This window comes from Vicugna pacos, unplaced genomic scaffold (assembly GCF_048564905.1).
Source record: "Vicugna pacos unplaced genomic scaffold, VicPac4 scaffold_19, whole genome shotgun sequence".
NCBI lineage: Eukaryota > Metazoa > Chordata > Mammalia > Artiodactyla > Camelidae > Vicugna > Vicugna pacos.
In genome coordinates this window covers 10,908,114-11,189,960 of record NW_027328740.1, presented here as the reverse complement: position 1 = coordinate 11,189,960, position 281,847 = coordinate 10,908,114, and the positions used below count along the sequence as shown (strand labels likewise).

The following is a 281,847-nucleotide window of genomic DNA, read 5'->3' as shown; positions in this document are numbered from 1 at the left end:
GATCTTTGTTTGCATCTGCCTGTATGTCTAAATATATTATAAATGTATGTCATAAATGTGTGATTGTTTTCTACCTCTTGATGACATTGCCAGAATTAATTTGTAAAGAGCTCTATGGAATTGGCTTAAATGAAAACACAGGTTTATATAAATCAAACATACTCTCAGAAGTATAGAAACTAACACAAAAGTCTTCAAGTTCATGCGATCTAAGATAATCTTTGGTAAGTAAAAGCTAGTTTACTTTTGTTGGTTTAATTCAAAGAAGCATGCCTTTAAAGTTATCAGCATTAATTATAACACTTTTATTATATCTAGGTTTATTAGAATTCAAATAAGGTCGTGTTATCTCTTTTATAGAATTTGTCAGCAAGAAGGATACTGTAAGATAATAAACTAATGTCTCATGAAATGTTGAGTATCTAAACATAATTCTAAATAACAAGTAAATCAAAAATTTGTAAGATAAAAGATTATAAATAAACATTTTTGAGGTATAACTGATTTATAATATTAAATTGATGTGCTGAAGTATTAACTGCCAGTGTATTAAACAGTGATTTAATATTTTCCAGATTATACTCCATTTAAAGTTATTACATAATAATGACTGTATTTCCCTGTGCTGTACAACATATCCTTGTTGCTTATTTATTTTACACACAGTATTTTGTGACTCCTAATCCCATACCCTTTCCCCTTTCCTATCCTCTTTGGTAACTACTAGTTAGTTCTCTATATCTGTGAATCTGTTTCTCTTTTGTTATATATATTCATTTGTTTTATTTTTTAGGTTTCACATGTAAGTGATAAAATAAACCATTTCTTTTTCTCTATCTGACTTATTATACTAAGTGTAATATGCTCTGGGTCCAACCGGATCATTGCAAATGGCAGAATTTCTTAAGACTGAGTAATATTTCATTGTGTTTACATATGTACATATATAATGAGATATAGATAGATAGACAGACAGACATAAACACAATAACTTCTTATCCAGTCATCTGTTGATCAACACTTAGTTTGCTTCCATATCTTGGCTAATGTAAATACTTCTGCTGTGAACATTGGGGTGCATACTCTTATCAAATTAGCATTTTAATTTTCTTTGGATATATACCCAGGAGTAGAATTGCTGGGTCATATGGTAGTTCTCTTTTTTACTTTTTGAGGAACAAAATACTGTTTTCCACAGTGGCTACACCAATTCACAATCTCTCCAACCATATACTAGGGTTCTCTTTTCTCCACATTCTCTCCAGTGTATATTGTTTGTAGACTTTCAATGATACCAGCTGATGAGTGTGAGATGGTATCCAATTGTGGTTTTGATTTGTATTCCTCTGATAATTAGTGATGCTGAGTATTTTTTATATGCTGGTTGACCATCTATATGTTTTCTTTGAAAAAATGTCTTTTCAGGAACTCAACACATTTTTTAATTTGCTTATTTTTTATTATTATTATTATTGAGTTGCACGTGCTGTTTACATATTTTGGATATTAACCTTTTATCTGTCATGTCATTTGCAAGCATTTTCTCCCAATAAGTAAATATTCATTTCATTTAGTCAATAGCTTCTTTTGTTGCACCAAAGGTTTTAGTTTAATTAGGTCCTGTTTGTCTAATTTTGCTTTTATTTATTTTGCCTTAAGAGAAATACTGCTATAATTTATGTCAAAGAGTGCTCTGCCTATGTTTTCTTCTAGAAGTTTTATGGTTTCTAGTCTTACATTTAGGTCTTTAATCTATTTTTAGCTTACCATTGTATGACCTGAGGAAATGTTATAATCTCATTCTTTTACATGTAGCCCTTCAATTTTTCCACCACCACTTATTAAAGAGATTATCTTTTCTCCATTGTATAGTCTTCCTTCCCTTGTCATAGATTAATTGACCGTAAGTGCCTGGATTTATTTCTTAGCTTGCAATCTGTTCCATTGATCTGTGTCCCTTTATGTGCCAGTACAATTCTGTTTTCATTACTGTAGCTTGTAGTATAGTCTAAAATCAGGGAGTGTGATCAATCCAGGTTTGTTCTTTTTTCTCAAGACACTTTGGCAATTTGGGGTCTATTGTGGTTTTCATATAAATTTTAGGATTTTTTTTTCTAGTTCTGTGGAAAATGGCATGGGTAATTTGATGGGATTTTATTAAATCTACAGATTCCTTTGGGTAGTATGGTTAATTCTAACAATATTAATTCTTCCAATACAAGAATATAGAATATCTTTCTATTTCTTTGTATCACTTTCAAATTCCTTCATCAATGTTTTATAGTTTTCAAAATATAAATCATTTACCTCCCTGGTTAAGTTTATTCTTGTGTTTTTTTTTCTTTTTGATGTGATTTTAACTGGGATAATTTTTTGCTTTCTTTTTCTGATAGTTCATAATTTCTCTATACTTGTATCCTACAAACTTGCTGGATTCACTTATTAGTTCTAACAGTTTTGCATGGAGAATTTATGGTTTTTCATATCTGGTATCACGTCATCTGCATATAGTGACAGCTTTACTTCTTCTCTTCCAATTTGAATGCCTTTTATTTCTTTTTCTTGTCTGATTGCTGTGGCTAAGACTTCCTATACTATGTTAAATAGAAGTGACAGAACTGGACATCCTTGTCTTTTTCCTTATTTCAGAAAAACTTCTTGCAGCTTTTCACCATTATGAGGTTAGCTGTGAGTTTATTATAAATGATCTTTAAAATGCTGAGATATTTCCATTTATAAAGACTTTGATTAGAGTATTTATAATGAATAGATACTGAATTTTGTCAAATGCTTTTCTCTGTTTTTAGTAAGATGTTCATGTGATTATTATCCCTCCTGCTGTTAAAGTGGTGTATCACATTCATTGGTTTGTGAATGTTGAAATATCTCTGTGACACTGGAATTAATCCAACTTATTTATAGTTTATTATTCTTTTTATGTATTGTTGGATTCAATTTGCTAATATTTGTTGATAATTCTTTCATGATATTAATCAGAGACATTGGCTTGTAATTCCTTCCCTCCTTCCTTCCTTCCCTTCTTCTTTCCTTCCTTCCTTCCCTTCTTCTTTCCTTCCTTCCTTCCCTTCTTCTTTCCTTCCTTCCTTCCCTCATTTCTTTCTTCCTTCCCTCATTTCTTTCTTCCTTCCTTCATTTCTTTCTTTCTTTCTTTCTTTCTTTCTTTCTTTCTTTCTTTCTTTCTTTCTTTCTTTCTTTCTTCCTTCCTTCCTTCCTTCCTTCCTTCCTTCCTTCCTTCCTTCCTTTCGTTCTTTCTTTCTTTCTTTCTTTCTTTCTTTCTTTCTTTCTTTCTTTCTTTCTTTCTTTCTTTCTTTCTTTCATTCTTATTTTTAGGTAGTGTTTTTGTCTGGTTTTGGTAATACATTAATGGTGGCCCTGTAGAATGAATTGAAAAGTTGTATGTTTCTTGGAATTTATCCATTTCTTCTATGTTGTCCAATTTGTTGGCATTTAGCTGTCCAGTAGTATTCTTTTATGTTTTTTTGTATATCTCTGTGGTATCAGTTATTATGTGTTCTCATTAATTTCTTAAGTTATCTTTCCAACATTTTGTTGTTAGTATATAGAAATGGAACAGATTTCTGTATATTAATTTTGTATCCTAAAATTTACCTAATTCACTGATGAATTCTAGTATTCTTCTGGTGGCACATTTAGGATTTTCTAGGTATAGTGTTAATGTCAACTGCAAACAGTGAGAGTTTTATTTCTTCCATTCCAATTTGTATTTCATTTATTTCCTTTTGTTCTCTGATTGCTGTGGCTCAATTTCCAAAACTAGGTTGAATAAAAGTGGCTAGACTAGGCACACTTGTCTTGTTCCTATTCTTAGAGGAGAAGCTTTTTTGGCTTTTCACCTTGAGTATGATGTAAGCTGTGGGTTTGTCATATATGGCCTTTATTATGCTGAGGTATGTCTCCACGATGCCCACATTCTAGGGAGTTTTTAATATAAATGAAAGTTAAATTTTGTTGATTTTGTTCTGCATCTATTGAGATTACCATATGATTTTTATTCTTCAATTTTTTAATGTGGTGTATCACACTGACTAATTTGTAACATTTGTAATATCCTTGCATCCTCTGATAAAACCCACTTGATCATGGTGTATGATCCGTTTAATGCATTGTTGGAGTCTATATGTTTGCATTTTGTTGAAGATTTTTGCATCTATGTTCATCAGTAATAATGGCCTGTCATTCTCTTTTTTCGTGTGTGATACTTGTCTGGTTTTGGTATCAGGGTAATTGTGGCCTGACAGAATGAGTTTGGAAGTGTCCTTCTTCTGCAACTTTTGGGAATAGTTTCAGAAGGATAGGCACTAAGTCTTCTTCAAATGTTTAGTAGCATTTACCTGTGAAGCCATCTGGTCCTGGACTTTTATTTGTTGGGTGTTTTTTCTTTTTAATTACCAACTCAGTTTCATTACTGGTAACTGGTTTATTCATATTTTCTATCTTTTCCTGGTTTAGTCTTTTGAGGTCACACCTTTGTAAGAATTTGTCCATTTCTTCTAGGTTGCCCATCTTATTGCACTGTAGTTGCTTGTATGGTCTCTTAGGATCTTTATTTAAATTTCTGTGACTTCTGTTGTAACTTCTTGATTTGGGTCATCCCACTTTTTTTTCCTTGATGAGTCTGGCTAAAGTTTTATCAATTTTGTTTACCTTTTCAAAAAGCCAACTTCTGATTTTATTGATCTCCTCTGTTTTGTTTTGTTTTAAGTCTTTTATTAATTTATATCTGCTCTGATCTTTGTCATTTGTTTCCTTCTACTAACTTTGGGTTTTGTTTGTTCTTCTTTCTTTAGTTGCGTTAGGTGTAAGGGTAGATTGCTTGTTTGAAATTTTTCCTGTTTCCTGAGGCAGACTTGTATTGCTATAAACATTGCTCTTAGAACTGCTTTTGCTGCACCCCATAGATTTTGCCTCTTTGTGTTTTGTTTTTATTTGTCTCTAGGCATTTATTTTTTATTTCCAGGCATTTTTTATTTCCATTTTGATTTCTTCAGTGATCCACTGGTTGTTTGGTAACATATTGTCTAGTCTTTACGTGTTTTGTTTTTTGCAGTTTTTTCCTTGTAGTTGATTTCTAGTCTCATAGTGTTATCATTGAAAAAGATGCTTGATGTGATTTCAATTTTCTTAAATTTGCCAAGGCTTATTTTATGCCCTAGCATGTGATCTATCTTGAAGAATGTTCCATGTGCACTTGAAAAGAATGTGTATTCTACTGCTTTTAAGTGAAATGCTCTATAAATATCAAATAAGTTCATTTTGTTTAATGTGTTATTTAAGACCTATATATCCTTATCATTTTTCTTCTGGGTGATCTTTAAATTGATGTAAGTAGGATGTTAATGTCCCCTGTTCTTGTTGTGTTACTGTCAGTTTTACCCTTTATGTCGGTTAGTATTTGCCATATATACTGAGATATTGGAGGGGGGGTTGAGATAAATTTTAGCTATATGAAAGGGCCACTGGCTACCTAATTGAAAATATACAGTATGCAGTTAGAAAATAGTAAATGTATAATGGAGATGCACGTATATAAGCAAAGCAGTCCCTACATTAAGGGTTGAGTGGGTAAGAGTTTACGGGAGAGGTGAATCTGAGGACACTGTGGTATGAGATGCTGACAACAAATTAGGGACCTTTAAAGTCATTAATAATGAGGTCCTGAATGTAATCCTGCTGATAAGGTATTAAGACATATGGGTAGTCAATGGGATCAAGAAAAGTCAATGATTACAGAGGATCATTGATAGAAATATTGAAATTATCAAGACAATGTTTGACAGTAAGGATTAGAGCTAATCCTTAAATTCAATTTAGGAAATGGCTATGGGTCTTACTGACAAGTGAGGAAACAGCAATGTTTAGAAAAGGAAACCCTAATGAATATAGATTTCTGTTGATGAGGTACAGAAGTTCACAGATAAATGGCCATTTTTAGGCTGTGTTTCCACACAGCTCTAGCAGTAGTGAGATTAGCGAGGTTGTGACAACACACGTGTATTTTAAAATGTTAACTATAGGAGTACATGTGTTTTCCCTTCTATCTAGATTATAATCCTTGGAAGACGCTCTTCATTACATGTCCCTTTCTGCACATACTTGTTCTGAATCTGAACTTTCTTCAACACTTGAAAACTGTACCTAAACCAAGAATTAGTTTAGCCTGAAGTGCCAGTTTGAACACGTACATATATACATATAAACACACATGTACACTGGTGGACAAATGTATTGAGAACAATAAAATATTAGATACAGGAAGCAATGAAGGAGTTGTCTATGTAGCTCCCTTATTTTACATATAATTCAACAAATTCACAGAGAGCCTAAGTTAAATATATATTTATTGTATTTAAATAGATTAATATAATAAATGAAGCCATTAATATAGCACATGGTATAAAAGAAGTGCTCAGTATTGCCTTGAGTTAGTAGTTTAATTATGATTACAGATTACATTCATAGTCCCTTGTACATAAAAATACGTGGGAAAATACATGTGAGGAGAGCCCTTAACTGCCAAATACCTATTCAAATATTTCTATATAATTGTATATTTCCGATAACACTTTTAAGCAGTAAGAAAAAATTTAAACAGTTTCAAAAACGCATATTTATGAAAATAAGTTTCGACCTTCTAAGCTAGCCTTTGCTTTATTTCACACATAAATAATGTGAGTATATTATATACACTACAAAACTGAGTAAATATCAAGAAATAATATCACCATTATTATTATTATAGTATTTGTGAGTATGATTATTCATATGGCAGTTTGGGAATAACATGCCTTTGAATAATTTCTGTTTTATTTATGATAGCGTGTTCTCAATGCAAACTCATGCTCAAAAGAAGCAGCTTCCTTAAGATCCTACAGGATGTAAGTACGAAGATGTGGTTCTCAGGGAAGTGACAGTTTATGAGGAAGTTTCCCTACCCCTAAGAGATTCTTCTTTAATACCTGACAAATTAATAATTGATTTTATGAATGAATATTATAACCTGGATATTCAATTGTATTATGAATATTCATGTTATAAAAACATTTAAAGGTTTCAAATAAATTCTTTGGGATTCTGAGATAGACTTAAGTAATTTTATATGGGCATTGACTTTATGGGTGGGTATCTCTAGATGACATCACATACCTTAAATTCAGTGCCTATTAGTCAACACGATGGACGGCTTAGGGGTCTGTTCCACCTATTTCATGCCACACCACTTAAGGACAGGACACGTCATGAAAGATAGCTTGGCTACGCTTTCCAAAGTCAGTTGATAAAAATTAGCACACTTAGGAAATCATCTGTTGTACGCTGCTGGCCTTGATCTTGATATAAATATATAAGATGCCACATTTGGCAGAGCATCAGTTTGAGTACCAGCTGGTGTAAGGGAAGTCTTGCACAGTTAGACACAACTGTCAGTGGCTACAACATTTGGCTTTATTGCTTAGATAACAATGAAGTTAGGAGCTAACTTTTCATCAGGAAAGGCAAGTGGATTATACTATTTGCAGTTAATGCAACACACCGATGATTAAAACGTAAGTCCTTAACACATGTAGCATAGTCATAAAACATACAAGTTTATCATTTTCTATTATATTGAAAAAAAATGGTAATGTCTGATATGGTCTAGCGCAAGGTAAGACTATTGAGAATGTATGGTATAATATGGAGTGCTGGGAGCTAGGTAATTCTAATATATTACAATTATTATGGTGATTACATTGCCTAATTCAAATTATTTCCATTTTTCTTAGAAAGAATCAAGTATAGGCAATAGATGAAATTTTACTAAGTGCACTCAATGCAGAAGTTGGCAGAAGAGAAAAATGAACTCATTAGCCAGTGTTAGGAAGTGTTATTATTCCTCTTAATAAAACAAAACAAAGCAATCTCATCCACTTCCATAGACGTAACTACCGTTGAAAGCCCTTGAAGAACTCTTTTGATGCTTCTGCATTGCAATTTTGCAGATTCAGCTGAGAGTGGGGACTATTAGCCTAATAAGTATCATTAATTCTGCTTTAGCAGAGTCTTCCACATCTGTCCATCTTTACTGTTTAACTGCAGCCACACTGGTTCACATATCAATCTTCTTCCTGCACGAATATAAAAACATCATTATTCTGACTCTGCTCTAACTGAATGATATGTCCTTGGAGCTGCCAGTTTGATCTTACAAAAATATTACCATCATCAAAGAAATAAGGAAATATATTCCTTCGTGGTAAAAGTTTAACAAGTAAACTTCGTGGCAAAATGGAATTGTATCTTCCTCATCACAGCCTACACACTAATCTTTTTTCATGAAAAAAAGCTAATAATTCCCTTTTATGGTTACAAACTATAAAATTATTAAGTAAAGGAACTAATTACTTTTAATACAATTCAGTGGTAATTAAGAGGAAAACACTCCTACTGGGGACGAAGTTGCATTGAAAACTTTGCCCTAAGCTACTCCCATCTCAACTCTGCTAGATTTCCCCAGATTGCTAGCTGAGTAGAAGCTGCCACCACACTTAATTATCCAATTCACCTGTGAACAAATATCTTCTCCTTAGGTTACCGAGAACAAGTTGGATGATTAAAAATAAACTTCTCTAGAAAATTTAAAAATAAATAAGAATAAATTAAATTGCCTATGGAAATCAGAATATTTATCCAAATTAAATAAGATAGGAGCTTCCTGGGCTCAAAGACTTTTTTCTTTAACAATGTCTCATCTGTTTTGAATTCTAGACCCAGGTCCGCAAATAATATGGGGCAGCTGTGGGTTGGCTGTCTTCCTGAGATCAGCCCCTTCAGACCCCACTTTCTAGACTTCTTTGTATGTGTGGACTCCTAAGTTATCATGAGTTGCTTCAGGTTTCCTGGCCCTGTCAGTCTACCCAGATGCAGGGTCTCCTGAGGAGAAACACAGTTTTTACGATGTGCCCTTATCACCTGTGCCCAGTCATCCATAGCAGAAGTAGCTCTGATTTCTGGCTCCTTCTTCCATCCACACCCTTTGATGGGCAACACTGCAATTCTATGCAATTAGAGGAGACAGGAATCAGGAAGGTGTCGGTTTCTTTCCCAGGGATGCTGGTGGAAGAACATGAAACAGTACATTGTTTCAATATAATGGGGTTTTCCTTGCTATGGCTGACTTGGCTGCTGCTGTTGCCAAGTGCCTGATCAAAACCAGAGGACCCCCTGACTGGTCCCGGAGCCTCACCACGCAGACACCTGGCAGCCAGTTGATTCTATCAGACCTCTCCCTTTGTGGAGGAGGTAGCAGTTTATCCTCATTGGGACATGTGTTCTGCACCTGGATGGTCCTTGCCTGAATTGCTTCTGCTAGCCTTGACGTCTGTGCACTCACACAACGCCAGCGTGGTCGCCGGCTACCACCTGGAACATAGCTTCTGGCCAAGAAAAAGTGTTTAATAGTATAAATGATTGAAAAACTACAACCATCAAAAGAGAGGGCCATGGAAATCTTAAGCTTCTCAGAATTATAAGTCGGAGTTACCTAACTCAATAAAGAACTCTGCAAGCCGAGATGCTGGTTGAGGACAGACAGTGTGTGGGATGAGTAACAGAAGGCATTTATGAATTGTGGTCTATGACAATTTTACAGACATCGTGTGATAACAAGTGAACAGAGTTTTGTTACTATATATAATGCATACTTACATATTATATATATTTCATACATAATTTTTATTCCCCTTCTTATTTCATATTTCACATAAAGATTGCTGTTGCCAAACACCTAAGGTAAGTTATCTTTTGGTTTATTGACTATTCGGGTGGGATGGTGATGGAACTAAAGGAGGAATTAACATCACCCAGAGACAGATTATGGTAATAGTTGGGACTTCAGGTCTTCCCATATAGCATGGTATTCAGAGGCTGATCAGCCAAGAAGTGGACCGTGCTATTAAGTTATTGTCTCTCAGCCCCAAATCTACCCTTCCATACTTAGCTTTATGATGCAAGGTTTGGAAATCTGCAAACTGCCTATCTCCTTTGCCAACTGAATCCTCCCCCCTTTTTTTTTAAAGTTCTACCAACAGGAGGTGGTAGAGGCAGATAGGGAGGTAGGAATTCACTGCTGGTCTGTCCCAGTAACAACACTTTGCCCTAGTAACAGCATGTCAGCTTCCCCCAGTGTCCAGCTTATTTCCACTTAGTGTCTGGCTCATTGTGTCCACTGAAAGATACCACGGCTGCCAAACCACGCCCCATCCTCAGAATTCTAAGCCCCAAATTCAAACGCCCCTCCCCACTTTGAATTTCTACAGCCTCTTTATTTAGATAGTCATAGGGATGGTAGTTTCTCCCTGCAGTTGTTATTTCTGGAATGCATTTGTTTTTATCTTTGAATTATTTTAGCATCCTCACTTGTTCACTCTGCTATCCAACACCCATGAAGCCAGCTCCCTCTGATAAACTCTCTGACACCTAGTGCTGCATCTGTATTTTGGATTGAACCCTGATCAATACAGTTTCCTGGATTTAAAACTGAAATAGTTCCTTATCTCCTAAAGTCCAAAGCTCTCTCATGTGGTCTGTAAGGTGCTCTAAATGCTTGCTCTCCTCACTCACCTTCTGCCACTTCCTCCCATTACCCATGTCATTTCAGTCACACTGAGTTACTTGCAGTTCTCAGAATATTTTTTCTGGCTCCTTTACCCATGACATTTCCCCCGCTGACCCTGGGCATCATATACACACTCTCACTGGAATCATCTTTCACATTTACCACTCTGTCTCACTTTATACACTCTTTTGGTCTTTCAGGACTCAAGTCTCTTCCACTGGTGACTCTCCAAAGGACCACATTTTGGACAGAGTCATACAGCCCAAACATGTCAGCACATCCCACACATCACTTTCCCCAAGCTCACATTAGATGCCTTCTGCTTGTTGCTACTTTAACAGAACACAGACATGAACTCAGTTTGTCTCTTCCAATAGCACAGCACTAATCCTCAGTAGGAATCCAATAAATAGTTGTTAAATAACTTAGGATTAACATTTGCACACTTCCATATATAAAATAAGTAACCAACAAGGGCCTCCTGTAGAGCACATGGAACTCTACTTAGTATCTTGTAGTGACCTATAATGGGGAAGAATCTGAAAAAGGATAGATGTATATTAGTAGAACTGAATCATTTTGCTGTACACCTGAAACCCACACTTTGTAAATCAACTCTAATTCAAGTAAGAAAGCAAGTATGTTTAATGAGGGCTGCATATTGTAAGGTCTAAAATAGCTTGGTTATAACTTGGGAAAGTTACTTAGTTTATGTTGGCCACAGTCTTTATACTCAGGCAATGAAAACTAAAGATAAGATACCGTGATTGTCATGAGATTTAAACCAACCAACATATGTAAGCTAAAGAGCATGGTGGCTTGCTTATACTCTAAGGGCGCTACCTTTTTAAAGAGTAAGATGGCTTTTCTGAGGTCTTTCACAGGGCTAGTTTATTAATGATTGAGTAAAAAATAGAACACAGACCTCGCTATGGAATATAAATAAAATTAGATGTTATATGTAGCAACAGCTCATAATTTATGTTGGATAAATAACTATCATCATGAGCTGCCTTACATTTCTAAATTTGCTGTAGAATATGATGTTACTTTAAGAAACACAGGATTGAGGAGTGGAGATAGAAACAGAGAGTGGTGAGAAGCATATAATAGGTTCACATGTCCTTAGGGAGAGAGAAGAAAAACTTAAAGTTTTCTAGTTTGGTACAATATTTCAGGAAGCCTTGCTTTACAAATGCATAATGACAAACTCAGTACCTTTAAAATCAAATGCAATTCCTGTTTCAAGGAGCTTACAAGTAGTAAAAATAAAAGGAAACAAATATACACACACATACATATGTCCATACACACATACAAATAGGGCGTATAACTGAGAATTCCAAAAGGGATTGTCTCTGTTTTAGATCTAGTGTTTCTGAAAGAAATTTCTATTTATGATTTTTTTCTCTGAATAGATAGCTTTGAAACAGATCCAAAAGATGAAGAGCTTCAACATACTCTCTGACTGCGCAGCTATAATAGTGAATCTTGCTGCATAAATTGTCACTAATGTTCTTTCTCACTTGGAAATCCATGTATGACTGAGAATAGATTACGACTGTGTAGTCAAATAATTGATGTATCAAGGATTGTTATGTGACTCATTCATAATTAAAAACACATAGTGTATTATTTTTCCCAACTAGTTTAAACATATTCTATCTTCCTACAGCTATAAAGTAGTTGCAGCAGGAGATTTATCCCTTTTTTATGAATGATCCTTGGCCATTCCATTGTAAATTTCACAGAAAGTCTTCCGGGGTGTCAGCAGAATGTAACTGACTGAGAGGGGCCGTCAGTCCCTGGCACCTCCTCATACAGTGATGTGTAGGATTTTGTTCAGTTGAAGTTTGTCAGAAAATTCTACTTTGGAGAGTAGTTAGTGTTATTTTCAGGGTCTTGTGTTATGATGAACCAGACGTTCTCATTAGTGCAAACTGTAAGTCCATTTAGCAAAACTCCCGATTCAGTGATAAAAACAGTGGTAAACTAGGGCCACCTGGGTGAATGACTGAATATTCTGGGATAGTAACTGAATCCTTAGTTACATCTGGTGGACTCTTAGGAATATGGGCTATACTGGACTGCCTCCCACTGATGTAGGCTTTTCTTGGAACACTTTTCCTTAGGCCAGGGGTGATGAAATTTAACCATTGGGAATGATCACACTGACTTCCCTTGACTAACATCCTAAATTTTCAAATTTTTTTCATAACTTCCCCATCAGGAAAGGAACTATTTCTTAATAAAATCAATCAATCAACTTCCTCTCCAAAAGCTTCATTCTGAGCGACATAAATTGTGGTAAATTTTTTTTAAATGTATAATTGTGAAAAATGTGCAATGTCGCCAGAGCAGTTGCTGATTTCACAACATTGTGGCCTGCCAGCCACACAGACTAACAAATCTTTTGCTGCCTCTGTGTGAGCTATTAGAACAAAGTTCCATCAAATAACACAAGGTCAAAGTAAGCCAGAAAGAGAAAGAAAATAGCGTATGATATCACTTATATGTGGAATCTAAAAAAGAAAAACAGAAGGACACAAATGAAGTTATTTACAAAACAGAGATAGACTCACAGACATAGAAAACAAACTTATGGGGGGAAGGATGTGGGGAGGGTTAAATTGGAAGTTCAGGAATTGCAGGTATAACTACTATATATAAACTAGGTAAACAACAAGGACCTAATGTATAACACAGAGAACTATATTTAATATCTTGTAGTGACCTCTAATAAGAAAGAATATGAAAAGAAATGTATATGTGTGTGTGTGTGAATCACTATGTTGTACACCAGAAATTAACACAGCATCGTAAGTCGACTATACTTCAATTTAAGAAATAAATAAATAAATTAATTAATTAATTAATTAACATGAAGTCATGTTGTAAGAATGTTTTGTAGGTAAATGGAATAGAATAATAAGAAAACATTACTACATTTTGTGATCATCAGTTCCTGATCCAGCCAATTAATATTTACCATATTTAATCTTCACAAAAATTTTCATGTTGCTATTTTAGCTTTATTCACAAATTAAAAACTATATTTGAGAATAAAAAGTAAGTTAAATTACATAACCACATTCAGCCAACTATATCTGTGGTATATTTTATTATGTTCATCCATATTTGGTGTTTCTCTTTGAGGTGTTCCTCTGTGATGGACAATTACACATCCCACCTATAAAACTCAGGTATAGCCATATGACTTGCTTTGGCCAATGAAATGTAATCAGAATTAATGTATGCAACTTCTGAGCAGAAGTTTAAGAGCTATGGTGTGGTTTATCATTTGCAGCCATGAACAATAGCAATGTTAAAAATAGAGCCTGTTCCATCAGTCAGTGCTAAAATGATATGGAATAGAATTGTATCCACCTCAATGTAGACATGTAATATATACTATAAATAAACCTTCATTGTTAGCCACTGACATATTGGGGTCATTTGTTACTATAGCATAACCTTTCCTGACTGACACAGAACCAAAGCCAGACATGCATGGCATGCTTTCAACTCATGTTAATCAGAAGGCCCAAGCTTGTACTGCTGGGCTTGTTCTTAAAAGAAAGTAACCTCTTAGCATTGGAGTTATTCATCAATGTTTTCTTCTTGACCATACACCCTACATTTGTACGTTCAGATCTCATAATTCATTCACTTAGTAACCTGTCTTCCATGCTTGGATTTCTATTGTTTCTTGTCTTTGTGCCTTCATTTATTTATTTCAATGAACAAATGAACAACAAATAGAAAGTTCCTCTTAATTTTCTTTCTCTTTTATCTAATAATCTTAACAATGCTCAAGACCTGGCTTATGACTTCCTTGTTCTAGAAAATATTTCATAATTAATTGTATATTTACAATGAATCAGCACAGTGAAAACAATCAAATCTGTTTCAGTATCTAGACTTAGTTACCGTGGTCTCATTAATTCACAGGGCTCTTATGTCACTAATATGTTTTAATTGCATTTTGCCTCTTTATCCATGAGTGAGACAAACTTACATGCAATGATACCACAGTTTGTTCTCCACACACAGGGTATAACACAAGCCCTTACAGATGTTTCAAAGGAAGTCATGTTATAAGAAATATTGTTCAACAACATCTCTGCTATTTTCTAAAATACCCAGAGTTACTAACATCCTCCCATCATGTTGTGATGATCTTATCATTTTGTTACTGGGCAAGGCTGTGTGAAGTTTCAGACTGAAAGCAGCTCAGGGGCTTCATTCAAGGACTGGACAACTTGGTCCTCTTCACTGGTCTAAGTGTGCAGGCTTTTCCCTTGTGGGGAGCATTTTCACTTAAAAATAAATAATTAGAACATTGAGAAATTAAAGTAGCAGCAGCAAAAGTTGTTGGCTCATAGCCCCAAAGGCCAAATAGAAAATCACAATATTTTGAAAGAAAATTCTGACAGTTTTACTATCAGCTTAATTAATATTTTTCTTTCTTTTGCTTTTTGTATTATTTGAGGATGTGTTTTTTTTTAAATAGTAAAATTGTGTTAGGGAAAATACTAACAATGGAATTCCTTGATAGGGTAAATATATCTGCCTTTTAAAAAAAGAATTCTTGAAATGTTCTAGCTCTCATATTGAAGAGCGAGGTAAGAAGATCTGCATAAACTGTAAGTTTAAAAAATGCATCTCAATTATAGGGTAAACTGATAGGAAAATGGTCATTTCAAATAAAAATGACTCAAAGTCCTTTTTTATTGTTATTTTAAAATTGAGGTATAGTCACTTTACAATGTTGTGTCAATTTCTGGTTTACAGCACAATGCTTCAGTCATACATGAACATACATATATTCATTTCATATTCTTTTTCACCATAAGCTACTACAAGATATTGAATAGTTTCCCTGTGCTATACAGTACAAACTTGTTTATCTATTTTATATATATATATATATATATATATATATATATATATATCAGTCAGTATCTCCAAATTTCAAACTCCCAGTTTATCCCTTCCCACCCCACTTCTCCCTGGCAACCACAAGTCTGTATTCTATGTCTGCAAGTCTGTTTCTGTTTTATATATAAGTTCATTTGTCTTTTTTTAGATTCCACATATGAGTGATATCATATGAAACAACCTAAATGTCCATCAACAGATGACTGGATAAAGAAGTTGTGGTATACAATGGAATACTACTCAGCCATAAAAAATGATAAAAATGCCATTTGCAGCAACATGGGTGGTCCCGGAGATTGTCATTCTAAGTGAAGTAGTCAGAAAGAGAAAGAAAAATACCATATCAAAATCCTTTAAATCAATGCTTACACAACAATTTTGTTCTCATGTATCTCATAATAATTGTTTGGGGTTGCCCTTTTCTTTCTAGGATTTAAGTGAACCAAGTACACACGCATGCAGAGACAAAAGGTGTACTGCAACTCATTAATAGTGCCAATCAGATAATAATTTTAGTATTAGTTTTATTCTATAACAAATTCCCAAATCCATTGCTTGTTTTATGTTGATAATAATAATATAACCTCAGATAAACTTAAAATTCCCAAGTAGTTCTTGCTGAGAAACTTGTGAAAGGACCTAACAGATTCTTAAGATTTAATTAATTTCTTTTCTACCCAATTGAATTATTTATGTGGTCTGATTATTTTCTGACTCTCTGGTTAGTTGTCACAACAACATACTGAATATAAACTTTCAGATATGGAAAATTAGCTCTAGTTGAACCAAACTTCCTGCAGAAAACAACCATAAAATCTAGAGAAAAATATTGTACACTTGAAAGTTGCTAAGATTAAGTTCTCATCACAAGAAAAAAAATGGTAGTTATATGTGGTGTTGGCCAAATTTATTGTAGTAATCATCTTGCAGTGTATACATATATCAAATCATTATGTTTTATGCCTAAAACTAATGCAATGATCTATGTCAATTATATCTCAATTTCTAAGAAACTGAAAAAATACTGGAAAAAAAAAAACTAAGGCCACAGGAGGGTATTGAATGCAGATAGAAAATGAAGGGAAGCTGGCATTTGAAAGAAAGATAGAAAGCAAGAAAGAAAGAAAGAGAGGAAGGAAGGAATAATTGAATTCACACCTTTTACAGCTTTTAGCCTGAGGGCTTGTTCAGTGCCATGAGGACCAGCTAAAATTTCAGTAGAATCCTTTAGTATTTTTGAAGAACCACAGACTAGGTTTTAGGACAACCACTGTTCCTGGAATTTTAAGGGTAACATATAGAAAGGATACCACTGCAGAGGAACACTCCAAATTCCATGTAGAAAAATTTCCCTGTATGCTGAACTCTGAGTGTGCAGTTCAGGCTTATAAGCAGACCAGCTAAGTCCAAAAGAACTAATACAGTATTTAAGCTGCCACCCATCCCAGGGGTACCAAAATTTGCAATTTTAGTTCAACCCCATTAAGTGCTTGTTTAAAAAATAATAAAACTCTTTGGAGAAACATAAGCAAATCAAGAGTTTTCTACAACATGAAATTCACTATTTCCAAGATAAAATTCTAAATTGTTCAAAAGATGAACAAATGAGAAAACATAGTTTCTCAAGAGAAAAGACAAATAAGAGACAGAAACTTTGAGGTAGCCTAGATATTTGAATTAGCAAAATTTTAAAACAATGATCATTTGATTCTCAAGGACATCAAGGAAAGTATGCTATAATGCACAGAAATATCTCAGATGGGAAACAGAAACAATAAAAGTGAACTAAGTTCTAGATTTGCTAAATTATTATCTAAAATGACAAAAAAAACCCATACAGGATATACTTAACAATAGAATAGAGACAACAGATAAATATTTAGTAAACTTGAAGGTGGATCAAAAGAAATTATCCAATCTCATGTACAGAGGGAAAAAATAAGATGGATTTAACTTAGGTACTTGTGGGAATCATACAAAAATGTATAGCATACATGTAATTGAATTTCCAAAAGTGGATTAGAAAGAGATTAAGTCAGAAAATTTTTTTGAAGAAATAAATTCTAAAATTTCCCATATTTAATGAAAACATCAATTTATAGGTCCATGAAGTGCAGTGAAAATGAGGGACTATTAATATAAATGGAGCCACGTACATAGGCACATCACTGTTAAACTGTGGATAGCTAAAGATAAAGAGAAAATCTTAAAAGCAGCCTGAGAAAAATGTGTTGCCTACAGAATGGCAATTGAATGACTACAGATTTGTCATTCATAACCATGAAGGCCTGAGGACAGTGGAACAATGTCTTCAAAGTGGAGGAGGAAAAAAAATACTGTCAACTCAGAATCCTATGTTCAGTAAAAAACATTTCTCAACAATAAAGCAAAAACAAGACTTTTTAGATAAATAAAATAAAGATCTTCTCTACAAGAAATGATCAAGCTGGTTCTTCAGGCTGAAAGGAAATACAGTCAGAGGGAAAATGGATCCGCAGAAAGGAATGAAGATCTTTGAAAATAAAAAATACACGGGCAAATCTAAAAGGTTTATTTTTATCCTTCACTTTCTTTTAATACATATAATGTTCACAGAAAAAAATTATAACATTTTATTTTGGATTTTAAGGCAACTGTAGAGGTAATATATATAAAATGACAACTAAAAAGGATAGTGGGGTGATAAACTTATAGGTTGCAAAGTTTACTTGAAATGGTACACTATTAACTCCAAGTAATTGCAAGTAATTGTAATTCCTTAGTAACTACTAACACGTCATGTCAAGAAATACATCAAGAAGGCCAATGGATAAATGAAAACAAAATTATCTCATTCATACCAACACCCTCCCCACCAGTTAATTGAAATAACAGGAAAGGAGGAAAAAAAAAGGTGGGGGAAAACACTGGATAGAAACAAAACAAATAATAAAATAAAATTCAACCGTATCAATAATTACATCAAACTTTAACAGATGTTAATGGACTATAATATTTCTAATTAAATGGCAGAAACTATAAGAATGGATAAAAAGATAACTTCCAAACTGTATGATATTAATAAGAGAGGTATGTTAAATATAAAGGCATAGATATATTGAATGTAAATTGAAAAAGGACATATTGTGCAAAACAATAAGCATAGATAGGCTTTAATGACTGTATTAACATCAGATACAGTAGAATTCTAAGTAGAGGGTATTATCAAAGATAAAGTCAGACATATCTAATTAAAAATAGGGTCAATTTTTCAGGAAACATATCACTTTGCCTCTAACAGTCACACCCTAACATACATATCCTCCAGCTCAGGCCGTATGTGAGCCTTCTGATGTTTCATTTCCAAATAGGTAAGGCATATCACTCAATATAAATTCATATAGTTACGCTGATATGCAACATTCCACGGCATTCAGGTACTTGTATACTAGAAGAAAAAAATTCTCAAAATAGATCAGAGATTTTGTGCTTTCAAATATCTCGCAGTGGTAGGCAAACATCCTTTCCGTTAGTCCCCATTACCCCATCAACCCAGAGATACAAAATACCTTAATTTTTATAGCAAAGTTTTATAACAAAGGTGATTTTAATGAACAACTTTTGCAAGATTTGTACAAAGAAACCATAGGAAATAAAGATGGACCTCCTGAGATTGGTAGAATCTTTCACACAGATGCATTTAATTGCTGAGATTGTGCGCCTGAGAAAATCACGATGTTTGTTTTGCAGTTCATATTGTCACTTACTGTTGCAAAGTCTCCATGCTGTACTTAAATTCAGATACTGCAGAAAATAATGAGGAAACCTATTTGCTCTCTTTCAGAGGAAACTATTCAGATACAGAAATAAATACACAGTTGTTATTAGGGAGGTCAAAATTGTATGAAATTCCATACACTTTTCTCAGAGCTTTATTTTCTGAGCAAAGAACAAAAGGGAGAAAATAGAATGAAGGTTGAAGACATTCAGATGCGCTACATTTTCTGTAAGGTCTAGAACTTTCTATAAAGTCTAGAACTTTCTATAAGGTCTAGAACTTTGTTCACTCTACGTAGTGCCCAAGAACGCCTGGGGTCAAAGCTCTTTTCCACAGGAAGCTTTTAGATTTTGCTGCTGCTGGGTTTCTCTCTCAGACAACCTATTTCAGAATTGTTGCAAGAAGAGCATTGGACATTGATAATTTAGATAAGTATTCTAGGTGATTCTAACTTGATGCCAGGGTTTAGAACAATTGCTCTAGGAATTTTATGAGAAGACTCTCATTTTATTTGATCGTAGATGTATGAATTGAAGTAACTTTGGATTCAGTTTTGCACGTTCTGTAATATTAACATCACAGCTTTTTTTTTTTTATCACCATCACAAGTAGCAGACACTGCCATGCTTCTGATGGGATTTCCAACGCCTTTAAATGTCACTCTACATATAGGTAAAGTAGGTGAAGGTTGAGGTAGGCACTGCCAACATTACTTAGTTTCTCTGCTTTCCTTCTTGAGAAATAGGTGCTTGGGAGATTTCACAGTAGTCCTGATTTTCTCAAAAGAAATACCAGAGGCTAAGCCTAGTAGCCTTCAGTACTGTTGCACCCAGAATCTTGCCCCGTATTAAACCTTTAGATTAATCAGCGAGAAGACATTCAGATTGCTTCCTGCCATCTGCTTGCTCTAGCCAAATTCTCCTTTCATACTCAGGTTGGTTATTTATCAACAGCCCACAAAAAGGAAGCTCTTGACTAATACACCATTCCGGTTCATCGTTCCTCCAAATAAATAAATGCAAATGCTGCAAACCTCTAAATAAATGATAAGCAAATATTTGCAACCTGAATCCAAATACTATGGTGGAACATGCAAGCCTCCAGTCTCCCTTTTTCTTGCCTCTAGGCAACTCAGTTATAATAGATCTTTCTAATCTGCAGAGTCTGTTGCTAAAACTGCTGAAATGAAGTCCCTGATGCTACAGAATGAACTTTGAGATAGTGTGATAACGTTTCAGCTTGTGTGGAAGGAACTGTTAAATCTAAATCCTATCTAAAATAAACCTTTTTAATTCACTCATCTAATGGGACTCTTAAGCTATTGCATTTCTTGACTGGGCAGTGGTAGAGTTGAGAGGTGTTAACAATTGACTTTTTCCTGGATTTATTGTGATTTGTGGAGCACAGAACAGAAAACGCTGACTAAAACTTAGCTGCATGCCGGCGGCCCATTAGACGCGTTGACTTTTTAATAACCTAAACAGATGTACACCCAGGGTGAATAGGATCTCATAAACACCGTTTTGGTAAAAATGCATACATTTTACGCATCTCTGAGTAAAGCCTCCCACGGTGATCCATTATACCGCTCAAAGGTTTAGCCTTTTGTCGGATATAAAAAAAAATGTTTTGCTTTCAAAATGAAGTGCGTTTCTTTTGTGTATGCTGTGGGAGCTGAACAGATTTCTGGATTATTTACAAGCCATTTATGAGTTGGGATATTCAAATTTCAAAGCAGAGGCTCAGAAAATATAATTGTATCAATTACTTCATGTTATTTTGATTTTTTTCACAGGAGGAACTTTATCATTCAAGACATTTATTTTCCTTTTTGCTATTTCTTCAACACTGTGAATAAGGATGTAGACTCACTCTGAAGAAGTCACTGAAATTTTGTTTTCTTTCACTGTGAACACCCAAGCTTTGTTTTTAACACCCACATATCATCCTGTACAACAGCACAGCTTGATACAGTATTCCCCTGAGAAAGGAAAATGGTGTCTGGAATTCTATTGCTCAAAATTTCCTGAGTTTAAAATATGTTTCTAATCTGGTAAAAGCCAAATGATTCAGCTTTGTTTAGTGATTATCTCCATTCCAATGGTTGTAAATCATTTGGCAAGATTTTTTTCCAATGTATAAAAGTGAATCTTGAGATGATTTATTTCCATGCTTTGTGTGATTGGAACACAGCTTTCAGACATTTTATAATCACTGATATTTCTATAAATAGATCATTACAGTCTGCTGTTTTTATTAAAAGCGATGGCCTGTATTCTTTTGGGAATCTGTCCTCCTTTCATTAACAGAAAGAAATAATCTTATAGATGTAATCACCTGCATTTAATGAAATAACCATAAGTCACTGTGTGTGGAGCTTAATACTCTTCGTGGGAAGGAAGGTGGCTGTTGAGTAGATTGTATTTTCCATCTAATTCTCACTTTCAATTAAATATGCATCAGAAGCAGGGTCCATAATAGCAGAAAAAGACACCTTCAAACAGCTTATGGTTTCAAAGGAAAGATGTACAGAAGGAAAATGCTTACCTTGGCTGAATTGGACCATTTGCCTACTTTGAGGGTACACGTCTTCTTTCATCACACTTGTATAAAGTGTCTGACCTGGTACCAAGCTTTAATATGATGATGGAAGTAAGGCCCCAGAGGTCAGGTCTAGGAAGCCTGGGCTTGAATGGTTAGAACTAGGATAAATTTTTGGTTGGAATAGAACAATCTAAATAATTTATTCACCAAAGGGTAGACTTCAGAATATGTATTGTCCTGGTATCTTTCTGTTCCCAGAAACAGTCTACTGAATTGAATGCCTTACACACTTCATATTGTCAGTGAAAATGGCAGACTGTAGTTATTTTTAAAGAATGTTTTTATGTATAATATCATACATATAAAATCTTGCAACCTTTAGATGTTGTATTTGCAGATAAATAGGCCAACACGAATATACCAGTGGTAAGTGAAGTCTAAAAATTGCTTAGCTATTTAGAAAGGCAGAGAACCTGAAGGCAGATGCCTGAACTGAGAAGGGAATTCTTGTCACTGAAGACACACACTTTGGATATGGGAGCCTCATGCCTCCCAATGGCCATTGCTATGGCGTCCCCACTTGGCTCTACCTTCTCCAAAAGTGTTCACCATACTTCCAGCCTGTCCTTTTAAATTTTCTTAATGTAATTATAGCTTAATCTTCCCATGTTTCTGACTCTTGACCTTGCTTTGTAATAATGCCCATGTTGGGTGTCTCAATTTTGGTATTCTTCAGTTTTAACTGATTTCTGACTATATCTAATCTAAAAAAAATGGTAAAACATCTTGATAATGGCAATGATGATGATGATGATGGAGGAGACAGTTTGCAACCCAGAGATTGTAATGACTTGCATGTAAGATATTTAATTTTTACATTAAGTCTGTAAGGCTGACATTTTTAGTATCATTTTTAAGAAGAAAAAAGAAGACATTAGATAAGATTAAATAAATTGCCCAAACTTGTATGATTGATACACATTGAAACTAAGATTTTAGTCACAATCTTGTGCTCCTACCTGCTGTGAAACTCTCCACCCTAAGTAGAATTTACTAACTGATAACTGTGTGTCAGGCATGTATCACCTATTTCATATGTTACATTTGTATATAAAAAGACCACCAGGAATATACCGGTAGTAAGTGGATTATTTTCATGTATTTCTTTTGTCAATCACTGTGTGGGACTGAATTTTCTATACATAGCATTGCCTACTTGTGACACAGGTTCAAAGAGTAGGACTTTTTAAGATATTTCTGGAATGACACTCCTTGGGCATTCAGTGCCATCCAACTCCTGATTCCTAAGTTGAATCACTGAATACCCTCTTGCTTTTTTATTCCTAATTCTAGACTCTTGTGACATTCTAGATTGCATAATAAATTTAGTAAGCCAAAGGACACAATGTAATTGTGTTTTCGGGGCTTTAGATGAACACGCAACCACATTTATGTATATGTGTATGCATGTGCACAAGTGTATGTGTATGTATACATATGTGTGTGCATTACTTCCATGGGGCACACACACAGAGTCGTTATTCAAGTATTACGTAAGCCACTTAAATGTTAAAATGTCAAAATGTTACTGATTATTCAGACTTTTCTTTTACTTAAAAAAATCTTACTTGCATGTACTATATATGAATGATTTTTGACAGGTTATATTCCTCATGACAATTAGTAATACAGCTAAATCAGTCACAATACACAAACAGCACTGGAAAAAAATGCCCATATAAGAATTGATTGAAATTTATGAAAAGAAAACATTAATCAACATTTAAATCAAATGAGAATATACTTCAAGGGAACAGTAAAGTCCATTTTTTTTTCTTGGTAGGAAGATATAGGTAGGAAGAAATAACGTGAAATCAGTCTCGCTCTTTCTCTCTCTCCTTCAAGAATAAAATGTGAAACATTTGGGCTAAGGTTACAGTGTCCATTGTAACCATCTACACAATTTCCTGGAACCATTTTCTTCTGTAAATAAGAGCTCACCTCACTGACCCTATTATGGGAAAAGGAAAAGAGAAGAGCCAAGCGTGTTTATTCAGGGAACTAAGCTATAGACTTCCGCAAACATGCCCAAGAGATGCTTTCCCTCAAGAGTTCCCCCCTACTGGCCCTAGCACTCTCTATCTCTCTAGATTTTACTTTCTCCCTCTCTGCCCCTTCCTCTCCCCTCCACACTCCTTCTCTAACTCTTTCTCCACACTCCTCACCATGAGTGTGTGCATCCACACATCAATATTGCCTGCATTGTGTTTATCTGGAAATTGTTCTTTATCTGTCATTGCTGTAAATACACTCTTAGGAAAAATAATTTCAATAATCATTCATGTACATATTCTCAAGTTTCTAGGAATCTAGAACCTAGAAATGTGTGCACTTTAATAAACTGACAAACTAAAGAATGTGAGATAGAGAGAGGGAGGGAGAGGAATATAGGGAGAGAGAAGGGGAGAGAGAGTACACTGAGCGAATTAATCCAAATAATGGCCGACGTGTGTGCAATTGATGTATTGTTATATGTTCTGTGTATGTGGTGTGTCCTTTTCAAATTTAAGATTTAAATTCCTGACTGGGAGTTTCAATTACATGCTGATAAAACCCTAAGTAGCAAATGCCTTTTCAATGGAAATTTCTGTTCAGTAAAACTATTTATAAGTCCCAGTAGGAGGCCAATTTATTTCCATGAATATTTGCTGCAATGCAGGCCCCATGCAATGGGACAATTTAACCAAGTTCTTGAATACACTATGCTTAGTTCTCAGCTTAGGAAACTCAGATCCTATTCAACAGACAACATGTTTAAAATTGAAATACATATATAATATTCAGTTAGGATGCTAGTAGAATATTATGTTCTTGTTTTTTTGCCATGGGTGTTATCTTCTCCTGATTTTAAAATTGTTTTCACAATAGCAATGTATTGTTGAGGTTAAGAGTGTGGGCTTGGAGGTCAGAATGATATGAGGTCACAATTTACCTCGTGATTTTCAGCAAATTTGTTAATCACACTACACTTCACATTTCTCATTTGTTCATAGAGGTAATAAATGCACAGAGCACATTGCGCTGTGGTAAGAATTACTATTACTTAAAGTAGCATCACTTAACTAAGCAATTACCATAGGTTTGCAAGTTTTATCCTCAAAAAGTCTTATTAGTTTAGGTGTTTTATCACTCTTATATTACAAATTAGCAACTGAATCTTAAAGATTCTGTATCTTTTTTGAGGCCACAAAGCTAACAAGAGTGAATTTGTGACTCAGGCCCATGGAGATGATTTTCTCTCACCCACTCGGAAATATTCCATCATGAGATCACTGATGTGCACACAGTGTTTGACGTCTGATGAGTGCTCAGTAAATGCTAGCTACAGTTTATCTGTTCACCATTTCCAGATGGATATTATTACTAATAAGAGGTTCCCATTCAATTTTATGTTGATTTATTCAATAAATAGGTATTGAGTGCCTACTACTATTCTAAGAATTTTTTTTTTATTCTGGGAAAACTAAAGCAAAGAAAGTAAACTAAACTCCTTATCTGATGGAGTTTATGTTAGTTGCATTCTAATGTGTGTGTGTGTGTGAGTGTGAGGGGGTATACAAAGATAATGTATGTAAGTTGTATATATAGTATAGTAAATGATGGTAAATAATAAAGTACATATAAAGAATATAAATAATAAAAATAATATTACAAGATAGAGGAATAGTAAATGTCAGAGTGTGTGACTTTAAATTATGGAATGCTTATAATTATTGGAACGTGTTCTTATAAGCCTCAATTTCTTCATTCAAGGCCAGAATAGAAATATTTACCCTGAAAATCTAAGAAACTACATGAGAATCAAACAAAAAAGAAGATACAAATGTGCTTTGAAAATTATATGACACTGCTAAAATTGTTAATACAACTAAAATTAAGTACCTCAACACTTTATAATAACTATAGGTTAAACTTACATGTTTTTGAAAAAATATGGCATATCAAATGTTGGATAAGTGTTGCATCTTGTATTCAATTGGCAGCAAAATTTAGGAAGAGAGACTCTAGGAAAACCAGAAGCTTTAGGAAAAGCTAAAATATGATGGACATAGAAGTTAAGTGAGAGGGATGTTTGAGTAAGAAGGTAATATCCTTCATTGTATCTATGTTCAGCAAAATTTTATAATTTAACTAGTAATACAGTATAATATATACCCACAAGTGACTCTCATGGTGCTACCATACCAAGTCAAACTTCTGGTTTTGTGACTTTCTGAATTTTATATTTGCAGTTTCCTTTATGTAAGTTGGAAAGTATTCCCCTAGGGGTCAGACCTCTCTCAACTCATACCAAGACTTCGGCAGACAATTTCTTTCCAAGGTAGTAGATTTCTTTTTCTGGAAAATCAAATGTTAGAAAAAAGAAGTAGAACTGAATTCTTCCATGGACCATATGAAAAGTGAAATTGGAAGTCGGTGACCCACAGGAAATGGTGGCTCTGACAACTGCCATGATTGTACCTGTACCGCCATTCTTCATGACCATCCAGGATCAGCTTCTGTTAGTATTGGTGCCACAGTCATATTATGGGGTGTAGCCTGAGAAGGGAACTTGCTTAGTGGGTGTTTGTCTGCTTGGCGTCATCTGAGTGTTGAGGTAGAGGTTAGGTACAGGAGAGCATGTGGACAGACTTTTTTTAGGTCAGCTCAAGGATGGATGGCATGAATATAATGCACACAAAGTCAGAGAAACAAAGCAGGAAGCAAAACAGCTGGAAATTTATAGAAACTAACAAAGACAGCAAGAGGGTCAGGAATCCAGATTTGCAGCAAGGGGATGTTGGCCAGTAACTCAGGTCACAACAATGAGAGACTGGTGTGGAAAAAGGATGTTTTAATCAACTCAACCATCTGTCCAAGCCTGAGAATTTCTTCATCTACTTTCTGTTTTGAAGAGAACAAAATCCCGTGTAGCTCCAGCTCACAGGACAGCAACCTGCCTGCAAAAAGCTGTCATAGAGTTGTCAGAGCATCACGTCTCCTTATGCTTCACAAATCCTGGCACCCTATTCTTCAGAGCTTCAGCTGTCATTGGTGGGTGAAATTGGAAGAAGTGGATGAACAGAGAGTCTAGTGATGTTCTCCCTTCTCCAACTTTTGGGGGAAAAAATACTTCGAAAATCACTTTCAAAGTGATTTCAAAGTGCAACTGCGTCTTCCGGCTTTAGCGATTTGTCAGCATTGGGACTGTGGGAAGATGGTAAATGCAGAGTTAGGGTGCGCTGAGCTAAGATGGGGAATGTGAGTGCATCAGATAGGAGACTGAAATAGATATCTGCTGTAAGAGTTAAAAGCTACCTGTTTAATCCTGATTTTGCATCAGCTCCTTGGGCTTGAATACACAATGCCAATCTCCCACGAGCTGACTGTTTAAAAAAATCTGACTCATTATTTTCCTTCTTAAGTCTCTTCTTCCTCATCCTTTTACTTCTCCCAGGTGCCCTCTCTTAATTACTAGAACCACCAACCATTCAGGTTGAGACAAACTTGGGCATTATCTTGGATTATTTTTTCAGCCTCGCACAATTATTAAAGTACCGAGTCCTGTCAATTTTACCTTTTAAGGAGAGTCCCATCTTTCTTCACCTACCAATGCCCAGCACTAGGGCTCTAGTTCAAGCTTCTTTTTTTTTTTTTTTAACATCTTTTCTTTGGAGTACTGCACTTGACTTGTGACTTGGAGTAATTCAACTATGCATCTCCCTACTAAAACTATTCAGTATCTCAACATCTCATGATAGCTACAGGTTAAAATCTAAGTTAACTAACATGGTTCCAACAAACTACCTATAATTTTCCAAATGCTTTGTACTTCACTCTGTACCAGCTGCATCTTCCGCATTGAATATTCATTCACTTTTCACCTTATGACCGACTATTTATCCTTCAAGACATCAAAGTATAATCTCCTTGATTCTTCCATCTCAAATAAAGATGGTGACTTCCTCCATTGCATTGTCTCCATATTTGGTACTTAACTTCCAATGTGGAATCACTGTACTCTGTTATAACTACTTATTTATGTATGTTTCCCCTTCTAGACTATGTGTAAAGGACTTGAGAGCAGATATATATCATGACTTTAAATGTTAAACATTCTTTAGCATCTTTGTATAGTAGGCTCTCAGTGTTACCTATTGAATACTCTAGATTTCTTTCATTCCATTTTTAAAGACAAATTATATCACCTAATATAGATTATTTTGTCAAGTTCAATGTGGTCTAACAACCGTACTATATAGAATTTTCTGTTTGTTTCAAATGAATAAAGATATTCTTTTTCATATCCAAATATACAAACTAGTTTTAAAGGTTCAGAGTACTTAATTCATGACACACACATATATATAAAATATATGATATGTGTGTATATGTGTATTCTGAAATAAAGGTCTTTTACTTCCTATGGAATGAAAACAAGACCAGAATTCCTCAAAACTTTCAAGGTCATCAAAAACAAGTAAAATCTAAAACAACCAAGGAGACATGGCGACTACATGCAATCTGATATTCTGCAGTGAATCCTGGACAAAAAACATTAAGTAAATACTAAATAAAATGAATAAACTATGGACTTTATCTAATAACATCACATTGCTATTGTTTTTTTTTCAGTTTTTACCAGAAAATCAATTGCAACAAATATACTACGCTAATGTGTGTAGGAAACTGGATGAGGGGTATATAAGAACTCTTTGTAGTATCTCTGAATTGTTCTTGAAATAGAAAACTGTTCTAAAAATAAAGTCTATTAATTATTTTAGAATTAAGGTAAAGTAAATACTTTTTCAGACCAGAAATATCTAATAGAATTAGCTGTCAGCAGACTTGCATAAAGGGCATGTAAAGAGAAGTTATTCAGGCAGAAGAAATATGATACCAGATATTTGGATCCACACAAAGAGTAATAATTTCAAAGATTGTTAAAAATGGAGGTAAATATAAAAGACATTTTTCCTTTCCCTAAATTCTCAAAACAGCATTTAATTGTTGAAACTGTAAATAGTTAACACAACAATTAGATGTTTTTAATGAGTATAAATATAAATGACATGATGGCACAACAAAAACAATGGGAGACAGAAATAAAAAATGTTTGCTCCTATAATGTGAACAAGGTAGTATAGTATCTTTTTAAAGTTAGGAAGTAATACACAAAAGGTGCATATTTTAAACCCTAGGACAACAACTAAAAAATTCAGGCAGAGGAATATAACTAATAAGCTAATAATAAACTAAAAATACAAATTGATTGATTCAAAGCCAGGCAGAAAAAATTAACAAGCAAAAAGTATATGGGGCATAAGTAGAAAACGATAAGAAAAAAGGATAAATATATATCCAAACATACCAACAAGGTTTAAAACATGTCAGTTAGGGGGGAGGGTAGAGCGCATGGTTAACATGCACAAGGTACTGGGTTCAATTCCCAGTGCCTCCTCTAAACCATAAATAAATAAATAAACCTAATTACCTCCCCCTACAAAATAAATAAAAATTTTTTAAAAAAGAATAAAAATTGAAAAAAATGTCAGTTAAGAGGCAAAGATTGTCAGACTGGAGAAAAAAATTTGTAACTGCTATATATTGTCAAAAAAAATCCAATTTTTTAAATTTAAAAAATTATTAAGTTTTTTAAAGCTCAGATTCCGCCCCCCACCCTTTGGGCAATGCCTTCAACAGAGAGCCCTGCAGTATAATGATGTTATGTTTACATTAGGATTCTGTTGTATTTACTGTTACAACTGACCACAGCCAACATTTCCTGGGGAGATAGAAGCCAAACGACCCCCAACAACTGGGGTGGGGGCATGCTTTATCTTCCAAGAAACCAATTTTAAATATACAGATGTACAGAAGTGAAAAACCAAAGATTATACAAACATACCATGCAAGTACCAAAATCAAGAGAATGCTGAAGTGACTACATTAACGTAAGATGAAAGAGATTTAAAATCAAGGAATAGAAGTAAGATAGACTAACAGGAACCAGACCTACTCTCCTCCCTGAAACAGACATTCACAAACGCACATCATACAAAGTAAGTTTCAAGGCAGGACATCTGAAAATTAAGGCCAGTGATCTGTCGTCAGTGGCTGGAAAAAGTGAGGTGAGTCCAGGGATTCCTTGAGAGGGTTTCTAGGCAGGAACTTCAGAAAACAGGCTATTTGGAACTGTCTTGCCTCAGTGATGGGTAACAATCACGCCAGCCTAAACACAGCGCTGATGGCAAGATTATCTTCTTCACCAAACTCCAAACAGGCTCCCCTGATCCCCCTTCTTGAATAAGCCTTAACTTTGGCCTCTAAAGGCTTAAACAAAACACTAACAAAGCTTCTAACAGTCTCCAGGCTGCATTCCTCAGATGCCTCTAGCCCCTCTTAAGTGTCTATCTAAGTAGGAAAACTCAAGGTTATCAAGAGAATTTACTGCTCCTTGCAACCAATGCCTGAAGATTGTGACCCTGTCTTCCAGCCTCCATGAGACGGTGGAATCCTAAGCTCAGTAAGCACCGGTGAGCATACCCAGGTGAGTTTCACACCGACCCCCCCTTCCCGCCTATGTTTAGTAGATTTTCACATCCCTGGTTCTACCGAGGCCACTTTCACACACCCTCACTCTCCCTTTAAAGTGCTCAGTCAACTCTGGACGAATCAAAGTTGAGTTCACTTCACATTGGACTCCTTTCCCCGTTGCAGCAGCACATTACTGCCTGACGTCTGCCTTTGGTAGTTAATCCGGTGAGGATCCACTCTTTGCTAGGAGCCCCCAGATGCAGGCTCCTGCACACATCCTCTCGAACGGGCTTGGTAGCTCTTCCTGGGGGAACTGTGATGTGAGGGGGGTAGGACACCACAGGGATAAAAGCATAACTCTGGAACATGACCCCATTAACACTCTTGGGACCCTGACTGTCAGTGTCGAGGTCAAGACCAATGTCCTCTTTGATGATCCTCAGAAGGTGGGATTACCTGTGAAAGAAGTGGCTGGCTTCTGGGTTAAAATCCTGTGGGTAAAACAAATTGGGAGCTGCATTTATGACATCTGTGATATACTTGGAAGCTTAATTCTCCCTGCCGAGAACCCCCACACACCTGTGGGCTTCCCTGCCACTATCCCTTCAAAGAAGGGACCTATTCAAGGCCCAAGACTGATTTCAAGCTGCCCGACCTGGATATGCCCAGCTGGCTTGGCACCGGGAGGTTCTGGACCCAGAGCATCCTGAGCCCCAGTGGGAAGCATCTGGGTTGTATCAAGATCTCCGCCTCCCTGACAGGCAGATAAGGTGCCCCTGACACAGCAGAGTGAAGGAAGTGTGAGGAGGGCATCCTCTTCCTTTGCTTTATGTTGGTGAAGGTCAAATTTTGCTCCCTGGCCTTTATCAATCCCTTTTCAACAATGATGACACTTCCGTCGCTGAAAGTCATTTTATACCAACTACAAAATTTTTAGGCAGGGACGAGCAGCGCTAACCTAAGGGAGAATGAGGCTGATGATCTCTGAGAGCCCAGAACCTCTGCTGAGCTGGCCATTACATTTTCCTCCTCACCCACATGGCTTTCCAAGAACTTAACTTGTTTTATAAGTAGTCAAGGAATGTGACTAACGCATCTTATGCCCCCAAGTTCAGACTGACCCAGTCTTGGCTTCCTGAAGTACCTTTATGGTTTTCTCATTGGTTTTATTTTACTTTTGAGTGTCACTAGCTGACCTAAAGACAGAATGAGAGTATTAACAGTTTTCATTTTACTCCAACCCTATCTTTCAATGAAAGATCAAAAGCAGTTGATCTGTGTCTATCCATCCATTAACGTCTATGATTAATTTAGTGTTCTTCTCTAGGCTTGCCCAGGTAACAGTGGGGCCCAGTGTACCCTGGAGAAGCAGAGTCTGTGGCAGGAGAGATACCTGAGAATGCTCTGTGTGTTTAAGTTCTGCGAACTCAGGTCCCTGCAGGGCCAAGCACAAGGCATCAGTGAGTGATGAGGACCGCGACCTTGCTGCATCTGGCTTGTCTTCCATTGTTCCTTTGTGTAACAGCACTGATTGGAGGCAGCCGCTGCCGACTGGCATTATAATCAGGGATGTGGGGACTGGGTGAGTTGGAAAGGGGGCATCCAGTCCATAGGAGCAGCTGCTGTCGAGCTACAGCCAGTAAGTACCACATGAAAATATGGGTCCAGCATTGCCAAATATCCTCAATTTTATTTTTCCCTTAGAAAAACCAGAAGTTGAGATTTTTACATAAAATCAATTTTTAAATATTGGCAATGAATTATTTTTTGAAACACTGAGCAGGCAGAAGGGGTCAAACGGACTTGTCAGTCAGAAAATCTGGCTCATGGGTGGCCAGTTTGTGACCTTGGTTGTAAGAACATTCATGTCTTGTCCTTTTGTCCTGGAGACAGCTCCTTCAGCACTGTTTCTCCCTCCAATGGGCCACATCTGCCGTGCTTGACCCTAGAAGTTTCCTCCAGTGTTAGGGGGTAGAGGCGGCCTCAGAGCTGTGAGCTTGGGGGTGGCGAGGCTGCCTGCCTTGGTCTTGGAGCACTGCCAGGGTGAGTGGGGCAGACACTGAAGAGTTGGACTCACCAGCAGCTGCTCCGTGGAGCAGGGATCCAGTGAAGAGAGATGGACTCATGCCAGGTGCCTGGGTTTGTTCACCATCTGGTCTGTCCTCCTGTGACTATGATCTCACTCATGGCCAGCCCAGGGGCTGTGGGCTTAACATGAAGACGGAATGGTAGTAAATCTTTTAACTTGCTGAGAATTCCTTAAAAAAAAGAAAAACTATATATGTGTGTGTATATATGTATATATATATTCTAATCACTTCAACTAATGCCGGCTTCATTTATGTTTGATGCTGGTCCAGCCAGACATGGAGCAGAAAACTGAAGGAAGTAGGGAGTAGAGCATGTTGATGTTGGGGTGAAAGCATCTGAGGCAGAAGAGAGAAGGCAATATGCAGGCAAGGTGGTGGGGTGAGCCTGGCATGAGGTTGGAGAAGGCTGAAGTTGAGGGAGCGCAGGAGATGCTGAGGTCCTTTCATGAGCTTTGGGTTTAAGCAAATGAGTTCTGGAGCCATCTGAGGCTTTTAAGTAGATTAGCACATCTTCTGACTACATTTTAAAAGAATAACTCTTAACTGATTTGAGAGTAGAACATAGTAGATGGTGGAGACAAAAGCAGAGTGAAACAAATTGGAATAATTCTGAGGAAAGATGATTCTGTTTTAGACCAGATATGTAGAAACAGAAGAGATTTGTTCAGATTTTATATATATATGTATATATATATATGTATATTTTAAAGGCAGGTATAGCTCATAGATCAGATGTGGATTTGGAGAGAAATCTTATTGTCAAGGATGTTTCTAAGAAATTCACCTAAATAAACAGAAGGGTCAATTTATCGTTTACTGAGAGGGAAGACAATTGGAGGGGAAGGTAAGGGAGACAACAAAAGCTTATTATGAACCTCTGTTTTATTTAATTTTTCCATTTTTTATTGACACATATTTGATTTAAAATGTTATGTTAATTTCTGGTATATAACACTGATTCCGTTATACATGTATATGTACATACAAGTCTTTTCATATTCTGTTTCATTACAAGTTAATAAAAGTTTTGCACTTGAGCTAGACAGAAAAGTGGAGACGTTAATTATATAGTTGATAGACATGTCTGGAGTTCAGGAGTAGTGCTATAAATCTGAGAACCATAAAATGTGTATATGTGTGGGTATTTGCATGATAAGGATAAATAAAATAAACAAGGGGGTGAATACAGAAAGAGAAACCAAACGAGAAGGATTGAAAACTGAGGGACCTACATCACTTTAAAATTTAGTCGTCAGGGAGCTGAGGCAGACTCAGCCAGAGGACTGCAGACAATTTAGGAAAATGTGAAGACTTGGAATCTAAGTGAACTGAAGGATTTATTTTAAAGAAGAGGGCTTGATAAACTGTGTCATATGCTGCCACTAAGTCAGGAAAGCTGAGGCTTGACAGTTCAAGGTGTTTGATAAGGTGGAGGTCATTGCTAATATACATAAGGGCATTTTTGGTGGAGCAGTAGGACAGAGAACCTGATGTGAGGGGGTTTATAGACAAAGTGGGAGGAGATAAAATGCATAATAAACATAATAGATCATTTCATCTATCAAAGGGTGAAGAGAAGTAAACCATTTAGCAGAGATTTGCTTATCAAAGTGATCAGTTCACTACAGTGATTATCTAATTGTCAATAAAAATAAAATATATTTTACAGACTAGGAGCTTAGCAAATTGATAGGTTGCTGGCATATTTCAGTACCCAGTGCCTTGTGTAGGCCTTGAATTTGATGAATGATCAATTGGCATTTGATATTAATAAAAAATTTTAAAATATTTGAAGGCATAATGTAAATAAGTGTATAATTGTGGGGACAGGCAGGGCTAAAACTTTTACAAGTAAATGGAAGAAACCACCCCACACATGTAGAAAATGAGCCTCTGTTTATGTTCATAATTATAACATGAATTGGATGGGATTAAGCATCTAAGGAGATGATTTAGGTGTACTTCACTGGCATATTTAATTTGAGTCACATTGGATGTCTAATATAGCCATAACTTAATCTAAAGAAATGTTAACTTTTAGACAAAATATGCTCAAAATAATGAAGTCGGCAAGTTGTGTTTTTACTTTGCAAATTATGGTTTGTAGTAGTTAAAATCAGCTGCATCAGGCACTTTCTGAGTATGAATAATCAAAGTTTAAACGGGAATAATTTTAAAATATCTTTGACATCATCTCAAAATTCCCCTGCATTAATTCTCATGTTTTTCAAACTAATGACTTATGCAAGTTTTGGAAACTTACAGGGGATAATTGAATCCTATTTGCATGAATACCGAACAGGGCGTCCCTGACTTGTGTTTGACAAGCTTCCAACACTGATCCATGGGAAGTAGATAATTAATCAGAAAATAAAACACCTCTTTTCTTAGGAAGCACAACACATGCTATGCAAAATAGAGCACAAAATTTGGGGAATAATATTTACCTTTTAAATGTTGACTGTTAGTTTTAAATTCAGCTAAAATTCAAATCCTTTAGAGTATATGAATATCAAACACTCTGAATCTAAGCAAAAATGTTTTGCTTGAGCATATTCTTTGGTGTCTGAGATAGTGAAAGTTTTTTGTCAAAGAGATATGTTTGCCATCCTTTATAATACTGTTGAAAATTATGTTGACAGAGGATCTTTGTTTTATTTAATTTTTCCATTTTTTATTGAAGCATAGTTGATTTACAATGTTATGTTAGTTTCTGGTATATAACATAGTGATTCGGTTATACATGTATATGTACATACATAGTCTTTTCATATTCTGTTTCATTACAAGTTACAACAAGCCATTGAATATAGTTCCCTGTGCTGTCCAGTAGGACTTTGTTGTTTCTCTATTCTGTACATAATAGTTTGTGTCTGTCAATCCCAAATTTCCAACTTAATCCTCTCACCAGCTCCTTCCCTTCCCTTCCCTTCCTTTCCTGGTAACCATGTTTGTTTTCTGTATCTGTGAGTCTCTGTTTTATAGATAACTTTGTATCATTTTAAGGGTCCACATAATAAGTGATATCATATAATATTTGTCTTTTTCTGACAGACTTACTTCACTTAGTGTGATAATCTCTAGGTCCATCCATGTTGCTGCAAATGACATTATTTCATTCTTTTTTATGGCTGAGTAGTATTTCTCTCTTGTGCTCTCTCTCTCTCTCTCTCTCTCTCTCTCTCTCCATATATACATATATATGGAGAGAGAGAGAGATATATATATATCACTTCTTCTTTATCGAGTCATCTGTTGATGCCCATTTAGGTTGCTTCCATGTCTTGGCTGTTGTAAATAGTGCTGCTGTGAGCATTGGGGTGCATGCATCTTTTCAAATTAGAGTTTTTGTGTTTTCTAGGTATTTGTTCAGGAATGAAAATCCTAGATCATAGGCTAAGTCTATTTTTTTTGTTTTTTTAAGGAATCTCCATACTTTTCTCCATAGTGGCTGCACCAGTTTACATTCCCTCCAACAGTGTAGAAAGGTTCTTTTTTCTTCACAACCACTCTAGTGTTTGTTTACTATTTGTAGGCTTTTTGCCAATGGCCATTCTGCCGGGTGTGAGGTGATACCTCATTGTAGTTCTGATTTGCATTTTTTGAATAATGAGTGATGTTGAGCATCTTTTTATGTGTGTGTTGGCCATCTGTATTTGTTCTTTGGAGAAATGACTATTTAGATCTTCTGCCCATTTTTTGATTAGGTGGTTGTTGTTGTTGTTGTTTGATGTTGAGCTGTGTGAACTGCTTGTATATTTTGGAAAATAGTCCATTGTTGGTCTCACTGTTTGCAAATACTTTCTCTCTTTTAGTTGGTTTTCTTTTCATTCTGTTTATGGTTTCCTTTACTGTGCAAAAGCTTTTAAGCTTAATTGAGTCTCTGTTGTTTGTTTGTTTGTTTGTTGCTTTTATTTCTATTACTCTAGGAGATAGAGTTGGCAGAAGTAGGCTTCCTGACTACAGAATATACTACAAAGCTACAGTAATCAAAACAGTACTGTACTGGCACAAATACAGACACATAGATCAATGGAACAGGATAGAAAGCCCAGAAATACACCCACACACTCATGGTTGATTAAACTATGACAAAGGAGGCAAGAATATATGATGAAGAAAAGACAGTCTCTTCAATAAGTGGTGCTGGGAAAACGGGACAGCTACCTGTAAATGAATGAAATTAGAGCTTTCTCTGACATCATATACAAAATTAAACTCAAAATGGATTAAAGACCTAAATGTAAGCCTGGATACTATAAAACTCCTAGAGGAAAACATAGGCAGGACATTCTTGTACATAAATCAAAGCAATACTTTTTGGACCCATCTCCTCAGGTAATAGAAGACCTTTGTTTTAACCTGTTTACTAAATCCATCTCTATATAGACAGAGTGAAATGATGACTTCTCTTTGGAGAATATATTTATCTGAGTTAGTCATAGTGTGTTAGAAACTGTGTATTTTGTTTGGCAAACATACCACTTGTATGAAGGGTGTATTTCAAGGGTGTCCTTGAAAAACCACTGTTCTCAAGGAATACTTTTGTTCTTCCACCCAGGGCTAAATAGAAAGACATACTTGAAACCAAACAGTGAAATTAGGAAGAGGAACACAAGGATCGACAGAGCTACCAAGCTACCCTTTTATTAATCTTGCTAAATAGCTCAGAATATCCCCTAAGAAATACACCAATAACATGTGCTACTTATTTGACCCTCACAGAGTTAAGATCAGAATTAAAGGAACTGTTAACATAGATTAATATATTTTGTTTGATGGACAAAGTCCAGCTCCAATATTCTCCCTAAGATCTCCTTTCTCTAGATGTCCCTAGAAATCTACTTGCACCCATGACACAGCAAAGGGCATATCTTATACATCTACTTATGCTCAGTCCTCTGCACTTAGTAGGTGCTCAATAAATATTGAATAAAAAAACCTCTAAATGTAAGAGTGACAAGAATAAGGATAGTGTTGTATTCTTCACTCCTGCATCCTCAGCTCCCAGTGATGTCCTGCATGTAATTGGTGCTAAAATAACTTTTATTTATTAAGTAGATAAACTGATTAAAATTTATAAAAAGTCTTTAATGCACAACACAAAATTATCATCACCAATTTAAAACCGAAGTTTTGCACTCCAAAGATCTTACCAACTACTCTATATTAAATTACATATTTGTCTTGTCCATCTCTTTAACTCTAATCTTATACTTCTCTTAACTTCTAAATACTGTTACCTGGATAATCAAGTATTATATAGAGTCAATGTGTGCAAAATTGAATTTCCACCTACATGCTTTAATTTTCTTTTCTGATAAAGAGATCTCAGTTCCCTTGGTTATGCATAATTCCAAAAGTTCTTCGGCTTTGTCCAATTCCTCACCTCAACACTTTTTATTTTTAGCCAAGCATGATGATGAGATTTACACACTTCCACTTCTGATTTTTCCCACTATTCCTGGAAAGGCACAGCTAAGTCCTTATCATCTTTATCCTAGACTTCTGTGTTTGTTTTCTGTCTGGTTAAGTTTTCCTGGACTACTATATGGAACCTGGTCTCTTGATTTCCAATTCCTTAACTACCCTCTCCCTATTCAATCTATCCTGTGCAATATTCAGACCTAAAATACTCCTCCTAAATTTTCAGTTACTTTCCTGTTTATAAATCAGTGGTTCAAAATTTATCACTAAACAGAAGTTCAGCTCCTTTGGGGGTGCAAAATTACCAGTATCTACACCCACCCTATTTTCAGTCTTTGCTCCTTTCCTCTTTATTATTGTCATAATTATATTCCAGCCAAACTAAACTGAAACCCTCTGTTCATATTGCGTATTTTGCAAATATTTGCTTTATTGGCATTGTTCCTGAAATAACACTTTTCATCTTTTCTATCTAAATCCTACTTATCCATTAAGATTCATCTCAAATCCTACTCCCTATGTGTATGCCAAAGGAGGAATTCAGGTACAGGGTTTCTGGTTAATTACACCCATCATTTTCTAGCCTACTGGTCCATGTAAGGCCTCTCTCTTGTTTTATTCAGCTATTTATTCCCTTAACCCCCTCCCCCTGTCGCCATTAATTTGCAGCCTTTTAAGAACAACAATTTTTACATTTTTAATAGGTATCCAAAATTTATATATGCCATTGTGCTATGGAATACATTTTGTTTTTCTTTTTTTATTCAGCATTATGGTTTTTGGAGCTTTATTTACATTTTAGTGTATGCATATGGTCTCTTCCAACTGCTGTATTTTATTCCATCTATTCGCTATGTACAATGCAGCCCAAGAAACCTTTAAGGATAAAAATTTGATTATGGCACTCTGTTGCTTAATAATTTTCAGTAATTTTTTAAAAATTTCACTTAGGATAAATTTCAGAATTCTTCACATGTCTATAAGGCCTTACAAGATCTGGGCTGTTTCTAGCTCTTAGGGTGCATTCTTTGCCCTTCATCCCTTTGACCTCAGGTTCCTCAGACCTGTAACACTTCCCCTTTGCTCTTTGCACAAAATGTTCTCTTTTCCTTTGGGTATCAGCTTCAATTTTGCTTCCTAAGAAAAGCCTTCTAAGACTGGGGAAATAAACCAGACGTCCAAGTTTAGATATTCTTTCACATCAAATGCTTCTTATTATACTTTATACAATCTGTGTATGTATTTATTTACACATGCAATCAGTTCTTTAATACCTGTCTTACTCACTATAGAATCAGCTCCCTGAAAGCTGGGACCAGGTCTGTCTGTTTCACAGGTCCATCTTGCTTACGGTGCATGGACCGCTGGGAAGCTTTCAATTAAAAAGTGTTGAATAAATGAATGACATGGGAAAAAAGTGACTTGCCCAGCACCAGAAAACAAATTAAAGTCAAGCTCAGGACAAGAAAGCAGTACTTTCCTTTTCATGAATTCATTTAAAATATGTGTATCTATATAGATAGATATTTATTTATTCAACATGTATTTATTCATTTATATTAAGATACAGTTGATTTACAATATATTAGTTCCAATGTTAGAACATAATGATTTAAACATTTCTACAGATTATACTCCATTTATAGTTATTACAAAACATTGGTTATATTTCCCATGCAATAGAATGTATCCTTATAGTTTATTTATTTTGTACATCGTAGTTTATATCTCAAGTCCCTACCCCTATCCTGCCCCTCCCCCTCCCTCTCCTACTGAAAACCACTAGTTTGTTCTCTATATCTGTGAGTCTGCTGCTTTTTTTAAAAAATTACATTCACTAGTTTGCTCTGCTTTCTTCAGACTCCACATATATCATACCACTCCCTTCTGGCCTGCAGTTTTTCTGCTGAAAAGTCAGTTGATTGCCTTATGAGAGATACTTGTGTATTACTTGTTGGTATTCACTTGCTACCTTTAATAATCTCTCTTTATCTTCAATTTTGGCCACTTCAATTACAGTATGTCTTTGTGTGCTCCTTTTTGAGTTGATCCTGTCTGGGACACTCTGTACTTCTTGGACTTGGATCTCTGTTTTCTTTCCCAGGTCAGTGGAGTTTTCAGCTACTATATCTTCAAGTATGTTCTTGGCCTCTTTCTTTCTCTCTTGTCCTTCTGGAACCCCTATAATGCTTGATGTTGTCTCAGAGGTCTCTTAAACTGATCTAATTTCTTTTTATTCATTTTCCTTCCCAGCCTCACTGATTTACACTCTTCTGTCTTCCAGCATGCTTATCCATTTTTGTGTAACATTTAGTGTACTCTTGCTTCCTCTTAATGTATTCTTCTTTGAAGTGTTGTATTCATCTCTGCTTGTTTGTAATTTAAAACATCTTACCTCTCACTCTGCCCATCCTTTCTTCTCCCTAGTTCCTTGTCATTTTTATGATCATTATCCTGAACTCTTTTTTGGTTAGATTGTCTATCTCCACTTCACTTAGTTTTTCTGGGGTTTTATCTTGGTCCTTCATTTGGAACATGTTCCTCTGTTTCCTCACTTTCCCTAGTCTGTGAATTTTACTTCTATATATCTGGAATGTTGGTTACATCTCCTGACCTTGATTAGGTGGCCTCTTATAGGCAATGTCCTGTGTGTCCTGGCAGCACATTCTGCTCTGGTCACCAGAGCTGTATGCTCCAGCTGTGCCTCCTATGTGGGCTGCCTGGGTCCTTCTGTTACAGCAGGCTGGCTGCTTTGGACAGTCTGGTAGGCATACCTGACCCCCAGTCCAGTTGGTTGTCAGGTCCTGCCTCCTACATATGCTGCCAGCCCCCACTGGTTGATGGGGCCAGTTCATGAGGTAGGTGAACTGGGGGGTCCTAAGGATAATGCTGGCTCACTGGGGGCTAGAACCAGGATTTAAGAGATCAGGCCTGAGGGCTTATGCTCACCTGTAGTAGGTGGGCTGGGCCCTGCCACAGCAATCTGAGGGGCTGTGGTTGTCTCGGTGCTGGTGTCTGCACACCAGCGGGAGAGGCTGTTCCCGGGAGTATAGCAGACTTGCTCATGCATGGGGCCTTGGGCCAGGGCTTTCTGGGGCTGGCACAGCCCAGTGGCAAGCATAACTGGGTGCAGTGTCTCTAACTAAAGGACCCTGTGTGTACCAGCCCTGGTGCCTGTGTGTTGGTGTGTGAAGTCAGCTCTGGGGTTCCCTGGTGGATATGGCCATGTCCAGAGATGGCTGTGGGCACAGGGGTCTTAAGGCAGCCTGTCTGCTGGTGGGTGGGGCTGTGTCCCTGTCCATTTAGTTGTTTGGCCTAAGGCCACCCAGCACTGGTGTCTACAGGTTGGCGGACAAACACAGGCTGGGTCCTGAGGCTGATAAACTCAAGGAAGGATTCCAAAATGGCACTTGTTGGCACTAGTTTCCACGTGTTAGAATGAGCTGCCCAAAGTGACTGTCGCCAGTGTCTGTGTTACTAGGGTGGGCTCCAGTTGTCTGCTGCCTCTGTGGGAGAATCTTTAAGATCAGCAGGTAGGTCTGACTCAAGCTCCTTTCAAATTACTGCTTCTGCCCTAAGTCGTGGAGAATGTTAGATTTTGTGTGCATCCTTTAAGGATGGAATGTCTATTTCCCACAGTTCTCTGGGTCTCTTAAAAATAAGCCCTGCTGGCCCACAAAACCAGGTGTTCTGGAGGCTTGTCTACCCAGTAAAGTTGCCCTGGGCTGGGCATCTGATGTGGGGCTCTGACCCCTTGCTCCCTGGAGATAACCTCTGCAATTGTAAGTGTTTACCTGTTTGTGTGTCTCCTAGCTGGGGGGGGTGCCTTGACTAGACTGCAAATCTATCCCTGTTACCCATCTTGTTGTGGTTCCTTCTTTATAACTTTAGATAAAGATCTTTTCTAGTAGGTTCTAGTCTTTTCCATCAGTGATTGTTCTGTAAATAATTGTAATTTTGATGTGCCAGTGAGAGGAGGTGAGTTCAGGATCCTTCTGCTCTGCCATCTTCTATATATGTGCAAACACTGTCTTTTATAACCTACTCTCAGGAGCCAAACTCCATCATTCCTGCCACATTGTATACTATAGGGAAGCAGGTGTTTTTGAATTTGATGTTGTGTATTTTTATGTCTATTCCCAGCTCAGTGCTTTTCACACAGTAGGTGCTTTGTAGGTAGTGCACAAAGACAGAAATATTAAAAAATGGAACTGTTGTATTAGGTAACTTTGTATTTACAACAAATGGCTACTGATTATTTTGCTGAAACTGCAAATCTTAGAATTTAATGATAAAAAATACTTGTCATTGCTTTTTTTTTTGTACTTATAAGCAGGCACTACAATTTTGTTTAGATTTTACCAGATTGAAACTGCTTTCTTTGCTTTCATGAGATCAGAGCTACATTCAGAAGGTGTCTCCAGGAGATTCTGACTCAAAAACTGCCTTTTAAAATGTGTAGAAAGCTAAGTTTCAAACTGTGACTGAATAGAGAAAATCAATTTATGAATGTTCAATTTGTGCTGATTTTAATAAAAGAGAAAGGCTAATGTCTTCTCCACTTAAGAGAGGATGGATGGATTCAAGTTTCTAAGTGTATTTCCTTTACTCCAGGAGAAGAAGAATAATAAACTATCATTTCCTAACTTGTTTTTCTGCTTGAGCAGGTTTTACCAATGGGCCTGTCACAACACTAAAATTGGATGCTTCTGCTATGTTTTTTTATAAATCTAATTATCTTGAATCCTTGCAGTATCAGCCAAACAAGCAAACAAATAAAATGCTTAAGGAATCTCCAAAGTAACATTTTTCTTGTTTGATTTTTAGCAGTATCATTGAAATCACTGTGTCTTTCACAAGTGGCATATTTATACTACTTACTGAACCCAGTCCTTAAAATCCAAAAATTCTGTTTTTCTCTGTTACCTTCAGAAAGTTAAATTACTTGGAAAGTGGTACTATTTTAACTTTTGGTAGTGCTAATAGGTAAGAAAATGGGAAATATCACCTCTATTCAGGGTGACTGAGAGTGATGGATTAAAGAGTCTTTTGTCCGACCGGCCTGTCTCAGTATCTGATGGTCTGCCATCTGAGACTTATTCTTTTGGCTTAAGCTATTATATTTATAGAATTCTCTCATTTGCAAAATTCAGTGTAATTTTCAGTGTTTATCCATTCATTAATTGCTTAATCATCACACCATAATTATGATATAGCCATGTAAGTGATTTGCACCCAATAATAGGAAGGGAAACTGAATTACAACAAGATTATATTGTTAGTTCAAGGACTCAGAGCAAACAGTAAGGCCTTCTGACTGGAGTGTTTCACCAGCATCACCCCAATTCTGCCCCTCTTACTCATCTCATTGTGGTCCCTTATTTGTATCTTTAGGTAAAGAAGATTAATGCTTACTTATTGTAAGTACTTTGGGGCTATTATGAGACAATTTTCATCATTTGAACTTTTCTTGCTTCCCAATAATCCTTCATTGGGTAGCCTCTTGCTTATCTTGTCTTGGAAGAGTCCATTACACCAGGAGATGGCTTTGTCCAACAAAATTTATTTCTATCTGGTGCCATCATGACCTCCCAGGGCTCCTGGAGGATGCTACTGTTGAATTCTAAAGCTCTTTATAATCTACCTGTTGGGATTCAGAAAAGTGAAAAATTAAACTTTATGTAAGGCTAGAATAAAATTAAGGAAGGAAAAAGAGTATGCTGGGCCTTTGACTCTGACCTTAGGATCATGTCAAAGAGGAGTCCAGGGATAAATTTGCAGCTATGGATATGAAACAGATTTTCAAAGTGGTGACAGAAAATATGAGAGCCTGGGATAAAAAGACTAAATCCAGGGATTTTGCATTAGTCAAATCTCTTCAGTTACATATGGAAATACCCCAACTCCGCAGTTTACCGTAATACAGAAAATTAATTAGATCATGTGATGAAATGGAAGAACAGAGTGTAATAAGGTGAATACAATCTAGTATTAGGAAGAGTCATAGCCAGGGACTTGAACTACGGTGTCCACTTCTAATTTTCTCTCCTCTCTGTGGAGAGTGATGTGGAAAATGAGGTCTTTGAAAATGGACCTTAGCCCTGTACACAAGTTCTTTAACTACATGACCAGAGTTTTAAAGAATTTTTTTCCCCTAGGTGGAGTTAGAAGTTTTTATGAGACAAGACTAATAGAACCACTTTGGGTTATGTGCCAACTTCTTTATCAATCAACATGTATAGCTATAATGAGTTTAATTATGGCCTGGTTTTGCTCATGTGCCCACAGCTGTAGCTAGGAAGGTAAGTTTGATTGTCAGAAGAAAGGGAAATGGTGAATTTATTGCATTTTGGATTAGAAATAGATTAAAGAGAGTTTGGTATGCACTGCCAAAGAATTTGGAGTTTATCTTATATGCATAGTTTATTCATTGGAGGATTTAAAACTAGGAAAACCATATGGAAAAAAATTGGTCAACTTAGGAGAAATGGACACATTTCTGGAAACATACATTCCACCAAGACTGAATCAAGAAGAAACAGACAACTTGAACAGACCAATCCCTAGAAATAAAATGGAATCAGCAATAAAAAACCTCCCTACAAAAAAAAGTCCAGAACCAGATGGCTTCACTGGGGAATTCTACCAAACATACAAAGAAGAACTCACACCAGTCCCTTTCAAACTCTTCCAAAATATTGAAAAGGAGGGGCTACTCTCAAACTGATACCAAAACCAGACAAAGACACTACCAAAAAAGAAAATTACAGACCAATATCACTGATGAACATAGATGCAAAAGTCCTCAACAAAATATTAGCAAACAGAATCCAACAGCACATAAAAAAATCATATACCATGATCAAACTGAGTTCATCCCAGGAACACAAGGATGGTTCAACATACACAAATCAATGTGATACACCACATCAACAAAAGAAAGGACAAAAGCCACATGATTATCTCAATAGATGCAGAAAAAGGACTTGATAAAATTCAATAACCTTTTATGATAAAAAAAAAACTCTTACCAAAGTGGGTATAGAGGGTACATAGCTCAGCATATTAAAAGCAAGTAACCCACAGCCAGCATAATACTCAATGGTAAAAAATTGAAAGCCTTCCTCCTATTATCTAGAACAAGACAAGGATGCCTACTCTCATCACTTCTACTCAACATAGTCTTGGAAGTCCTAGCCACAGAGGAGTTATGTGTTCTTTTTCTTTCCTTTATTCTAATAAAAATATCAAGTTATATTAATATATCATTTCACAGTGTTCTTCCTACTGTAACTAAATTATAAATATAGTCACTTTAAAACTGTTATTAAGATGAAACTGACAAGGTCTTGATTTCTATAATATATAAACAGCTCATATGACTTAATAAGAAAACAAACAACCCAATCCAAAATTGGGCAGAAGACCTAAACAAGCAATTCTCCAATGAAAACATAGAATGACCAACAGGCACATGAAAAAATGCTCAATATCACTAATTATCAGAGAAATGCAAATCAAAACTGTTATGAAGTATTAACTTACTTGGGTCAGAATGGCCATCATTAAAAAATTTACAAATAATAAATGCTGGAGAGGTTGTGGAGAAAGAGGAACATTGCTATAGTTTTGGTGGGAATGTGAGTTGGCACAGTCACTGTGGAGAACAGTATGGAGGTTCCTTAAAAAACTAAAAATAGAGATACCATATGATCCAGCAGTCCCACTCCTGGGTATATGTCCAGAGAAAACTCTAACTTAAAAAAATATGTGCACTCCAATGTTCATAGCAGCACTATTTACAACAGCCAAATCATGGAAGCAACCTATATGTCCTTCAACAGATGAATGCATAAGGAAGATGTGGTGTGTATATATATATATATATATATATATATAATGGAATACTATTCAGCCATGAAAAAGAATGAAATATTTGCAGCAACATGCATGAACCGAGAGATTATCATGTTACATGAAGTAAGTCAGACAGAGGACAAATATATGCTATCATCTATATATGGAACCTTGAAAAAATGATAAATATCAACTTATTTATAAGCTAGGAACAGACCCACAGACATAGAAAACAAACTATGGTTACTAAAGTGGAAAAAGTTGGGGACTGGGATAAACTAGTATGTGTGAGATATACATAATACTATACATAAAATAGATAAACAACAAGGTCCTGCTGTACAGTACAGAGAACTATATTCACTGTCTTGTAATAACCTGTAATGGAAAAGGATCAAATGTGTGCATGTGTGTGTGTGTGTGTGTGTGTCTAGCTAATTCATTTTATTGTACACCTGATACTAATATATTGGAAATCAACTATACTTTAATAAAAATTAATTAATTAAGAAAGAGAATACCAACATGCTGAGAAAGGAAAGAAAACAAAAATTTAAAGGAGAATGATTCAACTATCTGCTTTTATCATATGTCAACATTTCAAATCTTTCAAATATATTAGAGAGCTTGGCTACCTGGCTTGTGGCTATATCAATATTAATACATGGTAACCACTACATATTAATCATCTGGAGGTTAATTTGTATCCAGCAATCTAGATATTTCCAGTTGTTTGAGTGTTTGATATTTGGTTGTTAAATATCTATAAACAATTTTTTAAAAATCCAAACAAATGCTTATCTTTGAAGACTATATTAACATGAACTGATGCCTTTAATGAATTATTCACATTTCACTGAGAATAAGCAAAACATTTTTATATCAACATCAATAAAAATAAAATATTTTTTATTTTAATAAAGTATAAAGGAACAAAAAGATCAATAAAAATAAATTACAGTAAAAATAATTAAAAGCTACATCAAGGGGCCTAAGCCTAGTGTATCATTGAATATCTATGTATAAGCAGTTGCCAAATTTCTACAGACTAAGTTATCAATAAATGCTTTAAATCGGTTCATTTTTGCTTATTTTGATACTGTCGTGACTATACTTCTAAGCACGTTTATGAGAGTTTCTCTGTTTATTTCTATTTGATTAGTTTCTTTGTCAATAATATCTTTTAAATTAATTTAGTTTAATTTTAGCTATATTATTTATTTATATTTTCATTCTAGCTTACTGTTCCAAAATATATTATATTGATTCTTAATCCTGAGTGACTTTCTCCATTCCAGTTAATATTTTATAAGATAAAAGCTATTTACTGTAAATTTGTTTTAAAATTACATAAAGATTAGGGAAAGTTTTCTAATACAGATTTGGGGATGGGGACATAAGAATTCCAGATAACTTGAACAGGAGGCCAATATAGATGACAAATGTTCTCACTCTTGGCCTTCATGCAATCACATCCTCCATTCTTTCTATTAAGACCTTTATGCAAATGAAAGCCCTTTTGTTTTCACACATTATTAGGAGAGATTTTGTTTCATTACCTTACAGAATGGGAGAAACTTGTGGTAACCTGCAATCTTACCAAATCTTACCTTGTCTTCCTATTTTAGTGCAGACTCTACTACTGCTGCAACTTTATAGTTGTTTGTGCCCTTATAGATTACAAATACTTACACATACTTTATTACTTTGTAGGTCCAATACAGTCCTCCAAAATATCACTTTTACCTTCATTTTCTAGTTAAAAACACTAAGGACCAAAGAATTAAATCACACATGATGGGTTGTTCCATTGATCCACAATTGGGAAGACCTAGTTCTATGACCTCTGAGTCCAAGTTGTGCAACATTTCTAACACACCACAACATCTCACTATTAGTTACTATGTTCATAGTAAATAGTTATTGAGCCAGACCCCTATCTTTCAGACCCATGGTGTTATTCATCACCAATGTCATTATACCATGCCACCAGGTAACATGGATTTAGGTTTGATAGAGTGGTACCAAAAATGTTGCTTTTTAGGTATTTAGAGTGAGGTAATTGCAAGCTTTTTCATTGTATTATAAGACAAGAATCGTATTCACTTCTGTATCAGAGAATTAAATCCCTGTGATCTGAACTTGAATGAATGGTAAACAGAATATTTAGTATTATTTACTCATAGCCTTTCTCTTTGTTAGCTTCTTATGTATGGGGGCCAATTTTGACCTTTCTCAATCTTCTTAGCAGTACCTTTCGTACTGTGGAATAACAATACTATTCAGTTGGATTGCATTTTACAAGTTTTAAACAGCTTGACCTGAAAAAAATCCTGTGGAGTTCATAGGTCAGATTTTCTAACTCTCATTTTAGAGATAAAAAACTGGGATCAAGAGACTAACCCAAGTACCTAACGACCCTGAGCAACAGACTTGAGGCTATAATTCAGTTTTCTTGACAGGCAGGTCTGCATTTATTCTCCTGGGCTGCCCCAGTCTTACCCCAGTTCTGCAGGTACTTAGGAGCTACCACAATAACTCTGAAAAGTATAATTTTGAGTTAGAAGAGGGGCAGTAACACCATCTTTATCTCAATGCTGTTCAAGAGAGGATGCATTTTCTGTACAATTTCAGAATGTCTCTCCTAGTTATTCACCAGATATTATGTAACCAAGCAATCAAAATGATTTGCAGTAAAAACTCAAATCTTAATTCTAGGGTAATGAACAAAAAAATGCTTTCTGAAAGATTAATGTTCAGAAAAATAAGAGAAATTTGTACTTCAACATTTGTACTGGGTGCTACTTTGTGCCCCTACTAAGTGTAGCTTGGATTAAATCATTAGACTATTGGCTAAATCAATGGACTTGAGTGCCACCATTGGATTATTCCAATTAGTATAAAGTGCCATCGTCATGATCATCTCAATTTAAGACAAGGAGACAGAACATTTCTCTTAAAATAAAATTATGCAAGCAGGGAAAAATGCTGACACTGGCTCTGTCTGCAATCAAAAATAGTTTGTTCTTGAGTGAACTGCCTTTACTTTTCCAAGAGACAGGACAATCCTGTACCCAGAAAGGAAGAACAATGAGTAAGAAAAGAACAAAATAATAATGTGTAAAAGGATGCTCAAATTATTATGCAATGCACTAAAGAGAACAAATAGATATTGTGTTGCTAAATAACCTTCAGAGACAAATGATATATCCAAACTGAATTTGCATATTTAAAAAATGATGCTTGTTGAATTGCCTATTTTGTAAATGTCAACAATATGCTAGATCATAAGCAAAACATTATTTAAAACAGGTTGCCTAATTTGGACGTGTGATCATCTCTAAGTCTCTAAAAGCTAAATTAAGCTGCAAAACATGACATGTTATGTCATCAACCACCACATTATATTCATGAGCAACATTTGACTTTATCTCTCTTTTTATCTGAAATACTTCTATATGCATGGACATTTTCCTATGTTTAAATTTGAAGTGACAAAAATATTCCATGAAGCTATAGTGGGCATCTGAATTTTTTAAAGGAATTTTAATCTAGAAAAGGCAGCATACTGCTCAGGAAAACAACACATTTAGCACTAGAAAAACTTACAATAGGGCTCAGATATATGAACTGCAAGTTCCTTTTTGGCCATTTCAAATGTCGCATTTCAATGTCAACTCACTATCTAGTTAGCTCTGTTCACACTTCTTGGCTGAACTTCATGCCTTTACCCCAGTCTACTTTTATTATCTAATTTTCCATCAATTTTTACTTCATGTTCCCTGTTTTCTGTTCATGGTGACATTTTCTCTTCAAGCCCTTATTTACGTTCTTCCTACTGCTGAAATACCTGGTCCCCTCTCTGGCTCCCTACACTTCCTTTAAGTTCCACCTCAAATTCACCCTTAAGGTATTTTCTGCTTCCAAATAAGCTTGAGGTCACCCATTTAACCCAAATTACAGAGCACAGTGAAGAAGCCATGCTCCCGGAAGTATAAATAGCGCTACAAGCTTCTGCACACACCTGTGACATGTTCCTTGTCTACCTTGCTTTCAACTCTACATGCTATCAGCATTTTCTCACATCCTGCTGTTTTCTCCTTTTTCCTGTTCAATGCAATTATTTTCTTCTGAGTCTAACTTTACTTCTTTTTTGCCTCTGTATTTTGGCACTGTCCAGAGAGGAAGTCTTCTAACTTATACCCCTGATGGCCCATCCCTATTACTCTCCACATTCAAGCTGTTTCTGTTTCTCATATGCCTAAAGAAACGTACTAATCTCTGCCTAGGGTCATCCAACCCTAATAAAGATGAATACCAGTCTCGCCCAAAGCTTTTTTTTTCAGGACGAGAAAGGTGAAAAAAAAACCTATAATTAAGAAGTCAAATACTGAAAAAATTAAAAGACTTCCACTCCACATGCAGTGAAGAACATATTGACATATAAGTCAGTGACTCTGAGGGAAGAAATGAAAGAACATCTACAGTTGCTAATACACTTTCCAGTCATATCTTTTTACTTGTCTTTCCCTTCAAATCATTAAAAATATTGTATTTAATGTGCATACATATAAATGCCATGAGGTGGGACTGGGCTGTATATGGTCTCCTAAAGCTTACACAGTGGTATAGGAAAGCTCCCTCTTATACTGCAGCCAACATAGGAATTATACTAGCAATTTTCCTGAAATTATCATATTTCTGTTGTGGTTTTTTCTTTTAACTTCTTCTCATTGGCCAATAATAGCTGAACCTCACTCTTTAGAGGTCATTAACTATGAAATTGCTCTGGTATGTTGCTGGAACCACAAGACAAAACATGGGTAGTCTGAACATTTCTCACATTATCTCTAACTTATGGTATTTTGATAACAAAGCACAAAATTAACAAATAGGTCTAGGCTAGTAAAATATTAAATTGGAAGCCAACACTATTATAGTTTATATCTTTAAAACTAGTGTGGGAAATTTTGCTTCTGTCTAGGAAGGAATAGCATATATCAAAGAAATTCTCTTGAATAAGGTAAATGTAAAACTTGAATAGAAAATGAAAATAGAAGAAACAGCAAGACAGTTGTTTGAATTCTTTAGAGAACAATCAGTAAGCCAAGGTTTGTGAAGACTAGACCTAAAAGAAAAAGAAATTGCATCAAAATAAACCCCACATTTGCCTCTTGTCTATCCTACTGTTAATACACTGATTCTCAGTAATAAGGATGAATTCTGAAGAGAAAGTTATGGAAATCTTATTGTGATAGAGAGTTCAGGGAAGCCAAGACAATCACAATTTGAGAGAAAACCATCCTGGAGCAGAGTGCAATCACTGCAGTGAATTAAGCCTCAAATTCTGCATGCCATTTTGCCTGGAACATTTGCCAACTCTTAAGGTGCACAGGTTTGTTGTGAGACATTGAGAAATAAGGCAGATAATTTATTCATTTCATAATGCTGAGGATGCAATTTTAAAGCTCCATCTCAAAAAAAAAAAAAAGGACAGGCTCAGGAAAACATCCTTTTGAGAACTTCAAAGGGCTATTCTTAGCAATAAGAGTTACACCATAAAAAAATAAAAACTATGTTTAAAAGTAAAGGCAAAATAGAAATAAAACAGGACTTATAAAACCTGAAACTCAGACCAAATTATATGAAGATGATCTGATCATACACAAGTGGCCTGCAGAAATTATGTTAAATATCTTTTGGAGGAAGATAATATTGCTCATGATCATTACAATAAATCTTATGTCCAAAGTCCAGTTTAAAAATGTATTTGTCAGACATTGTGCTGTTCACCAGAAATTGACATATTGTAATTGACTGTACTTTAGTTAAAAAAAATGTATATATGTCATGGAAGGAAATAAAACAAAATAACTCAAAAAGAAAAGCAAAAAGACAAAGACAATAGTAAACACCCATAAAAGATGTAATTTTTATAATTATGAGGCATAACTCTTTAATATAATTATGATTAATACATTTGAAAAATAGAGAAAAAAGATGAGTAATTTAACCATAAGACTGGGGTCACCTAAAAATATATCTTAGAAGTAAAATATATAGTAACTGAAGTAAAGAAAGTAATGAAAGTTTCAATAGTAGTTTAGACAGCACAAAACAAAAGATTAGTGAACTAGAAGGTAATTGAACAAGAAATTCCCATAATGAAGAAGCTCAAAAAATACAAAAAAGTCATGAGAGCCAAATACAACTTGGTGAAAGTCCAGAAATTTGTGTAATTAGTCTTAGAAGAACCACAACTGTGATTTGAAAAGAAACATTATTCAAAGAAAATGGAAAGCAATTATTTTAGAAAGCTTCAAAAAAGAACATCAAACCCCTATTTTAAGTAGCTTTCAAAATAACCCCAAATAGGGTTAAGAGAAAACACACACACACACACACACACACACACAGACCCATTGTTGGTTGGAGTAAAAAGTTGAAAACAAAGGAAAAAATTGAAATGCAGCCAAATAAAATAGTATTTTCTTCAAAGGTGAAATAAGAAGACAGCAAATTTTTCATCAGAAATGATGGAAAGTAAAAGGCAAAGAAATTATATCTTTAAAATACTACAAGAAAATTTTTAGAATTCTATTCATAATGAAACATTTTCTCCAAAGAATAAAGAAAATAAAAGCATTTATTAATAAAAATGAGAAATTCATCATGGATTGAACACACTAACAAAAGCTATGAATAAAATTATCAAAGTGTTAAATTGAAGCGAATATTCACTGTTTAAAACAATAATAATGATGTGTTGTGAAGTTTAACATACATATAGAAATCAAATACATAAAAATAAGAGCACAGAAGTAATTAACTGAAGTTCAGGTTGTGAGGTCTTTGCATTGTCTTGGTAGTAGTAAAAGTACTGATTTAAAATAAAATCTAATAAGTCAAAGATGAATATAGCAATCTTTAGGTCAGTCACTAAAATCAGTTAAAAACTCATAGAAGAAAATAAATTTAATAATTAAAAAATTCTAAGCAAGGAATTATTAAAAAGGAACAGAGAACAGATGAGATAAATAGGAAATAGACATTATGATGGTAGATTTAAAACTGACTGTATCAGTGATTACATCACAATGTTTTTGACTTGGAAAAATATCTCAACTATTTTGATGGATTATTAAATAGATAATACAATTATTTATGGCAGAAATTTGATATAGTTTTATTAATACCAATATGCAACCTGAACTTAAGGATGAGGACTATTAAAAAGACTGATATTTCACCAAAATAAAATTTTCAATCTACCAGAAAGTTGTGATAATTCTAAATTTGTACACTTCTAATAACATACACCCAAAATACATAAAACAAAACTAACAGAATTAAAAGAAAACTTAGAAAATATAGAATCATATTAGAACATATGTAAATATTAGAACAAGCAGAGAATAAATCGAGGTTAAAAAATAATGACACTCATAAACATTGACATAAGTGGAATAAATAGAAAACTGCACCAAATAACTGAAGAGTATTCTTTTTACACAGACATAAAACAATTATCAAAATAGACCTTATATTGGGTCAGAAAGAAAATCCTAGTATATTTCATAGGACTGAAAATCTTCAGAGCATGTTCTTTTCCTCCAGTGAAATTATTCAAGAAGGCATTACAAAATGATTATTTGAAAAGGTTCAAATATTTATAAAGTAAGCAATAAACTTCTAAATACTTCATGGATTTAGGAAGCTATTAATGTATAAACCTGTGGGACACAGTTAAATCTTCGACTAGTAGGAAATATTTCAGTGTGAATGCTTTTAATAGACAAAAAGAAAAAGATAATGTTAGTGACCTAAGTGTTCATCTCATAAAGCTAGAAAAAGAACTGTAAATTAAATGTGAGTAAATCAACAGAAAATAAACAAAACAAGAGCCAAAGTCAGTGAAATAGACATTAGAGAAAATTAACAAAGCCGAAGTGTTTTTTTATTTTCATTTTTGGAAAGACTGCTGTGGTAGATGTGGAACTGTGTAGCAGGAGTTCCCCTTTAAAGGACTGTCTGATCAGCGGTAGGGAGAGTGGTGAGTAAAGAGCATCTCATTTTCAGTGTCTGGCTCAGCTGTAGAGGACTGTCTGCTCTAAATCATGACTCTCCAGAGACAGGCCATACCTGATCAAGCAGACTTATAACATCGCTACAATTTCAACCTTACACACAGTAACTTAAGAAATTCTTGCTTAGTGCTCCATGCTATGTTGGTAAAGGTTTTGGCAGACCAGCATCATAATGCTGATGCCTAACAAACTGTGAATATTGATACTGGGAGAAATTCCAGGAAACAGATGAGAAGACAAATAGTTTTTGAAGCTGAAGTTTAAGTTAGATAATTCACTACTGTTTTCTGGCAATAAGGATGCCAATGCTGAAGGTACAAGGACGATGAATACACCTGCCAAACAGCAGTGGTCCAACTGCTACACCTTCAACCAGCAGTGAGGGGAATGCATGAGTAGTCCTAAGCATCAGGTTTTTGAAATGTACAGAGAAAATGGTAGCTCTAAAGATAACATGCATCCCTAGATATTTCCATATGCCATTGATGTTCCACAGAAAGGTAATGACGAGCTAAGAGGAGTACCAGGCAATTGAAAGACAGAAGTGAAAGTCTTTCCTCCAGTGAGAGGTAGAGAAAGCCAAGGACTAAGTTAAAAACTTAGTGAAGTCAGGGAGACCAACTGCAAAGATGGTTAAATGCTCACCAAGGTTGTTATACTATGTCAAGATCATTTTCCTTGGTATGAAAAATCTGGGATTGGATGGAGACAACAGGGTGGATGCCATGATGTTATTTGTCTTCTCAGAATTCTCTTGAGTCTGTAAAAGTAGGACCCACATCAAGAGCAAGAATACCCCAATCTTTCCTTTATGTGTTGGAAGACAGCTCATAGGCTCTTTCCTGTCAGTTATCAGGTATGTCTCTTAAGATCTGCTCCCACATTCCTTCTAACTAGAGTTAAATTGTAGCATAATCTAGCTGGTCTGTAGCCCAAAAGAGCTGCAAGAAGTAGACTTAATTCATATACAAGTTAAGTACTGAAATATGAATGGGACTGTGTTCTGAGGGTGCTTAATCAAGGGTCAAGAATATAAAATAAAATAGAAAAGAGTTTATTGACTTGGCAATGCTTTCTTGCAGTGTAGGACTTGAGGTAAAGATCCCAGGAGATGGGACAAATTTGCTACTAAGATGTCTCCTAGAAGCATGTAAAAAATACTGACTTAAACTGAGTCAAGTTAAAAGGCTAAATTGCCACAGCAGAAAAGGGAAAGAGAAATCAAAATACTCATGAATGTGGACATCTGAAAAGGGACATAACATATGTGGCCAGAAGGTCTACTGGACGATTGTGTTCCATGGGAAAGCTCAGACAACATACCATTTACAAGGGCGATAAGGAATGATCTGACAGGAGAGGCACCAGCAGCGCTAAGACTGTCAGCAGTGGCTTCACTCTGTAAGCCTTGGCTGTGAGTAGGAGGAACTACTGTAAAATGTGGTTTCCTGATAGTAATGAGATCATAGGACTGCCTCCCAAACTGAGGACATGTGGGGGCGCTAACTACAAAATCTAATAGGCTGCAATTATCTTACCATCTCGCAAGGTGGAGGAGAAGCCGAGGGAGAACGCTCTCAAAGATTTCAGACACAGCATCTCCATGGTGAAAACAGATCGTCAGTCAACAGGGATTGACTTGTTTCAGGAGAAGAAAATCAAAGAGGATGACAAGGAAGTGGAGGGAAGTTCTCTCAATAAGAAGTCGTGATCCCTTTCATAGCTTCCCAGCTTGAGCCTGCTTTTAGATCTGGAATCCACAGGTTGAAGAGGAAACCAGGTCCCCAAGACAAATTTCTACAACAACACAGCAAGTCTATTCAGTAATTTCCTCAGTCCTTCCCTTAAGGGATCAATAGCAGTTATTCAGGTTAACCAGTAGACTGAAAATATGGTATTATTCAAACATGTCTGGGACTGTTGTCCCATCTGAATTGGCTTTGATCCTGGGAGACCCAAATCAGCCTGGTCCGCCTGCTATGAGTTGAGTCATGGAGCCAGGTAGTGTATAGAGTCTCGGCGAAGTTCCTGCCTACAGTGAGTGAACCTCTTGAGTCTATGGATTCATCCGGTGATCATGTTTCTGTTTACCAAATGTGTAATTAAAATACTTTAGAGGGGAGGGTACAGCTCAGTGGTAGAGCTTATCATGCACGAGGTCCTGGGTTCAATCCCCAGTACCTCCATTTTTAAAAAAGTATGAAAAAATACTTTAAAGTTGATTTCCCTGCCCTATGATTCCTTGGCCTTTAAGATAAGAGCTATTACACTGGGGAAGAACAAGAAGAAGCCTCTGAAATTACCTGCATCCCTCAGCCAGGATAGTAACTAAAAAAACATCATGCCAAAAGTAAGAGTGGACATCAGTGCTTGCCCTAGGTAAATTTGCCCTCTTTTAAAAGTTTTTAAAAATACCTTCTACTTCCCTCTCCACCTTGCTCCAGGATGTCGGAGTAACTCAGTTAGTCTACAATTAACATCCTCTTTAGAAGAGATGCTGCAGTCAGTCTCAGCATTCTTCATACCACAACGAGCTTGATCATCTTAACACAGATGTAGTCAGGTAATTCCTATTCTTCAAACCCCGTGCTTGGCTTACCTCTGGATTAGGTTAAAACCGTGTAACTTGGCATGCTCCAGTAGCATGTACTTTTAGGGCCTCTCCAGCAACATCTAGTGTTATCATGGTATCTCCTTCATACTTTTATAAACCCACATTGTAATTCTGTGTTAACTCATCTATACCCACCAGCTGTTCTACCCACACTAAATTATATTCAGAGGCAAATGACTATGTCTTAATTACCGTTCTTCCCAGTGCCTTGTCTAGTGATTGATACAGAATAGTGTTCAATACACGTGTGAATAAATCAATATTTGTAAAAGGGCCTAGCCCACGTTAGAAACATGAATTGGCAATGGCTAGTTAAGTCTGTTAGTTGAGCACTGCCAGGGGGCATAGTTAAGAGAGCTTAATATTTGCTCTAGGGATGCAGGACAGGCTTGTTGTCTCTTGCAGAATGTGTTTTCCTAATTAATTTTTAGGCTGACGTTAAAATTAGTTGTTATTTACAAGGACATTAGAGAATGCCAGTGAATGGCGTCAGGGGCAATTATCTCGGAGCAGAAATTGCAGTAACATTGCAGTTGATCATTTATAAGCAGATGCTGTAGATTTGGCCACCATAGCAATGTAGATTAATCATAAAAAGGCATTTGAGTTCTTCTTCTCCTCCGTACAAATGACAATTGCCCATAAATTCTTGTGAAACCAGTATTTAGAAAACAGGTATGTAGCCCTAGGCTAATTTACAAGCCCAGAGGCTGAAAAAGTGATCGTTTACCCTCTGCCATGCAGTGGGGATTTGTCTCGGTCTGCATGCTGCAACAATTGTTGAACCTTTTTCGCAAATTTCTAGAAGAGTCATATATTAGAAATTAAAGGATTTTTAATATTCTCATTTGACCCTATCATTTCATGTTCTAGTAAAGTTGATCTAGAGGTATTCCAGAACTCTATCCAAAAAACTATACTCAGGAAGCAGTACCCAGAACCCTCAGGCAATTTTTTTTTTCTTCACTGAATGATCCTGCTCTGAGTGGTGTTGCCTTATACGGTGTCCATAAGCTCTGGTGCGGAGAAGCTCAGGGAACCACAGTGTTATAAAAACTGGTCTTAGAGTTAAACTCCAGGAGGTAGCCCACTTCAGGTATGTTTGTACTCTTCAGTTCAGCCACAGCTCATGTAAAGTTGGACAATCTAAATTGTTCTTTGGAACATTTTCCTTTTTAATTCTGAAATGTTTTTCTTTTCTTCCTGAAATTAGAATAAGGTGCTCATTTAAAGAGCTTTGTTTTAAGTTTGCCATCTATTGAGGCTTCAGGGAGACATAATTCATTCTTTTAGTATGTTTCTTTGGGTAAATTTTGAGGAGCAATGAAAATAATTCTACTCTCAAAGAATACTGAAAAATTATTTCAGAAATATGTTTTAATCTAGAGTAAGCGAAATAAGTTAAGATATATTCATACACTCAGGAAACCATATCACAATCAGAATGATAATTTTTGCATCTCTGACACCTGCTCTGTGGAACCTCGCTGCTTTGGCCTCTGGACTCTCAATTGTCTCCTCAATTCAACCAGAATGCCACCCTTGGCCTATTCTTCTGCTGTCTCACCTCTGTTGAAAACTACAGCTGACTTCATAATTTTCTACTTAAAACAAATCACGCTAACTTGTAGTAAGACCTGAAATGTCATTTGAAATTATTCCTGTACTTTTCAAGAAAATATGATGTTATAATTTTGTTTTAAAACAAATGATCAAAAATACAAGAACATAAAAAAAATGAAAGGGTAAATAACAGGAAGTCTGAATAACAACATTGAACTAATTGACCTTTCTGATATCATGGAAATTAAGTTTCTATAAGCATTTTTTAAAGCATAACTATGCTTACAATGTGACATATTGTAACCATGTTGTAAAGAGAAGGAAGTATAAATGACCATTTTGTGAAAGTTTGCTATTGATGCATGTGCTTCAAACTTTTCATTTTCGTTACTCCTTCTCAAAAAATGTGGTGGTTCAGTTTAGTTCAGATAAACCCTCCAGATACCCGTTTCCTTGTCCAAGCTCCTACCAAAGATGCTCACATTTCTCAGCACCTCCTACCCATCCCTTCATTCCTCATCACCTCTTGTCTTCTCATTTCCCATCTAACCTTTCCATGAACTCACCCTTCTTCCAACATCTAATAGGTCTTCAGCCAGGGCTAAACATGTAAGGTCAGATTTCTAAGCTGGAGTTTTTTTCTCTGTAGATTTTACAATTAAAACTTCACAATGTTCTGGTTTTGGTGAATCAGTAAAACTCCCTAATATTTTCATTCTTAATCTATCTCTACTTGTACCCTTCACCTCTTTTGTGGCTTTTGACATCCTCTTTATATTTCAAAAATGTGGACACAACACCATTACTCATTTCTGCCTAAGATGACCTCAAAGATATTTCTGTAAGGACCTGGATGGACAAATATAGACATTTATTCCAAATTGAATGAATTGTCTTCTTCAGATTGAGTTTCAAACTGTGAATGTCAGAGGATAAGTTCTGCTTGATTAATTATAAAGATCAACATAATTACTTTATAAAAGAAGTAAATTATCATGAATATAAGCTTTTATATCCTTAAAGTATAGAAATATGTTCTATATTCAACATTTCTTAAGCATGTTGTCTGTGAATCACCATCACATGATAGAATTTTCTCTTAAAATCTTAAAGCAAGATGTAGACAGGTAACCAGGGTGGCATAGATGCCTCTCTGATACTGTGTGAGTTGCTCTTATGAATGTTGATTCTGTGTTAAGACATTGATAGTCAATCTTTCTAATCAAAAAGAAAATATATTACAAATATCTAAACTCAACTTTTTTCTTAGAAGCAATGAACTAAATACAATGATGAGCAACAGTGAGACATAAACATCATAATTTTAACTCAGCTATGATAATGAGGTGAAAGCAATAACTACATTCACTATAATTTGATAGAGTCTGAAAATGTTGCTTTTATCTCAGGGAGAATGTAGGCAGGCTGTGAAGGGTTGATACAACAAAGGAAGATACTGATGGACATTTCTGAGAAAAGAACACTTTGGCTCTGTACAAAGGGAAGCTTGTTGAAAATATATTTAAGATCCTATTTGTTACCAAGTCCAAACCCGTTCTGCTCACCGCAGGACAGACCAATAAATCAGAAGACAAGGTGTTGGGGCAAGGAATAGTGACTTTATTTGGAAAGCCTGCAGACTGAGAAGATGGCAGACTAATGTCTTGGAGAACCATCTTCCCCAAGTCAGAATTCAGGCTCCTTTTCTACTAAAAAGGGGAGGAGTGTGGATGGTCTTTGCAAACTTCTTGGTGCAGGAATTCTTTATTCTTGCAGCTGTCCACATGGGTCAGGTCATGGTGTCCCTATAAAACCTCCAACAAAACAATTGTCATTTTCTATCCTGCAAGTTGTTATCTTTATGTAAGTCCAAAAGTGTTAATATCCTTAAAGGTCAGAGCCTTGAGGATGGGCTCTCCTGCGTATTTCAGGCTTAAGGCAACACTGTTTTACAAAAGGTGCAGAGCCAGCAAGGCTAAGCCTAGAAAACAGGGCACAGGGTTAGAGCCAAAGAAACAGATCTAATGTGGAGTCAGATTTGCTCTTTCTGTTACATATTCTCCTATTATTAGGACTCCTTCAGGACATTTTATGATAGTTTCTACCAGCATGGGACCATAGCTGTTTATCTTGATTTCCATTATTCCTTTCTTGGCAGCATGAAGGATAACCAGCACACCTCACACGGGTAAAAGACAACACAGGCAACACAAAAATGGCATGGCTTCCCTCAAACTGTTTTATGTGAAAAGAAAGGCTGTTTTAGACTATCCAATTTCCTAGAAGAATATGTCAAAATAAGGGCACAGAGGGGAACAGGTGATTTCAAAATATTCTACATACAAACAACACAGTGCACAGTTGCATTGCTATATAAATTTTAAGAATACTAGTATACTAATCCTCTGATAGGGAAAGAAATGCCCTAAATGCATTTACCATTGACACCAGTCTCCAAGCAGTCCAGTGGACATAGTCCCCTGGCTTCCTGGAGGTGACATTCTGAAGGCGAGGCAGTCCGTTCCTTGGTATGTCAGCAGATGGCAGTCTGTCTGAATTTAGCACTGTAGTATTTTAGCATTTTTAGCATTTTCCAGGAAAATGAGGATTTTGAAAGCTGTGAGGCAGCATGGGGCCACGTGCACAGGCCAGGAGACTTGATCTTTATTTCTGGCTCTAATCCTGAATGAATCAGTTTCAATAAATGGAGACCAGCCACTTAACTTTTGTATTCCTTGCTTTCCTGAACTTGAAATGAAAGAAATGCTCTGTCTCTTCCTATCTCCCTCACAAGGACACTGAATTTAATCATATTTCAGAATCGTTGTCATTCTTTGAAGAGAGACTCTTTATGAATTTGCTATGCTTTTTATAACGTGGGTGGCAAAACCGATCTGGGTTATTCATCTGGGACTTGAAGTAAATAAACACTGAGGCTGTTGGCAAGAAGGGTCTTCAGTATTTCGGTGCCATAAATGTTCATGTATTTTGGTTTTGAATAGCAGCATTGGCTCTGAAGATGCAAACTCCTGTTTCTTGGAATTAAAATAACTTCCTCAATGCCATGGAACTTGACAATTATGGAATGAAGCCAGAGGCCCCTGGCAAACTCCCAATTTAAATGTCAACTGTTCACAGCAAGTACAGATACAGTCGGATACAATAATTTTTACTTGTGCCTGCTATTCAACATGAGAATTTTCACTTTGGTACTTTAGTCTAAAGCTGGCACTATGACAAATGTGAAGTGAAATTATAAATTTGAAAACCCACTGAATGATTGAATGATGACCCCTCCTCCCGCTGTGACTCGGCTGTGCATGGCAATACCATTTTCATTTGAATTTAGAATCCTCAGCAAAAATGGACCTGCAGATGGATGGCACCAAAATGCGTTATAACAAGAACATGTTGCAGTAAAACAGATTGTGGTGTCTGACCTGCCAACTTGGTTCTGGGTCTTGTTCACAGACAAACTTCTCTGCGGGAGCCCTGCTACTTTGAAGCTGAGAACATGGATCAAAAAGGGATAAGATCACAAATACTTCTGGGCAGGTGGGTTTTGACAGCGGGGTAGAATGCATTTAGTACAGACTCCCATCTCATCCAGTCTTCCAGGAAGCAAGAAATTGTATTGTATGGCATAACCCGAAACCTCCCTGATATACAAAAAATAAAATAATAAAATGTAAAGGATGTGATGACTTGAATATACCATACCAAAATTTCATTTAGTATATAGACAAATATTTGAGATGAACTTGTGCTGTATAATCAGTCATAAAACTGTGCTAACATTAATTTTGATCACAGGGGATTTTCACTGTCAAAAATGTTAGCAAACAATTAAGTCTTCTGGAAATTTCTTGTGTAGCAAGCAGAGATCCAAGACAAGTGGTTTTTGCTGTGTGTCATCTTATTTGTCAGACGTGCCTCTGTAGTTACATGGTGAATGGCCTGTTGGTTTGGATGTCAGGAGGTTAAAATTTTAATTTAAATATGCATAAGCATTAAAATATATTCAAGAAAATGTCACATCAACTTTAACCTTAAAGTACGAATTATGTTGTTTGGGTTCCACATTTGACCCTGTTCTGACTCAACTGATATCCCCAGCTCAGAATTGCTAAAAATGCTCAGATCTCAGTTTCATAATACATTCTATTTAAAGTAGAAACATTACAAAGTACTGAATTATAGGAACATTATTTCATAGTTTCAAGGACATAAAAGTCAAAGCATACTGTTGGCAGCTAATGAGCAATAATAAAGATGGATAAGCCAGCGCATCATCTATTAACATTAAGATAAAATAAATACACTTGGACTATATGTAACCACTCATTATGATGAATTCAAAACAAAGAAATGTTTAATGTTAGAGTTGAATTAGAAGCACTAGTTCTAAATTGGATGAAAGTAACTGTTTTTAATCCTCAGCCAACAAGTTTCATTTTTCCCTGAAGCCACTTATTGAAGAAAATAAATAATGCAGGAGAAACAAGAGGAATGATGATTAAGTAACATTTTATGCATATTTATATAGAGAGAGAACTGGATTGTAACCCAGTCAATTTAAATAAGATAAAACTTTATCTGTGAGGCAATCAATCAGAATTCTCTATTAAGAATCCCATTATAAATTAATAGTAAAATGCTGAATGATGTTCACTGATAATCCTGAAGCACCTTCTGACTCAGAAAAAAAATAAAATTAGAAGTAGACACAATATGCTTTTATTATTATATATATTATATTTTTGAATATTGCTTATACTGAATTTGTGGCAACCTTGAGTCCTTTCATTGGTAATCTGTAATACTCATTTCTAGATTTTTTAAATAATTTAATATATTAAAATGATTTTAAACTAATACAATGATGTTTAGAAATGGTTGCTCTGGCAAGCTATGAATCAGGATATTATTAGTCACCTAAAGGCACGGAATATAAGAATGTGTTTTTGCATGCTAGCTGCACACATCTATACATTAAATTTAAAATAAAAATGCTAAAGTATAAGATGGCATAGGAAACTGAGGGACTGAAAGGCCATTGGGAGACCCATGAGAATGGAAATCAGTTTTCTGAACCAGAGAGAGAAAATAATAAAATGAAGGGAAAAAATAAAGGGGAGCAAAAAGCATCAGAGAACATTACATTTGAATTCTCTCTCTTACATGGCTGATGATTCCCAAACTGTCCTGGTTTTTTGTAATGGATGGAAGTTGATAAAAATAGACTGACTTTCTACAAACTGAGAAGGTCTCCAAATGTGGGAAGTGAAAGGTCACAGACATAAAAATGAAGAATTGCAACTAGTTGACTGAAAGATCGTATCTATCATTCAGGATTCTTTCCCCTCTAGTGATTGACAATTCAACTTAAGTTGGATTAACAAACCTGGAGTCTCGTTGGCTAATGTAAACATATAGTTCAGGAAGCTAGAACTCTCATCACTTGAGCTCCCTTTGCACACTACCCTCTGCTCCCTGGGCCAGCTCAGCTCTCAGAATGTTGCCTCTCATGGGTGTACAATGGCAGTCCTCACCTTCTACCTCCCTCTTCAGAGAGAGTGTTGGTGTCTAGCACACCTCCCAGTGTTCTGAGGAACACACTTACAGGGCTGAAACAGTCCCGATGGCCAGGAAAGTATAATATGCCTATTGGGTGAAGTCTGTTCATCCACTGATTTGTGAACATATCCAATAAATGAATCAATATGTTGAAATCCTTCCTTGACCTCAGTCACTATGGCCAGGAAATAGGCAGTACTCCCCAAATGGTGTAAACAATAATGAGAAAGTGGTACTTTCTCCAAAGCAGATTGGATGCTAATATTTGAAATAAGAAAAATGAATCTTCAGCAAAATCATTTAAGTTTCTTACTTAGTTGCTGATGTGTTTTTCTCTCTATACTCTGACAAATCAGCTTTTTGTTGTAGTTCTTCCTTGCGAATTAATCTAGCACAATCCAATGGAAGATCACCAGACCATCAGGAGCTGTTAAGATGGTTGTTCCTAGAAAAGATTTGGGCATTTCTACCTCATCACATGTCTAATTGTTTTGACAGAAGGGAAAGTAGAGATTAGAGGAGGGCAGGCCACCTGGGAGGCTCCCTTGTTTTGACAGTGATTCTACTTGTATGGACCAAATGGCTTTGTCACTGAGTCCAAACTCATTCTGCTCACAACATGACAGGCTAATAAACTGGGAGATGAGGTGCTGGGGCAAGGAATAATGACTTTATTTGGAAAGCCGGCAGGCTGAGAGGATGGCAGACTCATGTCTTGGAGAACCATCCTGCTCCAGTCAGAATACAGGCTCCTTTTATATAAAAAAAAATAGGGGAGGGGTGTGGTTGGTTGTTGCAAACTTGCTGCAGTAATCCGTTGTTCTCTCAGCCATCCATTTGGAACAGGCCATGGTGTCCCTATAAACCTCCAGCAAAACAAATTTTATGCTCCAATTTGCAACTTGCCATCTCTACATAAGTGCAGAAGTGCTGACATACTTAAAGGTCAGAGAATAGGTTCACCTGCGTATTTCAGGCTAAAGGCAACACTGTTTCACAAAAGGAGCAGAGCTGGCAAGACTGAGCCTGGAAAACAGGGCACAGTGGTTAAAACTAAAGGAACAGATTCAATGTAGAGTCAGAGTTTTTCTCCTCTATTATAGCTTTACTACAGCGGGTAGAATGCCTCCAGATGCTTTCTCAGCAACATCAGGGGCAGCCTACCTCTCAACTCCTGCTCTTTTGCATTCACTGCTCCTCCATTCATATATGATTCCAACTGTGAAATCCTGTATTATGGCCCCAGGTTGGAGTGTGTTCGGCAGTAATACAACTGCAAGATACTGTTAGGGGGCATGGAGAGGGAAAAAAAGAAATTAAATAGAACAAAGAATTATGCAGGGGTAAAGCGCAGCACGGGCTGAACTTCATGAAATATGAGATGATGTGCCCAAAAGGGAGACCTTTACCTGCCTTTATTCTCCTGCATCCTCATTCTTTCCTCCAAGAGCCCTTTGCTGGCTTAATCACCAATTAGACAATCACAGCCAAGCCATTTGCATGGGCTCTACCTTCACACCACGCTGCGAGCTCATTGCCTTGCATCTTTATGACAATGTTATTATATGACATTGAAAACTGGCTAAAGGTTGAAAAACTTAGAAAGTACATCCACCAGGGAACTGAACATTGTACCTGCTAGAAGGACAAGGTAAGGACTGGGTCTTGTGGAGCAGGAAAGAGCTAACTGGTATGAGAGATTCCACATGAGATAGAGGGATAGAACTCAACAGAGAGTAAGGCTAGTAACCCAATCACTTAGGAATTAGCTTCCATTAGAATGAGGGGAGTGCCATTGGAATTTCAGAACAAACAAAGGGAACACCATTATTTTCCATAGAATAAAAAGACTGCAGGTGGACCTTGAAATAAACAGAGTGGCTGATGTTATGGAAATTTGCTTGAAATGGATCACTACAAGTGTGTTGTTGCTACAGCCAATTAGAAATTGGAAGGAAAGTATGATTATCATCATATTTGTGTGCTTGTACTGGTAGAGAATTGTACTGGGGCCATTAGAATGGTATCTATAACTCCTGTAAGCTCTACATCACATTTATCAGGTGTGGGGGTGGTCAGAGCCAGAATGGCTCATTCTTTTTCACTCTGTGTGTGCAAGAGGATGACTGGAGAGGGGAACTGGTGCAGCAAACTCTTTTGATTCTTCCTCAAAGAGAAGATCCTCCCCTGAAAGGGGAGAAAGTTTTCCACCTAACAGGAAGGCATTACTGAAGCTCAAGCTTGGTCTACTGCAATGGGGTCTCCCTTGTGGAGGTTGCCTACTAACAGAGAAGGTCTGTGTGGGAAGCATGTTTCATACAAATATTATCTTCCTGACCTGGTCATACATCCCAGAACTTCCCCCTGGGCTGGGACAGGGAGCAGAGGAGGAGGATTTTACTCAACATCCCCAGGTCCTAGAATAATTAATAAGTGAGAGCAAGATAGAGAGAATGAAGAAAGAAGGGACAGAGAATTTATTGCAACATCTGTTCTGGCAGTAAGACACTGGAACAGGTAGAATTGGGAACAGCTTTTGTTGAGATTGGTTCAAATACAGAAAATAGAATAAAGTCTGGCTCTCAAAGAGAGCTTCCCCATCCGCACTGGATGTTTGTGACTGTCTCAAAGACATTATTCATTTCCTCTTGGCAGAAGCCTATGAAAAGAGGGAGGGAAAAAAAAAAAGTTTCCAAAGGCTTGCTTCTATTGCAATCACAAAGAGTTATTTTCAAAACTTGTAAAGAAGGGTGCTTGTTAAATATTTCTCTTATTTTTTTTTCAGGGACTAACAATTCAAGGGGAAACATTACAATTTGATAGTTGTAAGAGACACATTAAATACATTTTAAAACCATAATAGGCTTAACATTGCCTTCCCTAAAATTACCAGGTTGCTCTAGTTTCACTGAATTAGTTTACATAACTAAAATATTGTGTTATTATTATTCATATAGAACCAATATGATACACCTCATTTCACTGCAGATTTGTGGCAGTATTGTTTTCTGAGGACAGTCACTTTTTACCAAAGAATGTCTTTTTATTAGCCTTTGTAATATTCTTTATCATACCTCTTTGTTGGAGAATGCAATTGCATGGATCAAAAGGCATACAAGAGTTTAATGCTAGATTAAGTCTATGAATAATGTTATCTCAAGATGATTTTATGCACAGTGAGAAGTTTGGTACTAATATATATGAAATAGATAAACAATAAGTATATACTGTGTAACACAGGGAACTATATTCAATATTTTTTAGTAACTTATGGTGAAAAAGAATATATGTATGTTCTTATATGACTGAAGCATTGTGCTATACACCAGAAATTGACACAACATTGTAAACTGACAATACTTCAATAAAAATATTAAAAAAAATAAAAGCATCGAACACTAAAAACTGATCTTGGCATTATTAGATGAGATTCGTGAGTGATTGTTGTTAGTTAAATAGACAACAGAGTTAACAGCCAGCTTTTTCTCTTACAACCAAGTATTACTTGAAGCCACTGAGGACCAGTATTAGCTCAGAAAGAAGGGGATTTGATATCAATGATCATCATGCATAAATGACCATAATATTTCTAAAACCCATTATCTCCCCATTTCAACACATAAACTCCTGCCAGGCAAATATCTCAGAAGCACAGTCCTGTCACTGTCACTCATCTCACTAAGACCTTTTAATGGAAGATGCTCAGATGTGAGGAAACCTCCCTGGGAGACCTCGAAGATTTTTTTCAAATTTGCACTAAAATATCTAGAATGCCTCAGAAAAACAGAATAGTCACAGTATTGAGGGTGAATACTAGCAGTCAAATGGTTATCATATTTAAAAAAAAATTCTACCTATCCTCAGGACAATGCAGTTGGGCTGAGACAAAGATTTGGTGGCCCACCCTCGCTTTAGTCTCAGAAAGGCAGCAGCAGACGTAGGCCATCTGGGGGAAGGCAGGGTGACAGTCCATTTCTCTTTGTCTGCCTAGTGACTCAGCGATCCAGGAGGGCATTCAGCTCTCTCCTAGCTTGTCACAAACCTGATGAGCACAGGATTATGGGCATCCATGGGCAGTCACGTGTAGGTGGTTACAAAACCCTGCCCCTAACACTTCATTCTTTTCTACTCTCTCCTTCAATCCGTGTTGAGACTTGCTGTAAGGAGGCAGCTTAACATCCTGGAAAAGAGACCAAGTCCTGTGCCCCAACAGTATTGCTCATGAGCTCCATGACCCTGGAACTTTGAGCTTAGTGACTGCGTCTAAAATGGGAATAATTTTATTACGAAGGCAATTTCTAGCTCAAGGACTTTTTTTTTTGGCCAGAGAGGGGTTTTCTTTGTTTGTTTGTTTTGTTTTTTTTTGAATGTGTGTGTGCCTTGAAGGAAGATTTCCTAAGGCCAGCTCAGTCTTAAAGCACTTCCTTCCACCGCTTCCTATTTGAAAGGTCAGAGCAATTTAAATAACCCCAGTTCTGCTATCTCAGTGGAGAGGGACAAGCCAATTCCATGCAGCTGTGTCAAGGATCTGGGCAGAGGACACACTGGAGGAGAGTTAATATTGGTAAGTCCTGCTATCACAGACGTGTAGGTGAGGTCAAAGTACACCCAAACAAATAGCTAGAGAGACAGAGCTACAGTTCAAGAAGAAAGTTTGACTTGAACTTCAAGTAATTACATGAAAGTTTGAATCCGAACAGCTGCAGATGGAGAAAACAAAACTTCTTTTCTATATTCATCCTAATACAGGGTCATAGAGGAATGTGGGCCGTGGGATCCTTGTGAGGTCCAGAGCCAGGGAAGAGTCAGCATGGTGACAGAAGGAGGGGCAGGACCAGAATATGTCAGTATACTACAAAGTGATACTAAATCATTGAGATAAAATTTAACCTTTTCAAGGATACAAGTTTTGTGTGAGCTATAAATGGATTACCAGAGAAAATTACTCTTCTAAATTATGTGCCTTGTCTGGAAGCAGACATTCACTTAAAAATGGAAAGGGCTCCCACAATCATAATCTTACTTCAGTAATCTTAATCTAAAAATTAAGTTTAAAGCATGAATAAGCTTCCTTTATATGCCCATCTCACCCTCTTGCTCTCTGATTTTATACTCAAAATGATAAATTAATATATGATACTTAGAAGAACACTAAATAGTCATAAATCTAGTATAATCCATACTTAATTTTGAAAATTTTGAAAACTTTAAAATTTAAATATGATGATAATTTGTAAGATTTGTAAAGCAGGGAAAATAGAAAATAGAAACTAGTTTGAAAAAAATGAAAATTTAATTGAGACATCAAATGACATATTTTAATTCGTACCTTAAAGTTAATGAGCTAATAAAATTATTTTTCTAAAGTGCCACAATCATCCTAGACAGGTTTGCACATCTGAACCTTTTATTCTCTTGATTCCCCCTTTTCTTCTTTGTCCTTTTCTTAATTCTCCATCAAGTTTTCAATTCTTCCTCACTCTTTGCAGTCTTTTTAAGAAATGTTCTATCCTTTACCGATTGATGTTCTTACTCCCATGCTATTCTTGGGAAATCTCAACTATTCTCAAGTTTTTAAACTATTATCTACATGCTTACAAGCTCAAATCCAAGAGTGATATCTCCCTACACTTCAGATAACTCATATATCTAACTGGACATGTCCACCTGGAGCCTCTGTAGGTCACTCAAACTCAACGTGCCTGACAGTAAATAATGTCTATTTATCTCTCTATATTTTTTTAAGTCAGACTTTCTCATCCTTCCCTATTTCCTGGTTCATGGAACCACTATTTAGCTTCTGAAATCAAAGCCAACTCTCCCGCATTTGTTCCCCATTTATCTTCTAGCTCATATGGCTTAGTTCAACTCCCTTTTCATGATTCTAAACATGCTTATCTCCGACCCACGGTTCCTCTCCTTTTCAATTAGAATGGCACTGGATTAACACAGGACCTTTTCTTGACTCTAAAATCTGTTCAGATTTTCAAGATAATTGGATTCCAAGTGTTGATTTTCTAAGGGCCCTTTTCAAGGAAGTGCACTAAGAAATCAATGATCTGAAACATCCTCTATGTTTTTCAATTCCTCTGATCCTATGGCCCTCTGCCACATTTGTTCTTTGGATTTTCAGCTCAGAATCAAACCTGGACACTAAACCTATCCTGTTTGAGAAAAATATATAAATACGCTGATTGGATTCACCCAAGGGTGAACCTTCCAAATATAGATGGTTCTTTAAAGTGCCTAGTATTAATTTTACATGTCACTCTTTCTCCATTTTTCAGTATTTATTATGATAAATATCTTAAGCGGGCTACCTCTGTTTCCATTATGGACTTGATTTTTCTTTTCCACAGAAATAAAATCTAATACATATCAACACTCTTAATCTTTTCTTTCCCCCTCAAAATCTGTATCTTTATCTATGCCTATGTAAATAGATATTGTGTTCTGAGTAGAATTTTCCTGTTGTCTTAAAATCATGCTAAGTCCCAAAGTTAAGAACAAAAATCCCTAAATAGTCCATATTTTAAACTCAGAGGTCCATCAGTTGTTGGACTAACCATCTTTCATAGGGCTTACTGAAGGGTGCCATCAGTGAACCTATCCAACCGTTGCCTCACAAAACCTACCTAATAAAATTTAAAAACTGAGGAGAGACCTGGAAGTCTCATGGAGTGTAGCATTCTTTACAAGAAGCTCCTTCCTTCAGTCTCTTCCCTGTAGCGAGGGAAAGAGTCTGCTTTCCCTCTCCAAATGAAGAGAGAGAACCCAAATAAATCACTCGGGAAATGCGGAGCCCTGCAAAAACAGGACACTAGCGCCTTGTTCCCAGGTAGAGAAGTAATTTAACCTTTGGACATGTTGACTTGCATTTGGTGCTGGAATTGGGAGAACAGATCTGGAGAGAGAAGGCATGAAGAGGAGTGTGGAGAGCAAGGACATTCCCTCTCTATCTTGATTTTAAAGAGATCTAAAGTACATGACAGAGGGGTGGAGCCGAGATGGCAGAGTAGAGAGACACACAGCTCACCCTCTCCCACAACCACGCCAAGAATTATGTCTACAGACCCACTGAATCACACAGAACACCTACTGAACTCTGGCAAAGTGTCTCTTGCTTCAAAATACAGGAGAATTCTCACTAAATTCAGTAAGCAAAAAAAAGAGGAAAAAAATTCAGTGCAGGATCAGTCCTGCAAGGAGGGAGCAGCGTAGGAAGAAAGGCACCCTCATGCTGAGACATCCCCTCTCCAGCCGGGAGGTCAGCAGGGGCGGAAGCAGAGCTTCCAAGGCTCTGAGGAGAAAGTGGCAGCAGCGCGGCAGACAGAACATGGAAGTGATACGGAGGGTCCCTACCATCCCCGGCCCCAGCAACAACTGATGGAGATGGGTGAGGAGCCCAGGGAGAGGGCCGGGCCCCCTGCACAGAGGCAGCCTCAGGGGACTGGAGGGCGGTGTGAGCTCTGGCTGGGGGTGTGTGCAGAACAGAACAGCCTGGGACCCCCACAAAAACGGATTGAGCCCCTGCAGTCCATGACCTTGAATACACCCTGAAAGGTTTTCAGCGCAGAGATCAGGAATGAGGCACTTTGTGCTCTTGGAGAACTGGCAGAACAAGCCTACAGAAAGTTAGATATTTTCAGGAGAAAATTTTGTGAACCCCAATTCTTGCATTTTTCTCATACTTAGGAAAGCACTAGCCATTAACCATCAACCATAAGCCGTTACCATGGTAACTGTTCCTCATGACTAAGATCAACCTACTGTGATGTGTGCGTTGAGGTGTATTGCCTAACATACCCCTTTGCCAAAATCACATCTATACTGACCTCCTCCTTTAAGTCTCTGAAGCAGTTTCTCAGAGATACATAAGAGGCTGTCACCTAGGCTGTAGTCCTCAGTAAGACATAATAAACTTGACTCACAGCTTTTACACTGTACAATTATTTTACATTGACAGTTATATCTTCAATTCAATTTTCAGCTTTTGGGTGTGATAAATATAATTTGCATATCCCTTAAAACAAAGCTGAATAATCAGTAGGTGTTCAAAAAAAATGCATGGCTAAATCATGCAAATAAGATCTGTTTTATTTTTTTCAGATTCACTTAGTGTTGCTCCATGCACCCTTTCTCAAAGGTTGGGAAAATGCCCTTGAAGAGTTACTGGTCACAGACCAATAAAGCCATGAAATTTACTTAAAAATATTAACTGTCACAGGATAATAACAATGCTGTGGGCATTCATCTGGCTGACCCACTGACTCATTTGAACTGAGGGAACAGAGTCCACATTCTTTATCGACATTCTTTATTGACATTTTGACATTATCTAAATGCCAGAGAGCCAACGTGAGATGCAATGAAATAGATGTTCGTAAAACTCTTCGAGCCTCAGCCTGAGGAATGCTTACTGATGGAGAGCTCCCTCATTCAATTGTGGGATTATCTGCTAAATTGAAAATGGATTTTAAACTTTGTCCTAGAGGAAAATACTAGTTTGATGTTCTGTTTCAAAAAAAATTCTTCGCACATGTAAAATGAGAAAATTGTATTGCGGATTTAGCATGTATTAAAATTAAGTTACCTAAAACATCTGCAGGGCCTGAAAAGGTATATGGACATGAACTGTTTTCCAAGTCAATGCCACGGGAAATGACAGCTAAGCTGATCTCTTTTTCAGAAACTTTTAATGATGTACTTCTCTTAGGATTTGAAAGAACTTAAGATCTAGCTGCTTTCAACTCTAGGGTACAGAGGAGTCAAAGAAAAATTAGTCCTGGGTTCCAATATGTTAATTTGGAAGTAAATGGTGGTTTCATTCATAGGTGCTCAATTTCCATGAGTGGTATGCAGGCAAGTGGGCAGACTTATTAAATGAACAATGTTTATCTCTGACCCTTCCAGACTTTCCATTTTCTAACCCGCCCTTGATAATTTCTACAATTTTTATATCTTTTCCTTCTTCCTAAAGATTCTCTCTGAACTTTCATTCATATAAATCTATTCATGCTAAATAAATTTTTTTCCCCATAAACCACTTTGGAGGGTCATTTTAATTTGTGCTTCAGAAGATGGAGAGAGAAATCCATTAAGCTGTTCTCCACTGAATATGGTTATAAAAGCAATGCTAGCTACCACAGCAAATCACATAAATCAGAGACACATCTCCACTGAATCCTACCCAGACTGCAGAAAAATGACCAGATAGTTTTTGCTGTTTTAAACCACTAAGTATTAGGGCATTTTGTTACACAGCAATAGATCACTGGCACACAGGAATATAATGTAGGTGTCAGGATATTGGTGCGGGGTGAACATCATAGGACAAACATCTATGGGCATGTTGTGTGTGTAAGTACTGCAAACTATATACTTTCAGAGCCAATGAAAAAAAGATGTGATTGTGTATCTGACATTAACATTACAGACCTTTTAAACCATGTTTTGTCTATGAGGAAATTGATTACAAATGAAGAGACTAGCTATATACCACCAGTTTAAATTTTGTGACAATTGCTGCCTAAAAATATTCAGTACAGATGTGAGTAAGAATGAAAGCTCTCTTAGTGACAAATAATAAAGGTAAATAAAGATTTTAAAAGAATGGGATGATTTCAATGTAACTTTCTATTATGTCTATAGTAAAAATATTTGTATAGATCCCAATGTTTAAAAGGAAAAGGGCTGGTAAATAATATCTTCATGCAGTGTGTTTATATATCAACACTCATGAAGTATTTTGAGATATAGCTTCCATATGACAGCTGACTCATATACTCATAGGTAATCACAGGGGGAGAAAGGAGAATCTGGGTTTCATAGCCACCTGTGTGTATATGTCTGTATATGTGGAAACATATGGACATGAGGTGTCTATTTCACAGTTGTATTTAACATCACAAGACATCATAACAGATAAAAACAGCTTACTGAAGTCAATGTGTAGAAACAGTCAGAGATATGAAGCCCCTGTGAAAGTCCCATAACATTGCTTGTCTTTGATTCATTGTTGAATTATAGAGCTAGATTTTTTCATTCTCAATGTCACCATAGTTGTAAGCATAATATATAAAACCTCATTTATTACATATAATTTCAAAAGCTGTAGCTTCATTTGTCAAGGTAAATCACAAAGAAAAATATTAAAATTTTAGAATTAGTGATCTGAAGAATAATCCTATTAAGGAAAACAATGACCTTCGCTGAGAGAAGCTTTACTATAATAACCAAGAAAATAACAAATTATGTATAGATGGCATTGGTTTTTTAAGGACAATTCTACACACCCTGTTTGAGAAACCTGTGTTGCTGAAGCTGACCTGTATGAAATCTTTCCTTCTCATTACTTTTGGACCTTTTCCTATCTCTGGTCCATGACATCACTTTTCCATTGCCAATTCCAAAACTCTGGTGCAACCCAGATCCCAGGAAGAGGTGAAGGTAAAACAACCAGTTAAAAGCATGTGGGTTTGGGAACCAGGCTCACATCCAGGTGATTAAGTTGCTCCTTACTCATCTCCAGAAAAGAAAGTTATTGAGGTCAGAAACAGCTTTTTCTTTTAAGGACTCTGGGAGTAGTCTGCATTGGTACTTATAGAACTCTGGGGACCTGGTTGAACCCCTTCATGTGGGTACTAGCCACACTTAATCCCAGTTCAATCATTTAATAGTTTTGTCTTTAGAAAGCAATTGCAATAATATTTATCCTAGTTTGATAGAATTTATAAAATAATTAAGTGAGTAAATAATATTAAAAAAATACAGCTTCAGAAAATGAATTCTTAATAAATGATAAATACTATTAGCTAATTTTCATGATAACTTGTTCTTTTGGACAGGTAAATTTTTAATAAGTTTAATAAAGTTAACATCAAGTTGCTTATTACATAATGGATGCAACTTAATTTACTGTCACAGATTTTAGTGTAAAAGATATCAATCACGTGGAAAATATGGAAAATCATAAGGAACAGTAGTGCACTCACTGCTCTGCTTTTTGGTATTCGTTGTTCAAAAACAATACAGATATGGGTGATCCTTGGCAGACAATTTCCAATTCCATTTTCTTCCTTCCTAAACCAAAAGAAGTCTTCTACCTACATACAGAATATTATCCTTATGTTTTCCTAAATTAAAAACTATATTACCATCAATAAACTTTTTTTAAATTACTTTTTAAGACTTGTGCCTTTTTATTGTACAAATGCTGTTCATTGTGTAACTGCTTTAAGCCACCTATGAATACATTAGTTAGGCTTAAAAATCTGTTCTCTTATTAATGAGCATTTAGGTAGTTTCAATATTTTGCTATTTTATGCACACCTATTTGTGCCTCATTCTCTTCATTCTTAAAGTGGAAATATTAATAGTACCTCCCTCATAAGATTTTTGTGGAGAATAAAAGAGTACATATAATACTTTTGCTAAGTACAAAATAAATGCTGTGTATGTCTGAAATTATATATAACGCTGCAAGGATCCTCTATGAAATCACCTCCTTGATGTCACCTATAAGATGTAGGAAATGACACCCAGAAATGGACATATGTCATCTTTGATGTATATCTCTTCAACTTGAGTATAATTTTTCAATCTGCTCACCAAAATAACTGTATTATTTTATATTTTCAGGGTTACACAGATTCTGGTGTCAGACTCCCTAAGAACTAGACCTATGACCTTGTCAAGATACTTCTCTGTAACTCAGTTTTCCTGTCTGTCAAATGAGCATAACAGAAATACCTATCTGATTGGGTTGCAGTAGAGATTAAATAGGTTATATGTATAAAGCGATTGGAAAAATGTCTACAACACAGTAAGTGTATAGTAATTCTTGGCTGTCAAAACCATCACCAGCAGCAGAGGAAAGTTCTAATTTCTCTACTGGTAGTTGAAATTGTCTGACTTATTCTGCTATTTGTTTTCTTTCTTCGTTCTTCTTTCCAAATTGATGGGTGTGAAATAGTATTTATTTCATGTTTGCTTTAATTTGCTTTCCTCTGATTACCAGACAAGTTAAGTTCTTTTTTTGGAGGTTCCCAACTCACCTTCCATTTCCCACCTCACAGGCAATGATTTTAATCCTTGAACTGTTTGTTCCTGAAACCAGTCCGTGGCCAAACCTTCTACTTCCAGCTAGCCAGAAGCTTCACCTTATTCTCTTCTTTCTTCTACTCCATGCAGATAATAATTTTTTTGAATCAAGGTATCTTATTTTAATGTTTTCTTTTTATATATATCATATTTTCATAGCCATCTTATTGCTTTGTGATGGAAGCAAAGGCTTGCCTCCAATTGTGAATTTACAGGCCATTTTAACTAAATTTTTTTTTCCTGGAAAAATAATGTATGTTTCTTGTAAGCAACATGAGAAAAGATGGCAGTCATGACTACAATAAACAAAAGCCATCCATACTTCAACAATCAGGAAATATTTCTTAGCACTATTTTTATTTCCATGAAATGTACTCTAAATAAAATTATGTAGATATAAATGGCACTCCCCACATTACCAATCTTGTGAATTGTGAAAAAGTGTGTTGTCAGGAGAAAGTTCCTCTTCTTAAACAATTTGATTATGTGATAATAAAATATTAGTAAGTTACTCTATTGATTTTTAGATTGATTTCCAAAGAAGTTGAATCTTATTATGTATTAAAGAGTGTTACCCCAAAATTGCTTGTAACACGTTCTTAAGCTGGATATTACAATTGTGTCTATGTAGAAGACTTTTGCCTTAAAGCAACCCTTTAAATTTCCATTCAAAACAAAATGTGAACAATGTTGGTTTCATGCATCCATAACCTTCATTGAATGAACATTCATGGAATGTGTAATAAGTGCCAAAAACATTCTAGAAATGGACTATTCAAAACTGAATAAAGCAGGCAGAAAAAGTCACAGTAGAGCATATAACCTAAGGCAGTAATTGGTTGATTTGTAAGAATGCATTCCCCTCCAGCAAACTTTTTGAGTGTGCAACTTCCAAATATATACATTGCCTTATTATAAAATTTTATGCTTTCACTGTTGTGAAAATATTTTGAGTAAATTATAAAATGTAACTGTTTGAAAACTTCAAGCTGTACAATACTGGGAAATATTATGACACAAGATCCAGTGCATAAAGAATCTTTTTATGAGTACAGATTCTGTGGGTCATAGTTTCATGCTCAGAAAGAGAGCACAAGTGGATTTTATAGCAGCTCTGAAGTCACTTTAACCCATTACATCAGTCACCATCATTGAAGATTTACTGACTACTGAAGGAAAAGTATCTTGCTTTGAATAGTTACAATGTGAAGATCTCAGGTAGAAGCCTTGGTAATTCCCTAACCACTTGCACAGGGCAACTTACCTACATACCTTAGTGAAAAAATAGATACCCTTTATTCTGCTATCTTTCATGCGGAAAATCTTAGGAACAAGGTGTGTAGCCTTTAATATAATAATAAACTTTGCTTGTCACCCATTTTATTCACTGGCAGTGAAGTAACCAAATGTGGTTTCCTTCAGGACTAACTGAGTTATATGACTCATACGAACCTTACACTAAATTGCTTTGTCATTTAATATCATGAAATGGAAAAATTTTTTAAAAATTAACAAAGCAAAGTCAAAATTTTTACTTATTTTGTAATTGTGACACATAGGCCACTAGATAGATACACAGATGTTCATCTGGGGATTTCTAAAACAAAACCAGTCATTGGGAAGAACTTTCAGCAGTGAGCTCCCATTTAGAAATGTATAATACACAAGCCTTGCCAATTTCATGCAAAACGTAATAAAAATTCATGGAAGCAGCCATGAATCAGTCCCATTCGTGGGAAAAGATGAAGGATATTTCCCTTAGCAATTGATCACCCTGAGGGAAACTAAGCAATGAGCATTCAGTCATTCATGGAAGTAAAGCAGAGTTGCAAATGCTTCCTTCAATCTGTAGCACAATACAGCCTGGCTCCAATTTCCACTCCAATGTCTAAGCCCTTCCTATCCATTTGGAGTAATATATTAAAATGTTTCCACTTCTTTAAGTGAATGAAGAGTCAGTTTCTACAAAGCATGTTACAAAGCTGCTATGGGATTTTTTTCTTCGCATTTTTCCCAATTTCTGCAAAAAAAAAAAATTAACATCAGCAGTATACAGCTAAACCACAACCTCTAAGAATTTCTGTTTTGTGATTATATTTCAGTCCTGATGCAGATTTAAAGCCAGACTTAGAGCAGGGACCATCAAGAGCACTTTCTCTGAGATGTACTTACAATGTTGAAAATTTTTATAAAGCCATTTTCTGACTTGACATTACATATTAGATGCAGAGTAGAGCATGGCTGAACAATCTGATTTCTTGGAAACCTTAAAAATAAATGAGGATTCAGCAACACAAGTCAGGTTTAAGCTGCTCTAAGCATTTTACTGTATTTATTATTGTAATACTTGATGGTGGGTGATGCAAATAGATGACAAATAGAGCAATGGTATAAAACCATACACAGGACAAGTGCCTGAAAGTAGTAAAATTCTTCCTTTACTTACATTTTACTGAACTTGCAAACTGAAAGTTTTGAAGTGGCTCAATTTGAAATGGAAAAAAAATTACAGTTAGTAAATCAGGACGATAATATTAGAATCTGGCTGCATAAAGAAGAATGTTGGTGAAGTCAGGACAAAGGACAGCATTTTTGATTAAACATGAATGCATCGCCCTGTGCAATCTCTCTTTGCTTGGTATCGGCGACAATGTGTTCTGCAACTATTATCAATTGACGCATTTTCCTTATTGAAATACACTTCTTTCTTTCATATAAATATCTAGTTAGTAATGAGGGAAAAGCTATTGAAGCATTTCCTTCATTTGCAGTGAAGTTTAGTGAGTGATTCATTCTTCACTGGATACAGCAATTTCCTGGGGTTCACAAATGCTAGCTAAAAAGCTTATCCACTTTCAGTCCTCCTTCAGAAAATGAAAGAACTAAAAATTTGTCCTTCGTAAGCCATCCGAAAAAAAAGAAGCACATAATTGACAAATTTGATTCTAAAGATGGAGAGATAATTTATATTTTGTTTATCTACAACTGTTATTTAAGTTTTTTTTATCATCTTATAAAAAGTTCATGGTGATGATCCTGTTTCTCTAAGTGTTCTAAGAGAAGAAACTTTAAAAAATTCCAAACATTCTGTTTTTTTCCTCTTCCATGATCCTTTGGTTTGCCCATATTGAAATGACATGTAATTATGAAATATTTCTTCAGAAAAGAAATAGAACTGTTTTGAATCTTAATGTTCGTGATCTTTTCTTCTTCCCTTTCAAATGTCATTTTAGCAGTCAGTCAACACACTCAGAGAATAATGAAGTTCAACTTTTCCTGATTCCCCGATTTGATTTCATAAGTGAATCACATAGGTCTATCATCTTTCCAGCACATTGATTTTGAGTCTGCTTCATTGATTTTGGCTCCTTATGAAAATCTGATCAGGTCGATCATTACAACATTTGTTGTTCTAAATTGGTTAGGTTATCTCAGATTCTTTCACTCCAAAGTACAGTAGGTCTGGAGCAATAAAATCAGTACACGAAGCCTTGCTTGAATTTATATGAACTTTCTTTTCATTTAGTCAGATAAATGACCCAGTCAGAAAACTCCACTAATTTAGAAAATGTACTAGAAAAAGTTAAGAAATACGTATTTATCTCCATCCATAACCCTGCTATTCCTTTTCATAACTCAGTATTTGTCATAACCTCCCCACCGCCTTGCCCTATGAGCCAATAATTTGGACATATACCCTTAAAAATCCACGTGACTGCCTTATGGGCAAGCTCCCTTTCTTCTTTGTATCCAGGTCTAGCACTTTGACTAAGAATGGTGGTGACATCATGAGGTTATTAGGCTTCAAAATTCTTTTTAGCGGTAACTACTGTCTTATGTTTTCTGAACCATTAGCTTCCAATTGTTTCCAAACCTCTTGCAAACTGGCTTCTCAGAAATCTTAATCTCCTATTTCTAAATAATACTCTTTCTTTTTAAAATTTGGTTTCAAACATTTGAGGAAAAAACATTGTGTTCATTTATAGTAACACTCAAATCCTAGATATTTAGTATGCACATCTTAAACATGATATAAAATGTATCTGGAATTAGTGACTTGACTATTGGAAGCATCCTGGTTTGTGTTTATATTTGTCATTATATTTGCTCCGTCATTCCTAGTGTACTACGAGCTTGCTGACGTAATGGACTGTGTTTTCAGTCTCTTTGTAAACTTGAGATACCCGGCAAGAGTTTTAATAGTGAAGTAGGGGAAAAGTTACAGACATGTGTTGAATCTTGGTCTTGTTCACAGGTGTGTGTGTGTGTATGTACATGTGCGTGTGAAGGGAAATCTTCACAGACATTATAAACCTTGATTAAAGTTGCCATGCAAAGGATATTTAGCACCTCTTTATGAGGATTTAAAATTTGCTGATTAACAAATACAATGATTTATTTCACTCATAGAAATAATTAAACTTGTTATTCACATTTACTCAAAGACTACTTACCAATCACTTATTATGTGCCAGGCACAGTATTAGTCAGTAGTCCTTCGTGGAGGGCTGGGATATAGTAAACATCCTCTCACTTAAGAGTTTGTTCATTGTTCTTACCTATGAATCAGACGTTAGCCTGAGTTTGAACAAGTATTATAAGACTTACGCTACATACTGAAGACAACAGGAACAAAGCCTGCATTTGGGGGCTCCTTCATGCCAGTAAGCTGCAATGCCACTGCCTTCATTAGCTCTCTCATCCAGCAGACAGTGCCTGATGTGTAATTCCAACATCTATTTAGTGTGCTTTTTTAATTAATGATAATGAGATCCTATAATGCAGCAAGTATAACTCATGAATTGGCATCAAATAAAGCGTTGCAAGCAAACTAAAGGCAAATCTCACCTAGTTAGCTATTCACACCCTGCCCCAGGAATTAAATCAAAAACACTGAATAGACTAACAACTTAAGATTGTGGGCCAATTGTCTTTTACAGCTCACAGGATGCTTGGCACTACCATGGAAACCAACAATTATCTAATCATTTATAACTTGCATTAGTCTTGCAAGATTGTGCAGAAGAGCTAAAAGGAACACCTATAGGTCATTAAGGGGGAGTATTTTTAGAAGACGGTAGCTCCTTGTATTGTCAGATGTTTATCTTGTTTTTAAAAATGTATAACTCAAATATGTAAATAATTAAAATGCACACTGATGCATTGGCGTAAATGGTAGCCTTAAATTTTGCATGAGAGTCCATGAAACTTAATACTTGTCTTATCCTAACATCAACTGCATATTTTCAAAGTATGTCACAAACTGAGACTCGTGATATTTCTCAAACCCAAAACCTGTTCTTTATTCAGAATTTGGCTTTCCTGGTTTGTTCTCTTATGCCTCTCAGCTCAAATTAGCCCATTAAGAGATCATTAAGCAAAGATAATTCTATTTCCTAAATAAACCACCAAACTCCCCAATTTTCTCTATTCATCACATCACAGCTTCATGTTCTCCTATCTTGTCTCTTACCTGGACCCAGGTGGGAGGCCATGTGTAGGGAGGAGGGGGCAGAACAGGAGATATGGGCTGGAATAAGAGATATGAGTGCAGTACTGGTGCAAGTTAAGAGCAGAATTGGAGATCTACTGAGAAGGGTCCTCACTGTAAGATCTTGGATTTTATCTGGACATTGATGTGGAATCACTGAAGGAATGTAGTAGAAAAGAACAAATCTGACTCCATATTAGATCTGCTCCTTTGGCTTTAGCCCTGTGCCCTGTTTTCTAGGCCTAGCCTTGCTGTTTCTGCACCTTTTGTAAGAGAATGTTGCCTTTAGCCTGAAATATACAGGACAGCCTGTTCTCAAGGCTCTTAACACTTCTGCACTCATATAAAGATAACAAGTTGCAGAATGGAAAATAATATTTGTTTCATTGAAGGTTTAGAGGGACAACATGATCTGACCCACGTGGACCACTGCAAGAACAAAGGATTCCAAGAACAAAGAATTCCTACACCAAGAAGTTTGCAGCAACCAACCACACCCCCTCCCCTTTTTAGTATAAAGGGAGCCTGAATTCTGACTGGAGGAGGTGGTTCTTCAAGACATTAATCTGCCATCCTCTCCATCTGCAGGCTTTCCAAATAAAGTTGTCATTCCTTGCCCCAACACCTCATCTCTCTATTTACTGGCCTGTCATGTAGCGAGCAGAAGGAGTTTGGACTGGGTAACAGGAACACAATGATCAGAGAACAAAATTATTTTGGTGGTAAAGGATTGTTTAGAGGAAATGCTTTGCAGGCAGAAGCATAGTCACTTTAAAACTGCCAAAGTTCCAATCCCTGGAACCTGTGAACCTGTGGTAAAAGATGAAGGAGTCTGTGATGACGAGCCTATCTTGGATTATACAGGAGGCATGGCCAAGGGATATAGGTGGCTTCTAGAAGCTGTTAAAGGTAAAGAAATGGATTTTCCCCTAAAGCCTCCAGGAGAAATGCAGTCAGTCCTATTGACACTTCGATTTTAGCCCAGTGAAACCCATTTTGGACTTCTGACTTCCAGAACTATAAGACAATACATTGGTTTTATTTTAAGCTACTAAATTTGTGGCAGTTTTGTTACATAGAAAACTAACACAGAAGGCAAAAAGAAATAGGAAAGTGGAGACAGCAGTTTCTTGGGGTTAGCATGACAGTGCATTCCTAACAATCCAGCAGTCCAGAAAAACCAGGTTTAGAAGATAAAGAGAAGATTAAGCGTAATGCTTGAATCAGAGTGCCTTAGGAAAATAGAAGATATTTTACATATTCAAAACATTATGCATTTAGGCTAAAGCAGGATTCTTTACAAGATATTTTTCTTATTTTCTAAGAGGAATGTAAATGTGATGAAAAGGCAATTTAGTGTTATTACTATGAGACAATGTATTTGAAATTTAATGATAATCATCTCACTTTCAGAACTTGAGTGATTTCCTCTCATTGAATCCAACATCACTAATGTTGGCAAAAATCTAGGATAATAATACACTGAAATAATGTTTGCTTTCATTTTAGTTCCCAAATACGTGATGAAAATTAACAAAAGGCAGTAAGTATATAAATTTTAAGCACCATCTCATTATTTCACATCTCAGTGACTAGGTACTGCAAGCTGGAAAAAAACAGAGTAAAGCTGGCAGTTTGTGGTGGGTAGAGTGGATGGAGAAGGTTTTTATTTTTTTTGGGAGGGGTGTATCCAAAATTGAAATAAAAATATTTCATCATCTGTTAGGGACCTAAAACAATTTTACTAGGCAAACCAATTTGCACTTGAGGAAACTTAGACCCAGAAATAATAAACAACTTGCAAAGATGATATAGCTAAATAATGAACCAAGGATAGAAGGCCTGACATGCTAATATCAAAGCCTGGTCCTTATTTTTAACGTTTACATCATGCAATTTGCAGCTATATCATTGCTATATCTATTGTTTTGCATTTGTAAATAACTACCCAAGTGAATAAATATATCTGCTCAGTATCTTAATGGCTGCATAGTATTCAATGTAGTATTAATGACTGTTGAACATTGGCTTTTTGGATATTTTTTTCAATGAACAATGCCGTAGTAACCATTCCTTCAACCAAACTTTACATTTATTTTTATTTACCTTCAATTCCTAAAGAGAGAATTTAAAAATAAATTGTATGATTTAAGGCTTTTCATTAAACAGTACTTACTTCACCTAAAGAAAGGATCTATTTATTATTATAAATAAATATGTAAAATGATTTATTTATTTATTATGCCTGTATTTACATTTTTCCTTCAGTAATGATTCTGTATTAGGGAATTCTTTATAAGTTCTGATAATGATGGTGTGCATTGATATAGTCACATGTTTATCTTTTCTCTGGTCATATGGATGCATTTCTGACATAGCTACATGTAGTGGTAGATACAATCTGTGAACATTGAATTTGAAACCAGCATTTGAAATCAAATGAATCAGTGGCATTTGATATTTCACTAAATTTCAGAGAAACCTTAAGTTACAAAGAAGAGAACTTTCTGCAGTTCCCAAGGTAATTATTAAAATGCCTAACATGTTAAGGTCAACCTACTCAAATTAAGGAGGTGTTAACATGGTCTAAAAATAGTCTAAGTAGAAGTATCGTTGGGTTAATTTTTCACATCTCCTGGGAGTTGCTTCTCACTGATCTATGTCAGTTCCTCTCTTCTTGTCAGAAAGTTTTTCAGAATGTTCTTTCTCCAGTTTCCCTTTTTCCTTTCTTCCTTACAGTTTTGCTTAAGACTTAGAAGTTGGAAATGAAAGTATCTGAAAAAAGACGCATATGCCTATTATAAAAATGCATTTTCTCTAATCCTTTCAGTTTTTTCCTGCATTGCTACAGCTTCTGCCTTTCCATTTTATTTTTAAAAGGTTTTGTTGGTTTCTGATTGGTGCTTTATATAAGGCTGTGTATGAAAAATGGATTTGTTAAAAAAAAAAACGAGACTTATGGAGAATGAGTCTCATTTAGGCAGCAGAGTTCAGGGGCCCTGAAATGAACATTCAGATATCTACATTACATTTTAACAAAGTGAAATGTGTGACTTTGGAATCATCAATAACTAGCCTGTGTTATTAGCAGCAGTGTTTTGTGCTTGACTTCTATCTCACCAGAATATCCAGAGCACTGTTTCACCCTTAGCAGACACCCAGGGAATGATGATCGATGATGACCTCGATAATGACGAGAATTTGCTGACTGGGCTGGAAGTCGAACACAGCAACTCACAGTCAAATTGCTTACCTACTTTCTTCCCTTTATGCAAAATAGTCAGTTTTATTTGTCCTTTCTTTCAATACAAAACATACGTAATAAAGAGAAAATCTTAACCAAGTTGCAAAGAACTGAGCAGTTTTATTTCACAATTATCAGAAATATTTTGAACTTATGATGAAATTATTATTCTAGTATGTGAAATTCTCACTCTTATTCAGTAGGCTGAATGCAGGTGGCTCCGGTTTGCAAAAATTTTGAAAACAAATTGTTGATTATTCTGCCAGTTTGCTGATGACTCTGGGTTTATTCCTTTGTTCTCTGTTAAGTTTGGGGAATATTGTATAATTGCTACAAATTCATCATGATTATCATTGTTCTTGTATTCTTTAGAATCTGATGACATACTCTATCAGTCTTTTTATCCTAACTGTGTGGTTGGAGTGGGGAAAAGTGTGATAAAGCCAGGATTTTAGATCCAGCACACAGTTGATTTTGAATCAATAAATAATAAATGTATGAATAAAAGTTCTTGATATTCTGATGGTAGGTAGACCAGTAAAAAAAAAATTGTAATTTCAAGGTCAAAGAAAGCAACCAGAAACATCTTACTGAGAAAAACTTTGAGCACATAAAAATGCAAGGCACAGTGTACTATGAAATCCCATATTTCCACCACACAGTTTTAATGATTATCTATTTGTAACTGATCCTGCTTCAGCCGTATCCCAACCTGTTTCGGACCCCTTCCCTGGTGATGTACCTGAAGTAAATACTGCTATTTTTCTGAATATTGCTTCTCAACAATGAAACCTTGCTATAACATCAAGGAATATATAATAGTTATTAATTGACTCTGATGTATTTACTTTCATGCATTGAGCTTCTATTTCTATTTGCTTTATTGAGATTCTATTTACTTTCATGCATAACTTCTATTTCTTCCCCATTCTGAGTCCAATTCTATAATCTAGCTCTTGTTTCAATATTTTAATCCTTCCCACTAAGTACGTAATTTCCCTCTATGGATATCCTGCAGCTTCGAAGTCGTTTATGGCAGTTAAAATTGTTCATTTCTCCAAAGTGGCTCCTGTTCTTTATGGTTTTTTTTTTTACTTTGAAACATTTCTACAGTTACTGACATAACATTCACCTCTGAAAAAAACTGCCTGTGTTAACCTTGTCAGATGCTATTTCTTTAGTCAACAAGAGTTTCATCACTGAATGAGTGGTACAGTCTAGGCCTTTGCTCTGTTTTTGTTTTCATTTACAGAAAACTTTTATTTACAAAAAAAAGCATTCATTTTCCTTAAGAAATAGCAATTCAGAATTTTTCCCCTCAAGAAAATTAAAGAATCTATCTAATGGACATGCTTTTAGGCAGGAATACCACCATTTTATTAAATTAACTGGTTTTAAAAATGATGCAAATGTTAGTCACAATCTATAAAAGTAGATTTTAAAAAGACAAGTTTCTTCTGTATAGCACAGGGAAGTATATTTAATATCTTGTAATGACCTGTAATGGAGAAACTATGTATTCAAATATATGTCTGTTCACGCATGACTGGGACATTGTGCTGTGCACCAGAAGTTGACACGTGGTAACTGACTGTACATCAATATTTTTTTAAAAATTATGATTATTTAATTACAGAATCAGATCTCATCTATTCCTGCGGATGTCACTAAGCATGTCTTAGAAATGCTGAGATTAACAGCGTTAGGAATCTGCTTTGTCACTCAGAATATCGCCAGTACTTATCATTCGACATCTTTTGTCACTACTTTGCGAAGGCTTTAAATCAAAATAAGCCCATTGTGTGCTGGATCAGGGTCTCCTGACTTTGTTTTTTCTTGCCTTTTAGCATGTCTTACAATATTCTTTTGCCAATTGGACATCATATATCAGGTAACAGGAGCTGTGGTCAGTAGACGTTCAGTGTGAGATTTTGCTAATCCTGCTGGTATTTGGGTTGTGTTTAATTTTTGCTGTGGCTATACACGTCAGAGGCTCAGCTCCTTCTAGTGTCCTTGTTTTTACCTCATTACTTTTGGCAAAGAGGAACAAAAGTCTCCTTCCTAAGTAGGCAGAGTCTGTGTCTCGAAGTTCTTTCAGCTGAAACCCGCTGTTACTGCACTGAAGCCCCATTCATGTCGGGGAGGAGAAGTATTCTTATAATTTTATGATTCAATATCAGGTTAGTGAGCTTGGGTCCCAGGCTGTGCCCTTCACAAGTGTTAATATTTTTTTCTCCCTGTAGGTGAGACAGGAAGGCTAGACAGGACTGGAGTGGGATAATTGCCCTTCCCCAGGTTGGATGAGGATCTGGTAGTCTTTTTCCTTAAAGAGTTTTAACCTTTGTTACAGAGAATGCGCTGAGAATATTTCAAAATGTTTAAATTTCTCCTCTTCTTGCCGGAAACTCAAGGGGATTTTTCTTTCTTTTCATCTTTTTTTTTTTTTTTTGGATTTTCACCATGAAGATCTGGTGGGGATCCTGGAGGTAATGAATGTGTGATTGTCCCCTCAGACTCAGCACCCAGGAGCTTCTCATTCTCATGTGAGCCCACATCTAGTCTCTAGCAATTCATCAGAATTACCATGTAACAGTTTGTGGCTCCAGTGGCTTCTGCTTCAGATAAACTGATCTTGGATGGATTCTGTGCACTTGAGCGCTTCTCCAGATTTTATGGTTCTGGTTTGCCTTGTGACCTCTATTCTCTGATGAATCTAATAAAAGTTACTTTTACAGTTTGATTAGCTTTTTTTTCTTCTTGAAAGCACAGGAGTGATGAAATCCCAGCTCTTTACATAACAAAACTGACGCTAGAAATCCAAAACCATCATTTAAACATTTATTATGAAAATTTTAGAACACACAAACATTATGAAGACTAGTGTACAGAATCTTTGTATTCCCATCACACAGTCAATCACAAATAAAATCATTTGTTGTGGCCATTAGATCATCAGCTGCTACTGCTACCCCCTGACAGTGAGAGGAGGGAACTCAGGACATGAAAGAACAGGACACTGGCCCTAGATGGCTAGGTACATATCAAAGGAATGATTTCCATGAGCCTGGACCTTTGCACCTTCCCATCGATAAAAAAGGGCTAAATTCATTAACTTGAGATATCTGATTTTCTTCAATTAACAGTAATCTTTTGATGTTCCACCTACCTGGTCTTTGCTGCAAAAACTCATACGTTCTGGCTTCTACCTTGCCACAATGGAACGCTTCTTAGAGAAATCTGAGATGCTGTGTCCTGGGCTCCAGTCCTAAGAAAATCCACGGAATAAAACCTAACTCTCAGCTTTTAGGCTGTGAACTTCATTTCAGCCGGCAAGACAAAGAATGGGAACTTGGCGGGTCTGTACATTGCCTTGTCTTCGTAAAAAAGAAGGTCATCTGCGTGTCTTCCTTAAGTCATGTGCGGAAAGGTGACCACGCAGTAAGACGCTTCCCAAAATCAAAAGGGGTAGGGAGTTCTTTTTCTATTTTTTAAAGTATAGTTAATTTACAATTCTGTGTTAGTTTCTGGTGTATAGCTCAATGATTCAGTTATAGAATATAATATATATATATATTCTTTTTCATTGTAGTTATTAAAAGATACTGAATAAGTTCCTCATTGTTTTCCAGGAGTAGAGGACTCAGGTAAAGTTCAACATTATCATAAATTTCCCATAAGGTGTTCACTCATGATTTTAGCAGCATTGATGTGCATTTCCTAGATCCATTACTTCATTAAAAGGTGTACCTATTGAAAATATCAATCAGTATTTATCCTATGTGATAGATTCAATGCATTGTCTTCAGTGCATGTGTTATTTTGAGGTAAGTATTTCTACTCCTCACTATTTAATTTTCCTAGTTTAGAGTTTGCATCTATTATGACTTAAATATTATGTAACTCCCAAAATGAACTCATTTTCTAAGCAATAAACATTAAAGTTCTTCAGAATGTTTGTGTAAAATTCTGATTTTGAATTAGATACATAAAAGATGGTTTAGAATGTTTATATTGCAATGAGATAAATTAAAGCTTCGGAGGTTTTGTGTGTTTGGTGTTTTTGCTGTTTCTTAATAGCTATATTTTTAAAAGGCACTGTTACTTAGAAGATTTGAAAAAATAATCCACTAATCTTCCTACATATCTGAAATTTTTCTTATCACTGAAATATATAAAACTTTTTTAATCCATTACTGCTGAAATTAACTGTTTAATAAAATTAACCTCCACTCTTTCCTATTCTAATGAAAATTGAATTTTATTTTTTCCCTGTAATTTCTCTGCAATTTTTTCAGGCACCATCCAGATAATAGCTGGATATATAACGTTAGTTTCACATTATGCATCAAAATGGGGAGGTGGCACTTTAAGAGAATGTTAGCAAACCATCTAGATATTTAGAAAATTATGAAGCCTTTATCTTGGCGTTCATATTCATCATAATCATCTTAAGGCAATCATACAGTTGATGAGGAAAATTAACTCTTTATGTTACTATTCACAGCAATAAAAGTAAAGAATGGTAGAATTAGGAAATCACCATTTTGCAGCCTCTACGGAATAAATGGATGGAGACAATAGTCATGAATAGCTGAGGACAACATACAAATATGGAAGACCATGGTGGAAGAACACACCACCATCTATGAAGTAGTTTTGTGGCTTGAGATACATAGATAAAGAGTCACTATAGATTAAGCATGGATATGGACAAAGACATAGAGACAGATACACAATTTTCCTGTATTTCTACAAGTTGGTGCTTAGATTCAGAGGCTTGAAAAACTTAACCTCTCTCATTCAAAAGTACTTCTTAAATAAACTAAGAAAAATATCAATTATTTAATTATAGTGATTGAATTTATTTATTATATGCTCTTATGCTGACAAATACAAGTTTAAAATGTATTTTTTTAAGTTGTGTAATAATTGATTTTACCTCAACTGGACAGATCATATATGAACCTAAAATTGCAATTTTTTTATGATTAACTCTGTTCATTATCACATTCTGTCATAATTTCAGTTGGCCATCTAGGGTAGACATGTACATATACACTGTATCAAGGAGTGTCTTTGCTGGAAATGTCAAATACTGGTAATCATGGTATTTAATGTGAACAATGTGTCTTATTCTACTACTCAGTTTGTATGCAAATTATTTCTTATGTTAATATTAAAGGATAAGGAAAATTGAAGGAAATTGACAAGGAGATTTGAGACTAAAGAAGCCATGTAGCTTTCTCAACATTACTTAATTATGGAGGTTCTAAAATGTAGTCCTGTTTGACTCCCATGCCCCTATTTTTAGTCACAAAGATTAACTTATCCTAAGTGCTAAAGTTAATTTCAGTGACAAGTGACATATGAGAACCATCTTGAACATTAAACAAAGTTCTCCTTGCCTTAACACTCAATATGTTTTAAGATGACCTGATTATTTCAAGTAATACCTACACACTCACTGTATTACTTGGCTTTTTTGTTCCTGCATATTTACCCAAAAGAAATGAAAACATCTTTCCACATCAGAACATGAACAAACCAAAAGCTGTATTAGTCCTACTGCAGTTATAACAAATGACCACAAACTAGTGACTTAAGACCACACTAGTTTATTCTTTAGAGTTCTGCAGGACAGAGTTTAAAATTAAGGGGCTGGCAGGGCTGCATTCCTTCTGAAGGCTTTAGGGAAAAATCCACTTCCTTGCCTTTTTCAGCTTCTAGAAGCCACTTTCATTCCTACTCACGTTGCTCCTACTACTGCTTCTGTCATAACATCCCCTCTTAGATCATAGCAATATACTCACAATAGCCAAATTCTTTCTTTTATTGATGTATAGTCAGTTACAATGTATCAATTTCTGGTGTATAGTGTGAAGCCCCAGTCGTGTGTGTGTATATATATATATATATATACATATATTCATTTTCATATTCTTTTTCATATATAAAGGTTATTATAAGATATTAAATATAGTTCCCTGTGCTATACAGAAGAAATTCGGTTTTTAATCTATTTTTATATATAGCAGTTATCATTTGCACATCTCAAACTCCCAAATGTATCCATTCCTACATAGCCACTAGATTGTTTACTACATCTACTGTATGGAAATTCCTCAAAAGACTAAAAATAGACTTACCATGTGACACAGCAAACCCACTTTGGGCAAATATCCAAAGAGAACTCTAACTCAAAAAGATACATGTACCCCAATGTTCACAGCAACACTCTTTACAATAGTCAAGACTTGGAAGCAACCTAAATGTCCATTGACAGATGACTGGATAAAGAAGTTGTGGACTATTTATACAACGGAATACTATTCAGCCATTAAAAAGAATAAAATAATGTCATTTACTGCAACATGGATGGACATGGAGATCATCATTCTAAGTGAAGGAAGCCAGAAAGAGAAAGAAAAATACCATATGATATCACTCCTATGTGGAATCAAAAAAAAAAGAGAGAACAAAAAAGAAAAAAGAGAATACTAATGAACTTATCTACAAATCAAAAACAGAGTAATAGTCAAATTCTTTTAGAAACCCAAATATCTATCAGCATTTGAATGGGTAAACAAATTCTGGTTTATCCACACTGTGGAATAACATTCAGCAATAGATAGAACCACAGTGAGGATAAATCCTGAATACACAACGCTAAGCTACATAAGACAAATACAAAAGACCACAACAGTATGATTCCATTTATACAAAATTCCAGAGAAGTCAAACTATTGTGGCCAAAAGTAAATCATTGTTTGCCTAGGGCCATGATTTCAGTGAGGGGATTAACTGCAAATAGAAGAAGTTTATAGAACGATGGACATGGTAGTGTTTACACAACATTATAGAATTTTCACAACTCAGCAACTGTATACTTAAATCAGATGGGTTTGAATTTGTGTAAATCACATTTCAATAAAATTTTCCAGTGATGATTTGCCAATGATATAAACCTTGTCAACTTATGAGCAGTGAATTTCACCTTGTCCATGATACAATACACATAGGATTAGTTAGAAGTCATCAGAAAGTCAAATTCACTAACAGAAATTAAAGTCAGACATTTTTCCTTTTAAAAACCTGAGATGAAGCATTCAAAAGTAGAAAATGTCACCAATAAAATTTCAAAGCTTCTTAGATAATTTTCTTTTCTTCTCAGCAGCCAGAACACCTAGCCAAGGATTGTGTTCAAACTAGTTCCATAAAAGTTATACAAAGGGTTTAAATGAAAACCAAGTCATTATTTTCTATAAAATTTAACCTGAAGATGATAGAAGCACAGAGAGGAAACCATAAAGTAAAATTTGGTGTGAAATCCTCAAGGAAATGAATATCAACAAAATAATTCTTATTCTTTAAAACATCTTCATTTGTTAAACAGTTCAAAAATATTGTTTTGTATAATGCTATAGGCCAAAACACCAAAGAGATTTTTTTCTTAAATTATGATTATTATGATAAGCATAAAATGAACATATATGTCTGACAATGTAAATAAATAAAGTTTAATTTCTCTCCATTCTTGCCAAAGAAACCACAGAGCAACTTCAATTCATCTTTCTGCAGAAGTATCTGAGAAACAGGAGTGATTAATTTGTGAGTTATTTACAAATGCTCACTAAAGCACATACGCTGCTGACTTACTTGGCAACTAGAGGTCTATGAAAAAGACAGTGCTCACTCATCAAAGGGACATTATCACCATAAAGTAAGTACATTCTGAGTGTGTTAAAACTGTCACAGGAGGGTGATATGCATTAAAGGCAGCTCATAAACTTAGAACCCTGAGCACCAATGGCTAAAACCATCTATTCTGCTCAGGTGTGAAACATTACATATATATTATTACCAATTAAATTGCCCTGTGCCATTCATCAAGTATTGTCTTCAACTCATGCTTCAGCTCTGCAACCGACCTAAGACTATCTCTTAGACTCTTACCACATGCATGTCCCTCAGCTGTATCATTCCATTGTATCTGGACTGTTATACTGACTTCCTGCATACCCATCCCCCCATCCTTAATGGCTCCCTTCGACATGCTCTGCTACCAGGAAACATCTAAAACTAAGTCTGGTCATATGACCTCCCACTTAATTTTTTCCCCTGCCTCTTGATGCTTCCAGTTTGAAATTGGAATGTTTTGGCTTGCATTCAAGACTTCAAATGATCTGGCCCCTTATCCACCTTTCTAGTCTCATTACCCATCAGCTTTCCTCATGTCTCTACTGCATTAAAAACATACAAGTGTGTTATCATTCAGAAATATTAAAATGCTTTCCATAAATACTCCAATTTATTGCACATCTTGGATATTTTCTGATCTCTACCTTTGCCTTGTCTTCTTGGTGAACTTTTAAAATATTTTTTATGCACTCAGCTTAGTGTTACTTTCTCCCTGAGGCATTCTCTGACCCAACATATAATGACTATTCACTCCTTCTTCTGTGTTATTACTGTATTACTGGAAAAGTAATTTTGTATTAATTACTTACATACAATTTACTTTCCTGGTCATTTTATTTCTATACTGCAATTTTCTTGGGTAGAGAAAGCATTTTATTTATCTTTGCAAACCTTGTGACTGGCACATAGAAGCTACTTATTGTATGTTGAAATGGGTCCTAGAGACAATTCTGTATTAATGACAGCTTAGATTAGATGGTTTCTAATGTCCTTTTCAAATGATGAATTCTTGTATCTCCTGCATTTTTGTAACAGAGCTTCAGTTTGACAAACCCTGTCCCTTTCTAGTTTAATTGTCTTTGTCAGGAAATTTTTGATTATTATAAAAGATGATTATTTATATATGAGGAAGAGCAAATATAACACCCTCTTCTAATTTTTAACAGTGTATAAATATTTTAGAATATTATTCTTTCCCAATATTTCTAGATCTCTTAGGGCATTCATAATATAAAACAAACATTAATTTAAGTTCGTTCAATTTTCATGTATTTACTCTTAATCTGATTTATTAAAATATTCAAAAATTGTCACTAAACCTACAGTACTCACTCTGATGAAAACCAACATACTTGTCACTCTTTAGTTCAGCAGTGTTACTTGAATCAATTACCTTTTGAGAAGGGTACATTTCCAATGGTTTTTACCTGAAATATTTTTTAAAAAAATGTCTTTCCCTCAAGCTTTTACTTTTTATTTTTGTAAAAGTTAAACATTCACTCTCTCTGCATGGTGTGCATTTTAGTAACACATTTTGGGAACACTGACTCATTCATCCAATTTTCTATGTGGATAAAAGACTGAGAATCCTTGCCCTCATAAAAACCATCTAAAAGACACTCTGAAAAAGATTTCAATACCTCTTCTATTCAGTGAGATAAATGTTTGTTGTTCTGTTTAAACAAGCTGATTTCTCATGCCTACCACACTATTCACACTGAGATTTATTGCTCTTTCCTAACTAACTTCATGGTGCATAAATGAAGTTCATAAGAACTGTCAAAAGTGCTCTGTGAAATCCTTTAAAACAGAATCTTATGCCTGAAAATATAACTCTTAGGTGTATCAAGATAACTAGAAATACAAAAACAGATATGTATTTTTTAAAAATGCAGATTTTCACTGTAGGGACCTGTTCAATCTAATGGCTAAGTGGTGGATGCAGACAAATGGTCTACCCTATGTAACCACCTCCCCCAAGGTGCACCCTTGTTCTCCTCTGAGAAACCGTTCTATCAGTGCTTTGCTTTCTTTTATGTCTCTCTCGTTTCTTTTCATCTCTCCCTCAACACTAGCATTTCCTTCCCTATACATCCACTTTTAACCTCTATCCTTAAGAAAGTATTTCTTTGACCTGTTAACATTCTTTCTTTAACTGTCAAACGTCATTAAAACATAATTTATTCTTATTGCCTTCCTCTTCCTTTCAACTCACATGTTAACCTCTTGCAAAGTGGCTTTTGTACAATTTTATAGGGACTTTTCTTAGCCGTCGCTGTCCTCAAATGCTCTGTTGGATTAGCTATGTTAGCATTATAAATACCTTTTTCTTCCCTTTCTGGAAATTCTTCCTCCCAAAATTACATGCAGCTGTATTCTTTGTTAATTTACTTGATGGAAATCTTGGGTGGGTGTAAAATTCTGACTGTCTAGGTCAAATTCTTACTCCATCATCAACTGCTGTGACCTAGCAAAGTTACTTGCCCTCCTTGTGCCTAAGTGTCCTTAGCTAGGTAAGGGTTTTATCTTTAAAGCAGATAATCTGTCTCTCCCACTGAAGAAAAAGTAGTTTACGTAAAACTGATAGGTCTTCTCATATCCAGACAAATCTAAAAGAATTTCTCAAGCAAAAAAAAAATAAGTATTTTTGAAAATCAATATTGTACCATATGTAATTCATTGCATAAAACATCACAGAATTTTTGAAGACTAAATAATAAAATGTACATGAAACTAAAATATAATAAATCTACATGTTTTTATTCAGTATTTAACACATATTTGATTCTCCATTAAGTACCAGAAAGTAGCCATGGAAGGTGCCTGGACTTACCATCATGAGTAAAGCATGTAATCTGTTAGATGTTAACCTTAGACTCATTTATTTTGTAATTTAACTGGCATCAATGGAATTTAAACATTTGAAACTTTCATTTGAAAACTGTGAAAATGCAGTTAATTAGGGCATAGAATTTCCTGTTGTAATATAAAAATCCTTTCAAATCTTTTTTTAACATTAACAGTTTCAAAGGCCAAAATTTATGTAGACTAAAATTTTACATCACTTTACTCATTTGCCCCAGGGTCTCTGAAATTACTTGTAGACTTCATAATGTAAGCTCAAACCTAAGATGTGTACTTCCATTTTAGAGACGTATATGTTGACGTAAAATTGGCATATTACAGACTGAAAATCTTATGTCTCACATTTCCCTGAGAGTAACCGTAGGGAATGTGGAGGTCCTTAGTATCACAAGCATTTGAAATAGGAAATACTATTGTGTTTGCTATTAATACAATTACTGGGAGGAGCAACCAAGATAGCAGAGTAGAAGGATGCTCTTAGCTCATCCTGTCCCATGAATACACCAAAAGAGACATCTGCAGATCCACCCATTCTCTCAGAACACCTGCTGAACTTTGACAGATCATTGATTTCTTCAAAAGAAAAAATTCCTCACAAATCTGGTAGGAGGTAAAAACAAAGAAGAAATAGAAGGAAAAGCAAATTAGTGAAGGACCTCCACCAAGGAAGGGAATGGCAAAGAAGGTATAGTGCTCTTATGCTGGGATGCCCATCCCCAATGGAGAGGTCAATGGGGATGGACGGGGACCTTCAAGGCTTGGAAGAGTACGCAGCAGCCTCTTGGCCAACGGAACTATGAGAAACTGGCACGAAGGGTCTCTGTGACCCCCAGCCCTAGATGCAAGCTGGCAGGGAGAAGAGAAGCATGGCTCAGCCACAGCCACCATATTCACTGGTGTACAGCTCCCAGGCAGAGGTGGGGTTGAAAACTGAATCCATAGGTGGGACTGAGATTTGTTTACAGCTCCAGGCAGAGGGGACAATTTTGCTACAAGGGTGACTGTGGAACCACACCCCTAAGACAAATGGGGCAAGGAGCAGAGTTGTGGCACTCAGCAGAAGTGAGGGCTGTGTAGCGTTTCAAGTGGGCCTGCCTACCTTCGGTGGCCACAGCATTGTGCACAGTGCTGACCTGGTAGTTTGAACTCACAATTGCTACAGGGCTGGAGGCTCTACTGGTGCCGGCCTCTAAGACCAATAAGCGGAGTTCACACAGCAGAGCAAATGCAGGAGCAGCACTTAGCCCTGGGGATGACAGTGACCCAATTGCATGCCAAGATCCAGGTGTGTGACCCAGAAGTCATTGGAACTGCACTGGTAGCTCTGAGGGCAGAGAACCTGGGAACAGCAGAGCAGAGCATTGACAGCCCTGCAACTAAAGCGGGGACAACGGCAGCATCAACAAAGAGCACTTAAAGTGCTCCAACCCCACCGACCACACACCTCAGCTGAGAAGTGGGTCTGGAAGCCTCCATTCAGACAAAAGGGAAGAGATTTGACCCCTGTCAGAGCTGTGACAACCACAGAACAGAAAGGAGGCCCCACTCAACAACCAGGGCAGCCTCTGACCATCAAAACAACTGCCATATCCTCAATCAAAGGGGTGACAGCCAACACACATGGAAGAAAGACGTGGCAACCATCCATACTAAAAACAGATGTCATCGCAAAATTGTTAGAGGTGCACATTCTACAAAGGAACACATCCTATTAAAATTTAAAAAACAAAAACAAAAACAGCCCTTTAACACCACAGTAGATAACTGATACACCATAATCCATAGTCTAAGAGAGATATAGGCAGAATGAAGAAGCAAAAGAACTTCCAATTAAAAGAATGAGAAGTTCCCTGAATGAACAATCAATGAGATAGACCTTGATAGTCTACTAGACCATGACTTCAAAAAGGGGGTAATAAAACACTGAAGGAAATGTGAGAAACAATGAATAGAGACAGAGAGTAATATGAAAAGGAAATAGAAACTATAAAAAGAAGCCAATCAAAAACAGAAAACTCAATGGCTGGAAGAAGAGACAAGCTAAGGGCATTCAAAAACAAACCAGATAATGCAGAGGAACAAATGACTTAGAAGACAGGATAACAGAAATCACCCAATCAGAACAGTGGACAAAAAAGCAAGTAAAAATCAGTGAAAGCAATATAAGGTACACATAGGATAATATAAAGCATGCCAACCAACACATAATAGGAGACCCAAGAGGGCAAGAAAGAGCATAAAGGATTAAAAAAGTATTTGAAGAAATCATGAATGAAAACTTCCCAAATCTAAAGAAGGAATCAGATATCCAAGTACAGGAAGCACAGAGGGTCCCAAATAAGAATGCAAACAGACTCACACCAAGACATAATATAATCAGAATGGCCAGGGTTAAAGATAAAGAAATGATTCTAAACACAGCAAGAGAAAATAGAGTTAAAAGGAAATACCCATAAGGCTTTCAGCTGATTTCTCAACACAAAAATTGTAGGCCAGAAGGGAGTGGCAAGATATCTTCAAAGTCCTGAATGAGAAAAAGCTGCAACCTAGAACACTCTATCCAGCAAGGCTATCCTTTAGAATAGACAGAGAGATTAAGAATTTCAGACTAGCAAAAACTGAAAGAATTTAGCAATACTAAACTTATGCTAAAAGAAATATTGAAAGGTGGTCTACTGTAAATAGAAAAGAATCAGGATGCTATACAAATGAGAAAATCATAATTGGAAAGACAATAACTACAATGAACTAAAACAGAACAAACATAAGGATGTGAAAGAAGGCATCAAAATCATTAAGGGTGAGAGAGGGAGCAAGAAAATATAGATTTTTTTTCATTCTTTTTAGGATGTGTTTGAGCTTATATGACTATCAGTTTAAAGCAAACATATATAGTAATGGGTTAAATATACCTGAAAATCAGGGTAACCACAAATCAGAAGCATAAAATAACATCACAATCACACACAAAAAGAAATCAAGCTAACACAAAAGAAAATTATTAAATCACAAAAAGAAAAAGAGAGGAACAAAGAGGAAATAACAAATCAACTGTAAAACTAAGTTCAAAATGGCAATAAATACACAGTTATGAATAATTACCATAAATGTCAATGGACTAAATGCCCCAATCAAAAGACATAGAGTGGTAGACTGCATAATAAGCATAATAAAATAAAAATCTACAATACACTGCATTAAAGAGACCCATTCTAGGGGAAGGATACACAAAGATTGAAAGTGAGAAGATAGAAAAAAGATATTTCATGCAAATGGAAATAATAAGAAAGTAGGAGTAGCAATATTGATTTCAGATAAAATAGACTTTAAAACAAAGGCCATAAAGATAAAAAAGGATGCTATGTAATGAGTAAAGGAACAATAAAAGATAAGGATATTATACTTGTTTACTCATATACATCAAATATAGAATTACCTAAATACACAAATCAAATACTAACAGACATAAAGGGAAAAACTGATGGGAGCACAATCAAAGTAGCAGACTTTAACACCCTATTAACATCATTGGACAGTTCTTCCAGACAGAAAATCATTAAAGCAACAGAGATACTAAATGACACAATAGAATACCTGGACTTGATTGATATTTTAAGGACATTACATCCAAAACAAAATTACATTCTTTTCAAGTGCACATGGAACATTCTCTAGGATAAATCATGTACTTGGGCACAAAAGAAGCCTCAGTAAATTTAAGCAAATACAAATTATTTCAAGCATCTTTTCTGACCACAATGTCATCAAACTAGAAATTAACCACAGAAATACAAAGGAGAAAGAAAAACAGCATGTAGATTAAACAACATGCTACAAAAAGAAAAAAAAAAGGGTCAATGATGAAATCAAAAAAGAAATTAAAAAATAGTTTAAGACAAATGACTATGAAATAGATGCAAAATCCTCAACAAAATATTAGCAAATAGATTCCAGCAGCACATAAAAATGATCATACACCAAGCTCAAGTTGGATTCATCCCAGGGAAACAAGGATGGTTCAATATATGCAAATCAATCAACGTGATACACCACTTCAACAAGAGAAAGGACAAAAATCACAGGTCATCTCAGTAGATGCAGAAAAAGCATTTGATAAAATTCAACATCCATTTATGATAAACACTCTTATCAAAGTGGATACAGAGGGAATATATCTCAACATATAAAATCTATGACAAACCCACAGCCAGCATAATACTCAACAGTGAAAAACTGAAAACTTTCCCACCAAAATTTGGGACAAGACAAGGATGTCCACTCTCACCATTTCTATTCAACATAGTCTTGGAAGTCCTAACCATAGGAGTCAGCAAGAAAAAGAAATAAAAGGGATCCAAATTGAAAGAGAAGAGGTAAAATTGTCACTATATGTGGATGACATAATGCTATATATGGAAAACCCTGAAAGCTCAACACAAATCCTAATAGAGTTGATAAAATTAATTGACAAGGAACCAGGATATAAGATTAACATACAGAAATCAGTTGTATTTCTTTATACTAACAATGAATTTGCAGGAAAACAAAGTAAAGAATTAATCCCTTTTAAAATTGCATCCCAAATAATAAAATATTTAGGAATAAATCTGGGCAAAGTAGTGAAAAACTTACATGGAGAATTACAAAATATTGATTAAGGAAATTAAAGATGACAAAGAAATGAAAAGATATCCCATGCTCTTCGATTGGAAGAATCAATACTGTTAAAATGGCCATTCTGCCCAAGACAATCTACAGATTTATTGTGATCCCTATCTAATTACCCCACACATTTTTCACAGAACTAGAAGACACAATCCTAAAATTTATATGCAATCATGAAAGACATAGAATTGACAAAGCAATGCTGAAGAAAAAGAACAAAGTTGAAGGAATAACCTTCCCAAACTTCAGGCAAAACCACAGAGCTACATTAATCAAAACAGTATGGCATTGGTATGAAAACAGATATATCAATAAATGGAAGAGAATAAAGAGCCCACAAATAAACCCACAGACCTATGGTCAATTAATCTTCTACAAAGGAAGCAAGAATATACAATGGAGAAAAGACAGTCTATTCAGCAAGTGCTGTTGGGAAAACTGGACAGCAGCATGTAAATCAATATATTTAGAACACTCCCTCCCACTGTACACAAAAATAAACTCAAAATGGCTTAAAGACTTAAATATAAGACAAGACACAGTAAACCTCCTATAAGAAAACACAAGCAAAACACCGTCTGACATAAATCTTAGCAATGTTCTCTTAGGCAGACTACCCAGGCAATAGAAATAAAAGCAAATATTTAACCAATGATACCCAGTTAAATTTATAAGCTTTTGAACAGCAAAGGAAATCATAAACAAAGTAAAATGACAATCTACAGAATGGGAGAAAATAATTGCAAATGATGTGACTGACGAAAGTTAATTACCAGAAGATATAAACAGCTCATACAACAAGAAATTCTCAAATGAAGACATACCAATGGCTAATAAGCACATGAAAAAATGCTTAGTATCACTAATTAGCAGAGAAATGCAAATCAAAACTGCAATGAATTATCACTACACACCAGTCAGAAGAGCCATCATTTCAAAAGCCCATGAATGATAAGTGCTGGAGAAGCTGTGGAGAAAAGGGACCCCTCACATACTGCTGGTGGGAATGTATGATGCAGCCACTGTAGAAAACGGGATGGAGATTCCTCAAAAGATTGAAAACAGACTTACCATATGATCCAGCAATCGCACTTCTTGGCACATATCCAGAGGGAACCTTAATTCAAAAAGATACATGCACCCCAATCTTTGTAGCAACACTATATACAATAGCCATGTCATGGAAGCACCTAAATGTCCACTGATGGATGACTGGATAAAGAAGTTGTAGTATAGTTATACAATGGAATACTACTCAGCCATAAATATAAAAAATGCCATTTGCAGCAACGTGGATGGACCTGGAGAATGTCATTCTAAGTGAGGTAAGTCAGAAAGAGAAAGAAAAATACCATATGAGATCACTTATATGTGGATTCTAAAATAAAAGAAAAAAGAGGACATAAATGAACTCATCTACAAAATAGAACCAGACTTGCAGACAATCGTATGGTTACTAGGGTGGGAATGGATAAATTTGGGAGTTTGAGATTTGCAAATGTTAGCTACTATATATAAAAATGTATTAAGAATAAATTTCTAAAAACAAAATTTCTTCTGTGCAGCACAGAGAACTGTATTCAATATCTTGTAATAACCTTTAATGAAAAAGGATATGAAAATGAATATATGTATGTATATGCATGACTGGGACATTGTGCTGTGCACCAGAAACTGACACATTATAACTGATTGTACTTCAATTAAAAAAATACCATTATTGGAATTATGTACACATTTGCAAATAGAAAGTTCAGGTTTGAGTAAAGATAACAGGAAAGAGAAGTCTAATTTTTGAGCAAATCTGTAGTGCTTTTATTGTGTGTAGTGATTTTGATGACAATATAAATCTGTATTTTAATATAAAGAAAGTGCTTTGGGAAATATATTGCAATAAATCTTATTGCTTTTTTAACATTACCCTTTTTATATAATGTCACATACTCTTACCTTAATATCAGTTCAAAATATTCATTAATCTGCTTGAAATTGTCTGATGGCTGGCATATTGAAATGTTCTGCATGGTTCATAATACATTTTTTCTTTTCCTCTGTAATATCTACACTTAGTCATTACACAGAAAACTCATTGTTTTTGCCAGAATTTCATTACAACTTCTGTAACTGTGAGGGAAATCAGACAAGTTTTCCATTATGTTGATATGGATGTTTATTTTATTATTTTATTTTAATATACTTTTTAAGGATTGAGTGTTTCTACTCTTTTCTCAGTCTGTTTAATTCAATATCTCTACTTTTAAGTGGGACAAACCACTCAGCTATGATCCTTCTGCTTTTTTTTCTTCTTTCCTCAGTTTCCTCCTCTCCTTCCCTAATGAGAGGTGGGGTCGGGGGATACAAATGAACTTAACCTGAAACAAGTAATCTAGGTGACAAAATGCAGTTAGAATGGATAAGGTAGGTCAATTCCATTCCCCGTCTTTTGTGTCAAGATTTGGTGTATTGTCTAACTGCAGAATATTACATAAGGTTACTGTTTTTAATTTTCCATTTCAAAACACACACACACAACCCTTTCACAGATTTGGGGGAAAGATTTACCTTAGTTCCTTTAAGAAAAATAGAAGCTTAGTATCCCTTTGTCTACAAAACCCCCAAATATCAGCCTCAGGAACACAGGACAGAGTAGTGGTTTTAAACTTTATGTTGGATAAACAATCACCTGAATTTCCTGTGAAAGAAGCAAATGCTTCAGAAATACTCTCAAAGACACCAGTTTAAGGAGTCTGGGTGGACTCAGGAATCTGTACATCTATAAAAATGCCATGTGATTCTGGTTCAGATAATTTGAAGGCCATGATTTGGGAAATTTTAGCCTGAATTTTGACTTCCTGGGTGAAAAAAAAAATTAAAGTTCTAAACTGCCACTATTCAAAAAATAATACAGATTTTTCTCAAGTTAGGATAGGATTATGTCCCAAAAAACTCATAATTAAGTTGAAAATATAATTAAGCTGAAAATGCATTTGATACACCTAACCTACCTACCAAATGTCATAACTTAGCCTAGTCTACCCATGCTCAGAACACACACACTAGCCTACAGTTGGACAAAACCATCCAACGCAAAGCCTATTTTGTAGCAGAACGCCAAATATCTAATATAATTTATTTAATAGTGTACTGAAAGTGAAAGATAAATCAGTTGTATGAATACAGAATGGTTGTAAATGTGTTGATTGATTACCCTTGTGATGCTGCAGCTCGCTGCCCTGCCCAGCATCATGAGAGTATAGTAATGTACATCACTAGCCTGGGAAAGGACCAAAATTCAGACTTTGAAGTATGGTTTCTACTGAATGCACACCACTTTCCCACCATTGTGAAGTCCAACCATCATAAAAGGGGGACCACCCAGATTAAGGTCTAAAGCTTCAAGGTTGTGAGATTACAGGAGAAGGCAGTGGCAAGTTTCTCATCATGTCTTCTCTGGAGCCAAATGTTGAGTCAGCACCCTAGTGATGTGTATGGAGCTGAGCGAATATTTCAGGACATTCTGTCACTGTCCACCAATTCAGGGAAAGTGGAACAAATACTGGAAGGAGCTGAAGCTTGGTGGAGAATGTGGAACATAGTGGAATTGAGATTTTCACCAGATTTCCCAGAAGGATTCTGCTGACTAATAGCAGACATTGATTGATGAGTATTTTAGGCACAAACTAAAAATCAGACACAACGTATTGCATATTTCAGAAGGCATTAGGGTACTGATGAAATTCAGTCATAGTCTTTCCCTGATCTCCCACAAGCATCCAGAGAAAGGAAAGTCTGACTAGAAGAAAACCAAGACCAGTGTTCGGAACTCGTTGGGTGATCATATTTTTCTGAAATAAATTCTCAGTGTTAGCCTAAGACATCTAAACAGATTATCTGCCTTAAGCTCACACAGGGTATTGTCATGTTGTCTCTTTGTAATGAAACTACTAACACCAAAGTTATCAAATGTGTTAGAGAGACAAGGCCAGGGTTTGCATTCCCTCTCTCCTTCAATACTCTTCTTTCCTTGAAGAGGCACATAAAGATGTCAAAGAAGAAACACAGATATGGTCAAATATAAAGTAATGACTGAGATTGTTGGAACATTGTTATGAATTTAATACTCAGTGTGAGAAAGCTTTGAAAAAATATAAAAATTTCAAAAAGACATTTGTAGATTTATTTTGTGTAAATTGACTTTCTTATAATAAATTCTTCATCCTGATGTTGAGGTAGAAGTTCAATATGTACACATGATGATGAGAGAGAAAATACTGTTTCTATTTTAAGTACAATTACAGTTTAGGTCAACAAAACTTTTTTTATTGTCTACCTAGCACTATTTCTGGTTCTGAAGATGCAAAGATGACTAAATGTAATACAGACTTGTGGTTACCGGGGGGGGGGGGTAGAGGGTGGGAAGGGATAGACTGGGATTTCAAAATGGTAGAATAGATAAACAAGATTACACTGTATAGCCCAGGGAAATATACACAAAATGTTATGATAAATCACAGAGAAAAAATGTGACAATGAGTGTGTATATGTCCATGGATGACTGAAAAATTGTGCTGAACACTGGAATTTGACACAACACTGTAAAATGATTATGAATCAATAAAAAATGTAAAAAAAAAGAATTTACAGTCCAAATGAACTAACTAAACAAATTCTAATACTTTCTTTAGACTTCCTCTTGATGTTCCAAGTTAAAGAGAGACTTAATATAGTCGTATTCTTTGTGCAGTCCCGTCTCTGTTAGTAGAATTCCACCAACAATTCTATAACTTAGATTTTTCTTTTAATTTTTAAGATAACAATGCTGAATTGTTGATTAAAGACACCAAGCTTCAAAGTGGTCAGTCACAAATGTGTATGTGGTCCATGGACTTTCTTTAACACCAAAAGTACTGATAACAATACAACTAGAAAAATAAACAGAATAGAAAGGAATTTGATTTTAATACATAAACGAAGATTATAGAAAATTCATAGGTGCTTTAAATGAATCCAACACTCCAAGTCCAAAAGTATGCATTAATGCCATAAGAAGAAAATTCAGAGAATTCTGATGAACCAATTTCCAAAATTGTGGAATATTTAAAAAATAGAATTTTTGAACTAAGGAACTATTTTCCTAGCTTTTAAAACAGAGAAATAAAGTTGATTGTATGTATTAGAAAATATAGATCTGAAAAATAATGATTTGGGATTTTAGAAAGAGAATCCATGATCGCCGACATTTATAGGTAATATATAGGCAGGTTTCTTTATTGACAAGATTCTTATACTCAGGAATAGGGAAATGCCACTTAGGGTCTAAATCTGAATTTCAAAAAGTTATTCATCTCTGAAAATACTTGTCAGGTGAATCAAAATTGACAAAAAAGATCTTGTATCTAAGAGATATTGAAAATTATTACTTGTAAACTGTGGACATTTCATTTTGTATCTTGTTCACAAATCTAAGTTTTTCTTCAATAGGAGATAACTCAAGATGGATACAAACTTGTGAGAGAAACACCAGTTTAAGGATGAACTGGAAACTTACTCAAAGGATTATTTATGTGATAACCAGGCAGAAAGAGTAAGTTGAGATCAAGAAACACACTTGAGGTCAGAGGTCCAGAATGAACAGATTAAGCATTCAATCTGGCGAGACTAAATATAAACAGAGAAAGAGTACAGGTTTTTCCCAGCTCAAAAAAAAAAAAAGTAAGAGTAAGGTGACATCTAGTCCTTTTTTTCCTTTTTGATAAGCAACTTTTACTCCACTAAACTTTTCTACATGGGCTTAATTCTATCAATTTTAATCATTTTTATTGCTCGTTGCTGCACCTACTTAAGTTTTATTTATTTTTCTTATTTTTGAGTATCATATGAAAATGTAAAACACTGCACTGTACTCTGCAGGAGCCATGCCATTCACTTAGGCTGGATACCAGTCAGTTCATCAGCAGCAACTTGGTACCATTTTTCTACCATAGGACAATTGGCTCCCATTTGCATTCTGGGAAATTCATTTTCCTGGAGCATAAAGAATAAAATAAATCAAGCCAACATGCAGTGCCTGAAATGAGAAAGAAAACGAGACTCATGTCATGAGAAAATGTTCATCAAAAAATTTAATTTTTTTTATTGTCTTTGGTATCATGTTTCAAAAGATTACTAAGGACAGATAGTCTGTATTCCTGAGAGTGGTTGATTGGGTATTATTCTTATGAAACAGGAATTATATGCTCTAATACAGCTTATCTCACCTTGCAGACTAGTTAACTTAGTTCTGATCAGCTGCTACCAAAAACTCATTTGTTCGACATCTGCTATGCATAAAGCTCTTAGTAGGTGCCTGTTCTAAAAATCTCACAATTTATTGGCAGATATAAGAGACAATAGCGTTAATACAAGTCAAATACACAGAAGAATAAACAGTATTATGGATGCACTGATATGGGAATAATTCCTTCTATTAAGGAAATTGGGAAACAATCACAGAAATGACAGCTAGTTTGGGCAATAACGAATGAGATAATCAAGGCATAACAGGCTATGGGAGCAAAGATACAGTGGAGTGAAAGCTTGTGTTATATATTTGGGAAGCAGAGAATAACTTAGGGAGAGAATTCAGTATGGATAGAAGTAGTGGGGAAATGACAGAACATAGGACCTGAAAAATACATTAAATGCCATATTATTATATCTGATGTTTGTGGAAATATGTGAATATCTGGAGGTACTTGAAATAAGAGAAGTACGGAAAAAGGTGGTGTGAAATCCTGGAGAGCTTTTGAGACAGATTACAAAATTTTGAATGGAATGATAAATAGAATGATAAAGAATTGAGAGTAAAAAATGTTTGAGAACACAAATGGCGTAATTAGTGAAGGAGGGGAGAAGAGAGTAGAGTCAGGGAAAACAATTGCCAATTAATTAGAGGATGTCAGATAGTATATAAAAATATATGAAGTATAGAATAATAGCAAAAGGCATAGTTTGGGGGATGGGTGTAGCTCACATGGTAGAGCACATGCTTAGCATGCATGAGGTCCTGGGTTCCATCCTCAGTACCTCCCTCCAAAATAAATAAATAAATAAATAAATAAATAAATAAATAAATAAATAAATAAATAAACAAACAAACCTAATTACCTCCCTCCCCACAAAGAACCTAAATAAAGTCACTCTTCAAAAACAAAATTAATTTTAAAAAGTCATGGATATAGCATAGCAGATGTAATGGATAGCTTGTCATAAAGCAAATTTGAGTTGAGGTTAATAGCAGATACCATAACTGACTCACCCATCTGCCCTCAGCATGTACCATCTCCCTGCACTTTGACCCAAATTCCAGCTGTCAACACCTTTGATTTTTTGCCTCGAAGTTGTCCCTAACCACCAGAGGATAGGTAGGCTAGATAGGTAGGTTAGAAGCACTAGAGGGTCAGCCCTCAGGATCAGCCATCCCTGAACAGATGAGTGATGGGAATATTTGAATCGTTACCCGCATCTCACTTGTCCCCTGAGTAGGATAATTCTCAAGTGCTTTTTCTCTGTCTCCCTCAGTTCCTCAACAGGATTAAGCTCCCAGTCTTACATGGTAAGGTACTTTTTATTGACTTCTTTTGCTTCCTTGCATTAAATGATGTTTCCTGGAATCACGTCCAAAATACCCGAATTGCATTCTAATGATTTTTTTCAAGATCTGCGTCTAGGAGAACCCAAATTAAGCTAGTTCTACTAGAAGTGGTTCTACAGAGCCTCAGACTAAAAGAGTAACAATGAACCAGTTTCTAGGAACACATCACCAATGACTCAGTCGAAGTGGTTAGAGAGAACATCACCAATAACTCAATCGAAGTGGCACACTTTAACGTCATAATTACAAATGCTCTCACCCGAGAAGAATTAAGACAAAATAGAGATGAAATAGAACACACTGGTATATTGGCTTTCTGTTGCATCCATAACACATTATTACCTACTTAGTGACTTAAAACAACATAAACTGATTATCTTTGAGTTCTGTAGAAGTCAGTAAAGGTCCCAATAGACTACCAAGTGTCAGTAGGCCTGTATTTTCTCTGACTGTTCTAAGGGAGCACCCATTTCTTCACTTTTTCAGCTTTTAAGAGGTCATCTGCATTTCTTGGCTCCCTTCTACCTTCAAAACCAGTCATGCTGCCCGTCTCTGACCATTCTTCCATAGCCACATTTTCCTCTGACCCGACATTGGTCCTGCTTTTAAGATCCCATGTGATTATATTGGTTCTACCCTAATAATATAAAATATTCTCATCATGTCAAGGCCCCTTAACCTAGTCACATCTGTGCATTCCCTTTCTCCATGTTAGCTAACATATTCACAAGTTCTGGGGACTAAGATGTGGATATCTTTGGAGGGCATTATTCTGTCTACCCCAACTGGTTCATGGGGAAAAAAAAGACAAATATTTAAGAGCTACGTGGACAACTGTACTTACGAAGGCTATGTGGCTTGTGGATTTGAGTTAGCAGCCATCAAAACATAGGAAGGGAAAATAAAATATATAGACTCAGGTCAGGTAATTAACAACTTGAGGTAAGATATGAAAAATGGAAAAATATCTATAGTACTATTTAGAGAGACCCTTATCTCCCACAGGCAGAAGGAAGGCTGAGCTGAAAATGAGACCAGAATCTCATTGTGATAGAAGCAGAGCTGAATTTACAGACCTAACCAGTCTTATGGTAAAGATGAAGATGTGATAGACAAAGATATAGAAGAGGAATATAAGTGTGGATGTCCTTTGAAACCTTGAACATTCAAATCCCCCTGAAATTTCTGGGTCAACAGGAAGGAGTAAGTCATGGAGCTGTTGGCATGCCTCAGGGGCTTGTGGGCTATTGGCTAGAGCGTCAGTTCTTTGCCACGTGGCCCTCTCAACAGGTGAAGTTACAACATGTCAGCTCGTTTCCCCACACAAACTTTGAGAAAATACATGTTGTTTTCAGTTGCTAAGTCTTGGGGTAATTTGTTACACCACACTAGATAACTAATAAAAAGTAGATAACAAAAAAATATATAATGCTCAAAAATTACCGTAGAGAAAGCACTGAACAGCAAATGGAAATAATAAATTTTCCAGTGACAGGCAGGCAGCCCTTGGTCCTTGGCTATCCTGTAATTTTTCAGAGTAAGCCAATGCATGGGCTAGTTACATCGCCAAAGATGAAGACCATGCCCTGGAATAACGGAATGGGTTTCCTGTCATCTAGACGGGTGTAATGGTGAATACGCGACTTGCCAAGATCAGAGACTAACACTGGTCCCTCAGCGTGGCGTATTTCCTTGGGGACAGTCACCCACGGAAGTGGCAAATTGGTCGCATCTGATCACCTGATGTAGGAAGTCCTTTGTCTTTCCTGAGATTCACATGCCTTCTGGGTAAGGTCTGTCTTCACCATCTCAGCTAGCATCACTATCTCAGGCTCACAAAGCACTGATTTTATGATCATGGAATTTTCATAATCTAGTTTTGGGTTAATGAACCTCTTTGACAGTGAAAGAAATATTAAAAGATAGGAACTTGAGAGCCATTTGTCCTACATTATACTGTACCATTTAGAAACTATTCCCTGATAGAACATTAGAATGACTTCATAAAAGATACACCTGAATTGAGCTCTTTGGGGATGAGTTCTTGTGAAATTTGAATTTAATCCAACAGCTATTATATGACACTGTATCCTCCACAGTAGAACAGATGTGTCTAAGAGTAGAAGTAGGAATACATCCTTTTCACCATCACTGAATACCACCAACTCGCTTGGGTAATTTTTATCAATTTTCCTCCAAACTTTAGGCTCTGCTTGAGCGAGTTCCAGTTTTAGAGGGAGGGGATACCACCAGGGAACACAGAAGAGTTCTGTTAAGCCTGGAGGTCTTACTGTCAGTGGATATTTTGTCCACTCCTATGCTAGGAGGAAAAGAAAGGAGTTACTACTCTAGCAGAAGCCAATGATTTATTACATTGAGGTGAAACGGTGACTGCTATGTTACTGGGATAGAGAGGAGTGTGTCTGAAATCAGGATGCACTGAGTTTCCTCTTGATTGTCTCATGCAGGGTGATAAATACAGGTGGGAAATCGCAGCAGGCAAGGTCTAACAGGACAGGGTGACGAGGATGAAGAGCTGAGTTATATCACCAGGGATGAAGATCCGGCTCCCTGCATCAACAGAATTGTTGGCCGAGGGTGAGCAGCATCCCAAATAAACAGTAGAAAGAGGTTATGAGTATCAGTTACAGCCTTGGGATTCAGTTGCCGCAGCAGAGAAAGTAACAGTGAATATAAGAAACCAGAGAGAACGTTAGATAAATGTGAGTAATACACAAGCAATGGTATCACCTATAAACATTTGGAGATTACAGCATTGGCAGAGGCAAACTTACATGTTCTGTATCCAATATTGTTTTATTTCCTTTATTTTCTGAACCCAGTCTCCAAACTTCCTGGCAGTTAGATGAAGTGACAGGGTCACAGACAATGGGATGTAAATAAAAGTTACGTTCACCTGGTCCTTGATAGTATTCCATGCATTTATTCAGACTCTCCTCCCTTGACATTATGACCTAAAAGCTGCGTGCCTGACTTCAGAGCCCCAAAATAAAGGAAAGTTCCTTGACTGGCATTATTTTATTAAGTCAATAATAAATTATTGCTGTATGAAGCCACTGAAAGTTCAAGGTTAATTTGTTACCACAACATTGTGTAGCTTAACATGACTAATAATCATTAAAAAGAAGAAGAAAGAGAAGAGGGAGGAGGAGGAGGAGAAATGCCTCAGGAGATGTACTTAATAGAATGAACACATCAGTAAATTTAAAGGGGCAATAGAAAATTGACCTAAGGTATTCTCTCAAATTGAAATGCAAAAGGACAAAGATATATGATGTAAGGGAAAGAGTTACAATATACAGATAATTAATCCAGCATTTCCAACAACGTTTAATGGGTAATTCAGGGGAAAGAATGGAGATCAAAAGTCTACAACAATCAAAGGAAAAAAAAAGAGAAATTTCTCTGCTCAAGGCTGCTGCAAATCTGCCAATACAGAAGGGCCACAGAATGACAAATACATTGTATCTTAACTATCTAGCTATACTAGAGATGAGGTTCATTTAGATTTCAGGACTGACTTGTTCCTTTTTAAAAAGGTATCATAAAAAGGTGACTATGCAAAGGGACAATGTCTATCAAAAGATAATATTGGAATAAGTACAGAAAAAGGAGGAATGTGAGGTCATTGAGCAAGGAAGAGAACATACAGATTCCTGTGGGATTTCTAGTACTAGAGATTTGGCTATATTATGTTTTCTGTCCTTAAAAACCAAAGAAATTTCTTTTTACCTTTCCTTCAGTTTGTCTATTTAGGGTTCTCTCTGCCTTGCAACAAAAGAGAAATATCTAAAATAAACAGTATTTATCAATTTGATCTTTAGCTAACTCTCTGCAGTCTTGTATCCTGTAACTTCAGTACTTCTCTCCATTTTTATTCCTAGAACTTCACCATTTTCCTAGAACATCAAATCCTTTCCTAAATACTCGCTTTTGTCTGCCTAAAAATGCCTTTTTCTCTTTCTCTACCAGGCAAATTCATATTTACTCTTTGAGACTCAGATCAATTATATCCACGCTCTGTGAAATTTTTTCCAATGTCTTAATGGAGACTTACTCATCCTCTCCTTATATTTTATGGCCTCATGTTCACATATTTGTCAAACTTCACTGGGTGATGATGCATTAATTTTGTTACGTGTTTGTCTTGCCCATTAGATTTTCAGTCCTTGAGCACAGGGTCCATGCCTTGTTCACTGATGTATATATTCAATGCCTTTTACAATGGAGGGTGTACAGTTCTTGCTCAGTAAATGAACAATCCAAGAGATAGCCCTGATCACATTAAACAGCAAAAGAAAATGTTCACGTTCAGTTATTTTATTATGACGCACCAATCACAAAATACCAAACTAAGAATGGTGGGTTTTCAATGTCGTGAGACTGATGAAATAATAAAATGCTTTCACTTTAATTTTATTTTTATTCATTTATTCATTTAGCTTGATACTCTGAGCAAATGAAAGAATTTGAGGTCAAGAATGCTGAGAGGACCATTAATTCAACAACCACCAAGGCATATGACAGCCCTCAAGGCAATTTAAGATCTGCTAATCTCACCAGCTGCTTCTGGAAGAGTCTGCCAAGTAGTTAAACGCTGTGGAAAGCAATTGTTCCCCATATGACATCTGTGATTTCAGGTGGGGTACAGTGTTCCCTTGTGACTAGACCAGGGACAAAGACATTCTTTTTACTGTTTTCTTCAATGTTTGGACAGAAAGCACATTATTGAAAATACTTTTTATCCCCCTTACTTAGAACAACAATCCTGGCTGCACTGCCTTCGTGCACATAATAATTAAGAGAAAATTATAGATGGCATACGTATCTATTCTTGAGGAGGACAAAGGGCACTGTCTGTGTTTGCATTTCACTGCAGTTTAAATCTGTCATAGAGATATTTTCCCAGTTAGCAGCTTATGGATGTGTAAGCTAATCACACTCATGCGCGTGCGTACACTCACAAACACAGACCATCTTTTTGGTTTGAATTCTACATTATGTTACTGGAATGAAGAAAAGATTTTCTACAATTACATGGTTGTAAGCACTTATTTAAGGTCTTTTATTTGTCCAAAAAAAAAAAAGGCTGATTAAAAATCCAGTATAGAATCATTGCTCTTTTTTTACAAATATGCAATATTTTGTTTAAAGTGTTTTGTATTTCATTTAGAATATTGATTTAAACTTAAACATTTAGACCTAAATTGCATTCCCAGGCATTTCAAATTGCTGCTTTGAATTGAGTTTTCCAAATAGACTGTTCAGCCAGTTACAGCTTAGTTTTAGAAAAGAGAGCAGAATTATGATGAATTATGAAGAAAAACGGTACATTGGTTTTTGGGTGACCTCTAAAACTAAAATTGCTTTTCATGCTTTTCTTCTCACTCATCAAGGATGTTTTATTATATTATTTCTATTTTTGTTGTGATGTAATGTACATACAGTAAAATTCACCCTTTTTAGTACAATGATATGATATTGACAAATGACTACTCTCATGTAACTACTAGTGCAATCAAAATGCAGACTAGTTTAGTTTCATTGCCTCAAATAATGTGTCCATGCTTCTTTGAAGTCAAACCCTAAAGCCACCCTAGCCACAGAAAGCAATGATCTGTTTTCTCTCTGTATATTTGTCTCTTTAGAATGGAATGAAAATAAAATTGTTTTAGTATATACCCTTTCCCTTCTGCCTTCTTGTACTGAGTATATAGTGAATGTGAGCTTCATCCATGTTGTTGAGTGTATCAGAATGTTACTGAGTCCAAACTCATTCTGCTGCCTGTTAACAGGCCAATAAATTGGGAGATGAGATGTTGAGGCAAGGAATAGCAACATTAATTGGAAAGCTGGCAGGCTGAGAGCATGGCAGACTAATTAATGTCTTGGAGAATCATCCAACACCAGTCAGATTACAGGCTTCTTTTATACAAAAAAAAAAAAGCAGGGAGGATGTATGGTTGATTGTTGCAAACTTTTTGCTGCAGGAATTGTTTGTTCTTGGAATCCTTTGTTCTTCCAGCTGTCCAGGAGGTTCAGGTCATGGTGTCCGTGTAAAACCTCCAACAAAGCAAAAGTTATTCTCTATTTTGCAACTTGCCATCTCTATGTAAGTGCAGCAGTGCTAACATCCTTAAAGGTCAGAGCCCCAGGAATAGGCTCTCCTGTAGATTTCAGGCAAAAGGCAACATTGTTTCACAAAAGGAGCAGAGCTGGCAAGGCTAAGCCTGGAAAACAGGGCACAGTGATTAAAACTAAAGGAACAGATCCAATATGGAGTCAAATTTATTCTCCTCTATTACAAGAATTGTGTTTCCTTCTGTTGTTAACCTCTATTCCATTATATGGAAGTGTCACAGTTTGTTTATCTATTTAATATATAATGGATGTTTATGCTGTTTCTAGTTTGGGGTAGTTATGAATAAAAACCACTATAAAGATTTACATCTAGGATATTGTGTAAATAAAAGTGTTAATTTCTCATGGGTACTTAGGAGTGAGATCGTTCAGTTGTATTGTAAGTGTACATTTAATTTTATAATATTTAATTTTATAAGAAATAGGCAAATTGTCTTTCCAGGCACATGTCACATGGTCTGCTTGCCCGGTCCTGATCGTTCTGGTGAGCACCCATGGAAGGCTTCTGGAGAGGGGCTTGTGACTGTGAACAAAATATCTGTGTGTCTGTAGCTTCCAAGAGTTATATTCTCTCATGGTTTTTTGTTAACCTGCACTCTGCATTTACACATGCGTTAAAAATGTAGCTGAATTCTCACTACTTCTGATAGCACCTGGAGTATTTTCCTCCATGCTCAGTCACAGGTAATCCTGGGCTCATGTCCTATCTCTTCCAGGAAAGCCTTACCTTTAGATTTCAAGTCTACTTCATGGCTATGCAACATCAGCTTTCTGATTGGTTTAAGAAACCTTGTGATATTTGCAGTCTGTTTTGTTGTTGTGTTTTTAGACTGGAAACAATGCATCTTCCAGTTTTTTCTGTCCTTGGAGGGAGCTTAACTGAACTCAGCTTTTTAATGAGACCAAATCATAATTTCTGATGCTCTATAAGCACATTTACATAAATAATTTTCAGGTAAGGGAGCTGTCTGGTGAAGGTGAGCCTTGGTAGAAATGCATGGAATATTTTAAATGTAAATTGATTTCTTTAGCTTAGTCATCTTGGAAATCTAAGAAGAATCCTCTGGAGTCGAATTGAAGTTTTACAAAACATAGCAATATAATAAAAGAATGGCTACCATAATCATTGTACATTCACATCATGAAGGCAGAACTGCATATAAAATGGTCACATATATTTAGCCATTAGGACTTGTTTTAAAAAGATGGTGAGGAAAGTCCATCCTTGTATTGAACTTGTTGGTTCCTGGTCGTGTTATCATTTGTGCATGATCATTTGCTTTCTCTTTTCCTTCCATATCATTTGCTCAATTCAACATCCAAGTTCTTCTGCCGAACAGCAGACTTGGAAGAGAAACCCCTTTCTTACTCTATTGTCTCTCTGGTACTCTCTACTAACAAAGCATGCCATCTGCCACAGGAGAAACATCTACAGGAACCAGATATATTATTTCAGAGCAGTCATTTAAGGGTGGTTTGCAACAGAGAGGCAATGCACTGATAACAAGTATATTACATTTTAATGTCTCCCAAGAAAAATGCATCTGGAAAAAAAAACACTGTCACCCATCTGGTCTAGTGAGAGCCACACATTTTGCACTACATGCACTTGCTATTCTAACTATTTGCCAATAATAAGGGGAAAGAAAGAGACAACAAAAGGGAAACATTCAAAAGCATCCCAGAGCTGGTTATGTCAGTGCTTTCAATTTGTGAATTCTCACCAAGCTGTAAAGTCAAGTTTTATGCACTTGTCTTATCATTTTTATATTTCAATAAAGACTTTTAAAGTAAGACATATATGTGGCAAAGTTTAATTTCTGATTATGTAGCACTCCATAGAATTCATGTATTTAGCTCTATTGGCACATGGATTTCTTTATATTTCAATTGCCAGTTCAATTGCAATGACTCTGAATTGAACATAATTGTATTTCCAGGCTCCCAATAAAGGTTTTTTTTTTAAATTGAAGTATGAGTGTATTTTGGAAGGAAAGACTTGTCAATCATGAAAAATATGTGTTTTCTTTGACTTCTTAGAGGTTCCTAGGTTGCCTCTAACTGAAAGTTATAGCCATTATAAATGTGATCAGGAAGCTAGTAATTGTTGCATTGTAATTACTTTATGGTAAAAAACCAAATGACCCTCATTATATTCACTAAGTTCTTTTATTTTAAACTGAAGTATTTTTGACTTACAATATATTAGTTCAGGTGTACAGCATGGAAATTCTATATTTTTATAGATTATACTGCATACAAAGCTGTTATAAAATAGTGACTATTTTCCTTGTGCTATCCATTAGGTCTTTTTGTATCTTGTTTTATGCATAGTAGCTTGTATTCCATAATCCTTTATAATAGCTTTGCCCCACCCCACACCCCTCTCTCCTGACAACCAATAGTCCATTCTCTGTATCTGTGAGTCTGTTTCTGCTTTGTTATATCTGTTCCATTATTATTGTTGTTGTTGTTGTTATTATTATTATTATTACTATTAATATTATTATTACTGTCTTCACCATTCAGTGGAGAATCAGTCCCTGTCTTAGAAGACATGTCTTCAACAGTGTTATTAACAAGTGAATCACCTTTTGTGGTAGGCTAATTTCATTCATGGTCTCATTAATTCTTTTCTAAATCCTGTCATTTTCTTTGTAATTTTCTACTCTTCCCTTTGACAATGGACTTTTCTACATTTCAAGCTCTGGTCAAAACAATGTTAACAAGTGTGATATAAGCTGAAAATTCATTGAAGATAGAAGAGTGCACTTTTGCTTGTCCTGTTCATGACATGACCTACTCTCTCTTGAATCCTCACCATCAACCTGAGAATGTGCTGAGACTAGCTTCCTGGCAGCTAAGAGACCGCATCAAACAGGGTTGTCACCCCAGCTAAAGCCAGCCAAGTCTGGTCATTCACTACTAACCCATAAGCTTATTATACAGGAGAGAGAACAGTGTCAGTCCAACTCAATTCAGATTAGCAAGACCTCCAAACTGAATCAAAACCTTGCAAAAAATAACAGGTAGATGTGATTTTTAAGTCACTATATTTTGATATGTCATGGGAAAATATCTACGTAGCATAACTTTTCACTTCTGGCAGAAGTTTTCTCTCTCACTCAATATTTTAAAATTTAAAAAATTGTTTTTTTATTTCCTTAGGAAATATTATTCATAGGACTCCTCTTGAGTTTTATGCATTGACAAGGAATTAAGAACCAGAAAAAGCAGTGTTATTCTTACACAAGATGGTCATGTGCATTTATTATAGTTAGAAAACATTTTTCTTCATATCAGCAAGAGAAATTGTGAATCTAAATTTCACTATAACTAAGATACAGAATATTATGTACTATGAACTTGTAGGGTTCCTTGGGAAGAGTTAAATTTTAAAGTTAAAATCTACAAGTGTTGAGTCCACCAAATGAGAGAATTGATTAGAAAATAATAATGGTTTTTATTAATTACTTTTGGACCTAGAGATGATCATATTATCTAAAGTCAGAGAAAATCAAATATCATATTATATGCTGAATCTAAAAATGATACAAATGAACATATTTACAAAACTGAACCAGACTTAGAGACATAGAAAACAAACTATGGTTACAAAAGGGGAAAAGGCAGTGGAGGGATAAATTAGGAGTCTGGGATCAAAAGACACACAAGGTATAGCACAGGGAACTATATTCAATATCTTGTAGTAACCAATAATGGGAAGGAGTTTGAAAAATTATATATATATATATATATATATATATATATATATATATATATATATATATATACTAAATCACTATGCTTTACAACTGAAATTAACACAATATTGTAAATTAACTATACATTAATTTAAAAAAATAAAATAAAGCCAGCAACCTCTCAGTGCTGGTCATTGGCAAAACAAAAACAAACAAACAAAAAAACAAAAAAGACAATACTGGTGATCTGATTCCCTCATTAAGAGATGTTGCAAGAGTTGAGTGAATTTTTTTCAAAATTATTTAGAAGTATTTTACAATAAAAAAGTGATAATTGAATAAGTGTAGGCCTAATCATTGTTACACCAAGTGTGCATGAACACATAGGTTATTAAATAAAACAGGGCAAATTTAATGACAGACAGTTAGGGCAATAATGATGAACAGCTGCCCAAACCAAACTGTCCCAAGTCCTGAATCATTGTGAAACCTCAGGGAAACAACCTGTGACTTGATGACTGGCCAATAAATATAATTTATGTGAGAAATGTATTACTATATTTTATGAAGGTTTGTGTGTGTGTGTCACTCGGTGATGCCACATGTTGGGCTCAGCTGTGATTCATGGGTCAAGAGAGAATGGGGAGCGTTGTTCTGTTAATTGCACACACAACAGCTAAAATATACATCATATTCCAAAACAATGACTTTTTTTTATTTTTATGCTGTCTGTCTCTTTTGGAGATAAGAATAAACAAGAATTTTAAAAATGAAGAACACTCAAAATATTCTCTAAGACTATTTTTTTGAGAAATGTTTGTTGAGCACCTCTTCTTTACCAGCTACTATGAGTCACAGGCAAAAAATGCCTAACTCTCCTTGCAGAAGTTGGATGGGAAGAAATAATATCCTTTTAACTAATCACAAAGAAAAAGTTATAATTGATGTTGAGGACCTGAAAAAAGCCATCTGATTCTTATTCTACTTCTAGTCTTAAGTAATTTCAACTCTCCAATTTTATGTTTGCTTATATAGCTAAGAAGATATTTACAGTATTCTTGAATGATGATTATTTATCATCTATAAATGTTTTTTTTCACCTATCCTTTCTGCTTCTTTGAGCTACATTGGATGATATTATCTACCCACATGTGCACAATAATTTTCCCATGAAAATTAAGCTTCTTAGAGAAAATCTATTGTTGCTTGGGTTAACTTTACATCACTTCAGATCCAATTATTTATTTAGGCCATTAAGTGTTTGAAATAGAAAGACTTAGATTTGAAACCCAATTAGGTCACTGACTGGTTTCAAAAAATTGGAGAAAATTATTTCCTATCTCTCTCAGCTTTGATTTCCATACGTACAAAATTGGAATTAAAACATTTGCTCACTTTATCTCACAGATAGGTGTAAGAAGAACATGAAATGCAGTTTCAGAAAGAAATTAGTAAATTACAATGAAACGTGAAGCATATTCCCTTAATGATAAGGAATTAAAAGTTCATACATTGACATATCTGATTTCTCATGCATTGGAGATTTCTAAATGGGAGTAAACCTGTTAGGGTTGTAAGGATGAAAGTTTTATAATTAATTCTAGCCATTCATTCCAATATCACATCCCTGTATTCTTTGTGAGGTTAGTAAATTTAAGATGTTCTGGGTTCCCTTATAAGTGAAGCTGCATATTCTTGCTTTCTCAGGGAAGGACTACTTTTCTAAGGGTCTCTTTCATTTTGGCTGTGAGGGATCAGACAGCTTCATTGTTCAGATGATAGCTTAACATTCAGAGAAAAACAGGAAGGCAAAGAATAACTGGAAATCAAACTATTTTCACAATTTGGAAAATTTATGCACATTTCTAAAATCACGAAAAATCATACAGTAAAAAGTCATGACTATAAATCTTAAAAAAGTAATCTAGTGGGTTTCCAGACTTTATATTATATTGCCTTTCTAGGAAATCATTAGTACATATCACTAAAATAATATAATGCCTTTCAAGGAAATCATTAGTACATATCACTAAAAAATATTTCATACCTTAGGTTAATAGTTATAAGGGGGGAGACATATGGTACAATAAAAGAAAATGTCATGAGTGATTTTTTTCTGAGAGTTTTAAATTATATATCAAAAAAGAATATCTGATTGCCTCTCTACTTTTATCTCCTGCCATCAGGCTTGGCCCAGAGAGGCCTCATCTAGACCCTCCAGCAGCCCAGGATCCTTGGTATCTTTTGGTCCACATATATGTGACCTGGGATACACTTTTCAGAATATCTCCTATGTATCCTTGAGACATTAAGTCTTTTCTGGGATAACATAAATTAGGTCCCCTTTGTAAAATCTATCACTTGACATGTTGTTAAATAATAATAATAATAATAATATTAATAATAATAATAATAATAATAATAATAATAATAATAATAATAATAATAATAATAAAATAAAAGTCCTGTGTTTGTGGTGAACATGAGGTTGTAACATTCTGCTGAACACCATACTCACTGTTATATATTTATAGTTGTATAATGGGTATATTTTTGCTGAATATCTTTCAGGTTAAGAAATATTATGTTGCTTTAATATCCTTAAATCAAATCACTTGTATATTAACATCTTTTCCTTATGTGGTGAGAAATATTTATTCTATTCAGCCCAGTTACTCAATGGGGAGATGTTTCCTCCTCACTGGCATTTTTATATTTGACCCTTGGGGACTTTCACTGGCTGGTATGTTAGACAATGCACTCCCCTACACACAGACTCCCTCCCTGACATGATCTATTCAGCACATAATCTTAGGTCTCTGCTCATTTTGAAAGCATCCAAACTAGTTGACTAATGTCCTAACACTACTATCATTCACATAGACAGAATTGAGGTTGTCAGGCTCCAGGCCAAAAACCTATGTCTAATTTAAGTCCAACCATAGGCAATTGCAAAGGATTTACTTGAGGAAACTCACAAGGGAAAACTGCTCAGCCCACCCAGACCCATTGCCCAGCCAATGAATTGCAGTCTCAGAACCCAAGGCCCCTAGTCATGCATGCCTTTACACTTACCTCATTTCCTGGCCCAGGCCCTCCTCTTGGAGGCTTCATCATCAGGGTCTTACTGCAGGGGAGGCTCTCAGGCACCTCTGCCCAGATAACCTTATCAGGGACCCTTGAAAATATTTTTCTCCATGCTATCCTTGCCCTTACCCTATGGCTCCCCACAGACCTCAGGTCCAACGTGAGAGGAGCATTCGGTTTGGGGGCTCCCTGGAAAGTAAGACAAATATTTTCACTGATCCACCTGACCATTGTCTTGGGCAATATCCTGGGGGAAAGTGAACCACCATGGGAGCTGACACTTTCTCCTGTTTAACCTCTAACTGTGTCATCTCAGCAAGTGATAGAAGGCTTGACTGTTACATTCATCTGGCCTTTTGTCTTGATCAACTACTTCAACATCTGACAGCTTATCTCTCTTTAGCTCAGAAGGCTCTGGGCAAGGCCCAGAGATGGGGCACAGCAACAAATGATGCACAGCAACAAATGAAGTGTGTAGTAATAGAGCCAGAGCTTAGGAAAATACTCTATGAGCATCATCATTTTCGGCCATACAGCTGTCTTTCATTTATACCCTTTTTGCCTTTACACATTTTGGAATACTGTAATTCTAAAATTTGAATATTAAAATTAGTTTCTAACCATTGTCCTTTTAAGTCCAGAATAGCCACAATTCCCAGGACACAATGCTTCTCTGACTTTGAGGAGGGTTACCATGGTCTCTCACTCTTTGCTGTGTAGGATACAGTTGTAAAAATAAAATAGAAATTAAAATTTATTAAACAATCCTGTCAAATGTGTGATAGGAAAATCTTCTTTCTGTGTTATCCTTCCAAGCCTTAATCTCTCCAGTATCTTAAGTCAATTGCTCTCTTTCTGGGTCACACCTGCTTCTCTTTCCTGTGTGTTTAATATTTATACTAGTGGGTTTTTGACAGCATTATCCCTTATGATCTTCATCTCCCCTCTACTCCTCTTCTCTTTCCTTATTTTTTTGGGGTTTGTGTTTTGCAATTGTACTTGTTTGTTTGTTTGTTTGTTTGTTTGTTTGTTTGTTTATGCATGTATGCTTTCTGATGGAAAGGATAGTTCACCACCTTCTGGCCACTCTGCATTGTTACATAGTGTGAGAAGTTAATGACAATACAATGGGGAAATGGAGAATGTGCACACAATCAGAAAAGTGAATCTTGTGTCACTCTTGTTGTCATGCTTTATTCCTTTTGACACTATATTTTTTATAGTCTGGAATTTGCCATGCATCAATGTTTCATGCAGATTGATTGGGTGGGAGCAGTACAGGGAAAAAGACACCATTTTTACCCTTGACTCATACAGCATGGTTCCTTGACTCTGTTGAGAAATTCCAGATCTTTTTTAAAATATAAATATTTTTCCCTAAGGGAAAAACTAGATTTTAAAAGGAATAAAATCAGAAGAATATATGTCCTATGGAAAAACATGATTGGCAGCTTCAGGTTTAAAACAAGAAAGAAAAGAAAATTATAGAACAAAATATATGGTTATCCATATTTTTTTTTCTAAAACTGAGTTTCATACTTGTTTCTATTTATTTACAATCCCCAAGTTTGAAATGGAGAATAAAACTAGTCTCTTAAAATATTAATTCTCAAATAGATTTTTAATATTTTAAAGGAGAAAATATTTTGAGTTTATTCCTTTAATATACTTACAACAATTAATTTTTGAATGTCTTAAAAATAGCTTTCTAATGCATCTGAAACTATATACAACATCTGACATGTTATTAGGATCTGGTAGTATAATATCAATAGATGAGAAAGTGCATCTGCAATCCTTCTTGTCTTCCTTTATGAGTATGGAAATGAGGTACTGTCAAATATCTATTTTCAATTATCCATTTTCAAATATCCATTGTCAATTGCTCAAACTTTTGACATTTTCTGGGGTTTTTTTGACTTGTAATAAATCACAATTGTATCAGATCCAAATTTTTTAAAAAGCAACTTCCTTAGAAAAGCGTTCCCAAATTTGTATTATAACCAAATAAGTTAAACTGACTTTTTTTTTTCTTTGATTTAGGGCAGCTCTCATAGGGTATTATGTCCCTTTGGAGAATTACTGAGGAACAACACTGATAGAAATTGAATACTGCTTGGAAGAAATCTGTGAGAATCAGATTTGTAAGAGGACAATAAAACATGTTTTACTGCTGCATTATTCAGTAACCGTTTGGTTAAAAGTGACATTGACTCAAACTAGTTTAAGCCATAAAAGATTACTTATCAGTCCATACATTGAGAAGGATAGATACTGGGATAAGGGAAATAAGAATTACCATGGTTCTTAGTGAACTGAAAAAAAAATTAATGAGAGACAGAAAGTGTGATATAAGCAAGATGTTTATTAGTAAAGCAAAAAGGTACTAAAAGGGAGTACACTCCTGAGAATTGGGAGCAGGCCAACCGAGGGGAAAAGTGCTTATTTAAGGTGAGAATGGATTCCAGGCTTCAAATATGTCACTAGCAACTTGTATCATTTTCTGCATCTCATTTCTGACTTCTTTCTGAGACACCCTCTCTTCATTTTTATGAATGCTTCTCATAGAGTTCCAGTTTAACAAGGAACTTATTTTTCAGGACCTCACATGTAAAGAGAACCCCCTTTCCAAATTCCACCTTGAAAATCCATATATGTCTACTTCTACCACACAGAGAAAAGAATCAATCAAGATAAATCAAATTAATCAAGCAATCAGGCAAGCAAACAATCACAATTCTGTCTTGCTTAACTTAAACCACATAATCATCCTTAAACCAATTGCAACCTGTGGAAGATACATTCTAACAGAAATGTTGGTCTCTGCGTTTTGCAGAGACTGCTTCTTGACAAATTATCAAAACTTTAGTTGTGAAAATTCATTTTGCTTGTTGGTTCTGTGGGTCAGTGATTCAGACAGACAATGGTGGGGAAGCCTTGTCTGCTTCACTTGACATCTGCCAGGGCATCTCAGAGGCAGGGGTCTGAAGTAATCTGAAGTCTCTCTCACTCATATGTCTGCAGATTGAAGTTAGAGGGAGTTGGACAGCTTAGGGACAGAATAGACAGGAATCCTACGGCATCTCTCTCTTACTCCATGTGTTCTCATCACCTGACCTCAGTATGAAGCTTAGGGTAATCAGGCTTTTAATGTGTCAGCTCAAAAGTTCCAGAAAAAGAGATCCAGGTGGAAGGAAGTTGCTTTTCCTTTTTCTTAGAGTCAGAAGTTATACAATGTAACTTCTGACACATTATATTCATTAGAAGTGAGTCAATAAACCAGTCCATATTCCAAAGACTCATATATCTTGTGAGAATTTGAGAACATGTTTGAAACAACCTCAATGTGCCTTATTTCAGGAATGGTAAATGACACATTTTGATAGAAATTTCCACAAAGTAGAAGAATAGATAACCAAAAAAAAAAAGGGGGGGTGTATATGTTTGTTACAACCATGTAAGAAATAAATACATAATAATCACAATCAATTTTAGTTTTAATAGCCCAATATGCTATAGATATTTTCTTATTAATTATAATTTGCTATTACAGTTCTAATAAAGTTAATAATTATTTATATCATCTCTGAATTATCACTAAGCCTTGTTCATTGTTAGACATTTTAATCAATCTCTATTTATGAGTATTAATTTTCATTTTTCTATCAATTGGTTAAAATAGATCTTTATGATTTTTTTTTAGGCAAAGTAAACAGCTTCAAATTCTTCTTGAGTCCTGTTTAAGTGAATTTTGTCTTGAAAAGGAATATCTGATCATAAGATTTATTTTCAAAATTAAACTATGGATGATGCTGTGAGTTTGTTTTTTCTTCTATCATTTTGTGTTTCAAAAGAAAATGTGAGGAATATGAGTTTGTTTATTTGCTATTTTTAGTATGAAGCTAACCTTTATCTTTGACTTTTCTGTTATATATTTTATGGGATGAAGATCCTTCATCTCTCCTCTGTGTTTACATGTAGGTGTCTTAAGAATTATATTACATGTACCATAGTGAGCATTTCATTACACATGCAATGATTTTTAAACATTTTTATTTGTCTAGAAAACATATCCACACTATAATTTTGGCTACCACTTCTTCCCTTTTTGTTCTGTTCTATCAGTAATCACCTGTAATCTGCATTTTAGAATCACCAGTTTACAGCTTCTATAGATACTTGCACCTTTTTTCTGTTAATTTCATCTTGTCCTGTGAATTCAGGGAAACCTTTTCAAACTGTTCCCCATGTCACTTAATCAATAACATTCTTCTGAGAATTCAAAACAATTTCCCAAACATTTTCCAAATTATGGAATAGGTCATTTTCAGAATTAATATCCTCCTTTAAGTGTTTTGTATTTTGTTCAATATATTTGATTCTGTACTATACTTTCATGGCTCACAAGTTGTTAGTAACTATGTTATTCTTTTAATATCATTTGAATTGTAATCCTTCCAACATTGTTTATCAAGAGGTGGGTTATGTTAACTTGATCTCTATTCTTCTGACAGTGCCACACCATCTTGAATAATGTAATTTATAGAAAGTTTTGAAATTGGGAAATGTGAGTCTTCTACCTTTGTTTATCTTTTCAATTTTCGTGGTATCCTGGGCCCTTGAATTTCCATATCAATTTTACAGTCAGTTTATCAATTTCTGTGAAAAAGTTAGGTAGAATTACAATAGGGAATTCACTGAATCTAAATCAGTCTGGGAACTACTGATGCTTCAAAAATATTGTTTGCTCATTTATGAATATGATATCCCTTTCCACTTATGTAAGTTTATCTTAATTTCTTTAAAAGAGGTTTTACAGTTTTCAGTGTACAAGTCTTGTTATTTTGATAAGTAGATTTTAAACATTTTATCCTTTTATATGCAAGATCATAAATGTATGGAATTTGTCCACTGCTATTGTATAGAATTTCAACTAATATTTTATACTGATTTGATATCCAACAAACTTGCTAAACTCATTTGTTACTTCTAATTGTGTTTCAGTGTGTGTGAAATCCTTTGTAATATCTGTATCCACTCACATGTCATCTATAAGTATATGGAAACATTTTTATATTTGGCAAGGCATAACTCTCATGTTTTCCTTTAGTTCATGAAACATGATTTACTTTAGTTCTTGGGAGATATTTGTAGAAGTTGATATAAAGTCTTTGTAAAGTGTATCCCACATCTAAGTTTTCTCAGGGACAGTTTCCTTACTCTTTTTTTTCCTTATTGTGTAGCATAGTTTTGTGATTCTTTGCATGTCTCATAAACTAGTTTTTTTTAAACTGAACATTTAAAGTAATATAATGTGGCAATTGTGGAAATAAGATTTTTGTCTTACTGCTTTTTTTTTGGTACATTTCCTGAACAAATCTATAAAGTCTGTGTTCTATATCACTTGTCAGCAGAACTATCTCTTTTGTTAGCTTAGCGGTCACCTAATAACTTCACACATTTTACTTAAATGTGATGTTCCAATAAGTCTCCTGGATATTGCTGAGGGGTTTTATCTGCATGTTAGACACATCTTTAATGCTCCTTCAGTTTACAGCTATGCTTCATCTCTCACTTTGGAGTTTCAATATCAGCCAGAAGTGAGATATTAAAACCTTCTCAGTTCCTCCTGGGCTTAAAAACTGCCCTATACATGACCTTCCACATTCTCAGGAATATATCAGAGCTATTTAAAACCCCCTATGGATGTCCTATTTTCCAATTTTTCCTTTTAAGTCTTTTGGTCATCTTCCCATTTGCCCCAGTTGTTGTTATTGGCTCAAGCAGTTGTGGTACTAAACAATTATGGCTGATGATTTTTAACACGTGTCCTGGGGTAAAAATTTCCACTCTACATTCTGACTCATATCAAATAAAAAGAAGCTGTTGAATTTGGGTTTACAGCGGGCTGCCATGCCAAATAATAATAAAATATCTGTATGAATGAGGCTCTATGGGGTAGTCCAAATCTATTCTACCCTATTGGGACACCAACTTCAGGAAGTGCTTCATATTTGTTTATATTTAAATAGATACATAAAAGTACTTAAAGATTATTATCCTATTAATGCAGTGAACAGAGGGTAGCTATTTTAAGATTGTAAATGATATATAACTTTCTGTAAAAGTTAAATGTACTAGAAAATTTTATATGGATATTCTTGATATTAGTTTCAGGTATGCAGCATAATGATTCAGTATTTTTGCATATTTTATTCCAGTATAAGTTATTACAAAATATTAGATATAATTCCCCATGTTATACAGTAAATCCTTATTGCTCATCTATTTTATATATTGTAGTTTACATTTGCTCATTCCATATTTTCTTAAGATTGACAATAAGACCAGGTCACCCATTTCATCATAACTTCAGTGAAGTTTAAATTATAATTCCTGACAAATTATTTTTAGTAAATACTCAACATACATACACAAGAGCATCTATTTAATAATAGTTCAATCATTTAAAAAAAAAAGAACCTGGAAGTCTTTTCCTACCTGAAAAGATGTCATATTTTAAAGAAATAAAACAATGTAGTATAAACATCACAGTCAACAAATCAGCTTCTTGGAATAAAATGGAAATTTTTAAAATAGAAATAAGACACATTTGAATGAATCTATTCTGTGATAAAAGTATCACAAAAATTGGACATAGTGCAGCTTGTTTAAGGGAAGGTATTGGAAAAACTGAATCACATAGAAGATTATAACTTTTGATCTCTACATATCAAGATACAGAAAGACCTATATGGGAATAGTAAAATCGTTAAAGTAATAGACTGAAACCAAGAAAACTATATGCAACATTGTGTTCAGTAAGGGATTTTAATAAAGCATTTGAAAGCACATATACAAGGCCAAAATTTAAAAATTCTGGTTCAGTATTGGCAAATTTAATATTGTTGTTCAATCAAAGGCACAATTGGAAAATAAGCTGAGATGATAGAGAAATGAAGGTATTTGCAAAATTAGTATCTGGAAAATACTTCACATCTACACTATACAAGTTTACATCAACATAATAAAAAACAATAGAGACCAAATGCAAAGAGAACAAATCTCACTAATAAGCAAAGCAAAGAGAGACCTCTGTACATATTCTGTACATGATATGTCCTTTAGTGTATATTTTCAAGATATTTATTACAGCATTCTATGTGGAAGCAAATAATTGGAACCAACCTTGTTAGTGATTACTAAAAATAGCAATGCAAATGTAGGATATGTGTAATACATACGATGCCATAATAGGTAGCAAAACAGATATGTATAAACTAGAGTCCCTCAGAGCATTTTGATGAATCTTAAAACATGAAGTTGAGTAAAAACAAGAAGAAAATTAAAATGTCATTGTATTATCATTTCTCAATCCCATTTATGCATGTAAACAATGAAGATATGCAAAAAAATACATTATACTTAAAAGGATACATAATATTCAACATATGTGTGTAGACACATATATTCAATTATTCATGCCCAAAGCATTAGAATATCTCTGTTGGGGGAACTGGGGATATTGAAAGCATGTAGAAAGTAGAATTGGGAAATATGTACTTAATTCTTGTACTACAAGTCTGCAATAGTGAGAGGAAAAACAAAAATACAGCTATTCTAACCTAATGGGTAAAACTTAAATCTTAACCTGTGATACACTGGTTTTATACTTTACCTCCTGCAATCCCTTTTCACAATCAAACTATTATTTATATAACAAATAAATGTTAATTTCCTGGATGCTGATGCCCATTATATTGGGTATGTTTTCCTATAATATCAAGATAATAAAGAAATCTAATTCATTGTGCTGTTTTAAAGATTACATGATTTAATATGGGAAAATATTTAGAACAATGTTTGAGACATATTAAAAGCTCAGCAAAATTGCCTTCTTGAAATTTTTGATTGTTTATATATATATATATAAACAAAATTTTAAAATAAATAAAAATATATGTATACTATACTATGTACAGTATTTAGAATAAATGATATTGCAATGTTATTTCATCATTACTAAGTGATTAGAAATCTGAATTCAGTATTGTTTCACTTACTTCTAAGGCTTACTGATAGTCTCAATTTTGAACTTGGTCTTTGAAAAATTTAAGAGTCTTATAGTTAAATATGACTATATACATAATATATTTAATATATGAAGTATTTGTAAATAAATGTATATATACTCATTTAAATAAAAAGGTGACTGATTAGATCACAGCAGAAAACTTTAAAGAGACCTGGATTCTTTTGAATGCTAATTTCCACATTCACACATCCTCAGAAATTTTGCTTTATTTCTGTGCATTCTGTGATGTTTTGGGCATTTTTCTCCTCTGTGAGTCACTTTCACCTTTAGGACAGCTCATCTGATGAGTAAAATATACATAGGAGTTCCTAAAATCCCTATGCTACTACAACCAGTCCAATATTCTGTTTTTCTCAAGGAGTTAGACAAAGCTTCTTTCCTTGCTGCCTTAGCCAAGTGTTCTCAATGTCACGTGACCTGGATTAGATTTTGTGGTCATCTCAGAACTGAATTCTGTGGCTAGGAGAATAGGAGTCCTTCAGGGAGCTTAAGATTACTCATTCCCATCAAACTCAAGGAGAGAGTGGAATGGGAATGCCATTTCACAAAAGAAAAGCTGAGTGCTCTAGTTAGAATTCTAGGGAGTGAGTCTTAAGTAAAGAACTAACAAATAGAACCCTTAAAATGAATACACAGTAGTTCTATACATTCCCTCTAGAGTCTTCTTCTTCTATTTTTTTATTATAAAGGATTATTCAAGATGTGTATCTCCATTTAATCTGTTTTCCTCATGTTTATAAAGACTTTCCCAATATATCTAAGTTCTTGGCTTCTCCTTATGACAACATTTCAGATATTGACATATCCATTGGTTTCATTTTTTTCATATTGTTTGTGGAGAATTTAGAGGCTCTGCTGTAACAGGCAAAAAAAGAAGAAGAAGCACATATATTTTCCTGAAAAAAAATCTGTCCTACAAAGATATTCAATGTTGTATTTCTTTGTTATTTTTAGCTTTAGATGAACAAAACCAAGTGCATATAGTTTGATAAAGTCTAACTGAAATTATCATGGTCAAGCTAAAGGATATAGGTTGGTTGCATCACCTAACTACATATTCAGTTTTCTGTACAGTGCAAGCATAAAATCACTGATGCTGACACTCTGAAAAGGCCTATCAACAAGATGCTGGAGATGTGCCTGGTAAAGGAACCAGGAAAATTTCAGAGGATGTACTATGCTTTTCTTCAGAGGCATGATATATATTTGAGAATGATTTTAGAGAATGTGTATAAAGAAAGAAATGAGTGTAGGGCTTTTCTCTCTTACCTATAGGTGTCAGAATGCAGAAAAAACACAAGCAAAAAAACTCACATTTGGGGGATTGGAAGATTGTTTAGATAAAATAAAATATAACAACATAAATAACCATAATAAATTTATCTCTTACCACTGAATGGCAAGGATTATATTTCATCCAGGAAACTTGGACTTTTTTCATGATTAGTCTAAGCTGCAAGTGAATATTTTACTTGATGTTGCAACATGTAACATGAAAATCACTAATTCAGCCTGTTTTGCTCCTTTCACAAAGTATTTAATAAATAAAGAAGGTACAAAAATTAGAGAAACATATCTCAGTACTGCAAATTTTGCTGTTTAGAAATAAAAGATAGAATATATTAAGGTACAGATTTTAAGCTTTAGGCCATAGTTTATAAAATTCAAGAGTTAGATACAAACCTTCTATATCCCAGAAACAATATTGTAAGGCAATAAAGTGCATCAGGAAATTTTCTAGAGAATCAAGCACAACAGGCCAGTACATATTGTTAGATTTCAAATAACAGAAGACTCCAAGACAATTTGCATTTAACTGTATGTATATTATTTGTATACAAGACATTTAGAGAGAGAATATCTTCAAACTGTATTTGTTGACATGCAGTGACATCAACAAAGACCCAGTTCTTCTCATCTTTCTTCTCTGCCATCCTGAGGGTGTTTGATTTGTCCAGCCCTCAGATGAGGCTAATGGCTGATGAACAGGAAGGAAGTTGCTGCATACTGATGTAGCCAAGGTGGGTAAATTCATCCTGCAGTAAAAATTTCTTTTTCTGAAGACAAAGTCATTGAATTTATCTACAACAAAGTCCACAAGCTGGGATTAATAGCCCAGTGGCCTGCATTATCAAAAACTCATGAAAATGGTCCCATAGTGCCTTGCACAGCCAAATAAGCACATGGAAGACTGGGCTAGACTAAGAATTTCAATGAGATTTGTGTCCTGAATGGGTGAATTTTTTTTCTGCACCCAGCATGGATCCTACAGAATTGAGAAATTTCTTAATAAATCTGAATGAGAATAATAATCTTTCTCATCTAGTGTGATATTGGAGGTCATGAATTTGGTCATTCTTTGATTCCTATGTGTTCAATTCTGCTTTACAGATGTTTTGGTTGGCAAATTTTTGAAGATGGCTTTACTTATTTTTGTCTGGGAGTAATTTTTTAAATGTCAAATCTGTAAGTAAATTTTAATCTATTTTGCTGATAGAAAATTTTCCTTATTTTCTATGTCTTGATGATTTCATTAGAAATGTAGAAGACTAAGCCTGTGGGTGGGAAAACCCATCTGATTTCAATATGTTTTACTCTTTACATGATACTACGTGAAGGTTTAATTTTATGCATATGGACATTAATACATTAAAAACATTTTTCATCAATATGAATATTTTGATCAGCTGTTCTATCTTAAATTACTTTATAGAAAAAAATGAACTGTCATTGATGGTAGTACTATAGGATATGTAATTATTGCTATTCATATAATTCATTAGGAGGAAAAGATAACAAATTATTTTAATAAGTCTCCCAGACATAAATTTGTTTCAATCTACAAACTCATGTATATTTTTGTGATATATTCAAATTAAATTGTCACTCTCTGATATTCTCAGAATTGTTCTTTCTTGTAAAGTAATAAATATAGCACATAGATCAAAACAACTTCTTTACTCAAGTGTTATATCACTTCCAGGAAATTATTAACACTTCCGGCAAACCTTCTACTTATGATTTTAAAAAACAATATTATTTTCCATTCAATATGGTAAACTCAGACATCACTGCTTTTCATGGTGCAGTAGAACCATGAAAAGCCACTTATCTAAATAATCTTATTTAAAATATTTCATAATTATTTTATCCAAACAATTGCAGCTATCACTACATAAATGTACAAATGTTTAAATTAGTAATCTCTAGAGTAAACTGCGTGGACTGGAATTCTGGCTCAGGCATATTCTAGATATAATCAAGTAACTTAAAGCCTTTAGGTGTTAGTTTCCTTATCTGTAAAACTAAGGATTAAAATAGTACTTTCCAAATGAGTGATTATGGTTATTGACATTACAATACAGATAAAATGCTCATTGAAGGCATATTATTTTAATTATTAAATACATTTTCTTATCTTGAGTGTATGAATATATATGAAACATAGGATATATATTTGATCTTTGCTGCCAATTTCTGACACAGAACTTCTAAATCTCTTGTAACTTCCTGGATGATGAGAATATCTTTTGTTCTAATGAGGAAATTCTTGGTGGCTTTTGGATAGCTTCAGCATCAGAGCTGGTCACCAGAAAGACCAAGCCATTATCAGAAGTTTGGAACTTTCAGCCTCATCCCCTGTTCTCCAGGGAGGAGAGATAGGCCAAAAATTGAGTTAATAATCAATCATTTCTACCTGTATCTCAGCATCTCCCTGTGTCTCAGGGCTGACAGCTTTTCCTCTTCTATGTGAAAAGAAGTGTTTCCTATGTTCTGTGCATTCTCTGAAAGGCATAGAAGGGCTCCTTGTTTCCTTTTTTCTGGACCACTACTTGTCATCTACTTCTAAGCAAAGATCACTCATGCTATTTAAACTTGAAAAGATTCAGTGTCACTATCTTTAAGGTGTTAATAAGAAAGAAAAAAGAGAAAAAAGAAAACAGATAAAGATGGAGAGGATAAAAGAGAAATAAGCAAAGAGAAGAAAAGGAAGGAAAGGAAAGGAAGGAAGAAAGAACGATATAGGGAAAATGATAGGCAACAAAAATAACATTTAACATTGTTTTGTTAGCTAAACTATAGAATATAGGATGCAACAGAAACATCAGAATTCTTTGATATGACCCTTTAACATCAGATGAGAAAACTGAAGTACTGCTGTGCTTGGTATCCTTGAGTTCATTCATCAGTGCTTATTTAGTGCTAATAAAAGTCAGGCTTTGGTCTAGATGCTAGAACACAGCAGTAAATAAAAGAAAGTCCCTATTCTGGGGATCTTCTTAGCAGAATTAAGATTCTTGTTCTGATTTCCCAATTCCCAATTACTCTGCCTACCTCATTACAACCATGCCCTAGTGAAAATGACCTCAATGATGCCATGAGCCTGGTGTGTATTTTTGGAAGAAGTGGCTACGTTTAGCATTTTAACATGCTAAGAATCTCTGGTCATAAATGTAATTATTTAAAACACCAAATTATTAATTAGAAAATTATTTCCATAAAATGTATTCTACTGAATGTGTGCTGGCCTCACTAAAAAAAGAATAAATGACTTGTGGTTGGTAGATAAAAGCAGCAAAGGGATCATTCTTAGAAAGTTACATTATTCTTTGTTTATGTTTCCAGTCTTTTAGTGTGCCAGTTATTCTGGCAAACAAACAAGCAGCCCTTAAATACTGTTACAACACAGAAATCATGCTTAGGAAAAGATAAAGGCTATATTAGAGAGGATTTTAAAATACTTGGAAATATTGCATATGCAAAACAGATAGAGGAGTTGCAGAAAATGCTACACTTTTACTTGTGTTGGTTGGTATAGGTAGGGGAATGTAAATTGCTTGGGGTCCATCAAAACACGGCAAGTGACTCAAAGATGCCCCATGTGACATTGTACAAGCTAGACAATTTGTCACTAGAAACCTCTTTTCACTTTTGAGTGTGTCTTTGTTTGGAATCTCATTGTTGATTTATCACATTTTATAGTGCATTTAGTATGCATTTATGTAAAAAATAAACATTCTGCAAAAAATGTTTTCTGAGTATAGATTAAAAAAATGTTTAAGAGCTTTGTAGCAGGAAAGCATAAACTGAACAGTCCTATGTCAGGAAGGTCTACAACCTTCTCCTGGTTTTACCTTCTTTTCTTCCTTATCAGAGTCTCTGCCTTTTCTTTTCACTTTTCACCCCCATGAGGAAATGTCTGTCTCTTTATCAAGGTCAAATTTAAATGTCAGCATATTGTGAGGCTGGTCTCACCTCCAGTTCTGTCTTTCTTTTGTCAATCTCTTCATTTTCTGCAATTCTGAATCGTTCACATTTACTTCCTTTACAGTAGTTTAGAAAAATCAGTCCTGCAGTGTTGATAGGATTAGAGTAATGAGATGAGGAGGCAGGAACACTAGTTAAGAGTCTGATTGCATAATCCAAGTAAGAATTGATGCTGACCTGATATAAAGTAATGTGGTGGAGATGAACAGAAAACAATAAGAAAGGTATTAGGTAATATAAAATAAAAATGTGAAATTAAACAAAGTAAAGCACAAAACCAAAAAACAAAATAAAGGCAAAAACAGAAAACCAGATGAAATAAACTAACAATAAAACCTTGATTCATCAGACTAAAGAAAAACAGTAGAATAATTTGGGTGAATATATATTATATATCATCTGAATCAGGAAACAGTTTAGGTTGAAAAGGAACACTATTGATAATTAAATCAAACAAGAAGCTTCTAACTAGAGCAGGCTTGTGAAAACCTGGGCATCTGGTCACCCTGAAGATAATGGAATCATTGCTGAATTATACATTAAAATGTATTTAAATCCTAATCTTAATTAATCACTACTTTTCTGGGAAAATTTTTGAAAATTAGCTAAATGATTTGAGGGTTAGTTTTATCTTGCCAAAATTGGTCTAGATGTACTGAAGAATGGTGGGTGAAAAGGACTGAATCTAAGCATCTAGTTACATTTCTAAGATTGTATGAAAACAAAGAGGATAAAAGCTCTCCTTCCTTTCCCTTCCTTCCCCACCTATCCTCCAACTCCTGAACACAGATAAGCAAACCAGACCTCCTCTGAAGAAGCCTGGTGCTCACCATGATCACATTGTCAAACCATGGGAAGATGTTACTCCTTGCTAACCACACTCTTGAATCAAATGATTAAGTTCCAAAGCTTCAACATCGTGCTTTTACTGATGCTTTCAAAATGTGTATCTCCAATCTCAATATCTCCAATGAATGGAAGACAATATATTTTATGGGGTACTCAACTCAAATTTTTGAAAACTAGCATGTATTTTACACTTAAAAGATATCCAATTCAGATACTAGATTTTCATCAATTACTTGATCTGTATTTGGATTTTATAAAATTTGCAGTTCAGAAACTAGAGTCACAACCTAAGTTGATCCAAATACAAGGAAAATTTTTCAGTGAGTTGAGTAGCAGCTTTAAATTTAACTTCAGTAGATTAAATAAAATGTAAAATTAGGTCTCTGCTAAGTACCAGAGGCTACCACACAAAACAATGTAGGAAAAACAGGCATCTCAAAGTTACAGATTCACAAATTGCATGTTTACCCTACCCTCAAATCTGCTTCTCTCCTAGGCTTCCTGACTACAGTACCAGGCACTGTCATTTACCAGTGGGCTAAGGTCAAAAAACTTGAAGTCAGACAACTCTAGGCTATTTCCACCCCTCATATCCAGTGTCCAGGAAATTGTAATATAAATGTAAAAAAAAAACTGACCACCATTCACCACCTCTGCTGTTAAAGCTCAAATATTTATTGATTCTTCTTCTTTCACTTTTAGTGCCCATATGCTATTTCCCAGGCTAACTAATCCTTTTCATCTTAATGTGCTACTTAGTTGCTCAGAGTTCCTCAAAATATTTTCATTACTCATAAAAAACATACTGCAATCAAAAGTCTGACATGATCTGGTCAATTTTCGCTCTGTTGACTCATCCGCCATCTGCAGATCATCCAAGGTGTTTTCCTGATTATGCCCTGACCACAGGAAGCACATCCCACAGTAAGGCTTTACCTTTGCAGACCGCTTTGAAGTTATTTCTCATCTAGATACTTGGCTAACTCCCTTATCTTCTCATTGAGGCTCTCCTATTTTTTTATTTTATTTCATTTTTTTAATTGAAGTATAGTCAGTTACAATGTATCAGTTTCTGGTGTACAGCATCATGTCCCAGTCATGCATATATACATACCTATATTCATTTTCATATTCTTTTCCATTAAAGGTTATTGCAAAATATTGAATATAGTTCCTTGTGCTATATAAAAGAAATCTGTTTTTAATCTATTTTTATACATAATTGTTGCCATATGCAAATCTCAAACTTCCAAATTTATCCCTTCCTAAACCATTTCTCCCAGTAATCATAAGATTGTTTACTATGTCTGAAAATCTGTGTCTGTTTTGTAGGTGAGTCCATTAGTGCCCTCTTTTTCCTTTTTCTTTTCTTTTCTTTTCTTTTTTTCTTTTTTTTTTTTAGATTCCTCATATGAGTAATATCATATGGTATTTTTCTTTCTCTTTCTGGCTTACTTCACTTAGAATGACAATCTCCAGATCCATCCATGTTGCTGCAAATGGTATTATTTTATTCTTTTTTTTAATCACTGAGTGGCATTCAATTGTATAAATATACCACAACTTCTTTATCCAGTCATCCTACAATGGACATTTAGGTTGCTTCCTTGTCTTGTCTGTTGTATATATTGCTGCTATGAACATTGGGGTGCATGCCTCTATTTCATTAAATAAAAACTCTCTCACCTTTCAAACATTCATTCTATTTTCTCTTAACAAGTTAAACTCTAATTTGTTTTCAGAACTCTTCTTACATGGAGAACTGTCACAGCATAGTGGTTAAGAGTACAGACTTTTTGGAGCCATATTTTCTGGGTTTTACTTTTTAGTAGTTATGTGACCTTGAGCAATTTTACCTTACCACTCTGTGCTCTGGTTTCCATAACCCTAAAAATGAGGCTAATAATTGTACCTTGATAGTGATAATGTTACTTTTCCTAAGGGGCTTAAAACAGTGCCTGGCACATGGAAAATACCCAATGTTAAGTTATATATTTATTTGTTATTATTTATTTCTCACATTAGAGTGAAAGATACATGAGAAGGGGCAATATGTCAGTTTATTTACACAATCTTCCTAGATCCTAGAGAAAATGCCTGGCCTATACATGAATAGAAAGGCCAGAGTTAAAAAATATACATACAGATGCAAGAAGACATCAACAAATTATTATAATTAAATAAGATAATGCCCAGAAGAAATATTCAAACAGGGAATTGGGAGAAGAGAGGATTAAAAAGAAAATCTATCTGTAATGTTTTGAATTAAATTAAATTGTTCTTTTAGTTTCACTCTTTTGTTAGCTCATTTCTGCATCCATCTTTCATAATATTTTACATAGGTAAGGCTAACTTCCCTTGGCCTATCAACAGGGCAAATCATGTGACATCCAAGATACTCCATTTGAAAGCATGCCATGTAATGCAATTAAGAGAGGACCATGTCAGTAAATAGGAACCTGGATTCATTTCTTGACTATACCACCACAAGGGATTGATACTGCTTTGTGTCTCTCATCTTAGTTTTCTCATGAATGGAACTGGATTAAGTAGTTACTATTCACCTTCTAGCTTTCTAATTTGTTGCATTATTGTGGTATGCTCTGACTTTTTCCTGAATGTGTTCTATCTTTGTCCTCTTTCTGTCCTCAATTGGCACCAGTGGAAGACATAAAAGTAATTTTAATATCTTGGTAAACAGAGCATAATTGCAAAAATAAACATAAGGCTCAAAATCATATGCTATACATGTGTACTCACTGATAGTTGACTGTCATGCTATTTGGATTAGCATGGGTAATCATTTCTTATCTTGCCCAACCAAATATGGTAATATGAATTGTTAATTGATTGCATAAAGCACATGAAAATGAAGCAGTAAAAGTAAGTGAAATAGAGAAAAGAAGGGTACCAGATAAAATTACAAATGGACAAAATGAGGTCAAGCAGATTCTATAGCCATCAGAATTTATATATTTCCTATGGCTTCAAATTCTTTCTTGTTTCACAAATTAACCAAAACTGCTTTCTAGTGGAATAAGAGAATGGAGAAAATCAACAAATATGTGTAATCCTGAATCTGATTTCCAAATGGGCATCTGATTCAGTGAGGATGTGTTGTCTTCAAGTTGTAGAAAATCTGAATAATTTTGGCTTCTACTGTAGGCACTTGTATGCTTTCCTTTAATAGAGATTTTAGAAAAAGAGAATCTCATAGAGGGTGCTCCAGTGATGGAATGATGGAATCCTTTTCAAGCATTCTGCTGAGTATTCTGGCTACTCCTCCATTCATCAGATGGTGCTGGGGTTTCAGTATCACATCCTCAGTTAACAACATCTGAAAGCAGCAAGGAAGGAGTGTGTAGAGGAGATCTTTCTTACTACTCTCCCTTTTCATCAGGAAGAAATAATGTTCCCTGAAACACCAAGTATTTTCTCTTATGTTCTCTTTGAAGACAATCTCCAGCAAACTAAGCCAATTGGGCTGAATATTGGTCATTCCCTGTGTTTAAGGTGCCATCTGAAAACACTGATATCCTTATTAAGTTTATTTGTGGTTTTTAACAGAGAAGTGGGAAGGAAAGACAGACTGTTGGGGTCAAAGTGTGTTTGTTTATTTGTAGTTGTTCTTGCTTTTCACATGTCCTTTAATAGGTAATAGTTCTAAACAAGGTCTATATTATTTTGGGCCTTGTATAAGATTGTTCTTCATTTCTTTAACTTTTATTTTAATATGATTTGCCCCTCAGGCTGAGTATCCCCACCGCCTTCCCAGGAGCAGGAGGTGAAAAGATGGAGCCCTTTTTTGGAGTTTTGCTGTAGGATTTTGTATAAGTAAAGTTGATAAACACACATGGGAACATTTCTGGACCTACTATGTGGTGGTGCACTTAATGCTTCTTAGATTTTTAAGTATCACAACTGCTGACTTCCATTGATCTTCACAAAATGAAAAATAGAAATAAGTTGTGAACAAACCACTCATGAACTCTTAAGCCACAGTTGAATCAATCATTTCCTTGTGATGGCATTTTGGGAAGAGGGTTACAAATAAAGCAAAGTCCCTACTGGGAGAGTTTCAACCACCAAAACAACAAAACAAGTGTTAGATATGACACTGTCTTCTTAAGAAGGAGCCCTTAACATTGGCCAGTATATGATTTTTGTGTGTTAGTGTGTGAGTGTATGTGTGTCTGCATGTGTGTGTATGGACTAAATTATTAAATATAAGGGCTGCTGTAAATTCTTAGGATTAATTTTATTATTAGGAATAAAGAAGTATTCCGTAAGGGAAAAACATTTGCCATAATTTTTTGTGTCCTTTATTATAGTATTTTAATAATTTGTCAGAAAACTAAATACCTATATATTTTTATTAATTATATAATTTGTTGTAACTCATAAACAGTAACTATATAATTTATTAAAACAATATTTATAATAACTTATTAGAACATTTTAAGGTGCTCAAATGTTTTATTATTTTGATATATAACAGAAATTTATGAGACATTATCGTTTAATACATTAAAAAATCAAATAAGGATAAAAATTAAATATAAATTCTTAAATGCTAAGTAGTACACAAATTTCATGTTGTCATGGTAACCTAAATATCAGAGATCAACTGGAGTGTCAGACAGAATGGGAGACAGCTTTAATACATTTGTTTTAGAATTTTTGCCTCATGTAGCAATATTTTATGCATTTAACTACAATTTCATTCATGTATTATCATCTAATGGGTAATATAAATGACTGTCAATGAACCAAATATGTTACTGTAGAAAATATATTTTTAAAAGACGTGAAATCAAAGCTGATATTGTACAAGTACCATAAATGCAGACTTCCTTCTCGTCGCACATTATTTAAAATATTATTAAAATTCTCTCAGTACAATGATTTTCAAACAGAATAACATATATTCAGCTCTTAAAATCATCTTTATATGAGTGTCCAGTTTTCCTCTGGAGTTTCAAATTAAGTGACCATTTCTTCCTCTTTTGCTGTTGTCAATCATGCACATATTCAAAACATAGAGCTTACACAGTCATTGTCAAATGAAGAGCCAATTTGAAGGAAAACAAAGAAAAATAATTATCACGGACATCCTTTGAAAGCAGAATCTAAATAGCCAAAACTAATGCCAAGTAAATGCAAGGGGTTTTTTATTATTTTTTTCTCTATCTCATTACTGCTGTGTTTCCTCTGATAGCAAAATTCTTTTCAGAACTGCTATATAATTTTAGTTTTATTGAAAAGTCTCCAATTGATTCTAAATACATGAGAATTTAAATCAACCTATCTGAGACAAGCCTTTGTGGGCAGGAAAATGGACATTTCTGCCTCGAGGTCTTGAGGGTTTTTACGAGTGACAAGATGACAAATGCTAAGGTCATTGTCCTGGATGAGCATATCAGTGATTTGATATATGACAATCTGTTTTGAACAACTCATTTGGGATATTGGGATTGAATGCTATTGCATCTATGTGATTGAAATTTTATTAAATTTTATTCTCCACCCCCCATATTCACAATCAAATAACAGGGGAAATATTAAATCAGAGGTTATAGATTATTTCATTATGTTTCATTGATGGATTTCAGAAAAACACATAATCCTGATATTTATCACAATTAAGTCTCGATAAATACTCTATCCTTGGTCACACTTTAGGGAAACAAATATCAAAGTATTGTGAGAGAAGTCCTTAGTGTTTATGAATACTAGCTTTACAATTGGTAGCCTCCATACCAGTGTTTGTGTTTTAGTGTCAGTCTAGCAGCTGTACATTCTTAAATAATGTCCTAGGATTTAAATTTCCTAATGTCCAAAATTACTAATTTTTTGGCTTCAATCTCCAAATATGTACTGATGCATCTCTCATCTTTATTTCCGGATTAAAGAATCTTTGCATTCATCTTAACTTAATGTTGTTAAAATAAAAAGCAAGGTGAGTTTTTAGATTTACCAAATTCTCTGTAACTCACAGTTTACATTTTAGTGGGTCATTTTAGGGTAAAGAATAAGAGACTTTGTTCCATTATAAAGAATATGTTATTAACAATTTAAAATAATAGAAAAATTTTAGTCTTTTCTCTTTAGAGCTTGAACTGAATGTAGGCATTAAGAAATAAAGAAATTGTGGTAACAATAGAAGTTACACATAGAAAAGTAAAGAAAATGATCACTTTTAATTCCTAATTTTAGTGACTTTGATAATGATAATAACATCAAACTAAAGTATAAAAGTCTAGATATTCTAATAATTTAATGTATTTTATCCTTTTAAGCCTCCCTGATAATTCCATGAGCTAGATTTCATTATTAATCTAATTTTACAATCAAGAAAACAGAAATAAAGAATTTAAGTTACTTGTGCAAGATCACACTACTTATAAATGACAAACTTACTATTAGAGCCAAAGGAGACCCGATTTTTACACTAGGTTGATACTTCTTTCTCATAAATTTCAGTCTTCTTTGGTGTCCAAACATCACAAATTTCTCCCTGCTTCTTCTTAGTCTATCCATTGCATTTATCCTGCTACCTTTTGAATATATAAGAACCAGAGTTAAGTTCTAAGATTTTATATTCTCACCTTGTACCTAGTTAACTTGTTAATGTAACTAGAGTAATTTACTTCACAAGGCAGCAATCTTTTTGAGATTAAGACATTTTTACTCCATATTATTCGGTGGCTGCTGGAGGCATCTTGCAAATGATATTAAATCTTAAATGCGATTGAGCTCTGCAGTCATCACATAAGGTAATACAGGCAGACTTCCAAGTTTTCATGCTGTTGGGTGTAAGCCTACTGGGAACCATGTGATAGCTCTGCCCTGTTTTCCATCAAGTAGAATCTCATACAAATCAAACCCTTCTGGAATTACATCCAAGAAAATTTGAAAAAATTTGTATGTAAACATCCTTCTCTTTAATGCATCAAGCTTGTAAATATCTGGTGAACACGTTTGATGGCAAGCTGTTTTCCAAGACAGAGCAAATTTCTTCCATGAGGAAAATTCATTTTTCAAAAAAAAAACATAAAGCAATAAAAACGATCAACGTATATCACCTTTAACAAATGGAACTAGGGGACTTAAAATTTTTCCTGAATGTTTTTCCTTTGATGAATATGGTTAAATTGTATGTCACATATCTAAGGACAAAATGATGAGTTTTCATTCTTTGATTTACTGAGGCCTCTCATCTACATCTGCTCTCCAACATACACTCCAATTTCCCCTTCACAGGACAGTAGGGAAGAGAGTTCTGGATTTAGAAATAAGAGATCATGGAATAATAGTCCTATTTGAAAAAAAGATCAACAATCGCTTTGGCTCCTACATATGGATATGTGTAATGCAGTCTTTCTTATATGCATATTGTGTTTTAAAAATAAGATACCACGTGAATAGTTCACACATAAAAAAGGAAGTCGTCTATATAAGTTTACAAATATATATAATGGATATTTTGTATGTTTGCTTGTGGATGTGTGGGTGTGAAACTTAGTAAATATATTCATATACACACATATATATATACACATACATATATATATGCACATATACATATATATATTTATATACACACATATACATATATATATATTCAGTGCTGTTCCAGAAGGTAGATTATTACCTACATTTTTCAGACATACTGGAGGTACAAATACACTAATAAACATTTTTCAAAGACATTAATCCATGCATAAAGTCTCTATCAGTTATCTATTTGCTTAGTTTCATCATTTATATTATAGTGGGCCTCATGATGTTAGATATGAATGCAATATGGTCCATTATGTCAGGCCCCAGGTTGTTAAACACTCCCAGTGAGCTGGTAATCTTTTCAGAAAATTGCATTGTCATAACACTTGTCAGCCACAAGCAAATATTAAGAACTTACTTCTTCATTGTGCATTGCTAATTGCAGGATAATTAGTTGAAGGGTTTTGTGACTTACAGAAGCAAAGTCCGTGATCTCTCTGGTATCATAGACACAGTTACATAACAGCCTTAGGAAACAGAGATAGGAAATGTTAATTAAAAATGAATATTTGGATAAGTACTAGAACAATATAAAACAGACATCCAGGAAGCTTTTCATATAAAAACACCAGAGAAGAATGCCATAGAGGTTTGAAAAATTTGGGAAAATATTGGTAAAGTGAGCTGGGAATTAGACATATATTTTTAAAGGAGGAAGGGATATTGATTTGGAATTGGATCAAACATCTACCTTCTTTATGTGATTTAAAGGACTTTTCAAACATTTCTTCTTCAATGATTTGATGAACTTAACAACCACAAAACTAGTTTTCACTAATTCCTGTTAATCCACTGAAGAACTTCATTCTAACTCAACTATCCACATATATATGAGTTTTAAGTTGTTATTAGCTTGTACTAGCAACCATCACCCATAGCTAAATAAATAATTGTACGACTATTTAGATGTCACAATTTACAATATTTTCACTCTTACATTTAAACCTCAATATAATGTGAGTTAAGGAGGACATGGTATATACTTTTTCAATTTTGCAGATGAGAAAAATGAACATGGCATCTTGAATCAGATATACTCGATTTCAAATTCTGGCTTTGTAACTTACCATCAATTTGCATTTCCATGCATTCTTCAGTATTTTTTAAATAAAATGTTTTGAACAGTTAAATTAAATAGGGGCAGTAAAGCTGTTAGTACAGTCTAACAGATTAAGAAATGGTAGTTACATTGTTTTAAATTTAAAGCTAACATTTTCTCACTCTGTCAAGTTGAATGCTAAATCTCAATCATTCAGGTATTTTAGAATTTTTGTATACTAGACAGTGTATTCATAAATATTCTTGCAATTTAACTTTTAATCCCTGAGCTGTATGTTTTGGCAAATATTCTTTTCCCTATGTAATGAAAAGATATGCGAGTCCCTGTCATTAAGTGGAGTTAGGTGAGGCAGAAAGGAGAAATGACACTGATAAATAATTCCAGGCCATTTCTGTGAACCACAGATGTTTACATCAAGCTGATTAATATTTTCATAGTTCACAATAGATTAATTTATTTTGGGTTGCCACCTCCAGCTCTTTTATAAATCAAATTTTTAAAATTGTATTTAATAAATCACTTTCATTTTCTAAAAATATGTAAAAAATTTAGCTGTCATGTTAACATATATTGTGAGTCCACAAAGGAGGATTTTTTGAACTCTAACTCCCATAATACAGAAAGAGATTTCATATATTGAAATACAGACAGCCATTGAAAACATTTGTACATCATTATTAGATAATAAGTTTAAGGCAGATGTCATCTTTCCATCTTTATCAATCTGATCAAGTTTGTCCAAATATTGGTCAAAAGAGGAATCTGAGTCTATAATCTTATTCCAGTCTCCTGCCCCGACAAAGGTTTAGTTAATTTCTTTAGAGACTTCTGTTGGAGGTACATATTTCTTGTTAACAATCTTCTTTTGTCTCTCTATATATTCTCTTCTCTCACATTTTAAGATTATAGTTTTCATATTATCTTTAAACATAGGAGCAGATTATTCAGAATGATTTTGTAATCAACTAAGTTAATTATTCATACTTGACCCTAACTAGAAGCAAATCTATAAACTAAAAATGCTGTTAAATAATTGATTTCCTTTCTTGTTTTAAGAGACTTGTTCAAACTGTGATTGTTAATTTTGCTGGAAATTTCAATTTAATCTCCTCTAAGATAGTATGCAGTTATTTTACTAGTTTCTTCTCTCCCCATCATAAATTTTTAAAACAATTTTCTAAATGTATTATTGATGAAATTTACCTACCTATCTATCTATCCCTTCCCTTCCTCAGTATTTAACTCATTTCTCATCTCCACACTTCTGCTTATTTGTTGTGGACTGAATTGTGTCTTTCTAAAATTCATATGATGTCATATGATGTCCTAACCCCCAATGTAATTGTAGCCATACATAGGACATTTATGAGGTAATTAGTTAAATTAAGTCATTAGGGTAGGACCCTAATCCCACAGGACTTCTGTCTTTATCAAAAGAGAAAAAGATACCGGGTCTCTCTCCATGTACATACAAAAAAGGGGACATATGAAGACACAGAGAGCAGATCATCATCTACAAGGCAGAAAGAGAGGTCTCCCAGAGACCAACCTGTTGGCAACTAGATATCAGACTGCCAGCCTCCAGAATGGTATGGAAATAAGTGTGCCTGTTGTTTAAGCCACCCAACATGTGGTATCTTGTTATAGTAGCCTAAGCAGGCTCATCCTAAGCCACTAACTTCTACCGCCCTTTCAGATTTCTGTGTAAATATCACCTTTTCCAAAGCCCTTTCTATCACATCCATTTTCATCACACCACATTATTAGACTTGCTGCATTTTGATATGTTCTTGCTCATACTGTTTTGGATTTCTATCACCTGTGACTGATTTAGAAGCTTCTTAAGGTTAGAGACTGTTTCCCACCAATTAGACATCTTTAAGACCTATCACAGGGAGTGGTGAATGTTAGGCTACAAGAAATGTTTGTTGAAGTGCATTTTTGGAGACATATCAGTACCTGGAAGGCTAGCTACTGTAAAGATGTCAAACAATTGTACATGTTCAATTTAACTTGAATTGAAATTCTAAAGACCTTTTTTATGTGGTTCTTCCCTGCAGTGAAGTAAAATATCTACCAATGAGATTATTAATTATATTATGCTATATCAACTCAATAGACATTTAAGTGGCCTCTAAAAATAATGATTATGAACTCTGTGTAGCATTGTGGAAACATTATAATAAAATGTATGTGAATTGCATGTAACATAATAGAAACATTATAAAAAAAAGGAAAAGACAGGAGGTGAAATTGCTCATGAACTATGATTCCAAATGTTAACAGATTGAAACATGAGAATATTTAGAGAATAATAGTTATAACATGGTGCCAATATGAATATTTTCTCCATTTTCCAAATTTCTGTGTTGTTTTCTATTTTCACCATTAAAATATTAAATTTACTTAAAAAAGCAAGGAAACATGTGAGTAGCATAGATAATATGTATTAGAAGAATATGTGTTAAAAAGGTGAGTCTGTTAGCATGGCAGCTGGATTCGTGGGCATGGGCAACCTGGATGGGGTTAAATCTCATATTTAATGCTTACTAGCTTGATGATCTTGAAGAAGTGATTTGCATGGTATGAGACTTCATCTCCTTGTCCTTTGAATGAGAAATGATATTAACATAATGCCCACCAAAGAACTAAGACTGCTGGAGTATCAGGAGAGCTCTTAAATGCCAGCTAATAATTTCGAATACAGTGTAAACTCTGTGAGGCTAAGGACCTGTGAATTCACTACTATAGATTAGTGCCTGGCATTTGGTAATTTTATAATACAACTTTATTTATAGATAAATGAATAAAAGGGTGAATGTAATGAAGCTAATAGAAAAGACTTCATAGAAAGTCTAGGATTTTTGAAGAAAAGAAGAGCAGGTCTTTATATACATATACATGCATATCTATCTATAATTTCACTATATGCCTGATGTCTAAGCAGATAACTAAATAAACATTTTCTGCTTCCTGAAAAGAATTAATCCAATTTCCCTTTAAGTTCTTTCCTGAGTAAAATAGATATTTTTTTCAGAAACTGCTTTAACCCATACCTTGTGGTAATTTACTGTGTCTCTGTTCAGAATGATTTCCTTGTGGTAGGTTAGCTCAGGTTCTAGTAGAATCAGCCATGGTAAATATGTAAAATATAATTACTGTAAGAAAGATGAATAACATTGGTAAGATCATTTAATATTTTTGGAAGAGAAAAAAAGCAGAAACTGCCCAAAGCTTAGAATGCCCCTAGGAAAAAGCTGCATTTCCTGCTTTCAAAATCCTTCTTGCTACTTCTGCTCAGTGATGGCACTGAAATTCACTGATCCCTCTGCACACAGTTTTCTTTTTTCAATCTCAGGTCATATCACATTTACAGTTTACTGTCTTAAAAACATCTGGAGTGCACCCAGTGTATTGATTATCTCTCATATTTAAATTGAAAAATATAATGGACTTGGAAGGAAGTAAACCAAGTGGTGGGCAGTTTTCTCTATCACTTTTTCTGTGTGTAGCACAGCAGATATATCTAAACATTTTCAGGATAAAAGGAGATTCGAGTGAGCCACTCAGTGATGTCATAATAAACTTCCTTCCCACACACACATAGGAGTGTAACCCTGACTTAGACATGTTCCAGGAGATAAATCACTCACCCATTCTTTAGGAAATAATTATGAATGGAGTAAGTCAGAGTGTGTCTCCCTGTCCCCTCTCCAGCCCTTATTTATATATTCATACATCTATTGATTCAAAGTTTAGTCATTCAAATATATATACTATGTATTCATCACACATTTTCTCTATACTAAAGGGCTGTGGAATTTTTGCATTCCAAGAAATTACATTCTAACTGGGAGAGAGACACTCTAAATGAAAGAAAATAAGTAATTTCAGAATGCAAAAAATAAAAAAAAGTAAAGAAGAAATAAGGGGGAGAGGTATAGAGTGAGGAAGTTTTCATGGCTAATTTAGAGCTAGCATTCTGAATGGCTTCTCTTAGGGAGTTACAGTTCAAGCTGGGGTGTGACAAATGGACACTCAGCTACAACAGGATATTGGGAGAAGAGAGTGTCAGGCTTAATTTCCAAAGAGGAGAGTGGCTTCAGGTTTCTAAAGAATTGAAGAAGAAAAGGAAGGAAGGAAGAGGGAGAGAGAGAGAGAAAGAGAGAAAAAGAGGAGAAAATGTTAGTGGGATTGAAGAAAACAATGACAAGTTTTATGGGGTGGATGTGAAGGAATAATATGGGCTCAATTTGGCCATGAAAAAGTCTTAGGTTTTCTGCTAATTGCAATTGATCTTCAGTGGAGCATTTTCTCTAAGGCAGTGATATTATCTATTAGATAATTTCTAAAAAATTTTACACACACAAACATACACACACACACACACACACACACACACACACACTACTCCAACATCTTGTGTCTTATGAAAAAGTTGTCTAGACACAGAGATAGAACACCAGGTACTTGAAGAAGTCAGAGAAAGGTGTCCAAAGGAATCAATGTGAGAACTGAATTGTGAAAGCTTTGAGTTCCAGTCCTGATGAACAAGAGGAAAAAAGCATTTTTTAAGTATTTAAGTATTGGTGAATCAACTTTACACTAACATTTTTTAAACTCTTGATTTTGTCAAAAAACAAATATCAGCAAGATGCAACTGAAATTTTTTGACATCCCTGAAGTTTTAAACAATCTAGATATATTTGCTTAAAGTTTGAGTAAAGGTTGGGAGTAAAGTCAATTATCTGCATATATTTTATTTACTTCAAATATAAAAATTTCTTGTATACCAGAAACAGAATAGAAAGTGGTTCCTCAAAAATATGTTGGTGTATATTTGTAAAATATCTACCCTTTATTGGACTATTACACTGTTCTGTACATATTTTAATTTTTCAAGAATTCAGATTTGAGGGGTAGGGTAGAGTTCAGTGGTAGAGTGCATGCCTAGCATGCACGAGGTCCTATGTTCAATCCCGGACCTCCATTAAACAAACAAACAAAAAAACAGACCAAATTACCTTGGCCCCTACTCACCTCAAGAAAAGATTGCATTTAAAAAAAGAAATTCAAAATTTACATTGACACTACCAGGGAACTATTATCATGTTCAATTTCCTGTTGAAGAAAATGAGTTTCAGGGAGGCTTCCCCAGCTCATTTCAGATGGCAAATGTTGGGGTAGTACTAGAACTGAGCTCAAGTCCACCGAATTATTCTGCTGTCCCACACAGTTTAAACCATAGCTACTTTCAAAGCATGCTTGAGTATTCAGCAATAGAATGTGGGTTTTCCTTTACTGTGTGGCTTACTCTGAAAACCATAAAAGCACATAAAATTATGAAAAAGAGGAAAGAAAACATATACATTGTTTTTTTGTTATTTTTTTAAACTACTCTATGTCATTCTCCTCCTCATCCTCTTTTCTACTGTCCTTTCTTACTTAATGGCTTCAATCATTCTTATGCCCCTTCTTCATGTCCTTTTTCCTACTGTGCTTTATTTCTTTGTGGCATAAGCCTTTATTCTTAGATCTACAGTCTTAGAGTACATTTGTAATATATCTTATCTTTTTAAGAGAAAAATATGTAATATATATATGATCATAGAATAGCAAACTTTATAGGGCTCCTAAATCTATAATTTTATATGAATATTTTGGTCATTTTTAAGCTTATAAGCAAAATCTCCATGTGAAGAGTATGTTTGCAAATACACAGACACCAAATATAAAATCATATAATTTAGCATTTTTATATATTAAAAGCTACAGAAATAAGCCATAAGCAAAGTGCTTATAATTGTTGGCATGGCAGAGGGAAAGTTATGTAGTTTACATAGCCTCGTAGCATCTGTTATCTGAATAAGAACCGAAAACACTCTTTAAAAGATCCTGGGCACATTAATGGAATCATGATTTCCCCTAAAAGTGAATAAACCTATAGATTAATATTACAGGAATCTGTGTAAGAGGATATAGTAAAATATTTATTCAATGTTATTTTAAAAAATTACTTCTGTTCTACCACCTGAAGACATTCATGTATCAAGAATTTGACTGGAAAGAACAAAGGAAGAAAAAGAAATAAGTAGGAAAAAGGCTTGCAGTCAATTTTCCTAGAAGCAGTACCTTATTCCTGGGCTTGGTGCTTTATAAAATACAATTGTCTATGCCTGCTCTTCAAATAGGATCATTTATAAACGTTGTGCAAATCCATATTATAAATTTCATAGCTCCTGCCAAAATTAAGGATATTTTCTTACTTTGAAAAACACCTCATTTAATTGTTTTAACTGCAAATTTAATGAAATTCAGAACATCTAAGAAAAATTACAAAACAAATGACTAACATATTTTACAGCACCTCCTATTCAAGAGATGGAATCTGCATCTCAGTTCTGTGAATCTGGGCTTGTCTATGACTTGCTTTGACCTAGAGAACCTGACAGAAGTAGTGGTTATCTTTTTAAGTTGTTAAGTTTCCTGGTGTTTCTTTTATTCAACACAAAATAACTGATACAACACTGATCAACAGGAATTGGACAAAATTATTTCGATAAGTTTTCCTTGACAAATTAAATATTAAGTGAGATCTAGATATTAAGTAAATTATTCATGCCTTCTGCCAGAATGTGGCTTTCTTCACCTGTTAGAAATTCTAGAGACCCTGAGCTGAGGTTGCTTCTTTCTTAGAGAGGATGGATGAGAGTGGACTAGCCTGCTTATTGACCTTGTCCTCTGTCAGCCACCACTGAAGGTAGCTGCTCATCTAAAGGTGGGATTCTGCACAGTTCCTATTTATTATTTTCTCCAGAGCAGAAACTGTGGACCTATGGTTACATGTGATCACAATCCATGGAAGGACACATCACCATGGTCTTTTAAATAGATATAAAATGTCAACAGGCCTGGCTTATTAACACATACAGGTCCTTAACAAAAGCTTAGGTTAAGATTGATCTTTGAGCTTCAAAAAAGAAACAAAGAGCTATTGGAGGTCATCAATGAGAGGATGTGACTTCAGCTGACTCATGAGCTGGACCCACCAATCAGAGGCACCTCACCCTCTCCTCTGCCCTTGCCATGTGCCTGCTGACCACCTCTCCCACAGCTGGAGCTGTTTTCAAGGACACAGCCTTGAGAAAGCAATGTATGATGGAGACCATCTGGGAAGTACATGTGACTGAATCCAGTAAAGGCCTCCAAATAAACTTTTAAGATTCTGGTGGGCAGGTTCAGAAGTCTATTTGTCCCATAGCCACCCAAGACAAACCTCATGTGTAACTTCCCATGCTTATTAAACCTGCCACATACCAGTCTGGAGTGGTTTGCCTCTTTCTTCAGTCTCTCTTTGCACTCTATGTATGGGGATCAGTTTTTAAACCAACAAGAGCAGCTTCATTTCTCTAATGTGGCTATTAGAACAAACCATAGATTGAATAAAGCACATCTGGTTATTACCTCCATCTACCTTAGAGGGTGGAGGAAGAGGGCAAGGGATAAAGGGCTCCTGACATGAGTCCATGATGTTTGTAGAGAGAAGATTTCTCACTGCTTGGTAGTGAGCTCTTGAGTGCAGTATCTCAGCTTTACTACTTCAGACAAAGGCAGTGATTTTCATAGGGAATGGGTGACAGCTGCAGCACTGATTCCACCAGGTTTCCAAGGAAGAGAGGCTGAAGGATTATGCTTTTAAGTGGCTAGGTGGGTTTCTCAGATTTTTTTTTTTTAAGCAGTAGGTCTCCACCTGGAGTAATTCTCCCCTGGGACATTTGGTAAGATCTGGAAAGATTTTTGATTGTCATACTAGGAGTGAAATGCTATTGCAATTTCATATAAGATGCTGCTAAATGTCATAAAATGTATAAGTCAGCATCCCTCCTCAATCCCCCCACCACAGACACACACACAAGCACAATCCCATCCAAAATGGCAATAATGCCAAAGTCCAGAAACCCTGGTCTAGAGGAGCCAGGCCTTCCTTACCAGATCAGGAACATGCAGGTGGTTTTTGCTGTCAGTCTTTCAAACTGTGTAATGAAATCCCAATGACACTTCTATAATTGAAACAGAATGGTTGTGCTTAAATTTACACTACTCTATTATAACAAAATAATGTTATCCTATTTAAAATTTACAGGGAACAATTTCAAATGATTTAGGGTAGAATCTGTTATTCAAAGGGAAAAAAATAGGCCCAGGTCCCAAGTGTGGGATTCCATGAAAAAACTTACATTATACATTTACCATTTACTATAATAAACCCTCCCTTATTATATAATTTTAGTTTTATAAAGAAGCTTTCATGTACCTTGTTATTAACAATAGCCCCAAATCACTGCTTAAAAAACTCATCTGCTACCCAAGTTGTAAATGAATCATTTCCTTGTGATGTCAGGAATCTTGGGGCCCATAAAAGGAATTTTTTTAGTGTCTATCAGAGTACACTACAAAACAAATATCATTAAGCATATGGAAAGAAATACAATGTTCTTGCTTTTTGTGAAGACTTAGAAAAAACACATATTTAATAAGATCCTCACACTGAACTTTATACTAAGTTATGTGTAGCTTAATTGGATTAAATTTAAGCCTTTTTTAAGTTGTAATTTAAATTATGCTTTTATGATAACTTTTTAAAAAATCTATTTATGTGTATTTCTGAAATTTAATTGGATGGGCATTTAATTATATCATATTTACTCCTCTCGTTCTTTCTAAAATAGAATCTAGAATAGATTGAGTGTTGTTTATCATCTGAAAGTTAAAACTCAAACTATAGATGATTTTTAGCTCCTTACGCTGTTCATTTTTCCTCCATTGTGAACTGGGCAAATGCTGTAGTTATTTAGAAATCTTTTCCATTGTCTTCTGGAAAGAGTGAAAAGAAACAGAAATGGGATAGGAGAAGTTAGCCTAAAGCATAGACTTTAAGAAGAAATAAATGTGAAAGCTCTTATTGCAGTTTTGCAGTTGGATAACTACTGTATGAAGTGACAGAAAACCAATATTAATAGAAGTTTTATACCATTAAATGCATACTTAATTTTTTTCTTTAAATTCTTATTTTTGCTTTTGTTACTTACAGATCAAAATTTAAAATGAGTGCTTTTTGTTATTTTTTCTTCTCCATGAAAGTCATTTTGATAATTAGTCCATTTATTACTGTGTTCCTTGATTTTAAGTTGTTTCTGCTTCTTCATTAACTTGATTACATTATCTTATACAGTGACACAAAAAACTGCTGTTACCCCTTTTATTCACTGATTGATAAGGCAGTGAATATAGTTAGCAGAAATTTTGTAAAAACTGAAGTGTCTCATGTATGTGGAAGAATTTAATTTTATTTTTCTTGACTCTCTATCCTGACATTGATGCTGTCATTCAAAACTGCTTTAAGCATTGCTTTCTAAATTCTTACATTTATTCAACAAATATTGAGTACATATAACACATCAGAATGTCCTTAGACAAAGGGATATTATGTTTAAAACAAAATATGCTTCCCCCCATGAAGCTTGTATTATAGCATCCTCTATACTTCTGATTATGGTGTTTCTCTTGATTCTTTCTCAATCTATGCATTCATCTTTTTAACAAATATTTATGGTGTTCTTATGTGCTTGGCTTTGTTCTACGTGTTTGGTACATAATGGTGAGATGATTACTAACTTCGTGTTTTTTAAATTAGAATGGGGAAATGAATATTATATAATAAAGGCAGACCTGAATACAAAATAATGAGATTTTAAGCACTAAGAAAGAGACAAATTCTCTGTAAGAAAACAATCAGGGTAGCAGATTCTTGTATAGAATATGTAGCCCAGTATTGTCCTTAAAAGAAGTAAATCAACCTGAGAGCTGAGTAAAGAGAAGGATATAGCCATGCCAAGAATTCAAATTCATGTTTTTCTGATAGAATATCATCACATTTAAGTACTGAGATGGGTAAAAGTCACAGTCTTCAGTACACCAGGGTCTAGTGCAACTGAAATTCAGTGAATAAAAGGAGAGAAAGATATTAGAAGATGCTGGGTGGTGGCCATGATGTTTAAGATCAAGAAGGTGTTTTTTGGAAATATAATTATCAGGAATTGGTGATATTTTTTATGTGAGGACTAAGGAATACAGAAGTATCAAGGATGACCCCTAAACCTGAGCTTAAGCAGCAAATCAGGGGACATAGTTTATGGAAGGAATGAGATGAGTTTGCAAAATGTGTTAGAGACACCTTTTCTGGCACTAAAGCAGAGATGTCAGATGGAAATCTGAGTATAGGTCAAACTTCAGAGGAGTTGATCAGATTGAAGTTAGAGTTATAATGAGAGATGTCTTGGGCTGATAGTATAAGTCATAAAAACAGGTTCCCCAAAGAGTGTCTAGAGAAGATACTTTCAGTATAGATTCAATAGTAAGGTTTGAGTAGAGGAATAAAATCTGGGAGCATGCACTAGGAAATGGAGATATGGAAAAAATAGTACAAAGCTTTGACTTCTAGGGGATTAAGGTCAAGCTGAAGAGATAAACAAGTATCTGAATAGTTATATGATAAAGGTATGTACTAGCTACTAAGGGAGCATAATGGAAGAAATAGTTCAGAGAAGAGTTACAGTAGGATAATATGGAGCAATTCTGAAAAATCTTCAAAATTAATAACAAGCTAATAGGAAACAGGCAAGAACATTCTGAGCAAAGATTTGAGATTAAAAAAATTTAAAGCATTTGAACAATTGTAAATAGTTCAGCTTAATTACATGGTTATAGCTTGTTTCACAATTCAAGATTTAGCTTAACCTTCACTGATGTACCTTTTCACCTTTATTTTACATTCCTGTAGTAATTAACAAATCATATTGCTTTTGCCCTCTCATTGTCTGTATTAATATTTTCTCTCCTGACTTGTCTTTAATCTGTACAGTAAAAAGAGGAGCATAATTCCTTCTTATAAGCAAATGCTCATGCAGTTCTATGGAAACATCAGATGGTCTACAAATGTATCAGTTTCTAAACAACTGTATTCTTGTCCCTCTGTCCTTGGCAGAGATGGAGGTAAAACTTTTAATTAGTGTGAAAACCAAAACAGCCTGTGATGCCCTGATGTAAGTAAAACAATTCAGTGATCTGAAATTAACCTGTAATTATAGTGTTGAGAATTAATCAGTACAATTTAGGTTTCATTAAATTCAAACACACTCAAAATTGAATCAATTTATTAAGCTTATTTATTTCCCAGTCCCCAACAGACACAATGATACCAACATATAACAAGTTCAGATATATAAACAGCTTCACTATTCCACTTACAGAAGTGAGACTACAACTTCCCAACTAGAATAAGGTACACTCTAAATGCAAATTAAAAGCAAGATAAGACACTCTAAATTGGAGATCTGCTTGCTGTTGGTGAGAATGCCTTGAAATATTGTTCTTGATCTATATGCAAAAGTATAGGGACACACACATGTCAAAAGAGAATACAAAGTTCAATCTAACCAATCCATCTTGTGCAGATTTTCCCTTCATTCAGTGCAAGTTTAAAATGTATAAATTATTTTCATCAGAATTCATCAATAAAATCTTAACTCAAAAACAAATACAACAGGAGTGTCTTGTTCACACAATGCCTGTGTGTCTTTGAAAAAAGAAAACTACCTGGAAGCAATCCTCTCTGTACCTCTCTGCCAATTTTGATTAACAGATTCCCTCATCTTGACTTGGAGCAACTCTCTTAGAACCATAAATTGTGAAAATGAATTGCACATTAAAGGTTCTGGCTCCCGACGACCTTGAGTTTTCCAAATAATATTTTTCAAGACATTTAACTAAATGCAACTATTGTGTAAGGAGATGGTAGTTGTCAATATGAACACTTCAATAGAGTAGAAGTAGTCATGTTGAATTTTTTGTATTCAATTATTCATTCTATGTTATATGATAACACATAATCTATCAATTATTTGTTAACTATCACAATTAAATTTGTCAGAATTTTTGGTAAAGCCACTACCAGAAACAGCAATGACTAAACATGCTTTTATAAAGATCAAGCAACCAATGCAGTTTAACACATGATCCATTAGAACCTCTCTTATCAAATCCTGGAGTTCTTTGACAGGTGGAAAAATGTAAATACTGTATACATTACAGAAGAGATCTTACAAAATTCTATCAATAAATATCCACAAAACTATTTCATGTCACTGTTAAAACTCAATTTCACTATTCTGTTGAAAAAATTCCATTGGTTACATATCTCATTTAAATGTTGGAAAGAATACTCAGTGACTTCTAAGAAATGATGGACAATCTGAATTAAATAGCTAATTAACTTAAAATCAAAACTATAAGTTGCATATTTGATAAAAGTAATCTATATGTGTGCTTATCACACTAATATAATGTGGAATAAGATGGCTATAATTGTGGATGACTGGATCTACAGAGGTAGTAAATGGTCCTGCTAGCTAGTAAATCTGATTATTAAATTCAGGAAGGAATAAGAAGAAAGTAGGGAAGAGAGGGAGAGAGGAAGATGAGAGGGAGTTAAAGAGAAAAAGAAGGGAAAGAAGGAATGACTTGTAGTCAAACTGTTACATGTCAGGCCCTAAAATAAATTCTTTCCTTAATTCTCCAACACTGGTTCTATTGTACATAGAATTTATTTTAGCTTTTTATTCCCAAGTTGAAAACATCAAGGTTTAAGAATATTAAATAAACTTTCTGTGAACACATAAATAATGAAGGAAGAAACAGGACTTTAAACTATTGACTTTTTATTATATCTGGACAACAAAAGTTACTTAAACATAGACTGATTAAACAAATATTTACTACTATTTATTTTTATCATTTACCCACTTTCCTGTAACTATGATAATCACCAGCAAAAACTCAGGATGTAATGTCTCTTTATTTCACCATTGTAACAGTAGAAATAGAAAAAATATTTCCTATACAAAACATTTGATTTTAAGATATTTTTTACTCAGCATGCTGAAGATAAATTCAATTAATGGTAGTTAAAATTAATCAGCAAGAAATTGAATGGGACAAAGGGCCTAATTGTTCCTTAAAATATTTATTTCACAGTCTGTTCTAGATGTCATTTTTTATGACGTCTTGTTGGGATATCTCTTAATAATAAAAATAGTTACTTTTTTGAGATACACTTTTGAAAGGTTGTGATAATATAATACAAATAGAATTATTGCTGTTTTACTAAACTTGCATAAATGCAAATTCTGAAACACAAGCATAAGGTCAGCTTTGTTTCTCAGTACAAAATTAAACTATACTAAATTAAACTATGCTAAAGGGAAGTGCTTGGCTAAGGGAGTTTGGCCATCTAAATAAATGACCATCATTTATGCAGTTTGCTCATTCCCCTGCAATGCTTTTGCATGTTAAATAAAAATTGACATGAGTGAAAGGATATGAAATCTCTGCCAACAAATTAGAAAGAAAAAATAACACACTAACTTAAAATATACTTCAGCTACCTGTCATGAGCAAATTTTAAAAAGCCTTAATGGAAAGAAGTGCAGTACTTGGCAATATCAGTACTTGCTTCTTTAGATGATTCAGCTTATTTGAGTCTTAAAAAGGACTTAGACATATTTGCATCTTCATATCTGAATGCTATGTGGTTTTCCTGTGGGATAAGGTGAATTATTTCCATTTAATAACTTTAGAAACAAAAGATAGGATATTTCCATATTAAATTTTAGATGTTGGTGTTTAAAATAGCACCTTTGGCCATAGCTTGACCTCATATTTTGTTTCTCCTTATTTTATATTAATCTTAAATCATCATTTGCAAAATTTTGTGCATGGTATTTCTTGTGAATAATTAAAATGGGTCAAACCAAGGAATTGTATTTGACTTCTTTAGGGCAGAAAACGGGGAGAAAAAGTTAAGAAATTCTACCGTTTTACTAGAGATTGCTCTGCAAGGCTGACTGCAGGGGACTTTCAACTGCTTACCCATCCAAGGGCTTATCAGTAATCTGACAATTTCAACTGTCTGTATTTACAAGTTCCTGCTGTTCAACGTCAATAAACTCACCTACTGAATTCATACATTTCAGCCACACAGCCAAGCACTGACTGCAACTGCAAGGAATGCCTTTGAAAAATTGAGATCAAAGATTGAAAACTTGCACTTTTAAGTGTAGATCCATTCACATTCTTTAAGACTCTTTAGGGAAGCTCAGCAGTGGACAGTCATATAACTGCTATGCACTTACACTTGGTGTTATTTGTTAAGAAAATGTATGGCAATTAGAAACCAGAAAAGGGATTGACAAGATGACAGAGTAGAAGGACACATGGCCCACCCTGTCCCATGAACACACCAAAAATTATATACAAATACAGAACAATTCACACAGAATAACTCCTGAAATTTGACATAATTTCTCTTACTTTGGAAATACAAGGAAAGCCCCACAAAACCAGGTAGAGGAAAAAAGAAGAAAGAAAAAGGAAATTGGTGCATGATATTCTCCACAGAAAGAGAGCAGCATAGAAAGAAATGTGCCCTCACCCTGGGAAGCTCCCTCTCCAGCAAGGAGATCCACAGGGACAGAACAGGAGGTTCAGAGGTTCAGAGGAGGCAGCAACAGCTGCTTAGCAGAAAGAACTAAGAGAAACCATCAGTGAGAGTCACTTTGAATCCTAGCCTAAGATGCATGCCATTGGGGACAGGCTGGGCTGGGCTGCTGGAACTCAGGCTTCCACGGATGAGCCTGGGGAGAGGACTGGGGTTGACTGCACACAGGCAGCCTCAGGAGCCTGGAGTGTGGTGCGGGCTGTGGCTAGAAGAGAGTGCAAATCAATCTGGATCCCTCCATAGAAAGCACCATTGCATGTGGGATGAGGGGTGCATTGCAACCTTCATAAATGCCATCTCTACTAATGCACAGGGTGTTGCTCTGCACCAATGTTGATGAGCATTCTTGTGAGAAGAGAGACGGGGTTCAGTCACAGCCATCTTCTCAGCATGCTCTGGAGCATTACAACTGCTGGTGCTCGTCTTCTGGGCAGAGGAGGGGCTGAAACATGAACCATTACTCAGGGGCCCTGCAACATCACAGGCAAGACTGTCATTCTAGTCCCAGGCAGGGGTGGTGGATTTGCTCTCCTGGTGCCTTTGTGGAACTGTGCCTCTAAGACAAATGAGTGGAGATTTGGTGCACATGGGGGATGTGTATGGCATCAACCGTAGGTCTGTGTACCCTGTTTTTGATTTGTGGTTACCCTGTTTTTTAATTATGTTAGCCCATTAGTATATCTATTTTCTTTAGAGTGGTAGTCATAAAGGCTCTAACACATACTATGAAGAATGCAAAGATAATTTACATTTGGTTTCACTGGGGAATTCTACCAAACATACAAAGAAGAACTCCTATCGATCCTTCTCAAACTCTTCCAAAAGATTGAAGAGGAGGGAATAGTACCAAACTCATTCTACAAAGACACCATCACCCCAATATCAAAACCACGTAAATATACTACCAAAAAAGAAAATTATAGGCCAATATCATTGATGAACATAGATGCAAAAATCCCTCACAAAATATTAGCAGATTCCAACGACACATAAAAAGTCATACACAATGATCAAGTTGGATTCATCACAGGGATGGTTCAATATACACAAATCAATCAATGTGATACACCACATCAACGAAAGAAAGGACAAAAATCACATGATCATCTCAATATATGCAGAAAAAGCATATATTTTGATAAAATTCAAAAATCATTTATGATAAAAATTCTTACCTAAGTGGGCATAGAAGGAACATATCTCAACATAATGAAAGCTATTTATAACAAACCCACAGCCAGCATAATACTCAACAGTGAAAAGGTGAAAACCTTCCCTCTAAAATCTGGAACAAGACAAAGATGCCCATTCTCATCACTTTTATTCAACAGAGTAGTTGAAGTACTGGCCACAGCAATTAGACAAGAAAAAGAAATAAAAGGAATCTAAATTCAAACAGAAGAAGTAAAATTGTCACTAAATGTGGATTACATGATACAATATATAGAAAACCTTAAAGGCTCTACACTAAAACTAATAAAGCTGATAAAAAATTTGGCAAGGTAGCAGGATACAAGATTTACCTAGACAAGTCAGTTGCATTTCTTCACACTAATAATGAAATATCAGAAAAGGAAAATAAAGAAACAATCTCTTTTAAAATCTCATCCAATTTAAAAAAATTCTTAGGAATAAATCTGACCAAGGAGGGGAATGATTTTTATCAGGAGAACTAGAAAACATTAATTAAGGGAATTAAAGATAACTCAAAGAAATAGAAAGATATCCCATGTTCTTGGATTGGAGGAATTAATATTGTTAAAATGGTCACACTACCAAAAGCAATCATTAAAAAGTCCATGAATGATAAACACAAGAGAGAGTGTGGAGATAAGGGAGACTTCACACACTGCTGGTGAGAATGTAGTTTGGTACAACTATTATGGAAAACAGTAGGGAGATTCCTTAACAAAAACTAAAAATAAAGTTACAATATTATCCAGCAATCCCACTCCTGGGCATATATCTGGAGATAACTCTAATTCAAAAAGATACATGCACCCCAGTGTTGATAGCAGCACTATATACAGGTAGCCAAGACATGGAAGAAGCCTAAGTGTCCATTGACAGATGGCTGGATAAAGAAACTGTGGAATATTTATACAATGGAAAACTACTCAGCCATAAAAAGAATAAAAGAATGTCATTGCAGCAATATGGATGGACCTGGAGGTTATCATTCTAGGTGAAGTAAGCCAGAAAGAAAAAAAAATTATATGTGATATCACTCATATGTGGAATCTAAAACAAATTAAAAATAAAGACACAAATGAACTTCTTTACAAAGCAGAAATAGACTCTCAGACATAGAAAGTAAACTTATGGTTACTAGGGTGAAAGGAGTTGGGAATGAATAAATTAGGAGTTTGTAGATATATGTACTATTATATATATAATAGATAAGCAACAAGCTTCTTCTCTATAGCACAGGGAAGTATATTCAGTATTTTGTAGCAACCTAAAATGAAAAATAATATGAAAACAAATGTATGTATGAATACATATATGACAGAAACATTATGCTGTGCACCAGAAATTGACACAACTTTGTAAACTGACTTTACTTCAGTTGAAAGAAAGAAAGAAAGAAAGAAAGAAAGAGAAAGAAAGAAAGAAAGAAAGAAAGAAAGAAAGAAAGAAAGAAAGAAAGAAAGAAAGAAAGAAAGAAACTAAAAAATTTAAAAGGGAAAAAGAAGGCCAACAAAAATAATAAACAAAAAGAGGAAAATTGGATAGGATTTTTTCAAAGTACCCCTTTATCTTATTATTTATAACTTAGTCAGTCCTCTATTTAACCATATATCAGTTGGTTATTGCCCCTGACTGTCACTGACCTACTTTCTCTCTCTATCGTCCTACTTATTCCAAACATTTCATATAAATGGAATCCAATATATGGCTTTTTGTGTATGACTCCTTTCACTTAGCATAATCAGAACTTCATTCTTTTTATGGCCAAATAATGTTGTATTGTATGGATATACCACATTTTATTTACCCAATTTCTTATTGATAGACTTTGGCTTGTTTTCATTTTGGGGCTATCATGCATATTGATGCTGTGAATATTTGTGTACAAATTTTTGAACATATTTTTAAAATTTTCTTGGGCATAACAGTGGAGTTGCTGGATCATATGATAATTCTTTCTTTAACTTTTTGAAGAACCAGCTGCCTTACAAATTGGCTTCACTATTTTACATCCCCCCGACTCAAAGCAATGTATGGTGTTTCCAATTTCTTCACATTCTTTCCTGTTATTGCTTGTCTTTTTTTTTTTTTTAATGATAGCCATCCTGGTAGGTGTGAAGTGGTACCTAAAATTGTATTAACTTTCTTAGCATTTACAAACTAAGTGATATATGGGTAGATATGAAACTAGATTCATAGGGACATAATTAGATACATGATACAAGAAGGTATACAGGAATATCTCAAAGATATTGCATGTTCAATTCCAGACAACTACAATAAAGCACATATCACAGTAAAATGAGCCACATAATTTTTTTGGCTTCCAAGTGCATATAAAATTTATGTTATACTACACTGTAGTCTATTTAGCTTGCAAAAGTATTATATCTAAAAAGCAATATCTTAATTAAAAATACTTTAAAATCTGTTAGCCATCATCTGAGACTTCAGTGAGTCATAATTTTTTTACTGGTGGAGTGTCTTGCCTCGATGCTGGCAGATCAGGCTAGCAGTTGCTGAAAGTTGAGATGTCTGGCAATTTCTTAAAATAACAATAAATAATAATTGATAGTGAAATATTGATTGATTCCTCTTTCACTTGAACACTTAGAGGCCACTGTAGGTTTATCAACTCATCTAATTTAAATATTATTGTTTCTCAGGGAATAGTGAGGCCCAAGAAAAGAAAGAGAGAGGGGGGAACAGTCAAGTCAATGGAGCAGTCAGAACACACACATCATCTGTGAATCTGGTTTTCATCTCATGTGGGTGGGGTTCATGGCACCCTGAAACAATTACAATAGTAACATCAAAGACCACAGATCACCATAACAAATATAATAACAATGAAATAGTTTGAAATACTGGTAAAATTACCAAAGTGTGACAGAGAGATACAATGTGGAAAAATGGCAGTGATAGACTTCCAGATACCAGGTTGCCACAAACTTTCAACTTGTAAGGAAAAATCTCAATATCTGCAAAGTACCGTTAAGTGAAGCACAATAAAATAAGATGTACCTGCATATAGAAACTTCCAAACAAATTATGCAAATTCATGTTTTTTTCTGAGAAAAATCATAGTCACAATGTCAGATACTCTTTTGTGAGAGGAATGACACTTTTGGAGTCACTGGCATTGACTGCTTTTTGAAGGATGAACACTATTCACACAGAGTGAGAAGAGAGAGAAAACTCTTCAAATAGAATATTTAAAGCAACATTTTGGGAAGGCAAAGTGTACAGGGTATCATTGTGAAACACTGGGTAGATCTACTTTGCTTGAGCAGTTTTACAATTGAAGAAAATAAACCTGGAAAAACATATAGCAATTACAACTAAAATAAGGCAACATAAATAATTACAGTAATTACATACTTTCAATATTTTGAAACAATGCAAGATGATGATATGTTTAAGTGGCATCATGAGTGAAACATCATAATTAACATGACTGTGCACTGAAATTTTCATAAGAGTTTCAGAAAGGGATAGTATTTGGATGGACATAGACACATCCCAGGTTGGTCCAATAGCAGAAGGAACTATTGAGAATTAGATAAGAGATGGACAAAGCTGTGCCTGCTATTCATTTCTCCCCACAAGCCTTGTGCTGTAACATGATATCCACTGAGGGACCCTAGAGCTAAGGTTGCTTCTGATCTCCATGTATTTCTATTCTTTTGAACCCAATTTGGCTACTAGTTACATTATGTTTATAAAAACAAAGTGTTTTATGTGAGGATATTAATTAGCTATGTCAGCACTGGACTACACCCTGCAGGTCTACAAGCCCTGTACTTGCCCAGCTTCAAGACCTGAGAAAAAGCCCAGAGTCAGCAACAGAGATAATCAATAGTTTAATGATTAGGGTGATCCTGCACATCTGAAGCAAAGTCCTGGAGCAAAATCCTGCCATGTGTGGGAGCTGGAGGGCAGGACATGATGGCAGTGTTTGCTCCTGGTGGGGAAGTAAAGGTTACCAGTTATAGGGGAGTTGATGTCAGGTTGGCTCATTGGTTACCAGGGTAATCAGCAGAGGGTCATGCCTCTTACCACCCCTATGATAAGCATAGTGGTGAGTCCCGCTCTAAATCTAGAACAGTCATTAGCTGGGGCCTGGGACAAATATGAAGGAAGATCAGTCATGTGAGTTGTGTGTAGGTGAATCAGGCACCAGTCAAGCAGGAGATGTATAGAGAGCAGCCATCTTGGGTTGCCTGACCATACAGCCATCATCAGAGGTACATGTTATTTATTGACTGAAAATAAAGAATCACGGAGTAGTGACATCAGAATTCCCATGCTCTCTTAAGGTTATAATTGCTTGTTCTCACTGTATGGGCAGAACCCTTGCCCCCAAGTTTCTGTTGAAACTCATGTTTCAGGGAAGTGTCTTCCAGAATAATTTTCCTTGTATACAGAAGATGGAACTGGAAATTAAGAGAATGGTTAGGATATTAGAAAACTAGACAAAATGATGACAAAGGGATGGCTATCCATCCAGAGGAGAACATGAGAAAAGAGAGGGGAGAATGGCAATCTGATAGTGGACACTTAAAATAACCAAAGTCAGAAAACAAACTTTGGGAGGACATTTTACTTTTCAATAGTAGGAGATCACCAATAAGGAAATCATAAAGTTGGCTTGGAATGTGTGCCATCATCCTAAATAGTCTTAAGACATGTGATGTGATATGTCGAGTTCTCTGGTGAGTGGAGTGATTAAGCTGTAATTACAGCTCCACAGGGCACAATGTCAGGAACCAGTCCTGTTGCTTTTCTGTTAAGGAGGGCAGTAGGATGGAAGTGGGATTCCATTTTCAAGTTCTTTCAATATGCTGGTCCTCAAGCCAGCGCATATGTATCCGGGGCAGCTGAAAAGAAGAAGGATGAAGAAGGGCATTGAAACCCTTTAAAATTGTACTCAAAGAACAAGTAACACTTACTTTTATATGTGGCTGACTACAATTTAGTCACTAAATCTAGCTACAAGTCATGCTGGGAAATGTTCCCAGATAAGAACAACTATCATTTCTACCCAGGAAAGGAGCAGCAGACATTGAATGATAGAAAACTGGCAGTCTGGCCCACAACTCCTTTAACAAAGAATCAGTGTAAATCCTCTTATAAACCTGTAGTTTTATGACTCTCAACCCTTGTCTCACAGAAAAGAAAAGTGAGTTTCAGAATCAAGAGTAAGCATTTGTGTCCTGCCTTCCTCTGCTCTAACATCACTTGCTCTCAGTAAGTCAGCTGCTCATTCAGAGGAGAAACTATCAGATGCCAAAAGCAAAATTGATCTATTGTGAAAGAGATGAACTGTGTTCTAAAGAAACTTTAGACACTTCTCAGTCCTCGACACTGAAGGCCTTCAGGATGTTATGAGATTGTTATAATTATTTTTGGTTCCTTTAAGCCTGTGCTTAGAGCATGGGACAGGTAGCTGTATTTTATTTTAAATATATTTGGATGATACTATTCATTGAGTAAATTTTGATTGGACTTAATGCATATGAAGATCTGTGTTAGTTCTGATAATTACTTTAGGAGAGAACAAAATATACATAAAATTGTGATGTGTTACAGACCCCCAGGCACCCATAGTACAAATGAGAAGATGACAAGTATTTCAACAACCAGCATGAACAGCTTTACCACACATACACATGCCACATATAGAATATGTTATGTTATACATGCTATAACATATATGCTACATATTATATTATACTATAATGTATTATACTATACACTTTACTGTAGAGGTGAGTAATACATTCTTCCCATTTTCCAGGAGATAAATCCTTAGTAATTTGCATTCAAAGGGAAAGTAGAAGAAATGTTTCCACTTGTTTCGGGAAAGAGACAATATGTAAATATACTCAATCAATAAGGCAAATGAGTTTAGGGTACTTCTTTGTTTATGTGTTCCTCAATACATGTACTTTCTTGTAGAAGTGTACTTGAGCATTTTGATCACTAACATGTACACATCATGAAGATGCTGGGTGAAGATGAGTGTTTCAATAGGAAACTCCATAGCATACTCAACTGGAGAATTCTGCCACTGGCTAGAATGACAGATTCGTGTAAATGTCTAAGTACAGCACTAAGAAGATTTAAGTTTCCCTTTTGTATGTGAAACACTGAGGTCATGCTCCTTACATGCAGCTTGCTTGCGGGGTAATTGGAGTAGCTGATCAGGGCAATCACACTACCTGTGGATGGCTGGAGGGGATGGTGGGCACAGAATGCTCTGGAATATGACACGATAGATTTCTACTCCTCTTACAATGTGCACCCCCCAAAAAATAAGCTACTTTTTAGTATTTTTTATATACATATACATATATATATAATGTTATTATATACATATATATATATATATATTTATATATCTCCTTAGATATTTAGTTTAATTCAATTAAACTTTTGGATAAATTATGCAGTCTTATAGTCTGTCAGAGAACCTGATGTTACAAGTAAATAGAATATAAATTTAACACATTTTAATTCACTGTATAGAAAAGAGCACTTTAAGATGAGAAATTTCACAATTTCAAAATTTTCATATCAATCTTTAAAGGGCACTATCTGCTTTATTTTGGGGAAGCAAACACCGAGGGTTTTGTGATTGAAACAACATTGTGGTTTACCATTTTCTCAATGGCATCATAGTCATTACTCACATCTAATTTAATCAATCCAACTTATTAGTGATTTCTGATTTTAAAAAGGATATAAAATTACATTTTATTGAATTATAAATGTGAGTATAATAGCTATTAATATTTCCTGTGGGTTGATGTCCATGCACCAGAATGCAATTGTACTATTTTATTAAATTCAAAAATATTTCTGTTTTGCTGCCCATTTGGTTTGCACATTCTGTGTCTTGAGTGATGTTCACAAAGTTTTCTTAAGATTTGTTTCTGCCATTGCCACAATACAACACATTTTTATAGTAATACATTCCTTTAGTATTTTAAGACAAAAAGTTGTACTATTTTGGAAAGATGGTTATGTTTCTAACAATCCTTCTTATGCTCTGGCAATCAGAGGAAGTCAAATTCTGCATTTTCTAAATGTTTATAAAAGCTTTATAGCTAGACAGTATAAAATGATGCTGACAATATAAAAAAATTATACACATATAATATTTTGATAAAAGTGCATTTAGACAACATTATAATATTTAATTTTCATAACATTCTGGTACAGGAATGCTATTATCTACAAATGAAGAGAAGTGAGTCCGAGAGACGTCAGTAAACATGTTCAAAGTTGCACAGTTTAGATTTCAGATCCAGAACCACACAGTGAATCTTGTGACTCAAAATCTCTTACTCATTCTGCTAGACCATGCTACTTCCAGAAATAGATCCAGGCAGCCCAGGTCTATCTCCACAGAATACTTTCTCAAAAGAAATTTCAAGGTAGTCCAAATTAAATAAAAAAATGAACATCTATCTTTTTCTCATATTTAATTCAAGATCAATCTCCCTCTTCTAACCGTGTCTTTATATTTGGCCTTCACTTCAAATCCAAGTGCCTTTTTAAATGAGTTTAAATTTATTGTCTCTAGTTTATGTTTTAAACTAAGTAAATGATTTTCAACATCAGCCTCTACCACCAATTGAAATTGGTTAGTAAAAATGACTTTCCTTGTGATCATATTTTTTAAATTTTATTTTGATGGGGGAGGTATTTATTTATTTGTTTATCTATCTATCTATTTATAATTTGTTTGTTTGTTTGTGTCTTTAAATGAAGATACTGGGAATTGAACCCAGGATCCTGTGTATACTGAACAAGCACTCTACCACTGAGCAAGAATTTTGTTATAGAATGAACTGTGTCCCTGTATAATTTGTATGCTGAAGTCTAAAATTTGGCTGCCTCAGAATGTGACCTTATATGGAATAGAGCTGTTGAAGGTGTGATTAGTGAAGATGAAATCATGCTGGACTGACTAGTGTGGGCCTCTAACCTAATATGACCGGAGTCCCTGTGAAAAGGGAATATTAGAGCATGGATACACATGGACACAGGGACAATGCCACGTGAAAATGAAGGTAGAGATTGGGGCAATGCTTCTTCACACCAAGGAATGCTAAGGACTGCCAGAAAACCACCAGAAACTAGGGGAGAAACCCTAGAAGGAATCAGACCCACTAAAACCTAGATCTCAGACTTTTAGCATCCTAATCAATAAATTGCTGCTTAAGCAACTTAGTTTGTGGTATTTTGCAGGCCTCATCGGTTAACATATAGCCTTTTCTTTTCTTTATCAAATCCACTATTCTTTCCAGGCTTTTTCATCTTTATTATGATTCTTTAAGAGTCTCTAAAAAATTTGAATTTACCATCCCCTATAATGCCTAAAATGCTGGTCTTCTTGAGGATCATCCTTTATATACAGTTTTAGAATAATATCAAAATCTGTGGTTTAAACTAGTACTCATTTATATACCGAAATTGCATATGCCTTCTAAAATCAGGCACAGATTACCCAACATATCTTAAACTGAATTCACTACACTTGGTGCATTTCCCTATCTTCTTATCTCTTCCCCACTCTCTATTGTTGGAAGTCACTCCTTTGACTCAGTTACTCCAGCAAGAATCTTGAATGAAGGTCAATCTATATTTGTCAACTTCATGTCCTAATTTTAAATAGTACATAAGCCCATCAATTCTATCTCCTTAAAAATTCTTCAATAAATCCAGCTTTTTATAACACTTTACATTCTCTCCTGGTCAACTACAGTACTTTCCTACCTAGCATTTCTGACTTCTGCCTTATGTTCTTCCCCCAATTCATTGCTTGAAAGTTGTTCTGTTTAAAGACCCATTCTGTTCTGAAAGATATAACAGAGTGTATTGTGACTTTTTAATTTTATTTTTCATTTAACTCAGGAATAATTGACAAATAAATTGAAATTGTGATTCTTAATACACATTAATGAGAATAACAGTTTTTAGATGCAGTTCATTTATGCAAAACATCTATCTATTTTTAGCATCTAGGTTTCTTTAATCTTAATGCATTTTGATTTCCATTCTTTGTAATGATGAATCATTGCAGATTTAAATATATTTACATCAGTGTTTTTATTATCTCTTAAGTTTAAAACACCATAATCAAAGCCTCTTTTTCCCTGTCTACTTCACCTTCAAACCTCCTGCCCCTCCCCAAACACATGCATACACACACAAACACACACACACACACACACACACAAAGTCATCACTCTCTCTTTTTTTCTCATTTGTGTCAGCAACATGCCATGAATATATCAAACATATTTCTTGGTTGGTCTTTTTGTGAGTCTAAATGAGGTTCTTGTGCATCTGTAGGTGATTAAAAGGGAATTTTTGATTTCATAGAAAAAGTGGTAAAATGCTTTGGAAAGTCTTTTAAAATAGCATTTCTAAACTTGAAGTGGAATTTTGACATTTTGTCATTTAGCATTTTAAGTTTTATCCATTTATTAAGCAATTTTATGTGTTTTTGTCACCTGGCCTTTTCTGTCTTATTCATATATTTCCAGATGGTACAAATTTCTTCCCCAAAGAAAGTTCATAATGGCAAGAATGTTAGTTATATTCTTTATTTTGTGTTCTGTAAGGTTTTATTGATTCATACAATTCTAATAGCATCTTTTTTTCTGTTTTGGTGGAAATGGGAGAATAAAAAATCATTTGTATCATTATAAGCCAAATACTACTTTCTTTCAATAATTAAATATTTTAAGTAAACTTATCTATTAACAGTTTCTCTTTTTAATTTTTTCTTGTTCATTTCCCCCCATGAATATCCCTAATTTTTAGCACAGTAAGCAAAATTTCCTTGGGTGACTAGTTCTTAGAAATTGGAAAATGCATTTGCTCAGGCAATAAGCACTTTACTATATCAACATATATCTGCCATGCTTATAAAGTCATTAAGCTTGCACCTTTGGGAAGATTTTAATTAATTACAAAATGTCAATTAATCGATGGAGTAAAATGAGCAAAGGTAACATGGAACAGATTTAGCAATATACAAAACAGTTGGATATCTTCAGTCTATGCTTGATAGAAAGTTCTAATTTCCCTATCTTGAGAACAAAGGACACTGGACTTAGACATCTGTTTCCAATTTTGCTGTTAAGGAGATTTGGGCCCAGGAAGGTCACTTAACTGATGGACATCTCTTTTCTCATAAATGAAAGGACAGGACCAGAGTATGTAATTTCTAAAATTCTTTTCAACTCTAATATTTTATTTTTTTGTCAAAATCTATCAGCCTCAGTGATACATGTTGTCAAAGACTAGAGACATAGAGAATGATGTTGATGATAATGATGATTTTGATAATGTTTAATATTATTGAGTGCTATATGCCTGCATTTGTTTCCCTAATTGTTCTAATAGTGGAATATTACTGCCTTCCATTTTATTAGTGAGAAAATTGAGGAACAGATAATTTAACAGATAATATACCCAATATCATAAAGCCCTTTGCCAAAGTCAAATATTTCAAATATTAAGCTTTATGGAAAAATTATTATCAGTGTTCATTAGTATCCTTTCTGTGCACAAGCAAGACTATATTATTTATTCACTTGAAGATAATTGAGGTCATGTAATTAGCTTTGTCCAATGGCCATGAGTCAAATTTACATGTATAAGTTTTGGCACAAAGCATGGAAAAACCAGCAATGGCTCTGCAGGTGCCTCTTTTTCTGAGATGCCCATGAGGAGGCAGTAAGCTCCATATGATGTTGCTTCAAGATGGTGGTACTTTCCTTGTTCTGAATCACTGAGTTGCTGGTTGTGGAACAGTTCCTCTCGCTTCTTATCTGGATACAGACTTTGCTAGAGTAAATTCTAAATCTTTGTTGTTTAATCCACTGAAATTTGGAGATATATATATGTGTGTGTGTATATACACACACACACACATACACACACACACACACACACACACACATATGAGGATATCTAGCCTATATACAAAATCAGGACATTTTTATCCTCAATGAAAGTTAAGAGCATGAAGCTTTGAAAGTTTTCCATGTTATCAATTATACCAGTATTTTCTGATATAACCAGCCACCTGGCAGTTAGCATTGGGTAACATGAAAACATTCTTAAGCATGAATTATTCTCTCCTGCTAGATTATCTCCTTTTTTCTCACTTCTTTCTCTCTTGAAACCTCTTATTCTTGCTCCCAAATTCTCTTTGAGTAAATACATACCCTAACAAATCCTCTTTTTTTTTTTGGAAATATTTTTTTCTTTCAAGATTGAGAAATAGTAAGAAATATTTGATTTTCAATACTGACATTTAATAACAGTGTGATCTCATCAAAGTTATGTCTCAGTCATATTCAATCTGAAAATGAAAACAAATATGAGTATTATGTAAAAAAGGGTTAGATATGTGATAGCACTTCCCCAAATTGTGTGTATTGCTGGGGTCATAAATTTCTAAAAGGGAGAATTGGAGGATCAGAGAAAAGACAATATCCAACCCTTTGAAATAAAGCAGTTTGGGCTGCCCAAGTGGGTCTGCAAAGGTGGAAAAGATTATGGAAAGCTGCTGTCTCCAATTATCTGTTGGGTCTCAGAGGCTCTTGGTCAGCAAGATTTTCATTTGGGAAGATGATGTGGGTGTGGAGCGAAAGACAGCAAGAACTAGCTAGAATCCACATGTATCTGTTTGTTTGTTACTCGTTCCTCTAAAATAACAGATTTCAGATGAGCTGCTTTATTTTCCCCTTCCAAACTTTGTAAAAAGAATTTCTTATTTGGGCCAGTTAACAAAGTATCATACAGGATAGGGGATTCTTGTAAACTATTCTAGCTTAGCCAAGATGACAGTGCAAAAAACTGCTGCAAGTCAATTAATTTTCCTATACTTTAATTTCTTTATTTCTAAAATGTTTGATTTTGCTTCAGCAACTCAGTGTCATAGTTGTTGGAATTACATGTGAATATACACTGAAAATTAGGATAGTGATAAAAATTATTGTTGTTTCCAAAGTAATTGTGACAACATATTTTAAAACGATTTGCCTAAACACATCAATCTGTGAAAATAAATATTTAATACATTTTAAAAATAGAAGCCTCTTGAAACAGTGTGGGCTTAACTTGTCTTGTGTATATCTGCTTGTTCTATAGTCTATGATTGTAGATTTCAAATTTTTTCACTGCAGGACACAAAATTTACATAAAAAATTTAATAATCATTTGTTAACTAAATCCTTACTTGTAAGTTCTAAGATAATATATTAATAATTTAATGTTCATGACACATACAGACAAAGAGGTGGATAGTTTACAAATTCTATTACATGGAATTCTGAAGTTCATGTACTACCAAGAAAAATATAAATATAGATTTGAATCTTATGTAACTGCTGCTCTGATAAAATTAGTTGGAAAAAAATTCAGTGCTTTGAATTTTAAATAGTTATTATTTTTAATAGTTATTTACTTCAATTTTAGCTAGTGAACAGTGGAAACCAGCACACATTTAAGCCAGTAATTTCTACTTCTAGCCAGAAACACATAGGAACTGTGTATAAATAAATGCAAATGCCATTAATATATAGATTTTTAAAGTTCTACAATATTTTTCTTGGAAATGAGAAATTTCAAAATTATCTTTCTTAATCCTATCATTTGATAGATAAAATAGAAAATTACCCACATAAAGTAAGAAAAATTATTTAGATCATAAATAAACTTTTTGTATAATTTACTGAACTTTTCATGTGCCTGTTTTATTTTATTATTGTATTTTGTAATACAACTAACTACTTACACCAACCACTGTGGTATATATTTTACCAATTGTGCACATATTTCTATGATTCATTCATACAAATGTTGATTATGGTGTGTTCCAAATTCACTTGGGTTTGCAAACCTTATCATAACTAAGACAACTGAGGAATTAGAAATTCATTTTAAACAAAAATCAAAGGAGACTTTGCAAGAGACTATCCCAATCAAACCTATGGCCCTATTGCAGAAAACAGATTTTAAACATATCTGGGCTAGGCCTTGTTATGTACACGGTATATAGACCGAGGTTCAAACCACAGTGCCTGATGTTGGGAGTATGTGGTCTTATTAAGATAGTGAAAGACATGTAGTCAGTAGTTACAGAGCAGTGCAAGTGTTTGACAATGACTGTTTCATAGGAGAGGCAGTGAAGAATTCAGTTCTGTGTTTTCATCAGAGACATAGAGTTCAAAACAATGACTTTGGTCCTAAACTTAGGAGATTTTATACTACAATAAATAGTAGTAAGGAGGGCGTGTGGATATATTGTGTTGTGCATGTGGGGGCACACACACACATGCCTGTTGTGGGCAAAGATAATGTATTATTTGCAGGGTTAGCTCATCTAGCCGATACTAAAAAAAAAAGGGGGGGACATAGATCCCAAGTGACTTTGTCATTTTTACTACTAATAATTATAAAGAAAAACACTGGCAAAATAAGTAAAAAGTACAGAATTTTTCTAGTTTTTTTTATTATTTTTTATGTTCTTTTTTTAACATTTTTTATTGATTTATAATCATTTTACAATGTTGTGTCAAATTCCAGTGTTCAGCACAATTTTTCAGTCAAAAATGGACATATGCACACTCATTGTCACATTTTGTTCTCTGTGAGTTATCATAACATTTTGTGTATATTTCCATGTGCTATAGAGTGTAATCTTGTTTATCTATTCTACAATTTTAAAATCCCAGTCTACCCTTCCCACCCTCCACCCCCCTGGTAACCACAAGTCTGTATTCTCTGTCTGTGAGTCTACTTCTGTCCTGTTTGGTGCAGCCACTATGGAAAACAGTGTGGAGATTCCTCAAAAGACTAGGAATACACTTACCATATGACCCAGGAATCCCACTTCTGGGCTTGTATCCAGAAGGAAATCTACTTCAGGATGACATCTGCACCCCAATGTTCATAGCAGCACTATTTACAAAAGCCAAAACATGGAAACAGCCTAAATGTCCATCAACAGGTGACTGGATAAAGAAGATGTGGTATATTTATACAATGGAATTCTATTCAGCCATAAAAACTGACAACATAATGCCATTTGCAGCAACATGGATGCTCCTGGAGAATGTCATTCTTAGTGAAGTAAGCCAGAAAGAGAAAGAAAAATACCATCTGAGATCACTCATATGTGGAATCTAAATCACAAAAACAAAAACAAACAAACAAAAACAAAGAATTTTTCTAGTTTTTAAATTCAAAGTCTGTTTATCCTTTCAAGCAACTGTTATACTTACTGAAGGGGAATAACAGTTCCTGCCTTTTACAGTGAAGGAATAAAGAGTATTCATGATGTTACTTTTGATTAAAATATGAAATTATCCATCCTAAGGTCCTAGAAAATGAGTTATTCTACCCTGATCAAAAATGTTCCTCTGGGCATTGACTCATATGGGGTAATTTAATGGAATTTCACATTCTGTAATCGAGACTATATGTTCATCTAATGATGCCAAGCATATTTTAAAAACCCCTCAATGCTGAAGTTTCAGTCTCCTGCCATGATTGTTCATATCTCTCAGTTGATTAGTGAATCTAAATGACAATGCAAATCAAAGTGAATTTTCATATTGTGTTTACACCATTAGTGAAAATCTAATTAAATATCTAATAATTAATGCAACTCCTTCCAGGAGAGTTAATACATCAGAGAATGTCAATGGGGAATATCCAGTGGGAATATTACCTTCATTGTTGTGTTTCATATTGTGAACTGAGTGAATTATACTGTATATTATATTTTATATGCATATTTTTTAAAAACTGCATGGGCAAGACAATCCAGTTCTTGGTACAATAATGTAACTTTCTTTTAGTTGGACATTATTATATTGATAACATGTCTATGTGTCTGACACCATGTCACCCAGCCAGCTAGCCAGTAAACATTTAGAGAGTGCCTAATACATGACCAGCACTGTCTTAAATGTCAGTGATATAGAAAGCGTTAATATAGAGTCCTTTTTCTAAAAAAGATCTTTTTTAAAATTACTAACCATTACAAATAATCTTCTAATTTTCAGTGGGGAACTTTTGAGTGGAGGTCAGAGAAGGTTATGGTGCATATTAGAATATCCTTTGCCATTATATTTCCACATGAGGAGTATTTATCTTCTCCTACATTTGGGCTTGAACTTGTAACCTGCTTTGGCCCTTAGGCTATCAGCAGATATGGTGTGATGCAAGCCAAGGCTTGAAATGTGCCTATGCACTGGGCTTTCTCTCTTGTACTCTACCTCTACCATGAAGACATGCTGAGTAGGCTGATTGGTTTCAAACAAATCAAAGGCACTTAAGATTAGACCTGAACTGAACCCATGTCCTAGAACTAAACAAAAGTGAGGGCATCAGAGGTCTCAGCAGAGCTGGCCCTGTGGGTCAGCAGTTTGAGTTAGAACCCCAGCTGAACAATTAGTCAGTGCATAAGAATATTTATCTTTATCAGCCTCTAAGTTATGGGATGTTTTGTTGCAGACCCATAGCTGACAGACACAAATGAATCTGTGTTTTACAGTGATTGCAATATCAGATATGTTTTTCTTTTTAGATCTTGTATTTAAAAATATTTACAGGAGTATAAATATGTGTTCCCTGTTTTAAGGAAACAGAGGCTTCATCATTATTTAACTATAATTTAAGAACCAAGCAACAAAGGCAGAAACAGTGAAAACATTAATGTTGTAAATGTAGTAATATGAATGATTATATTCTACCAAATGTATCCATGACAATTTCTTAAGTGATCATCAAAGTATAGGCAAATTATTCTCCTCAGAAGGCCCTGTAAGCTCCCTGTGTAGTTAACCAGTTTACATAAACATGGAAGACAGTGATGGAGTTGCTTCTTGATTTAAAAAAAGTTGTGTCAGTGTGTTTAGGTAATTTTTTAGAGTTGTGTTTGTGTTTCATCTGAGTTGGCTCAAAAAATGACAAATAGGCAATGTAAATATAAAAATTCAAGGCCACTAAGAGAAAGAAATATATGCTAGACTTAAAGCCATTAATATGTAACTGTTAACTCCTTAAAATAAAGCACACTCTTATTTTATATTATACACCTCTAGTCCTTAGAGCTATGTCTTTCATGATTTTGGTATATCACGTATGAGCAATAAATAGTATTACGTGATTAAAACAATAATCACACATAAATATATTACTAATGAAAATTTAAATGTTTAGGGACCTTTGTATTGTTAGTCCTTGTATAATGTACTAAATTTACTAAAACAACCTTTTCATGTACATATGTACATTAATAATAGAAAGTCATTTGGCATAAATTAACTGTGTATTTTCAGTGATTATGGTCACACCTCAAATCTCTGGAAGTAATTATTTGGTACACTTTGACATGGACCCCTTTAAAATTAGATTAAATTATTAGTAACTATAATATCTCTGACAAGAGTATGCTCCTTCCAGCATATTATATATAAATATAAAACTAAAAGAAGGATGTACCCTCCTGTGAGAAAAGCAAATGTAAATATCCAGTTATGTGGATTAGGTGAAGCAAGGACTTAGCGTTCACTTTACATAGTTTTATAGTGGGCGTTTTTTCACCATGACTCTTTCATCACAGGTTGACTAAATGTTACTTGTTCATAACTCACAATTTAAATAGTTTGAGCTCATGTACCCCTTATGAAAAAGTGAGATTCAGCATTGCATATTTAATTCTTAAAGCGTAAACTGTCTCATATTTACTATCACACAAAATAACAGAACAAAAATAAGTAAATACAGTAGAAAAATATGAATCTGTAGGCAAAATTGACCTGTAAAAATAAATGGGATTATTCCAACAATGCAAATTAGTTTGCCTGTATACAATAAATTAATGTAGTATGGCACATTAATAGATTACAAAACTACAAGGGGAAAAGCAATTGATCATTTCAGAAGATGCAGAGAAAGTACGTGATTAAAGTCCAATACTATTCCTGATAAAAAGCTCTTAGAAAACAAGAACTGAAAGAACTTCTTTATTCTGACAAAGAATATCTGGGGAAAAAAACACCCAAAGTAAACTATTGTGATTAATACAAAAAAGGTAAAAACATTAACTTCAAAATTAGAAACAAGGTAACAATATCCTCTATGACCTCTTCCATTCATCATTGTAAGGGAGGTACTTAAGAACTTAGTAAGAAACAGAATCAAATGTATTATTTACTAGAATCTGAAAGAAATAATCTAAACTGTTTATGTTAAAAAAATAGATATAAAAGAGTAGTTTTCAGGGACTAAATATCAGGTGTATTTCTATGCCTAGAAACAAAATGTTAGAAATGCAATAAACAGACACAATTTTAACCACAGAAAATATGAAGAAAAGAAATTCACCAAATAAAAGTCTTGTGAGCCATCAGAAAAAAAAATATGACTGTGTGGAAATGCATTAAAGATACAAAAGTAAATGGAGAAATATAGCTTCTTCATGAATATGGAAAGCCTATATTTTAACCATATAAAATCTTACCAAAGTGATTCACAGATTTAATCTCTATGATTAAATGCTGGCAGAGGTTTGAATGGTACTCAACAAACTTACTCTAAAGTTTATATGGAAAAAGACACAGCCAATGATAGTCAAGTTATTCTTGAAGAAATTTAGGTGAGTGTAAATTCCAGCCATAAATATTAGACAGTAACATTTAGCAGAAAAGTTAGAAAAACACTTACCCAAACGTGAAACTTTAAGTTTAAACTTTAAACTTTAAGTACAAGAGATGAGGTGTTGGGGCAAGGAATAGCGACTTTATTTGGAAAGTTGGCAGACCTAGAGGATGGCTGAATAATGTCTTGGAGAAACATCCAGGTCCAGTCACAATACAGGCTTCTTTTATACAAAACAAAAACAAAAACAAACAACAACAACAAACAAGCAAAAAACAAGGGAGGGTGTATGGTTGGTTGTTGCAAACATTTTGCTGTAGAAATTCTTTGTTCTTGCAGCTGTCCATGTGGGTCAGTTCATGGTGTCCCTGTAAACCTCCAACAAACAAATGTTATTCTCTATTCTACAGCTTGTTATCTTTATGTGAGTGCAAAGCTAGCAAGACCAAGCCTAGGAAACAGGGCACAGTGGTCAAAGCTAAAGGAACAGATCGAATATAGAGTCAGATTTGTTCTCCTCTATTACATTAACTTCAGAAAATTATAATATCCTTATAAATTAAAGGTTTCAACACACAAACTCTAGCAATTACTTTCCTAAGTTACCTTCAACCTTCTGCCTGTGTTCAGTGTGCACCAAGATAAATATACAAGTATGTTTATAACATCATTGCTTATAGTAATCAAACATTGTAAATAACTCAAATATCCACTTTTTGGAAAATGGATTAATGGAGTAATTTTTAAGTTCCATTCTAAAAATTTCAGTTTTATAAAAATTAATAATTCTAAATATAAAAATTGCAGTAAAGAGAATGTTTCAGGGGAAATTGAACAACAATATAACATTTAATAAATATAAATGGCAACTTAAACTAAATGATATCATTTTATTGATATATAAGTGTGTTCAAGAAATTATAAAGAAAAGCAGGAGAATGCATTTTAAAATCTCAGGATACTCCGTAGTGAAGAAAGAGAGGTAAATAGGATAAAAATAAAAGCACATTAAGGGCTTTAATAATAAAGTACATGTTTTAGTTAATTTCAAAAAGAAGGTTCATAAATTTCAGTTAGCCAGACAATTAACCATTTTTGTTGTTTAAATTTTATCTTACTTATTTTTATGAAAATAGTACAACTTTAGCATTATGAAATTTGTGGACACTTCCTTTCTGACTTACTATATAGTTATTTTTTGTCATTTTTATATGTACATTTAAAAATATATATTCTGTGAGGTGTACAAATTGTTAGACAAAGGTTGGAAACTCTATAAGAAAAACCTCCCTGTTCTTTTTTGTCTAATTAATCTAGAAATCTTCAAGGGGTTAGTTGGTTTTTATTATTGTAAATCTTCTCACTTTAATTTTGAGTTTCTCAATATCCAGACATTCTTTTTTTATCAGTCTACCCTATATCTACATATGTGAGAGGACCAAGACCCTGATGCAACAATCATTCTTCCCAGAGTAAGCCCATGTCCTGGGATCTATAGGACCCAGCAGCATATATAAATATATACTTATCTACACTGGCACATTATAATCACTCATAATTACCTTTGGACTCACTCTTGGTGTTGAATACTCTATGTGTCTGGACAAGTGTACAATGGTATTTATCCACTGTTACAGTACCACACATAATTGTTTCACTGCCTTAAAAATCCTCTATGCTTTACCTAATCAATCTTCCCTTTCTCATAACACTTGGCAACTTTTCATCTTTTTATTCTCTCCATAGTATTGTTTTTTCCAGAATATCATGAGGTTGGAATCATATAATACATAGCCTTTGTAGATTGGCTTCTTTCACTTATCATTATACATTTAAGGATCTATATTATCTTTTTATGGCTTAATAGCTAACTTATTTTCAGCACTGAATAATAATCCATTGTCTGATTGTGCTATGGTTTATCCATTCTCCTACTGAAGGATATTTTTGTTGCTTCCATGTTTTGATAATTACAAACAAATCTGATGTAAATATCCTTGTGTAGGTTCTCATGTGGACATAGTTTTCAGCTCCTTTAGGTAAACTGTAAGGAGTAGACTTGAAGGATTTTATGGTAAGAGCACATTTAGTTTTGTAAGAAACTGCCAAACTACCTTCCAAACTGTTTTAATCATTTTGTATTTCCATCAGCAATAAGTAAGAGTTCCTGTTGCTCTACATCTTGGCAGGATGTTTGGTGTTGTCAGTGTTCTACATTTGGTTAGTCTAATATGTAGTAGTATCTTCTTGTTTTAATTTGTAGTTTCCTAATGGCATATAATGCTGAACATATTTTCGTATGTTTGCTATGTGTCATCATCTTTGGTGAGGTATCTGCTCAGGTAATTTGCTCATTTTTTAAATCAGGTTGTATAATGTTCTATTGTTGAGCTTTTTAGAATTCTTTGTATATTTTGGCTAATAGCCTTTTATCAGGTATATCTTTTGAATATGCATCCTCCCAATCTGTGGCGTCTTATCATTCTTTTGACAATGTCTTTTGCAAAGAAAACAAATTGTAATTTTTTTTAAAGTTCAGCTTAGAAATTATTCCATTCGTTGATCATGCCTTTGGTGCTATATCAAAAAGTAAAGTGAGCAAAGTCAAAATATGGACTAGATAATCCTTTAAATAGCAGAAACTAATTTCCAAAGATGGAGCAAAATACCATAATGAACTTATAAAATAAAAAACAGTTAACATGACTATTTTCTTGATATAAAGTAGAAAATGTATATAAAAATATATAATTAGAAAAAATTTAACTATCCTTGTGTAGGATAGAATAATAACTATCAGAAAATAACAATAAACAGGTTGTTTATATAATATTGGCAAAACTGGATTAGAAGACAGCTTCTTGAAATGTATGTTTTGTAGAAAAGTCATCCTGAATTTTAAAATCTAGAAAAGGCCAAAATATTATACAAGTATGAAATAAATGAAATTATCTTCAGTGGGATAACGAATGAGGTGTTTAATGCCTGAAAAACACATCTGAAGGAAAAACAAAAGAAAGTCACTCAAAAAAAAGAAAATTAATGAACGAAGTTATATGTGGAAAACAAAATAAAGTCATAAATAAATTAGTCAATAATACATATGGATAAGCCTAAATTGAGTCAATTTTCCTATTAAAAGACATTAAAATGCATAAATTCTCAGATATTTGGGGGGAATCTCTAGGATATTTGCAAGAGGAACACTTAAACTTGCTGCAAAAATTATTGAAAATAAAAATATAGAAAAAGAAACACCAGAAAGAAATACCTATTACTATAAAATGTAGTTATATCAGTTTTAGTTTTAAGCAACATAAATGAGCAAGGATAAATATATTGGAAATGTCATGTTTTATTTCTCAGTTTGGGTGGTAGAGTAATGGATAAATATTTTATAATCATAACCTGTATGTATCAAATGTTTCATAATTTAGAAATGCAAATAGAAAATATAATCAAATCTTACTGTAATGTAACAAATAAAGAATTAAACATTCTTTTTTGTATGTAATTCCTGGGTATTATGTTTGTGTATATTATATATATGTATATTTTTGTCCTAGAATCAAATTATGCACACAATTTTGCTTTATGAACATTAGACATTCTATATTGAGAATCCCTGATGGTTTTCAAAGACTGTAAATATAATTATTAATAACAAAGTAACTTTTTATTTGTGAAAACCATAAGAAATATAATTACTCAGCTTTACTGATGTTGTTACATTGTTTTTAATGCTTCACACTGTCATTTTTCTGTTAAAATAACCATTCTAATATCTCTTTATACATTTGAAATGATTTTAACTTTGTAATTAAATTCTTAAAAATCTTTAGTGAATAATATAGATTATGAAATATAGAAACAGAAAAAATATTACTCACAAGCCCATAATTAACTAAATTTAATCTTTGATATAGAGACTTCCAGAATGGTATCATTAAAAATATACTCATTATTTTAATTATAAATTTTGCACAGAAATTTTAAAATGTTTTACATATCCAAGAAGTCATTAACTCTGTTTTCCTTTTCTTCTTTTTCCCCACTACTTATACCTGATAGGGATCAGTCTTGAAGGGATCATCAAGAGGACATGACTACTGGAATGTGTTTTGCTTGCATTCTCTGCAGAAGCCCCACCAAGTACTCAGCCTTGTGACAGTAATGTGCTTGTTGCCGAGACCATTGGACAGTATTTTAAGGCTTCTATATAAACTTTTAAGATTCTGGTGGAGTTGCAGGGAGACTCTTGTGGCTGCTCAAGACAAGTCTCATAAGTAAGTTATTTTGCTGATAAAACCTGCTGCCCACTAAGCTGCAGGGCTCTGCTTCTTTCTATGGTCTCCTTCCCCTCTGTGTTGGACCAGTTCATGGATCATCAAGCAGACTGGGCTGAAGTACATCCTCCAGAAATTCTCTCTGTGAAGATGTGTGGGTGTAAATTTTTTTTCATCCTTTTTATTTCTAGAAGTATATTTGGTTATTACTCTCACAACTGCTAATTTGTCCAGATGCATAGTTTTAAGCTTAGAGTGATTTATCTGCCTTTCATCATGCTGTAAATGTCTCTCCTTACACAGATTCATTATCATGGTGGCCCAGTTTTTATTTTTTATTTCAGTTTGAAATTATATAGGCAGAGGTATCTTTTCACCAATTGTGACATCAATGTTTTGAACTATTTTAATATACATGCTGTTTACTGAAATAAAATTGTATAACATGAGAGTTGTGGATTAAGTTTTATTTGGGGCTATATGAGGACTATAATCTAGAAGAGAGCACCTCAGATGGTTCTGAGGACCTTTTCTGAAGAGGCAGGGGGAAATTCAATATTATATATGTAATTTTAGTGAAGGGGAGTACGTGCAATCAAACACACATTGAGTTCTTTTGCCAGTTATGGGGAGCAGACGTCACCATTAATGAATTTAGTGCTCTTCTAGATATAAGGAGATGCAAGAATTGGGGCTTATAAAATCTTCTCCTGAAAACATCTATCTGAAGCTCTATTTTGTCAGTTTTCCCACAGCACAAAGTACCCCATTCCTGATCTCCACTGTGAAATTTCAGGGAGTGTTGGAGGTCAGCGTCTACAGTGGCTTGTGATTGGTTATAGTACGAAGCAGAGGTAGATGGCAAATGTTACAAACGATTATTCCCCTTAACATTTTTATTTGAATTATTTTTTGCTTACTTTTTTCTCCAATATAATTTTATATTTTACTGAAAATATAAAGACTTATGATTGATAAAAATTCACTGTTAAATCTTTTATTTGTAAATATTAGAAAAGAAAGTTATTTTTGCTATCTCAACTTTTTTATAATTTTCTTTTAATTGTATCTGTGTTATTAACCATATAATAATCAATAATGCAAATTGATATAAAGTAACATGCACTTACAAAATCAAACAAGTTAGACGGAAGTATCATTTTAAGAATTATTTTTATTTATTGGCATTTATTTTGAAATATTTTCAAAATAGACGTGATCCTTATTTTGTCTACCTGTTGATTCAATACCCTTAAACAGCATTTATATAATCATATCTTACTTCTTAAATTTTAAAAAAGTATCCTTTTCTTAGTATTTATTATTATTTTTTAGGATAAATATATAGTTACCATTCCTTCTGATTCTTTGAATGTCTTGGTATTACTTTGGCTTAACTACAAACATAACAACATTAGTGGTAACACAATTATAGAATTATAATAATTTTTCTCAAAGCTTTATAGCTATTTCCATAATATTTTGTGGCTAGTCAGTCTTTAATAGAAGAAGACAAGGCTATTCTTTGTTTTCTCTATAGAAGTAATTTTGTTTATTTTTTTTTCTGGTCCACTTTTAAATTTAACATTTTGAAATAGATATAGATATATATCTATTTTGCATTATAATTAAGCTTTAAACATGGTATATTCTTTTACTTATCTTGATATGCCTATTTCCCTGCCCTGGGAACAAATCTGGGTATCCAACAGTTTGGCACATTTTCTTGGTTGTTCTCTGATTGCTTAGAGTCAGGTCATACCCATGCTTTAGCTACTGCACTGGATGACTGAAATTCTAATGCTATTTCCGTCTTTTGAGCTGCAGTTTCATTAAATTTATGTATTATTTATTGTAGAAGCAAATAAAAGTTTATATTTGTAGGTAAATGGCATAAGTTTTAGTGGAATGTGGAGGTCATAATACAAATGTTTAGTTGATATAGATCTTTACTCTAAATAATGATGAAATTTTTTGATGTTAAGTTGCCTTCCTGCTTTCCTTCCCTCTTCTTTTCTTTCTTTTTGATTGGTATTTTTGGCTCTAAAATTTATTTTTTTGGCAAAAGCTTATATGAATTGATACAGAGATGAAGGATACACACACACACACACACATAAATGTCTATATAAACTCTGCTAAATAAATAATCATAAAATCTCTGTTTCTCCAATCAATTCAAAATATTTTAAGAACGCTGCTTTCATTGAATTAAACTTAATTCTTCTCACTTATTTATTAAGCAGCATTCCTTTGTCATGCGGTGAGTATAGCCTTGTTCTTCCTATAAGTAATTGTGTTTTATAAATTTGTAAGCAACCAGAGTGATTTCAGAATTTGTTAAAGATTTACAAAAAATTGACATGATCTTAACCACATTCTGCTATTGCCAATATGCCCTTTAGAGTGATGATTTTACTAAACGCATTGTCTAACTCCTTCACATTCCTACAATAATGGCCTTATTATTATACTACAAAAGATGACATCTTCCAATAAAAATGTCTAACTCTATAACAATATTCCATGAATTCACTTATTACACAATATTAACAAACTACTTAAAGAATGAATCAAAACCATATAAGATATTATTTCTCATGTATTGGAAAAAATAATATGATGAAGTAAATTAAATCTAATAGTGTTAAAATATTCAAAGCCTTTCTAATGATAAAAACTTTAAATATAAAATATTCTACTTCAAAAATGCTTTCAGAGATGTTATAAATGGTGAGAGGATTACATATCATATATAGTTTTCTGTTTATGAATTTGATTACAGCAATGGAACAGTGTAATATTAAATTTAAAAAAAATGCATATCAATTGAAGATATAAATTAACCTCAAATTTGGGTTGTAAATAATTTTATATTTAGCTTTCAGTTTTCTTTATGTGTTTTTATATACTTTCAGGAAAATAATTATCATATACAAATGTACAGATCTGAGTCTTTATCTAATATGTCTTAATCTCAAGAGATCTAAAACCCCTCCATTTTCTTCTTTCCTTCCTTCCTTCTTTCCTTTCTTGGTATAAAAGTTAATTGTTGGCAATATTTTATCAGAACTTATATTGTGAATGAAGGATGAAAGATATATACATATACACACACACACACACACATATAGTGATGATCCAACTTGGAATAAATATTTCCATATTTCTATGAAAAATTATGAATGAATTTAACTATAGTATGTAATTCCTTAACATTTTTCATAATATAAAGTATATGTACTTACAACTTTATATTGTGAACTTAATTGTTTAATATCTACCTTAATGCATGGAAGAGTTTTTATGTTATTATAAAGTATACTTTAATGAGTGTGATAAAGGAGCATTACATGGTGTTAAGGAATTATGTTAATGTAATGGGCTTTATGAATTCACAAATTAGCTGAGCACTGAGAGTGATTGGAATTAGATAGGCAAATCCCTTGAGGGGAGTAGGGGATTGATGTGTAAACGATTATTTCTAAGAGTGAGTATAGCATGAGGGAACATAGTTAAGTACGAGGATTGTAAGAAGTCTATTTATGGTAATGATCCTGAATGTGAACAAGGAATGATTTGAGGCTACTAACAAGGCTAAAGCCAAATATGTAACAGTCAGCATATTATAGCAGGCTGTCCGGCGAGCCGGCCCTCCGCCCGCGCCGCGGGGTGAGCAAGCGCCCCGCGGGGGTCTCGGGCTCCCAGCCCACTGCCCGGCCTCCCTGCCACATGCTATGCGTCATCCGGGGATGCCCCTCACCGAGAGAGACCCTCAATCACAAGTCACCCGCCCTCCCAACCCTCCTCGCCGTGCCTTGCAACAGCGCCCCCGAACCGCCCTCCCGATCTCCGTGCAAAACCCCCGCCCCTCGCTGGGAAAAACGCAGTGACTCCAAGAGCCGTGGCGGCTCTTTGAGCCCAAGGGGCGAGCGAGGCAGCCATTGGCGGAGGCCGCTGCCTCCAGCTGTCAATCCCGTGGCCCGGCCCCGCCCCACCGGCGGAGCGTGGCAGGACGCAGGGCCGCGGGGACTGTCGGGACGGCTCCAAGATGGCCGCGCGCTTGGGGTCCGCACCGGCTGGCGGCCCCAAGCTCCGTTCACTGCCACCGCTGCTGACCGGAGACGCTGGTCGGGCCGGCGACTCTGGGGGCTGTACACGCGGGGCGGGAGGCCGCCATGGCGACCCTGGAAAACCTGTCGAAAGCCTTCGAGTCCCACAAGTCTTTCCAGCAGTCGCTGCCGAGGCCTCAGCCCCCTCAGCCGGCACCGCAGCCGCCGCCGCATCAGACCCTTCAGCCGGTACCGCCGCCGATGCCGCCCCAGCCCCCTCAGCCGGCACCGCAGCCTCAACTGTCACCGCCGCCCGCCCAGCCCCCTCAGCCGGCACTGGAGCCGCCGCCACTTCAGCCCCTTCGGCCGGTACCGCCGCCGATACCGCCTCGGCCCCCTCAGCCGGAACCGCAGCCGCCGCCTCGGCCGCCTCAGCCCCGTCAGCCGGCACCGCCGCCTCGGCCGCCTCAGCCCCGTCAGCCGGCACCGCCGCCTCGGCCGCCTCAGCCCCGTCAGCCGGCAACGCAGCCGCCGCCGCCTCGGCCTCTTCAGCCGTCACCTCAGCCTCTACCGCCACCGCCGCCAGCCCAGCCCCCTCAGCCGACACTGGAGCCGCCGCCGCTTCAGCCCCATCAGCCGGTACCGCAGCCACCGCCGCCTCGGCCCCCTCAGCCGGAACAGCCGACTCAGCCGGTACCACAGCCGCCGCCGCATCAGACCCTTCAGCCGGTACCGCCGCCGATACCGCCTCAGCCCCTTCAGCCGGCACCGCAGCCGCCGCCGCTTCAGCTCCTTCGGCCGGTACCGCCGCCGATGCCGCCTCAGCCGGAACAGCCGCCTCAGCCGGTACCGCAGCCGCCGCCGCCTCCGCCTCGGCCCCCTCAGCCGGCACCACCGCTGCCTCAGCCCCCTCAGCCGGTACCGCCACTGCTGCCGCCTCGGCCCCCTCAGCCGGCACTGGAGCCGCCGCCGCTTCAGCCCCTTCAGCCGGAACCGCAGCCGCCGCCTCAGCCCCGTCAGCCGGTACCGCAGCCGCCGCCGCATCAGACCCTTCAGCCGGCACCGCCGCCGATGCCGCCCCAGCCCCCTCAACCGCCACCGCCGCCCGCCCAGCCCCCTCAGCCAACACTGGCGCCGCCGCCGCTTCAGGCCCCTCAGCCGGCACCGCCGCCGATGCCGCCTCCGCCCCTTCAGCCGGTACCGCCGCCTCAACCGCCACCGCCGCCCGCCCAGCTGTGGGTCAGGAGCCGCTGCACAGACGGTGAGTCCCTGCAGGCCCCTCCCCAACCCTGCACGGGTCTCCGTCCCTCCCTCGGCCTCCCACGAAGGCCCCGATGCTGTCCGGGCCCCACGCCTCTTCTTTCCCGGCTGCGAAACTCGGGAAGGAACGGGGCTGTGTTGTGATCCGAGGCCGCGCGTCCCGTTCGGCTTCCTCTGGGCCACTCCCCACCCCTCTCCTCGTCCGGGCCAGGTGTAACGTTTTGTCTTCCCTTTTCAACTGACGGCTTAAAACAGTGTTTCAGATAACTGTCAAAACACTGTGCATGCAAAATACTAGGTCAACTTAAGGGAAGGAGTAGGAGAGAAGGGGGAAAGGAACGAAGTTCACCGGTCACTTCTGTGGGGGTGGGTTAAGTGGTCACAGTGGTGAACGCGTAACTGCTACATGGCCCCGTGCGCTTACCACCATAGTCTTTACTGTTACTAACCCCGAACAGCCCTGGTGTTAAGGAGGCATGACCACAGAACATGTGCTCTTTGACCTTAATTTTACACAAACAGTAAGTTTTCCACGGAATCAAGACAGGCAGTAAACGCCAGCTGCAGAGGACAGCTTGTGCAGGGCTGGGAAACAGCACGGCATGATCAGAACTTTAGTTTGACTGGCTTGAAATGTAGAGGGAAAGGGAAACTTCACACTGATGAATCAGAGAGGAGATAGCTGTTTTTTATTAAACTAAAATGGTTGAATGAGCCTTGTTGGTTAATGATTTGCCTTAGCAATGTGAATTTGGATTCTGCAAGTATTTTATAAGTTATGTAAGAAGCTTGTTTTAAAATTTCAGAACTCTTAAAGTATTAGAAGTTGTTTTATTTTATAAGAATTTTTTAAAAAGTGTTTATTTAACTCAATTAGAACAGAGTTCCTTTAACATAGGAGACTTTATTATCTCATGTATTAATACCCTCTAGAGGTACACAATGAAAAATGTGATTTATAAACAGATACATACAGACACAAGGAAAACAGAGCATGTAGCTTCAGTAACAGTTTAAGAGAAAAGTCAGAAACAGAAATTTTCCCTGGTCAAACTATCAAAAAAAGCACCTGGGGCTTATATCCCTTAATTGATTTGAGCTCTAAATGGACAAATACACATTTTTTTTAAAAAAAAATTGCTAAGAACAAGATTGTTTTTCACGTTGAGTAATAACTTTGAAGTTTAAATAAATACCAACAATGGAGCTATGAGGGAGGAAAAATATAAAATACTGATTTTTTTTTTATTTCACCGTAAGGTGCGTTCTTAAATACATAGGAGAGAACTGTCATGATCTGTGCAACTCGCTTGCAAATAGTTCAACAGTATTAACAATGATTGAGTTTAGGTGGTGGGCATATGGAAATTTATCATCCTATTAAACAGTTTTCTGTACTTCTGAGACTTATAATAAAACATTGGAAGGAACCTGTTAGACATAATGCTCTATGTAAAGTAATTTGTTCCCTTTGTGAAATTCTAGGAAGGTTAAAATGCATGTTCATATCATCAAGAAAATCACAAGCATTTACGATGTAATCAGAACTACCTGAGGATCTGTGAAACTTGGTGAGTTGGTGAATTTTTTAAAATGTCTTAAAACATTTTGTTTTTACAAAGATTACAGGAGTAAGAGAAGATAAATCTTAATCAACTCTTAATATTTTTTTCCTGGTTGAGGTGATATAATTAAATGTGGGGAAAAAAAGGTAAATTCTAAAAGGAGACACTACCTTGATGGTTTTCTATGGAGGAAACTCAAGCGGGAGGAAGTTTAATTTAAAAACATAAATTACTGCTCTTTATAATACATTCTAAGTTGTCATTCTTTTGAATGCCTTCCTTTCCAGACAGATGTGTTATTCTGGGAGATCATCAGGACTTCTGGGTATTTGGAGGTATTGACCTAACGAGTGGAACTGCTGATTTATAAGAAGTTGTCCAGAATTTTGGAAAACTGATTAGTAGAGGTAAATAATGTTTCCTTGGCAAGTGATGACAGAAAGTGACTTCAGTGAATTTTCCTTCGTTTTTAGGCAGGTGTACCTAACCATGTATGTTAACAATGCTTACAGGCTGGAGACCGAGAAGAACTGCCATTTTTGCCAGCTGGGATGCAGAAAAATTTGGACTTCTGGGTTTCACAAATGGACTGAGGTAACTAAGACAGTAAACGTATCTTCTTGGTCAACATGTATCTCAGGGTAATCACAGATGTGTTCCATTACCTGATACTGTTTTAATTTGGATAAAAACAAGAAAATTTAAGAAATAGAGTTTGGTTTTGCTTTTACATCAGTTTGGCAAAACAGAACAACCTCTTAATTACTAAGCACAAACCAATTTTTTCATTAATTTTAAAATATTTTAGTTTCTATTTATATTTGTTTTGTGATAAGTAAGTAAAATCTGTAAGCTCAGAAAATAGTCAAACCTAGGAAGCTGCTTCTGACAAGTGAATTAGCTTATTGAAAATCTGATTTAGATCCTTGGCATTAATTTTCAATTTTTTACAGTTTCCTTGGATTTCTTCTATCCAGGAAAACAACATGCTCTTTTAAGATGACTATACTCTGATTATAGTCTCTCCTTTATGGATTCCACACTAAATTGTAACCATAGGTATATTTTACCATTTACAAAAGTGCCTGGTTGGGAAGTATAGTACAATGATTTTGTAAATTGAATTACTCTAAAATTTCAAGGATTTATTTTTAATTCAATTATGATTAATTTTCATTTGTCACTGGCTCTTAATGCTTTATTTTAAAGTGACTCTCATAGACCCCCTTCTCTCATCTGCTTCCCTTAGGCTCTCTGTCCAGTAACTCTAAGTTCTTACATGTTCAAGGTAGGCTTGTGTATTTTTTTAAAGGCAGGTGCACCAAAAAGCACTTTCCTGTGACTATCCTCTGATTTGTTCATCATTTATGAGTTCAAGTTTTATAGAATTGATTTAAAGAATGTCATATCTTTCTTATTATTGTGTCTGGTTTTTAAAATGCTTTCCTTCTGACTCATTTCTGCATACTTTAAAATAATAATATGAATCAAATAAGTATGGGAATAAAATCACAGTTACTTGTATCACATTTGATTCCATTTATATGGCAAAGTCTTATTATTATGTTGGTGTTATGAACATGCATTTCATAATACACTTATTTAGATGAATCAGATCTTATTCATTAAGGTCATCTACTTTTAGAAATGTGTAATTTCTTGTGAATACATGTATATAGAAATACATGTGTCTTTCTATAAGCAGCTTAAAATACAGATAAAATAAATCCAAGATACAAGATAATATGCCTTGCATTAATTTAAATTCATGTGAGTTAAAAGACAATTTGAATATTGTTTCCCATTTTCTACTATCTTGATCATATTCAGCAGCACATTTACCTTTACATATAGTTAAGGAATCTTTTTTATTTCTACTGTAGCTCTGTCATAATGGAAACTCTGCAGCAGAATCAGCTGTCATCTATCCCATGTGGCCAAGTGCAGAGGTGAGAATTCTCATTTGTGGGATGACCACTCACAGCTTTAAATGTTTTTACTGTAACTGCCTTTATAAGGTAGCAAGCTAGAGAGAGAGAGAGAAACAGAGAGAAGAAAAGAGTTCTCTCTGCATATTCCCATGTTGTGTGATGGCATTAGTCTTCTTCTGCTGTATTTTTCTAGAATGTGTGTGCGTGTGTGCATGTATGTGTGAGAAATGTCTTGTCTTTGTCCTAATAGCCACTCTTCTCTCCCTCTAGTTTTTTCTCTATCCTCCCCTCCTATATTTTTCTTTTTCATCAATATCTTCTCTTTCAAAAAATTCTTGATAAATCTAATTTCCAACTTCCTCACTTTTAATATGATAAAGTTACTTGGATCCCCAACATCAAGTGATCTCATACTTTAATGTCTGTAAGGATTGCCAGGGACACCTTTTAAAAATACAGATTTCCAGGCCTTACTTTGAGCAGTCCTCTTCCAGTAGATCCAGGGTGATGCTGAGCATCTCGAGCCTTCCCCCTTCATATTATGGTGCAGGGGATCAGGGGCAGTTTTCCTCTGGGTCTCCCTGCTGCTGCTATGAACAGTGGCTACAGCATCACTAATATTTTTCTTTCTTGTTTTAATTGCATTAGTATTACCAACCAGTTAATAGTATTTTCTTAAAATTATGGTCAAAAGCATAGGTGTTTGATTTATAATGGCACCTGCAAACCACTCTTTTACTGAATTAATTTGTTTTGCTTGTATTTCCACAATTGTAAACACTGTGAGTTAAGTGACTGCTTTGCTTCAACTACAGGAGAATGTGAAAACACTCCAGGAGAGAGAGGTTGCATATATCAAAGCAGACTCATTCACAGAAGGTAAATTTTATTTCAGATTGTCATTAAATAGTATACCAGTATTTAAGTCTATCAACTCCAACTCATAAACTAGGATTATCCTCTTTCTATGAGATGCCTCAATAATACCTCCATTTCTCCATTTTACCCGAGAGAACATTATTATGATTCAAATGAATCAATATGATTCATAACTAAGCTATTGATCCTAAGTTCTTTAGTATATTTACCATTTGCCTATCTTGGATTACTACTTAAAACTTTAGTACTTTTGACATTCTTCCTGTGGAGCTATTTTTAAAAGTTGGGCTAAAATATTTCATACAGAAATAGTTCCTGTATGTATTGGAACAACTCTGAAATAAGCACCCACTACAGACTTCCTTTTGACCCTGACATGTGGCATGTGCATCTGTAGGCTTTCATCATATTATGGTTATTTCTAGGTAAGTGTCAGAGGACACATGTTAGTTACTGACATGCTCTAGCCTAAAGCCTTGATACTGAATTGAATGAATGAATAAAACATGAACATTATGGCCTTACCACTTCCTTTGCCAAAGACCCCTAGGTACTGCTGCCATAATGAGCAATGACCCTTACTGTTACTGCAGGAGCTGCAGCCTTAGCAGCAGAGTCCGCCTCTGCAGTCTCCTATCCTGAGTGTGTGCTGCAGCCTCTCTGGCTCCTGAAGAGTTATTTCCACCTTGTGTTTTAGTTTTAGCCAGACTGTCTGCCTGTCTGTCTATTTATCTCCCTACCTATCTGTCTATTCTAAAATTTTATTTATTTCTTTTTACTGAAGTACATTTGATTTGTAATATTAGTTTCAGGTGTACAGCAAAGTTACTCAGTTGTATACATATACATATACATATACATATACATATACATATACATATACATATACATAGTTTTTAGATTCTTTTCCATTATAGGTTATTATAAGATACTGAATATAATTCCCTGTGCTATACAGTAGGTCCTTGTTGGTTATCTGTTTCATATATAATAGTGTATATCTGTTAATCCTGAACTCCTAACATATCTCTTCCCTTCCCCCTTTCCCCTTGGGTAACCATAGTTTCTTTTCTATGTCATGAGTCTATTTCTGGTTTGTAAATAAGTTCATTTGTATCTTTTTTTGTTTGTTTACATTCCACATATCAGTGATAGAATTTGATATTTGCCTTTCTCTGTCTGACATACTTCACTGAATATGATAATCTGTAGGGTCCACACTATTTTTAATTCTCCAGGAATGATGCCTTCAATTTGAAATCTGTTATATATTGTTTATAATTAGAAAATAAAGTTAGAATTAAATACAGGTTTGTAGTCCATTTGGAGGTATTAAAATTCTCTCATTTATTTTGCAGGCAATTATACTCTCAGAGTTGACTGTACACCCCTTCTTTTCCAGTTGGTATATAAACTGACAAAAGAGGTATGTAAATAGATCTGTTGTAATGATTTCTGATGAGTAGATAAATCAATAACTTTTGTTTTCTAAATTACTAATATTTAAACTGGTGACAGACATAGCTGATTTGTATAAACAAGAAATCAGAACGAGCTTTAATACACTACTTATGTGACATAACTATGAGAACAGTAGTGCTAGTCTCTGTTCTAATAATAGTTCCTAATAATTGTATACATTTGTTAAAATGTGCAGGGTCTATTGTTTCATGGGGCAGAGTCTCTTTGATATAACAGAAAGAATACTGAGCTGGGTTGGGGAAGCCTTGGCTGTGAAGATTGCCTTGGCTATTCATTCATTCATTCAGGAAGTATTTATTGTGTGGTTACTATGTATCAGGTCCTATGAAAGGAACTCTAGCAGCAACAGTGATAAAAGGACAAGGCTACTGAATCCAAATACTTTGTAATCTAGAGAGGCCACAGACCTGTAAATGAGGACTCATACTTCACTTGAATATTGGATACTATATACAGTGGAGGACAGTTGCAGAAGAGAGAAGTTAAAATCCTGGGGTAGCTGGTGAGTTTGGAAAGCATTAGAAGGTGTTTAGAGAAGGATTAGTGGTTAAGATGTAAAATGGAAGGATGTGAAAGTGGGGAGAATGTTTCTCCTCCGAGGACACAGGACCTAATAAAGATGTGGATGTGTGAAAGAACATTTCCTGACCTCTGGGTAATGCAACATAACCTCAATGTAAGGTGTTGGTGAAAAAGCTGGTATGAAACGGGGCCTGACACATAGGCCTAAATGTTCATAAATCTGGTGATGGTGAAATTAAAGAATCTTTAACAAGGTTGTACATTATCATTTTTATTCATTAGAAAAATTACTCTGTATCAGTGCAATGAATACGTTAAACTGTAGTAAGTCTAAAAGCAAAATGGAAATAATTCCACATAATTATTTAGCACACAGGAATTTATAAATACTAGTTATTGATGTAGAAAGTACTCTGAAAATGCTACTGCACTCTGAATCTCTAAAAATTATGTGATCTACTCATTGAGTATATGTGTGCTTCATTTAAATAACCCCCATTATAGAATTTAACTGTAGAAATGTTTCTTTCAAGTAGTTATCACTTAGATGACAGTGGGAAGTAGATGTCACATCTCTGTGGTCCTGTTTCCAAATCGCCCTTCATCTTGCCCTGTCCTTTTCACTGTTAGTGTCTTTAACATCTCATCCTCCCAAGTGAGCATCCTCCCATGCCCATCACAACGCCCACCATACTGGGAAGCTTAGGTCCTTGATCCTTTTATTGAAATGTCCCATAAAAACATCTAAAAGCATGCTGTAAAGACAGCCCTTGTTGGGGAATCCTTCTCAGGAGATACATTTACTCTCTGTCCTACAGAGGAGGCTCCTGCCTTTATAGGAGCTGTAGTAAGAATTTTAGGGCCAAGAAGGAGAAGCTTAGGTCTATCCCCTTTGTACATTTATTTAATAAGTATTAAATGTGTAAGTGGTTACCATAGTGACAGGATAAATCAAACATAGTTTCTGCTATTAGTGTGTTACCTGTGTAGCCAGGAGAGACTATGATCAAGAATTTTCAAATCCAAGACAGAGATTAAAATCACCAAAGCGAATACAGATAAAAGTGTGGGAAGCAAAAAATAAGTATCTTAGTTTATTATTTTACATGTTGGAATTAAACAGCCTGCTTAATGGGAAATTGCAAATTTTTTTCCCATTTTAAAGCCTCTTTTATGTTAATTTGAATTTAATTTTCATGCCACTTAAGATACAATATATTTGTTTTTCAGAGTTTTTGTTTTAGATAGATTTTAACAGTTTAACTGGGAAATTAAAATGTATATTTAGAAGTTACATTATCAGGATGAACTAATTAATTGTCCAGAAGAGAAGAGTGAGATTTTATAATCTTGTTTGATTTGATTGTCAGTGGAAGAATCAGACATCATTCATCTGGAGAAATGCTATTGGTTGCTGAGGGCTCAATCCCGAACTGGATGATTTGATTTAGAGACATTTGGCCCATTGGCTTCACCACCAATTCGTCCATCTCTGAGTGAAGGTGGGAATCCTTCTATTTTCTACAAATGTTCTTTGCTAAATACGTGAGCCTTGTTCCACCTTTGGAGCCTTGTGTAAGTCGGTTTACCTTTCTGCACTTGAATATTCTCATATATAAAATCAGTTTGACCAAGACAATCATTATGAAAGTGTGCTCCAGTGCGGTGACTCAGCATCTGGTGCAGGGTCAGGGTGGTGGACACTGAATAGGAAAAGCTCTAGCTTCCACATATGACCCCACCTCTTCCTCAGCTGAGGAGTGTCTATTGTATTTCTTTTATATAGAAAAAGGTTCCACTGCTGTATCCTTCCCCCACCCTTAAAAAATTAAGAAACCACTAGACCATCTCTAAGGTCCCCACTTAGCTCTAAACTTTTCACTACTATATATATATTTATTTATTTATTTCAAATGAGGTTTACAAGGAGCAGTTGTGGGTGATAATCACAAAAACTGTATTTGAAATCTGAAAGCTTGGGTTTTTCTTCTGATTCAGACTTTTTAAAAAAATTTCTTACTTTTAGCAAGTCACTTAACTACTTCTTAGCTTCAGTTTTCTGCTCTTTGAGGGCACAGGATTAGATTCTTGAAATAGTCTGTATTCTTCAGGTTTCTAGTGTGTTTTAGAAATATTTATTTGTTAGGGGAGCTAGAACAGACAGGGTTTCCACTTCAGCAGTGCAGTTATGTTTTTACCTTTTTATAATTAGAGATTGAGAAATCATTTCATTTGAAAATAAAATGATTCCATTTATTTTTTATGAAAAGTTTAAAAACCACAGGATTAGATTATAAATTGCCCTTTATTTCTGAAATTTAATATATTTAGTTATACAGATTAAGTGGTACAATGAAGACTGCAGTACAGAATTTCTGTCTCTTATAATATAGTATGTTAGTTTTCTTTGCTTCATGAAGGAGCTGTATGAAGCTCATTAATAACAACACAGTATATCTTTGATAGAGTTCAACTTTTCTTCTTCCTTTTTCCTTTTTGTTCTTAGTCTTTCCAAATTAGGATAATTGTGGTCTCTGACTTTTTTCCAGTTAAATTTTTAAAATACATTTTTATTTTTTACATTCTACAATCACTTTTGACTTTTGGAATTAATATAAGATAAAGATAGGTATGCAGACAAAACCAAACACTAAATGATAGTATTTTCTTCTAGGAAGTTAAATTTTGGTTATAATTATGCCAGGGGGAAAAAATAAACTTCCTGAGACAGTGGAAAATACTGATAACTTTTAAAAACTAAATCAGTTTATGCGAGTCATGCCTCCTTTCATAAGCATGTCATTATTAACAGGAAGTTTGTTGGCTGTGATTTATTCTGTCTGTCTTCCTATTTTACAGGTTTATTTAATGCTTTTGGTGAAAATCATGACAGCCACATAGATTTTAAGGAGATATCCTGAGGGCTAACAGCTTGTTGCAGAGGACCTCTGGCTGAAAGACAGAAATGTAAGTGTGTTAAACATCACAAAATTTGGAAGCTATACAGAGAAAAAAAATAGCATCCATTCATGTAAAAAATCATCTGATTAAGGCTTGAATTTTCATCCCATTGGCAAATAGCAATCTCTTGCTGAGGTTTTACTGAGGTCAGTGTAAATGTTCAGTCATCTATTCTTTTTTACTGTCGAGTAATTTAAGATCTTTGTTATTAATAATGGTTGATTTTCCAGATAAATGTACAGTTCATGATAAATGAACTACATCAATCATGATGTGTTTGAAAATGTTAAGCATATAGAAAATATTTTCTGGTAGTCTATATAGAAAATTTGTCTTGCTTAACTTGAATTCCAACTTATATTCTATCACTGTGTATATTGATATTTTATTAGCAAAATTAAATTTATGATAAAACAATTTTATTAAATACTAAATTTATCTTTTATACCTAGCTAAAATATTATGGCATAATTTATAAGCATATTACATTCCTAAATCTTAACCATATTTGTTTAGGAAAATGCAGCAGTTTACATTTAATTGGAACCTAATTCTTACATATTCACTAGGGTCATTATCTCTGCATCTTTCTAAAATACAGCTTCACAAATACTGCATATTTTGGGTATGATACTTAATAGTTCAATATTCTTTAGTAATGTTGTACTGTGATGCACTTAGTTAATTTAATAGCATAAATATTACATGGGTGTGTGAAGTAGATAATTATTTAATCTTAAAAATTTAGATTTCTTTTATCTTCCCTGATAGTATACCATTACTCTAACCTGGCTTTGTGATAGATTATTTGTTCACATTAAAGTTCTGGTATTAAAGAGGCTGAAGTCTTTGTTTCTCAATTGAGGTTAATTGTTGTCTTAAATTTTTTTTTAATTTATTTTTTTGCCAGTGGACTAGTGGAAGTTAACCAACTAGACTAACTAGCAATTTTGCTGATATTGATGTTAATTAGCAAAGTGCTGATATTTTGGATTTTTAGCTTGTTGTATATAAACTTCATTGAAGATTTGAAATTGTTCTTAGGCAAAAATATTGGGTGCACATTAATTACATTGGAGAGGCAAAATCTTTATACAGTCATCTCTCATTATCTGCTGAGGATTGGTTCTGAGACCCCCTCAGATACCAAATCCATGGATGCTCATGTCCTTATGTAAAATGGCATAGTATTTGCATATAATCTATGCACATCCTCTTGTATACTTTAAATCATCTCTAGGTTACTTGTAATACCTAATACAATGTAATTATTTGTAAGTACAATGTAAATGATATGTGAATAGTTGTCAGTGCATAGCAAATTCAAGTTTTGCTTTTGAGAACTTTCTGGGAAAATTTATATATATATATTTTTTGATCTATTGTTTATACCTGTGAATGCAGAACCAATGGATACGGGGAGCTGACTGTAGCAGCTTTTTGTTGATTCTTAATGTAGATGGAATATTTTCAGCATTGTAAGAATCAACTCTGAAGTGATCAGTTATAAATATTAGAAATTAATTTAAAAGCTTGAATTACCTTCTCAAAATCTGTGAGATATTCTATAGTAACTTGGCCTTTCTTTTTCAGTTTGCAAGAAATTTAACTTTAGATTTAGGTGAAGGATAGAGTTCTTACAGCTGGCTAATGATATAAGGAAAGAGACTTGTGAAGTGTACAGGAATTCCTACAAGTTCAAAGGACTTTAATGACACAATCTCCTCCAAATAAGAACTTAATCCAGAATGTAGTTGTTTGAGGAACTAAGTAACTTCACTAGGGCAGCTTGTAATAAAATGTATTATACTTCAGAATATAAAAGTAATTTTCCTCCATAAGAGTTTCTTTTCTTTAGTTTGCTTCAAGGTATTTGATGTTGACGGTGATGGAGTTCTTTCTAGGGTTGAACTGAGAGACACGTGGTTGCACAGAGGTCTGGAAGGACAACTGCACCGATGATACCCTGGTAAAGTCTGATTGTATACATCTTCTTGCATGTAAACTTCCAACAGGAACATAGAGTGAAGAATTTTTTAAAAGAGGTTAAGAAAAAGATTTCTTACTACTTCTAGGTTCTATATTATGCTACTCAAAATATTCATAGCCAAAGATGCAAAATTGGGAAGAGAATTTGCCTTAGAAAATTTAATAAACTGAATGTATTATGTAAAAAAAAAATGAAACTACTGGAAAATTGTCATAAATTTTTAAGGCAAACAAGCAATCTATTTCTGGAATTAAAAAAAAAAAACTTGACCGAAAAAATATTTTATACTTCAGCTACTGGCTAATAAAAATGATACCTTCTCTTTCCTAACTACTGATTTGGGTTTCTGGTTTTAAAGGAATTACTTGTGGATCTATCCAACATTGTAGAAGACAGATAGAATGCACATGACACCACAAAGGTGAGTCTAGCAGAGACTAATTTATTCTTTTCTAAAAATACATTATATTCTGAATTGGTATACATACCTTACATATACATACTTGAATCTCTTCTACATCATCCCTGCTAAATGCTTATTTGGACCTGTGGTTACAATAACTCCAAGTTGTCCCTAAGGAAAGCCCATTCGACCTTTAAACAACTCCATTAAGTGTTATTTACATAAAAACATTATATTTTATAAGCTAGGCATTTTGTAAAAATTAAGTAGAGACAGCCCTTGCCATCTGTAGTTTATAATCTTTACTTCTCCCAGTTTAATACATTATGGTAAGACAAAACTTATATTGAGCAAAAGAAGCCACAGAAAAAAAGAACACATTGTACAATTTAATTTATATGAAGTTCTAGAACAGAGACAGAACTAATGTTAATAAGTGTTACAATAGTGATTTTGGAGATGGGTGATTTAACTGAGAAGGACCATAGAATATCTGGGATGATGGAAATTATTTTTTATCTCAATCTGGGTGGTGTATATAGTTTTTAAAATTTTTTTTTCAATAATATTGGTGAGGGTCTGTCCTAAGTTCTTTAATAGCAGCCAGAATAAGTGTATAATAGCAGAAACAAGCATGTACTTTACAAAGAATAAAGCCTTGAATTTTTTTAGTTTCACAACATTTATTAAAGATATTATAATAGGTTTGCCTTAATGTCTATGTATCCCTATGAAACTGAAGATAATCCATATATGTGAGACATATGAGTTAATTTGAACCTTTCTATTCAAATGTTGACATGTACCAAGTTGTAGATGGTAGGACGTAGATCATAGTGGCCTTACGCAGGCTTAGAAAAATAAGTAACATTTTTTCAATCACAAATCCAGAAGAAATCATCATAGTCTTATTAACTGACACTCAATAGAAATAAATAATAGAAATGAATTTTTCAGGGCTTGATCTTTGTTTGGCAATTCAGATAACCGTCTTCATTTACTTTTCTGCCCAAAACTAAGGTAGCCATTTCTATTTGGTATATATGAAAACAGAAACACAGGAAAGTTTCTACTAGGAAATACCTTATGTAGAGATACAATTTCCATCGCCTTTCTTCTGGGTGTTTGATAAGCATGGAGGTTATCATTGCTGTCTATTTTTATATAAGACCGAGTTTCTTCTTATGGCTGTACTTTTGAACATTAAAAAAAAAGATCATTTAGCTACTCCATCTCCGTGTAACCATAAAAATGAAATGGTAAAAATTTAGAATAGAATTTGGACCTTTCAACCAAACCTATTACCCATATTCACTGGTGACTAGACGGTGACAATATTACCCATTATTTTGTACCATTACATTGGTGTTAATATACTTCAATGGAAGTTGCATCATGAAAGCCAATAATTACCATCACAGTGCTTTAAAATCTTTCCTTATAATAAATGGTAATATATATTGAATGAATACATGAATATCATTAATAATAAATATTATTATATATCATTAAATAATAAATCATTAGATAATAAAAATATAATTAAGTAATAAAAGCTAAGAACATTATTATTCATCTAGGATTGTTAAGGTGATTGTTCAAAACATGAAGTAAGAAGCATTTGGTTATATTTTTGCCTGCCAAGAAATATTGTCTGCTGTATATAAATGTAATTTTTGGTACACTTTGACACCAAAAAAAAAAAATACTGCTTTACTCAACTTGTGAAAGTAATGTTAAATTTTATTTTGAGGAAATCTTAATATAGATACTCATTTATTATATATATTTAGTTTTTTTAAATCTCTTAAGAAGTCTAATAATATTGCCAGATGTTTTAAAGATCTTAGAAAATTGTTAGGGTCAAAGGGCATAATCCAAAGAGTTTGGAAAAATGCTTTCAAAGTTAGTAAATAGTCCTTTTTCTCTACCCAGAACCTTTTGTGGGTTCTGTTAGTAAACTTCACCTTGAGCCAGAAGATACTGTGAGTTATTTCCCAGGTCTTACTGGAGGAAGATTTTTGGTGATAAATTGCCCACATTATGACTGACTACTTCAGAGTTTGGTTACTTTTGAACTTACTCTTGCTGGCCTACTTTCAGATGAATACATAGCATCTACATTAAATCATTAGTTTTCTTTCAGACAAATGACCATTGCAAGTTTAATAAAACAAATTTAATTCAAATAATGTAAGAAAATGAAGATTTAAGATATTCTTAAATATTGTTTCTCTTTCATAATGGCCATCTTAACTCTAGAAGAATATCAGATCTGGAGTGTGAAAAATGTTCTTGCCAATGAGTTTTTGAATCTACTTTTCCAGGTATGTTTAAGGTAAATGACAGAGACCGAGGGCACTGGTACCAGTAGTTCTACATCTTTCCCATTATGTAGTAGTTAGACAACTAGGCTACAAAACCATATATTGTCAAAAGAACTGCATTAACCTGTACACCACCTGCAGATGGTAAGTTAGAGCGTGCCTGGTTCTCAGAGTCACAATGTGCATGATAGGAAAGTAGAGTATAGCTGATAATGTTTATCTTAATAACTCATGATAGAGCAGATTTTAGACACATAGAAAAGAATTTAAAATGAAAAAGCCATTATAATTTGCTATTTTTCTTTACTTTTTTTTTAAGACCCTCCCTAACAAGTAAGGCAGTGTGGACAGAGACATAGATCATAAGTTGGCAGCTGTAAATTTTTCACAAAGTATACCATCTTTCCAGTTAGGAGGTTATTTTCGATGCAGAGCTGTTTCTTAATTTTCTTTCTTTCTTTCTTTTTTTCTTTTTTGTAATTTAATTCTTTAGAAGGTCCAATAAAGATTGAAGGAGAAAGGAGGAAAGAAAAGCTGTCAGGGGTGAACATGAAATCATAAAACTTGCCAGATTTTAACTATTTTCCCAGTTAAAGTAGTTCTCTTTGCTCCAATTTAAAGAAACAACTTATAGTTTCCCATTTTTCATAGTTCTTCAAAAATATATGTTGATTTAATAGTATTTTACAGGGGGGAGGGGTGTGAGTAGGGACAGACTGGAAGTTCAAGATTTGTAAATACTGACAGGTATATATACAGTAGATAAACAAGCTTATACTGTATAGCACAGGGAAATATATTCAAGAATTTGTAGTAGCTCATGGTGAAAAAATATGAAAACAAATATACGTATATTCATAAAGGACTGAAAAATTGTGCTGTACACCAGAAATTGACACAACATTGTAAATGGACTATAACTCAGTTAAAAAATAAAAGATAAAACTGTTAGAACACTATAAAAAAAGTAGTATTTTATATTTTCCTTATTTTATTCTCCTTTTCTTATGAAAGCACCCCTATGAAGATCAATAAGGCTTGATATCTTCATATCTATCATGATCCTCCATTGTGAATACAGAGTAACCTGCCTGTGGCACAGCTATGTTAGAATAAATGAAAATTGAACTCTTCCTGACAACTAATAACTAATGTATATTTAAAGCATATGAAATCTGATAAGCCTGTGATGCCCATTTAAATCAATCAGTTGCTCCACTGTCAGTTATCTGCCAGGATCTAAGTTGATGTCTTTATAAAATATAAATACATATAAAAATAATATAACCCTACTATAAACAGAAATGACTTGCTTAATTATATGAAAATTGAGCAGCTATTTTTATCTCATTTAAAATGATGCCCTCAATTACTTTGTTATCATTAATTACATAGATATTTTGACCACTTAAGTTTGTGTCTGAGTCATCTGGCAGCTCTTACATAGCAAAGCATTTTGAACTTTTATATGGCCTTTCCTATTTTCTCATGCTTATCAGGGACTTGCATAGGCACTATTTTATCTATGACTCTATAAACAGATGTATGCCTGAAATTTTCTTTTGTGTCTCAGGGTTTCTAGCATTATATTACTGACAGATTTCTTGTTGGTTACCAATCTAATTTTTTTCTTGGTATGTATAGTCCTTTCAGTCCTTTCAAATATATATATATGTAGTCAGTTTACAATGTTGTGTCAATTTCTGGTGTGCAGCACAATGCTTCAGTCATACATGAACATACATATATTCATTTTCATACTCTTTTTCATCATAAGTTACTACAAAACAGCATTGGATATAGTTCCCTGTGCTATACAGTATGAACTTGTTTATAAATTGGGAGTTTGAGATTTGCAAGTACTAAATATTAACATTACATTTTATGATGCTCACTTTATCCCATATTCAGACATGCTTTTAAAACTTTATGTTCACTTAATATATAAGTAAGCAGACTTACTCTAAATTGTTTTATTTTCTGTCTGTTTCTAAAATAGAATTAGCTAATAAATTTAGTGATAAAAGCTTGAATTATACTTTTATTTTATTTGCCAAGATCCCACTCCTGGCTGACCATTTTGGGTATTTAAGTATAAAGTAAGTAAATGTCAGTAGAATTAGGAAACCATTCCTGTGGTAGTATTATTTTCAGTCCTTTCAAATAAACTCAGTTCCCAATATTTTGCAGAGGAAGCATTCTAAACATGATCAGGATCTTCTATCTTATAAGTTTGTCAGAAAGCATCAAATGTTAAACAGTTTGATAAACAGAAAAGTGCACCACACTGACCCCTACCTATATCCATGTTCTAATCCTGAAATCTGTGAATATGTTATTTTACATGGCAAAGGGTATTTTGCAGATGTATCAGGTTAAGGACTCTGAGACAGGGAGATTAGCCTGGATTATCTACATGGGCCTAGTCTAACAACAGGAGTCCTTAAAAATTGAAAATCTTTCCCAGATGTGGTCAGAAAGATATGACTTTGGAAGAAGGATTAGAAAGCTGTAAAGCTGTTAGCTTTGAAGATAGAGGAAGGGCCATGGGTAAAGAAATGTGGGTGAACACTAGAAGCCGGAAAAGACAAGGAAATATATTCTTCCTTTGACTTACAGAAGGGCATACAGCCCTGCTGACATCTTGATTTTTAGCCAAGTGATACCTGTTCCTGACTTGACCTACAGAACCATAAAATAATAAGTTTGTGTTGCTTTAAGCTGCAAAATTTGTGATAATTTGTTACAGCAGTGATAAAAATAAGTATAGGGGAGGTAATCCAAATTTATGGATTGGAGGGCTCAACATTTTAAAGATGTCAGTTCCCCTTCAACTGATTCAAAGATTTACATGTGCACATCAAAATCCCCAAAACTTAATTGTTGTTACTGTTTTTTTGTAGAACTTGACAAGCTGATTCTAAATACATAGAGAAGCTTGAAGAGCCAACAATAGCCACGATGATATTAAAGAACAATGTTAAAGAACTTATTATAAAACAATATTAAGTCTATGTGATAACTACCTAAAGTTAGACATATAGACCAATGGAACAGTATTGAATTAAACCCTGTACCATACATGAACAGTAATTTTAGATAGATTATAAATCTAATAAATTTGAAACAAAAAGCAAAGCATCTGGGGGAGGGTAAAGCTCAGGTGGAATGTGTGCTTAGCATGCATAAGGTCTTGGGTTCAACTCCCAGTACCTCCATTAAAATAAATAACCTAATCCCCCACCAAAATAAAGCATCTAGAAAATAGTGTAGGAGATATTTTAATGACTTTGAAGTGGCAAAGAGTTCTTAAACAGGACACAGCACTAAACATAAAAGAAGAGTTTTAAGTTAGACTTCAGTAAAATTAAGAATTATTTTTATCAAGAGATACCATTAAGAAAGTGAAAAGCCACACGGAGGGAAAATATATTTGCTATACCTATATCCAACAAAAGACTTGTATCTAGGGCATATAGAGAACAAAAACCAGTGGAGAAAAAGGCAAAACCTCAATATTAAAATGTGCAAAAAAATTGAACAGTTGCTTCACACACAAAAAGAAAAATCCAAATAAGCTCTGAAAAGTGGCTGACCTCTTTAGTAATAATAAAAATACGTACTAAAACCACACTTGGAACACCATTAGACATCCACTAGAATAGTTAGTTGTTAAGTGATATGAAGCATTGGTGAGGGTAACATGCAATGGGGACTCTTACACATGGCCAGTGGGAATATAAATTCTTACAAATACTTTGAAAGTAGGCTTTTTGAATGAAAGTTATATATGTATATGTGTGTGTGTATATATGTACACACACACACATATACATACATACACACACACACACACTCCCTGTGTACCCTTCAGAAGCTTCTACATCTGAGCACAAAAGGACATCCAGAAAATTCTCATAATCATTATTTGTTATAGCCCCAAATAGAAAATGACCCAAACACCTGTCAACAATAAATACATAACCATAAGTGGTGGCACATGCATACAAGTTGTATACTTTAAAGCAATAAAAATAAATATACTAGTTTAAAGAAAACTCTAGTGGATGAATCTTACGTAATGTTGAGTGGAATGTAAGGGACTAAAAATTTCAAAAGCCAAAAAAACCAATCCATGGTGGCTGAATTTAGGATGGTGAATCCATCAAAGAGATGCCATAGTATCTGGGAAGAAACCCAAAGTGGAACAGCAATGTTCTGTTTCTTGACTGGATGAAGGTTACATAGATGTGTTTACTTTGTGAAAAATCACTGAGCTGTATACTTAAGATATGTTCACGTTTAAGCATGTATATTATATTTGCATTTTTTTTAAAAATGTTTGCTTGCAAAAAAAGATATCCAAAGCCTAAGTATTTATCAGTAGGAGAATGGATAAAACAAATGATAGTATATTCAAACAATGGAATAAATTCAACAATAAAAAAGAATCAAAAACTGATGCAAAGATGAACCTCAAAAGCCTAATTTATACATTTCATTGTCAGGTAAATTTTAGCTCAGAAGGTAAACAAAACTATAAACAGGCATGTGCCCTGGGGGGAGGGGTGCTGAAGCCTTTGTCTCCTCAGACCTGTGCCATTACTGGCACATCTCGCAAGAAGAGAGGCAGGGCTCAGCCACAGCTACCATCTCCTCCTGTGCATAGTGCCCGGGTGGGGGCAGGGCTGAGACCTGAATCTGCACGTGGGGGCTCCACAACCTTTTAGGCAGGACTGAGACTTGTTTATAGCCTGAGGCAGAGAGGATTTTTCTACCCTGACACCTCAGAGAACTTGTGCTGCCAAGGGAAACAAGGAGCTCAGATTTGGCACAGAGCGTAGGTGGGGCTGTTCCGTGGTCTTCCCTGAGCCCACCTACAGACTGTCTACCCGAGGCAGAGCAGGCTGCTGCACAGAGCAGCAGAACGACCAGCACCAGGAGAGGGCAGGTGGGCAGCCACCCACCTTCCTGGCAGGAACACAGCACCTGACCACGGTGCTGGGACGGGGTGTGATCTGCCCACCTGCTTCCCCCCAAGCACAGCATCTGACTGGCATCAGGAGGGGGAGTGACCTGCCCACCCACTGGATAAGAGCTCAGTTCCTGACCTAGTGTTAGGAGGGGGCACAATCTGCTGGCCAACAGCCACTGAGAGCAGCACCGATGAGGGTGCCAACATAAGGCCTATGAAACAGCAAGCTGAGTTCGTGAAGCAGGGCAAAGACACAAAGACCTCTCGATAAAATCGTTAAGGGCACACCATCTCCAGGATAAGTAGGTAACTGCTACTCCTTAAGCCACTGTGCCAGAGAGATATGAGCAATGTGAAGAAGCAGAGAAACCACTCCCAATGAAAAGATCAAGAGAAATCCCCTGAAAGCATGATCAAGGAAATAGAAATTGATGGTCTATTAGATCAAGATTTCAAAAAAGAGTGATCAAAGTACTGAAGGAACTAAAAGAAATAGTGTTTAGGTATATAAAATGTATCAAAAATGAAATAGAAACGATAAAGAAGAACTAGGTAGAATTAGTAAACTCATTGGCTGGGATGAGAGCTGACCTAAAGGCTGTGCAAAGCAGACAAGAAAATACAGAAGAATAAATAAGTGACCTAGAAGACAGGACAACAGAAAGCATCCAATCAGAACAGCTGAGAGAAAAACAAATGAAAATCAAAACAATATACGGGACTTATGGGGTAATATAAACTGTGCCAATGTATGCATAATAGGAGTTCCAGAAGGGGAAAAAGAACAAAGCGGGTTGAAAAGGTATGGGAAGGACTCATGACTGAAAACTTCCCAAACCTAAAGAAGGAATCATATCCAAGCACAGGAGGCTCAGAGGGTCCCAAGCAGGAAGAACCGAAACAGACCCACACCAAGGCATATCCTAATCAAGATAGCCAGATTCAAGGATAAAGAAATGATCCTAAAGGTAGCAAGAGAAAAACAAAGAGTGAGTTACAAGGGAACCCCCATAAGGTTTTCAGCTGATTTTTCTACACTATTTACAACAGCTAAGACATGGAAACAGCCTAAAATGTCCATCAACAGATGACTGGATAAAGATGTGGGATATTTATATGATGGGATACTATTCAGCCACAAAAACTGACTACATAACGCCATTTGCAGAGATATGGATGCTCCTGAAGAATGTTATTCTAGGTGGAGCAGAACAGAAAGAGAAAGAGGAATACCATGTGAGATCACTCATGTGTGGAATCTTAAATATATGCAAGATCTTGTGGTAACTCAAAGCAAAAAAAAAAGTGACAATGAATATATGTACGTTCATGTATAACTGAAAAATTGTGCTCTACGCTGGAATTTGTCATAACATTGTAAAATGACTATTACTCAATAAAAAATGTTTTAAAATAAGTAAAATAAAATATAACCTTTAAAATACTGTATAATGAGAGGTGTGATGTTCTAGTATCTGTTCTAAGAAGTACGTTAGACACACATAAGAATAACCAATGGTCAGAAAGATCACATGTTATCAGCTACCACCCCATGCAAATTAATGGCATTTAGCAGATATTCATATATGTGTGTAAATATATAAAATAGGTATTAGTCTATATGTAAATCAAATCAAATATTATATTATAATCTAACGTAAAATCATATCAGCAAAAGCACTTTGCTGACATAAGTGTCTTGGTGTAAACAGATTACAATTTTTTATTGAGTTGTCATAATGGGATAATATTGTGAACCAAGTGGAAATTGTAAAAAAAAAGTTATCCAAAAAAAAAACATCCTGACTACATGATAAGATGCACAGTTACTATAAGGCCTCTCCCATTATTTACTATCAGTGTCAGAAAGTCTTGGAATAAGTTAGGAGAATTAAAAACTCTAACAAGACACAAGAATGCACTCTCTGTTAAAGAAAATAAACCAAAAGAAAAAAACAAATGAATAGACAATTAAGGTCCTACAGATAAAAATACCAATTTTTATGGGAAATAGCCTTAAAATAAAAAATAAGGAGATTATATTCTAATTTCAACTTTTGAATAAAGATATACAAAATTTAGCTGAATACCTTCGTATTTTGCACTTATGAAGAAAAAACTGTATTTGCAATGAAAAAACAGCCATTACCCTGCCTTTTGAGTATTCTAAAGTTTTAGGTTTGAATATATTTCATCTTAAATGATCTTAAGCACTATGCAGTGGTTGGTGTTTTAAAAATACCACTGTGTGTGGAACTTCTAAAAGTGCTTCAAAAAATTTATATTTTTGTAATAATTTAGTAATGGCCTGGATATTATTTTTAGCAAAACAACTCATCATGGAATACTGCAAGATTTTTTCAATAAGTTTATATTCACAAATGTTTAAGATTGTCACTGTATTATGAGAAAATGTCAACCGTGGCAGTATTTTGACTTGAAAATGAGATAAGCTGAGAAGCATATTTTAAGTATAAACTAAATGATCGCACTCCTTTAAAGACAAGAAAGTAAAAGCATGATAAACTCTGACTTTGACACACTTAAAATATAAAAATTAACATAATGTAATTTTACACACTTCTCTTTAACTCTCAGTACTTTCTCAGCCCCTTTCCCATTACATCCGCGTCCCCGCTCCTGACCCGCGGTGTACACACCTCCGTTCACACGGGGGAAGGGGGGACCCGGGCGGTGAGGACCAGGGGCGCGGACACCCCAGCGGCCCCGATGGACACGGACACTCACCCGCTCCCGGCGGGCGAGGAGAATAGTCGAAGAGGGCCCGCCAGCGCACCCGTCCCCTCCTGCCCTGCCGGCCGGGGCCCAAGCTCGGTCAGGTCCACACACACCCCGGCAGGAAGCGGGCTCAGGCCGTGGGAAACCGGCGTAACTTCAGACGGAGAGCGGGGAGCATCCTCCCGCAGACACGCAGGCAGCGCTGTCCCGGAGCCTTCTTGGCGCCGCCCGCTCAGTCCTGAGGAAAACAAGCTCCGCCCCCAAGGAAGACGCTGGCTACTGATGCGGACCGCGCATGCGCACCGCTACCTAAGACACGCTGGCTTCGTGCACCCCCTGCAGGTCCTCGAGGGCGGTGCAGGATACTCGGAACTCACTGTAGAACACAAGACCCCTCCTAGCCATGATGCTAAATCACTGGAAATCTCAGTGCCCTGGCCTCTTTTTTAATGGCACTGGTGATGCTCTCATCCAGCCATGCCTGCTCTCTTGCCTGGCACATGCCTCAGTCCTTGGAATCCCGCCTGAATCAGATTCTGTTCTGGAGGAAGGACAGGTGCAGAAGAATCTCAAAATTCCAGACTTAGAAGATGACCAGGAACCCAAACTCAACTCTGTCAACTCCCTGGGGTCCCCTGAGGAGTGTGGTTTTCTCAGAACCATCTGCCCTGTGTCAGGAGCAGACCAAGCCTCAGGTAGCTTAGAGAGGCTATCATGCAGCACATGCTTTGGATGGTTCTCAGTTCTGACCTGCATGATCTTGAGACCCTTTTGTAACTCCTAACACTCTGTTTTCTCATACCTATAGTGATGGTTATTGATGACTGAGTTAATCCTCTTACAATGCTGAGGTGGTATTGTTCCTTGGATAACAGAATATTTTGAAGGGATCAACAGTTTATCACTTCTCCTTAATGAAGTATGTTTTTAAAACTAGAAATGTTTCAGGGGGCACTCAGGTCCTCCTCTTGCACCAGTTCCTGAGGTGTTGGCAGTTTCTGTTCTGAGCTCCAGATCCTGATCCTGCCGGTGGTCTATGGTGATGCCAGTGTGTACATGCTCTTCATTTTGCACCGGTGTGGAAAGGAGACAGCCCTTCCCCTACATGAGGCTGCAACATGCTGACACTCAAAGCAGGCACAATGAAGAACCAGCTAGAATCCCCAGTACCAGCTGTCCCAGGTAGAAACGTCACCTTCACCACAGTGTTCCTGTGCTCCTATCAGGCCTTCACTCCTCCCAGCAGGCCATGCATGAGCAGTGTGACAGTGTGACACCTGCACAGCATGGTGGTGATGATCCCACCTTATCTGTTTGTTTTTGGAATGTCCCCACACCTCTCTGAGCTTCACTTTGCTCTTCTCACAGGCAGAGTTGTACAGGCATGAACCTCACAGGGTTATGGTAGGTAGTCACGGTAGCTGCTCACCCAGTGGCACTCTCTGCCGAGAGGGCTACTGGGAGTGCTGTGTTTCTTCACACTTGTCCTTCACTCTCCCCAATGAAAACACTCTTGGCCTTATCCTTCCCTGGCCCGCGGCCTTTCTGTGCTTGCAAAAGAACATGGAAACAATTTGCAAAGAAGTTTTGAGGTTCTGTCCATCTGGTCCAGGAAATGCTGACTCTGCTAGATATGCTGTTGGGTGGGCTCTCATGGGAGGGTTTTGGGCAGGACTTCCCTTTGCAATAAGCTGCCCCACCCAGGCCTTTCCATGATCCAGACTCCTGGGACCAGGGTGCAAATCCCCAGCTCCCCACTTGTCAACCATGTGACCTGGGCAACTTTCTCAAACCCAAGCTTTGTCCACCCAAGGTCAGCAGAGATGGGGGATAACAGGATGTCCCGCATAGAGTGTCTGTGCAGATTAAGTGAGGTAGAACAGACAGAACAGTGGTGGGGCCTGGCCCATTGGTTGGGAGAAGGGAGCTCACCATGTGCAGCAAGTTCCGCGGGTCACCCAGCAATCTGCCCAGAGGCTTAGCCGCTCCATCGCTATCATGCATCTGAAGTCCACTTAACCACATGGGAGAGAAACAAACACATATTCTGAGTGTAGCTGCCACAGGGAAAATTGCATCTTAGCGGGGAGTAATACCAGAGGGTGATCAGGATGGCGGAAGATGCCCCCTGGGTTTGAGCAGACTGGAGCTGCTCTTCAGAGACTGGGGTTAGTGAGGATGGGCTTGTAGAAATACCCCTCTCCTTTACCCATCAATGCTGGGTCCTGCGGGTACTGAGTCCCACAATCGGTGTGCTGCTAGTGCCCTCAGCACAGAGAAAAACCCAGGGGTTCCCACAAGGCTTCGGCCACATCCTCTGCTTCCTGAACTCCCACTCTGGTGACCCCAGCTGGGATGCAGAGATGAGGTGAGGCATGGACCTGTGCTGTCAACATCTCTGCTCTACCCTGGGAATCTGGCACACAGTAGGTGCTTGGTAAGTCATTGTTGAATGAACAGCAATACTGGGCCAAATTTCTGTGGGTGTCTGTGCCCCCAGATCAGGGACCCCTCAGGGCCCACCTCACAAGTGACATGAAAATAATGATCCCACCAGGAGCAATAACAGTTCCTCAGAATAAATGGGCTTTTCCAAGCACTCTCCACCTGTTGCAAAGGCCTCCCAGCAGGGAAGTGGGCTGTCAGGGGCAGCACTGCACTCTCCACTGTAACAAGGAGAAAGCAAAGGGCCACAGAGAGGAATGCCTTTCCAGTGTCACTGCTCACTTTCCCACCTTTTGGGAGACCAGGAGGCTTTTCTACTACATTCTGGCTCTGAAGCCCCAATACTGTGTGGACATGCCTCCCTCCCTGGAGCAAGGAAACACTAAGTGACCTGTCACTTGTCACCAAGCAGACAGGCTCATTCCAGCTCATTGTGCCACCAGCAGGTTGTGCTAGAAGCAGGATCCTCTGGGAGACATCACACTCTCCCAAGCTGGAAACAGGTGAACAGCTCACAGGTTTCCTGGAGAGGATGGTCACATGGCCTTGATCTGGCCGATCAGCATTTTCCATCCTCCCTGGCCACTGTGATTGGCTCAGGGCTGGGCACCAGCCCAATCAGGCTCCACGGAGGTCAGGCCTAGTTGCTGGAATCCTGGGAGCAGAGAAGTTCTATTTCAGTTGGGAGTTGAGGGGTGGTGATGTCAGCTTGTGGCAGTTGGTGACTATCTTGCTTTCATAAAGGCAGAGCCATGTGAAGATGACACCAGTGGCAGAGCCCAGAGGTGGGGAAGGATGACTTCTGTTGATGTCACTGAGCACCAGGTACAGACCTGCCTGAAGCTATCTCCCTGTGGACGTCTCAGTTAGGTAAGTCATTCTCTCCTGTCCTGTTTGCTTCTTTAAGCCACTTTGGTTTTCTGTCACTGGTTTTAAGAAAAAGTTTGACTATTCCTTCAAGCTGGCTAAATGGAGACCCTGGAACTGCAACAGTGAGGTGATAGGCAACAATGTGGCTAATAGACTCCAGAGGCCTCTGTTCAAACAGGGGATTGTAAATGACAAGGGAGAGTACACATGGCCTCAGTGAACAGATTTGCTACTGGTAGCTCCCAGTTCCTGGATATTAGAGTGCATGCACTCAGCCAAGTCTCAGCTCTGCTGTCACACCTGCTAACCCACACCTCTCCTCTCCCACCTGCCGGGCCTAGGGGGGCTGGACACCCCCGGGCACCTGAAACAGCCCAGGGCTTTGTGTTGTAATTTACACAGGCTGCCCCCAGTTCTGAGGGTGAGGGTGACTGGGTTCCAGTTTACAGAGAAAACAGACTAGACGGTCTCACTGGTGAGATGTGGGGGTGGGACCCCAATCTACCATCTGACCTATGACTTCGGAGTGGACTGCCTCCCCACCCTCAGCCAGGATGCTTGCTAAGCCTAGGGGCTCAGGAGTCCTGCTCCCTCCATCACTCCTCCTGGAGGTGAGAGTGGGGGGCTCTTCTCTATACAACATTCACCCCTGCAGGGGCACACTTGTGACCTCACAGTCTGTCATCCCTTCCTTATGACCTGGACCTCCTTGATGTGTGAGCACTGCAGATCATGGGTGCACACGTGGGCAGGTGCACCATGACTGAGAGGACAGCACTCCAATTTAAGCCCCCTCCATGCTCGGATGATTACATTCTGGAATTGAGGGGTTCCCAGGGGTCAGGTGGCCAATTCTGGCCTTAGGGGCAAATTCTTATCACCCAGGGGGCTGATTTTTAAATTAAATTACACATTTACAATTCAATAGTCAAGCCCCTTTCTAGGCAGCCTTGTAGCCTCTCAGCTTTTACCCCTCGCTGTGACCATGTTGTTAGCTTCAAATTGAGTGTCATTATGGACATGAACATGTCCCTGTCATGTGTCACCTTCACAGTAAGCGGCCACCCCAAACTCCCCTCCCTTCCCCTTGTCGATATCTCCACACAGGGAGTAGGGCCCTTTTGATGCAGTTGTGCAAATGTATGAGCTAAGGGTTTAGAATGTCCAGGCTAGGAGGGGTTTGCCCCACATGGCAGGGCAGGTGGGCTGGCAGGGGGTGATGGTTCACTTGCAAAACCTCAGCTGGTTTCAGGCAGTGACAACAGACTGGCAGCCAAGGGCTCAGCTGGTGCAGAGTAAGCGGATTAAATGTGTTCACCCAGACGCCTTGGGGGTGGCAGCCCTGGAGTACGACTACAAGTGAGGAAGGTGGAGGGTCCCCAGTGCCTGGACCTCCACCTTCTAAAAATCAGGACTGAGATGTGGCTTTGAAATCAGAACACTGGAGTTCAAAGCTTCCCCCACCACTTTGTCAATAATTCAAAGCAAATGAGCCTCAGTTTTCTCATGTGTAAAATGAGAATTTTGAAGCCTCTCCCTCTGAGGGTGTGGAGGGAAGTAAATGCGGTGACAGCAGAGTACAGGAGCTGTCTGGGCTGAGCCTGCATACAGGCAGGCCGTTGTTGCTTCCATGACCACTGTCTTCCAGGGCAGGGTCTGCACTCTCTCCCTGTGAAGGTCCAGACAGTAAACATTCTAGGCTTTGAGGGACCTATAGTCCCTGTCACAACTACCACCCTCTGCTGTTGGAGGGCAAAGACAGCTCCTGCAGTAGGTAGTCCAGGCTCGCACCCCTGCTTCCTGACATAAGTATTCCTGAGATACAATTTTCACATAACTTTGTTGGCTTTAAGTGTGCAGCATAATGACTTGTTACATGTGCATATTGTGAAATGATCTGTGCATTAAGTTTACTTGACGTCTGTCATCACCCATAGTCACACACTATTTTCCTTGTGATGAGAAATTTTAAGAAGTACTCTCTTAACTATCAAATGCACAACGCAGTGCTGTTAACTACAGTCACCTTGCAGTACATTATGTCCCCAGGACTTGTTTATATTCTAACTGGAAGTTTGTACATTTTGATTATCTTCCCGAATTTCAATCATCCCCTGACTCACCTCTGGCAACCACCAACCTGATATCTGTTTCTATGTGTTTCGGTTTATTTTGTAGATTCCACATATAAATGAGATCATAGGTATTTGTCTTTCTGTCTTATTTATTTCACATAGCATAATACCCTGAAGGTCCACCCAAGTTGTCACAAATGGCAGGATTTCACTTTTTTAATGTCTGAATAAGATTCCATTTTATATACATATATATGCATCACGTTTTCTGTGCCCATTCATCTGCTGATGGACACTTAGGTTGTTTACATATCTTGGTTATTGTAAATAATGATACAGTGAACATGAGGGTGCAGTTGTCTCATTGACATAGTGATTTCATTTCCTTTGGATATATTCCCTGCAGTGGACTTGCTGGATCATATGGAAGTTCTAATTTTAAATTTTGGGGGAGCCTTCTTACTCTTTTCCCGAGTGATGGCACCAATTTACATTCCCACCAACATTGCACAAGTTTCCCTTTTCTTCACACCACCACCATCACTTGTTATCTCTTATATTTTGATGACACCCACCCTGACAGGTGAGAAGGGGGTATCTCATTGTGGTTTTGATTTGCATTTCCCTGATGGTGAGTGATGTTGAGCACCTTTTCATGTACCTGTTAGACATCTGTGTGCCTTCTTTGGAAAAATGTCTATTCAGTTCCTCTGCCCACTTTTTAAATCACATTGCTTTTTTTTTTGCTGTTGAATTGTAAGAGTTCTTTATATGTTTTGAGTGTTAACCCCTTATCAGATATATAGTCTGAAAGTACTTTCTCCCCTTCTGTCTGTTACCCTACCCTCTGCTTTCTGGATGACAGGGGTCCAGGCACTTGGGAATCTCTGCTTCTCACGTGTTTCCAATGGTGGGTGGGTGAGGGCTGTGTTCTGATAAAAGTGTGCACAACCGTGGGTCACTACCCCTTATTTTAGAAGGTGGGCTCTGAAGAGTGCAGTGTGGGCAGGGATGTTTCCCTGAAGTCATCATTTGGATGGTCATGTGCTCTGGAACTCACATCAACTAGCCCAGATGTGATGGGGCAATTTGCAAAGGGAGGACCTTGCAGCTAAGACACAGACCAGGTGCTCTTGTGTCTTGTTGGAAGGACCTGGAAACAAAGTTCTGTGGAACAGGGACTCCTCCAGGTCACAAGGCTCAGTTCAGACTTCTGGGATGCAGAGACCTGCTCTGAGCCACTGTCACTGAGGAGCGAAGGGCCTCAGGCAGGAGGGAGGAGTTGCTGGATTTCACTTGCCCTGTTTGTCAAGTTTCAGCTCTGGTGATGTGTGGAACATGGGCTTAGCTTTGGGAATGTAAGAGGAGAGGTTCCTGGGGAAGGGCTGGCTTTTTCCTTTGATTGAGGTCCTACTGTGTGCCAATCACAGCAGTCCTCTGAGTCAGGGCTGGAAAGCCAGGCACAGAGAGGTCAGGGAGTTTCCAGGTCACACAACATTAGGCGCATCATTAGGGTCTGATGCAGACCTGACGCCCAGCCCACATTCTCTCTCCTTTCCCAGGACCATCATGATCCCACATGTCAGAATCACCCAGAGAGGCCCAGGTATGGGCACTGGGACCTTTCCTGCTTAACATGCAAGGAGCCTTAAGAGGGGCGACAAGGCACTTCCTGAGTCCATGATGCCCAGAGGCTGCTCTTAGCAAGAGGCTCAGCATACACTCTTGGATGAATCCTAGCTCTGTCCTGAGTCACTCTGTCCTCCCTGCCTCAGTTCTTCTGCCCACATGGGGCTGGAAACAGCAGCCACTTCACAAGGGTCTAAGGAACCTCCAGCATCCTGGAAGCAGCACCCTCACACAGGGAGCACGGTCTCCTTAACTTTTCCTCACCTCTTTGCTGGATGAGGAGTCCCAGCGGGGCCCTGGCTTGTCCCAATTCTCACCCAAGATCAGGGTCCAGCAGGGGGTGGTGTCCAGGCTGGACTCTGTCCTCTGCCCCTTTTGGGGACCCTCATTCATCACACCTTGGCTGCCTAGACACTGTCTTCCAGGGGCCACTCTGTGCCTCCCACACCTACCTAGCATCCACCCACCCTGGGTTACTCCAGCGCCCTCTGGCCCTTGGCCACACACCTACTCCGTGTTGAGTGGAAATGAGGTGACCGACATGCTGGGCCTCCTGGACAGTCTGGAGGAGCCTGATATCCCCAACCTGCCCACCACCCCAAGAGCCCAAGATGGGGAGAGGGTGTGCCTCCATTCATACTCTGATTTGCTCAGATTCTCAGCACCTACTTTTCTGGGTGGATATGGTGGCAGAGGTATGATGTAAAAGCAGGAGACCTGGACAGCAGACCATGAGAAGGGGGCTAGCCCAGGCTGGTCTCATAACCCCCTTAACTTTGGCTTTATCATCTTTAAAGTGGGACAGACTCTTGTGAGGTGAGCAGGATCCTGACCCATAGCCAGACACTGTCCTACACGCCTTAGAGAAGCTCACTGACTCCTCACGAAAATCTGTGGGGCAGGGACAGGCATTATCACCCATTTCTGCAGAAGTAACTGAGGCACAGAGAGAACAGGTGAGGTGACCACCCCAGATTACAGAGCCCAGGTCATCTGGTTCCAGTGTCCAGGCTCATGGTCAGTGCCCATTCTGGGTTTTCCTCCTCCCTTCATCCTCCACTGGGACCCATCGCCGCAGCCTCATCTCAGTGTGATTGTTCATGGGGAGCAGAATGGGTGCACTGAGGGCCGGTTTCTCTGAGGACTGCTTTCCCAGAAGGCTCAAGAGGTTGACTGTATTCACTACTGTACACCCAGGCCTGGGCCCAGGCCAGCCACACTGCAAAGCCTGAATCAATGATTGTTGAGTGAATACCTGAACCTCTGCATGTACCTGCATGTTGCCCCCACTTCCTCATCTCCACAGCTGGCTACCCGGCCAAAACCCCGTGTAATCAGGCCTGGGCCAGGGACAGTCAAGGGGACCAGAGCTGCTCAGCTGGGGACAGGAAGTCTCAGGGGCCCTGTGGCTGTCCCAAGCATCTCCTGGGGCAATTCTCAGGGAAGCCCAGCCAGTTTCCAGAACAGCAATCAGGTCCCAATCCCAGGGGTATATGGAAGGTCTTGAGGGGTGTTTCCTGAGACTGACTTTGTGTATGAAGGGGGCTTGGGGGTCAGGCAGCTTTCAACGTCCATTCCAGGCCCACACCCCTGCTGGCAGCATGGAGCTAGTCATAAAGGACACAGGCCGTGGGGCCAAGGCTATAGCAGGGCTCTGCTCCCTCTCTGTGGCTCAGTGTCCTCATCTGTAACAGAGAACTAGTAACAGGGCTATGGGAGGGCTCACTGAGACCCTCCTCTGTGGCTTTGGTTGGACACTGCCCTCCCTCTGCTCAGTGCCCTTCTCTGTAATAGAGAACTAGTAACATTTTTCTTAGCCCCTTTTGGCCCCATTTTTCTGAGTCTCTTTCTACATTGGGCCCAGGGCTTTCACAGAGATCACAGACTTGGGATGTAATCAGAGTGTGGTCACAGCCCTAGTGGTCCCAATTGAGGCCAGAGGAGCTTCAGGGAGGGTGGGAATCCAGAATTGCTTCATGGAGGAGGTGAGATCTGAGCTGTGTCCCCAAGGATGAGCTGTCATCTAGCTGAGGCCTGGCACTGAGCAGGACCCATGTACATGGTTAATGAGGGTGTGAATGAATGAATGGGCACCCCTCTAACAGAGAGTGAGGGGGGGAGTCCCCTAGGCCAAAACAGGAAACACAGGGCACCATGGGGGAGCAGAGGGAGTGGCTGCAGTGTGATGCCTGCCTCACACTTTATGGGTGTCTTGCCACCACTTTAGCGTGTGTTCTGGTGAATTGGGAGCCCTTTCCTCTCCTCTGCTTCAGTATCCTGCTCTTCATTCCCAGCAACACCCACCTGTGTCACCTCAGTGTCCCCAAGTGGACCTGGACCTGTCTTGTGGGAGATTTTGAAGAGGGATTTGATGTGCAGCCCAAGACTGAAGTGGGACGGAGAGGATAATAGGGACCTCCAGAGGGGATCATGGGCTGGGAGTCATCAGAGGGGTGGGGAAGGCAGAGCCTCAGACCTGTAGGATCCTGCTAGTGGTGGCTCCTTCACGAGGGGCTTCACAGGGTGGAAGCAATCATGGGGAAAAGGCAGAGCTCAGTTTGGGGCTTGCTGACATGGAACAGCTCATCACAGAGACGTCCAGAGGAGCTGGATGTAGGGAACGAACATGCCACTGATGTCAGGGTCAAAGCCTGAGACCCAGATGAGGTGGGGCGATTGTGCAGGGGAAGGGGCTTGAGGATATCAAGATGTTCATTCATTGGGGTCCTCAGGGTGGGGACCTTCATGTTCATTTCACAGCCACCTGGTGCCTGACAGAGTTAGGCTTAGGGAGGTCACTGAGTCGACACGTGCCGATAACCTAGATTCTCCTCTTTCCACATAAAGTCCCTGGTGTGAAGCCAGCAGGCACTCTTCAGAGTCATACACCCTCACCCCTGGGCTCTCTGTGTGCCTAGAACCCAGTGGCCCCTTACCTCCCACTCCCCACTGCAGGACCCTTTGCACACCTGCATTTCCACAAGCTATAAAACATCTTCTCTTGCTGTGTGTTTACCCTATGAAACCTCATTGCCCCAGGAAGAGAGGCCTCACATCCTTCCCTTATTAAAGTGGTAAAGCCTTTTGTTCAGAGAAGCCCCTGACAGATCTCACAACCAACCAGGTACCTGTGCATGAATTGATCATGCAGCCCCCTCCTCCTTGTGTGCACAGCACCCCCCCAATAACAGACCCCACACACTCAACCTTGGCGCTCGTGTAGGCACCTCTTGCCTGTGTGGCCTGATGTTGTCTATAGCAGTGTCCCTATTGAACTTTCCTAAACCCTTCTCAGACGCTGGTATTTCTTTACCAACCCAAGTAATTAGCCTGCCATTTTGCCCACAACACCTGAAACAGAGTTGGCTAAATTATGCAGATTGATGATGCAGGTTAATTTGCTATAAAGGTGAAATCAAGGTTTACAAATAAAAGCAACATACATACTCAAGGCAGGACTAAGAACTCACACGGATAACTAAGACCCTCCACATACATCCCACTTTGCCCTTAGGGCCTTTGGGATGGCTGCTTTTCCAGCCAGGATCTCTCTCCGCCTGCTTCTTAAACACCTCCAGAAATCTGCTCAAATGTCCTCCCTGACCTTATTTTTCTCCATGGAACATATCACCTCTGGACATTATGTATATTTTACTTAATTTTCTCTGTGTCCCCCACCAGGCTGTCTGCTGCATGAGGATGGAGACCTGACTGCTTCACTACCTGCTGTGCCCGGTATCTGGAACCCACCCAACACACAGTAGGACCTCAGAGATTGTGTGACGGGTATGTGATCACTGTAGGCCACAGACAAAAGTCTTCCCAGCAGTCATGGTAAGAGTCATTCATTCTCTACTTACTGAGCCCTACTGTGTGCTGGATACTGACCTGGGTGGGAGGCATGCAGTGGATTAGACACAGTGAGCACACACAGCATGTTAGGAGGGACATGTGCTCTGGAGAGCACACAGGGCTGGGGAAAGTCAGGAGTGCAGGAGTGGAGGAGAAGAGGGCCAGGTGGAGACAGTGGTGCCAGAGGAGACAGAGAGGTGGGGCCCAGGTCGTGCAGGGCTTTATGGCTCCTGTGAGGGCTTTTCCTCAGGGCAGTGGAACCATGGCTGGGTACGGAGCAGGGGCCCGCGTCCTGAGTGCTGTGCAGGAAATGGAGCAGGTGTCTGCTGGGGAGATGTGCGTGGAGGAGGCTGTCCCTGTAGACTGTGCAGGCAGAGAAGGCTCCTCTGAGGAGGTGACATCTGAGCTGAGCCCTTGTATGGACCGTGTTTCCACCTTCTGTAGACTGGATGCTTTCATCTGCCCTGCAGCCCTATGCAGGACACACCCTGTTCTCAGTCACCTGGACTTGGCCTCCTGCCTCCCTTGTGGGGCCTCCCACCCCAGAAGGAGTCCTTCTAGATCTAACTCACTACCTCCTCCACTGGACTTGGACTCACACTGAGCCACTGTCCACCTGCCCAACTCACCCAGAGTCAAGTCCAGACACTTGGGGGAGCCCCTCCACTCCAGAGCCCATGAACTTACTCAAATGGCCAGTCCTCAGCCTGCTCACATGCCTCACACTCCCCTCCTGCAGAAACCCTGTGAGAGATCATGTCCACAGCACCCTGCTCCTCCGATCCTGACCCCAGGCTTTCCCATGGGGTGTGACCCCGCATAGGTTGCAGCCCCCTCCTCCAGTCTGGTGAGTAGAAACTACCTTTTCTTTTTTCTTTTGTTAATATATTTATTTTTTAATTTTTATTTTATTGAGTTATAGTCAGTTTGCATTGTTGTGTCAATTTCCAGCATAGAACATAATTTTGTCAATTGTGTTTACTCTTTCAAGAAACCATCTCTTGGCTTGATTTTTTCAAATGTTTCTTATATCTCTATTTTATTTATTTCCTCCCTGATCTTTATTATTTCCTTCTTTCTGCTTACTTTTGTTATTTTTGCCCTTCTTTTTCTAATTCTTTTAGGTGGTAAGTTTGATTGTTTATTGCAGTTGTTCCTCGTTTTTGAGGTAGTCCTGATTCTCTCGCTATAAACTTCCCTCTAAGCACTGCCTTTTCTGGATCCCATAGGTTCTGTGTGGTTGTGTTTTCATCATCATTTGTCTCAACGTATTTTTTATTTCTTCTTTGATTTCATCATCCACCCATTTTTTTTAAAGTAGTATGTTGTTTAACCTCCATACTGTCATTTATTTCTCCTTTATTTTTCTGTAGTTAATTTCTAGTTTCATGGTATTGTGGTCAGAAAAAGTTGCTTCAAATATTTTCTATCTTCTTCAAATTGTTAATGCTTCTTTTGTGCCAAAGTATATGATCTATCCTAGAAAATGTGGTATGTGCACTTGAGAAGAATGTATGTTCTATTTTAGGGAAATATAATGTTCTGAAAATATTACCCAAGAGAAATTGTTCTATTGTATCATTTAATTTTTATGTTGTCTTATTAATTTTATGTATGGAAGAGCTGTCCAGTGATGTTAATGGATTGTTAAAGTCTTCTACCGTGATTGTATTCTGATCAAATTTTCCCTTTTTATCTGTTAGTATTTTCTTTTTATCTGTTATATATTTAGGTGCTCCTATGTTGTGTTCATATATGTTAATGAGTGTAATATCTTCATCTATGACTCCTTTAATCATTATAAAATGTCCTTCTTAATCTTTCTTAATAATCTTTGTTTTAAAGTCTATTTTATTTGAAATCACTGTTGATATTACTGCTTTCTTGTGATTTCCATTTGTGTGGAATATCTTTTTCAATGCTCTCACTTTCAATCTATGTGTGTCCTTCTCCCTAACGTGGGTCACTTGTATACAGCGTATTGTAGATACATGCTTTATTATCCACTATGCACTCTATATCCTTTGATTAAAGCATTTAGTCCATTGACATTTATAGTAATTATTAATAGAAATGTGTTTATCACAATTTGAACTTTGTTTTGCAGTTCATTTTGTATTTCCTCTTTGTTCTTTACTTTTTCTTTCTGTGGTTTGATAATTTTCATTTTTATTATCTTGGTGTCTTTTTAGTTTTGTGACTCTATTGTAACTTTTTGGCTTGTGGTTACCCTACTTTGTACATATATTAACCCATTACTATATCTGTTTGTTTTAAACAGCTAATAATATAAGCTCAAACCCATCCTACCAAGAACAAAAAAGAGAGAGAGACAGAGAGAAAGAGAGAGAGAGAGAAACCTGCATATTTTCTTGCTCGCCTCTCCCACCCTTAATGATTTAGATGCCCTCTTTTATGATTTCATGTTTATTCTGTTGTAATTCATTGTAGCAATCACCTTTCCAATTATGGTTTTCTCCTTTCTGTAGCATCCTGCTTCTTTTCTATTTAGAGTAGGTCTTTCAATATTTCCTTTAGCATAGGTTTAGTGTTGCTAACTTGTTTTAGTTTTTGCTTCTCTGTGAAGTTCTTTATCTCTCCTTGTATTCTAAAGGATACCCTTGCTGGATAAAGTATCCTAGGCTGCATCATTTTTTCATTCAGGACTTTGAATATACCTTGCTTCTCCCTTCTGGCCTGTACTGTTTTTGTAGAGAAATCAGCTGAAAATCTTATGGGGGTTCCCTTGTATCTCATTCTTTGTTTTTCTCTTGCTGCCTTTAGAATCATTTCCCATTCTCAACCCTGGTCATCCTGATTGTAATATGTCTTGGTGTGAGTCTGTTTGGGTCCTCCTTGTTTGGGACGCTCTGTGTTTCCTGTACTTGGATATCTGATTCCTTCTTTAGGTTTGGGAAGTTTTCAGTCATGATTTCTTCAAATATCTCTTCAATCTCCTTTGTTCTTTCTTCTCCTTCTGGGACCCCCATTATGAGTAGGTTGGCATGATTTATGTTATTCCATAGGTCTCTTATATTGCTTTCATTGGTTTTTATTTGTTGTCTCTCAGCTGTTTTGTTGTCCTGTCTTCTAAGTCACATATTCATTCCTCTCAATTATCCAGCCTACATTTTACAGCCTTTACCTCAACTCTCCTCTCAGCAAATGAGTTTTCCAATTTTCCCTGGCTCTTCTTTAGAGTTTCAATTTCGTTATTTGACATATTCTCTGTCTCTATACACAATCTCTTTTAGTTTCTTCAGTACTTTGATCACTCCTTTTTTGAAATCATCTAGTAGACTATCAATGTCTATTTCATTGATTGTTCTTTCAGGGGGTTTATCTTGTTCTTTTAATTGAGACAGGTTGCTCTGCTTTTTTACCTTGCTTATATCTCTCTGGCACTATGGCTTATGGAGTATCAATTGTCTACTGTGGTCTTTTAAGAGTTTATTTATTTATATAAAGTGGATGCAGAAATAAAACTAAGCACAAAGAAATTAGTTTTAAAAGCAGTATAATCAATAACAGAAGAACATATTGAAACAAGATAACAATTGAGTTGGGATGAATTTTTAAAATATTAAAGGAAGAAAAAATATTTGAGAACAGAGTATAATCACAACAGAAGAACAAAACAAGGATAAAAATGAAATTGGACAAATTGAAAGATAATAATAAAATTATTTTAAAAGAAAATTTTAAAAGGGATTAAAAATGGAAATATAAAAATTATTAAGAAGTAACATTTAAAAAGTAAAAGAAAATGGAACAGAAAAGGAAAAGAGTATGTTCCCGTGGAGATTGTGTGCCCTTAGTAATTTTATCAAGAAGTTCTTCTTAAATATGTGTGGTTACCAAGTCTTACTTCTGTGCCTTTTGTCTGTTATCCCTTTGGTTAATGATGTGGCCATTAACCTGTTAACCAGAGCCTACCCTGGCTATTGAATGGGGACTCCTCTTTGTTTTGTGGTTGTCAAAGCTCCTGCCCTTGCCTTGCTTCATGAACTCAGCTTGTTGTTTCCAGAGACCCTCTGGTCACACCCTTGGTCTGTGCTGCTCCCAGTGCCTGTAGGTAGACATGTCACTTCTCCTCCCAGTGCTGCATCTTGGTGCTGCACTCCTGCATGTTAGGTGGGCAGGTTGTGCCCCTTCCCAATGCCATGTCCAGGTGCAGCAGTCCTCCACAGTAGTTGGGTTGTTTGCTCCCCTATTCAGTGCTACTCCCCACACCACATCTGTTCCACACTCTGTGGGTGGGCTTGAGGCAAATGGCCACACCAGCCCTAGTCCCTGCTCTTTGCTAGAACTTTGCTCCTTGTTCATTTGTCTTAGAGGTGTGAGTTCGTAGAGGCACCAGGACAGAAACTTCCTATATGTCTGGGGATGTAAACAAGTCTCAGTCCCACCTATGAGGTTGCAGAACTGCCAGGTACATATTCAGGTTTCAACCCCATGTCTGCCTGGGTGGGTATGATGGCTGTGGCTGAGACTCATCCCTCTTATTCTGAAAAATCACCAGTTATGTTGCCGTGAGTCAGCAGAAACAAAGGATGAAACACCCCTTCCCCCAGGCAAGCCAGCAATATTGCTTTGCTTTTTTTTTCTTATTTTATGGGAGGCCCAGGCTGTTCTGATCTGTATACAATCCAAGCAGTTGTCCACAGCACACTGCAGTCCCCTAGGGTTACCTATGTACAGTCAACCAGAGTCTGCCTGGATCCAGCAACCTGTCCCTTCCCATCCCTGATTCACTTCTAGGTTTGGTGGTTGTTGACACACTTTGTGCCCATTTAACTTAATTCTGTCAATCAAGGGTGGTTCTGTACACATCTGAGCCTCAGAGGTTCCCTGTCCATCCTGCTGACCTCTCCGTTGGAAAGAGGGAGACCCAGTCAACCAGCACTATCCCTCCTTTGCTGCTCCCTCTTCAAAGGACCAACCCCAAGCCATTTTGCATTTTCTTCCTTCTTTTTTCCTTTTCTCCTACCAGATTGGTGGCACATTTTGTCTTTTGAAGATGGCAATGTTTTATCAAAGTTCAGCAGATGTCCTGAGTGGATGGGTGTGTCTGTGAATGTCAGTCTTGGTGAATTTATTGGAGAGGATAAGATACAAGCATCCTTCTACTCCACTATCTTGGCCTTTCTCCAAGAATATACACTCTTAATACTTTTGTCATAAGGTTATTTTTAACTATGGGTGGTTGCCAAGTCTTCCTTCCACGCCTTTTGCCTGTTATCCCCTTTGTTGGTGGTGTGGCTGGTGTTCTGGTGGCCTGATTCTGCCCTGGCTATTGAGCAGGAGCTCCTTTTTTTCCTGTGGTTATCACACTCCTGCCCATATCCTGCTGTGAAAACTCCACTTGCTGGTTCCAGAGGCCGTCTAGTCGTGCCCCTGGTCTGTGTCCCAGCATCAGTAAATGGGTGGTCTGCACCCCCCACCAGTTGCCTGGTCCCAGGACCACACTTCTGCAAGGTAGTTGGCAGGTAGCTCCCCTGCCGCATTAGGTCCATGCTTTGTAGGTGGACTCAGAGGAAACAGCTGCACTAGCCTTCACCCCTGCTCTGTTCCAGAACACTGCTTCTTGTGCATTTGTCTTAGAAGAGCCAACTCAGAGAAGCATCGGTGTGTAATGGTCCCTTCTTGGGACTGTAAACAAATCTCAGTCCCACCTATGAGGTTGTGGAGCCACTAGGTAGGGATTTGGGTTTTGACCCCTCCTCTACCTGGGAACCATGCACCAGAAAATATAGTGGCTATGGATGAGCCTTGACTCTCTTCTCCCAAGAAGTCTCCAATAATGGCACTGTGGGTCTGCGGACACAAAGGCTATGGCTACCCTTCCCCCCAGGGCACACCAGCAGTGTTTTCTGCCTTTTTTTATTTTATTTTATGGGGGACCCAGACTGTTCTGTATACTCTCCCAGCCATAGCACACAGAACATTGCAGTCCCCCAAGGTTTCCTCTGTAGAGTCAGCCCGAGTCCTCTGCTCAACTCAGGCAGCCTGTCCCATCCCACACCTGCTGGTTCGCGTCTAGGGCTGGGGATCGTTGGGACCCTATGTGCCCCATTAACTTAGTTCTGTCAGTCAAAGTCTATTCTATACAGATCTGAGCCTCTGAGGTTCCATCTCCATCCTGCTGAACTGGCCATTGGAGTTGGAGAGACCCAGTGTATTAATGCTATTCCTCTTTTGCAGCTCCCTCCCCATTGGAATGGTCCAGAACTATTTTCCTTTTTCTTCTTTTCTCCTGTTCTCCCACCAGATTTGTGGAAAATTTTATCTTTTGAAGAAGCCAATATTCTGTCAAAGTTCAGCAGGTGTTCTGGGTGGTGGGTGTGTCTGTTGATGTCACTCTTGGTGAATTTGTGGGAGAGGGTGAGCTCTGAGCATCTTTTTTACTCCACCATCTTTCCTCCTCCTTCACTCTTTTTCTTTTGATTGGAACATTTAGTCCATTGACATTTATAGTAGCTATTTTATAGATGTGGGTTTATTGCCATTTTGAAATTTGTTTTCCAGTTGATTTTGGTAATTATTTATTTCTTTCTTTTAATTATTTTTATTTTTGTGGTTTGATAAATTCCTTTTCTATTAGCTTGGTTTCTTTTTGGGTTTTATGACTCTATTATATAATTCTGATTTGTGGTTATCTTGTCATTCAAGTATGGTAACCCCTTACTTCATCTGTTTGGTTTTAGTTGATAGTCATGTGGGCTCAAGTGCATCCTAAAAAGAAAGAAGACAAAGAGAAAAAAGAAAAAAAAAGAGAAAAAATATATATTCTCTTGCTCTCCTCTTCCACCTTTCATGATTTTGCTATTCTCTCTTTCTTGTTTGCCTTCTTGTTTTCTTTATTGACTTACTGACTTATTTATATCCTCATGTTTTCCCTTGCAACTCACTGTATTTATCGCATTTCCAATTATGGTTTCTTAATTTCTATAGCTTCCTATTTATTTTTTATTTAGATTAGAACTTTCAAATTGTTTTTTAGCATAGATTTAGTACTGCTGAATTCTTTTAGTTTTTGCTTGTCTGTGAAAATCTTTCTCTCTTTCTGTTCTAAAGGGTAGTCTTTCTATATAGAATATCCTAGTTTGCAGCCTTTTTCTTATTCAGGACTTTGAATACATCTTGCCATTCCCTTCTGGCCAGAAGATTTTAGGTAGTGAAATCTGCTGAATGCTTATGGGACTCCCTTGTAACAAACACTTTGTTTTTCTCTCACTGCCTTTAGAATATTTTATTTTACTTTAACCATTTTAATTATAATATGTCTTGGTGTAGGTCTGTTTGGTTTCTCCTTGTTTGGGACCCTGTGTGCCTCCTGTACTTGGATAATTCTTTCCTTCTTAAGGTTTGGAAAGTTTTCAGTCATGATTTCTTTAACTAACTTTTCAATCCCCCTTTCTCTTTCTTCTCCTTCTGGGACTCACCATTATGCATAGGCTGGCACACTTTATATTATCTTGCTTTAATTGGTTTTTATTGACTTTTCTGTCTGCTGTTCTTTTTGGGTTATTTCTTTTATCTTGTCTCCTAAGCCATTTATTCATTCCTCTGCATTATCTAGTCTTCTTTTGATTGCCTGTAGTTGAATTTTCTATTTTTAACTAACTCTTCTTTATAGTTTAAATTTTCTTTTTAAAGTTTTCTGTCTCTATTGATAGTCTCTTTTATTTCTTTCAGTGAGTTGATCATTTCCTTTTTGAAGTCTAGTAGACTATCAAAGTCTATTTTACTGATTGTTCTTTCAGAGGATTTCTCTTGTTCTTTTAATTAAAAGTGGTTCCTCGGCTTCTTTATTTTACTTATATTTCTCTGGCTCTTTGTATTTCTTTTAGACCCGTTTCTGAGCTGTGATATGTAGTAGGCAGGGTTGGAGCAATTCAGTTGTGAAGAATAGGCAGAAGATGTTCACTGGGGTGTTCTCTCTGTGGTGTTGCCTGTCACTTGTTATGCAGACTTACAAAGTACTATTTGTTGATGTTGGCTTTATCCCTGCCTTAGCTATGGGAATGTCAGCCACCTACTCTGGTGCCCCTCAGGTTCTGAGCCCCAGGAAACATCAGTGCAGATCCAGCAGTGTCAGTCCCTTGGACCTGCCTTAGCAAGTGTGCAGTCACACACATGAATTTGTGGTCCACTACAGGTTCAGCTCAAACCCTAATCCCGCACCCACATATGGAACCATACACCACCCTGTTGTAAATACCCTCACTGGCCACCCTTCTTGAGTCAGAACTCCACTCACTGCCTGTAAGTCTCAGAGGTGTGGATCCACAAAGTGACCAGATACAGCAAATCCACCCTCTCTGCCTGGGGCTGTAAACAAATCTCATTCCTGCCTGTGAAGTTGCAATGGCACAGGGTATGGAGTCAACATTCAGCTCTGCCTTTGTGCAGCAGTGTTGGCTATCACCAAGCCCCATTTCTCTTCTCATGAGAACACACCAACAATGGAGCCAAGTGGAGAAAGTGACTTTGGCACAGCTGTGTTTCATTCCTCCCCCATTATACCAACATTGGTGCTTTTTTATGAGAGTTTCAGTCTGTTCTGTTCCACACACACACACACAGCCAGAGCTCACACTGCCCTCTAGTTTCCTGAGGCTGCCTCTCTGCAGTGTGACCCAGCACTCTGCCTGGGCTCTTCACTGACTCCAGTAGCCAGTTCTGGCTCATCCCTGCTAGCTCATGTCTAGGGCTGGTCATCACAGGGACCCTCTGTGTCAGTTTTCCCCAGTTCTGCCTGCCATGCAGTTGCCACTGTCTCCTCCAAACCTTTGAAGCTCTGCTTCTTTCCTAGCTGATCTCCCAGCTAGAGAGGTTGTGTCCCAGTGTGAGTGTGCCTTTCTTCCTATGCTACTCTTTCCCTGCAGGATCAGTTCTGCACTGAATTTTTCTTTTCTCTTTTTATTCCTTACCATATTTTGTGAGAATCTTCCTGTATTTCAAAATAAGAGACACTCTACCAGAGTTCAGGAGGTTTCTGTGCAATTCAATGTTTTTGTAGATGTAATTCTTTGCGTATTTGTGGGAGAGGTCAAGCTGTGTGTCTGTCTACTCTGCCATTTTGGCTCCTTCAAATTTTAAAATAGGGCTAGGTCTTTCTTAATTACTCTTAACAAGCTGTTGTAGTTTTCAGCGTACATGTCTTGTAATTTTTCCTTGCCTCTATTGGATGCTGATTCAGAACATACACAACCTTCTGGAGAAACCTGTCCCACCCTGCCATTTACTGCCAAATAGCTGGCCTGTGTCTGAGTCACCAAAAGGTTTTGTTCTTTATCTGATTCTTAATTCTTTAGAATTTATCATTTTACTCTCATAAATGCTGATTGTACTTGTAACAAATATTTTAAAATAAAAATAATAAACTTTATTCTATAGATGAAATATGAATGAATCTCAAGTGACATATGCTTTTAATACCTTAGAATTAGTAAAGCAATATAGATACATTATAAACGCTTGAAATGTTGCCTAAAGGAAAAGTGCAGAGATTTGCAAATCCCACTCCCAGAAGTGACCGTCATTAGTGGTTTGGTGAACATCTCTCAGTCTCTATCTCTCTCATTCTCTCTGCCTCTGTCTCTCACACACCACAAGATTCATTTACATCTATGATGATTTGACACATATGTGGTCATAGAGATGGCATCTTGGATGTAGATGATGGATTAACAGGCATCCAAACAGGGCTTCCTTGACATCAGGTAAAGACCTAGCACTCATTTTTCCAGCTGCACAAAAATCATTCCTCCATCTGAACCAGAACTGATGAATCCCAACCCCTCTCCATGAACATTTGTGTTGCTTCCATTTCCCTAGTAGTTTAAACAGGACTGTGATGAACATCCTTGAAAAGACATCTTTGAAAAATTGTGCAAGAATTTTAGTATGATCAACGGTAAGCATTAGCACTGCTCGAAAAGTGGTGCACTTCTGGAACTGTGATGCATCCTGCATACTGTTCTCCCAGAGAGGAGAGTCTGCTCACTCTTCCCTCCAGGGGATCTACTGTGGCCTCTGTCTCCTCATGTTGTCACTAGAGCTGGTTGTCACCAGGCTAAAGGCCTGCCAGTGTGATGTTGACCAATGCTGTCTCCGAAGTGTGAACATCTTCTTGCATTCTCACATGAGAGGTCGAGCATCTCTAATATACACTGGCCACCTGCATTGCCTCTTGTTGGAATTGCATGTGTTTGTTCTGTTTCTGTTTAGAACACAGTGTTTCAAGATATTTTTGGACCACAGGGATGTGAAACCTTTCTCTGACTTTGGGTTATGAAAAATGATATTTCCATGTTGTGGTTTGTCTTTCATGGATTTTGATTATTATTATTTTTTTATTTTGTTAGGTTATGTTTTGCCACAGGAAGAGCTAAGCATCTCCCTCCTGGCTCTGGTTTCACACATAGAATAGCAGTGCCTATCTCGAGATTATGCACATAGTTACTAAAAATATTCATTTTGTATATCTCATGTTTAATCCACCTGGATTTCCCTTTGAAATAACCAAAATGCTACTTCAAGTAAAAAAAAAAAACACCAATCCCTTGTTAAAATATGAGAGCAGACACAAACAGCCACCTTTTGTATGATTTCATTGATAGGGAACATCCAGTGTAGGGAAAGACACACCGAGAGAAAGAGGATTAGGGCTTGTCAGGGGTTGGGTGAGGGAGAAAAGAGAATGTGTGCTTTGGATACGGGTTTTTATTTTGAGGAAAGAAACATTCTGAAACTAGACAGTGATGATGGTTACACAGCATTGTGAATGCACTTAATGCTCCTGAATTGCACAATTTAAAATGGAAAAACATCTAAATTTTATTATGGTAAACTTAAAACATAAAAATAGATGGTACTCTAAATGACATGAAAGAAAACAAGGAAATGACAGAAAAAAGAAACAAAAATGATGCCAGGAGAAGGGAAGTAAAGTTCGGGTCTGAGAGTGGGTTGATTCTTATAATTAGATGACAGTGTTGGTGGTTGCAGAGACATCTCAGCCCGTAAGGGTGGTGATGCCTGAATTGGCTCTGGGTCTCATAGAAGTATGTGTGTAGGTGCAGGGGGAGCTACAAAATCAGGTTCAGGGTCTCCCTGCAGGACTGGTAATGTAACCTGGTTCTAGGTCTCCTGTAGGGCTAGTCTTACAGTCTGCAAAGCTGGTGGGATGTGACACGGTTCTGTGTGTTTTGCAGGTGCAGGCTCGGGTTCCCCAGCAGGGTTGTTAGAATGGGACCCAGTCCTGGGTCTCCTGCAGGAGCCAGCTCAGGATCTCATGCAAGACCAGGCTCAGGGTATCCTTGTAATGCTTGTGGAATGAGACCCCATCATTTTTCTCCTGCAGCAGCAGATTCAGGGTGTCCCTGCAAGGTTTTGCAATTTCACCCTGCTCTATAACTCCTGCAGGAGCAGGCTTGGACTGTCCCTGCTGGGTTGTTGGAATATGACCTATCTCTGATTCTCTTTCAGAAGCAGGCTCAGGGTCCCCCTACAGGGCTAGTCGATTTTGTTCCAGTCTTAGGTCCTTTGCAGGTACAGGACTGGGGTCTCCCTTCAGGGCTGGTGAAATGTGACTCAGCTGTTGGTCTCTTGCAGAAACAGGCAGAATTTCTCCCTGCAAGCCTTGTGGAATGAGACCCAGTGCTGGGTCTCCTACAGGAGCATGCTCGGGGTCTACATGCAGGGCTAGTGGAATTGGACCTGGCTAATGGTGTCCCTGCAGTGCTGCTGGAATTGTTCCAATTCTTGGGTGTCTTGAAGGTGTAGGCTCTAAGTCTCCCTGCATTGCTAGTGAAATGTGACCCAGTTGTGGTTCTCCTGAAGGGACAGTCTCAGGGTTTCCCTGCAGGACTGGTGGATGGGACATAGTCCTGGGTCTCCTGGAGGAGCAGGCTCATGTTGCAACATGACCAATCTCAGGTTCTCCTGCAGGAGTAGGCTTGGGGCCTTCCTGAAGGGCTAGTGGAATAGGACATGGCTCATGGTCTCCCTGCAGTGCCATTGGAATTGGTCCAATTCTTGGGTCTTTTGAAGGTGTAGGTTGCAGGCTGATAAATTACCTGTAGGGCTGGTGGAATGTGACATGGCTCTTAGTCTAATGCTAGAGCTGATTCAGGGTCTTTCCACAGGGTTGGTAGAATTGGTCCCAGGCCTGTGTCTCCTGCATGTGCAGGCTTTGGTATCCCTGTAGGGCTTGTGGAATGTGACTGGGTTTCTGTTTCCTGCAGGGGCAGGCTCAGAATCTCCTTGCAGTGTTGCTGGAATGGCACATGGTTCTGAGTTTCCTGCAACAGCAGGCTTATGTCCTTCCTGCATGGCTAGTTGAATATGACTCAGACCTTGGTCACTTGCAGGAGCAGGCTAGTTTTCTCACTGCTGGGATGGTGGAATCAGACCCTGTCCTGAGTCTTCTGCAGAAGCAGCTCCAGGTCTTCCTGCAGGGCTGTTGGAACATGACCCATCACTGGTTCTGCTTCAGGAGTAGGCACAGAGTCTCCTTCCAAGGATAGTGTAATTGGACCCAGCTCAGGGGTCACTACAGGGCTGATGAAATTTGTCCTGGCTCTGTGGTTCCTGCAAGTGTAGATTCTGTGTCTCCCTTCAGGGTTGGTTTAGTGGGACCCATTCCTGGGTCTCTTGTAGTAGTAGGCTCAGAGTCTCCCTGCAGGGCTGGTGGAATGGGCCCCTTCTCTAGGTCACCTGCCAGAACAGATTTGGACTCTGCCTTCAGGCTGGTGGAATTGGGCCTGTTCTTGCATCTCCTGCAGGAGCAGGCCTTGGGTCTTCCTGGAAGAATACTGTAATATGACCCATCTCTGGTTCTCTTGCAGGAGAAGCTCATGGTCTCCCTAGAAGGTTAGCATAATTTGTCCCATTCCTTGGTCCAAGGCTCAGGGTATCCCTGCAAGGTTGGTGACATGGGACCTAGTCCTGTGTCTCCTGCAGTAGCAGGTTCTGTTCTGTTTGCAGGGCTGGTGGAATGTGACTCCACCCTGTGGTTCTTTTGCAGATGCAGGCTCAGGGACCCCACCAGAACTGATGGCTCTTAGTCTCCTATGGGAGCAGGTGAGGGATTCCCTGGAGAGCTGTTGGAATTGGTCCCAGTCCTGGGTCTCTTACAGTTGCAGGCTCAGTGTCTCCCTGGAGGGTTTGTGGAATATGACTTGGCTGTGGGTATGCTGCAGGAGCAAGCTCAGTGTTTCCATGCAGGGTTGGTGGAATGGGATCTAGTTCTGTCTCTCCTGCAGGAGGAGGCTGGGGTTCTCCCTGGATAGGCTGATGGAATTGGACTGGGATGTCTGTCTCCTGCAGGAGCAAGCCTATGGATTACCTGCAGAGCTGGTAGAATGTCACACAACTCTTGTTCTTCTGCAGGAGCTGGCTCATATTCTCTGTGAATGGCTTGGTCTCCCCCAGGAGCAGGTTTGTAGTCTCACTACAGGGCTGGTGTTATGTGACCCGCACTGTGTTTTCTGAAGATGCAGTCTTAGTGTTTGACTGCAGGTTTGGTGGAATGGGACTAAGTTCTGGGTTTCCTGGAGTAGCAGGCTCACGGTCTCCCTTCTGGGGTATTGGAATGTGACCCAGTCATGTGTTTCCTGCCGAAGTGGCCTCAGGATATCCCTGCAGGGCTGTTGGAATTGTACCTCACTGTGTATCAACTGCAGGATCAGGTTTGTGCTCTCCCAGCAAGGCTGGCGTATTTGGACCTATTCCTGGGTCTCCTGCAGAAGCAGGATTTCAGTCTTCCTGCAGGGCTTCTGGAATATGACATATCTCTAATTTTCCTGCAGGATCAGGCTTGTGGGTCACCCAGCAAGGCTAGTGGAATTGGACCCACTTCAAGGTCTTAGTGCATGATTGATGGAATGGGACCCAGTCCTGGGTCTCCCGCAGGAATTGGCTCAGAGTCTTCCTGCAGGACTGGTGAAATTGGACCAATTCCTGAGTCTCCTGCAGGAGGAGGCCCTGCATCTTCCTGGAGGGATGGTGGAATATGACAGAGATCTGTTTCTCCTGCAGGAACAGGCTCAAGGTCTCCCTACAAGGCTAGTGTAATTGGACACATTCCTGGATCCATTGCAAGTGAAGGCATGTTGGTCTTCCTACACAGCTGGTGGAATGTGATTCGGCTCTGAGTCTCCTGCAGGAGTAGGCTTAGGGTCTCCTTGAAAGATTGGTGAAATGGGACACAGTGCTGTCTCTCCTGCAGTAGCAGGCTCAGGTTCTCCCTACAGTATTGGTAAAATTGGACCTGGCTCTAATTCTCCTGCAGTAGCAGACTGAGGTTATACCTGCATGGCTGGTTGAGTGTGAAGGAACAGCAAGTCTTAATACATTGGCCCACTCCTGGGAAAAGGATAAACAGGGCTTGGTGCATGGTCTCTTGTATTGTCTGAAAAAGCCCCTTGAGATGTGTTGATTCTGATGATCTCTTCCAAGAACTTGAACACTTTTAGAATCTCTGCCCATTCATCTTGTTTAGACTGAAGGACTCTGCCTTTCATCAGTTCTTGGAATAGAGATCAACACAAAAGGAAAGAGGGAAGAAAAAATTACCAATCTATCTGTTGCGAAATCAGCTGAAGACATTAAAAAGTTCTCTTGCAATGCACTTGTTTCTATTTTGGTGCAATTAGAATCATTTCCTTATTATCAATTTTGGCCATTTAAATTAGAATACATATTGTTCTAGGCCTACTGGGGTTCATTATGCTTGGACGCTCTGTGCTTGCTGTGTTGAGATAGCCGGTTCTATCTTTGGTTTAAGAAAATTTCAGTCTGATTTCTTCAAATACCTTTTCAAACCATTTGTCTTTATTCTTTTCCATGTGGGATCCCTATGAGTCATACACTGGTATGTTTTCTCTTATCCCAGGTTTCAGTTGCACTGCTTGCATTGGTTTTCACTAGCTTTTCTATGTCGTGTTCTGACTGAGTGATTGCGATTATCCTGTTTTCTAAGTCATTTATTTGTTCCTGTGCATTATCTAGTCCGATTTGGACTGTCTTTAGCTTAGCTATTCTCACCATTGAGTTTTCTGATTATATTTGGCTCATCTAAAGTGTTTCTCTTTCCATTTATACTAGCCTGCATTTGTATTCATAGACTCAAGATTTCCTTTAGTGTTTTTATGTCCTCCCTTTTCAAGTCATGTTCTAGTAAATTTTGGGGGTCTAATACATTGGATGTTCTTTCAGGAGACTCCTGTCTTTTGAAAATTTGGAATAGTTCTTTTAACTTTATTATATCTCTCTATCGCTATGGGTTAAGGATTATCAGTTATCTATTATAGACTTGAACGGCTTTTGTAAGTGAAATCATTTCTGTGCACATTTAGTTTTAATGCTGTGAGGATTGTTTTTGGTATGTAATGATGCCATGCATTCCTTCTGTGTCTGTTGCCTGTTATATCTATGATTGCTACTGCGGTTTTTGTTGTGGTGAATATAACCTATTCTAGTAAAGTTAGCAGAGTGTCATTTTGGTTAAATGTTTATCATAGCTCTGACAGTGCTGGGACTACTAATTTTTGCTGGAATAGAGGTTTCCAAATGGTTTCTGGGCTGCAGGCTGGATATGTGGAGAGGGAATTGTTCCAATACACACTCATCAAAGTGCATTCGTCCTTACTTTTGCCACGGAAAAGTCAAAATTTTATAATGGGTTCCCTCAGGTTCTCTGCAAACAAAAACAAAAGTGGAAACAAATCTAATGATGTCACGCATTAGAACCTGCTGAAACAATCCTGCAGTGCCACAATTGGGTCCTTAGTGTAGTACTGGGTCAGCACCACAACTATAGTTGCATTAGCATGTGGTAGGCAAGGTTGATGGAAAGGCTTCAAATTCTCCTATTTTTCAGCAGATCTCTGCTCCAAGAACTTTTGTCAATAAGGCGTGGGAACTCAAAGGCAAGCATGGAGCATTTCAAAAACCTCTGCTTTGGACAATAAGAAATTTCAATCCTGCCTATGAAAGTTGCAGATCTTTTGGCTATAGAATCTTATTTCAACACGAAATTGCCCTGGATTCTAGAAACCAGATAAAGATGGCTCTGATTGAGACCATTTCTCCTTTATGGAGAAAATGAGCAATTATACTGTGGATGTGAAAAGGCTGTGACTAAGGCCCTGGGTTACTAAGCTAATCCACAACACATATGCCAGCAGATTTAATATTAAGAGAGGACCCAGGCAGATCTGTTCTCTAGATAGTACCAACCACAGCCCAAAACAATCTCCAAACCCCTGGGAATAAATTTGTGACATCAGCCACAGCTCTAACACACAGATTCCACAGGCACTCCTAGCTCAAAACTGGCAGATGCAGTCTTGGTCTGGGAATCAATTGCAGAGAAATTTTGTGATTATTGCTTTCAGTTATGTCAATCAAACGTCCACTATGCACTCTTTTAACCCTCTGCGCATCGTCTTCCATCTTAAATGACCTGTCCACTTTAGAGTGTGCATCCCAGTAAAACACAGTTTCCCCTTTACTGCTCCTTCACCAAAGGTCAGGACCTGTACTGATTTCCATTCTCTACTTTGCCTTCTACTCTTTCCAGGTTATGTGAGAATTCTTTCTGACTTTTGAAGTAAGAGATGTTTGGCCATTATTCAGCAGGGATCCTGAGCCAAGGGCCGGGAGAGTGGATGTTTATCTTGCTGTATATATGGGAGAGAGTGAGCGAAGTTTGCACTGGTACTCTGCCAGTTTGGCATAGATAAATTAACACAATTTAGACATAACTCACAGACACTTGATCCTTGTTTAGATATTTTTCTCTATATCAATGATGGAAGGATGTGTTTGAAGATTCCAAATCTGACAATGTGTACGTACCTCCATTGCAGACTTTCAAATAGTTAGCAGAATTGAATTACATACTATGGGAAGTGTATCAAAATAAAGATAGTTTTAGAAATATACTAAATCTAACTACAAGACAGAGTTGCCAAGATTTGGTATCAGCTTGAAATACCCAAATAAGAAAAATACACAGAAAATATAAATTAGCAGCCAAAAGTCATGAAGGAGGCAGGTCAACACTTTTCTCTTGGTGCCTCCAACACTAACAAAAACAATGAAATAATTCTTAGAATCATTAACAACCACAACCATGGGTTTCCATTGTTCATGTGGTGCCCTTTCCTAATAATGGCACATACTGGTCAATGTTGGCGATTCAAGGGGCAACATTACTATTTAGGAAAGCACAAAGAAACCCAAACAATGAATTTTTATATAGGCTTGGTTTCAATAGCACTTAGAGACATTATAGATATGAGAACACTGCAACAGTTTTGCTAGGCTATTGAGAATCATGTGCTCTTCTATGAAAGATGAGAATGTTTAATCATCCAATTATGTTGAGAAACACAATTAAACCTGACAAATATGGCAACCACATATTTGCACCCGGTATTTGACTGAAGGGAAAAGATGGTCCACAAAAAATGTGTCACTACATATCTATGCCAACAATTACACTTCATTTCAATAACAGAATTATAATAGTTACAAATACTGTTTTGAAAAACTGAGGATAAATAAATATTCAAATTCAGGCAAAGAATCCACTCACTTACAAAACACCCTTCACACCAAAGTAGATATAACCCCAGCATGATCTGAATCTGGGGGAAGGTCATCATTTCACAGTGTGAGCTAAGAATTCAAACCAACCTATTTTGGTTGAGAGTAGTTGACCATGGAGGAGTACACTGTTGTACAAAGAAAGTGAAGGTGGAGGAACTCTGAATCTAGGAGGGTCTTCCTGTGCTCCTACTGGCTTCAATGCAGTTCAAGGGATGATTCTCTGAAATGTATAACTGAGTGAAGGGGAGGGAAAACAAGTGCTTGAGAGCAAGGCACAACCCTGGGAAAAGGCTTAGCAGGGCTTGGTGCTTGGTCGTCTGAGTGGTTTGTAAATGCCCTGTGGAACGTTTGGAATTTCAAGACATCTTCGAAGAACATGACAGCTTCTATCATTTCTACCTTCTCTTATGATTTGGATGGAAGAAAGCTTGGACCCGTAATTGGAGCAGAGAATTAAGTACCTTCCTCAAGTGTACATTCACATTCAACATGTTACTGACAGTATCAACGAGGCTCAATATGTCCATGAATGTCTTCCAAGCTTGGTATCCTCTACAGCTGTTTCCATGCCAGTATTATTCATTGTAGCACAACAAATCTCATCAAAGAGATCGCATCTTTCCTCAATCCGTGCAGCCAGCTTTTCGGCCAGATTCACTTAGTGTCTCCTATAAAGTCAAATTCAAAAGGATTGGGCAATTCTGAAAGTACCTCGGAGAATCACCAGTGAGGTGATGACAGGCATTTCTTCCACTGTCTGCTCTTAAAGGTTCTGGAAACTGACCTGTGAACTCAGGTCTTTGGGCAGCAGCAGTATCTCGAACTTACACAGCTTCCTGGAACAAAGACTTAAGCCAAGCTCCACTGAGGGAGGCAGCCCCTCCATCACACTGATCCACCCACAGAACTCTGCCCGGTTACTTAGGATCCACCAGCCACAACAAGCCTCGCAGTACACAACAACATTCCACCTGGAATCCAACAGATAACTGCCATCCCCAAAGGCTGCTGCGTCTTGTCAGTGTTGGGGGAGGGGCTGCATCCGACGAGAGGTTCCTAAGGTAAATGTGATTCTACCCACTAGCGTCCCATGGGCCTCTCTTCTTCCCTCTTTCCTTTTGTTCAGATCTGTATGCACAGTACCAACGGAGGGAAGTGTGTCCATTTTCAGTTGATGGTTTCATACGTCTTTAAACTTTCTAACAGTTCACAGCACACAGAGACCCAATAAAGGAAACGTATGTTCCTGTAATATCCGTACATCCGGAATACATATGCGTCGCCTGATTTCTGCTGAAACACCCGCACTCTCAGGACATGGATCCATTTGTTTCATGGGGGCTGAAATTCCAAGAAATGAAACCAACATCAATGTGCACTTTACTGTCTGTCTCTTTTGCACTTATTACCCTATTGCAGAGCTACTTGTCTTTGTTATAGGCTTATACCATTTCTTATCTACGTAGGGTAGAATATGGCATTCATTCATCCTATTGGAAGACTTGCAAGTCTATATCACGGAAAAGGACTCCATTGCCTTTCAAATCGGCATTTGGGTTAGGTCACGATATGCTCTTATGAATCAATATTTACGAATATAAATGCACGCCTCTGATTTCAGAATACAAGTGTGCAGAGTACATGCAAGCCACAACACTGGGTCGATGAGTGCTGAATGATCCTTGATATCACCTTGAGTATTTACTTTTGAAAAATCATGGTTCCCTTGGTAAATGTCAGCCAACCGTACCATTTTGGTGCTTGTTTGTTGGTTTGATTCTTTGTTCGTCTACATCCCGTTAGTTTTGCAAACACATCAGGCCATGAATTTCTCCGTTCGCTTCAGAGAGTCATATAAGCTGATTCACTTAAGAGAGTGCATCCAATCACCAATGATTTCCTGCTTCCCTCTCCCATCTTTAGGGTTTTGATGTCCTCCTTGCCTTCTTCTTGTTTCTTCTTTGCCACTCATGCTCTTCTTGCATTTCCAATAATGGTTTCTTCTTTCCATTTCATCTTGCTGCTTTTCTATTCAGGGGAGTATTCTCAACCTTCTTTTTAGAAGAAGTATTGAACTGCTGAATTCTTTTAAGATTTGCCGGTCTGTGGAATTCTCTAGTTCTGCCGATATTAGAAATGGGGTCATGTGGCATAGGCTACCCTAGATGGCAACATTTTCCCATTCAGGATGTGATCTATGTCCTGGCACTTCTCCCTGTCCTGCAATATTGCTGCCGAAATATCAGCTGAAACCCCTCTGGAGGTTCTCTTGTGACCATGTTGTTTCCTCCAGGTGCATTTTAAAGCACTGGGATGCTCATGAACATTGTTGATTTAAATCATACAGATGCTGGTAGGTCTATTGGGATTCCACCTCCATTGGACACTGTGTACTTCCTGAATACGAATAGATGATTCTTTCTTGGCTTTCAGCAACTTTCGGTCTGATTTTCCTACAGATAACTTTTTAGACATTTTTTGTTTCTTTATCTCTTGCTTTTCCATCTGGGACACTTATGAATCATAGGTTTTCATGCCTTGTCTTACACCACGATTCAACAGCAATGTTTTCATTGGTTTACACTTGCTTTTCTATGTCTGCTTCTGACCGAGGGATTTCTGTTACCCTGTATTCACAGTCATTCACGATTCCCTCTGCATTATCTAGTCTACATAGGACAGAATTTTAGCCCTGATATTATCTCATCCATTGAGTTTTCTGAAATTATTTGGCTCATCTTTAAACTTTCCCATCCCATTTTCTGGTACTCTGTCTTTTGTGATTCTGAGAAATTGTTGCTCTTAGTGATTGCCTCACCTCCATTTTCAATAGGTGATCTGGTAGCGTTTTGCAGTCTAGATGATTGAAAGCTTGTATTTTGGGCCTTCAATCTCTTTGGAACTAAAAATGGAACTTCATGTTTCTTTTACAGTACTTCTTCATCTCTACTGTTCAGATAAAATCAGGAATCTAATGAAGACTTCTAGGCCTTTGTAAAGGGAAAATTTTAGACCGTCGTCTATACACAATACCATGGGATTCCTGTGAGGACAATTTCTCCTAGACATTGATGCCATGTCATGTTCCTGTGTGTGTTGACTGGTATATCTCCAATTGCTGGTGTTGCATTATTTATGATGAACAACCCACACTATTTTGATTAGCATAACTTCATTTTGATTACGCATATCTCACAATTCTGAAAGTGCGCAGGACACTTCCTCTTGTGGAAATGAGGCTTCTAAAGGTTCTCAGCTCTGCATTCTGCTCTATGTCATTTTGGAGTGTTTCCAAAACAGTAAACTGAGAGTGCGCTTGTGCTTTGTAGTGTCACGGGAATGTCCCAATGAAAGCAGTTCTTCCAAGAGCTCTCTCTCTACAGAAACACCAGTGGAAGCACATCCATGGATGTCACACATCAGGGCCTGCTGGAATGATCTCGCAGTCCTACCTTGGTGTCCTCGCTGCCGTACCGTGCCGGTGCCATCGAAAATGTAGCATCCGCATTTGGGAGATAGTGCTGAAGGAAAAGCTTCCTCTTCTCACACTGTGGTCTTGGACCACTCTTCCTTGTCCTCTCATCCTTGTGGCACGGGTGCACGAAGGCAACCACAGAGTTGTTGCGCATTCTCTGCCTCAATCCAAACCATAATCCCAGCCCAGGTTATGAATGTAGCAGATCCTAAGGCTTTTCATTCTGATTTCAAACCCAAGGCCCCTGGAACCCTCAGACCAGATGCACGGTATTTCTGATTCAGCCCCACACGTGCTCTATTGGCAAAATGCCCAATTGGTCCCTTGTCCTGCAGATGCACTTGGTTTGTCCATGGGACATATCAGTAATCTCCACCGCGCGACCAGTGTGGTTGCTTTATCATTGGTACACAGTTCGGTTTGCTCTCTTGATTCGACCCACCACATCCCACAATGCAGTCCAGATCCCTGAGACTCATCGTGTGCCATCATCCGTAGCCCTATCCCTCACTGACCGTTGCCTCTGCTCCCTCAAATTTGGCAGCTCGGATCTTGGTCTCAGAATCAACTGTGGGGATATTTTGCGCTGGTTTCTTTGAGTTCTGTCAGCCAAGCATCTGCTGTGCACTCTTGTAAATCTCAGCACATCACCTTCAATCCCATGTCTCCTGTCCGCTTGAGAGTGTGCGTCCAAGGTAAACAGAGATTCACCCTTGTTGCTCCATCACGAGGGTTCAGACCCTGCACTGGTTTCCATTCACTGTTTTGCCCTCTCCTGCTTCCAGGTGTCCTGAGGCCTCATCCTGTCTTTGGAAGTAACAAACCTCTCTTCGGCAAGTGTCCTGTGCCAAGGGCTGTGTGAGTGGATGTTTCCATTGCTCTGTACATGGGAGCGAGTGAGTGCAGGTTGCACTTCTCTGCCAACTGGGCATCGATGAATCAACACTATCCAGATACATTTCACAGAAATGTGATATTTGCTTAGCTCTTTGTTTCTATACAGCCTTGGTGGGAGGGATTGTCCGAAGACACCTGTTTTGACAGTGTGTTGATATCTCATTTGCAGTCTTTAAGAAGTTTAACAGAATTCATTTACATGTTTTGGGAGTATACGAAAATGAAGTTATTTTTTGAAACACACTGTATCGACCTAGAAGCCAGACTTGTCAATTTTGGTAACATTTTGTCAGCTCTACGGAAAACCTAGACAGAAAGAATGCAAACTTCCAGTCCAAACTGTTAAAGGGGTCATGTCAGCTCTTTACGGTTGAAGCCTCCGAAACCAACGGGAACCATGAAATAACTATTGGAAACATGAAATAACCCCCAACCTTGGATACACTAGTGCATGTGGTGCCCTTTACTCCCAATGACACCTACTGGCCAATGTTGGCATTTCAAGGGGTAACATCCCTCTCTAGGAAAATACAAGAGGAAACAAACCAAATATATCCATTTAGGTTTGAATCCAAAAGCACTTAGAGGCATTATAGCTAGGACAACCCTGCTGCAGTTATGCTAGTCTATTGAGAACCAGGTGTTCTTCTATCAGTGATGAGAACGATTAATCATCCGATCATGTTGGGTAAAGCCATTTAACGCAACCAAGTCTTCACCCCCATGATATAGTGCCCCCGGGGGCTTGACTCAATTGAAAGACGATCCACAGAAGCTGTGTCTTTAATGTCATTGGCGACTTTTACAGTACAGTTCACTTTCTGACATGTACTTTTTACCTATACTGTCTTGAAAAACTGAGGCCTAATACAGATTCAAGTTCAGTCAAAGATTCCCCTCACTTACCACACTCCCTTCACCCCAGGGAAGACATAAACACAACATTTGCTGAATCTAGTGGAAGGCCATCGTTTCTAGGTGTGAGCTAAGTATTCAATTCCTATCGATTTCAGCCGAGACTATTTGACCTTTAAGGAGTTCACTGTTGTTCACAGAGTGTGAAGCTGGAGGAACTCTGATTCTAGGAGGGGCTTGCTCTTCTCGTAATGGCTTCATTGCAGCTCAGGTACTGATCCTTCCAAATGGATGCCTGAGTGGAGGGGAGGGAAGGGCAAGTGCTTGCTAGCTAGGCCCAAACCTGGGAAAAGGCTTACCTGGGCTTGGTGAATTCTGGTCTGAATGGCTTGGGAATGCCCCTTGGGACGTGTGGATTCTCACGACCTCTTCCAAGAACAGGAGCGTTTTGATCATCTCTGCCATCTCTTCTCTTGCAGATGTCAGGGACCTTGGACCCGTTCTTGGAGAAGAGAATTGAGGAACGTCCTCAAGTCCACGTTGGCACTCCGTATGTTTCTGCCAGTATCAGCGAGGATCAATATGTCTCATGAATGTCTTTTGAGCCTGGTATCCTCTACAGCTGTCTCCACGCCAGTATTCTCCATTGTAGCAGAACATCTCTCATCCATGTGTTCGCATCTATCCTCAATCCGTGCAGCCAGCTTTTCGCCCAGCTTCTCTTCGTGTCTCCCCTAAAGTCGACTTCACCAGGACTGGGCAAGTCTGAAAGTACCTCGGAGCCTCACCAGTAAGCTGATGACAGGCAGATCTTCCACGGTCTGCTCTTAAAGGTTCTGGAAACTGACCTGTGAACTCAGGTCTTTGGGCAGCAGCAGTATCTCGAACTTACACAGCTTCCCGGACCAAACACCTAAGCCAAGCTCCACAGAGGGCGGCAGCCCCTCCATCACACTGATCCACCCACAGAACTCTGCCCAGTTACCTATGATCCAACAGCCACAACAAGCCTCGCGGTACACACCAACATTCCACCTGGAATCCAACCGGTAACTGCCATCCCCAATGGCTGCTGCATCTTGTCAGTGTTGGGGGAGGGGCTGCATCCGACGAGAGGTTCCTAAGGTAAATGTGATTCTACCCACTAGCGTCCCATGGGCCTCTCTTCTTCCCTCTTTACTTTTGTTCAGATCTGTATGCACAGAACCAATGGAGGGATGTGGGTCCATTTTTAGTTGATGGTTTCACACGTCTTTAAACTTTCTAACAGTTCACAGTACACAGAGACCCTCTAAAGGAGACTTATGTTCCTGTAATATCCGTACACCCGGAATACATATGCGTCGCCTGATTTCTGCTGAAACACCCGCACTCTCAGGACATGGATCCACTTGTTTCATGGGGGCTGAAATTCCAAGAAATGAAACCAACCCCAATGTGCACTTTACTGTCTGTCTCTTTTGCTCTTAGTACACTTTGGCAAATCTACGTGCCTTTGTTATAGCCTTCTTACATTTCTTCTCTACGTAGCGTAGAATATGGCATTCCTTCATCCTGTTGGAAGACATACAAGTCTACATCACGGACTAGGAATCCATTTGATTCCAAATCGGCATTTGGCTTAGGTCACGATATGCTCTTATGAATCAATATTTACGAATATGAATGCACGCCTCTGATTTCCGAAGACAAGTGTGCTGAGTACATGCAAGCCGCGATACTGGGTCGATGCGTGCTGAATGATCCTTGACATCACCTTGAGTATTTTCTTTTGAATAATCATGATTCCCTTGGTATATGTCAGCCAACCGTACCCTTTTGGTGCTTGTTTGTTGGTTTGATTCTTTGTTGGTCTGCTTCTTGCTTGTTTTGCAAACACGTCAGGCCATGCATCTCTCCTTTCGCTTCAAACAGAGAGTCCAATAAGCTGATTCACTTAAGAGAGTGCTTCCAATCACCTATGATTTCCTGCTTCCCTCTCCCATCTTTAGGGTTTTGATGTCCTCCTTGCCTTCTTCTTGTTTCTTCTTTGCCACTCATGCTCTTCTTGCATTTCCAATAATGGTTTTCTTCTTTCCATTTCATCTTGCTGCTTTTCTATTCAGGGGAGTATTCTCAACCTTCCTTTTAGAAGAAGTTTTGAACTGCTGAATTCTTTTAAGGTTTGCCGGTCTGTGGAATTCTCTAGCTCTGCCGTTATTAGAAATGGTGGTCATGGGGCATAGGCTACCCTAGGTGGCAGCATTTGGCCATTCAGGTTATGGTCTGTGTCCTGGCACTCCTCCCTGTCCTGCAATATTGCTGCCGAGATATCAGCTGAAACCCCTCTGGAGGTTCCCTTGTGACTATGTTGTTTCCTCCAGGTGCATTTTAAATCACTGGGATATTCGTGAACTTTGTTGATTTGAATCATACAGCTGCTGGTAGGTCTATTGGGATTCCACCTCCTTTGGATGCTGTGTAATTCCTGAATTCGCATAGATGATTCTTTCTTGGCTTTCAGCACGTTTCAGTCTGATTTTTCTACAGATACTTTTTCAGACATTTTTTGTTCCTTTATCTCTTGCTTTTCCATCTGGGACTCTTATGAACTGTAGTCTTTCATGCCCTGTCTTAACCCAGGATTCAACAGCAATGTTTCATTGGTTTGCACTTGCTTTCCTATGTCTGCTTCTGACCGAGGGATTTCTGTTCCCCTGTCTTCACAGTCATTCACACGTCCCTCTGCATTATCTAGTCTGCTAAGGACTGAATTTTAGCCCTGATATTATCACATCCATTGAGTTTTCTGATACTTTTTGTCTCGTCTTTAGACTTTCTCTTCCCCTTTTCTGATATTCTGCCTTTTGTGATTCTGAGACAATGTTGTTCTTCAGGGTTTTCCAGACCTCCATTTTCAACACTTGGTCTGGAGAGCGTTTTGCTGTCTAGTGGTTTGAAAGCTTATCTTCTGGGCCTTCAATATCTTTGGAACTGAAAATGGTACTTCCTGTTTCTTTTACTGTACTTCTTCATCTCTACTGGTCAGGTAATATCAGGTATCTAATGTAGACTTCTAGGGCTTTGTTAAGTGAAAATTTTAGACTCTTGTCTCTACGCAATTCCATGGGATTAATGTGAGGACAACTTCTCGTAGACATTGATGCCATATTCTGTTCCTGTGTGTGTTGTCTGGTATATCTCCAATTGCTGGTGTTGCATTTGTTGTGATGAACATCCCATACTATTTCGATTAGCATAACTTCATTTTGATTACGCATATCTCACAATTCTGAAAGTGCGCAGGACACTTCCTCTTGTGGAAATGAGGCTTCTAAAGGTTCTCAGATCTGCATTCTGCTCTATGTCATTTTGGAGTGTTTAAAACAAAGCAAACTGAGAGTGCGCTTGTGCTTTGTAGTGCCACGGGAATGTCCCACTGAAAGCAGTTCTTCCCAGAGTTTCTCTGTCTACTGAAACACCAGTGGAAGCTCATCCATGGGTGTCACACATCAGGGCCTGCTGGAATGATCCCGCAGACCTACCTTGTTGTCCTCGGTGCCGTACCGTGCCGGTGCCATCCAAAATGTAGCATCCGCTTTTGGGAGATAGTGCTGAAGGAAATGCTTCCTCTTCTCACGCTGTGGACTCGGACCACTCTTCCTTGTCCCCTCATCCTTGTGGCACGGGTGCACGAAGGCAACCACAGAGCTGTTGCGCATCCTGTGCCTCAAACCAAACCATAATCCCAGCCCAGGTTAGGAATGTAGCAGATCCTAAGGCTTTTCATTCTGATTTCAAACCCAAGGCCCCATGGATCCCTCAGACCAGATGCACGATAGCTCTGATTCAGCCCCACACGTGCTCTATTGGCAAAATGCCCAATTGGTCCCTGGTCCTGCAGATGCACTGGCTGTGGCCATGGGACATATCGGTAATCTCCAGCGCACGACCAGTGTGGTTGCTTTATCATTGGTACACTGTTCGGTTTGGTCTCTTGATTCGACCCACCACATCCCACAATGTAGTCCAGATCCCTGAGACTCAGCGTGTGCCATCATCCCTAGCCCTATCCCTCACTGACCGTTGCCTCTGCTCCCTCAAATTTGGCAGCTCGGATCTTGGTCTCAGAATCAACTGTGGGGATATTTTGCGCTGGTTTCTTTGAGTTCTGTCAGCCAAGCATCTGCTGTGCCCTCTTGTAAATCTCAGCACATCACCTTCAATCCCATGTCTCCTGTCCGCTTGAGAGTGTGCGTCCAAGGCAAACAGAGTTTCACCCTTGTTGCTCCATCACCAGGGGTCAGACCCTGCACTGGTTTCCATTCCCTGCTTTGCCTTCTCCTGCTTCCAGGTGTCCTGAGGCCTCATCCTGTCTTTGGAAGTAACAGACCTCTCTTCGGCAAGTGTCCTGTGCCAAGGGCTGGGTGAGTGGATGTTTCCATTGCTCTGTACATGGGAGCGAGTGAGTGCAGGTTGCACTTCTTCTCTGCCAACTGGGCATCGATGAATCAACACTATCCAGATACATTTCACAGACATGTGATATTTGCTCAGCTCTTTGTTTCTATACAGCCTCGGTGGGAGGGATTGTCCGAAGACAACTGTTTTGACAGTGTGTTGATATCTCATTTGCAGTCTTTAAGAAGTTTAACAGAATTCATTTACATGTTTTGGGAGTATACGAAAATGAAGTTATTTTTTGAAACACACTGTATCGACCTAGAAGCCAGACTTGTCAATTTTGGTAACATTTTGTCAGCTCTACGGAAAACCTAGACAGAAAGAATGCAAACTTCCAGTCCAAACTGTTAAAGGGGTCATGTCAGCTCTTTACGGTTGAAGCCTCCGAAACCAACAGGAACCATGAAATAACTATTGGAAACATGAAATAACCCCCAACCTTGGATACACTTGTGCATGTGGTGCCCTTTACTCCCAATGACACCTACTGGCCAATGTTGGCATTTCAAGGGGTAACATCACTCTCTAGGAAAATACAAGAGGAAATAAACCAAATATATCCATTTAGGTTTGAATCCAAAAGCACCTAGAGGCATTATAGCTAGGACAACCCTGCTGCAGTTATGCTAGTCTATTGAGAACCAGGTGTTCTTCTATCAGTGATGAGAACGATTAATCATCCGATCATGTTGGGTAAAGCCATTTAACGCAACCAAGTCTGCACCCCCATGATATAGTGCCCCCGGGGGCTTGACTCAATTGAAAGACGATCCACAGAAGCTGTGTCTTTAATGTCATTGGCGACTTTTACAGTACAGTTCACTTTCTGACATGTACTATTTACCTATACTGTCTTGAAAAACTGAGGCCTAATACAGATTCAAGTTCAGTCAAAGGTTCCCCTCACTTACCACACTCCCTTCACCCCAGGGAAGACATAAACACAACATTTGCTGAATCTAGCGGAAGGCCATCGTTTCTAGGTGTGAGCTAAGTATTCAATTCCTATCGATTCCAGCCGAGACTATTTGACCTTTAAGGAGTTCACTGTTGTTCACAGAGTGTGAAGCTGGAGGAACTCTGATTCTAGGAGGGGCTTGCTCTTCTCGTAATGGCTTCATTGCAGCTCAGGTACTGATCCTTCCAAATGGATGCCTGAGTGGAGGGGAGGGAAGGGCAAGTGCTTGCTAGCTAGGCCCAAACCTGGGAAAAGGCTTACCTGGGCTTGGTGAATTCTGGTCTGAATGGCTTGGGAATGCCCCTTGGGACGTGTGGATTCTCACGACCTCTTCCAAGAACAGGAGCGTTTTGATCATCTCTGCCATCTCTTCTCTTGCAGATGTCAGGGACCTTGGACCCGTTCTTGGAGAAGAGAATTGAGGAACTTCCTCAAGTCCACGTTGGCACTCCGTATGTTTCTGCCCGTATCAGCGAGGATCAATATGTCTCATGAATGTCTTTTGAGCCTGGTATCCTCTACAGCTGTCTCCACGCCAGTATTCTCCATTGTAGCAGAACATCTCTCATCCATGTGTTCGCATCTCTCCTCAATCCGTGCAGCCAGCTTTTCGCCCAGCTTCTCTTCGTGTCTCCCCTAAAGTCGACTTCACCAGGACTGGGCAAGTCTGAAAGTACCTCGGAGCCTCACCAGTAAGCTGATGACAGGCAGATCTTCCACTGTCTGCTCTTAAAGGTTCTGGAAACTGACCTGTGAACTCAGGTCTTTGGGCAGCAGCAGTATCTCGAACTTACACAGCTTCCCGGACCAAACACCTAAGCCAAGCTCCACAGAGGGCGGCAGCCCCTCCATCACACTGATCCACCCACAGAACTCTGCCCGGTTACCTAGGATCCAACAGCCACAACAAGCCTCGCGGTACACACCAACATTCCACCTGGAATCCAACCGGTAACTGCCATCCCCAATGGCTGCTGCATCTTGTCAGTGTTGGGGGAGGGGCTGCATCCGACGAGAGGTTCCTAAGGTAAATGTGATTCTACCCACTAGCGTCCCATGGCCCTTTCTTCTTCCCTCTTTCCTTTTGTTCAGATCTGTATGCACAGAACCAATGGAGGGAAGTGGGTCCCTTTTTAGTTGATGGTTTCACACGTCTTTAAACTTTCTAACAGTTCACAGTACACAGAGACCCTCTAAAGGAGACTTATGTTCCTATAATATCCGTACACCCGGAATACATATGCGTCGCCTGATTTCTGCTGAAACACCCGCACTCTCAGGACATGGATCCATTTGTTTCATGGGGGCTGAAATTCCAAGAAATGAAACCAACCCCAATGTGCACTTTACTGTCTGTCTCTTTTGCTCTTAGTACACTTTGGCAGATCTACGTGCCTTTGTTATAGGCTTCTTACATTTCTTCTCTACGTAGCGTAGAATATGGCATTCCTTCATCCTGTTGGAAGACATACAAGTCTACATCACGGACTAGGAATCCATTTGATTCCAAATCGGCATTTGGCTTAGGTCACGATATGCTCTTATGGATCAATATTTACGAATATGAATGCACGCCTCTGATTTCCGAAGACAAGTGTACTGAGTATATGCAAGCCGCGATACTGGGTCGATGCGTGCTGAATGATCCTTGACATCACATTGAGTATTTTCTTTTGAATAATCATGATTCCCTTGGTATATGTCAGCCAACCGTACCCTTTTGGTGCTTGTTTGTTTGTTTGATACTTTGTTGGTCTGCTTCTTGCTTGATTTGCAAACACGTCAGGCCATGCATCTCTCCTTTCGCTTCAAACAGAGAGTCCAATAAGCTGATTCACTTAAGAGAGTGCTTCCAATCACCTATGATTTCCTGCTTCCCTCTCCCATCTTTAGGGTTTTGATGTCCTCCTTGCCTTCTTCTTGTTTCTTCTTTGCCACTCATGCTCTTCTTGCATTTCCAATAATGGTTTTCTTCTTTCCATTTCATCTTGCTGCTTTTCTATTCAGGGGAGTATTCTCAACCTTCCTTTTAGAAGAAGTTTTGAACTGCTGAATTCTTTTAAGGTTTGCCGGTCTGTGGAATTCTCTAGCTCTGCCGTTATTAGAAATGGTGGTCATGGGGCATAGGCTACCCTAGGTGGCAGCATTTGGCCATTCAGGATATGGTCTGTGTCCTGGCACTCCTCCCTGTCCTGCAATATTGCTGCCGAGATATCAGCTGAAACCCCTCTGGAGGTTCCCTTGTGACTATGTTGTTTCCTCCAGGTGCATTTTAAATCACTGGGATATTCGTGAACTTTGTTGATTTGAATCATACAGCTGCTGGTAGGTCTATTGGGATTCCACCTCCTTTGGATGCTGTGTAATTCCTGAATTCGCATAGATGATTCTTTCTTGGCTTTCAGCACGTTTCAGTCTGATTTTTCTACAGATACTTTTTCAGACATTTTTTGTTCCTTTATCTCTTGCTTTTCCATCTGGGACTCTTATGAACTGTAGTCTTTCATGCCCTGTCTTAACCCAGGATTCAACAGCAATGTTTCATTGGTTTGCACTTGCTTTCCTATGTCTGCTTCTGACCGAGGGATTTCTGTTCCCCTGTCTTCACAGTCATTCACACGTCCCTCTGCATTATCTAGTCTGCTAAGGACTGAATTTTAGCCCTGATATTATCACATCCATTGAGTTTTCTGATACTTTTTGTCTCGTCTTTAGACTTTCTCTTCCCCTTTTCTGATATTCTGCCTTTTGTGATTCTGAGACAATGTTGTTCTTCAGGGTTTTCCAGACCTCCATTTTCAACACTTGGTCTGGAGAGCGTTTTGCTGTCTAGTGGTTTGAAAGCTTATCTTCTGGGCCTTCAATATCTTTGGAACTGAAAATGGTACTTCCTGTTTCTTTTACTGTACTTCTTCATCTCTACTGGTCAGGTAATATCAGGTATCTAATGTAGACTTCTAGGGCTTTGTTAAGTGAAAATTTTAGACTCTTGTCTCTACGCAATTCCATGGGATTAATGTGAGGACAACTTCTCGTAGACATTGATGCCATATTCTGTTCCTGTGTGTGTTGTCTGGTATATCTCCAATTGCTGGTGTTGCATTTGTTGTGATGAACATCCCATACTATTTCGATTAGCATAACTTCATTTTGATTACGCATATCTCACAATTCTGAAAGTGCGCAGGACACTTCCTCTTGTGGAAATGAGGCTTCTAAAGGTTCTCAGATCTGCATTCTGCTCTATGTCATTTTGGAGTGTTTAAAACAAAGCAAACTGAGAGTGCGCTTGTGCTTTGTAGTGCCACGGGAATGTCCCACTGAAAGCAGTTCTTCCCAGAGTTTCTCTGTCTACTGAAACACCAGTGGAAGCTCATCCATGGGTGTCACACATCAGGGCCTGCTGGAATGATCCCGCAGACCTACCTTGTTGTCCTCGGTGCCGTACCGTGCCGGTGCCATCCAAAATGTAGCATCCGCTTTTGGGAGATAGTGCTGAAGGAAATGCTTCCTCTTCTCACGCTGTGGACTCGGACCACTCTTCCTTGTCCCCTCATCCTTGTGGCACGGGTGCACGAAGGCAACCACAGAGCTGTTGCGCATCCTGTGCCTCAAACCAAACCATAATCCCAGCCCAGGTTAGGAATGTAGCAGATCCTAAGGCTTTTCATTCTGATTTCAAACCCAAGGCCCCATGGATCCCTCAGACCAGATGCACGATAGCTCTGATTCAGCCCCACACGTGCTCTATTGGCAAAATGCCCAATTGGTCCCTGGTCCTGCAGATGCACTGGCTGTGGCCATGGGACATATCGGTAATCTCCAGCGCACGACCAGTGTGGTTGCTTTATCATTGGTACACTGTTCGGTTTGGTCTCTTGATTCGACCCACCACATCCCACAATGTAGTCCAGATCCCTGAGACTCAGCGTGTGCCATCATCCCTAGCCCTATCCCTCACTGACCGTTGCCTCTGCTCCCTCAAATTTGGCAGCTCGGATCTTGGTCTCAGAATCAACTGTGGGGATATTTTGCGCTGGTTTCTTTGAGTTCTGTCAGCCAAGCATCTGCTGTGCCCTCTTGTAAATCTCAGCACATCACCTTCAATCCCATGTCTCCTGTCCGCTTGAGAGTGTGCGTCCAAGGCAAACAGAGTTTCACCCTTGTTGCTCCATCACCAGGGGTCAGACCCTGCACTGGTTTCCATTCCCTGCTTTGCCTTCTCCTGCTTCCAGGTGTCCTGAGGCCTCATCCTGTCTTTGGAAGTAACAGACCTCTCTTCGGCAAGTGTCCTGTGCCAAGGGCTGGGTGAGTGGATGTTTCCATTGCTCTGTACATGGGAGCGAGTGAGTGCAGGTTGCACTTCTTCTCTGCCAACTGGGCATCGATGAATCAACACTATCCAGATACATTTCACAGACATGTGATATTTGCTCAGCTCTTTGTTTCTATACAGCCTCGGTGGGAGGGATTGTCCGAAGACAACTGTTTTGACAGTGTGTTGATATCTCATTTGCAGTCTTTAAGAAGTTTAACAGAATTCATTTACATGTTTTGGGAGTATACGAAAATGAAGTTATTTTTTGAAACACACTGTATCGACCTAGAAGCCAGACTTGTCAATTTTGGTAACATTTTGTCAGCTCTACGGAAAACCTAGACAGAAAGAATGCAAACTTCCAGTCCAAACTGTTAAAGGGGTCATGTCAGCTCTTTACGGTTGAAGCCTCCGAAACCAACAGGAACCATGAAATAACTATTGGAAACATGAAATAACCCCCAACCTTGGATACACTTGTGCATGTGGTGCCCTTTACTCCCAATGACACCTACTGGCCAATGTTGGCATTTCAAGGGGTAACATCACTCTCTAGGAAAATACAAGAGGAAATAAACCAAATATATCCATTTAGGTTTGAATCCAAAAGCACCTAGAGGCATTATAGCTAGGACAACCCTGCTGCAGTTATGCTAGTCTATTGAGAACCAGGTGTTCTTCTATCAGTGATGAGAACGATTAATCATCCGATCATGTTGGGTAAAGCCATTTAACGCAACCAAGTCTGCACCCCCATGATATAGTGCCCCCGGGGGCTTGACTCAATTGAAAGACGATCCACAGAAGCTGTGTCTTTAATGTCATTGGCGACTTTTACAGTACAGTTCACTTTCTGACATGTACTATTTACCTATACTGTCTTGAAAAACTGAGGCCTAATACAGATTCAAGTTCAGTCAAAGGTTCCCCTCACTTACCACACTCCCTTCACCCCAGGGAAGACATAAACACAACATTTGCTGAATCTAGCGGAAGGCCATCGTTTCTAGGTGTGAGCTAAGTATTCAATTCCTATCGATTCCAGCCGAGACTATTTGACCTTTAAGGAGTTCACTGTTGTTCACAGAGTGTGAAGCTGGAGGAACTCTGATTCTAGGAGGGGCTTGCTCTTCTCGTAATGGCTTCATTGCAGCTCAGGTACTGATCCTTCCAAATGGATGCCTGAGTGGAGGGGAGGGAAGGGCAAGTGCTTGCTAGCTAGGCCCAAACCTGGGAAAAGGCTTACCTGGGCTTGGTGAATTCTGGTCTGAATGGCTTGGGAATGCCCCTTGGGACGTGTGGATTCTCACGACCTCTTCCAAGAACAGGAGCGTTTTTATCATCTCTGCCATCTCTTCTCTTGCAGATGTCAGGGACCTTGGACCCGTTCTTGGAGAAGAGAATTGAGGAACTTCCTCAAGTCCACGTTGGCACTCCGTATGTTTCTGCCCGTATCAGCGAGGATCAATATGTCTCATGAATGTCTTTTGAGCCTGGTATCCTCTACAGCTGTCTCCACGCCAGTATTCTCCATTGTAGCAGAACATCTCTCATCCATGTGTTCGCATCTCTCCTCAATCCGTGCAGCCAGCTTTTCGCCCAGCTTCTCTTCGTGTCTCCCCTAAAGTCGACTTCACCAGGACTGGGCAAGTCTGAAAGTACCTCGGAGCCTCACCAGTAAGCTGATGACAGGCAGATCTTCCACTGTCTGCTCTTAAAGGTTCTGGAAACTGACCTGTGAACTCAGGTCTTTGGGCAGCAGCAGTATCTCGAACTTACACAGCTTCCCGGACCAAACACCTAAGCCAAGCTCCACAGAGGGCGGCAGCCCCTCCATCACACTGATCCACCCACAGAACTCTGCCCGGTTACCTAGGATCCAACAGCCACAACAAGCCTCGCGGTACACACCAACATTCCACCTGGAATCCAACCGGTAACTGCCATCCCCAATGGCTGCTGCATCTTGTCAGTGTTGGGGGAGGGGCTGCATCCGACGAGAGGTTCCTAAGGTAAATGTGATTCTACCCACTAGCGTCCCATGGCCCTTTCTTCTTCCCTCTTTCCTTTTGTTCAGATCTGTATGCACAGAACCAATGGAGGGAAGTGGGTCCCTTTTTAGTTGATGGTTTCACACGTCTTTAAACTTTCTAACAGTTCACAGTACACAGAGACCCTCTAAAGGAGACTTATGTTCCTATAATATCCGTACACCCGGAATACATATGCGTCGCCTGATTTCTGCTGAAACACCCGCACTCTCAGGACATGGATCCATTTGTTTCATGGGGGCTGAAATTCCAAGAAATGAAACCAACCCCAATGTGCACTTTACTGTCTGTCTCTTTTGCTCTTAGTACACTTTGGCAGATCTACGTGCCTTTGTTATAGGCTTCTTACATTTCTTCTCTACGTAGCGTAGAATATGGCATTCCTTCATCCTGTTGGAAGACATACAAGTCTACATCACGGACTAGGAATCCATTTGATTCCAAATCGGCATTTGGCTTAGGTCACGATATGCTCTTATGGATCAATATTTACGAATATGAATGCACGCCTCTGATTTCCGAAGACAAGTGTACTGAGTATATGCAAGCCGCGATACTGGGTCGATGCGTGCTGAATGATCCTTGACATCACATTGAGTATTTTCTTTTGAATAATCATGATTCCCTTGGTATATGTCAGCCAACCGTACCCTTTTGGTGCTTGTTTGTTTGTTTGATACTTTGTTGGTCTGCTTCTTGCTTGATTTGCAAACACGTCAGGCCATGCATCTCTCCTTTCGCTTCAAACAGAGAGTCCAATAAGCTGATTCACTTAAGAGAGTGCTTCCAATCACCTATGATTTCCTGCTTCCCTCTCCCATCTTTAGGGTTTTGATGTCCTCCTTGCCTTCTTCTTGTTTCTTCTTTGCCACTCATGCTCTTCTTGCATTTCCAATAATGGTTTTCTTCTTTCCATTTCATCTTGCTGCTTTTCTATTCAGGGGAGTATTCTCAACCTTCCTTTTAGAAGAAGTTTTGAACTGCTGAATTCTTTTAAGGTTTGCCGGTCTGTGGAATTCTCTAGCTCTGCCGTTATTAGAAATGGTGGTCATGGGGCATAGGCTACCCTAGGTGGCAGCATTTGGCCATTCAGGATATGGTCTGTGTCCTGGCACTCCTCCCTGTCCTGCAATATTGCTGCCGAGATATCAGCTGAAACCCCTCTGGAGGTTCCCTTGTGACTATGTTGTTTCCTCCAGGTGCATTTTAAATCACTGGGATATTCGTGAACTTTGTTGATTTGAATCATACAGCTGCTGGTAGGTCTATTGGGATTCCACCTCCTTTGGATGCTGTGTAATTCCTGAATTCGCATAGATGATTCTTTCTTGGCTTTCAGCACGTTTCAGTCTGATTTTTCTACAGATACTTTTTCAGACATTTTTTGTTCCTTTATCTCTTGCTTTTCCATCTGGGACTCTTATGAACTGTAGTCTTTCATGCCCTGTCTTAACCCAGGATTCAACAGCAATGTTTCATTGGTTTGCACTTGCTTTCCTATGTCTGCTTCTGACCGAGGGATTTCTGTTCCCCTGTCTTCACAGTCATTCACACGTCCCTCTGCATTATCTAGTCTGCTAAGGACTGAATTTTAGCCCTGATATTATCACATCCATTGAGTTTTCTGATACTTTTTGTCTCGTCTTTAGACTTTCTCTTCCCCTTTTCTGATATTCTGCCTTTTGTGATTCTGAGACAATGTTGTTCTTCAGGGTTTTCCAGACCTCCATTTTCAACACTTGGTCTGGAGAGCGTTTTGCTGTCTAGTGGTTTGAAAGCTTATCTTCTGGGCCTTCAATATCTTTGGAACTGAAAATGGTACTTCCTGTTTCTTTTACTGTACTTCTTCATCTCTACTGGTCAGGTAATATCAGGTATCTAATGTAGACTTCTAGGGCTTTGTTAAGTGAAAATTTTAGACTCTTGTCTCTACGCAATTCCATGGGATTAATGTGAGGACAACTTCTCGTAGACATTGATGCCATATTCTGTTCCTGTGTGTGTTGTCTGGTATATCTCCAATTGCTGGTGTTGCATTTGTTGTGATGAACATCCCATACTATTTCGATTAGCATAACTTCATTTTGATTACGCATATCTCACAATTCTGAAAGTGCGCAGGACACTTCCTCTTGTGGAAATGAGGCTTCTAAAGGTTCTCAGATCTGCATTCTGCTCTATGTCATTTTGGAGTGTTTAAAACAAAGCAAACTGAGAGTGCGCTTGTGCTTTGTAGTGCCACGGGAATGTCCCACTGAAAGCAGTTCTTCCCAGAGTTTCTCTGTCTACTGAAACACCAGTGGAAGCTCATCCATGGGTGTCACACATCAGGGCCTGCTGGAATGATCCCGCAGACCTACCTTGTTGTCCTCGGTGCCGTACCGTGCCGGTGCCATCCAAAATGTAGCATCCGCTTTTGGGAGATAGTGCTGAAGGAAATGCTTCCTCTTCTCACGCTGTGGACTCGGACCACTCTTCCTTGTCCCCTCATCCTTGTGGCACGGGTGCACGAAGGCAACCACAGAGCTGTTGCGCATCCTGTGCCTCAAACCAAACCATAATCCCAGCCCAGGTTAGGAATGTAGCAGATCCTAAGGCTTTTCATTCTGATTTCAAACCCAAGGCCCCATGGATCCCTCAGACCAGATGCACGATAGCTCTGATTCAGCCCCACACGTGCTCTATTGGCAAAATGCCCAATTGGTCCCTGGTCCTGCAGATGCACTGGCTGTGGCCATGGGACATATCGGTAATCTCCAGCGCACGACCAGTGTGGTTGCTTTATCATTGGTACACTGTTCGGTTTGGTCTCTTGATTCGACCCACCACATCCCACAATGTAGTCCAGATCCCTGAGACTCAGCGTGTGCCATCATCCCTAGCCCTATCCCTCACTGACCGTTGCCTCTGCTCCCTCAAATTTGGCAGCTCGGATCTTGGTCTCAGAATCAACTGTGGGGATATTTTGCGCTGGTTTCTTTGAGTTCTGTCAGCCAAGCATCTGCTGTGCCCTCTTGTAAATCTCAGCACATCACCTTCAATCCCATGTCTCCTGTCCGCTTGAGAGTGTGCGTCCAAGGCAAACAGAGTTTCACCCTTGTTGCTCCATCACCAGGGGTCAGACCCTGCACTGGTTTCCATTCCCTGCTTTGCCTTCTCCTGCTTCCAGGTGTCCTGAGGCCTCATCCTGTCTTTGGAAGTAACAGACCTCTCTTCGGCAAGTGTCCTGTGCCAAGGGCTGGGTGAGTGGATGTTTCCATTGCTCTGTACATGGGAGCGAGTGAGTGCAGGTTGCACTTCTTCTCTGCCAACTGGGCATCGATGAATCAACACTATCCAGATACATTTCACAGACATGTGATATTTGCTCAGCTCTTTGTTTCTATACAGCCTCGGTGGGAGGGATTGTCCGAAGACAACTGTTTTGACAGTGTGTTGATATCTCATTTGCAGTCTTTAAGAAGTTTAACAGAATTCATTTACATGTTTTGGGAGTATACGAAAATGAAGTTATTTTTTGAAACACACTGTATCGACCTAGAAGCCAGACTTGTCAATTTTGGTAACATTTTGTCAGCTCTACGGAAAACCTAGACAGAAAGAATGCAAACTTCCAGTCCAAACTGTTAAAGGGGTCATGTCAGCTCTTTACGGTTGAAGCCTCCGAAACCAACAGGAACCATGAAATAACTATTGGAAACATGAAATAACCCCCAACCTTGGATACACTTGTGCATGTGGTGCCCTTTACTCCCAATGACACCTACTGGCCAATGTTGGCATTTCAAGGGGTAACATCACTCTCTAGGAAAATACAAGAGGAAATAAACCAAATATATCCATTTAGGTTTGAATCCAAAAGCACCTAGAGGCATTATAGCTAGGACAACCCTGCTGCAGTTATGCTAGTCTATTGAGAACCAGGTGTTCTTCTATCAGTGATGAGAACGATTAATCATCCGATCATGTTGGGTAAAGCCATTTAACGCAACCAAGTCTGCACCCCCATGATATAGTGCCCCCGGGGGCTTGACTCAATTGAAAGACGATCCACAGAAGCTGTGTCTTTAATGTCATTGGCGACTTTTACAGTACAGTTCACTTTCTGACATGTACTATTTACCTATACTGTCTTGAAAAACTGAGGCCTAATACAGATTCAAGTTCAGTCAAAGGTTCCCCTCACTTACCACACTCCCTTCACCCCAGGGAAGACATAAACACAACATTTGCTGAATCTAGCGGAAGGCCATCGTTTCTAGGTGTGAGCTAAGTATTCAATTCCTATCGATTCCAGCCGAGACTATTTGACCTTTAAGGAGTTCACTGTTGTTCACAGAGTGTGAAGCTGGAGGAACTCTGATTCTAGGAGGGGCTTGCTCTTCTCGTAATGGCTTCATTGCAGCTCAGGTACTGATCCTTCCAAATGGATGCCTGAGTGGAGGGGAGGGAAGGGCAAGTGCTTGCTAGCTAGGCCCAAACCTGGGAAAAGGCTTACCTGGGCTTGGTGAATTCTGGTCTGAATGGCTTGGGAATGCCCCTTGGGACGTGTGGATTCTCACGACCTCTTCCAAGAACAGGAGCGTTTTGATCATCTCTGCCATCTCTTCTCTTGCAGATGTCAGGGACCTTGGACCCGTTCTTGGAGAAGAGAATTGAGGAACTTCCTCAAGTCCACGTTGGCACTCCGTATGTTTCTGCCCGTATCAGCGAGGATCAATATGTCTCATGAATGTCTTTTGAGCCTGGTATCCTCTACAGCTGTCTCCACGCCAGTATTCTCCATTGTAGCAGAACATCTCTCATCCATGTGTTCGCATCTCTCCTCAATCCGTGCAGCCAGCTTTTCGCCCAGCTTCTCTTCGTGTCTCCCCTAAAGTCGACTTCACCAGGACTGGGCAAGTCTGAAAGTACCTCGGAGCCTCACCAGTAAGCTGATGACAGGCAGATCTTCCACTGTCTGCTCTTAAAGGTTCTGGAAACTGACCTGTGAACTCAGGTCTTTGGGCAGCAGCAGTATCTCGAACTTACACAGCTTCCCGGACCAAACACCTAAGCCAAGCTCCACAGAGGGCGGCAGCCCCTCCATCACACTGATCCACCCACAGAACTCTGCCCGGTTACCTAGGATCCAACAGCCACAACAAGCCTCGCGGTACACACCAACATTCCACCTGGAATCCAACCGGTAACTGCCATCCCCAATGGCTGCTGCATCTTGTCAGTGTTGGGGGAGGGGCTGCATCCGACGAGAGGTTCCTAAGGTAAATGTGATTCTACCCACTAGCGTCCCATGGCCCTTTCTTCTTCCCTCTTTCCTTTTGTTCAGATCTGTATGCACAGAACCAATGGAGGGAAGTGGGTCCCTTTTTAGTTGATGGTTTCACACGTCTTTAAACTTTCTAACAGTTCACAGTACACAGAGACCCTCTAAAGGAGACTTATGTTCCTATAATATCCGTACACCCGGAATACATATGCGTCGCCTGATTTCTGCTGAAACACCCGCACTCTCAGGACATGGATCCATTTGTTTCATGGGGGCTGAAATTCCAAGAAATGAAACCAACCCCAATGTGCACTTTACTGTCTGTCTCTTTTGCTCTTAGTACACTTTGGCAGATCTACGTGCCTTTGTTATAGGCTTCTTACATTTCTTCTCTACGTAGCGTAGAATATGGCATTCCTTCATCCTGTTGGAAGACATACAAGTCTACATCACGGACTAGGAATCCATTTGATTCCAAATCGGCATTTGGCTTAGGTCACGATATGCTCTTATGGATCAATATTTACGAATATGAATGCACGCCTCTGATTTCCGAAGACAAGTGTACTGAGTATATGCAAGCCGCGATACTGGGTCGATGCGTGCTGAATGATCCTTGACATCACATTGAGTATTTTCTTTTGAATAATCATGATTCCCTTGGTATATGTCAGCCAACCGTACCCTTTTGGTGCTTGTTTGTTTGTTTGATACTTTGTTGGTCTGCTTCTTGCTTGATTTGCAAACACGTCAGGCCATGCATCTCTCCTTTCGCTTCAAACAGAGAGTCCAATAAGCTGATTCACTTAAGAGAGTGCTTCCAATCACCTATGATTTCCTGCTTCCCTCTCCCATCTTTAGGGTTTTGATGTCCTCCTTGCCTTCTTCTTGTTTCTTCTTTGCCACTCATGCTCTTCTTGCATTTCCAATAATGGTTTTCTTCTTTCCATTTCATCTTGCTGCTTTTCTATTCAGGGGAGTATTCTCAACCTTCCTTTTAGAAGAAGTTTTGAACTGCTGAATTCTTTTAAGATTTGCCGGTCTGTGGAATTCTCTAGCTCTGCCGCTATTAGAAATGGTGGTCATGGGGCATAGGCTACCCTAGGTGGCAGCATTTGGCCATTCAGGATATGGTCTGTGTCCTGGCACTCCTCCCTGTCCTGCAATATTGCTGCCGAGATATCAGCTGAAACCCCTCTGGAGGTTCCCTTGTGACTATGTTGTTTCCTCCAGGTGCATTTTAAATCACTGGGATATTCGTGAACTTTGTTGATTTGAATCATACAGCTGCTGGTAGGTCTATTGGGATTCCACCTCCTTTGGATGCTGTGTAATTCCTGAATTCGCATAGATGATTCTTTCTTGGCTTTCAGCACGTTTCAGTCTGATTTTTCTACAGATACATTTTCAGACATTTTTTGTTGCTTTATCTCTTGCTTTTCCATCTGGGACTCTTATGAACTCTAGTCTTTCATGCCCTGTCTTAACCCAGGATTCAACAGCAATGTTTCATTGGTTTGCACTTGCTTTCCTATGTCTGCTTCTGACCGAGGGATTTCTGTTCCCCTGTCTTCACAGTCATTCACACGTCCCTCTGCATTATCTAGTCTGCTAAGGACTGAATTTTAGCCCTGATATTATCACAACCATTGAGTTTTCTGATATTTTTTGGCTCGTCTTTAGACTTTCTCTTCCCCTTTTCTGATATTCTGCCTTTTGTGATTCTGAGACAATGTTGTTCTTCAGGGTTTTCCAGACCTCCATTTTCAACACTTGGTCTGGAGAGCGTTTTGCTGTCTAGTTGTTTGAAAGCTTATCTTCTGGGCCTTCAAAATCTTCGGAACTGGAAATGAAAATTCCTGTTTCTTTTACTGTACTTCTTCATCTCTACTGGTCATGTAATATCAGGTATCTAATGTAGACTTCTAGGGCTTTGTTAAGTGAAAATTTTAGACTCTTGTCTCTACGCAATTCCATGGGATTTCTGTGAGGACAACTTCTCGTAGACATTGATGCCAAATTCTGTTCCTGTGTGTGTTGTCTGGTATATCTCCAATTGCTGGTGTTGCATTTGTTGTGATGAACATCCCATACTATTTCGATTAGCATAACTTCATTTTGATTACGCATATCTCACAATTCTGAAAGTGCGCAGGACACTTCCTCTTGTGGAAATGAGGCTTCTAAAGGTTCTCAGCTCTGCATTCTGCTCTATGTCATTTTGGAGTGTTTAAAACCAAGCAAACTGAGAGTGCGCTTGTGCTTTGCAGTGCCACGGGAATGTCCCAATGAAAGCAGTTCTTCCCAGAGCTTCTCTGTCTACTGAAACAACAGTGGAAGCTCATCCATGGATGTCACACATCAGGGCCTGCTGGAATGATCCCGCAGACCTACCTTGGTGTCCTCGGTGCCGTACCGTGCCGGTGCCATCCAAAATGTAGCATCTGCTTTTGGGTGATAGTGCTGAAGGAAATGCTTCCTCTTCTCACGCTGTGGACTTGAACCACTTTTCCTTGTCCTCTCATCCTTGTGGTACGGGTGCACGAAGGCAACCACAGAGCTGTTGCGCATCCTGTGCCTCAAACCAAACCATAATCCCAGCCCAGGTTAGGAATGTAGCAGATCCTAAGGCTTTTTATCCTGATTTCAAACCCAAGGCCCCCTGGATCCCTCAGACCAGATGCACGATAGCTCTGATTCAGCCCCACACATGCTCTATTGGCAAAATGCCCAATTGGTCCCTGGTCCTGCAGATGCACTGGCTGTGGCCATGGGACATATCGGTAATCTCCAGCGCGCGACCAGTGTGGTTGCTTTATCATTGGTACACAGTTCGGTTTGCTCTCTTGATTCGACCCACCACATCCCACAATGCACTCCAGATCCCTGAGACTCAGCGTGTGCCATCATCCGTAGCCCTATCCCTCACTGACCGTTGCCTCTGCTACCTCAAATTTGGCAGCTCGTATCTTGGTCTCAGAATCAACTGTGGGGATATTTTGCGCTGGTTTCTTTGAGTTCTGTCAGCCAAGTATCTGCTGTGCACTCTTGTAAATCTCAGCACATCACCTTCAATCCCATGTCTCCTGTCCGCTTGAGAGTGTGCGTCCAAGGTAAACAGAGTTTCACCCTTGTTGCTCCATCACCAGTGGTCAGACCCTGCACTGGTTTCCATTCCCTGCTTTGCCTTCTCCTGCTTCCAGGTGTCCTGAGGCCTCATCCTGTCTTTGGAAGTAACAGACCTCTCTTCGGCAAGTGTCCTGTGCCAAGGGCTGGGTGAGTGGATGTTTCCATTGCTCTGTACATGGGAGCGAGTGAGTGCAGGTTGCACTTCTTCTCTGCCAACTGGGCATCGATGAATCAACACTATCCAGATACATTTCACAGAAATCTGATATTTGATTAGTTCTTTGTTTCTATACAGCCGTGGTGGGAGGGATTGTCCGAAGACACCTGTTTTGACATTGTGTTGATATCTCATTTGCAGTCTTTAAGGCGTTTAACAGATTTTATTTACATGTTTTGGGAGTTGTACGAAAATGAATTTATTTTTTGAAACACACTAAATCGACCTAGAAGCCAGACTTGTCAATTTTGGTAACATTTTGTCAGCTCTACGGAAAACCTAGACAGATAGAATGCAACCTAGCAGTCCAAACTGTTAAAGGGGTCATGTCAGCTCTTTACGGTTGAAGCCTCCGAAACCAACAGGAACCATGAAATAACTATTGGAAATATTAAATAACCCCCAACCTTGGATAAACTTGTGCATGTGGTGCCCTTTACTCCCAATGACACCTACTGGCCAATGTTGGCATTTCAAGGGGTAACATCCCTCTCTAGGAAATTACAAGAGAAAACAAACCAAATATATACATTTAGGTTTGAATTCAAAAGCACCTAGAGGCATTATAGCTAGGAGAACCCTGCTGCAGTTATGCTAGTCTATGGAGAACCAGGTGTTCTTCAATCAGTGATGAGAACGTTTAATCATCCGATCATGTTGGGTAAAGCCATTTAATACAACCAAGTCTGCACCCTCATGATATAGTGCCCCTGGGGGCTTGATCAAGTGAAACAGGATCCACATAAGCTGTCTTTAAAGTCATTGGCGAATTTTACGGTTCAGTTCACTATCTGAATTATACTATTTACTTATACTCTCTTGAAAAACTGAGGCCTAATACATATACAAGTTCAGTCAAAGATTCCCCTCACTTACCACACTCCCTTCACTCCAGAGAAGACATAAACCCAGCATTTGCTGAATCTAGCGGAAGGCCATCGTTTCATTGTGTGAGCTAACTATTCAATTCCTATCTATTTCAGTCGAGACTCTTTGACCTTTAGGAGTTCAGTGTTGTTCACAGAGTGTGAAGCTGGATGAACTCTGATCCTAGGAGGGGCTTGCTCTTCTCGTACTGGCTTCATTGCAGCTCAGGTACTGACCCTTCCAAATGGATGCCTGAGAGGGGGGGATGGAAGAGCAAGTGCTTGATAGCTAGGCCCAAACCTGGGAAAAAGGCTTACCTGGGCTTGGTGCATTTTGGTCTGAGTGGCTTGGAAATGCCCCTTGGGACGTGTGGATTGTCACGACCTCTTCCAAGAACATGAGCGTTTTGATCATCTCTGCCATCTCTTCTCTTTTAGACGTCAGGGATCTTGGACCCGTACTTGGAGCAGAGAATCGAGGAACTTCCTCAAGTCCACGTTGGCACTCCGTATGTTTCTGCCAGTTTCAGCGAGGTTCAATATGTCTCATGAATGTCTTGCGAGCCTGGTATCCTCTACAGCTGTCTCCAGGCCAGTCTTCTCCATTGTAGCAGAACGTCTCTCATCAATGTGTTCGCATCTCTCCTCAATCCGTGCAGCCAGCTTTTCGCCCAGCTTCTCTTGGTGTCTCCCATAAAGTCGACTCCACCGGGACTGAGCAAGTCTGAAAGAACCTCGCAGCCTCACCAGTAAGCTGATGACAGGCAGATCTTCCACTGTCTTCCCTTTCAGGTTCTGGAAACTGACCTGTGAACTCAGGTCTTTGGGCAGCAGCAGTATCTCAACGCACACAGCTTCCCGGACCAAACACCTAAGCCAAGCTCCACAGAGGGCGGCAGCCCCTCCATCACACTGATCCACCCACAGAACTCTGCCCGGTTACCTAGGATCCAACAGCCACAACAAGCCTCGCGGTACACACCAACATTCCACCTGGAATCCAACCGGTAACTGCCATCCCCAATGGCTGCTGCAACTTGTCAGTGTTGGGGGAGGGGCTGCATCCGACCAGAGGTTCCTAAGGTAAATGTGATTCTTCCCACTAGCGTCCCATGGGCCTTTGTTCTTCCCTCTTTCCTTTTGTTCAGATCTGTATGCACAGTACCAATGGAGGGAAGCGTGTCCATTTTCAGTTGATGGTTTCACACGTCTTTAAACTTTCTAACAGTTCACAGTACACAGAGACCCACTAAAGGAAACTTATGTTCCTGTAATATCCGTACACCCGGAATACATATTCGTCTGTTGATTTCTGCTGAAACACCCGCACTCTCAGGACACGGATCCATTGGTTCCATGGGGGCTGAAATTCCTAGAAATGAAACCAACCCCAATGTGCAGTTTACTGTCTGTCTCTTTTGCTCTTAATACACATTTGCAGAGCTACTTGTCTTTGTTATAGGCTTATGCCATTTCTTCTCCACGTAGGGTACAATATGGCATTCATTCATCCTGTTGGAAGACTTGCAAGTCTATATCAAGGACAAGGAATCCACTGGACTCCAAATAGGCATTTGGTTTAGGTCACTCTAAGCTCTTTTGAATCAGCATTTATGAATATAAATGCACACCTCTGATTTCCGAATACAAGTGTGCTGAGTACATGCAAGCCGCGATACTGTTTCGATGCATTCTGAATGATCCTTGACATCACCTTGAGTATTTTCTTTTGAATAATCATGGTTTCCTTGGTATATGTCAGCCAACCGTACCCTTTTGGTGCTAGTTTGTTTGTTTGATTCTTTGTTGGTCTGCTTCTAGTTTGTTTGGCAAACACGTCAGGCCATGCATCTCTCCGTTCGCTTCAAACAGAGAGTCATATAAGCTGATTCACTTAAAATAGTGCTTCCAATCACCTAAGATTTCCTGCTTCCCTCTCCCATCTTTAGGGTTTTGATGTCCTCCTTGCCTTGTTCTTGTTTCTTCTTTGCCACTCATGCTCCTCTTGCATTTCCAATAATGGTTTTCTTCTTTCCATTTCATCTTGTTCCTTTTCTATTCAAGGGAGTATTCTCATCCTGCCTTTTAGGATAAGAATCGAACTGCTGAATTCTTTTTTTTTTTTTTCTCGAACTGATGAATTCTTTCAAGATTTGCTGGTCTGTGGAATTCTCTAGCTCTGCCGCTATTATAAATGGTGGTCATGGGGCATAGGCTACCCTAGTTGGCAGCATTTGGCCATTCAGGATATGGACTGTGTCCTGGCACTCCTCCCTGTCCTGCAATATTGCTGCCGAGATATCAGCTGAAACCCCTCTGGAGGTTCCCTTTTGACAATGTTGTTTCCTCCAGGTGCATTTTAAATCACTGGGATATTCTTGAACTTTGTTGATTTGAATCATACAGCTGCTGGTAGGTCTATTGGGATTCCACCTCCTTTGGATGCTGTGTAATTCCTTAATTCGCATAGATGATTCTTTCTTGGCTTTCAGCACGTTTCAGTCTGATTTTTCTACAGATACATTTTCAGACATTTTTTGTTTCTTTATCTCTTGCTTTTCCATCTGGGACTCTTATGAACTCTAGTCTTTCATGCCCTGTCTTAACCCAGGATTCAACAGCAATGTTTCATTGGTTTGCACTTGCTTTCCTATGTCTGCTTCTGACCGAGGGATTTCTGTTCCCCTGTCTTCACAGTCATTCACACGTCCCTCTGCATTATCTAGTCTGCTAAGGACTGAATTTTAGCCCTGATATTATCACATCCATTGAGTTTTCTGATATTTTTTGGCTCGTCTTTAGACTTTCTCTTCCCCTTTTCTGATATTCTGCCTTTTGTGATTCTGAGACAATGTTGTTCTTCAGGGTTTTCCAGACCTCCATTTTCAACACTTGGTCTGGAGAGCGTTTTGCTGTCTAGTTGTTTGAAAGCTTATCTTCTGGGCCTTCAATATCTTTCGAACTGAAAATGGTACTTCCTGTTTCTTTTACTGTACTTTTTCATCTCTACTGGTCAGGTAATATCAGGTATCTAATGTAGACTTCTAGGGCTTTGTTAAGTGAAAATTTTAGACCCTTGTCTCTACGCAATTCCTTGGGATTTCTGTGAGGACAACTTCTCGTAGACATTGATGCCATATTCTGTTCCTGTGTGTGTTGTCTGGTATATCTCCAATTGCTGGTGTTGCATTTGTTGTCATGAACATCCCATACTATTTCGATTAGCATAACTTCATTTTGATTACGCATATCTCACAATTCTGAAAGTGCGCAGGACACTTCCTCTTGTGGAAATGAGGCTTCTAAAGGTTCTCAGCTCTGCATTCTGCTCTATGTCATTTTGGAGTGTTTAAAACAAAGCAAACTGAGAGTGCGCTTGTGCTTTGTAGTGCCACGGGAATGTCCCAATGAAAGCAGTTCTTCCCAGAGTTTCTCTGTCTACTGAAACACCAGTGGAAGCTCATCCATGAATGTCACACATCAGGGCCTGCTGGAATGATCCCGCAGACCTACCTTGGTGTCCTCGGTGCCGTACCGTGCCGGTGCCATCCAAAATGTAGCATCCGCTTTTGGGAGATAGTGCTGAAGGAAATGCTTCCTCTTCTCACGCTGTGGACTTGGACCACTCTTCCTTGTCCTCTCATCCTTGTGGCACGGGTGCACGAAGGCAACCACAGAGCTGTTGCGCATCCTGTGCCTCAAACCGAACCATAAACCCAGCCCAGGTTAGGAATGTAGCAGATCCTAAGGCTTTTCATTCTGATTTCAAACCCAAGGCCCCCTGGATCCCTCAGACCAGATGCACGATAGCTCTGATTCAGCCCCACACGTGCTCTATTGGCAAAATGCCCAATTGGTCCCTGGTCCTGCAGATGCACTGGCTGTGGCCATGGGACATATCGGTAATCTCCAGCGCGCGACCAGTGTGGTTGCTTTATCATTTTTACACAGATCGGTTTGCTCTCTTGATTCGACCCACCACATCCCACAATGCAGTCCAGATCCCTGAGACTCAGCGTGTGCCATCATCCGTAGCCCTATCCCTCACTGACCGTTGCCTCTGCTCCCTCAAATTTGGCAGCTCGGATCTTGGTCTCAGAATCAACTGTGGGGATATTTTGCGCTGGTTTCTTTGAGTTCTGTCAGCCAAGCATCTGCTGTGCACTCTTGTAAATCTCAGCACATCACCTTCAATCCCATGTCTCCTGTCCGCTTGAGAGTGTGCGTCCAAGGCAAACAGAGTTTCACCCTTGTTGCTCCATCACCAGGGGTCAGACCCTGCACTGGTTTCCATTCCCTGCTTTGCCTTCTCCTGCTTCCAGGTGTCCTGAGGCCTCATCCTGTCTTTGGAAGTAACAGACCTCTCTTCGGCAAGTGTCCTGTGCCAAGGGCTGGGTGAGTGGATGTTTCCATTGCTCTGTACATGGGAGCGAGTGAGTGCAGGTTGCACTTCTTCTCTGCCAACTGGGCATCGATGAATCAACACTATCCAGATACATTTCACAGAAATGTGATATTTGCTTAGCTCTTTGTTTCTATACAGCCTCGGTGGGAGGGATTGTCCGAAGACACCTGTTTTGACAGTGTGTTGATATCTCATTTGCAGTATTTAAGAAGTTTAACAGAATTCATTTACATGTTTTGGGAGTATACAAAAATGAAGTTATTTTTTGAAACACACTGTATCGACCTAGAAGCCAGACTTGTCAATTTTGGTAACATTTTGTCAGCTCTACGGAAAACCTAGACAGAAAGAATGCAAACTTCCAGTCCAAACTGTTAAAGGGGTCATGTTAGCTCTTTACGGTTGAAGCCTCTGAAACCAACAGGAACCATGAAATAACTATTGGAAACATGAAATAACCCCCAACCTTGGATACACTTGTGCATGTGGTGCCCTTTACTCCCAATGACACCTACTGGCCAATGTTGGCATTTCAAGGGGTAACATCCCTCTCTAGGAAAATACAAGAGGAAACAAACCAAATATATCCATTTAGGTTTGAATCCAAAAGCACCTAGAGGCATTATAGCTAGGACAACCCTGCTGCAGTTATGCTAGTCTATTGAGAACCAGGTGTTCTTCTATCAGTGATGAGAACGCTTTATCACCCGATCATGTTGGGTAAAGCCATTTAACGCAACCAAGTCTGCACCCCCATGATATAGTGCCCCCGGGGGCTTGACTCAATTGAAAGACGATCCACAGAAGCTGTGTCTTTAATGTCATTGGCGACTTTTACACTACAGTTCACTTTCTGACATGTACTATTTACCTATACTGTCTTGAAAAACTGAGGCCTAATACAGATTCAAGTTCAGTCAAAGATTCCCCTCACTTACCACACTCCCTTCACCCCAGGGAAGACATAAACACAACATTTGCTGAATCTAGCGGAAGGCCATCGTTTCTAGGTGTGAGCTAAGTATTCAATTCCTATCGATTCCAGCCGAGACTCTTTGACCTTTAAGGAGTTCACTGTTGTTCACAGAGTGTGAAGCTGGAGGAACTCTGATTCTAGGAGGAGCTTGCTCTTCTCGTAATGGCTTCATTGCAGCTCAGGTACTGATCCTTCCAAATGGATGCCTGAGTGGAGGGGAGGGAAGGGCAAGTGCTTGCTAGCTAGGCCCAAACCTGGGAAAAGGCTTACCTGGGCTTGGTGAATTCTTGTCTGAATGGTTGGGAATGCCCCTTGGGTCGTGTGGATTATCTGACCTCTTCCAAGAACAGGAGCGTTTTGATCATCTCTGCCATCTCTTCTCTTGCAGATGTCAGGGACCTTGGACCCGTTCTTGGAGAAGAGAATTGAGGAACTTCCTCAAGTCCACGTTGGCACTCCGTATGTTTCTGCCAGTATCAGCGAGGATCAATATGTCTCATGAATGTCTTTTGAGCCTGGTATCCTCTACAGCTGTCTCCACGCCAGTATTCTCCATTGTAGCAGAACATCTCTCATCCATGTGTTCGCATCTCTCCTCAATCCGTGCAGCCAGCTTTTCACCCAGCTTCTCTTCGTGTCTCCCCTAAAGTCGACTTCACCAGGACTGGGCAAGTCTGAAAGTACCTCGGAGCCTCACCAGTAAGCTGATGACAGGCAGATCTTCCACTGTCTGCTCTTAAAGTTTCTGGAAACTGACCTGTGAACTCAGGTCTTTGGGCAGCAGCAGTATCTCGAACTTACACAGCTTCCCGGACCAAACACCTAAGCCAAGCTCCACAGAGGGCGGCAGCCCCTCCATCACACTGATCCACCCACAGAACTCTGCCCGGTTACCTAGGATCCAACAGCCACAACAAGCCTCGCGGTACACACCAACATTCCACCTGGAATCCAACCGGTAACTGCCATCCCCAATGGCTGCTGCATCTTGTCAGTGTTGGGGGAGGGGCTGCATCCGACCAGAGGTTCCTAAGGTAAATGTGATTCTACCCACTAGCGTCCCATGGGCCTCTCTTCTTCCCTCTTTCCTTTTGTTCAGATCTGTATGCACAGAACCAATGGAGGGAAGTGGGTCCCTTTTTAGTTGATGGTTTCACACGTCTTTAAACTTTCTAACAGTTCACAGTACACAGAGACCCTCTAAAGGAGACTTATGTTCCTATAATATCCGTACACCCGGAATACATATGTGTCGCCTGATTTCTGCTGAAACACCCGCACTCTCAGGACATGGATCCATTTGTTTCATGGGGGCTGAAATTCCAAGAAATGAAACCAACCCCAATGTGCACTTTACTGTCTGTCTCTTTTGCTCTTAGTACACTTTGGCAGATCTACGTGCCTTTGTTATAGGCTTCTTACATTTCTTCTCTACGTAGCGTAGAATATGGCATTCCTTCATCCTGTTGGAAGACATACAAGTCTACATCACGGACTAGGAATCCATTTGATTCCAAATCGGCATTTGGCTTAGGTCACGATATGCTCTTATGAATCAATATTTACGAATATGAATGCACGCCTCTGATTTCCGAAGACAAGTGTGCTGAGTACATGCAAGCCGCGATACTGGGTCGATGCGTGCTGAATGTTCCTTGACATCACCTTGAGTATTTTCTTTTGAATAATCATGATTCCCTTGGTATATGTCAGCCAACCGTACCCTTTTGGTGCTTGTTTGTTGGTTTGATTCTTTGTTGGTCTGCTTCTTGCTTGTTTTGCAAACACGTCAGGCCATGCATCTCTCCTTTCGCTTCAAACAGAGAGTCCAATAAGCTGATTCACTTAAGAGAGTGCTTCCAATCACCTATGATTTCCTGCTTCCCTCTCCCATCTTTAGGGTTTTGATGTCCTCCTTGCCTTCTTCTTGTTTCTTCTTTGCCACTCATGCTCTTCTTGCATTTCCAATAATGGTTTTCTTCTTTCCATTTCATCTTGCTGCTTTTCTATTCAGGGGAGTATTCTCAACCTTCCTTTCAGAAGAAGTTTTGAACTGCTGAATTCTTTTAAGATTTGCCGGTCTGTGGAATTCTCTAGCTCTGCCGCTATTAGAAATGGTGGTCATGGGGCATAGGCTACCCTAGGTGGCAGCATTTGGCCATTCAGGATATGGACTGTGTCCTGGCACTCCTCCCTGTCCTGCAATATTGCTGCCGAGATATCAGCTGAAACCCCTCTGGAGGTTCCCTTGTGACTATGTTGTTTCCTCCAGGTGCATTTTAAATCACTGGGATATTCGTGAACTTTGTTGATTTGAATCATACAGCTGCTGGTAGGTCTATTGGGATTCCACCTCCTTTGGATGCTGTGTAATTCCTGAATTCGCATAGATGATTCTTTCTTGGCTTTCAGCACGTTTCAGTCTGATTTTTCTACAGATACATTTTCAGACATTTTTTGTTTCTTTATCTCTTGCTTTTCCATCTGGGACTCTTATGAACTCTAGTCTTTCATGCCCTGTCTTAACCCAGGATTCAACAGCAATGTTTCATTGGTTTGCACTTGCTTTCCTATGTCTGCTTCTGACCGAGGGATTTCTGTTCCCCTGTCTTCACAGTCATTCACACGTCCCTCTGCATTATCTAGTCTGCTAAGGACTGAATTTTAGCCCTGATATTATCACATCCATTGAGTTTTCTGATATTTTTTTGGCTCGTCTTTAGACTTTCTCTTCCCCTTTTCTAATATTTTGCCTTTTGTGATTCTGAGACAATGTTGTTCTTCAGGGTTTTCCAGACCTCCATTTTCAACACTTGGTCTGGAGTGCGTTTTGCTGTCTAGTTGGTTGAAAGCTTATCTTCTGGGCCTTCAATATCTTTGGAACTGAAAATTGTACTTCCTGTTTCTTTTACTGTACTTCTTCATCTCTACTGGTCAGGTAATATCAGGTATCTAATGTAGACTTCTAGGGCTTTGTTAAGTGAAAATTTTAGACCCTTGTCTCTACGCAATTCCATGGGATTTCTGTGAGGACAACTTCTCGTAGACATTGATGACATATTCTGTTCCTGTGTGTGTTGTCTGGTATATCTCCAATTGCTGGTGTTGCATTTGTTGTGATGAACATCCCATACTATTTCGATTAGCATAACTTCATTTTGATTACGCATATCTCACAATTCTGAAAGTGCGCAGGACACTTCCTCTTGTGGAAATGAGGCTTCTAAAGGTTCTCAGCTCTGCATTCTGCTCTATGTCATTTTGGAGTGTTTAAAACAAAGCAAACTTAGAGTGCGCTTGTGCTTTGTAGTGCCACGGGAATGTCCCAATGAAAGCAGTTCTTCCCAGAGTTTCTCTGTCTACTGAAACACCAGTGGAAGCTCATCCATGAATGTCACACATCAGGGCCTGCTGGAATGATCCCGCAGACCTACCTTGGTGTCCTCGGTGCCGTACCGTGCCGGTGCCATCCAAAATGTAGCATCCGCTTTTGGGAGATAGTGCTGAAGGAAATGCTTCCTCTTCTCACGCTGTGGACTTGGACCACTCTTCCTTGTCCTCTCATCCTTGTGGCACGGGTGCACGAAGGCAACCACGGAGCTGTTGCGCATCCTGTGCCTCAAACCGAACCATAATCCCAGCCCAGGTTAGGAATGTAGCAGATCCTAAGGCTTTTCATTCTGATTTCAAACCCAAGGCCCCCTGGATCCCTCAGACCAGATGCACGATAGCTCTGATTCAGCCCCACACGTGCTCTATTGGCAAAATGCCCAATTGGTCCCTGGTCCTGCAGATGAACTGGCTGTGGCCATGGGACATATCGGTAATCTCCAGCGCGCGACCAGTGTGGTTGCTTTATCATTTTTACACAGATCGGTTTGCTCTCTTGATTCGACCCACCACATCCCACAATGCAGTCCAGATCCCTGAGACTCAGCGTGTGCCATCATCCGTAGCCCTATCCCTCACTGACCGTTGCCTCTGCTCCCTCAAATTTGGCAGCTCGGATCTTGGTCTCAGAATCAACTGTGGGGATATTTTGCGCTGGTTTCTTTGAGTTCTGTCAGCCAAGCATCTGCTGTGCACTCTTGTAAATCTCAGCACATCACCTTCAATCCCATGTCTCCTGTCCGCTTGAGAGTGTGCGTCCAAGGCAAACAGAGTTTCACCCTTGTTGCTCCATCACCAGGGGTCAGACCCTGCACTGGTTTCCATTCCCTGCTTTGCCTTCTCCTGCTTCCAGGTGTCCTGAGGCCTCATCCTGTCTTTGGAAGTAACAGACCTCTCTTCGGCAAGTGTCCTGTGCCAAGGGCTGGGTGAGTGGATGTTTCCATTGCTCTGTACATGGGAGCGAGTGAGTGCAGGTTGCACTTCTTCTCTGCCAACTGGGCATCGATGAATCAACACTATCCAGATACATTTCACAGAAATGTGATATTTGCTTAGCTCTTTGTTTCTATACAGCCTCGGTGGGAGGGATTGTCTGAAGACACCTGTTTTGACAGTGTGTTGATATCTCATTTGCAGTATTTAAGAAGTTTAACAGAATTCATTTACATGTTTTGGGAGTATACAAAAATGAAGTTATTTTTTGAAACACACTGTATCGACCTAGAAGCCAGACTTGTCAATTTTGGTAACATTTTGTCAGCTCTACGGAAAACCTAGACAGAAAGAATGCAAACTTCCAGTCCAAACTGTTAAAGGGGTCATGTTAGCTCTTTACGGTTGAAGCCTCTGAAACCAACAGGAACCATGAAATAACTATTGGAAACATGAAATAACCCCCAACCTTGGATACACTTGTGCATGTGGTGCCCTTTACTCCCAATGACACCTACTGGCCAATGTTGGCATTTCAAGGGGTAACATCCCTCTCTAGGAAACTACAAGAGGAAATAAACCAAATATATCCATTTAGGTTTGAATCCAAAAGCACCTAGAGGCATTATAGCTAGGACAACCCTGCTGCAGTTATGCTAGTCTATTGAGAACCAGGTGTTCTTCTATCAGTGATGAGAACGCTTTATCAACCGATCATTTTGGGTAAAGCCATTTAACGCAACCAAGTCTGCACCCCCATGATATAGTGCCCCCGGGGGCTTGACTCAATTGAAAGACGATCCACAGAAGCTGTGTCTTTAATGTCATTGGCGACTTTTACAGTACAGTTCACTTTCTGACATGTACTATTTACCTATACTGTCTTGAAAAACTGAGGCCTAATACAGATTCAAGTTCAGTCAAAGATTCCCCTCACTTACCACACTCCCTTCACCCCAGGGAAGACATAAACACAACATTTGCTGAATCTAGCGGAAGGCCATCGTTTCTAGGTGTGAGCTAAGTATTCAATTCCTATCGATTCCAGCCGAGACTCTTTGACCTTTAAGGAGTTCACTGTTGTTCACAGAGTGTGAAGCTGGAGGAACTCTGATTCTAGGAGGGGCTTGCTCTTCTCGTAATGGCTTCATTGCAGCTCAGGTACTGATCCTTCCAAATGGATGCCTGAGTGGAGGGGAGGGAAGGGCAAGTGCTTGCTAGCTAGGCCCAAACCTGGGAAAAGGCTTACCTGGGCTTGGTGAATTCTGGTCTGAATGCTTGGGAATGCCCCTTGGGACGTGTGGATTCTCAAGACCTCTTCCAAGAACAGGAGCGTTTTGATCATCTCTGCCATCTCTTCTCTTGCAGATGTCAGGGACCTTGGACCCGTTCTTGGAGAAGAGAATTGAGGAACTTCCTCAAGTCCACGTTGGCACTCCGTATGTTTCTGCCCGTATCAGCGAGGATCAATATGTCTCATGAATGTCTTTTGAGCCTGGTATCCTCTACAGCTGTCTCCACGCCAGTATTCTCCATTGTAGCAGAACATCTCTCATCCATGTGTTCGCATCTCTCCTCAATCCGTGCAGCCAGCTTTTCGCCCAGCTTCTCTTCGTGTCTCCCCTAAAGTCGACTTCACCAGGACTGGGCAAGTCTGAAAGTACCTCGGAGCCTCACCAGTAAGCTGATGACAGGCAGATCTTCCACTGTCTGCTCTTGAAGGTTCTGGAAACTGACCTGTGAACTCAGGTCTTTGGGCAGCAGCAGTATCTCGAACTTACACAGCTTCCCGGACCAAACACCTAAGCCAAGCTCCACAGAGGGCGGCAGCCCCTCCATCACACTGATCCACCCACAGAACTCTGCCCGGTTACCTAGGATCCAACAGCCACAACAAGCCTCGCGGTACACACCAACATTCCACCTGGAATCCAACCGGTAACTGCCATCCCCAATGGCTGCTGCATCTTGTCAGTGTTGGGGGAGGGGCTGCATCCGACCAGAGGTTCCTAAGGTAAATGTGATTCTACCCACTAGCGTCCCATGGGCCTCTCTTCTTCCCTCTTTCCTTTTGTTCAGATCTGTATGCACAGAACCAATGGAGGGAAGTGGGTCCCTTTTTAGTTGATGGTTTCACACGTCTTTAAACTTTCTAACAGTTCACAGTACACAGAGACCCTCTAAAGGAGACTTATGTTCCTATAATATCCGTACACCCGGAATACGTATGCGTCGCCTGATTTCTGCTGAAACACCCGCACTCTCAGGACATGGATCCATTTGTTTCATGGGGGCTGAAATTCCAAGAAATGAAACCAACCCCAATGTGCACTTTACTGTCTGTCTCTTTTACTCTTAGTACACTTTGGCAGATCTACGTGCCTTTGTTATAGGCTTCTTACATTTCTTCTCTACGTAGCGTAGAATATGGCATTCCTTCATCCTGTTGGAAGACATACAAGTCTACATCACGGACTAGGAATCCATTTGATTCCAAATCGGCATTTGGCTTAGGTCACGATATGCTCTTATGAATCAATATTTACGAATATGAATGCACGCCTCTGATTTCCGAAGACAAGTGTGCTGAGTACATGCAAGCCGTGATACTGGTTCGATGCGTGCTGAATGATCCTTGACATCACCTTGAGTATTTTCTTTAGAATAATCATGATTCCCTTGGTATATGTCAGCCAACCGTACCCTTTTGGTGCTTGTTTGTTGGTTTGATTCTTTGTTGGTCTGCTTCTTGCTTGTTTTGCAAGCACGTCAGGCCATGCATCTCACCTTTCGCTTCAAACAGAGAGTCCAATAAGCTGATTCACTTAAGAGAGTGCTTCCAATCACCTATGATTTCCTGCTTCCCTCTCCCATCTTTAGGGTTTTGATGTCCTCCTTGCCTTCTTCTTGTTTCTTCTTTGCCACTCATGCTCTTCTTGCATTTCCAATAATGGTTTTCTTCTTTCCATTTCATCTTGCTGCTTTTCTATTCAGGGGAGTATTCTCAACCTTCCTTTTAGAAGAAGTTTTGAACGGCTGAATTCTTTTAAGATTTGCCGGTCTGTGGAATTCTCTAGCTCTGCCGTTATTAGAAATGGTGGTCATGGGGCATAGGCTACCCTAGGTGGCAGCATTTGGCCATTCAGGATATGGTCTGTGTCCTGGCACTCCTCCCTGTCCTGCAATATTGCTGCCGAGATATCAGCTGAAACCCCTCTGGAGGTTCCCTTGTGACTATGTTGTTTCCTCCAGGTGCATTTTAAATCACTGGGATATTCGTGAACTTTGTTGATTTGAATCATACAGCTGCTGGTAGGTCTATTGGGGTTCCACCTCCTTTGGATGCTGTGTACTCCCTGAATTCGCATAGATGATTCTTTCTTGGCTTTCAGCACGTTTCAGTCTGATTTTTCTACAGATACATCTTCAGACAATTTTTGTTTCTTTATCTCTTGCTTTTCCATCTGGGACTCTTATGAACCCTAGTCTTTCATGCACTGTCTTAACCCAGGATTCAACAGCAATGTTTCATTGGTTTGCACTTGCTTTCCTATGTCTGCTTCTGACCGAGGGATTTCTGTTCCCCTGTCTTCACAGTCATTCACGCGTCCCTCTGCATTATCTAGTCTGCTAAGGACTGAATTTTAGCCCTGATATTATCACATCCATTGAGTTTTCTGATATTATTTGGCTCGTCTTTAGACTTTCCCTTCCCCTTTTCTGATATTCTGCCTTTTGTGATTCTGAGACAATATTGTTCTTCAGGGTTTTCCAGACCTCCATTTTCAACACTTGGTCTGGAGAGCGTTTTGCAGTCTAGTGGTTTGAAAGCTTATCTTCTGGGCCTTCAATATCTTTGGAACTGAAAATGGTACTTCCTGTTTCTTTTACTGTACTTCTTCATCTCTACTGGTCAGGTAATATCAGGTATCTAATGTAGACTTCTAGGGCTTTGTTAAGTGAAAATTTTAGACCCTTGTCTCTACGCAATTCCATGGGATTTCTGTGAGGACAATTTCTCCTAGACATTGATGCCATGTCCTGTTCCTGTGTGTGTTGTCTGGTATATCTCCAATTGCTGGTGTTGCCTTAGTTGTGATGAACACCCCGTAGTATTTCGATTAGCATAACCTCATTTTGATTACGCTTATCTCGCAAAGGGGAAAGTGCACAGGACACTTCCTCTTGTGGAAATGAAGCTTCTAAAGGTTCTCAGCTCTGCATTCTGATCTATGTCAATTTGGAGTGTTTCCAAAACAGCAAACTGAGAGTGCGCCTGTGCTTTGTAGTGCCACGGGAATGTCCCAATGAAACCAGTTCTTCCCAAAGCTTCTGTGTCTACAGAAACACCAGTGGAAGCATATCTATGGATGTCACACATCAGGGCCTGCTGGAATGATCCCTCAGGCCGACCTTGGTGTCCTCGATGCCGTACCGTGCCGGTGACATCCAAAAGTTAGCATCCGCTTTTGGGAGATAATGCTGAAGGATATGCTCCATCTTCTCAAGCTGTGGACTTGGTCCACACTTCCTTGTCCTCTCATCCTTGTGGCACGGGTGCACGAAGGCAACCACAGAGCTGTTGCGCTTCCTGTGCCTCAAACCAAACCTTAATCCTAGCCCAGGTTATGAAATTATCAGATCCTGAGGCTTTTCATACTGATTTCAAACCCAAGGCCCCCTGGATCCCTCAGACCAGATGCATGATATCTCTGTTTCAGTCCCACTCGTGCTCTATTGGCAACATGCCAAATTGGTCCCTGGTCCTGCAGATGCACTGGGTGTCGCCATGGGACATATCGATAATCTCAACCACGTTCGCTAGGGTGGTTGCTTTATCATTGGGGTCACAGGTCGGTTTGCTCTCTTGATAGGACCCACCACATCCCACAACGCACTCCAGATCCCTGAGACTCAGCGTGTGCCATCATCCGTAGCCCTATCCCTCCCTGACCGCTGCCTCAGCTGCCTCAAATTTGGCAGCTCGGATCTTTGTCTCAGAACCAATTGTGGGGATATTTTGCACTGGTTTCTTTGAGTTCTGTCAGCCAAGCATCTGCTGTGCACTCTTCAAACACGCAGTGCATCACCTTCAATCCCATGTCTCCTGTCCGCTTGAGAGTGTGCGTCCAAGTTAAACAGAGTTTCACCCTTGTTGCTCCATCACCAGGGGTCAGACCCTGCACTGGTTTCCATTCCCTGCTTTGCCTTCTCCTGCTTCCAGGTGTCCTGAGGCCTCATCCTGTCTTTGGAAGTAACAGACCTCTCTTCGGCAAGTGTCCTGTGCCAAGGGCTGGGTGAGTGGATGTTTCCATTGCTCTGTACATGGGAGCGAGTGAGTGCAGGTTGCACTTCTTCTCTTCCAACTGGGCATCGATGAATCAACACTATCCAGATACATTTCACAGAAATCTGATATTTGATTAGCTCTTTGTTTCTATACAGCCGTGGTGGGAGGGATTGTCCGAAGACACCTGTTTTGACATTGTGTTGATATCTCATTTGCAGTCTTTAAGAAGTTTAACAGAATTCATTTACATGTTTTGGGAGTTATACGAAAATGAAGTTATTTTTTGAAACACACTAAATCGACCTAGAATCCAGACTTGTCAATTTTGGTAACATTTTTTCAGCTCTACGGAAAACCTAGACAGATAGAATGCAAACTAGCAGTCCAAACTGTTAAAGGGGTCATGTCAGCTCTTTACATTTGAAGCCTCCCAAACCAACAGGAACCATGAAATAACTATTGGAAACATGAAATAACCCCCAACCTTGGATACACTTGTGCATGTGGTGCCCTTTACTCCGAATGACACCTACTGGCCAATGTTGGCATTTCAAGGGGTAACATCCCTCTCTAGGAAAATACAAGAGGAAAGAAACCAAATATATACATTTAGGTTTGAATCCAAAAGCACCTAGAGGCATAATAGCTAGGAGAACCCTGCTGCAGTTATGCTACTCTATTGAGAACCAGGTGTTCTTCTATCAGTGATGAGAACGCTTAATCATGCGATCACGTTGGGTAAAGCAATTTAACGCAACCAAGTCTACAACCCCATGATATAGTGCCCCCGGGGGCTTGAATCAAGTGAAAGATGGTCCACATAAGCTGTGTCTTTAATGTCATTGGCGACATTTACAGTTCAGTTCACTATCTGACTTATACTATTTACCTATACTGTCTTGAAAAACTGAGGCCTAATACATATACAAGTTCAGTCAAAGATTCCCCTCACTTACCAGACTCCCTTCACCCCAGAGAAGACATAAACCCAACATTTGCTGAATCTAGCGGAAGGCCATGGTTTCTTTGTGTGAGCTAAGTATTCAATTCCTATCTATTTCAGTCGAGACTCTTTGACCTTTAGGAGTTCAGTGTTGTTCAAAGAGTGTGAAGCTGGAGGAACTCTGATCCTAGGAGGGGCTTGCTCTTCTCGTACTGGCTTCATTGCAGCTCAGGTACTGACCCTTCCAAATGGATGCCTGAGAGGAGGGGAGGGAAGAGCAAGTGCTTGATAGCTAGGCCCAAACCTGGGAAAAAGGCTTACCTGGGCTTGGTGCATTTTGGTCTGAGTGGCTTGGAAATGCCCCTTGGGATGTGTGGATTGTCACGACCTCTTCCAAGAACATGAGCGTTTTGATCATCTCTGCCATCTCTTCTCTTTTAGACGTCAGGGATCTTGGACCCGTACTTGGAGCAGAGAATCGAGGAACTTCCTCAAGTCCACGTTGGCACTCCGTATGTTTCTGCCAGTTTCAGCGAGGTTCAATATGTCTCATGAATGTCTTGCGAGCCTGGTATCCTCTACAGCTGTCTCCAGGCCAGTCTTCTCCATTGTAGCAGAACGTCTCTCATCAATGTGTTCGCATCTCTCCTCAATCCGTGCAGCCAGCTTTTCGGCCAGCTTCTCTTGGTGTCTCCCATAAAGTCGACTCCACCGGGACTGAGCAAGTCTGAAAGAACCTTGCAGCCTCACCAGTAAGCTGATGACAGGCAGATCTTCCACTGTCTTCCCTTTCAGGTTCTGGAAACTGACCTGTGAACTCAGGTATTTGGGCAGCAGCAGTATCTCAACGCACACAGCTTCCCGGACCAAACACCTAAGCCAAGCTCCACAGAGGGCGGCAGCCCCTCCATCACACTGATCCACCCACAGAACTCTGCCCGGTTACCTAGGATCCAACAGCCACAACAAGCCTCGCGGTACACACCAACATTCCACCTGGAATCCAACCGATAACTGCCATCCCCAATGGCTGCTGCATCTTGTCAGTGTTGGGGGAGGGGCTGCATCCGACGAGAGGTTCCTAAGATAAATGTGATTCTACCCACTAGCGTCCCATGGGCCTTTCTTCTTACCTCTTTCCTTTTGTTCAGATCTGTATGCACAGTACCAATGGAGGGAAGTGGGTCCCTTTTTAGTTGATGGTTTCACACGTCTTTAAACTTTCTAACAGTTCACAGTACACAGAGACCCTCTAAAGGAGACTTATGTTCCTATAATATCCGTACACCCGGAATACATATGCGTCGCCTGATTTCTGCTGAAACACCCGCACTCTCAGGACATGGATCCATTTGTTTCATGGGGGCTGAAATTCCAAGAAATGAAACCAACCCCAATGTGCACTTTACTGTCTGTCTCTTTTGCTCTTAGTACACTTTGGCAGATCTACGTGCCTTTGTTATAGGCTTCTTACATTTCTTCTCTACGTAGCGTAGAATATGGCATTCCTTCATCCTGTTGGAAGACATACAAGTCTACATCACGGACTAGGAATCCATTTGATTCCAAATCGGCATTTGGCTTAGGTCACGATATGCTCTTATGAATCAATATTTACGAATATGAATGCACGCCTCTGATTTCCGAAGACAAGTGTGCTGAGTACATGCAAGCCGTGATACTGGGTCGATGCGTGCTGAATGATCCTTGACATCACCTTGAGTATTTTCTTTAGAATAATCATGATTCCCTTGGTATATGTCAGCCAACCGTACCCTTTTGGTGCTTGTTTGTTGGTTTGATTCTTTGTTGGTCTGCTTCTTGCTTGTTTTGCAAACACGTCAGGCCATGCATCTCTCCTTTCGCTTCAAACAGAGAGTCCAATAAGCTGATTCACTTAAGAGAGTGCTTCCAATCACCTATGATTTCCTGCTTCCCTCTCCCATCTTTAGGGTTTTGATGTCCTCCTTGCCTTCTTCTTGTTTCTTCTTTGCCACTCATGCTCTTCTTGCATTTCCAATAATGGTTTTCTTCTTTCCATTTCATCTTGCTGCTTTTCTATTCAGGGGAGTATTCTCAACCTTCCTTTTAGAAGAAGTTTTGAACTGCTGAATTCTTTTAAGATTTGCCGGTCTGTGGAATTCTCTAGCTCTGCCTCTATTAGAAATGGTGGTCATGGGGCATAGGCTACCCTAGGTGGCAGCATTTGGCCATTCAGGATATGGACTGTGTCCTGGCACTCCTCCCTGTCCTGCAATATTGCTGCCGAGATATCAGCTGAAACCCCTCTGGAGGTTCCCTTGTGACTATGTTGTTTCCTCCAGGTGCATTTTAAATCACTGGGATATTCGTAACTTTGTTGATTTGAATCATACAGCTGCTGGTAGGTCTATTGGGATTCCACCTCCTTTGGATGCTGTGTAATTCCTGAATTCGCATAGGTGATTCTTTCTTGGCTTTCAGCACGTTTCAGTCTGATTTTTCTACAGATACATTTTCAGACATTTTTTGTTTCTTTATCTCTTGCTTTTCCATCTGGGACTCTTATGAACTATAGTCTTTCATGCCCTGTCTTAACCCAGGATTCAACAGCAATGTTTCATTGGTTTGCACTTGCTTTCCTATGTCTGCTTCTGACCGAGGGATTTCTGTTCCCCTGTCTTCACAGTCATTCACACGTCCCTCTGCATTATCTAGTCTGCTAAGGACTGAATTTTAGCCCTGATATTATCACATCCATTGAGTTTTCTGATATTTTTTGGCTTGTCTTTAGACTTTCTCTTCCCCTTTTCTGATATTCTGCCTTTTGTGATTCTGAGACAATGTTGTTCTTCAGGGTTTTCCAGACCTCAATTTTCAACACTTGGTCTGGAGAGCGTTTTGCTGTCTAGTTGTTTGAAAGC

At 37.8% G+C, this 281,847-nt stretch overlaps 1 protein-coding gene and 4 long non-coding RNA genes across 6 annotated transcripts; all 5 read left to right on the top strand.

Moving 5' to 3' along the window:
* The first annotated feature begins 82,003 nt into the window (after positions 1–82,003).
* Positions 82,004–242,496, top strand: LOC140693376 (uncharacterized). The gene is made up of 18 exons (XM_072957280.1): positions 82,004–82,169; positions 184,912–186,257; positions 187,742–187,827; positions 188,109–188,228; positions 188,334–188,415; positions 189,071–189,109; positions 189,705–189,770; positions 190,568–190,631; positions 191,990–192,057; positions 194,006–194,137; positions 195,495–195,602; positions 197,455–197,565; positions 197,945–198,007; positions 200,252–200,316; positions 211,220–211,345; positions 218,731–218,883; positions 219,641–219,748; positions 242,236–242,496. The coding sequence occupies exons 1-3, from the start codon at positions 82,004–82,006 to the stop codon at positions 187,748–187,750; spliced, it is 1,521 nt and encodes a 506-aa protein (XP_072813381.1). The 3' UTR covers positions 187,751–187,827; positions 188,109–188,228; positions 188,334–188,415; positions 189,071–189,109; positions 189,705–189,770; positions 190,568–190,631; positions 191,990–192,057; positions 194,006–194,137; positions 195,495–195,602; positions 197,455–197,565; positions 197,945–198,007; positions 200,252–200,316; positions 211,220–211,345; positions 218,731–218,883; positions 219,641–219,748; positions 242,236–242,496.
* Positions 242,497–252,494: 9,998 nt separating this feature from the next.
* Positions 252,495–253,275, top strand: LOC140693467 (uncharacterized). Its single transcript, XR_012069218.1, has 3 exons — positions 252,495–252,633; positions 252,842–252,912; positions 253,063–253,275. It is a non-coding gene; the product is annotated as an uncharacterized lncRNA (long non-coding RNA).
* An 8,482-nt stretch (positions 253,276–261,757) lies between these two features.
* Positions 261,758–263,711, top strand: LOC140693465 (uncharacterized). The gene is made up of 4 exons (XR_012069215.1): positions 261,758–261,908; positions 261,999–262,071; positions 263,125–263,236; positions 263,446–263,711. It is a non-coding gene; the product is annotated as an uncharacterized lncRNA (long non-coding RNA).
* Positions 263,712–264,025: 314 nt separating this feature from the next.
* Positions 264,026–268,978, top strand: LOC140693464 (uncharacterized). Its single transcript, XR_012069214.1, has 3 exons — positions 264,026–264,090; positions 267,330–267,402; positions 268,777–268,978. It is a non-coding gene; the product is annotated as an uncharacterized lncRNA (long non-coding RNA).
* Positions 268,979–269,320: 342 nt separating this feature from the next.
* LOC140693466 (uncharacterized) lies at positions 269,321–274,269 on the top strand. 2 transcript variants are annotated; one of them, XR_012069217.1, is made up of 4 exons: positions 269,323–269,422; positions 272,632–272,704; positions 273,802–273,872; positions 274,080–274,261. It is a non-coding gene; the product is annotated as an uncharacterized lncRNA (long non-coding RNA). The 2 variants fall into 2 exon arrangements; XR_012069216.1 differs by lacking the exon at positions 273,802–273,872 and having other exon boundaries at positions 269,321–269,422; positions 274,080–274,269.
* The last annotated feature ends 7,578 nt before the right edge of the window (positions 274,270–281,847 follow it).

Excerpts from the sequence above, each read along its gene's own strand:
- LOC140693376 (XM_072957280.1), top strand. The coding sequence starts at position 82,004 with ATGCTTTGCAGGCAGAAGCATAGTCACTTTAAAACTGCCAAAGTTCCA. Across the intron at positions 82,170-184,911 it reads GCTTCTAGAAGCTGTTAAAG|CTGTCAATCCCGTGGCCCGG; the intron begins GTAAAGAAATGG and ends CGCTGCCTCCAG.